We start from the raw sequence: 288,358 nt of genomic DNA, 5'->3' as shown, positions 1-288,358 counted from the left end.
GCCTCTCTTAAGAAGAGCTACCTTTTATTCCAATTCTCAGGACGAAGGTAAGTGCTCAGTTAGCATATCTATTAAAAGTCGGCTCTTTTTCCAGCTCTCGCTTCGGGCCGAGAGAGCGCTGCCTCCGTTCGCCAGCCGGCCGGCGAGGGGAGAGGAGAGGAGCTGGCTGGCCAGGCCGCCGGCGGGGCCACACACCTCCCGCGCTGGCCCAGCTGGCCCCAGGATTGAGCGCTTCTAGGTCCGAGCTGGAAAGTCCTGCCACAGCAAACGGCCTGAGCGACGGCCGCCTCCGGAGCGCTTCTTCCACTTAATTTATTTACAAATAAGCACAAAATCACTAACAACAGAGAAGGACCCGTGCTCCAAAATTACAACTTGGAATCACCGGAAACTCCGTTCTGAGTTCCAGACCTTGGTCTTTTCCCCTTCCAATAACCATCTCTCCCCTAATATGCCTTGATTTGACAATCTTTCCAGAGCCCAATATCAGGAGACGTTTTAATTAGGTAATTCATTAGTGAGTCAATACAGACATTGATATATTCTTTTAGCTCAAGTGGTTAAGTACTAATTTCGAAATGATTATAAAACACCGGAATAGGCAACACATCGTAATTTTAATTTATATGCAAATCAATTGGTTCATCTTTAACACCCTTATTTAAAAAAAACAATTATTGTATTGTAGCATCAGAGGTAGGATCAGACCTCCTGAATAAATTTGGAAATAAGACCTGGACTGGGAAGAAAATTTAGAACAGCCAACAAATCAATAATGTTTGAGGCAGTTAAACATCTTTAGCCATTGGTATTTACATACTCGCTTGTTTTCAGATAAGGAGCTGGGGAAATTGCTTGCCAGAGCTGAAATCATAATCCAGAGTGAAAAAAGTAAATGGTAGCATGCAGCCAGTCACCGCGGGCTTGAAAATAATACTGTACCTTTCCTAAATCCTAACTCTTGGGTGAGAGGAAGTTGGCAGAGGTCACCCCACATTTGTCCTTGGTTTTGCCCTGCTTTGATCACAAAATGCTATGTCCTCCCTGAGTTTCACAATATGCTCCTTATTCTAACATTTCTGTCACTTGTTTCAAAGAGTTAGAGGGAGGGGCATAATTCAGAATCTCACTAGAACTTTTCTGAACCCATGTAACCAGCACCACTTTTCCTATGCTGATTTATTGGGGTGGGGGTTGCCTTATGTCTAATTCTCTGTCCCCCCCCCCCCAACACACACATTAAACCTGATCATCAAAAAAGACAGAAGGAATGGGTGGTGGAAAATGGTGCAGTGCACAGGTTTAATGGAAGGTTATTATCTTTAGACATAGTTCAAAATTTTGGAAAAGTGAAAAGCACATTTACTTCTGGGGGAAAAAATTTGTAAGATGTTCTAGAACAGTGAATCTCACCAGGCGATCGGCGCTAGGGTTGTTAATGTAAAAGTGTAACATCCTTGAAATTCACTGATATAAGGTCAGTGTCTCCCCACCACGGCTCCCAGCCAGGAGATCTGGCCCTTAAGGAGCTGGTACCTTTGATGCTACAATCTTGTTTACATCCGCAGGGCAGGGAATTGCTTGCTTTGCTTGAACGCTCCCTCCACCCCCTTCTAATTTGAAGTAATCGGAATCTAAATACAATCGCCTGGGCCCACTCTTCCATTTCTGCTCCGACGAGAGAAAAACCTGAAATCCACGTCTTAGATCAGCTCGGTGGTTTGTAGCACACACACACACACACACACACACACACACACACACACACATACACACACACACACACCAGCACCCTGCCTTTCCTCTGCATGCCTAATGTATTCCCTGGTGGTTCTGGGCATTAATTAGTTGTTTAATAGGAGTATGACTAAAAATGTAAAAGAAGGATTAGGAGCATGAAACGTATGTCCAGCTCCTTCCACACACTCGAGGAGGGAATGAGAATCATTCTGTATCTTCTATTTCTCCAGGAGCCATTTGCATTTCCCACCAGCTGCTCACTTCAGCTGCACTGGCGCTGGGCGAGGCGAGGACCCAAAAGCTCGGCGCGGTGTCTGCGGCGGCCGGGACTGGGGTTAACCAGCCCCTGGCAGGCGAGACTCCAGACAGAAGTGGGGCGAGGGGAGTGTGAGCTTCCCAGGGCCCCTCCATCCCAGCCCCGGTTTGCAAACCTCGGAATACTGAAAGGGGGAGGGGGTGGCACGCGCTTATCTGCGCGTCTCTCCAGCGCAGTCCCTTTCTCTTTCCCTTGTCTCCCCGGGCGTCTCTGACTGTCTCTGGTTTTCTCACTCTTTCCCCACTTTTCCGTGAGATTCTCCATCCTTGCGATGAAGAAGGCGAGGCTGTTCTGCTCTGAGCGTCTCTTAATCTCTATAAAAATAAAAGAAAAGAAGGAGGCAGACATTAAACCATAACTCAGGGGTCTGGGGAGGTGGCAAAAAATCTTTGATGGGTAGAGAGGAAAATGTCTTTCTTGGACTAAATTATGTGATATGTTGTGACCTTAGATTTCAGTCGTGGGACTTGGAGAAATTTGATTTTCTTGCCTCAGCACGATTTCAGAAATCAGAAATAGAAATCCTCCGAGACAGAGGGGAAATAAAAGTAAAAACAGCATGCGGGCATTTCCCCCTCATTTCTCTCCCCTTAAATAAAACTGTCTTGAATTTCCACCGGTAAAGAGAGAAAGTTTGAGTTTTCACGGATGTTATGTGGAGGTTAGAAATGGCTTAAAAATCTAGACTTCTCGTCAGTTTTCTTCCTGGCTGAAGAGGCTAACCCTTTCCATAAAATGAGTCCATCTGTCGACTGTTAGCTATTTCAAAGTGAAGGGATTTAGCACTCAAAACAAATTGAGCAAGTTTGTTTGCCTGTTTTTACTGCTAACTCAAATGGATTCAAAACACGGAGTAATTCAAGAAAACACATAACATATTCCAGACAGCTCCCAAACGTAGGGAAAACCCAGCACCTATATGGTGACCTGGGTTATTTAAAACGCCAGGCTTTCAAAGATGTATATATTTCACACACATTCTCCCGGAGTCATTATATTTTCTTAAAATTGCGAGATTTGGTATATTGATGTAGGAAGAGCAATACAACTTTTAGAGGGGATTTTATCCTCTCCTGAGACCCAAAGATGGGGGGCCTCTCTCATGGTGGGCCTGGTTGAGTTTTGCTCCTATGCAGGAAATAACATTGGTGAGAATATAGGACCAGGAGCTGTGGTTGTTTTCCCACACTTTCCAAAAACCTACACTAACAGGATGCCCTAGAGACTGAAAGAACTTTGTCCAATTTGCCTGGCAGAGCCTTCCCACCTGGTCTTCCAGCGACTGGTGTTTATAGTCCTACCACTCAAAGGCAGGGTACAGCGAAAATATCTTCTGACCACCAAAACACAAGCCCTTGCTGGAGTCAAGAAATCAGAAAATCAGGGTTTAGAAGTAGGGCACGCTTCGGGGAGCGAGGGGCAAATGCCCCTTCTGTTTTTACCCTTCTGTTTTCACACGTTCTTCGATTTTTAGGAGCAAATGTGGATTTGAGGGGAGCTTCCCTTCCCACCCCCACTGCCATCCCTTGCAATTTAACACCATGCCCGCCAGGAACCTTAACCTCGTCATTTTAAAAAATGAGATAGCCGTGACCCGGAGTGAACTTGTTGAGTGTAAGTACAGCAGAGGAAATTCTAGACTCCATGAGCACCGGAGCCTTGTCCAGCGCAATCCCTCGGTGCACACCGGTCAGTACGCGGCAGTGCCCACCTGCGCGCAGACACCCTGTGCTGTGCGCCCGGTCCACTCGCCTTGACCTCGACACGGTGTCGCCGCCGGCGGTGCTGGGCCTGCCGCGGAGGACGAGCCGGTATCTCCCTTCTAACTGTCTCCCTCCTACCCTCTTCCCAAACCCAGCCATCCCACCGACCCCCTGCTCACCCCACTTTTCCAGATTTCTCCTGTCATCCTCTCTCACCCCATCCCGCAACCTTCTCTCCAGCTTCCGGCCTTCCTCCGCAATCCCTGGTATCTATGAACTCTTTCCTCACCCTTGCAAGGCCTGAAAGAAGGTCACACACAGGCATATCAAACTCACACCCTACAAGCCTCGCCCCCAAACAAACCCAGGCATACAGTCCTTTGTTCCATTTCTTAGGCCACTTTCTCTGTCCCTGCCTCCCTCCCCGTCCGGGTTTCCACACACACACACACACACACACACACACACACACACACACACACACTGTCTCTCCAGGAGAACGTTTCTCCCCGACGTCTCCCCGACGCCCTTGCCCTTCCCCTCTGATTTATGAGAGCTCCTGGTTTGGCGCAGATTCCTTTTTCTTCTCCTCCTTCCCATCCTCCCTTCTTGTCCTCGTTTCCACAGTGGGAGTGCTCGAGCCTGCTGCTCTGTCCGCTCCTGTCTGAGCGCCCTGCCCGGCTCCCTCGCCTGGTTTCTTTCCCCGGGCTCCTCCTCGGGCTCCCGGCTCCTGGGCCCGCGGGCCTTCACCTCCCGCTCCTGCCGGGTTTCCAGTCGCCCCTGCTGGCTCCCCCCGCGCCCTCCCGAGCGCCGCGCTCGCTCCTTGATCGCCCGCCGCGCTGCCGGCTCGGCCGCCCGCCCGCCCGCGCGCCCGCCACTGTGCAGTGGAGTTTGGTGGAATCTCTGCTGACGTCACGTCACTCCCCACACTGAGTCGGAGCCGAGGGAAGAGAGAGGGATGAGAGCGAGGGAGGGGAGAGAGAGTGCGAGAGCGAGCGAGAAAGCTGGAGTAGAGCGGAAAGAAACTGCCAGTGACGGCTAGATTCCGGAGGCCGCTGCGCGCCCTTGGACCCCTCTCGGAACTTGGCACCCTCGGGAGCCCCGCAGTCCTCTCGGCCCGGGCTTCTCGGGCGCCGGCGGTGCAGTCCGCGTCTCGGTTCGCTGGAAATCTCTCCGGGACGCGGCGGGACGCGCAGACTGCAGCTCTCTCCCGGTAGCGGGTAAGTGGAGGCCGTCTGTCCCGCAGGGATGTGAGATAATGCGAGTTTGGAAATTTGTTCCACTTTGGAGAATCTTCTCCGAAGGTGATTTGTGGCTCTTGGGGGCTGTCTTCCCCCCGAGGTAACGCAGTTGGCAAACAGACCTTGCAAAGCCCTGTTCCTCTGGTCCCCAGCCACAGACACTAACAATCTATGGGGTGCTGAAGTCGAGTGGGAAGCGAGACCATGGCTGGCATTTAAAAGGAGGTATCTTCCCTTAAATCTTGGTGCCAACACTGCAGGGACAAATCCTCAGACGGAGGATTAGCATTCTCAAGATAAAGGGCCGGGTACAAAGTTTCAGCTACTGAAAGATTAGCCCCCTTCCCATTGTTACCAATTGGAAAAAAGATTCCATCTTAACTGGCAGTTAGTGACCTCTCAGGCCCAAGCGAATTACCTGGGAGCCAGGCCTGAATGCCAAGCTCACACAATTACTTCGGATTATAAATCCTTTAAATTGATTACCAGTCAACTCCAATCTTGCACTTTGGGAGATACATTTTAAATGGATACAGGGGAGACGACTATTTTCCAACCATCCAGTAAGGAAAAAATTATGATTCTAAATCTTAGAAATACGTTCCTCTTTTTATTACAATTTAATGATTTCTTTTCCTTAGCAATTTAGATGTCAAACCATCATAGGGTCCTGTGATTTTTTTATTTTATTTGTGCAAGCAATATGTCTTATTAAACTAAAAATTATTTTAAAATTTTACTACCATGAATTAAAATAATATTGGAGTTCATACATCCTAAAATATTTTATGAAAAATTAATTTGATTAGAGATATTTCCTCACATTCTTTTTAGGCCATTAATAAGAATTAATGTTGCTTTTAACATCATTTTGGAGGAAATCCATCTAAAAATACAAACACCAGTTATGTAAAGGAAACAAAGCACATAAGCAATATAGGCTGAGGATTTCTGTTGATATTACATAAAATAAGCATCCAAAGTTTCAATAGTCAAACTTTGCCTAAAAATGAAATAGCTACTTCATGTATGGAATGTTTTGCTCTACCTCAGCAAAACAACACCTAAATTATTCAGGTGCTTTGTTCCTCAAGTTGAGCATGTTTGTCCCCAAGTGTTCCTAAATCACCAATATTAATTGGTTTAAAAGAAGGCTTAAACTGCTAAAATACAGAACTGCGTTAAGCAGTATTTTAATTTCCTTAAATGATTACCTACTGCAAATTAATTTACTGACTAATCTCACTAATTTAGTTCATTTAAAACGTATGTTCTTATCATGTTTATTTTTAAACTTTCATCAAAGATTTTGTTATAGGATAACAATGTGAATGGAAAGGAGGGAAATGTGAAAGGATGTGGAATTATTAGGACTATGTTTCATTCCTACAATTTCATCTTATGGCAATCAGAAATTATTTTTAAGCAAATTGTTTTATTTCTTAGGGCTTGCCTGCTTGCATTAGCCAGTGTGGTTCAGGGTGTTCCCATTAGCTGTGTTGTGCTTTTTAGTGAGCTCACAATAGAAAACTCAAGTTGACCAAAACAAGATTGCCTGGCATATACATTCCAACCAGGACATGAACTTTTGGGGTGAGAACACCTTTCCAACAGGAAAAGTTGCTCATCTTAATTTGTGAGATTAGCCACTGAAGCCCCTCTCTAAATCCGGCAGCCAAATTTGTCTTGTAAGACTTGTCTTGACAGGGCAAGTTTAAGGATCAGCAGACGGGAGGGAATTGGAGGTCTCTTTTTAAAAATTACCTTCCCCAGTTATTTAGATTCAATTCATCTAGCAGGTTTGGTCATTATATAAGGGGGGGAAAAGTGCAAATCTCAGGACTCATTTTGACTGCAAAATAAATCCCCAAGTCACAGGGACATGTAGGAGTGAGCTAAGGAACATGCCTTGACCTTCTTTTCAGTCTTTAGAAAGGAGTTCTTGAAGATTTGTTTTGTATTGCTTTGTTTGGTCTTCAGCACTGAAGCGTGGGAGTGGGGGGGGGGGGGCGGTGCGGGGAGAATGTGTAATAATCGACTGACTTTACACTGAGCAATCCGATCTTTTTCTTTTGTAGATTTTACTATTTTTAAAAATAAAAACTATCTGCGGTTACCATCTGCAAAGCTCTGGCTACCGGCTAATAATGCAGCCAATTCAGAAGTTAAAAAAAAAAAAGATTATCGAAATGATGATGACATGCAAATTTTCCCCGAAATTATCATAAGTAAACATTTGAAGTCTGGACTAATAAAATCCCATCTGTGTTACTTCATATCGAGTTAGTAGAAAGCTGTGATAATGAATTTTGTAATATCTCACGAACAGACATCTCAATCAGGGACTAATCCTGTGATTTTACTGCAGAATCACTAAATCTGGAACCGCCAAACTGCTACTTCTGGGCCCCCGAGCCCGCCAGGATCGGCAGAGCCCCCGCCAGCGTCCACCCGCGTCTCCAGGCTGGTGGGGGAACCGCCTGGAGATCCCCACCCCCTGGATCCCCAGGCCGCTGCGCTAGGCAGCGACCTTGGCCCGAGGCCCCTGGGTCCCGGCTCCTTCCAGGAGAGGCCGAGGAACCTAGAAATGCGACTTAGGCCAAAGCCAGACCCTCCCCCCCAAGCTCCCTGCCCAACCTCTGCCCCTCGAACAACCGGGCAAACGCCCATCCGAAGCCCCAGCTCTGGATCCGTGCGAGAAGTGCCCTCCCGCCGCCGGCGTACCCTGGTTAGCGTGGAGCGAGGCAGGCGCCGAGATCCGAGGGGCCTGGGGAGCTGGGACCTTCATTCTTTTCTTCTGTCTTTAAAGCAGCCGCGCTCTTCTACCCACCCCGACAGAGCCCCCTTGCCACCCACCTCTCCCGGTTTGCCTGTGGCGGAGAAGGGGGCGCGCATTAAACGCCTGGCTCGCTGCGTTGTGGTTGGAAATTTTAAAAAAGATTTGGTTTGCCGGGCAGGAGAAGGGGGAGAACTGGGGGCAGCCGTTCTCTCAGAGCTATTTCTCTACCCTTGGCGGGCAATAAACGCTCCGGGGACGTTTGCCCGCTCTCCTCAATCTAACTCACTCCACCTCGGTTCCCCTACTCTGCGATCTTAAATCATACTTTAGGGTAAATAAATGACCGGGTGAGTATCTCCAGGGGAAAGTGTGGCTAAATATGGAAAAGTGGCTTCTGATAGAAAAGAGGCCCGAAGCCAGTCCGCTCTGAGCATCCTAGGCCTTGGAGTCCTGTTTGTTTCAGAATTACAGAAAATCGAGGTGGGGGTGGGGGGTGGGGGTGGGGGGTTCTATCTAGGACAGGAACAACTTGACTCTACACACTCTATAAATGTTTACTGAGCTTCAGCTAACGGACAAGCGCTGTGCTGGCCTTCGCACACAGCTCCCCACGGAGAAAATTCTTCACCAAAATTTTGTATCCCCCCCCCCAAGGTTGTCCTCGTGTTCAGACGGGCTTTTAACCCCTGACACAGGCACCCCTGCAAGTGGTTCCACAGCTTGGGTTCCCAGAACGCGGCTTTATCGGCCAAGAGCCCCTGGACCCATTGGAGGCAGCTCTGTAGAGAGATCCACCCCGCCCCCCGCACCCCCCCCCCCCCCACAGACTTTGGTAAACATTCAGAGGTCCAGGACCAGGGGCAAGGGTGGGGATGAAGCCAGGCTCGTGCTGCCAGAGACTGCCAGGTCCGAGAAACACTCCTGAAACCTAGTACGGAGAGGCGCCTGATGGCTTGTGTTGAAGTCGTCTGCCCTACAGGTAGCTTCCTGCGAGCCCAGTGCGCCCGCCCGCCGCCGCTTCTCACGGGCCTCCTTCTCTTGTTTTGCAGGTAACGGGGAATGGAGACCAACTGCCGCAAACTAGTGTCGGCGTGTGTGCAATTAGGTAAGAGTCGTTTCTTCTGCCAGGGTCACCCGACCTGAGACCGCGCCACGCGAGGGCAGCCAGAGGGCACTGGTCTTATAGCGAGGCCGCGCGAGGGGCGCTTCCCGGAGGGGCAGGCCAGGGCAGGAAGGAAATCAGAACCTGGACGCCGGGGGACTCTCCTAGTGGGGGGCTGTGGGTGGGGAGGGAACCGCGCGCCGCGTCTCTAAGCCTCGGGCCTCCTTTTCGCGGGAGCCGCTGGTAGCCCGGGAGGCGCGGAGACAGAACATCGCCCTGCGCCGGGTTGCCAGACGGTCCCGGAGACTGGTCCGTCCTCCGCTCTTTCCTCTAACTGGGTCTCTGCTCTTTGTCCCTCTCTTTCCCCGTTCCTGCCTCCCTCCCCATTCTCTTCGACACCCCGATACTTTCCCCCGCCGTCCGGGGCGTCTCTCTCCCTGCACGTGGGGCGGGTGCGCGCGGCCCAGGCGTGCAGCCGGCGGCCGTTGAATGCCTCTTCTCCAAAGACTCCGAAATCAAAAAGGTCGAGTTCACGGACTCTCCAGAGAGCCGGAAAGAGGCGGCCAGCAGCAAGCTCTTTCCGCGGCAGCATCCCGGCGCCAACGGTAAGACTTGGAGCGAGGCGCAGGCCGAGCGCTGGGCGCCCGCCTCCCGGCCTCCGGGCCTCGAGTGAGGCGCACGCGGGCGAGGCCGCCAGACGGGGCGCGCCTCCTCGGAACTTAAGACACTTGGCCTCGGGTTGGGACGGGAAGCAGCCGTCCAAGGAACGTTAATTCCTTTCCCGAAATTATACTGCACTCCTGAGACCCATCACCTCTCCCTCTCCCTCTTTCCTGATGATCTCCTGATGTGTGGCCTGATGTACGCACACCCCGAGCTACCTCCGTGCCTCTAGCTGGAGTGGAAAAGTGGTCCAACAGCGACCTCTGTCGCTCACTACGTCCCACTGCATGCAGCACCAGCAGGGCCCACCCCGTCCCGGCGGCCCTCGGCCGCGCCCCGCCCAGGCTTGTGGGTGCGGGGTTTACCGCTGAAGGCCAGCGCGCGAGGCTTGGGTTAGCATAGGTTCGCCCCGGTGGCTAGGTGGAGGAGCTGACAACAGCCCTACGGAGCCGGAGGGCAGCGACTGCGCGCAGCAGCTGAGGGTGGAATGGAGTGTGTGACCCGGTGGCACCACCTACCTGTGGTGCTGGTTGCAGGGTCTGGGTTTTGGCGGTGCGATCGATGGTCTGGTTTTATTCTGGAAGAGTCAAGGGCTATTGCTGCTCGAAGTCTGCAAGTGTAAAACTTAAAACGTCCTCTACGCACAGACCCAGTTGAATTGAATCGTGGTCTTTAGGGGTGTGTGTGTGAGGGGGAGGGAAGTTGAAGGGACAACCTTTCCTTAGGAATACAAGAAAAACTCAAATTTGCCGTTCGTCTATTCTCCATGTTTTCCAGGCTCCTTAATAATTAAGTGCCTATTCTTAGGAGGTTGTTGACCTTTGATAATGTGAGGACATAACCACCCACCCACCCACATACACACATACACACAGACCTCCGCCCCTAACCACCACTTTCTGGATTAAAATGTAAAGATACGTATGTAATATGTGCTAGAGGGGGGCGAATTGGGACCCCCGCCAAGTAAACTTGCCAAGAAGAAAACAAAGACTCCGCATTGGGCTTCCCAGTGAATCGGAGAGAAAAGCACCATTTGTTGGAATAAAACGCCCAAAGTGGTATGGAGCTAACCGGCCTCGACACCGCGAAATATCGCTAGTTCTCCTGCTGGGCCAGTTAAACGCTCACTTGTCCGGGATTAACCCCATGGGGTTAAATGGGGCCTTGCAGAGATAACGTCGGGTGATTTCTGTCATTAAGATTGTGTTAAATTCTTCTTCTGTTTGATAATCGGTCGTAAAAATAAATTATTACACCGGAGTATGTTTGGGATATGGTTAAAAATCAAGAGCAGCGATGACTCCCGGAGAAAATGCTTTGTGCGGGTTGAGCCCTGGCTCCGGCCGGACTAGGGGAGCTCCCCAATGTCGCTTCGCACAGCGCGGGCTGGCCGCCGCCCAGCCGAGGCTGACATTTCTCCTGCTTTCGGGGCCGAGAGATGCCAAATGTCTTTTCCTATTCTCACCCGCATCTACCTGTTTATTGCCCCCAGGAATGGTTTTGAGCACAGGTGGTTACCATGGGAGTTTAGGACCTCTTAACCGAGAAGTCTGAGGTGGGATGTGGGCTTCCTAGGTGGGCAAGAAGTGGGGGAGAGCCGGGGAGTCCTGTTCGCTGCAGTCACAAGTCACATCCTGGGCAGGTGGGCCTGGGTGTTTGCTTTTAATAATTAGCAAGTAAATAAAGAGCTAGAAATAATAAATGATTTTTCTTAACCATTACGTTTAGGCCCGGATTACTTTAGTGCTGGAAAAGGCTCTTCTCCACACAGCCAATAGTGTGTTTTCTGCCTTTTGAACTGAAGAAGAAAATTGCTGCCCAAACATGTTTAATGCCATTAATTAAGAAGAGACACGTGATAGGAAAAAATGCTGAAAATCTTGATGTTATTGGCTTCTAGGGAATTGGGCAGACCAAAAATGTCACACGAGTGGACAAAGCTACATAGTACCACTGAAAGAAGGTTGCCACAGTCCCCTTAATGAATATAAGTAAATTTAACTTATGGAATATGCAAACTCCTAGCCACAGCTTCCTTTAAAAAAAAAAAAAGAAAGAAAGGAAAGATTTTTTCTCCTTAACTTTTTAATAGGTTTTATTTGCTTTTTTTTTTTTAAGCGAAATAACTGACTAGGGTCACTATGATTATTTGATTCTTAAAACTAGCTTACTTGCTTTTAAAAAGAAAAAAAAAAGTTTATAATGACATGCAATTTTCAAAAAGGGCCATGATATCCTATTATTATATTGGCACTACCCTCTCCTCATTTCCCCCAAACACCCTGTCCTCACTGAAGACTGAAAACGTTCTCTGAGTTGACAGGGTCGACCTCCTGGAGGCCCCTACTCTGTGTCCCATCCCAGTCGAGTCCCCATTCTCTTGATACCCTTTGGAATGACCCAACGTCTGGCTCGAACCCTTAAACGGGAGCGAGCAGGAAGTAGGCTGAAGACCTCCTAAAGCCAGAGGTTTGAGAGAGGGTGGAGAGAGGAGCGGCTAGGTATGGTAAGTGAAGAGAGGAAGAGTTGACACGTTAAACAGTACTCTCCCCCCTTCCCGGCCCCCTTACAGAAGGGTCAGAGGCCCGCTTGGAACGTCTCCCTAGAACAGACGTCCTTGGCTTTCCTTCCCTTTGGGTGTCCCAAAACGAGTTTCCGTTTGGAGGAACTCAAAAAGTTGTCTTGACCTTCAGGAAGAGGATGGAATGATCCTCCCCTGCCAATAACCTTTAAATTTCGGGGTAGTGACCCTGGATTGGGGGCTGTAATCCACCGACCTACCGAGATCGGTCCCGGCGCCTGGCTTCGCGACCAGACCTGGGGCGGGTATCTTCCCCGGGCCTCCCCCAGCGACTCGATTAATTTTTAAATCGTTCTGGCAAAGCGGCTGAGCTGAAAGTGTTCGCCCCGGGCCTCTGGTGCGCGCACTTTCTTCCCTAGGGACAGAGGACGCCAAGGCCCCAACCGCGACACACACCGCCTCCCGAGGCAGCAGCCGGCTCTCCGTCTTCCTCAGAGCACCCGGGGTAACCCCGACGCCTTAACGGCCGTAGAGCCCTATTCATTGAATCACCAAGTGCTCGCCAAGCACATTCACCACTGATTCCTAATGTCCCCCAAAGCAAGTCACCCGATTTCTCTACGCCATTACCAAACGACTTTAATGCTAACAAGCAGACCCGCAAAAGCAGCCCAGACCACCTCTAGCAAAAAGCAAAATCGTGCTGCGTGGGGCGGCGCTTGGACCTGAGCTTGGTCAGAGAGGAAGGGGACCGGGACGTGCTGGAGGAGAGTGAGGAAGAGCGGAGGTGGGGAAGGAGAGCATTCCTTTTTTTTTTTTTTTTTCTACTCACAGCCCACCCCGCGCCAAATCTGCAGTTTATCCGCAGAGCTGCCTCTCCTTTGTGTGTGTGGGTGTGTTTTCCCCAAGAGGGGAAATTGTCCGAAAGTAGTCAGTCCCCAGCGGTAGGCAGTCTTGACCGGTCGCGTTCTTCGGTGCCGCCGACGCGGTGAGCGCTCCAAGGTGCGCAGGGCTGGCTCTGCAGTTAACCCGCACCGCCCGCCGGTAATATATGCAGCAGTTGTTAGAGCGACTCCGGGGAAAAGGAAATGTATAACGAAAGCTTATTCGTGAGCAGGAATATACTAATGGAACAATCTGATGTCTTCTTAATCCTATGTAAAAAGCTTTGTCGTCTTCCTAATATTGACTGAATGGGTAATTAATGGCTCTTCATCTAGGCGAATACCCTATAATCCAAAGATAGGCAAAAGACAACAAGCCCAAGGTGGAAGACAAAAGGCCCAACTGCGGTCGTCACCCTCCTCCCTCCCACCCTGCACTCAGGGTCTTCAAATGGGAAAGTTTCCTCTCAGGAGAAAAAGGCAAGAGTGGGAGAATATACATACCTTTCCCGGGCTAGATTTAACCACAGAACCTGGCTGCCCAGCTCCATACTCCACTACTCCGTCTCTCCCCCACCAGCCCTTCCCTCTGCGTTTCTTTCTTCTCAATTCCTCTAGAAAGCCCCCCACCCCCCGACCCCTCACTGTGGCCCAGTTCAGCACCTTTCCCCCCAAGGCACCCATTTTTCATTTAGGGAAGCGATTGATCACAGAGGACCAATATATGAGGTCCTCTGAGTCAGGCAAAGAATTAAGTGCCTTTCTGAAAAAAGATAAGAGATTCCATTCTTTTACAACCCAAGGCAGACAATCGGTGAGGACTAAGTAGTTGGGAGGGGATGGAAGAAATTAATAGAAGGAGAGGTAGTAGGCAAAATTATGTATACATGTTAAAGAGTGATCAGGAGTGATGGAGTCAACTCCACTGTGAGGATCTGACATGAAGGGTGCCCAAGATTCTCCCAGCGTGTTTTTAACAGGCTGACATTTTAATTTAAACCTTTAGAAGTAATATATTACTTGGGTTACTACAATGAGGTGGGTTCCTTTTTTGGGGGGGTCAGCTGACAGCTTTTAAAATATTATTTCGCTAGGGAAATAAAAGCTTCATTTCAGATTATAGGTGGGTATTTTTGGATTTATGTGATTTATGGTCACCATGACAACTAATGCTGAATGTTAGCTACCAGCATGTCTGGGAGAGGGGAAGACAGAAAGAAGGGGAACAAGAGAAATAGAAAGGGAGACAGACATGAGCAGGAGAGGGGAAAAATAGAGAAAAAGAGAGAAGCATTTCAATCCAGTTTTTTAAAAAGTGACTTTAGTTAGTCCCATGTCACTTCTGTCTCTCTGGACCTAGAGATTGATGTTTATTCATTCCTTGTCTTTCTTGTATCCCATACACAAGTATACCGTTCTCTTTATTTTTCCACGTGTAGTTGTGTTCTGCGATTAAATGAGCACCTAATAAACCTATAGCATTAACAGGCAGCTGTGAAAAGGCACTACCGCGTGCATGCTTACTGACTGCAGTACCCCCACTAACACGACCCAGAGCTTCCTCCAATCTCTGGCTCTTCTCTTCCCCTGCCAGTGTGGGGTGAAGAGAACCCCCCAGCCAGTTACCACAGACTTGAAGTGGTTGTGTGAGGGACAGAGAGATGGGTACCATTTGCAGGGACCCAGAGAGGGTGGGTGTTGCTCAGTACCTCTACAGACTTCTGATTCTGAAAGAATCTGCCACTTTTTGCAAGCCTGCACTTTTTAAAATTGCATTTACGGAACTGGGGTGGGGGGGGGTGGATCAGTCACAATAAACCTTTAATTTCTGGGTGTTCCAGCTGCATGGCTCAGGTCTGGGAACAGCAAAGAGGCCCTTTCCAGCATGATTTGTGTGCAGAGAAAAGCCAGGCAGAGGAAGGAGGGGAGGCAGAGCCACTTCTCGGGCAAGGTGCAAGGTCTCCCTCTGAGCTCTGCACCTTACACCGCATGCTCATGCACACACACACACACACACACACACACACTCATGCCTGTCACGAGCCTTCGAGCTGAGTCCGGCAGGATCTCATCCTTGAGCTAACCTGGACCATAGCAAGACTCCCACCCGTCTAATGGCTTGACAGCGCAAGGAAACATCTAATTTCACTATCTTCCAGATGGGCTTTGAGGACAGACTTTTTTCCCCCAGAGTCTCGAGTCACTCACTTGGGTCCCAGTTCACATCTCTGCCGCCCGCTGCGGAGAGTTTAGCGGTGCTGCTTAACCCCTCTCATCGCGATGGCCAGAGGGCCTTTGTGCGACTAACACTAAAGAGTGTGAAATTAAATAAGACCTTAAGACTGGTAATCGGTGGCAAATACCAGCTAGAAACATGCCTAACCCTGTGTCACACATTTTCCTCCTCAAGGGTCTTTTTTTGAAAGAATAAGCAAGAAAACCTGATCAAAACGATATCTTCTGAGTGGAAAAACCAAACCCATACTGCGCTTCCTGTCCTCTCCCCACCCCAGCCATGCAGCTTCCCTGGACCAACTATGCTGATTTTTTTTTTTTTTTTTTTCTGGAATGACAATTTCTGTGATGGCTGCTGAAGACATAGTCATTTCTTTTTAAAAAAAAATATTTATTTGTTTGGCTGCACTGAGCCTTGGTTGTTGCTTGTGGGATCTAGTTCCCTGACCAATGATCAAATCTCAACCCCCCTGCACTGGGAGCACAGCCTTAGCCACTGGACAACAAGGGAAGTCCCACAGTAATTTCTAGAACCAGCTAAAGAGTGGGGTGGGGGATAGGTCATGTAATAGTAGTGTTGAACTTGCAACGTACCTAAGATTCCCTTACTTTCAACTCCTTTGTCATCTATATTGCCCATACCTGTGCACCCACAAGTTTTTTGTAGACTAAATCTAAAAATTGCCCACCACCACTACAGTTTTAACTGAAAAGTGTTTCTTGTACTACACACTTGCTTTTCCTCTTCTAGACTTTTCATGTTGGAGCACCCCTACCAACCATGGAGTGAACATGTTGGGCCTGACAGGGTGTCACCCAGTATCAATGTGTAAAGTGATCTGAAGATTAGGAGGGAGTTGAACCTCTGGCTAGAAAAATGCAAAGAAATACCTCCCCTGCTCTGTTGAGGGGGAGGGGAGGATATATTATGTACATTCATTTCTATATATAGAGGGGTATATGCATGATTTTGTTTTCACTTAACCAGAGTTCTTCAAATAATTTCTTTCTTTATTCACCACTTGACTTTGCAATGAATCAATACAGTTTAAGATTCTTATCTTTTTGGGCTTTCAAGCTGATCACCAGCACTTGCAACATCTCCTACACTTTGGCACTATGAGGAGCTCCCACTTGCCCTTGGGTTTTTCACCCACTTTGGAGTCTAGGTTAGGTCCTTCATACATGTGTATTTGCCTTGAGGAAAGTTCTGTTCATTGACAAAGCCAATGAGCTTAAATCAAAATTCCATGCATTTAATGAGAGATGGGCTTAGAAATCTACATGGCTCTGTGGAGCTTCTCAGCTCTTCTGAGTTTTGAAAACCACTCAGAGCCTTCACCAAAAATTGTAACTCCAGGATTTGAAACTTGAAGAAACAAGGAAGAGAGTATGTTCACTGTGGAGGAGAATCTTTCATTCTCTGATGTGATGGAGTTTCTTTGTGATATGAAGGCATGAGCATGTGCTGTTGTGGGGACTGTAGCTATGCTGAGGTTTAAAAAAAGGTATTGGAATATGATTAGTAAACATATTGGGCAGAAAAGAGCTGGATTCATATTGACTTAGTTATAGGTCATCGGCTGTCAGTGCAGTGGGAGGAGATATTTACTTTACGCATATACTTTATGATCTTGAGGGAATTAGAGGAAATTCAATAAGAAAATGGCTAGAAACATTTAAAACCCTTATTTAAAAGACTTAAGCAAATTAGAGTCTTATCAGATTAAAAACCACTACAAATGTAAGAGCATTGTCTTCGGTGAAACACTGGGGGGTCTGAGAAGGAGAGTCTACCAAATCTCAGGGATAAAACGCGTCATTTAAGCACCCGATAATGAGCAGAATGTAAATTAATTTAACCTTCTTTACCAACAGGCTGCTTATGTAATATGTATAATTTAGTGATAAGATTTCAGAACCTAATATAGCTGGATGGATGAGCCTCAGCTAATGCAGACCTGTCACATGGGGATGTGTTCTGCTCTGAGCAGGTGTGTGTGTGCATGGAATGGGGTTAACTGGAATAAAAGGTTAAAAAAACAGAAATGCTGATTTAAAGCTTCCTATAAAGAAAGCTCCTCCTGTTAGCTAAAATCTTCTTACACTAGGATGATACTTTGGGCAGAGACTAAAGAATTCTCATTTGGTCCTTTGGACTGCTCTCAAGCTTGTTTAAGATGGGGGAGGAGTTGCAGATACCATGAGGTGGGGGAGCAGAGCAAAGGAGAGACACAAAAGTTACAAACATATTTGTTGTCCGCTTTATCCACTCCGCCTCAAACTGAATGAGTTTCTCAATCTTGGGAACAAGGACAAGGAGGGAGTTTTTTGAAGATACCTCATACTGGCGTTGCAAATCATTGACTGTAATGTCAAACAAATACACATTCAGGGATGATAACACTAACTCCACAATAAAGCAATCGTCAATGCAGAAACCCAGGGGAGATTAGTTTGTGCTCTTCAGCTGACCTAAGCCAGAGGACAAAAGGACTTGCACAAATTATTTTGAATGATATCTTTGGATTTATTTCTTTAATTTCTGTGGAAATAGTGCTATAAAGATTTACGTGTCCCCAAAGGTGTTTTTTCCTTTTGTCTCAAATAAATGAACAAGGCTTTATTTTTCCTTGTTGAGTGTCCTCCTAGGCTTTTGCCCTTCACCCACAGCCTACTTCTCTGCCTGCTTGGACTCCAACAATTCAAGACAGCCTTGAGCTCCCTAGGAATAGAAAATGACTTCAAAAGTATCCTTGAAATTGGTTATTTGGCAACATTCTTAATTGTACGGAAATTCATTAAAAGCATATTTTATATATAATTAGCTCAAAGTTGTTGATTCTACAGGCTTTATGGATTTGAATCTGATTGATAATAAAGTAAACAAGAGAGTCAAATTTAAAGCAAGATTCTCTGTTGGGTTAGGAGGTGCTTAATACAGTGTATAAGGAATTTGAAAGCCCTAGGATATGTGTCTTAATCAACGTTAAGTAGAATGGATAAGCTTTCAGCATTTTGAAAATGCTGGGTTAGGGTTTCTGTTCTATTGTGTGTTTTCTGTCTGGGGACTAATAAGCATTACAGAGAACGTGATCTGAGGCGACTTTTTATTCTTGTATAAATCCAGAGTGAACCACCAAACAGTTGTTCGTTTAAAGTCAAGGTAATTTTCTTTTGACGGGTCCATTTGCTTCTGATTTCTAATTTATTAGCCTCTCTTCTCAGGGCTCTGTCTTCTTTGCAATTAAAGTAAAGCTTCTTCAGCTTAGCGTTGGAGCATTCACTTGACAGGTTGTTTGGAAAATTTAAGATCGGAGAGATGATTTGTTGGTGTTTTAAATTTTTTCTGGTTTTAAGTAGTATGTCTCCTTTCCTTGCAGGGGGAGAAAAACACCTCTAGGTAGGGAATGAGTGTAGTGAGACGCAAAAGGGGAGGTGGGTGCTGGGTGCCTGCCTTGTTGATTCTTGTACCCCTCAGCCTTCGACCTTTCCGCTTTTTTCCAACGAGCTTTTTACTCCCAGCCTCGTCTTTCCACCTCCGCATCAGAACTAAAAGCCGGATCGTCTTGAGCCGGGCCGCAGCAGAATTCCCGGGAGCCGGCGGGTGTAGACTCTGCGGGCGCACCGAGGTATTAGCCCGGCCCCGCACATCTGATAGGTGCAGACAGGATAGGCCCTCCGTCACGGCTCGGGGGCTCCTGATTGGTGTGGAGCCACGTCACTCCAGCCGGCGAAGGGTCTGGGAGGAGGCGGAGGCGGGGAGGGTCGGGGAGGGTTGGGGAGGGCAGCGACCAAGTGACGTCTCGGCACCAGGAAGCCCGCCTCTGGTTTTAAGATGTTAGGCCAACAGGGAAGCTTGGAGCCGCAGAACTGGTCCGTCGCTCGTCTGGGTGCTGGGAGCTGAGCTGCAGCGAGGCCAGGCTCGAGCTCTACTGCCCGAGGGGGTGTGCGTGTGCGCACCGCGGAGGGTGCGCCCAGAGGCCCGCGCCGCTGCCGCCGCCGCCGCCGCCGCCACAGGAGATCTAATATCAGCTACCTGTCCCTGTCACTCTTGACACTTCGCTGTCAGGGCTGCCGCGCGGGGGGCGGGCAGAGCGCGAACGGCGTTAGCTTTCCTTATTGGAGGGGTACGAGGGGGAGGGAGGGAGGGAAGAAAGGGGTCTTTGCCCACTCTTGTTTCGCTTTGGAGCTTGGAAGCCTGCTCCCCAAAGACGCTCCGAACCCTTCTCTCCTACCCACATCCCCATGTCTCTCCATTGACCCGCTGACTTTCGGCCGCTGGATCCTTTCGCTTGAGCCTTCGCAAGGAGCTGGGGGGCGGCTCGGCTCCAGGACTCCGCGCGGGTTGTGTTCCCGGCTCTGCCCGCGGCGGCCACCGCGAGGAAACTCCGCGCCTGGAGCGGGAAGCGGAGCAGGCGGCTGCGGCGGCCACGGGGCTTCGGCGGGGCAGCAACCCAGGACTCGTAGGGCGGCGCGCTCCTTCGTCCATGAACTGCATGAAAGGCCCGCTGCACTTGGAGCACCGAGCAGCAGGGACCAAGCTGTTGGCCGCCTCCTCGTCCTCCTCTTGTCACCATCCTCAGCCGCTGGCCATGGCTTCGGTCCTGGCTCCCGGTCAGGCCCGCTCCCTGGACTCTTCCAAGCACAGGCTGGAGGTGCACACCATCTCTGACACCCCCAGCCCCGAGGCCGCAGGTAAGGCGCCGCGCGGCCCCGAGGAAGTCGGCCCCTCCTGGGGGAGGCGTGGTGGGAGTGGTCGTTCGGCTCGCTCCCCGCAGAACTTCCGGAGCCAGGGTTGTATGTATCCCTCGTCCCTTCGCTCTGCATTGACTGCCCGGCTGGGGTGGCGCGAACCACGCGAGTCGTTCTGCACCGCCCCCTCCCCCCATTACGACCCTGACCTCCCTTCCTTTTTCTGGGTCACAAAAATCCCAGCATCTCCGTTCTAGACCTTCAGAGGCCGCACCCCCCCCCCGCCCCCCGCCCTCCCCAACCTTTACGCGGTCCCTGTTTCTGCTCTCGGCTTTCAGCTCCCAAGAAGCTCCGCTTGTTAGAAAAATAGTTGTGAAACTACGCCTCAGAAGAACGGGCGTTTTTTGTTTTTGTTTTTTTCTTCTTCTTCTAAAGGGCAGAGGAACTTGGGTGCCTCGCCGAATCCCAAAGCGTACTTTTCCTAGCCTTTGGAAACCGCATCGATATCTGAGCTTTCTACCAGGGGGAGTTCTGTAAAACACGCGCGTGTGGGTGCCCCGAGAGATTTGATGTGTCCGCTCAGAAGCGCATAAATACACTTGAAAGCACAGGCTATAAAAATGAATGTGCCGTCGCAGTGAGATAAACATGTAAATAAAACGTGCGGCGCTGGGGGAGGGGAGGAAATGGGACGCGCACACCCACACTCACGTCTGTACACCCCGCAGACGCAGCGCTTTCCGTGGCCCGGAGCGGCGGCTCGCACACTCCTCCCCCGCCAGACAGCCCGGCTCTGGCCTCTGCCGCCTGGTCCAGTTGGCGTTGGCGGGCAGCAGGTGGGCATGCTGACGGGGACCTCTGTGTTTCGTTTTCAGAGAAAGATAAGAGCCAGCAGGGAAAGAATGAGGACGTGGGAGCCGAAGACCCGTCCAAGAAGAAAAGGCAAAGGCGGCAGCGGACTCACTTCACCAGCCAGCAGCTGCAGGAACTGGAGGCCACTTTCCAGAGGAATCGCTACCCGGACATGTCCACGCGCGAAGAAATCGCAGTGTGGACCAACTTGACGGAAGCACGAGTCCGGGTAGGAGCCCGCACGGAGCCGGGGAGGGCGCTGCTGGGATGCCGGCCCTGTAGATCAGGAGGGAGGGTGAAAGGCAGAGCCGTCACCAACCTAACGGAAGCACGAGTCCGGGTAGGACCCCGTACGGAGCTGGGGAGCGCGCTGCTGGGGTGCCGGCCCTGTAGATCAGGAGGGAGGGTGAAAGGCAGAGCCGTCCGGGAGAGCTCGGGTGGGTGCCTTTGCAAAGGCAGAAGGCCTCGCGGAGGCCCCAGTTGTGAGGTCACAGCTCCCCCTTCCGAGACCAGCCGCGAGCCTGGAGCAGGCGCCGGGAGCGGCCCCGGCTCACCGTCCCCTAACACAGCGCGCTCCCAAACGGGGCCGCGTGCATTCTGCTGCACAGGGCATTGTGTTCCCGGTTTGCTTTCGCCAGACGAGCGCTAATAAAATCCCTCCCAGGCCGGGAGCTGAGGACAGGCTCCGACCTGCGCGCATTTAACAAGGAAAACCCGCCTGAGACACGCAAGGGTTGGCCCTCCCTGGAGAACTTTCGTGCCCGGCCTAGCCGGGCCTTTTCTTTACTCGGCTCACCCTCATCACAAGGTCTTTGCGGTTTTTCTGCCACTCAGTTCTCTCCCACACCCATTCCTCGGTTTTGTGATCTACGGAAGCAGTTTTAATACAGAACTGCTATCCTGCTGTCCTCTTAGAAAGAAAAGAAAAAAGAAGAAAGACTTTTCTACTTGGTTTATTTATCTTCTCTCAGGAGACTGTTACACCCTTCCTCCCAATTATAATAGTTTTATTAAAGAAAAGGCTTACCTTTGTAGCAAATCTGTGTTTAATGAATTGGCAAAAATGAACTTAAATAAATTACACGGTAGCAATATCCTGGTTTGTGCTGGTCGGCGGAAAACTCCAAATCTGTTAGGATTCTGGAAGTAGAAAACACATAGCAGGATCCACAGGTTTTGCTGTTTAAAAAAAAAAGCTCTGGATGGAAAAAGAGCCCCCAGTTAGAACTGAGAAAACACTGTATAACACTAATGATGAAAAGAATAGACCAAAATGCGCTCCCAAAGCAGAGAGAGGAAGGCAGTCTCTGAGTGGCATCTGTGTAGGGAATGAGGCTAAGCTAGTGGATATAGGAACCAGGATGAAGTTGGAAATGGTTTTAGTTTAACAGCGCAGACCTATGTTCAGGCCCGGGCCGCGTGGTTTTTGCGCAAGGTCAGTTTCTCGTTAGCTTTCCTGCGCTTCTGGGGAACGGGCCTCGCACGTACTCTTCTCGCCTGGGCAAAGTTTAGGCGGCCGGGGTAGAAAAGGCAAGTAATTTAAATGAAAACAATCTATGGGGTCTCCGGAACCCTTTGGAAAAACCCTACCCCACCCTCTTCGGCTTTTCAGCCGTCCCTCGCGAGTCCCCTGCCGCCGCTGCGCTGGGCTCTCTCTCCCTCCGCCTGCCTCCTTCCAGGCCCGCTGCTTGTCCAGCCAAGTGGGGAATGAAGCTTGCTTTTTATAGCTGTCGGGTGCAAAGAGGAAGGGGGATAAAAAGGAAATCGAGAATGAAAGGGAAAAAGAAAAAAAAAAAAAAAGCGGATTAGGCGTCTGGGCCTGGCTGAGATGTGTAATGTGAAACATCACCGGTGTCAGCTCGGAAATCTCGGGCCAGGCCTCACTCCAATACACAAAAGCCGCCGTCTGGGGCGACGGGCGGGCCCGATGTGGATTGAGAACGGGGTTGCGTCTGGGCCATCGGACGCGGGTGGGGGCTGGCCGGGCTGAGCGACCGCCGGCAAAGCCCTGCAACTAGGCCGGGCCGGAGCAGCGCCTGGCGCGCGGGCCTGCCCTGGATGGGCGGAGAGTGTGAAGGAGCGGAGCGAAGGGTGGGGAAGGCTGTAGGAGCGACTCGCTCAGAGTTCCCGGAGATGTACACGCCAAACTCATGGGGTTTAATGAGCTGTCGGAGAGGTGGGCTGTTGCTTTTTATTTGGTTCTTTTGGCTAGGCGAGGAAGGGGGTCGCGGCCGGGTGCCTGATGAGGGCGCTCGTTCTGTGGAGTAGCGGGGCGGGAGTGAAGATCCGAGAGGGGAGGAGGGGTTGTGGGAGAGAACGCGGGCCTCCCAGCCCCTTGTCCTCATCCTTGGGTCTGTGGCTTTGGAATGCAAGCAAGTTTGCAAGGTGGCCGGGGAAGGGTTGGGCAGAAAGCCCGCTGCTCCGCATTTATTTTGCAGTAAGTGTTTTTGGTCCCTGAGGAGGACCGGGGTTAGTGAACACGCCACCCGCAGGCCGCCTGGCGTTGAGCTGGGGTTTGTGGCGCGACTCAGAGCCCGGACTCGCAAGCCTGAACCGGTCGGGGCCTCAGTGTTGGGACGGGGCTCTGGCAGCTTGGGGGCGCAGGGGAGGGGAGGTGGATGGGGGCGGCTGAGGAAACTTGTGGCGGCGATGGTGTACACTTATGTGTCGGAGGGGGGGATTGCTAGTGCTTTCCGGGAGCAAGGTTTTGCTAATCCGATCTGTGGCGTCTGTTCGCTCCTTGCCCTCCATCCCCAGGTTTGGTTCAAAAATCGCCGGGCCAAATGGAGAAAGCGGGAGCGCAACCAGCAGGCCGAGCTGTGCAAGAATGGCTTTGGGCCGCAGTTCAACGGGCTTATGCAGCCCTACGACGACATGTACCCGGGATATTCGTACAATAACTGGGCCGCCAAGGGCCTCACTTCGGCCTCCCTGTCCACCAAGAGCTTCCCTTTCTTCAACTCTATGAACGTCAACCCCCTGTCGTCGCAGAGCATGTTCTCCCCGCCCAATTCCATCTCATCCATGAGCATGTCGTCCAGTATGGTACCCTCAGCAGTGACCGGCGTCCCGGGCTCCAGCCTCAACAGCCTGAATAACTTGAACAACTTGAGCAGCCCTTCACTGAATTCCGCGGTGCCGACGCCCGCCTGCCCTTACGCGCCTCCGACTCCTCCGTACGTTTATAGGGACACGTGTAACTCGAGCCTGGCCAGCCTGAGACTGAAAGCAAAGCAGCACTCCAGCTTCGGCTACGCCAGCGTGCAGAACCCGGCATCCAACCTGAGTGCTTGCCAGTACGCTGTGGACCGGCCCGTGTGAGCCGCGCCCCACTGCACGGGGATCCTAGGACCGTGGATGGGGCAGCTCTGCCCTTGAAAGACTGGGAATTATGCTAGAAGGTCGTGGGCACTAAAGAAAGAAAGGGAGAGAGAGAGAAGATATAGGGAGAAAAGGAAACCACTGAATTAAAGAGAGCTCCTTTGATTTCAAAGGAATTTTCTCAACGTCTGACATCTTTCACTAAAAGTATTTCCAACAGTTTCGAGGACACACAAATGTTTGACTGGATATGACATTTTAACATTACTATAAGCTTGTTATTTTTTAAGTTTAGCATTGTTAACATTAAAATGACTGAAAGGATGTATATATATCGAAATGTCAAATTAATTTTATAAAAAGCAGTTGTTAGTAATATCACAACAGTGTTTTTAAAGGTTAGGCTTTAAAATAAAGCATGTTATACAGAAGCGATTAGGATTTTTCGCTTGCGAGCAAAGGAATGTATATACTAAATGCCACACTGTATGTTTCTAACATATTATTATTATTAAAAAATGTGTGAATATCAGTTTTAGAATAGTTTCTCTGGTGGATGCAATGATGTTTCTGAAACTGCTATGTACAACCTACCCTGTGTATAACATTTCGTACAATATTATTGTTTTACTTTTCAGCAAATATGAAAAAAAATGTGTTTTATTTCATGGGAGTAAAATATACTGCATACAAATTGGTCTGGATTCTTTCTGCCCTCCTCTGTCACCTGGCCAGGGTTTCTCAGTCACTACTTCCTAAACAAACCAGTTCCCTCTGCCTGCCTAGTTAAATACACAAGGCAGCAGGACTTATTTAAATTTGGTAGAAATAAATTATAGTCATTCATCAGAAACTCAAAAGAAAAAAGAGGCACTCACGAAAAAAAAAAAAAAAAGCTGCAGTCTGTTCTTGTCGCCCAGATTTTTCTTTGGCTTAAACCCAAGGGATTCCATTATTGCTAGCTAGCAAATAATATAAGAGAGAAAGAAGAAAGGAGAAAGAAATATAGAAAGTACCTTAGCTTGGAATGACTCTCAGGTTTACTCCTTTGGGGAGGGAACCAGCGCACCCAGTAAATTGTTCTGGAGAAGTATGTGTGTGTGTATACATGTACAGTTTATATACATTCCTCTCAAGAGGAATAGGTCTATAAGTTTACAAGGAAACACCTCCAGTTCAAAATATTTAGGCCTCCACGTTTATCTTTCAGGCTTAAGTAGAGATATTCTTCATGTTATATTACATTACTATTTCCAAATCCTTTTGAGACATTAAAAGAAACAAAGCCCATTTCTAATAACCACAGCCCTTTAGTTTCTCAAAGAGCCCAGGGGTTGAGAGGTTAGAGTGGAGTTTCCTGAGTCTTGTCGAGCAATATGTAGTTGAGGCAAAGGTCATGCTCCCCGTGTTTTGTTTTAAATAATATTGACCCATTAATTCTAAACCTGCTTGTTCCTGAAATTATACAGGATTATAGTTTGCAAACTGCGGGACAATGAAGCAAATCAAGATGAATTACAGCCCTGGCCCTCCCTCCCATCCTCTGACATCTAAACGGGGAATGAGGTCGGTGTGTTTAAAAGAGCGTTAAGCACCCACTCTTCTTTTGTTGGTGATTTTCAGCTTTTTTTTTTTAATATGAAATTTAATTTTGTAACAAACAGTAGCAAATACTACTTAGTCCCAAAGACTTCATAACCGTGGCGCAAGGGAGGTCGGTGTGTTGGGGGCGGGGGTTTGGAGGGGAAGTTCTGAAGTCTTTTGCTATTCGGATCACTGCCCCTCCTCTCCCCGCGGTGGGCGACGACGACAAACATCACCCTGGGGAATCCGGAGCGAAAAGTAGCCGCGCGTTTTCTGGGGCCGAGAAAACCTGTGTTTTTGCTCTTAGGTTGCTTTTATCTGACTGAGACTTTACCTATAAGCTTTTGGAGTTCAGACCCTGAGTCTTTGTTCTGCATGCGACTGCTGCTGCCACTTAAAGAGATCGCAGATAATGTCCCCGATTTAAGACCAGTGCTTAATGCACATTAACTTTCTTTTCTTTCTTTTTTAAGCTCTGCCTCCGACCTGCGGAGGGATCACGCGGCAGTGGAGGGCAGATAAAAGCCCTTTGGACGAGGTTCACCTCCGTCCTTGTTGTTCACTTGAGAGCAGTGGAGAGGAAAACGCTCCCCACGGGCGGACTTTGGCTTCTGGAGCCGCGGGGCTCTTCGGTCTCAGCCTCGCGGAGCCTCCGCCAGGCTCGGGCGCGGGGGAGGGGCGGCGGGGGAGGGGACGGGGAGAGGGGATTTGGGGCTGGGGGGCTGGAAGCGCTAGCAAGACCTGCTGGGAGGATTGGCGTCTGCAGGCCCAAGAGTGACTTGGGAGCGCTGGGTGAGGAGGTGGATCTCGGCCTAGTCTGCTTGTGCTGAAATAGAACTCTTATTTCGAGGAAATCAATCAATCCGCAGGAAACAAAAATGGAAGTCGAGGTTTGGGAAGACTTGTCACTTGCCCGACTTGAGTGGTGCGGGCTGGGGGCGGAGACTTGGGAGACTGAAGAGAGGCCCTTTCTCCCACCTCAGCGCCTTTCCCAGGACTTCCAGAAGGGAGAATGACCCTCCTCACCTCCCTTTCCCAACCCACCCTGGCTCGGCTTTCAGTCCCTTTCTGCACCTCCTTTTCCCTTCAAGTGAGAAAAGCCTAGTTCCCGAGCTGACGGAGTCGGTTCCCTCGCCCCTCCCGCTTCCACGCGGGCCCCCCCCCCACCCCCCAGCCCCAGCCATCGTTACTGCCACCACCTCGGTTCCACTCAATCGATTTTTGCTGCAGGTCAACATTTATTACCGGTGAGTGTGAGGGTATTTTTTCTCCTTCTCTAGGTCTCTTAATGATTTCTGAGCTAGTTGTGTATTAAAGTGCTTAAAGGAAGCTTTAACGTAATCTATAGCGTGAACACCATCCTCCTCCTCTTGGGATCAAAGATGGCGAGCTGGAGGTCGGGGCCCCCAGGAACCCGAGCCTTCAGTCCTGGTCGCCCACCTCTGGGCCCCTGAAGCTGGGAAGGGCTGGAGCAGGAACCCCGCGCAGACCGTTCGCGGTCCAGGGGCTTTTCCTTCCCGCCCCCCTCACCTGTTACTCTAATCCTTTCTCTGGTCTGTCGTCCTTTTTTAAACTTAACATTTTTAAGGCCCAAACTCGTCTTCTCCCTAATACTGAATTCAAATTGGTGGAGATCTGGGAAAAGGTAGATAGAGCCCACATTTGTTTCAGTTTCCCCCCACTTCCTAAATCTGAGTTCTACGGCCCACAACATGATTAGAAATTTAATTTTTAAAAATACGTTGTGCAGCCTAGGCCCTGTAGGCGGTTTGGTTAGGAGGCTCATCCTCCCCTTTTCCTCCTGGCCCTGTTCTTTCTCCCACCCCCACCCTCTTCCTGCGAGGTGCTGAAACCCCGGAGTCACTTTAGGAGTAGAACCAAAAAAAAAAAAAAAAAAATTAATGGGAAAAAAAATAGAGCTTTAAAAGTCCCAATATTCCTCGAAAGCCCCATAAATTAACCCTATGAAGAGCGGCGAGTTCTTTTAAGGCGAGTCTATAAAAATCTAGCGCGATCTCGAAGGAGAACGACCCTCCCCCGCACCCCCGTCGAGAATGTGACCAAACAAAGGTCTGTCCTGCAATCCACACCCTAATCCACGGGCGCCCTCACCGCCGTCGCCAGGGCTCCCCAGCCTCCGGCCGCTCTCAGAAGCTGCAAAGCTGAAAGTCCCCGGCTCGCTGCTTAAATTTTTGAGAGGAATGGGGAAAAAAAGGAGGGGAGGGGGGGAATGTGTAATCAGATCAGAGGCATTTATGAATATAGAGTCCCTATTGATTGTCTTATAAAACCCCTTTGCAAGCTGCAGTTAATCTGAGCACAAGGAGAAGCCAGAATCGTGGCTGATGGAGGAAAGAGAGGTCTGGAAGTAAACGGGAGAAATTTCTTATAGCAGATTTTCAGAAAGAAAATTTTAAAAGCTCTCCTTTCTCTCCCAGCCTTCCTAATCTGAAAGTTGCAGTTTAACTGAAATTGAAAAAAAATAATAATTGAAGATGAGATTTTTTAAAAAATGGGTTATGAGGAAATCCGATTTTAGACACGTTGCTAATTTACTTTTTCAGGTTTTTACTTTGATCTTAAGTTTATTTATCACTGGCCCCACCCCACCCCTAAAAGGAGAACTTCTCATTGTCTTTCTATCTGAAAAGATAGAAAACAGAATTTATTGTGCATGGGATGCATAACTCCATTCACTTCCGTGCTGAGCGTTTTATGCACTTTATATAAATGTTGATTTTAGATTTTGTTTGAAGATTAGAGAAGGCCTGGAAGAAATAAAATAGCCTGTTAAAGATGTATTTAATTCTACTTAGTTACCTTAAAAAAAAAATAACTGCTACTCCTGTTGTAACAGTGCGCTGTTAACAATTCAATGGCAGTTGTAGAAAACAGGAGATAGTGGAAACTAAAGTTACTCAGTCAAAGAATGATTGAAAGAACCATCTCCTTTTAAAAGAAAAAATTTAAAAACATTCATGAGTATACGGTAAAGGTGTTTACTTTTAGGGGGCTGTGTGGGGAGCTGCATTTTTTTTTCTCCTCTCAGAAGGGCTAAGAGAAGTTCAGACTCACTGGGCCCTCCCTGAGCAGGGTGTGTATCACCATCCCCTGACATTGATGGATCTTTCCTGAGCCATTTCTCCTATTCTGTTGTTCCTGCAAAAATGTTTAAGGTGTTTGCCCCACCCCTTGCTTTCTATCTTTTTCTCCCCCTATCTTTTCCCCTCTTCTGTTTTCTTTATCCACTCCAAAGTGGGCTTTTTGTTTATATGCTTGCTTGCTTGTTCTCTAACAACTTAGAAAATGACCCGCTCACTTGTACCAGGACTAAGGCTTGGGGTAGTTTCCTTTGAGCTCCGAGACTCCCTCTATCAATGCTTCCTCCGTCCAGGAGCTGCGAAGTCTTTCTGGCTCCTCCAATAATTTGCAGCAGTCCCCCCTGCAGGCAGTCCTGGGCAGGAACCTTTATCTTCCTTCCTTTGGGGAGATGAGACCTGGAGTAATTTCTGCTGTCCCCGAAGAGTCGGTGGAACAGCATATGGAACGTGACTTGGAACCACGACTAATGGTAACCTAGTTTGGGGTCACTTTCTCCGTTCTGCTTAGTACCAACAACCCAACCCACTCAACCCTGCTTCTCTGGGCGGATATCTGGGTGGGGTTACTGCACCCAGGTGAAACTTGGTGGCATCTTTCTCGGTCCTCCCGGATGAACTGGCACAGACTTCTCTAGTGTCACTTTACGCGGCCGCCTGTGTTGGATGGACCGTGAGTCTGACTGATACACCCCGCTGCATGTGGCCACGGCAGAGGTGGAGACCCTGCCGGCTGTCCCCAGCACCACAGAAAGGGATTTGCCAACTGCCAGAGCCCAGGACGACAGACGACAGGTCACTTTGTTAGGAAATAAGATAATATTCAACAAAAGAAAGTAAAATAAAACCCTTCTTAGGCGGGCGCTGGGCCTCCGGGCGATGTTCATTCACCCGGCTCTCCTAACCTCAATGCCTCCACCCCAGCCTAAAACCCGTGAAATCATAGGAGCCACTCTTATCTGATGAGGCCTGGTCTTGTTTGTCAGATTCTCCGACAGGGGCGAAAAAAATCCCGTCTGCAAATTCAGGGCTGCAGCTCCCGGCGCGAAGCTCCCCTCCCCAGCCCGGAGCCTCCTTGCCTCGTGCAGCCCCGCCGGCCTGTCAAGCGCCCCGCGCCTGGAGTGCCAGCCTGGACAGCTGACCCGGGAGTTCTGGACCCCTGGATTCTGCAGGGCCACGCGGCCCAGCCCTGCGGGGGACCCGCGGAGGAGCCGCCGCTCCACCTGAACGTGCCCCCCGGAGGCGGCATCACCCTGGGCCTCGCTGGACGCCCGAACTGTGGCTCCGGCACCACTTTGTATTGACCACAACAGCTGCTTTATCTTGATGCTCCATTTTTTGGCCGGCGACGTGGGAGAAGGGCGGTGGCCAGACGTGCCGCCTCGCATGACCCTGACGGTATTTTCAGAGGCACCCGGAGAAGCGGCGGCCCAGAGGGCAACCTACGCACCTCCGGGGACTCTTCTCGGGTCCCTCCGGACAACAAAACTGGAATCTAATCCGCAGCTGCCGCTGCCCGCCCCCCTCCCCCCGGCCTCCCGCGGCGTGCCTAGCCTGCCTGCCGCCCCGGGCGAGCGTCGGACCCAGGCGGCCAGGGCGCCACAGCCTGCCCTTAGAGTCCCGCTGGGCCGAAGCGCCCGCCGCCCCTGCACGCGCCGCTCAGGGCCTGGGGCGGCGGCGTCGTGGGCGGTCGGGGCCCGGCCAGGGCGCGGCCTCCCGGCTGCGCTTCCAGGGACGCGCGCTGGGCTCCGACCGCGGATCCGCCTGCTTCTCTGCCCTCTGGGAATCCGCTTAGGGAGGCCCTGGCAGGAGGAGACCCCCCCCCCCCCGCCCCCCACCGCATCCCCCGTGGGGCTTCTTCGCCTTCGCTCCCAAGCGGCCATATACCTTGAATGGGTCTTCCCTGGCTGCCTCCCTCCAGGCTGCCCCTCGAAGCCCCGGGGTTGAACATTAACCAGTCGGAGCTATAGAGTGGAGTAAAACATTACATATAAAAATGAATCATCTATCCGATCCTGGGAGAGAGAGCCTATAGCGAGCTCGGCGTCTAGCGCTGCCTCGGCCATGTTACCGGTCCGACGCACCGACCCTCCTGGCGGCCACTTCCCCAAGGACCAATGCCGGCGGCTGGGGTCTAGTGGGGGCTGAAGGGCTCAGAGTTCTCCGATCAGTCTTTCTCCTTGAGGAACCTAATGTCTACACCTTCTAACACAAGCTCATGTCCTTTCCTCCCACACCTGAGGTACACAGAAAGGTCTGGAACAGTTTTTTCTCTCTTCCAAAGGTTAGTGGGAGCAGCTACGGTTCCAGGACGAGATGCAGCCCAGGGGATCTGGAGAGCCCAGGCTGAGCGGTTGATTCCGGGGATCGAGCCCCAGCTCTGGCGCTCCAGGTGGACCCCGGGAGGCAGGGCTGGGTGGGCAGGGAGCTGAGCGGGAGCCGGGCCCGAGTGGAGGCGTGCAGTGGGCGGCGCAAGGGGCGGGTGTCCGGGTCCCGAGACTTGAGACCGCGAAAGCCCTGGCCAGAGGTTTCAGGCTGAAATCCCAAGTTCAGGTCCCACGCCAAGCCGCACTCGCCCGGTCCTGCCTTCTTCCTACTCAGACCTCTTGTTTCTTTAAACATAAATGATAGAAAGTTACAAGGGTACTGACTCGCGTGTTAGATTCACGTGCCCAGTCCAACGTACAGAACTTACAAGAAGATAACAAGAGCTGGAGAAGCAGTGCGCTTCCTGAGTTCTTGTGCCCTCACCTGAAAACGTTACGAAGGTGATTCCCTTTCTGTATGTCTCTCTCTGCCTGTCTCCTTTCCCTCTCCCCGATTCAAGGAAAGAAATAAAGTGTCTACAAACACGAGAAAGATGTGATGTTACAAAAGCTTTCAGGACTCGCCAACCAAAGTGCACAACAGTTCTTGAACCTCTTAAGAAGATTGGTTTATTTCTATGCAAAATAGCTGCTTTACTCAGAATAGATTGCCTGACCCACAATAACCTCTCAGAAAATATTTTTTGAACAGGTGAACTTCCCTCCCCTCCCCACCTCCACCGTATCAGCTCATAACTTTTACTGAGAGCATTCACCCAAATCTTTGTGTTTGGGTGTGTGATAAAGTGTCTGTGGTGGTGTGGATGTCTGGGGTGAACTCTGCATCATTCCATTACTCTCGTGGTCATGTCCTAGCTTCTTCAAAGGCCACTGCTTCTCCTTCAGTGTGTTCATGTTGAAACTGAGAGTTTCCAGGGATGGGGGAGGGTGGCAACTGAGACATTGGTGAACAAAGTTTTTCAGAGAATCAGCAGGCATCAAGTATGTGGGAGTGTTATGTATATGTATTAGTTGGCTACTAATCAGTTCCAGAAGAAATGGCTTTGAATTTAAGATGTGGTTGCAGGATGTCCATTGCTTCACGCAGTGACACAGCTCTAACTTCAGTGCACACAACATTCTTTGTGATTCCCATCGAGCAATACAGCCCACTTTGTCATCACCCAGCTTTGTGTTACCCCTCTTCCCCGCCCCCCCCCAAGAAAAAGAGAATTGACTCAAATGTTCTAACCATTAGCTTCCCAGAGAGAATGAACAGATCAAAGGAAATAAATTTTTTAAAGGGTAGGAGTCACGCTCAATTGCCCTTTGGTGACTTAGAGATACAGAGAAACATAGATGGATAAAGGACATTCATTAATACTTTAAAAGATGAGTATGGTTGGGGAACGGGGTATTATAAAGGGTATTGCAGTGCTCCAACTGTCTCCTCCCTCACCAAATTACCATGTTATCTGACACCCTCAATCTATTTGTGTCCTGGGTAACAGACTGTTTGACCAAGAGGTCATAGACTACAGGGCTTGGGTGATTGGATACAAGTTTGACAAGAAAGGAATCTGAGTGAGGGCCACAGTGATGGCAGAGAGAAGATGAGGCCGCAGTGGCTGGAGCAGCCTCGCAACGCCAAATCTCTGCCGGGTCTTCCATCACGTGTAGTGCCTTGTCAGGGAACAGGGAAGCAGGAAGAGCTAATAACCGTACAGCCTCATCCGTGGAATTTCAGTATCTCTCCACATCCCTTTTCTTTACCTTCCCATTATTTCCTGCCTTCTTCATGTATTCCTATTTTGCCCTTCGCCCATCTCTGGAGCCTCTCCCCAGAATTCTCGCTGCTACTGGAGTAAGCATCCTCTGCTTGTCCCCATTTGAATTAAGGCTTCAGAATGTTTGTAGTATTTACTCTTCCAGATAGGAAATGTTTTACTTAATTGAGGGTCTTCTTGTAAACCATTTGTATTTATAAATATGGAGTGCTTGAATAAACAGTAAATGTGTCAGAGCCAATAGGTAAAGCACGCGATACAGGAGTCTGCCTTTTCCTAGCATCAGAGGCACTGCGCACATTCTTTTAAAAAGCCGCATTGCATCCTGGGTATACTGGAAGGTTCGGTGAGCACACTCCTTTCATCCCAGGCAGCATTAACCTTAGCATTATAACTACCAAAGTAGCAAATCTCAATTCAGTTTACTCTTCTTATTTTGGAAGTACCTTCTCTGCCTTAAACTATCACTTGTGGGTTTGTACACATTGTAAAAATTATACATTGCAGGAGAAAACATAATAGTCCTGTGTAGAGTTTATATACTAATGTGAGTTCTCTGAATTTTTCCACTTAAAAAAGCATTTACTTTTCTTGTGTCATATCCTATTGTTATTATCTTGGCAGTATTTGTGCTGCAAAAGATGCTTAGTAGTATTTTTTTTTTAAATAGTAGTTTGTATATGTTACTCCCAAACTCTTAATTTATCCCCTGACTTTCTCCTGTGGTAACCAGGAGAAAGCATCCTCTGCTTGTCCCCTCGTTTTCTATGCCTATGATTCTACTTCAGTTTTGTAAATTAGTTCATTTGTATCACTTTTTTTTAGATCCCACATAGAAGCAATATTACATGACTTTTGTCTTTCTGTGTCTGGCTTACCTCACTTAGTGTGACAATCTCTAATCCATCCATGTTGCTGCAAATGGCATTATTTCTTTATTTTTATGGCTGAGTAATATTCCATTGTAGAAAACTATTTTTTTCCCCCATATTATGCCTTTGTCAATTACCATGTGGGATGTTTTAATGTGAGTTAAGATTTCGGGGATCATTTTCTTTTAAGCTTTTTGTGGGATCCTGGCATAGTACTTGCTATATAGTAGATGTTCAATAAATGCGAATTGATCAAACAGTATAATTAAAACTTTGTTCACAAAATTAAAGTTCAAAGATATTAAAATGTTAAATTGTCATAAATTAAATCTCAGATTAATTCTAATTGATCTCTAATCTTTTCTCGACAAATCAAATACGTAAAAGAATTCTATAGAAGAAATTTCATCTTAATCTTTTTTATCATCACTACTATCATATTTATGTCAGCTTTTTAGGATGATGATGAATCATATATTTCTTATCAGGGTTCATAAGATACTGTAGATATTTTAATGTTTAATATATCTCTACTAAAATAAAAAATTAAAAAATACATAGCTTGGGACATGTGTGTGGTGATGGAGACAGAAAGGAGATGTGTGTGTGTGTGAGCGTGGAGGGGGCTATAGAGACACATAGATGACAGAATTTTCCAGCTTACAGTGTCAAAACCTAGGATTACTTTATTAATAAAGAGATTATAATCTCCAGCTCTCACAATTATTTTACACTTTTAACAGTTTCACTATTCACAAATATACAGTAAAATTCAGTACATCAAAATATACTTGGAATAAGTTGTATTTTCTCTTTTATAGTAAGAGATGAAGAAATTTGAAAAGTTAAGAATGTTAGTCGACCTAAAAACAACAACAAAGTGTTAACCCAATTAGACACTGATTAAAGCCATAAGCTAAACAAACCATAGCTAATTTTATCTCTGTTAATTGTTGCCCAGTAAGCTTCAAATGTTTTTTATTAGTATATTGGTGACAAAATATCCCTTAGATCACTTATCCCATCCACTCCCACTTTCCAGCTGCTGCTGTAAAAAATAAACATGCTTCAGTATACCAATGGGAGAGTGGCATTACTTTTGATAAGACACCTTTGAAGCACTTAATATTTTTTATTATACCAGAAAAGAAATGTTTTGCCTTATCATGCCAAATAAATGAACAAATACATACATGAACGAACAAGTAAAGGTAAAGATTGGAATGGTAGGGAGTTACAGTGTAGTTGGTTTTGTGGTGCCTGTAGACCTTTCAAAAATCCCAGTTTCTGCTGGAGAATCACTAGTCCTGGCCTGGCTGTCTCTTACAAGGTACTCTAAGGAGGGTTAGATTACTGAGGATTAAAAAAATCAAGAAGGAGGATGATTGGGAACTTACAAAATGTGATAATGTAGACAAATATCTCTGATTGGTCCAGGTACTATGCTGCTAAGTCGCTTCAGTCGTGTCTGACTCTGTGTGACCCCAGAGACGGCAGCCCACCAGGCTTCCCCGTCCCTGGGACTCTCCAGGCAAGAACACTGGAGCGGGTTGCCATTTCCTTCTCCAATGCATGAAAGTGAAAAGTGAAAGTGAAGTCACTCAGTCGTGTCCGACTCTAGCGACCCCATGGACTGCAGCCCACCAGGCTCCTCCATCCACGGGATTTTCCAGGCAAAAGTACTGGAATGGGGTGCCATTGCCATCATTAAAAAAAAAAAAAAACTATCTACACACTCATAAAATAATGGGCCAATATTATCTTGATAGCACTCTACATATATTTTTACGATTGTATTTTGATCTTATTTTACTAGGAGTTTTTCTAAATGTATATAAAAAGTGATACAGAAGATCTGAATTATTGAGTTCTTTCTCTGAGTCAATGAGCAGTATGACTTTCATATATTATCTCAATCAGTTCTCACAACAATCCTATAAATTAGGTACATTACTTTCTTATTTGACAGGTGAGAAAATTTAAGCTCAAAAGTAACTTGCCTCAGGCTACCTGGTTAATGAATGGCAGAGTTGAGCCTAGGACAGGACTCAAATCAGGCACAATCTGACAAGAGGCTGGTTCTCCTAACCACTTAGCAAACTACCAGTGTGAAGGAATTTAGTCTTCTGCATCATTTTCTGTTGATGTGATCAGAAAACACCCTTCATAAGAGGCGCATATGTTAGGAAATATATGAAAAGTGCTATGAGAATGATATTGCTCAGTTTTTGAGATGAATAGTGTTTGAAAAAACAATGATTACAGCGACTAAGGCAATCAAAGGTAAAGTTGTTCTACACTTTTCACATGTGTTTCATGGTACATTTCTTAGACTAAAGCAATAGACACAACCTAAGATATTTTGAAATGAGACATTTTAGGTATGATAGGTAAAGGAGCAAACTTGCTGCTATTAAAGAAAGGATACATACACAGAGAGACGTCAGTTGGCATACAATCAAGTGACTTTTTTCTTGGTCTTGTAGACTAAAACCTGCTTCCCTCTTTCTCACTCTCACTTCCATTGCCCCTTTGGAGACTGACTGTAGATCTCAGCCTAGACATCCTTAGTGTGGAAAAGGCCTCACTGACGTCTTGGCATTGAATCAGGTTAAGGTGCTCCTCCTGTGTGCTCCCACACCCATATCACAGAATACAACACACTTCCATGAATTAACACCTTTGAAGATTATAGGCCAGTTATTTTGAAGAATGTCTCATGTGCTTATGTGTGTGCATGATAATTTCAGGTGATTAGATTCACATTGCGTTTCTCCCATGTTATTGAAGTGAAGCTATGTCCTTAGGCGCGCAATGTCCACTTAGACGATATTTGGTGATGTTACATTGATACCGTAATGAAGGTGGGGTCTGTTAGTTTCTCTATTGTATTGTTACACTTCCCCCATTGTAGTTAGTATTTCACAAGCAGCTTTATGGTGAGGAACTGAAAACTCCTGCTAACAACCATGTATGTGAGTTTGGAAGAGGATTCACCAGTTCTTCAAGTGTCTGCAGCCCTGGCCAACAGCTTGACTGCAACCTAAACTTCTTCCAGATTCCTGACCCTCAAAACTGTGTGAAATAATAAATATTTATTGTTTTAACATGCTAAGTTATGGAATAATTTGTTACATTGCAATAGGTAACTGGTGCACTGTATCTACCTCCTGTCTTCTGAAAGTTTCTCACTTTTCATCTGTTACAGTCTTTTCCCTTTTCCTTTGCATTTAGAGGTTTATTCTATTTTTCCCTTTTCTGCTTCCATTTTAATTGTATTGAGGGGAAAATAAAAATAAACAAATGTGTTCAATTCTCCACATTTTATCAGAAGTTCAAGGAGGTGAATCTTAAGTACAGATTTGAAGAGAAGAAAGGGTTGGACTTAACAATGCTGTATAAAAAAATTTGAGACAGAAGACATATGAGATAAATGCTAAGAGGCAGAAAAATATTTTTATAGAAAATAAGCAACTGGAAAATTTTTAATTTCATATTTAGTAAATATAATTCTGATTTTTACATATATAATTTTAAGAATAATTTCTTTGTCTGTCCAGCATTATACTCCTGTAAACAGAGCTGACTACCTTCAGGAGGAACTGCTCTTCTCTTTACTCAAACTCTGTCATTCTAGTCAGAAGGCTGGTAACTCTGGTCCTATCCTGAGAGTTTTCAAATGAGATATAAAGAAGAAAAGCAGTCTTTTTCACAATGAAGAGATGAGACATCAAAAGTCAGGTTCTTCAGGACAGAAGGTTGCAGTGTCTAGTAAGAGAAAGCTGACTCAGAGGAGCAGAAATGAGAGCTGGCTGGAGAGAGTTTAGTGATGTCTCTGTTCCTGTGATCCTAGAAGTCCAGCTGAATCCACGCCCTTCCTGAGATTTTCCTGCTCAGGTCAGCATATTACTTGTTTTGCCCATGGTAGTTCAAATCTGGTTTCTGTTACATCAACCCAAGGAGTTCTTACTTCAGCCGTGCCCACCCCACCCCCATAAACAGTCATCTCCCCTAACGAGAGTGGAAGAAAGTGTCTTTGGAGCTGGGATTTGAGATAGACTTCTCAGGTCCCCAGGGGCTCCAGAGTTATACTTATGTAGAAAGTTAGTATAACTTACTTTCTTATAAGTAAGTTACATTTACATAGAAAGTAAGTATAAAGTATATATACTTTCTACTTATGTAGAAAATCTCATCTTCCAGTGGCTTTTTGCTAACACTGCCTGGGAAGTATTGAGGGACTGAAGGAGAGTTGTGTACATAAACACACACACTCACACCTGTCCAGCTTTTTTGCCAACACAATAATATTTATTGAAGGTCTATTATATTTCAGGCACTATCACAAACATCTGTTCTGCATTAATCTAAGAAACCAGATTTTCAGACTGTTCCTAATTATAGATGAGATAATACATTTCATGTAAAAGATGTTAAATATTAGTCTTTATGAATTAGGAAAGTTATGAGCAAAGACTCATTCTATGCACCTTTCTATATCTTCCCCAGGTTTAAGCACCGTGTGGGTGTCTCTTTTGCTTTTATAACCTTTTAGTTAGCCCAAGAAACTTGAAACAAGATTTCAAATGCAAATGCTATTTCAATATTACTATCTGAATGACTTGTTTCTAAAGACATTTTTTAAAAGGCGATGAAAAATGAACAAAAAGTCCAAATTAAACTATAACTAAATAGCGTGACTTGCCTTGAAATTCTAGCTTTATTCATGTAAGTCTGTATCCTCCAGCGAAGCGGACTGAAACAAGTCAGCCCAAATCTATATAAACAGACTCAAGTTTGGGAGAACTGCAGTGTTAAAGGCATTAATTCCAACTTTGACTATTACTTTGAAACTTGGACAAGTAGTGTCTGTCCAGTAATTTCTCATGTGCTTTTCCCTGCCTCGGTCTTCCTGGGGGAAAATGGTTATGACAGCTTAGAGCTCTCTTCTGAAGAAATTTCCACACTGGCAAAGGAACCAACTTTTCACTTTTGCAGTGGGTGGTCCAGCACAGAAATTCCTCAGTGGCTGAGATTCTGGAGTCTGACTGGGCCTCCCATAACTTACAGTATTTAAACATAAATTTTATATGTAATTTAAGATGTGAACTGTTTTAATTAAAAATGGGTAATTAGATTTTTCCCATTGGAAAATTTAAAGGTGTTCCTAGCATATTCTGTCGAGTTAAGACTATAAGTCTGCATCAAAAATTAAATTTTTTCTTGCTTACTTTTTAAAAAAATGTAATTTATGGACTTCTTACTTCGCTTTTCCAGTTTTTATTCTGTATTCTCTACCTTTCTAATATTTTTCTTAATTGTTAAATATACACATATATTTTAAATATTTAATAAATTCATAATGTTTTGTTTTCTAAATTATTTAATAAAAAGTTATCAAACACTGTTGTAAGATTCTGTGCTAGAAACAATAGAGGTTACAAAGGTAATAATAATTTATTAAGGCAAGTGTTCTATATCCAACATCTTTTATGATAACAAATCTATGAAATAGGTACTGCTACTCCCATTTTGGGCTTCCCTGGTGGCTCAGTGGTAAAGAATCCACCTGCCAATGCAGGAGATGCAAGTTTGATCCCTGGGTCGAGAATATCTCCTGGAGAAGGAAATGTCAACCCACTCCAGTATTCTTGCCTGGGAAATCCCATGGACAGAGGATCCTGATGGGCTAGTCCCTGGGGTTGCAAACGAGTTGGAAACAACTTAGCAACTAAACAACAAATTCCCATTTTACTAATGAGGAAATTGAGATGCCAAGAGATTACTTTGCCTAAAATCACCAAACTAGAAACTGGTAAAACTAAATTTAAACCTGGGATTGTTTGACCTCCAAAGGTTTTTCTCTTGACTACACTACTGTGTTTCTACTTGTTAACCTGAATCAATGTATAACACTCAACTCATTCCATGAAGGCTCCAACTCAGAAACACCTCTAAGTAATGTAGATGTGCTAACAATGACACATAGAATGATACAGCCTATGTAGGTAGAAAGTTTAAGATATACAAGAAGAGATAAATCACGTAAGCATATAAATGAAACCTATCTGAAGGAGATCAGCCCTGGGATTTCTTTGGAAGGAATGATGCTAAAGCTGAAACTCCAGTACTTTGGCCACCTCATGCGAAGAGTTGACTCATTGAAAAAGACCCTGATGCTGGGAGGGATTGGGGGCAGGAGGAGAAGGGGACGACAGAGGATGAGATGGCTGGATGGCATCACCGACTCGATGGACGTGAGTCTGAGTGAACTCCAGGAGTTGGTGATGGACAGGGAGGCCTGGCGTGCAGCGATTCACGGGGTCACAAAGAGTCGGACACGACTGAGCGACTGAACTGAACTGAAGTTAGAACTGAGTAAGTATCTTATGAGTGATACAAAGTACTTTGGACTTTCAGAAAAGAGTGAGTGTACTTCTGGTTGGGAGGATGAAGATAGCGTGTTTGAGACTTTTTTTTTTTACTTTAGAAAAATGGGCAGGGTTTTAATAGAAATGGAGGAAGAGCATTTCATGCAAGGAAACAGCATGATAAAGATTTAATAGCAGCTATGGGATGAGCTTAGTGAACCAAGAATAATCCAACCTGGGGAAGTAGTGGAAGATTTAAACTGTGGTATTGATAGCGAGAAAAGAGGAGACAGAGCTAAGAAAGGTAACCAAAAAACCACATTGGATGAGAGCGTTTATGGAAAGGACAAATTCAGATAAACTTCAAGTATCTGAGTTACAAACTTCGGTTATTCTGACTAACTGATGATGCCATTAGCGGAAATATGGAAATGCTATTCATTTGAAGAGTAATTTCTTAAGTTGGGTGAATAAGAAAAGGAATCATGGCAAGGCACATAGGGAGAAATACATTTTTGGAATCCCAACATCAGGAAGTTTAGGTTTTCCTGGTAAAAATTCCCCAACTGTCACGTTCAACCAAGACTGATTTTACTGAGAAGTCAAGTTGGTGGCAGAGAAGGCAATGGCACCCCACTCCAGTACTCGTTTGGGAAATCCCATGGACGGAGGAGCCTGGTAGGCTGCAGTCCATGGGGTTGCGAAGAGTCGGATACAACTGAGTGACTTCCCTTTCACTTTCATGCATTGGAGAAGGAAATGGCAGCCCACTCCAGTGTTCTTGCCTGGAGAATCCCAGGGACGGGGGAGCCTGGTGGGCTGCCATCTATGGGGTCACACAGAGTTGGACACGACTGAAGCGACTTAGCAGCAGAAGCAGCAGCAAGTTGGCGGCTACCTATTCTGACTTTTAAGGCAGCCAAAACTTGACAAAAACTTTTCATTTATTTGTCAACTGTATAAGAAAATTCATACCATTAGATAGCTTGATGTGGATTCAGACTTCAAAAACAAAAGCTCCTTAAATGTCATTAGATTGTCCAACTTCTTTCAAAAATCAAAAATAGTCAAAATTTGATAGCGCTTGTAAAAGCTCTCCTATCTTGAACTTAGGTAAGGTGTTGATACAGACAAGAGGAACTGGGTACCAAGAAACTTGAGGGAGGGAAATTCATGATTTCTTAATAATTTACTAATCAAAAGCTATTTTTAAGGATCAATTGGGCATAGGGCATCTTGCTAAATACAGGGGAAGAAAACAATGACAAAGCAGTTTAGTGGGCAAAGGATAATGAATTTATCTCACCTCATAATTTTGCCAAAGGCTAATATTTTGTGTACATCCATAGCAAATAGGTTACATGGTTTGGGTTTCCAAATTAGAAAATTTAGAACATAATCTTTAGTATTTATTTCTTGAGGACTTTGTCTATCTGATTCATCAGTCTTTCAAAATGTGTTAGAGTTTACTGATGAAGTTGGAGCTGCCCATTATTTAGCATACTATATCGTCATGGTGCATGGGAGGACTGGACCCCTATTTATAGAAAGTTAACTTAATAATGTATGTGTTATTTCTATAATGGTGCAGGTAAAGATATATGTACTTACTTTATCAACTTTAAAAGTCTAAATAGGCCTAGAGGCACAAGTATTTAGCAAGTTCTTTTATCAATAAGTTGTACTTTTAAAAATTCCACAATATAACCTACTTATCAATCATTCAAAGCTGAGGAATCTTGCTGATATGACAGAATTAACATTCAAAAAGATCTGAATAGGTTGAAATATAGAATTGAAGCTACTACTGGAATTTAATGATAGATATAGGTAATTATTATAGTAAAAAAAAAAATCAATAAACACCCAAAGTGATGAAGTTGGCTTAATAGAAACTCCTAAAAGCTAAATTATCAGGGATTTTAGTGAATAAAGCAGTCAGCCTTCATGATGATCCCAATTATTCCAGGCTCCTCTAATTCACATCTTGCAGTCCCCTTTCACACTAAATAAAGTTAATCTATGTAGGATTTGTGGAAATGATAATGTGTGGCTTCCAAGGCTGGGGCATAAAAGATATAGCAGCTTTTTGGAGGGATCACTTTCTCTCGGGGAGAAGTAGCTGCCATGTCATGAGGACACTTAGGCAGCCTTATGAAGAAACCCACATGGTAAGGATCTGAGGCTGCCTGCCAACACCCAGTCTGAACTTCCCAACCATGTGAGGGAGTATCGCTGAAGCAGAACCTACAGCCCCAGTCAACCTTTCAGATGGCTACAACCTCAGCCACCCTCTTGAATCCAACTCACAGTAGAGTTTGAACTAGGAACCACTTAGCTAAGCTGTTCGCAAATCCCTAACTCATGGAAACTGAGATATTGTTGTTTTCAGCCAGTGAATTTTGTAGTAATTTGGTACATGCTAGTAGATTTGGGCAATGGCACCCCACTCCAGTACTCTTGCCTGGAAAATCCCATGGACAGAGGGGCCTTGTAGGCTGCAGTCCATGGGGTCGCTGGGAGTCGGACACGACAGAGCGACTTCACTTTCACTTTTCACTTTCATGCATTGGAGAAGGAAATGGCAACCCACTCCAGTGTTCTTGCCTGGAGAATCCCAGGGACGGGGGAGCCTGGTGGGCTGCCGTCTATGGGGTCGCACAGAGTCAGACACGACTGGAGCGACTTAGCCGCAGCAGCAGCAGTAGATTTGGGAGTCGGTTGCTGCCATACCAAATCCTAAAAATGAGGGAGAGGCACTGGAATGAGGCAGTGGCAGAAGTGAAAAGATGCTGAAGAAAGTACCAGTGCAAGGTGAAAAATATTTGAACAGACTGTTATTATAAGTCTGATGGCTTTTGAGGAGGCTGCTAGTGATGAAAATGTTATTGGAAACTTGAAGAGGATAGCTCTTAATTCAGTGACAAAAAGTTGAGCAACAGTGTCACCTGCAGTGATGTAGGAACTAGAAAAATGGATCTAGTAAAATATATGATAAAGTGTTCATTCTGAGTGCTAAAGGTGCTCCTTGATTTCTTCTCGCTGTTTATGGTCAAAGGAAAGAGGGGGAAGATAAGCTAAAAGAACAACTGTGAAACCAAAAAATGCCAAGACTTGTTAGTCTTGAAAATTCCCAGCCTCTCAAGATGGGAACCAATGGGAAACAAAGAATTGGCTTCTAAGCAAAGATCAACTCCAGGCACTGTCAGACAATCACTGTATAAAAATGAAGTTGAGGATATGGCTATAAAATCCTTTGCTAAGATTTTAGAAAGAGCTAAGATTATCACTCATGAGAGTTGGCCAGACAATTAGGGCTTCTAGGAAGCTTAAGGGTACTGTCCATCAGTAATCTCAGTAGAAACTCTACATAGATAAGGGATTATCTCAAGCAGATATGTAGGTGTGGCTTTTGTATAATGAAATATGTAAGATTCACAGGCTGCTGCTGCTAAATCGCTTCAGTCGTGTCCGACTCTGTGCGACCCCAGAGACGGCAGCCCACCAGGCTCCCCCGTCCCTGGGATTCTTCAGGCAAGAACACTGGAGTGGGTTGCCATTTCCTTTTCCAATGCAGGAAAGTGAAAAGTGAAAGTAAAGTCTCTCAATCGTGTCCAATTCCTCGCAACCCCATGGACTGCAGCCTATCAGGTTCCTCCGTCCATGGGATTTTCCAGGCAAGAGTACTGGAGTGGGTTGCCATTGCAGGAGAACCATTTAAAAAAGTATTTAATTGTTAGAAACAGCAGCAGCTTGGACTGAACGGAACAGAGAAAGAACAAAAGGAAAAGAGTCTTTGGACCTAGAGGCAGGAACCAGACTGAGAAAACTACACAGATCCAAACCTAGGCCACCTTTCATGGAAAAATCAGTTAACTCAGAAGGCAGAAACCAAGAGCTTGAAAGTCAGAGCCAAGAGTCATGGAAAGTCACTCCCGATAAGCAGTAGGAATAAGTTCTAATGAAAGAACTTCCAACATTTGCCTAGCTAGACTATAGAATTATTATGAACCAGGGATTCCTATATTTCTCTTGCTTTTTGCCCTTTGAACAGGAACGTATATAATGGTTATGGCTTTCCAGGTGGCACTAGCGGTAAAGAACCCGCCTGCCGATGCAAGAGACATAAGAGATGCTATCCTATTCTTCCTCCATCATTGTATGTTGTGGGGGGCAGGGGGGTATTGGAGGTGGGTGGACAGATATCTTATCCCTTTAATTCACAGGTTTTTCAGATCAATGAACTGTTCTCAAGGAACTGTACCCAGAGAACTTTATCCATATCTGGGCCTCACTGAGACCAACAAAGATTCTAGATTTTGAGATGATGATGTAATAGGATAAAACTTTTGGTGGTCTTGAGAAGGTATGAGTACAACTTATCTGTGGAAGGGAGATTAGTCAGTGAGGGAGAGAGGATGGACTTCAGGGTCAACCTCCAACATGGCCCCAAATAATTCTTGCTGCCTGATATTAATGCCCCTGTTTAGTCCCTCCCCTCTCACACTGGATAGGACTGACTTGCATAACCAGTAGCATATGAATATTATGGAAATGACAACATGTGGCTGCCAAGACTAGGACATAAAGGACATTGTGACTTCTGCCTTTGCTTTCTCTTAGATCACTCACTCTCAGGGAAGTCAGAAATCATGTCATTTCATGAGGACACTTAAGCAACCCTAAGGACACATCCATGGTAAGGAACTGAGCCTGCATGAATTTGACTGCTATATAAGCAAGCCATCTTAGAAGCAGATCCTCCAGCCCTAGTCAAGCTTTCAGAGGATTGTAGACCTAGCTAAGATTTTAACGGTAGCCTCACGAAAGACAGTAAACCAGGATTACCCAGCTAGGTTGCTCTCAAATTCTTCAGCCACAGAAACTGTGAAAGATAATAACTGCTCATTGTTGTTTTCAGCCACTAAAATTTGGGGCAGTTTTAATGAAATAACAGATAACTAAATCAGTGAACTGCAATTTCATGCTGCTTGCTGCTAAGTTGCTTCAGTCGTGTCCGACTCTGTGCGACCCCACAGATGGCAGCCCACCAGGCTCCCCCATCCCTGGGATTCTCCAGGCAATAACATTGGCGTGGGTTGCCATTTCCTTCTCCAATGCATGACAGTGAAAAGTGAAAGTGAAGTTGCTCAGTCATGTCCAACTCTTAGCGACCCCATGGACTGCAGCCCACCAGGCTCCTCCATCCATGGGATTTTCCAGGCAAGAGTACTGGAGTGGGGTGCCATTGCCTTCTCTGAATTTCATGATGAAGCAATAGTTGAAATGACTGCTTAAGAATATTTTGTATTTTTTGACTGCATCAACTGAACAAAGGTTCCATATCAGCTATGGTAATAGTTCACTTCTAGACTTACATCAACTTAAGATATTGTATATAGTGTGAGTCATAGACTTTGAAAGACATTAGCAAACACTTTGAGAGCGCTAAAAGACTATCAGCATAGTGAAGACAACAAAATGTAACATGAAGAGTATGTGAAAACAGCTGGCGTGCCTGAGAATACCTGGGGCTGCTTTGAGTAGACTTGGAGGTGACATGGCCTTTGTACATGCGTTTAAAGTATTAGCACAGGAAGCAGGTAATAGATACATCCAGCATGTCCTATGTTCCTTAAAAGGGGAGAATAAGAGCAAAAGGCTAAAAGTTATAGAACAACAGATGTTAAATAACACAGAGAAGCATTTTTGGATGCTTCTAGTTCTCTAACTAAAGAACAATTTCTTCACTGGAAGAATTGAAACACAGGCTAGATCATCACCTATAAAAATGCAGAACAGAAAAATCCTGGATTAGAATGTTGGATAAACTCTGCAAACTGTCTTCAAGGCTACTTTCTCATCTGTCCTAAGATATATTTATTCAGTTACTTGCAATAAAGAGCAGATTTATAGGAACTCCCTTACATGAAACTCTAAAATCTTAGAGCAGTTTCATCACAGGTGACACAGTAGACATTTTGCAGGTCCATGGAATGTAATTAGTGTTTTCCCAATTACATGAGCATCTAGAAACAAAGCAGAGAGATAACTATAGAAGAAAGATACTGTATTAGTTCTGAAGATTTAAAAAAACTTCCCTGGGATAGATGTATTTTCTGAAGCTAAGATTCAATTGTTTTGGCCTCATTTTAAAGCAGGACATTGTGGATTAGATTGATTTATAAGATTTAAAGTCAACTTGTATATCACAAAGTACAAAGAAGGTGAGCATAAATAAAATAATTTTCCGCACTGAGAATCATTTCATTATCTACTGTTTGAGGGACATCTAGGGGATCCATCATGTGCCCTGTATGTATCTGTAAGTGTTAAGCTTTCAATAAACTAAGCAGAGTCATATAATTGTTGATAACAGAGTTGCAAAAAGAGCTGAGGTTTCTTAAATCTTAATGTAATATGCACAATTTGGGGGTTTCTTAAGAGCTATATTACTTTTTCTAGAGTAATAAGAAGGAAAACTACACAGGAGTTTCAAACTACTATGTAAAAAGTAATAAGCTACAAGCATATATTGTACAACACAGGAAATACAGTAAATATTTTGTAATAACTTTAAATGGAGTATAATCTATAAAAAATATTGAATCACTATGTTGTACATCTGAAACCAATATAACATTGTAAATCATCTATAATTAAAGAAGAAAAACAAAAAATATACAGAAGATGAGTGAGTTGATGTCCTCATCCTTAAATAACTTCAGAATTATTGCTAATAAAATATTTGCAGTTATAAAAACAATATGCTTGTAACATTTTATTAGATAATTTTGTCTAATGCAATAATATTTATTTAAACAGAAACATAGGAAACAGAACTATACTCTTCACCAATTGTCTCTGAAGTTATTAAAGAACCTTTTCTCAGTTTATTATCTATAAATTGGGATTAATACTTATGTACAACATACATGAATGTTACACAAACACTGATTTGTTATCTATTGTACTTTGAAGATGTTTCTGATAACTGTGAAATACTTTTTTTTTTAATTTTCATTTCTCAAATTTATTAAGACAGTGATCATATGTTCATTGAATAATGCATATTAAAATGCCAACCTTAAGTCTAAAGTAAACATATTTTATTTTTTTTACATTACACAGGCTCAGTGTCCTGAGCGCTTCCCAGGGAATGTAAAAGCCCATTCTTAGGTTGCCGTCTTAGAAAAAGCTGATATTTAACATCTTATCAATGATCCTCCAGGCTAAGCCTCCCGAGCTATTTTTCTATCATCATTATTTTTATTTTATATTACCAGTATAGATTAAGAAGAAAAATATATAAGGCAAAGTATTTATAAATATATCAACATTTGAACATGGATACTTGCCTTTCAAAATCTTAATTAATATGGCAAGATTTTTAGATTGTAGTTCAAAGTTCTTAAGTTCTTTGCTATATAACTGAGAGGGAATGTCTGCTTTTTCTCACTTCTTACAAAATGTTTCTAGCCTATGAATCTACACTTATCCTTGGGATCCACTGGGATTAACATTTATAAACTGCAAATACACAAAAAGCAAAGGGCCAAGCCTTTCCAAATAGGTATAATTTGCTCTTTGTAGTGGTGGCAAATGAGGTAATATTAATTATCATTAAGAAGAATGGAGAATACTCATTTTCAACATATATTGCAATTAAATGCAGTTTCTTTAAAAACTGAATTGGTCTGGGTTTAGAATCTAGAAAACATGAGAAAGTGTATTTCTGGTAATGAATGATAGGAGCACCCACTGTTTCATACTAGATGGCTACTTACATGTGCCATGTGGCAATGTTAAATATTTAAAATACTGAAAAATTAATATATTTAGTTCCCTTCTTAGAAAGGCTGAGGGCTTTTTAACTGAAAAGGCACTGTTGACCTATGTTTGAAGATTTAGTTTCAAGGACATTGTAGTACAAACTAACTAAAATGTTGAATGTCTTTGAATGTAGAATATAATTTTGCATTGCTGTGTGTTTATTTCCTATAATGGAAGCTAATCTCATATAATTTTTATTTTTTTTACTTTATTTATTTTTTTTTGCATGCAGGACCTTATTTCCTTGACCAGAGATTGAACCCATAATCACTGTGGTAGAAGCACAGAATCCTAACCACTAAACTGCTAGGGAATTTCTTAAAATTTCAAAAAGAAAATAAAATTTAAAATGTAGAATGAATGTATTTCTCTTTTCTCAACCATTTTTTAAAATAAATCATATGCCAATATCAAAATATCTCATTGTTACTGACATACAGAATATTTTGAAAGTTCAATATCCCTTTTCTTTAAGACATAGCTTAAAGTAAATTTTCAGTGTTTGCCTTAAAGACAATTAATCTAGCCTCAACTTGTGTGATCCTTCACCCTAATAAATTGGTTCTCCCTTTGTGGCTTTGATATTTACAATTTAATTGGCACTATCAGAGCAACAAATGATCTGTATCTTCATATTTTAGAGTATAATTTCTTAGAATTTTTGATACATTATAGATCATAAGAGTCTATCATTAACTCTGCATTAAAACAACACTGGAGAAGTAAATACATACAATTTTAGATGGTATAATGGGAAAGAAGAGAGAGTCACATTGCCAGGGATTCATGGTTACTTATCCGTGTATTTTTAGTCAAAAATAAGACTGAGGAGGTATTCAGCTCAGGTATTCAGATTGCATTTCTTTAAAAAGTGTTTTGACGAAGGCGGTTTGAAGAATGTCTGGCCCATCGACATGCAAATAAATACTAGTCAATACTTGCAATTGCTAAAATCGACCATTTATATTCTAAACACGTCACATTGATTGGAACACTGTAAAACTTCGATGGGGCTTCCCAGGTGGCGCTAGTGGTTAAGAACCTACCAATCAAGGTAGAATACGTAAGAGACTCAGGTTCAATCCCTGGGGCAGGAAGATATCCTGGAGGAGGGTACAGCAACCCGCTCCAGCATTCTTGTCTGGAGAATTCCATGGACAGAGGAGCCTGGTGGGCTATAGCCCATAGGGTTGCAAAGAGTCAGACGCAACTTAGCACGCACGCACGAGTTTTCTTTAGCTCTGAGCTCATATGATGGTTTTCCATTTATTTAAAAAAAAAAAAAAAAAGGCAGAAAAGCCACTCCTTTCAACAAAAGATTGGAGGGAGATTTTAAAGTACATACGTGTGTGTGTGTGTGTGTGTGTGTGCGCACGCGGGTGGAGGTGGGCGAGGGCGAGGGAGGGTTGGTTCCCAGGTGGCTCTGTTAGTGAAGAACCAGACTTCTGACGCAGGAGACATAAGAGACGGGTTTCGATCCCTGCGTCGGGAAGATCCCCTGGAGGCGGGCATGGCAACCCAAACCAGTATTGTTGCCTGGAGAATCCCATGGACAGAGGAGCCTCATGGGCAAAGAGTCGGACACGACTGAGCGACTTAGCAGGCACAGTTATTTTTAAACGTAAATGTAATTAAATTATGGGGAAATTTTATCTTAAAAACAAAAACGAAACTATGAATTAAACTAGATCTTATATATCTTTGTATATCCTCAGATCCTAACAGAGTCAGGTATAAGTTCACTAAATAGGAATTGAATGAATTATTTTACAAATGAAATAAAACAACCATTTTTAGATGTAGCATCTTTAGTATTACTAAGTTTGGCATCAATTCAACAATAGCAACTCAGCTTATTTTGTTTTCAAGGGCCAAATCTGTATCATTAAACATCATTTTATAGGTAATTTAAAAACTTTATACAGGTAGGCACAGTTGTATAAATACTATTTATTAACTCACATAAATTTAAAATTAATTTTTAAATTAATACAGAATCATTTAATGTTTTTCTGGTTAGAATCCTAAGCACGAAATATATCAAAGAGGATGCTAATATAAATGAATTGTTGATGTCAAATCACAAACAGCTAAAAATCAGAAATGGGCAACAGAAATGTGAGTAGGTCTGAACATCTGTCACTTATATTGCTAACTAGAATAAGCAGTTTTTTTAATTGAATCTGAAGTTTATTTTCATTTATTTCAGACACTTGGAAACTAGCCATTGTTACTGTGATTGATGTTGAATTTTTAATGGATCATATGTATGCCAATCTTAATAGGCAGTAATTTTTTGTCTAAAAGTATGAATGTGTGAAATTAAAACAAAATGGAAACCCTGACAGTTGTTCAGTTTGAATCACTATCTTGCACTTTATCTTGTGTTTTCAAGTTCTGTTTTCTTCTCAGATGTTCAAGAAAATCTCTCAACAGCCCTTGGAATGGCAGCACATCTTCACTGAGATCTCCTTGAATTCTGCATATCTTTATTCTCAATTTATGTTTAATGTCCAGATCCACTTCTCCGACTAAATAAATAAATAATACTAATTTACTAAAAAGAATTGCTCCCTCTAGTGAATTCACAGTATTACTTCACTTTCTGATGGCTGCACTAATTTAATAAATGATATAAATGATTATGACTATCATGTTGACAATAGTGATTTGGTCTGCTTTTGTTGTATTATATAAATTTTAATGCTTTCTGTGCTTAAACATTGGGAAGTTTCATAATGATTGATATGAGCTGTTTGCTGGATATTTTAGCACACTATTAATACATTAAAAAACGGCATTGAAAAAATTATTTATTCCTAAAACCCTTCATATTACTTTTGAAACACATTTGGTACCAAGTTATTTCCAGGGTTATGACCATGGTACTTCAGCAAAGTAAAGAGGGTGATTTAAAACAATTGTCCTAATAGGTAAAATATAGTAGAAGTAAGTTTAACTGGAAATCCAAATCTAGACATAATGCCTGTTTTTGCTCTGGTTACCAGAAAAATCAGACATTTTTAACCTTATCCCTCTCTATTAATCAGAAATGTTGTGCAACTAATGATGGCATATACAAAAATACTTGACATTCTTTGGAATTTTATTTAAATTTCTATCACAATACTTGAATATAAAGTAAAACAGGAGGCTGTAGTGAAAGGAGAGCACTATTTAATTCTTAATTTGTTAATGCAAGACCTGGCCATCAAATAATTCATTTTAAATCACAGGAAGGAGAAATTGAGAAGTCGTCCAGCTGATTACATTTATATACCTAATTAATTTAAATGCACCAGTAATAAGAGAGTAAAACAAAACCTCATCAGTCAGGAGACTCTACTTTACTTTCAAAGCAGGATTCCGTTTTGTGGGGAATTTGAATCACTTGGATCATTATTTCTGTACTTGACCTCTTTGCCTCAATAGGCAAAGCCTTTTTACAGTGTAATTTCAGTTAATAAAGCAGATGGTATGGGTTACCAATTCCATCAAGTTAGTTTTCCTGTATCAATAATAATAGAGTAACTCCATCAAGTTTTATGTAGTTTTCACCTACCAAGCACTTAGCAAATATTAATTCATCATCGCAGCACTCCCACGAGGAGGTAGGAATTTTTAATAAATAAAATATAATAAAATATATTCTAGATTGATTTATTTGAAAGCATCCGTGAAAGACAAACAGAGAAACTCTAAAAATTAAATGATTATATTAATTATATGAAAGAAGGTAATATTGTTTTATGACTCACTCTCCCTGGAAGTCATTTCAGGAGGAACTCATGGGAGTCAGGGGCCTGTCAAGATTTTACAGATTTTGTTTCCACGCTTCCTTCTCAAGGGAAGGAACAATTGGCAGCTTCTCCCTGGAGACATGACTGAGTGCAGGTGAGGGGCAACCCGGGTCTGGCGGCGGGCCCTTCCCGGGAAGCCCCGGGCCCGCGAGGGCAGAAGCCCCGCCCCGGGACGGCGGCGCGCGCCCGCGGGGGGGCGGGGATTCCGGCGCCCGGGGCTCAGCTAGGTAGGTCCTGCTCAGGCTTGAGTCCCCTCTGCTTTCCTTGAGCCTTCCTCCCTCCCCTCCTTGGACCTGCAGCTTCGCGCTCGCCCCCGGGCCTCTCCGCGCGCACCCCTGGCTCCTCGCTCCCAGGTGGAACGGCGCCTCGGCCTGCGGGAGGCCTGGGCTGGACCCCCGAGCCAGCCTGGGGCTCGGGGGCGGTGGCGCGTGAGGCGGGGCCCGGGCTGCGTGTGCGAGCGTCGGGCGCGGCTCCGGCCTCGGTCGCCGGCACTCCCGGAGTAGAGCAGACGGTGGTCCAGGCTCCAGAGAACCGGAAGGGTATGCACACATCAGGCCGGCGGGTGAGGTTTGCGGGCTCCGCGTCCCACACGTTCTCTAGCGATGGGGCCTGATTACAGTCAAGGGAGGAGACCCATTGTCAGACTGCAGGGAGAAAGACTTCCATCTGCAGCTCGTGTCACAGTTCTCGGCGACTTTCCCGGTTCCCCGGCACTGTCCTTTGTGGAAACCTGACAGATGTCTGCCCCTGAACATTCCCGAAACTTTCTAGTTGTCCCCGTGTGTGGTATTGAACGTTGTTTGCACCAAAGCAGCTGAGCCGTCGTTATAGGCAAACCTCGCATCCCAGCACCACTGTTGAGGTTTATCCAAAGGTGACATTGGTGCCTTTGTAGAAATAACTGATGAGGAAGAACATTTATTTACTAATTTTAATTTAATAAGTAATGAGAAGTCAAGGATTTGGATGAGTATAGAAGAGTTTAGAGGAAGGAGAAGGGCAAGAGTATAAAACCAGAAGGCATTTATTTGATATATTAGAAAAGGCCCCCCTTTGAAAAGATGAAATGAGATCAGGAAAGGTTCATTGTTTCTCAGATGGAGAAGACATTTCTGTTCTCCTGAGTATTTCTGCTTCTGATGACCTTTGACTTAGGGAGATGAAAAGGATAAGTAAAAATTGGACTTAGGTTGGACTTCATCAAACATGTCTATCTTCTGCTGCTGCTAAGTCGCTTCAGTCGTGTCCGACTCTGTGCGACCCCATAGACGGCCTCCTACCAGGCTCCTCTGTCTCTGGGATTCTCCAGGCAAGAACACTGGAGTGGGTTGCCATTTCCTTCTCCAATGCATGAAAGTGAAAAGTGAAAGTGAAGTCGCTCAGTCATGTCCAACTCTTAGCGACCTCATGGACTGCAGCCTACCAAGCTCCTCTGTCCATGGGATTTTCCAGGCAAGAGTACTGGAGTGGGGTGCCATTGCCTTCTCCATGTCTCTCTTCAGTGAGGTTTTATCAGCGCTTTCATTCCTTGAAGTTGAATACTGCACGCGCGTGCGCGCGCGCACACACACACACCCATGATTCTGACAATAAATGGCCTATTCAGTTAATAGCCTATCTCTATCTTCAAAGAATTGAGGTTCAGTTTGGTCGCTCAGTTGTGTCCAACTTTTTTACTCCATGGTCTGCAGCATGCCAGGCTTCCCTGTCTGTCCATCACCAACTCCCATAGCTTGCTCGAACTCATGTCCATTGAGTCGGTGATGCCATCCAATCATCTCATCCTCTGTCGTGCTCTTCTCCTCCTGCCTTCAATCTTCCCCAGCATCAGGGTCTTTTCCAACGAGTCCGTTCTTTGCATCAGGTGGCCAAAGTATTGGAGCCTCAGCCTCAGCATCAGTTCTTTCAGTGAATTTTCAGGACTGATTTCCTTTAGGATTGACTGGTTAGATCTCCTTGCAGTCCAAGGAACCCTCAAGAGTCTTCTCCAACACCACAGTTCAAATGCATCAATTCTTTGGCACTCAGCTTTCTTTATAGTCCAACTCTCACATCCATACGTGACCACTGGAGAAACCATAGCCTTGACTAGATGGACATTTGTCAGCAAAGTAATGTCTCTGCTTTTCAGTATGCCGTCTGGGTTGGTCATAGCTTTTCTTCCAAGGAACAAGCATCTTTTAATTACATGGCTACAGTCACCATCTGCAGTGATTTTAGAGCCCAAGAAAATAAAGTCTGTCTCTGTTTCCATTGTTTCCCCATTTATTTGCCATGAAGTGATGGGACCGGATACCATGATCTTAGTTTTTTGGATGTTGAGTTTTAAGTCAGCTTTTTCACTCTCCTCTTTCACGTTCATCAAAAGGCTCTTCAGTTCCTCTTCACTTTCTGCCATAAGGGTGGTGTCATCTGTGTATCTGAGGTTATTGGTATTTCTCCCAGTAGTCTTGATTGCAGCTTGTGTTTCATGAAGCCCAGCATTTTGCATGATGTATTCTGCATATAAATTAAGTAAACAGGGCAATAATATACAGCCTTGACATATTTCTTTCCCAATTTGAAACTGGTCCGTTGTTCCATGTCCGGTTCTAACTGTTGGTTCGCGACCTGCATACAGCTTTCTCAGGAGGCAGGTAAGGTGGTCTGGTATTCCCATATCTTTAAGAATTTTCCACAGTTTGTTGTGATCTCCATAGTCAAAGGCTTTGGTGTAATCAATAAATTAGAAATAGATGTTTTTCTGGAATTCTCTGCCTTCTTCGATGATCCAACGGATGTTGGCAATTTGTTCTCTGGTTCCTCTGCCTTTCCTAAATCCAGCTTAAGCATCTAGAATTTCATGGTTCACATACTGTTGACAGCTGGCTTGGAGAATTTTGAGCATTATTTTGCTAGTGTGTGAGATGAGTACAATTGCGCAGTAATTTGAACATTCTTTGGCATTGCCCTTCTTTGGGACTGGAATGAAAACTGACTTTTTCCAGTCCTATGGCCACTGCTGAATTTTCCAAATTTGCTGGCATATTGAGTGCAGCACTTTCACAGCATCATCTTTCAGGATTTGGAATAGCTCAACTGGAATCCCATTACCTCCACGAGCTTTGTTCATAGTGATGCTTCCTGAGGCCCACCTGACTTCACATTCCAGGATGTCTGGCTCTAGGTGACTGATAACACCATTGTGGTTATCTGGGTCATGAAGATCTTTTTTATATAGTTCTGTGTATTCTTGCCACCTCTTCTTAATATCTTCTGCTTCTGTTAGGTCCATACCATTTCTGTCCTTTATCGAGCCCATCTTTGCATGAAATGTTCCCTTGGTATCTCCAGTTTTCTTGAAGAGATCTCTAGTCTTTCCCATTCTATTGTTTCCCTCTATTTCTTTGCCTTGATCACTGAGGAAGGCTTTCTTATCTCTCCTTGCTCTTCTTTGGAACTCTGCATTCAAATGGGTATATCTTTCCTTTTCTCTTTTGCCTTTTCCTTCTCTTCTTTTCTCAGCTATTTGTAAACAAGGCCTCCTCAGACAACCATTTTGCCTTTTTGCATTTTTTTCTTGGGATGGTCTTGATCACTGCGTCCTGTACAATGCCATGAACCTCTGTCCATAGTTCTTTAGGCACTCTGTCTATCAGATCTAATCCCTTGAATCTGTTTGTCACTTCCACTAAAATCATAAGGATTTGATTTAGGTCATACATGAATGGTCTGATGGTTTTCCCTACTTTCTTCAATTTCAGTCTGAATTTGGCAATAAGGAGTTCATGATCTGAGCCACAGTCAGCTCCCAGTCTTGTTTTTGCTGACTATATAGAGCTTCTCCATCTTTGGCTGCAAAGAATATAATCAGTCTGATTTTGGTATTGACCGTCTGGTGATGTCCATGTGTAGAGTCTTCTCTTGTGTTGTTGGAACTGGGTGTTTGCTCTGACCAGTGCGTTCTCTTGGCAGAACTCTGTTAGCCTGTGCCCTGCTTCATGTTGTACTTCAAGGCCAAATTTGCCTGTTACTCCAGGTATCTCTTGACTTCCTACTTTTGCATTTCAGTCCCCTATGATGAACATCTTTTTTGAGTGTTAGTTCTAGAAGGTCTTGTGGTTTCTATTTATTTTATTGTTGGCCACACCAGACTGCTTGCAGGATCTTAGTTCTCAGACTAGAGATTGAAACCAGTGCTGCAGCGGTGGAAGTACAGAGGGGTCCTAACCACTGGACCCCCCCCCCCCACAGGAAACTCCCTGAATGTGATTTCAAAACTACATATATTGAAAAACAACACAAAACATAATTGTCAGGTCAGTTTATCTCTCTCTTAGTTGCTGTCACAACAAAAATCTGAAACAGCAGACTAAAGGGTTTAAAGCAAATGACAAGTTATAGCTCAGTTACAGATCAAGCAGATAGATATTTTGTTAAACATTCACTCCCAAAACACAGGAGTAGACTGACTCCAGAGGAGTCATTGTAATAACCCTGCTTGGCTTTCCCTTTTTTATATTTCCCCTTTCCTCCTTTTGGTTGTGCCCTGTGCAAAGTAGGGCTTGTACCCACCACAGATCAAGAAAGGGAATGCAAATGGGCATATGCTCAAGGCTGATTGACAGTTGCAGGTTATCTAACAGGCTCTATTGCAGGTATCTTCCCATATTTCAGTCTGTTATAATCTGATGTATATATGTATAGCATGTTTATAAACCCTTAATGGACTCCTGAAGAAGGCAATGGCAACCCACTCCAGTACTCTTGCCTGGAAAATCCCATGGATGGAGGAGCCTGGTAGGCTACAGTCCATGGGGTCATGAAGAGTTGGACACGACTGACCGACTTCACTTTCACTTTCATACATTGGAGAAGGAAATGGCAACCCACTCCAGTGTTCTTGCCTGGAGAATCCCAGGGACGGGGGAGCCTGGTGGGCTGCCATCTATGGGGTCGCACAGTCAGACATGACTGAAGGGACTTAGCAGCAGCAGCAGCAGCAATGGACTCCTAGCTGTCTAGGGTTACTTGAGGAAGCCCCTGTGGTTACTTTGTATACACTATGTGCCTAGGGGATATGTGCAGGAGTTGTAAAAGTCTCTGTGGTTATTTTGTTGCATATCTGTGAGATTTCTGTCTGTGTCTGGGATGGGGTTTAGAGATCAGCTTGCATACTTTTTGGCTAGGCCACCCCTAGGTCCTCACTCTAGAGAAGTGAAAGTCGCTCAGTTGTGTCCAGCTCTTTGCGACCCCATGGATTATACAGTCCATGAAATTCTCTAGGCCAGAATACTGGAGTGGGTAGCCTTTCCCTTCTCCAGGAGATCTGCCCAATCCAGGGATGGAACCAGGTCTCCCGCATTGTGGGCGGATTCTTTACCAGCTGAGCCACAGGGAAGCCCAAGAATACTGGAGTGGGTAGCCTATCCCTTCTCCAGGGGATCTTCCTGACCTAGGAATCAAACCAGGGTACCCTGACTTGCAGGTGGATTCTTTACCAACTATTTGACTTTCTACCTAACATAACTATTAAGAACAGTAAAAGTGGGCATGAAATTATTTGATAAAGTTAATTAGCAAATTTGCCCCTGAACTTCCCCAGTTTCCTTTGATGAAATGTACTTTCTGCTCAGTGAAAAGAACTAAAAGGCATTTTGGTTTCTGCAAGGCCATTCTGTAAAATCCTTAACCTGCCACTAGAGGGTGCTCTTAACTCTTAATATGAGAGGACTAATCTAGGGAAATGAGTTTTTTTTCCACAGTCAATGTGTAACAGGAGATTACTTTGGAAATTGCACTGCTTTGCTATTCACATGTGGATGTCTTTTTGCTACTAACAGTTCTTTTATTAAAAAAATATGATTATCACATATTTTCAGGTTCATATCGATTCTGTTTAGTTGTTGGTATCTAAATAGAAGATGAAGACACTTTTACTTTTGGCTTATACTTTTGTATTTCAGTATGGTATGTAGGCCTGGAATGCTTTCGGTTGCTGTTATTGAATTTCCTTTTTTTGCAATTAGAAAGAAAACTCACTTTAAAAAATATAATCTTAAAAAAATTTTATTTTTCTGCATCAGGTTGGGTCTTGGTTCCATCATGTGGGATTCTCCGCTGTGGCTCACAGACTCTCTAGCTGTGGCATAGAGACTCAGTAGTTGCAGCACTCGGGCTTAGCTGCTCTGCATCATGTGGGATCTTGGTTCCCCAGCCAAGGGGAATGCCCTGCATTGCACAGTGGATTCTTAACTACTGGACCAACAGGAAGTCTGAAAACTCACTTTTTATTAAGGCACAGTTCATGACCAAAATGCATTGTCTATCACTTTTCTTATTAACCATTATAGTGAATTAAATGATCGTTCACTTTTACCTGCTCTCTTTTTTAATAAGATAAGGGATATTCAGAAAGAACTTTTCAAATAGGCAAGATATAATTAGATCTCAAATAAGCAAAGACCAAATGAATACAAGGTGAAGATTTATGAAAAGTTCTAACGGCTGAGAAAGGCTTTATTCCTCATCCAGGGCATGCATATTGCATTCAAAATATTTTAATTTCTGATAAGGGATATCCACCGCATAAGTGTCATATGGCAAAGTATTAATCTGCAACATGAGATTTAAAGTAAGCATTCAACTTTCTATATGATATACAAGGACTGCCCTTTTTGACTACTAGGTCTCATTGCAACTTGCGAACAGATTGGATTTTAGCGTTTATTGAGCTCCTCAGTTCAGTTCAGTCGCTCAGTCATGTCCAACTCTTTGCAACCCCATGAACTGCAGCGTGCCAGGCCTCCCTGTCCATCACCAACTCCCAGAGTCCACCCAAACCCATGTCCATTGTGTTGGTGATGCCATCCAATCATCTCCTCCTCTGTCATCCCCTTCTCCTCCTGCCCTCAATCTTTCCCAGCATCAGGGTCTTTTCAAATGAATCAGCTCTCTGCATCAGGTGGCCAAAGTATTGGAGTTTCAGCTTCAACATCAGTCCCTCCAATGAACACCCTACTATGTGCCAATTACTGTGCTAGGTTATGTACAGTTATCTCATTTTATCCTAACAACAATCTTATGCAGCAGATATAGCACCTTTTTAAAATGAGGAAATAGGCTTAGTGAAGTTAAAAGTAACTTGTTCAGGATCCAACAGCTATCTAGGGGTGAAGATCAGATTTGGTCTGGTTAATGGCAAAGCCTATCCTCTTTCTAATTCATCCTGCTTGAAGAAGTTTAGCAAGAACAAGGATATGTTAAGGAATCATTCGTACATTTGGTGTAGTTCTTGAATTTTATTTTCATCAGCTAAATTCCATACTTATTTTGATTTCCTTCATTTTTATCTGTTGTCCCTTTTCTGTATCAGGATCCCATTCAAGATACCATAAGTGCATTTAATTGTTGTACGTCTTTGCGGCCCCTTTTGTTTGTAACAATTTCTCAGACTTTTATTGTTTTTGATACTTTTGACAGTTTTGCGTACCAGTCAGTTGTCAAGACTTTTGTAAATTGTCCCTCAGTTGCAGTTTGCCTCTTATTTTCCCTCATGATTAGATTATGGTTATGGATTTCGGGAGAGTGACCAGACAGGTGAACATCTCATCACATCATACGAAAGGTACATACCATTAATATGATTTATCACTGATGCTGGCATGGAATACCTGACTGAGGTACTATTTGTCAGGGCCTCCACCTTAGAGTTGTCTTTTTTATCCCTTTCCATGCTATACTCTGGAGAAAGCAATGGCACCCCAGGACGGGGGAGCCTGGTGGACACGACTGAAGCGACTTAGCGGCAGCAGCAGCATGCATGCTATACTCTGTAAGGAGTTCATTGTGCACAGACTGCACTTAAGGACAGGGAAGATATGCTCCACCTCCTTGAGAGCAGAAGCAGTTCACTTCATTCACTCAGTCATGTCCAACTCTTTGTGACCCCATGGACTGCAGCATGCCAGGCTTCCCTGTCCTTCACCAACTCTCAGAGCTTGCTCAAACTCATGTCCATCCAGTCAGTAATGCCATAAAACCATCTCATCCCCTGTCGTCCCCTTCTCCTCTTGCCTTCAATGTTTCCCAACATCAGAATATTTTCCAGTGAGTCAGTTCTTTGCATCAGGTGGCCAAAGTATTGGAGCTTCAGCTTCAGCATCAGTTCTACCAATGAACAATCAGGACTGATTTCATTTAGGATTGACTGGTTTGATCTCCTTGCAGTCCAAGGGACTCTCAAGAGTCTTTTCCAACACCACAATTCAAAAGCATCAATTCTTCAGCACTCAGCTTTTTTTTATGGTCCAACTATCACATCCATACATGACTACTGGAAAAAACATAGCTTTGACTAGATGGATCTTTGTTGGCAAAGTAATGTCTCTGCTTTTTAATATGCTGTCTAGGTTGGTTATAGCTTTTCTTCCAAGAAGCAGTTGTCTTTTAATTTCATGGCTGCAGTCACTATCTGCAATGATTTTGGAGCCCAAGAAAATAAAGTCTGTCATGGTTTCCATTGTTTCCCCATCTATTTGCCATGAAGTTATGGGACCGGATGCCATGATCTTAGTTTTTTGAATGTTGAGTTTTAAGCCAGCTTTTTACACTCTCCTCTTTCACTTTCATCAAGAAGCTCTTTAGTTCCTCCTCACTTTCTGCCAAAAGGGTGGTGTCATCTACATATCTGAGGTTATTGATATTTCTCCCGGCAATCTTGATTCCAGCTGGCACTTCATCCAGCCTGGCATTTGGCATGATGTACTCTGAATATAAGTTAAACGAGCAGGGTGACAATATAAAACCTTGACGTATTCCTTTCCCAATTTGGAACCAGTCTGTTGTTCTATGTCTGGTTCTAACTGTTGCTTCTTGACCTGCATACAGATTTCTGAGGAGACAGATAAGGTGGCCTGGTATTCCCATCTGTTTAAGAATTTTCCACAGTTTATTGTGATCCACACAGCCAAAGGCTTGGTATAGTCAGTAAAGCAGAAGTAGATGTTTTTCTCAAATTTTCTTGCCTTTTTTTATGATTCAGCAGATGTTGGCAATTTGATCTGTTGCTCCTCTGCCTTTTTTAAATCCAGCTTGAACATGTGGAAGTTCTTGGTTCATGTACTGATGAAGCCTGGCTTGGAGAACTTTGAGCATTACTTTGCTAGTGTGTGAGATGAGTGCAGTTGTACAGTAGTTTGAGCATTCTTTGGCATTGCCCTATTTTGGGATCAGAATGAAAACTGACCTTTTCCGGTGCTGTGGCCACGGCTGAGCTTTCCAAATTTGCTAGCATACTGAGTGAAGCACTTTCACAACATCATCTTTTAGGATCTGAAATAGCTCAACTGGAATCCCATCACCTCCACTAGCTGTGTTCGTAGTGATGCTTCCTAAGGCCCACCTGACTTCACATTCCAGGATGTCTGGCTCTAGGTAAGTGATCACACCATCATGGTTGTCTGGGTCATTAAGGTCCATTTTGTATAGTTCTGTGTATTCTTGCCACCTCTTCTTAATATGAAGGAAATGGTAACCCACTCCAGTATTCTTGCCTGGAGAATCCCATGGACGGAGAAGCCTGGTAGGCTACAGTCCACAGGGTCGCAAACAATCGGACATGACTTAGCGAATTCATCTTCACCTTCTTAATATATTGTGCTTCTGTTATGTCCATACTGTTTCTGTCCTTTATTGTGCCCATCTTTGCATGAAACGTTCCCTTGGTATCTCTGATTTTCTTCAAGAGATCTCAAGTCTTTCCCATTCTGTTGTTTTCCTCTATTTGTTTGCATTGTTCACTGAGGAGAGTTTTCTTATCTCTCCTTGCTGTTCTTTGGAACTCTGCATTCAAATGGGTATATCTTTCCTTTTCTCCTTTGCCTTTAGCTTCTCTTCTTTACTCATCTATTTGTAAGGCCTCCTCAGACAACCATTTTGTCATTTTGCATTTCTCTTTCTTGGGGGTGGTCTTGATCACTGCTTCCTGTACAATGTCATGAACCTCTGTCCATAGTTCTTCAGGCACTCTATCAGATTTAATCCTTTGAATGTATTCATTCACTGGATAGATCATGGTGGAAAGTTCTGATAAAACGTGGTCCACTGGAGAAGAGAATGGCAAACCACTTCAGTATTCTTGCCTTGAGAACTCCATGAACAGTATGAAAAGGCAAAGATTTGACACTGAAAGGTGAACTCCCCTGATCACTAGGTACCCAATATGCTACTGGAGAACAGTGGAGAAATAACTCCAGAAAGAATGAGGAGACGGAGCCAAAGTGAAAATAATATCCACTTGTGGATGTGACTGGTGATGGAAGTAAAGTCCCATGCTGTAAAGAACAATACTGCATAGGAACCTGGAATGTTAGGTCCGTGAATCAGGGTAAATTGGAAGTGGTCAAACAGGAGATGCCAAGAGTGAACTTTGACATTTTAGAAATCAGTGAAATAAAATGGACCAGAATGGGTTATAGGGTTTGATTCTAAACAGGATTTTGCCCTTCCTACCATCTTGTTTAAATTCACCCATTCCAGTCCATTTTAGTTCGCTGATTCCTAGAATGTCGACATTTACTCTTACCATCTCTTGTTTGACCACTTCCAATTTGCCTTCATTCATGGACCTGACATTCCAGGTTCTTATGCAATATTGCTCTTTATAGCATCGGACCTTGCTTCTATCACCAGTCACATCCACAGCTGGGTATAGTTTTTGCTTTGGCTCCATCCCTTCATTCTTTCTGGAGTTATTTCTCCACTGATCTCCAGTAGCATATTGGGCACCTACTGACCTGGGGAGTTCCTCTTTCAGTATCCTATCATTTTGCCTTTTCATACTGTCATGGGGTTCTCAAGGCAAGAGTACTGAAGTGGTTTGCCATTCCTTTCTCCGGTGGACCACATTCTGTCAGATCTCTCCACAATGACCCGCCTGTCTTGGATGGCCCCACAGGCATGGCTTAGTTTCATTCAGTTAGACAAGACTGTGGTCCTAGTGTGATTAGATTGGCTAGTTTTCTGTGATTATGGTTTCACTGTGTCTGCCCTCTGATGCCCTCTTGCAACACCTACCGTCTTACTTGGGTTTCTCTTACCTTGGGCGTGGGGTATCTCTTCACGGCTGCTCCAGCAAAGCACAGCCACTGCTCCTTACCGTGGACGAGGGGTATCTCCTCACTGCCGCCCCTCCTGACCTTTAACGTGGGATAGCTCCTATAGGCCCTCCTGTGCCCACACAGCCACCGCTCTTTGGACATGGGGCTGGTTCTCCCGGCCACTGCCCCTGGCCTCGGGTGTGGGGTAGCTCCTCTCGGCCTCTGCCCCTGACTTCGGACGTGGGGTAGCTCCTCTCGGCCACCACCCCTGACCTCGGAAGTGGGGTAGCTCCTCCTGGCCGCTGCCCCTGACCTTGGACTTGGGTAGCTCCTCTTGGCCATTCCTGCGCCATTGCAGCCTGGCACTCTTGGCCGCTTCCCCTGACTTCGGACATGGGGTAACTCCTCTTGGCTGCCGCCCTTTGGGCATGGGGTCCTTCCAGCTTCTGCCCCTGACCTCGGATGCAGGGTAGCTCCTCTCGGCCGCGCTTAGTGCGCCGGTCGCAGTTGCCCACGCTTAGAACTCAAATGGACTGGAATGGGTTAATTTAACTCAGATGACCATTATATCTACTACTGCAGGCAGGAATCCCTCGGAGGAAATGGAGTAGCCATCGTGGTCAACAAAAGAGTCCAAAATGCAGTACTTGGATGCAATCTCAAAAATGACAGAATGATCTCTGTTCATTTCCAAGGCAAACCATTCAGTATCACAGTAATCCAAGTCTATGCCCCAACCAGTAATGCTGAAGAAGCTGAAGTGGAACGGTTCTATGAAGACCTACAAGACCTTTTAGAACTAACACCCCAAAAAAGATGTCCTTTTCATTATAGGGGACTGGAATGCAAAAGTAGGAAGTCAAGAAACACCTGGAGTAACAGGCAAATTTGGCCTTGGAATACGGAATGAATCAGGGCAAAGACTAATAGAGTTTTGTCAAGAAAGTGCACTGGTCATAGCAAACATCCTCTTCCAACAACACAAGAGAAGACTCTACACATGGACATCACCAGATGGTCAACACCGAAATCAGATTGATTATATTCTTTGCAGCCAAAGATGGAGAAGCTCTATATAGTCAACAAAAACAAGACCGGGAGCTGACTGTGGCTCAGATCATGAACTCCTTATTGCCAAATTCAGACTGAAATTGAAGAAAGTAGGGAAAACCACTAGACCATTCAGGTATGACTTAAATCAAATCCCTTATGATTATATGGTGGAAGTGAGAAATAGATTTAAGGGACTAGATCTGATAGAGTGCCTGAATAACTATGGAATGGGGTTTGTGACATTGTACAGGAGACAGGGATCAAGAACATTCCCATGGAAAAAAAATGCAAAAAAGCAAAATGGCTGTCTGGGGAGGCCTTACAAATAGCTGTGAAAAGAAGAGAAGTGAAAAGCAAAGGAGAAAAGGAAAGATAGAAGCATCTGAATGCAGAGTTCCAAAGAATAGCAAGAAGAGATAAGAAAGCCTTCCTCAGCGATCAATGCAAAGAAATACAGGAAAACAACAGAATGGGAAAGACTAGAGATCTCTTCAAGAAAATTAGAGAAACCAAGGGAACATTTCATGCAAAGACGGGCTCGATAAAGGACAGGAATGGTATGGACCTAACAGAAGCAGAAGATATTAAGAAGAGAGGGCAAGAATACACAGAAGAACTGTACAAAAAAGAGCTTCACGACCCAGATAATCACAATGGTGTGATCACTGACCTAGAGCCAGACATCCTGGAATGTGAAGTCAAGTGGGTCTTAGAAAGCATCACTATGATCAAAGCTAGTGGAGGTGATGGAATTGCAGTTGAGCTATTTCAAATCCTGAAAGATGATTTTATGAAAGTGCTGCACTCGATATGCCAGCAAATTTGGAAAACTCAGCAGTGGCCACAGAACTGAAAAAGGCCAGTTTTCATTCCAATCCCAAAGAAAAGCAATGCCAAAGAATGTTCAAACTACTGCACAGTTGCACTCATCTCACATGCTAGTAAAATAATGCTCAAAATTCTCCAAGCCAGGCTTCAGCAATACGTGAACTGTGAACTTCCTGATGTTCAAGCTGGGTTTAGAAAAGGCAGAGGAACCAGAGATCAAATTGCCAACATCCGCTGGATCATGGAAAAAGCAAGAGAGTTCCAGAAAAACATCTATTTCTGCTTTATTGACTATGCCAAAGCCTTGACTGTGTGGATCACAAAAAACTGTGGAAAATTCTGAAAGACATGGGAATACTAGACCACCTGACCTTCCTCTTGAGAAATCTATATGCAGATCAGGAAGCAACAGTCAGAACTGGACATGGAACAACAGACTGGTTCCAAATAGGAAAAGGAGTTCATCAAGGCTGTATATTGTCACCCTGTTTATTTAACTTATCTGCAGAGTACATCATGAGAAACGCTGGACTGGAAGAAGCGGAAGCTGGAATCAAGATTGCCGGGAGAAATATCAATAACCTCAGATATGCAGATGACACCACCCTTATGGCAGAAAGTGAAGAGGAACTCAAAAGCCTCTTGAGGAAAGTGAAAGTGGAGAGTGAAAAAGTTGGCTTAAAGCTCAACATTCAGAAAACGAAGATCATGGCATCCGGTCCCATCACTTCATGGGAAGTAGATGGGGAAAGAGTGGAAACAGTGTCAGACTTTATTTTTTGGGGCTCCAAAATCACTGCAGATGGTGACTGCAGCCATGAAATTAAAAGACGCTTACTCCTTGGAAGGAAAGTTATGTCCAACCTAGATAGCATATTCAAAAGCAGAGACATTACTTTGCCAACAAAGGTCCGTCTAGTCAAGGCTATGGTTTTTCCTGTGGTCATGTATGGATGTGAGAGTTGGACTGTGAAGAAGGCTGAGCGCTGAAGAATTGATGCTTTTGAACTGTGGTGTTGGAGAAGACTCTTGAGAGTCCTTTGGACTGCAAGGAGATCCAACCAGTCCATTCTGAAGGAGATCGGCCCTGGAATTTCTTTGGAAGGAATGATGCTAAAGCTGAAACTCCAGTACTTTGGCCACCTCATGGAAGAGTTGACTCATTGGAAAAGACTCTGATGCTGGGAGGGATTGGGGGCAGGAGGAGAAGGGGACCACAGAGGATGAGATGGCTGGATGGCATCACTGACATGATGGACGTGAGTCTGAGTGAACTCCGGGGTTGGTGATGGACAGGGAGGCCTGGCGTGCTGCGATTCATGGGGTCACAAAGAGTCGGACACGACTGAGCGACTGAAGTGAACTGAACTGACCATCTTGTTAGGGCTTCTTCTTTGTCCTTGGACATGGGGTATCTTTTTTTGTTGGGATCCAACATTCTCCCATTGATGGTTATTCAGCAGTAAATTGCAATTTTGGTGTTCTTACAGGAGAAGATGAATGGAATATTTACATCAATTATATGAACGTCTATAAAGGAGATTTGTATACTCTTCCTCATTTATTAATTTATTTAATAAATTTATCAGCTCTGTTTAACCCACCAAGTTTGTACTACTTTCTTATGACAGTTTTGTTGTTTTCAGTTGCTAAGTCGTGTCCAACTCTTTGGAACCCCATGGAGTGCAGCACACCAGGATTCCTTGTCCTTCACTATCTCCCAGAGTTTGCTCAAATTCGTGTCCATTGAGTCAGCCATGCCATCCAACCATCTCATCCTCTGCCTCCCCGTTCTCCTCCTTCCCTCAGCCTCTCCCAGCATGAGGGTCTTTTCAGTGAGTCAGCTCTTCACATCAGGTGGCCAAAGTATGGGACCTTCAGCTTTAGCATCAGTCCTTGCAGTGAATATTCAGGGATTGATTTCCTTTAGGATTGACTGATTTGATCACATTGCTGACAGTTTTAGCAAACTAGTAAAGAAGGAGCAGTCAGTTATTTTCATTGTTAATGGTTGTTTAGGTAAGATAAGAAATGAAAACATGCCTATTGACTTAACAAGAAGTATTTCAGATGAAAAATTGTAATGTGGATTGAGGAGTGAATAGTAGGTGACCAAGTGGAAACTAGTCATAGGTTTTTGCTTTTTGTTTATTTTTGGTTGCACTGAGTTTTCATTGCTGCGCAGACTTTTTCTAGTTGAGATGTGCAGGCTTCTCACTGTGGTGGCTTCTCTTGTTGCAAAGCATTGGATCTAGATGTGCGGGCTTCAGTAGTTGCAGCTCTTAGACTTACTCTGAGGCATAAGGGATCTTCCTGTAGCAGGTATTAAACCCATGTTCCCTACGTAGGCAGGTGGATTCTTACCCACTGTACCACCAGGGAAGTCCCAGTTTTTGCTTTAAATAAAGTCAGTGATGCAAGAAATGAAGGCAGTTTGTTGAATCTCTCACCACTTCAAACTTCCCAGTTAATTGTACTTGATTCTCTTGCCACTTCTAATCACCTTAAAAAAAATCAAATTAATATTTCTCTTTATTTTCACTATGTTGTTTCTCCATTAAATTTTTTTTTAGTGATTCTGTCATGACTTTGTTAAATTCATATTTGTTAAGGAGAGTGCAGAGTGCTGGATAGTGAGTCATGGTAAAACAGACCAGTAGAGAAATTGGAAGAAAGGAGTATATCACTTACAGGTTCTGAAGGAGACACACAGCATGTCTTGTGGGGATGCGTGGGGAGGTCAAAGCAGAGTGCAGATGGACAAAGTGAAAGTGAAGTCGTTCAGTCACATCCAACTCTTTGCGCCCCATGGACTGTAGCCCACCAGGCTCCTCCATCCATGGGATTTTCCAGGCAAGAGTACTGGAGTGGGTTGCCATTCCCTTCTCCAGAGGATCTTCCTGACCCAGGGATCGAACCCGGGTCTCCCGCATTGTAGACAGATGCTTTACCATCTGAGCCATCAGGGAAGCCCCGAAGACAGACAAAGCAATAGAATTTGGGGAACATGCTTTCATTAGGGTCCATAGTGGAGTGTTTTGGGGTTCCCTGGGCTAAGGCCATTCCATGGGGGACTTATCTAAGGAACACACAAGGTGAAAGCCCTGGGAGAAAGGAAGACTATTGATTACAAGGGCTGTAGGGGGAGGCATATCAGGAACTTTGTGACTTTGTGGGTTGTTGTCTAGGGTGTGTGCTTGCATGAAGGGCTTGTGTCAGTTTAAGGTTCTTCTAGGCCATTTGACCAAACAAAATGATGCTGAGGCAGCAATACCACGGAGTAGTTTACCTAAACTCTTGACAGTTTTCTTACTTCCCTCTGGAATAAAGGCCTCAGGTTAACTTTCAAGACTTCACATATTCTGAATCCTACTACATCAGTTTTTTTTTTATTATTAATTTTTTTTTAACTGAAGGATAATTGCTTTACAGAATTTTGTTGTTTTCCGTCAAACCTCAACATGAACCAGCCATAGGTATACACATATCCGGAGAAGGCAATGGCACCCCACTCCAGTATTCTTGCCTGGAAAATCCCGTGGATGGAGGAGCCTGGTAGGCTGCAGTCCATGGGGTCGCTAGAGTTGGAAATGACTGAGCGACTTCACTTTCACTTTTCACTTTCATGCATTGAAGAAGGAAATGGCAACCCACTCCAGCGTTCTTGCCTGGAGAATCCCAGGGACGGGGAAGCCTGGTGGGCTGCCGTCTATGGGGTCACACAGAGTCGGACACGACTGAAGCGACTTAGCAGCAGCAGCAGCAGCATACACATATCCCCTCCCTTTTGAACCTCCCCCCATCTCCGTCCCCATCCCATCCCTCTAGGTTGAAACAGAACTCCTGTTAGAGTTTCCTGAGCCATTCAGCAAATTCCCTTTGGCTATCTATTTTATATATGGTAAGGTAAGTTTCCGTGTTATTCTTTCCATACATCTCACCCTCTTCCCCCCTCTCCCCATGTCCGTAAGTCTGTTCTCTATGTCTGTTTCTCCATTGCTGCCCTGTAAGTAAATTCTTCAGTACCGTTTTTCTAGTTTCTGTATATGTGCGTTAGAATACAGTAGTTGTCTTTCTTTCTGACTTACTTCACTCTGTGTAGTAGGCCAGTTCTTTAAATTACTGTTTAAGGTTAACTTCTATTATTAAAATATCCGTTGAAAGCTAACAACTTATTTCTACCTACTAATGTACATTTAAAGATATATTTTTAGAGTCAAAATAGTAGATAATTGGAAATGTTTCTGAATAATGCTAGTCAGAGAATCCTACTTGTATCTAAAACCCTCATATTATATTATTTAGCTGATATGGTCGAGCAGATATAGTTTTGTACAACCCTGGGAAGGATTCCATGTTGGTCTCGAGTTTCAGTACATCAACAATTTATATGCCCCCTTTCTCCTAGCTGAATTCTCAGCCAACTGAGAGACAAATAGGGAGTTGCTAGAGATAAAGGCTAGGTTGGAGGACATAGCTTAGTGGGCAGTAAAAATGACAAACACAGACAGGTAGACTCACTACTCTGCCACAACTGCCTGGGCAACTTCATGTCCATTTTCCCTACTCCTCCTCCCCCCACAGGGAGCCTTTATTGCTGAGTTTGCTTTATTTCTGAAAACATGTCAGAACATACACCCTCTGGACAGGTAGATTCCTAGAAGAGGAAAGAAGTGGGACTTGACCCAAATATGCCCAGGACATGAGGGGCAGAAGTGAATCAAGGGACAAAGAAGGGTCCTGGGATGAAGAAATATGTGGGATGGAGTACAGGGGCAGAGGAGGAATCAGTACTTTTGCTCCACTGAAGGTACTTCTACACTGAAGGGCACATTAGGTGTGGAAATACATTCATTCTTAACATTTTCTGCTGCTTCTTATTCACTTCAGTCATGTCCAACTCTGTGTGAGCCTATGGACTGCAGCCACCAGGCTCCTCTGTCCATGGGATTTTCCAGGCAAGAATACTAAAGTTGATTGCCATTTCCTTCTCCGTCCTAACATCTGGGGAGAAAGAAAAGAGATTTTTTTCCAGAGAAGTTTCCCAGGAATTCAGCACTTGGACCAATAGTCTGAAAATTTTCAAGAAAGAATATTTTTCTTTTACCATCTCTGAAATAATCCAAAGATCACCCAAATTCCTGAGTTTGCTTTGTGGATAGCTACACCCTTGACTTAGAAATTTCCTGTTGTCTATTGACAGTGTTCTTTACAACATCAGACTTTACTACCATCACCAGTCACATCCACAACTGGGTGTTATTTTTGCTTTGGCTCCATCTCTTCATTCCTTCTGGAGTCATTTCTCCATTGTTCTCCAGTAGTATACTGGGCACCTACTGACCAGGGGAGTTCATCTTTCAGTGTCCTATTTTTTGCCTTTTCATACTGTTCATGGGTTTCTCAAGGCAAGAATGCTGAAGTGGTTTGCCATTCCCTTCTCCAGTGGACCACATTCTGCCAGACCTCTCCACCATGACCCGTCCATCTTGGGTGGCTCTACACAGCATGGCTCATTGAGTTAGACAAGGCTGTGGTCCATGTGACCGGTTTGATTAGTTTTCTGTGATTGTGGTTTTCATTCTGTCTGCTCTCTAATGGATAAGGATAATTGGCTTATGGAAGCTTCCTGATGGGAGAGCACCAAAGAATTGATGCTTTTGAACTGTGGTGTTGGAGAAGACTCTTGAGAGTCCCTTGGACTACAAGGAGATCCAACCAGTCCATCCTAAAGAAAATCAGTCCTGAATATTCATTGGAAGGACTGATGCTGAAGCTGAAACTCCAACACTTTGGCCACCTGATGTGACAAACTGACTCATTGGAAAAGACCCTGATGCTGGGAAAGATTGAGGGGACGACAGAGGATGAGATGGCTAGATGGCATCACCAACTTGATGGACATGAGTTTGAGTGAGCTCCAGGAGTTGGTGATGGACAGGGAAGCCTGGCATGCTGCAGTCCATGGGGTTGCAAAGAGTTGGACACGACTAAAAGACTGAACTGAACTGATGGGAGAGACTGACTGAGGGGGAAACTGGGTCATGTTTTGATGGGCGGGGCCATTCTCAGTAAATCTTTAATCCCATTTTCTGTTGATGGACTATGTTCCCTCCTTGTTGTTTGACCTCAGGCTAAAACTGTGGTGGAGGTAATGAAGGTAATGGTGACCTTCTACAAAAAGTCCCATGCACGCACTGGAATGTTAGGTTCATGAATCAAGGTAAATTGGAAGTGGTCAAATAGGAGTTGGCAAGAGTGAACATCAAACATTTTAGGAATCAGTGAACTAAAATGGACTGGAATGGGTGAATTTAACTCAGATGACCATTATATTTACAACTTTGGGCAAGAATCCCGTAGAAGAAATGGAGTAGCCATCATAGTCAGCAAAAGAGTCTGAAATACATTACTGGGATGCATTCTCAAAAACGACAGAATGATCTCTGTTCGTTTTCAAGGCAAACCATTCAATATCATGGTAATCCAAGTCTATGCCCCAACCAATAATGCTGAAGAAGCTGAAGTTAAATGGTTCTGTCAGGCGAGTGTATGCTCCTCGGTTCTGTCTCATCACAACAAAGATTTGGAGTGATGGACATTAAAGCCCTCGGCACATCACAGCTCTTGGGTCTTGGACAAACCGTGTTATAGCTCTTAGACAAATCAGTGTTACAGCTGTATTTTATTTAGAAGATAGCAAGAGAATCCATCCTTGAAGCATGAGGGCATGCCAACCCAAAGACGCAAAGAGAAGAGAGTGGAAGAGTGTGCCAGCTTGCGGGAGAGAGAGAGCCCTTTGGCTCCTCTTTTTATATGTTTTTCCCTCCCCCTGGGCCTGCCCTATGTAAATTGGGCTAGCCAGGAGTACTGTTTGTTCTACCTGAAGTCCTCACTCCGGTCCTCGGACCTTCCTTTGACCTTCCTTTGTTCTATTTCTGTGGCCTTTTCCCTTCCTTGTCTTTTAGCCACTGCCATTTTGGACTCCTGTTTCCTATTCTAACTACCTAACAGTTCTATGAAGACCTGCAAGACCTTCTAGAACTAACACCCCCCAAAAGATGCCCTTTTCAATATAGGGGACTGAAATGCAAGAGTGGGAAGTCAAGAGATACCTGGAGTAACAGGCAAATTTGGCCTTGAAGTACAAAATGAAGCAGGGCACAGGCTAATGGAGTTTTGCCAAGAGAGCGTACTGATCATAGTAAACACCCTCTTTCAACAACACAAGAGATGACTCTACACACGGACATCACTAGATAGTACTGAAATCAGATTGATTATATTCTTTGCAGCCAAAGATGGAGAAGCTCTATACAGTCAGCAAAATCAAGACCAGGAGCTGACAGTGGCTCAGATCATGAACTCCTTATTGCCAAATTCAGACTGAAATTGAAGAAAGTAGGGAAAACCACTAGACCATTCAAGTATGTCCTAAATCAAATCCCTTATGATTATACAGTGGAAGTGACAAACAGATGCAAGGGATTAGATCTGATAGAGTGCCTGAAGAACTATGGATGGAGGTTCATGACATTGTACAGGAGGCAGTGATCAAGACCATCCCCAAGAAAAAGAAATGCAAAATGGCAAAATGGTTGTCTGAGGAGTCCTTACAGATAGCTGAGAAAAGAAGAGAAGTGAAAGGCAAAGGAGAAAAGGAAAGATATACCCATTTGAATGCAGAGTTCCAAAGAAGAGCAAGGAGAGATAAGAAAGCCTTCCTCAATGATCAATGCAAAGAAATAGAGGAAAACCATAGAATGGGAAAGACTAGAGCTCTCTTCAAAAAAATTGGAGATACCAAGGGAAAATTTCATGCAAAGATGGGCACAATAAAGGACAGAAAAGATATGGATCTAACAGAAGCAGAAGATATTAAGAAGAGGTGGCAAGAATATACAGAAGTGAAGTGAAGTGAAGTCACTCAGTCGTGTCTGACTCTTTGCAACCCCAGGCACTGTGGCCTACAAGACTCCTCTGTCCATGGAATTTTCCAGGCAAGAGTACTGAAGTGGATTGCCATTCCTTCTCCAGGGGAACTTCCCGGCCCAGAGGCTGAACCTGGGTCTCCCACATTGCAGGCAGACGCTTTACTATGTGAGCCACCAGGGAAGCCAGAAGAACTATATAAAAAAGATCTTCATCCCCCAGATAACCATGATGGTGTTATCATTCACCTTGAGCCAGATATCCTGGAATGCAAAGTCAAGTGGGCCTTAGGAAGCATCACTAGGAACAAAGCTAGTGGAGGTGATGGGATTCCAGTTGAGCTAATTCAAATCCTAAAAGATGATGCTGTGAAAGTGCTTCACTCAATATGCCAGCAAATTTGGAAAACAGAAGTGGCCACAGACAAGGAAAAGGTGAGTTTTCATTCCAGTCTCAAAGAAGGGCAATGCCAAAGAATGTTCAAACTACCACACAACTGCACTCATCTCACACGCTAGCAAAGTAATGCTCAAAGTTCTCCATGCCAGGCTTCAACAGTATGTGAGCCAAGAACTTCCAGATGTTCAAGCTGGATTTTAAAAAGGCAGAGGAGCCACAGATCAAATTGCCAACATCTGCTGGATCATCAGAAAAGTGAGAGAATTTGAGAAAAACATCTACTTCTGCTTTACTGACTATGCCAAGCCTTTGACTTTGTGGATCACAACAAATTGTGGACAATTCTTAAAGATATGGGGATACAGGACCACCTTATCTGGCTCCTGAGAAATCTGTATGCAGGTCAAGAAGCAACAGTTAGAACTGGACATGGAACAACAGACTGGTTCCAAATTGGGAAAGGAATACGTCAAGGCTGTATATTGTCACCCTGCTCATTTAACTAATATGCAGAGTACATCATGCCAAATACTAGGCTGGATGAAGCACAAGCTGGAGTCAAGCTTGCTGGGAGAAATATCAATATCCTCAGATATGTAGATGACACCACCCTTTTGGCAGAAAGTGAAGAGGAACTAAAGAGCTTCTTGATGAAAGTGAAAGAGGAGAATGAAAAAGTTGCCTTAAAACTCAACATTCAAAAAACTAAGATCATGGCATCCGGTCCCATCACTTCATGGCAAATAGATGGGAAAACAATGGAAATAGTAAGAGACTTTAATTTTGTGGGCTCTAAAATCACCACAGATGGTGACTGCAGCCATTAAATTAAAAGATGCCTGCTCCTTGGAAGAAAAGCTATGACCAACCTAGACAGCATATTAAAAAGCAGAGACAGTACTTTGCCAACAAAGGTCCATCTATTCAAACCTGTGGTTTTTCCAGTAGTCATGCATGTATGTGAGAGTTGGACTATAAAGAAAGGTGAGTGCCACAGAATTGATGCTTTTGAACTGTGGTGTTGGAGAAGACTCTCCAAAGTCCCTTGAACTGCAAGCAGCTCAAACCAGTCCATCCTAAAGGAAATCAGTCCTGAATATTCATTGGGAGGATTGATGCTGAAGCTGAAGCTCCAATACTTTGGCCACCTGATGCAAAGAACTGACTCACTGGAAAAGACCCTGATGCTGGAAAGATTGAAAGTGGGAGGAGAAGGGGATGACAGAGGCTGAGATGGTTGGATGTCATCATTGACTCAATGGACATGAGTTTGAGTAAGCTCCGGGAGTTGGTGATGGACAGGGAAGCCTGGCATGCTGCAGTCCATGGGGTCACAGAATCTGACACAACTAAGCAACTGAACTGAACTGATTGACAGTGTATGGATGAAAAAGACTGGAAGTTAACAAATAATGCACAGCTAAAACTATGGCCATATCTGTAAGTTGTATATGAAATCAAGTGCCCACCTTGGATATTGTATACTTAAACCTTATTCCTTTTGTTTCAAAATAAAGACTCTCCTTTCCCATTATCAACAAGATATGTGAAAATAAAAACATCCACATGAGAAAATCTAAGCATGGCAGATAGAACTAGAATTTAGGATAGATTCTGAGGCAGTGTTACGTGAAAATGAATTTGGTGAATGAATTTAGAAGATTACATCCCAGTGATCTCTAGAACAATGTACAGCTGTTGTTCAGTTGCTAAGTCATGTCTGACTCTTTGAGACCCCATGACTGCAGCACGCCAGGCTTCCCTGTCCTTCACTATCTCTCAGAGTCTACTCAAACTCACATCCATTGAGTCAATGATGCCATCCAACCATCTCCTCCCCTGTCATCCCCTTCTCCTCCTGCCTTCAGTCTTTCCCAGCATCAGGGTCTTTTCCAGTGAGTTGGCTCTTCACATCATGTGGTCATATTGGAGTTTCAGTATCAGTCCTTCTAAGGAATATTCAGGGTTGATTTCCTTTTGGATTGATTGGTTTGATCTCCTTGCTCTCCAAGGGACTCTCAACAGTTTTCTCCAGCACCACAGTTCAAAAGCATCAATTCTTCAGCGCTCACCCTCTTTACTAACCAGCTTTCACATCCATACATGACCTCTGGAAAAACCATAGCTTTGACTATATGGATCTTTGTCAGCAAAGTGATGTCTCTACTTTTTAACATTATGTCTAGGTTTGTCATAGCTTTTCTTCCAAGGAGCAAGTGTCTTTTAATTTCATTGGTGCAGTCACCATCCACTGACTTCTCTGAATGTTGTAAATCCTGTGTTGCTCTGTGCTATTCTCAAGTTATGACTGCACATTTAATTTAAATGTTTAAGCTAAACTTTCATAATTTATGGACATTGACTAATCATTGCTGGATCCAGAGTATAGTATAGCTTATCATTTTATATTTAAAAAAAAAAAAAAAAGCACAGCCTTTTACTTACCCCAAATTATGCATGTGTTAGTTTACCTGGAATTTTGTCTAAAATTTTTTATAGCTTCCTTCTTGATAAAATTCAAATTTAGACTTTTCTGAAAAATCAGATCATTGAATCTCCTTGTCGTCATATTGTGGATAAATCTTTAGGAATAGTATACATTTCTTGATCATTTATTGATTCTTATACCTAGACTTTTAATTTCTTGGATAGGAATCATTTACATGACTCAGAGATAAGCATTGTCGTAAATCTGACATCAGTTCAGTCGCTCAGTTGTGTCCGACTCTTTGCAACCCCATGCATTGCAGCACGCCAGGCCTCCCTGTCCATCACCAACTCCCAGAGTTCACTCAGACTCACGTCCATTGAATCGGTGATGCCATCCAGCCATCTAATCCTCTGTCGACCCCTTCTCCTCCTGCCCCCAATCCCTCCCAGCATCAGAGTTTTTTCCAATGAGTCAACTCTTCGCATGAGGTGGCCAAAGTACTGGAGCTTCAGCTTTAGCATCATTCCTTCCAAAGAACACCCAGGACTGATCTCCTTTAGAATGGACTGGCTGGAGCTCCTTGCAGTCCAAGGGACTCTCAAGAGTCTTCTCCAACACCATAGTTCAAAAGCATCAATTCTTTGGTGCTCAGCTTTCTTCACAGTCCAACTCTCACATCCACACATGACTACTGGAAAAACCATAGCCTTGACTAGATGGACCTTTGTTGGCAAAGTAATGTCTCTGCTTTTGAATATGCTATCTAGGTTGGTCATAACTTTCCTTCCAAGGAGTAAGCGTCTTTTAATTTCATGGCTGCAGTCACCATCTGCAGTGATTTTGGAGCCCCAAAAAATAAAGTCTGACACTGTTTCCACTCTTTCCCCATCTATTTCCCATGAAGTGATGGGACCAGATGCCATGATCTTCGTTTTCTGAATGTTGAGCTTTAAGCCAACTTTTTCACTCTCCACTTTCACTTTCCTCAAGAGGCTTTTGAGTTCCTCTTCACTTTCTGCCATAAGGGTGGTGTCATCTGCATATCTGAGGTTATTGATATTTCTCCTGGCAATCTTGATTCCAGCTTGCGCTTCTTCCAGTCCAGCGTTTCTCATGATGTACTCTGCAGATAAGTTAAATAAACAGGGTGACAATAAACAGCCTTGATGTACTCTTTTTCCTATTTGGAACCAGTCTGTTGTTCCATGTCCAGTTCTAACTGTTGCTTCATGACCTGCATATAGATTTCTCAAGAGGAAGGTCAGGTGGTCTAGTATTCCCATGTCTTTCAGAATTTTCCACAGTTTTTTGTGATCCACACAGTCAAAAGCTTTGGCATAGTCAATAAAGCAGAATAGATGTTTTTCTGGAACTCTCTTGCTTTTTCCATGATCCAGCGGATGTTGGCAATTTGATCTCTGGTTCCTCTGCCTTTTGAAAACCAGCTTGAACATCTGGAAGTTCACGGTTCACGTATTGCTGAAGCCTAGCTTGGAGAATTTTGAGCATCACTTTACTAGCGTGTGAGATGAGTGCAATTGTGTGGTAGTTTGAGCATTCTTTGGCATTGCCTTTCTTTGGGATTGGAATGAAAACTGGCCTTTTCCAGTCCTGTGGCCACTGCTGAGTTTTTCAAATTTGCTGGCATATTGAGTGCAGCACTTTCACAGCATCATCTTTCAGGATTTCAAATAGTTCAACTGGAATTCCATCACCTCCACTAGCTTTGTTTGTAGTGATGCTTTCTAAGGCCCACTTGACTTCACATTCCAGGGTGTCTGGCTCTAGGTGAGTGATCACACCATTGTGATTATCTTGGTTGTGAAGATCTTTTTGGTACAGTTCTTCTGTGTATTCTTGCCACCTAGGCAGGAATATTCTTGCCACCTAGGCAAGAATATTCTTGCCTAGAATATTCTTCTTGACCAGAAGATATTCTTAATATCTTCTGGTTTTGTTAGGTCCATACCATTTCTGCACTTTATCGAGCCCATCTTTGCATGAAATGTTCCCTGGTATCTCTAATTTTCTTGAAGAGTTCTCTAGTCTTTCCCATTCTGTTATTTTCCTCTATTTCTTTGCATTGATCGCTGAAGAAGGCTTTCTTATCTCTTCTTGCTATTCTTTGGAACTCTGCATTCAGATGTTTATATCTTTCCTTTTCTCCTTTGCTTTTTGCTTTTCTTCTTTTCACAGCTATTTGTAATGCCTCCCCAGACAGCCATTTTGCTTTTTGCATTTCTTTTCCATGGGGATGGTCTTGATCCCTGTTTCCTGTACAATGTCATAAACCTCCATCCATAGTTCATCAGGCACTCTATCTATCAGATCTAGGCCCTTAAATCTATTTCTCACTTCCACTGTATAATCATAAGGGATTTGATTTAGGTCATACCTGAATGGTCTAGTGGTTTTCCCTACTTTCTTCAATTTCAGTCTGAATTTGGCAATAAGGAGTTCATGATCTGAGCCACAATCAGCTCCTGGTCTTGTTTTTGCTGACTATATAGAGCTTCTCTGTCTTTGGCTGCAAAGAATACAAGCAATCTGATTTCAGTGTTGACCATCTGGTGATGTCCATGTGTAGAGTCTTCTCTTGTGTTGTTGGAAGAGGATGTTTGCTATGACCAGTGCGTTCTCTTGGGAAAACTCTATTAGTCTTTGCCCTGCTTCATTCTGTATTCCAAGGCCAAATTTGCCTGTTACTCCAGGTGTTTCTTGACTTCCTACTTTTGCATTCCAGTCCCCTATAATGAAAAGGACATCTTTTTTGGGGTGTTAGTTCTAAAAGGTCTTGTAGGTCTTCATAGAACCGTTCCACTTCAGCTTCTTCAGCGTTACTGGTTGAGGCCTATACTTGGATTGCTTCATATTCTTATGAAGTGGAGATGCAGCTGTCTGAATACACTTACACTTCAAATGTAGAACAAAGGTAAGATTTCCCCAGATCAATAATTTTGCAACTAGCTAACATACAGGCTAACTATTAAGGTACCAAAATTACCGGATGTAGAACATGGCTCCATTTGTTTTAGCCTGTAAAAGATGTAAAGAGAGAACTGCTAAGCTCCCTCCTCAGCCATCCTCCCATAGAGGGGGAAGAAGAAAAAAAAAAAAACAAAAACCTCTTGATACAGAATCATAAAATCTATAATTTTAATTAATATAGCTTTGCAATCAACACTTCAAGATAAATTGAAAATATTTTAATTTGAAGGAAATTTGACATTTCCCTCAGTTCATTTGACTGTTAAAGTAGCAAGAGAGAAAATCTGTACTCCAACTCACTACTATTTTGATAAATCATCAAAACTTTGATAAAACATCAAAACATTGAAAGTAGTATTTTTGAGAGGTTATCTGAAGAGTATATAGTCCATTTCATTTGTCTCGAAGTCTTAAAGTTTAACTTTGGATTAAGTCATATCAGTTAGCTGTATATTTGGACACTATTACCTTGGCTTTTTGTAGAATAGTTTTGAGAATTGATTTTTGAATTTAGCAAATCCTGACCTCAGCAAGCAGTTTATGAGGAATAGTGGTGATGAAAGCCCAATTAGAATGGGCTCAAGGAAGAAATTTTAGATGAGCCTAGACAACTCTGTTTTGTTTTTGTCTTTTACTCTGATAAAATCTTGAACATAAATGAATATCTCAAGTATTTATCTAAAAGGGATCCCTAATAGTGGAATTGCGAGATCTGATGGCATACACATTTAAAATCTGATAGTTTCTACTAAATTCTTCTCTAAACAAGCATGGATTACTCTTAAGAGAAGTTTCAGTGAGTAGAAGGAGAGATCAGGAAAGAAAAATAGGGTTAAGAGACTGGGGGGTGGAATATTTTAATTTTGGGGGAAATAATAGCATGGTTCTCTGCTGATGCAAAGAATGTAGTAGATAAGGAAACACTGATGGTGTAAGAGAGAGAACACAGATTTACCTACTAGTACCATGCTTTGAGAAGTTGAACAAAGATGACACCTAACACACTGGCCCTAAGTAGGAGCTTAGCCATAATGGAAGAGAAGGTAGAGCATATGGGAATGAATGCTGGTATCCTATTCTAGTCTAAGGGAGCATCATAATTTGTTTAACAATCTTAGAAACTGCTATAGGTTCTCCACTTTCAGAGCTCTGCAGTGAAAATCCTTTCATCCTGTATACCATGCACGTATTTTTATACAGCATCTAAAGGATAAACCTCTAGAAATTGTATTGCTGGCTCAAAGGAAAAGCATATTTAAAATTATAAAATATGCTACCAAATTCCCATTTAAAACACTGTTCCAATCCACACTGCTACCACCAGTGGTGAGAGGTCTATTTCCAAACCATCCCCTCATCAACAGGGAATTTTCAGTCTCTTTAGTTTTGGTTGATCTGGTAGGCAAAAAAAAAAGTTTTGATTTTGTATATTTGGAGATATTCCTTCTCTTTTTTTCAATTTCTGGGTGACTTTTAAAAACATCTTATTGAAACATACACATACCATTAAATTCACCCATTTAAAGTGTACAGTTATGATTTTCAAGGTTCATATGTGTTATGTATTAGAAGCATTCCTCTTCTGTAATATTTCCTTACAGGTATATACCATCTTTTTAAAATTCATTCATAATTTGATTTGTTTCATTTGATTATTATGAATAATGTTACTATAAACATTTGCATACAACTTTTTGTGTGGATATTTGTTTTCATTTTTCTTGGATATATATCTTGAAGTAAAATTGCTGGGTTTATAGCAGCTCTAATATTTTGAAGAACTACCAAACTGTTTTCCAAAGCAGCTGCAGCATTTTAAATTCCTACTAGCAATGTATGAAGGCTTCAATTTCTTCATATCCTTGCCAACAGTTGTTATTGTCTGTCTTTTTTATTATTGCCATCCTAGTGGGTGTGAGGTGGTATCTCACTGGGGTTTTAATTTGCATTTCACTAGTGGTTTATAATGTTGAGCATGTTTTCATGTACTTATTGGATATATGTCTATCTTTAGAGAAATAGTTATGCAAATCTTTTGCCCATTTTTAATTGGATAATCTTTTTATTGTGGAGTTGTAAGAGTTCTTTATATATTCTGCATTTTTGGTTTATTCATTTGTTAAATTGTGTTTGCCTGTTTGAGGCCCCATGAACTACAGCATGCCAGGCTTCCCTGTCCTTCACTATCTCCCAGAGTTTGCTCAAACTCATGTCCGTTGAGTTGGTGATGCCATCAACCATCTTATCCTCTGTTGCCCGCTTCCTCGCCTGCCCTCAATCTTTCTCAGCATCAGGGTCTTTTCCAAAGAGTCAGCTCTTTGCATCAGGTGGCCACATTATTGGAGCATCAGTATCAGCATCAGTCGTTCCAGTGAATATTCAGGGTGATTTCCTTTAGGATTGACTGGTTTGAGCTCCTTGCTGTCTGAGGGACAGCAAGTCTTCTCCAGCACCACAATGCAAAAGCATCAATTCTTTGGTGCGCAGCCTTTTTTATGGTCCAACTCTCAGATCCTTACATGACTACTGGAAAAACCATAGCTTTGAGTATATGGACCTTTGTTGGCAAAGTTGCCTCCGCTTTTGAGTATGTTGTTTAGGTTTGTCAAAGGAGCAAGTGTCTTTTAGTTTCATTGCTGCAATCACTAGTGCACAGTGATTTTGGAGCCCAAGAAAATAAAATCTGTCACTGTTTCCATTGTTTCCCCATCTATTTGCCATGAAGTGATGGGACTGGATGCCATGATCTTAGTTTTTTGAATGTTGAGTTTTAAACCAGCTTTTTTACTCTCCTCTTTCACCATCATGAGGCTGTTTAGCTACTCTGTGCCATTAGGGTAGTGTCATCTGCATATCTGAGGTCATTGATATTTCTCCTGGCAATTTTGATTCCAGCTTGTGAGCCATCCAGCCGGGCATTTCTCATTATGTACTCTACATGGAAGTAAAATAAGCAATGTGACAATATACAGCTTTGATGTACGCCTTTCCCAATTTTGAACCAGCCCATTGTTCTATGTCTGGTTGTCACTGTTGCTTCTTGACCTGCATATGGATTTCTGGGGACAGGTAAGTGGATTTGAAATTCCCATCTCTAAACATTTTCCAGAGTTTGTTGTGATCTACACAATCAAAAGCTTTAGTGTAGTCAATAAAACAGTAGTTTTTTAAATATTTTTTTAATTCCCTTGTTTTTTCTGTGATCCAGCAGATATTGGCAATTTGATCTCTGGTTCCTCTGCCTTTTCTAAATTCAGCTTGAACATCTGGAAGTTCTCAGTTCATGCTGCAGCCTAGCTTGAAGGATTTTGAGCATAATCTTGCTAGCATGTGAAATGAGTGCAATTGTACAGTATTTTGAACATTCTTTGGTGTTGCCTTTCTTTGGGACTGGAATGAAAACTGACCTTTTCCAGTCCTGTGGCCACTGCTGTTTTCCAAATTTGTTGGTATATTGAGTGCAACCCTTTAAAGCATCATCTTTTTTTTAATTTAAATTTATTTATTTTAATTGGAGGCTAATTACTTTACAATATTGTATTGGTTTTGCCATACATCAACATGCAGTTCTAATGAGGTGGATGAAACTGAAGCCTATTATACAGCATCATCTTTTACGATTTGAAATAGCTAGGCTGGAATTCCACCACCTCCACTAGCTTTGTTCATAGTAACGCTTCCTAAGGCCTGCTTGACTTCACTCTCCAGGATGTTTGGCTCTAAGTCAGTGACCACACCATCATGGTTATCCAGATCATTAAGACCTTTTATGTGTAATTCTTCTGTGCATTCTTGCCACGTATTAATCTCTTCTGCTTGTGTTAGGTCCTTGCTGTTTTGTCCTTTATTGTGCCCATCTTTGCATGAAATGTTCCCTTGGTATCTCCAATTTTCTTGAAGAGATCTCTGCTGCTGCTGCTCAGTCGTTTCAGTCGTGTCCAACTCTGTGCGACCCCATAGACGGCAGCCCACCAGGTTCCCCCGCCCCTGGGATTCTCCAGGCAAGAACACTGGAGTGGGTTGCCATTTCCTTCTCCAATGCATGAAAGTGAAAAGTGAAAGTGAAGTCGCTCAGTCGTGTCCGACTCTTCGCGACCCCATGGACTGTAGCCCACCAGGCTCCTCCATCCATGGGATTTTCCAGGCAAGAGTACTGGAGTGGGTTGCCATTGCCTTCTCCGAAGAGATCGCTAGTCTTTCCCATTCTATTGTATCCCTCTATTTCTTTGCATTGTTCACTTAAGAAGGCTTTCTTATCTCTCCTTGCTGTACTCTGGAACTCTGCATTCAGTTGGATATCTTTCCCTTACTCCTTTGCCTTCTGCTTCTCTTTTCTCAGCTATTTGTAAGGCTTCCTCAGATAACCACTTTGTCTTCTTGGATTTCTTTTTCTTGGGGATGGTTTTGGTCACCACCTCTTACATAATTTACAAACCTCTGTCCATAATTCTTCAGGCACTCTGCCTACCAGCTCTAATCCCTTAAATCTAATCATCTGCACTGTATAATCATAATGGATTTGATTTAGGTCATACCTGAATGGTCTAGTGGTTTTCCCTAATTTCTTCAATTTAAATCTGAATTTTGCAATAAGGAGCTGATGGTCTGAGCCACAGTCAACTCCCAGTCTTGTTTTTGCTGACTGTATAGAAGTTCTCTATTTTCAGCTACAAAGAATATAATCAATCTAACTTCAGTATAAACCATCTGGTGATGTCCATGTGTAGAGTTATTTCTTGTGTTGTAAGAGGGAGTTTGCTGTGACCACTGTGTTCTCTTGGCAAAACTTGTTAGCCTTTGCCCTTTTCCATTTTGTACTCCAAGGCCAAACTTGCCTTTTACTCCAGGTATCTCTTGACTTCCTACTTTTGCATTCCAATCCCCTATGATGAAAAGGACATCTTTTTTTGGTGTTAGTTCTAGAATGTGTTGTAGATTTTCATAGAACTGTTCAGCTTCTTTGGCATTAGTGGTTGGGACATAGACTTAGGTTACTGTGACTTCCCTTGGAAATTAACTGAGATCATTCTGTCATTTGTGAGACTGTACCCAAGTACTGCGTTTCAGACTCTTTTGTTGACTATGAGGGCTGCTCCATTTCTTCTAAGTGATTCTCACCCACGGTAGTAGATGTAATGGTCTTCCGAATTAAATTCACCCATTCCCATTCATTTTAATGCACTGATTCCTAAAATGTTGATGTTCACTCTTGCCATCTGCTTGACCATGTCCAATTTACTTTGATTCCTGGACCTAACATTCCAGGTTCTTATGCAGTATTGTTCTTCATACCAGTCCCTAATTAGGATTTTTGATTTACAAATATTTTCTTTGGTACTGTGGTTTGTCTTATAACTATCTTGACTGTATCATTTGCAGCAATAAAGTTTTTGATTTTGATATAGACTAATTTATCTATTGTTTTCTTTTGTTGTTTATGCTTTTGGTATCATGACTAAGAAATCATTGCCTAATCCAAGATCATAAAGATTTACTTGCATGTTTTTTGTTTTGTTTTGTTCTTCTGTAGTTTTAGCTTTTAGGTTTATGATGTATTTTGAGTTAATTTTTGTGTTTGATGTAAGAAAGTATTCCAACTTCATTTTATTTGCATGTGGATATCCAGTTATCCTAGCACCATTTATTGAAAAGAGTTTTTCTACATTATTATTGTCTTATGAAGAATCAAGTGACCATATATGTAAGTATTTATTTCTGGACTCTCAATTCTATTCCATTAACCTATATGTCTCTCCTTATGGCAATATCATATTCTATTGATTATTGTAGTTGAGTAGTAAGTTTTAAATTTGAAATATGTGAGTTCTACAACCTGTTCTTACTTGGAAAATTCTTTTGTTTATTCTGTGTTCATTTCAATATGAATTTTATGATCAGGGTTTCAGTTTCTGCAAAAAAGCAAGGTGACATTTTTAGGGATTATGTTGAATCTGTAGATTTGGGGAGTATTGTCATTTTCACAATATTATGTCTTCCAATTTATGAACCTGAGATGTCCTTCCATGTATTTAGATCTTTAATTTTTTTAAATAATATTTCCTAGTTTTAAGTCTACAAGTCTTGAACTTCTTTTGTTAAATTTGTTGCTTAGTATTTTATCCTTTTAGATGGTCTTGGAATGTAACTAATTTTATTTTCTTATTTTTCATTGCTAGTGTATTGAAATGCAATTAATTTGTGTCCTGCAACTTTGCTGAATTCATTTAGTGGTAATCGTCTGCGTGTGTGTGTGCATGTATTCTTAGGATATTCTATGTGCAAGATCATGTCATCTGATAATAAAGATCATTTTCTTTTTTCTAATTTGGATATCTTTTTAAAAATAATTTTAAAATTTTATTTATTTTTGGCTATGCTGGGTCTTCATTGCTGCGTGGACTTTTCTTTAGTTGCAGCGAGCAGGGGCTACTCTCTAGTTGTGGTGAGCAGGCTTCTCATTGCCATGGCTTCTCTTGGTGAGGAGCATGGGCTCTAGTGCTCACCGGCTTCAGTTGTTGTAGCCCCCAAGTTCTAGAGCACAGGCTCAATAGCTGTGGCCCTCTGGCTTAGTTGCTCCATGGCATGTGAGATCTTCCTGAATCAGGGATGGAACTCATGATTCCTGCAGTGACAGGTGGATTCTTTACCACTGAGCCACCAGGGAAGCCCTGGATGTTTTTTATTTCCTTTCCTTTCCTAATTTCCTTTGCAAGAGTTACACTCCAGTGTTAAGTAAAGTTGCAAGCAAGCACATCCTTGTCTTGTTACTGATCGAAGGGCAAAGCATTCAGTCGTTCACCTGTATGTGTGATGTTAGCTGTTGGTGTTTCATAGATGCTGTTTTCAGGTTGAAGAAGTTCCCTTCTATTCCTAGCTTGTTGAATGTTTTATCATGAAAGGGTTCTGGATTTTTTCAAATGTTTCTTCTGCACCATGGGATTGATCATGTGGGTTTTGTCCTTATTCCATCAATATAGTACATCACATTGATTGATTTTCATATGTCAAAACAATCTTACATTCTTGGATAAATTCCACTTGGCACTTGTTCATGGTCTTTAATCGTTTTTCTTTGTTGCCAGATTTGGTTTGTTAGTAAAAGTATTTTGTTGAGAGTCTTTGTGCATATATTAAAAAAGGATATTGATCTGTAGTTTGGGGGATTTTTTTCTTGTGATGTCTTTGTCTGGTTTTGGTATCATTGTGTTAATGACCTCGTAGAATTGAGAAGTGTTCCCTCCTTGTCTGTTTTTTGCAAGTTTGTGAAGGATTGGTGCTAATTTTTCTTTAAATATTTGGTAAAATTCATGAAGGAAGCCATCTGGTCCTGGGCTTTTCTTTGTGGCAAGTTTTTGTTTTTAATGACTAAATCAATCTCTTTAGTTGTTATAGGTCTGTTTAGATTGTCTGTTTCTTCTTGAGTCAGTTTGATAGTTTGTGTTTTTCTAGGAATTTGTTCATTTAATCTAAGTTATCTGATTTTTTGGTGTATGGCTATGCATAGAGTTCTCTTTAATTCTTCTTATCTCTGTAAATTTGATAGTAATGTCTCCTCTTTCATTCCTGATTTCAGTAATTTAAGTTTTCTCACTTTGTTCTCGATCATACTAGCTAAAGGTTTGTCCTTTTTTTTTTTTTTTCGTTCTTTTCAAAGAACTGATTTTTGGTTTTATTGTTTTCCTCCTGAAATTCAGGCAAACAGAACAGCCTCTATCTGAAACATTTCTGGATCTAGTGGCAGAAGAAAAATGGAGAATGTGGCAAACCATGTGCTGACTCTGCACATTTCTGCCTGAGATCGACACACATCAATTTCACCAATATTTCAGCAGCCAAAGTAAGTCACATACCTATGCTGAACTATCTCACAATGGGGTGAGATAATGGAATTCTCTTCAGGGATTTCTACTTTAATATGTGGGTATGTATGTAGATTCTGGTGATAAACTAGGTTCAAGTCATGGCTCATGCCAGACACTAACTTTTTGGCCTTGGGCAAGTTGTGTGACTTCTCTGTCTGTTTCTCCATCTGTAAAATGGGGATATTAACAGTACCTACCCTCTTGGGTTTTTGTAAAGTTCAAATATAGAAATTGATGTATGTGGAGTACTTGTGTTTAGAATAGGGCTTGGTATTGGAAAGGAACTTGTTATTATTGTTACTGTCACTATTAGTATTATTTAGCAGTTTTGGAAGTTTCATTGGTTATTCTACTCTTCTTCCTCTGTTCCCTGCTTATTCTCACTTTGAGAATTACCATTCAAGATTTCTCTTCCCACCTTGTATTTATCTATTTTTGGAATAACACTTTATCTACATGAAGGGTAAACTGTAGGAGTAACATTGCCTTCAACCTAGCTGTATATCTCTGCTCTCCAGAACTTCCCTGCTTGCCACTTATATGTTCCTAGTTTATTATATAAGCTCCTAGTTTACACTTGTGTGGGTGCACAGCAGTGATCTGCAATATAGGAATAAACCACCCAGAAGGAGGCAATAATTATTACTGGCCCTGCTTCTTGCTACATGACTTTGCTGATCATTTCTTCCTGTTAATTCTTTAAAGTTGATGGTTTATTGTGGTTTAATTTTGGATACAACATACTAAAATTTTTCCCTGCAAAAATCATGACACAATCAAAAAACACAGTAGCAAACTCTTCTTGGCATAGATCTATCTATTGGTTATCAGCCTTTAAAAATCAGACACTGTTTGTGAAGGGCCTGATTGGCTACTGGAGTTATAACGAAGTGTGCACAGTTCTTTTTCATATGGGGTAAATAGAACTAAACAATTCATTCTCAGTTTTAATGCTTAGAGTGGAATGAAGCAGAATAACTTATAGGCAAGTTGGGAATCTGTTTCATGTACCATCTCCTTCAAATTTTTTTAAGAATTTATTGCATAAAGCAGAAGGATAAAACATCCCACTTCCTTATTTATCCACTTGAAATAATACATAGACTTCAAGTGCTGGTTTTGATTGTGGTCAATTTGAAGTTAGGGTGTTAATATCCAGGAGGATAGTGGGATTTTTTTTTTTCCTGATGATTTATGATGTTAATGTGGTTTTCTTCTGAAATAATTTAAAACAATAATTCAAAAGTTTTAGTCTGAAAATATCGTCTTTTTTTGTCTTCCCTCGCCTCCCCCCAGTCTACATTTGACTTTGACAGTTTAGCTATGTGGATTGAGAAGTAAAAATTAAGAGACAGCAATAGGAAAGTTTACAAAATTTGAGAGTCCTTGATTAGGGAATATTTTTTATGTAAAGCCAAAGCTAGGGTTTTGATTGTTTCCATATGTTTCAATTATCATCAAACCAATCTTAAATTATACTTCTGAAGGTTCCAAATAAATTTAGATTTTCTAGATACTGCAGATTGGAACATACTAATTTACTACCTTTTCTGTCTATTGGACTTGTGTTGTGGATCTGCTAGGCATCAAGTGCCATGTTAAACATGTTCTTGCCACCAGCTCCTACAAAATTGATGTCTTTAGTCAAATCACGAATATAAATTTGATCAGTGCTATTCTGTATGAATTGGTGATGGACAAGGCCTGGAGTGTTCCTGTCCATGGGGTCACAAAGAGTCGGACACGACTGAGCGACTGAAGTGAACTAAACCGATTCTGTATGGATTAGGATATAAGGGTTTACACATTAAAGTTATATCTGAGAAGATATATCCTCAGATATGCAGAGTCATGTTGGAAACATCCAAGGGTTTCCTTATTTTCACACTTAAAGATTGCTAGGTAAGATCAAAGCTAAGTTCTAATTCCATTTAGTTTTATGGAATGATCACCCTTCTCTGTTTCCTAATAAGTTTCCAATTATTTAGCCCTTTTCCTCTAAAATCCATGTAGGATTTAAGCACTATCTTCCCCTTAATTTCATAGCTTATTTGAAGGAAATTTGTAGGGAATGGAGCAAGATGACAGAAAACTAAGCATGAAAAAGACTGGGTTCTTGAATCTTATTGTCTCCTGCTAAAGTATTTGGTGTGCTGAGATTCATGGGGTCGCAAAGAGTCGGACACGACTAAGCGACTGAACTGAACTGAAAGTATTTGGGGAGTGCTACAGTCATTATTCAAGAGTAAAGGAACACTGGACAACAATGCGTTTTTTTCAAGGTAATCATTTAGATTTATTTTAAAAAGGAGAGGAGAATTCTTTTGTTGATTTTATAACAAAGGTAAGAGTCAGGTATTTCTTTGGTTAATTCATGCAATCCTTGAGTAAAATTTAACCCCAGGTTACTTTGATAGGATTTAAAAGAGTAAAACATATGTGAATACAATGATGTTAGATCTGTGTAATTCTGAATAATAAAATAAAGATTAAGATGGTAATATTGGTCCCTCAGTACTGGTATTTAAACTTTAAAAATCATTCAAGACAGAAGATTAAGTGGTGCTTCTTTGGTACTAAAAATGTAAAGCTAAGACCAAATTGTTCTATTTTCATAGATTTAAGATACAAAGAATGATATTTAAAGACCTTAAAATGGCTATTAAATTATCTTCAGTTTGTAAAGAATCTCCTATGAAGTATGCTTAGAAGAAATCCCTGAGTACATTAACTACTCCATTAGTATCTTCCTTCATAAACAAAATGGGACAATTTAAAAGCTTTGCAAGACATAGAAACACAGTACTTGGTGAAAGCAGTATCTATATATAAAACTCCCTCCGTAGTGCTTGTAAATTAGGCCACCAAATATTTAACAGGAGAAACAATAGAGTCACAAAATTAAAATATGATATTTGGACACATTAACCATTCAAATCAAGAAACCAGTTTCTTATGGTGTCCCTGTTTTGTTTTAGCCACTCGATATTATTTTTCACTGTTTCCAGTACTTGCTCCCTAGGTTTTTGTCCCGCTCCAGCTTCAGGATATCTTTCGAAAAAGCTCTTGATCTATAAAGAGAAGGCAATAATTAAGAAAGTAATTTTAAGCCCAAGTATTCTTCAGGGATTTTATTTACATTCTGGATTTGTTTCCTTCTTCCCTGGACATTCAGTATCACTGAACAACATTAAGATACACCTTCTGATGCATCATTCAGATTGAGCCCATCTCTCAGGTTGGTAGTCATTACCCATGGCTTTGGACACCTGGCGGCATGTCCCGCAAAAGAGGCCCTGCTGTACTGGGGGAGGAGAGCAGCACAGTGGTGGCGGGCATGCTGTCTTTGCTTTTGCAGGTTTCTCAGTTTTCTGCACGCTCTCCCAAGGTGTTTCCTGGAAAATCTGTTCTGTGGAATGATGGCTTTGCATAGCCTTTTGTTCCGAGAGTCTGGAGTGTTTTATATACTTTCAGTTCACTCATTGAGGGCTCATCAAAAAATCTCTATTAAATTTGGTTTGTTTTCCCTCTTCCCTCCAAAACCCTCTCCCAAACTTAACCATAGTAGTATCTGCTATTTGCAAAAATAAGAATTATTTTGTTTCACAGAAGGATGTAACATTCCAATATCTTAAACAGATACTGAAAATTCGTACAATCTCTGTCTAACGTTAATGAACATGCCCTCACCCCTCCACCCCACAGGAATTGAGGTATCCGAAATCTGAAAGATTTGGGCTTAGTTTTGAAATTCCAAAACTATGAGTTCTGAAAGGAATCAAATCTTGACCAGCTTATCCCAGGATTACACTTACCTGGAAAGGGGAGATGGACTGCTCATGGCTTGCTAAACTGTATGGTCTCATGGACCATGAGCCTAAGTCTCCCCAGGCCTCACCTTTCTCAACTTTTAAACTTTATCTCTTGGTTATTTGAAATTTTTTTAGTTTAGAAAAAAATAGATGTACATTTAATTATATATAAGAATTATTACTTTTTCCCAGTCTTCTGGGATCTGAATAGAGAAAATATCATTTCTACTTGAAAAAAAATTAATTCTGTTCCTTCCCTGACAAGTATAGAGGAATTTATCTTCCTACCTGCCAGAGTTGTAGTTCAGTGTTGAATGGCTCTGCTATAGTGACAATCCGGCCAAGGTTTCTGTTATTGAGTGTATACCTGAAGAGAAATTTAGGGGAGGAGAAGGCTACATAAGTGCTCAGAACTTTAAATCTTTCCTCTAGATGCAGACATGTCCTTTTTATTTTGAGAGTTTTTTAAAAGTAATTTTCAAAGTACAGTAAGTATAAAACAGTAAGTAAACATATTTAATTTAAAATAATTCTATTCAGGAGAAATTCGCAGCAACTTCTTCACTTTTTTTTTGTAGACAGATCCACACCACTTTCCCAGAAATGGTAGGCTGATTGTTATATTCCCCAAATCTGTTCTCCTTTTTCCTACACACATGAGAACTGTAGTCAGATTACTTGTCTCAGCCTTCCTCCTAGCTAGGTGCAAACAGGTGATCCAGTTCTCATTAATGGAGCATAAACAGAAGTGGTAGGTGCAACTTCCACCTTCTTGTTAGGGAAGTAAAGGAAAATTGCTTGCCTTTGATCTTCTTTTTTTCCTTCCCCTTCTTCCAGATTTCAACTACACAGAATAAGGCCTTAGGCCTCATGGAGCACAACCACCCTAACACCTTGGAATGCTCACTTCAGGAGACCAATCCAAATGAGAAATAATTACTTATGTCCTTTAAGCTGCTGTATTTCTGTGTTTCTGTTACAGCAGAATAGCTCTGTCACCTTTATCTTAACTAATAATCGATGTGTCTTCCTACAGATACAGAAATTTGAATATAGGCTATTTATTCTGCTTCCATAAAGCTTTATTGGCTACTTGCATATTTGGCGTTATGATCTATATCAGCCTGCTAAGCAAAGACATTTGAAGCTAAGTGCAAAGATAGCACTTTAGCAATTATATTCTATTCCTATACCTTTTGCATTTTTCTCTCTTAAAAAGTAAGAATCACAAGTATCCTTACAAACCAAAATGCAAATGACAGTGATACAGGTAAAATTTCATCCCAGTTAATCACAGTGTAAAAAAAACAATCACAAGAATTATCTATAAACCTTGAATGTTTTGAATGTTGGGAAAGGATAAAGGCAATATATCAACATATAAAGAATTAAACAGGAGGAGAAATTTTACATTCAAAAAGTATCACATAAAAAGCAGAAATCATGAAGATAAAAACTAATAGTTTGTCACATACACATTAAAAAATTTATGTGAAAGGAAGCCTGCCATAAAATTAAAAGTAAAAAATTATTATTTTGTTGTTAAAAGAGCCAATATTTTGACTATATTAAAGAGCCCTTTCAGATTGGTGAAAGTCACTCAGTCGTGTCTGACTCTTTGTGACCCCATGGACTATACAGTCCATGGAATTCTCCAGGCCAGAATACTGGAGTGGGTAGCCGTTCCCTTCTCCAGGGGCTCTTCCCAACCCAGGGATCAAACCCAGGTCTCCCTCATTGCAGGTGGATTCTTTACCAACTAAGGCACAAGGGAAGCCCTTTCAGATTGGTAATAGGGAGAAATATGCCAACATGAAATTAGCAAAGGAATGAATCATCAGTTTGCAAAAGAAATATAAAGAGAAAATGTACCCAATGGAAATAGATGAAATGTTCTAATGATTATCCACAATTTTGGTATCCTAGGCCAGTGATCACTCTTATCACAGACACCACTGAATTTAAATCCATTATGTCTTTTGTCTTTATTTTCTTAGAAGTCTAAGGCAAACAATTTCCCTTTACTTATGCTTTTGAACTGTGGTGTTGGAGAAGACTCTTGAGAGTCCCTTGGACTGCAAGGAGATCCAACCAGTCCATTCTGAAGGAGATCAGCCCTGGGATTTCTTTGGGGGAATGATGCTAAAGCTGAAACTCCAGTACTTTGGCCACCTCATGCGAAGAGTTGACTCATTGGAAAAGACTCTGATGCTGGGAGGGATTGGGGGCAGGAGGAGAAGGGGACGACAGAGGATGAGATGGCTGGATGGCATCACTGACTCGATGGACTTGAGTTTGAGTGAACTCCAGGAGTTAGTGATGGACAGGGAGGCCTGGTGTGCTGAGATTCATGGGGTCGCAAATAGTCGGACACGACTGAGTAACTGAACTGAACTGAATATCATCAGTCATTATCCAAAATGTAAGACTCAGGCATGACACTGCACCTGTCATGTGTGTACCTCCTTGCCTCTGACTTGGCCTTCTAGCATCACCCAACCTCTCAAACCCTTCACCTAGCCCTTTGGAACTACCCCTTTACAGGGAATACCACTACTTATTTGGAGAATGTTTGTTTTCCTGTATCCTCCATAGCACCAGGTCAGAAAAGAAATTGGTGTGATCATGCTCCCTGTTATGGATTACAAACCATTATTCCTTCACTCTTTAAGACCCTCTGCTTCTTCAGGTTATTCCCCTTCGTCTCATTTATGATGCACTTTGGCATCTGACTCCTAGTTGTCTTTTCTACTCCAGGCCATGACTTCAAGGTCCACTTAGATGAAGATAAAACAGCTTAACTCCTTAGTTTCTTGACCTCCTGATTTCCAATGCTATTTTCTCCACTCGACTCCAGCCACCAATTTCCATCATCATACTTTGTGATCATCCATAAATACTCTACCTCTAAAATCATTAATTTATGTATGCTCCATGACATAATTTACCCTCATTCTTTGACTTTATCTGGATTTCTGTTCCATTGAGCATCTCTATCCCTACTTTCTTCAGGATCATCAGCTTTTACTTTGCTTTCACTTTTTTCCTAAAATAGTTTAAATTTCATGATATACCATTTTCAATAACATTTTCACCTAAGCCCTAAGCTTCCTTATAGTTCAGTAATGTGTGTATATGTGTATATATACACATATACACACACATACACATACACACATACCTGAACTCACTGTTCTTCTGAAAACTTTATCTTTTCTAGAAATCTAGACATTTTATTTTTGTCACCTCACTTGCCTCCCATTATTAATCTCAGTCAGTTCAGTGGATCAGTTGTGTCCAACTCTTTGCGACCTCATGGACTGCAGCATGCCAGGCTTCCCTGTCCATCACCAACTCCCGGAGCTTGCTCAAACTCATGTCCATCGAGTTGGTGATGCCATCCAATCATCTCATCCTCGGTTATCCCCTTTTCCTCCTGCCTTCAATCTTTCCCAGCATCAGGGTCTTTTCCAATGAGTCAGTTCTTCACATCAGGTGGCCAAAGTATTGGAGTTTCAGCTTCAACATCAGTCCTTCCAATGAATATTCAGGACTGATTTCCTTTAGGATTGACTGGTTTGATCTCCTTGAAATCCAAGGGACTCTCAAGAGTCTTCACCAATGCCACAGTTCAAAAGCATCAATTCTTCAGCACTCAGATTTCTTTATGGTCCAACTCTCACATCCATACATGACTACTGGAAAAACGATAGCTTTAACTAGACAGACCTTTGTCAGCAAAACAATGTCTCTGCTTTTTTATATGCTGTCTAGGTTGGTCATAGCTTTTCTTCTAAGGAGCAAGCATCTTTTAATTTCATGGCTGCGTCACCATCTGCAGTGATTTTGGAACTCAAGAAAATAAGGTCTCTTACTGTTTCCATTGTTTCCCCATCTGTTTGCCATGAAGTGATGGGACTGGATGCCATGATCTTAGTTTTCTGAATGTTGAGCTTTAAGCCAGGATTTTCACTCTCCTCTTTCACTTTCATCAAGAGACTCTTTAGTTCCTCTTCGCTTTCTGCCATAAGGGTGGTGTCATCTGCATATCTGAGGTTATTAATATATTTCCTGGCAATCTTGATTCCAGCCTGTGCTTCATCCAGCCCAGCATTTCACATGATGTATTCTGCATATAAGTTGAATAAGCTTTCTAACTTCTAATCTACCTTTCTAACTTCTAATTCTAAAGGTTGTTCTTATCTTTTCATCTTTATCATTATATCCACAGTATAATCTACCACCATCTTTTATTAGGATTACTCCAGTAGCTCTATAATTGCTTTCCTCATGTTTCCCATTTAGGCTTTACCACTAGAGCTTTATTTTGAAAACAAAATTGATCATTTTTACTTTCTTACTTAAAACCCAGTAGTGACTTATCATTGCTTTTAGAACAAAAGCCCAAATCTTAATGTGATCCCCAAAAGCTTAGCCCTTAGCTTTCTTCTTTTCAGCCAGGAACGCTCACCTCCTGTTCATCTAATTTACTCCTGCCCTTCTTTCAGATTTCAGCTCAGTCATCATTCCCTTAGGGAAGCCCTTAACCTCCAACTTCTCCTGACTTGGTCAGTTTCCCCATTACACTCTTTCAGTGTACCCAGAAACTTTTCTATCTGTAGTTATTACAGTTTTAATTATACATGTATTTATTTGATTCTTTGCTTACTATTAGGGGCTTCCCTGGTGGCTCAGATGGTAAAGGATCAGCCTGCAGTGCAGGAGACCTGGGTTTGATCCCTGGGTTGGAAGATCCTTTGGAGAAGGGAATGGCTACCTGCTTCAGTATTCTTGCCTGGAGAATTCCATGGACAGAGGGACCTGGTGGGCTATAGTCCATGGGGTCACAAAGAGTTGAACACGACTGAATGACTAACACTTTCACTTTACTTAATATTGCTCTTCATCATTAGACTCTAAACTCCATGAAAACAGAGAACCAGATCTTTTTCTCCTTGTACACTATTGTACCTTTAGTGCCAAGCACGGAGCCTAGCACATAGTATATGCTCCACAATATTTATTGAATGAAAGAATTATTTAAAATGAGATACCAGTTTTCATGTACTCAACTAATAAGAATATTTTTAAATGATAGCACTGAGTATTGGCAAGGGTTGGAAAATAGGCCAAGTTAATAGTAAAGTTTGTTCTGGGAGACAGTTTTGCAATATTCATCAGAAACTCGAAAAATGAATCCATCCTTTAACTCAGCAGTATTGCTCCTATTATTATTTGTATCCTAAGGAAATTGTCAAGGACGTTCAGAGACAACAAATAAGTTCAGTTTCAAAGATGTTCATTAGTACATTATTTATACAGTGGAAAATTTCAAGCAATTTTATTATCCAACAGATGAAGATTAGCTAAATAAACTAAGATGTATTTACATGTTGAAATATGACTGAGAATTTATATAGGTAGTTGCAGTTTTTATTCAATCTATTCATTGCTAGTTTCTAAATATATTCTTTAATTTTTAGTCACAAAGAATAAAACAGAAGAGAAATGTTATAGAAATTATAGAAAATCACTGGAAAAACCGTTAGCTGTAATAACAGACTTTCTTCAAATCTGTAAAATATCATTACAGGAACTTAGTGTGACTTCCTTTTTTAAAACTTCAATTTTCTTATCATAAAATGGGTGTATATTATTTTGCACAAAATACAGAGAAGCAAAAATAAGGATACAGAAATCACCCATAATCACACCACCTAAAAATAATCCCTTTTGTCACATAGCTGTTTTCCCTTGAGTCATTTTTCCATGGATGTTTGTTTATTTACAGAAATGGAGTGATATTAAACATATGTTTTTATAATCTGCTGTTTTTTACATTATCCTATATTGTGGATATCTTTTTATGTCTTTAAGTAGGCTTCTTTGATGTTATTTTTAATTCTCAGTCATATTTCAACATTTAATATAACTATGTTTATTCCAAGAAACTAATACCATATAGAATGTACCATTTAAGGGGAAATATGCTGTATATTTATCATATTGATTATTTTAAAAACTAAAAAAAGGATTTAATTATATCTTAAATATTTTGAAAAATAATTATATAAAAATAATATCTGATTTAATATTTGTTTAGTGGAATAAATAAAAGCAAATAATAATTTCTGAGGTGTTTTTGGAACTTTGTGGTTAAGTCTCAAACTGGAAAGGACATTAGTGGTTGGTCATCAGCTGTCATAAAAATCATAAAGCAAAAGCTTTATAAAAAAGCATACTATTTTAAGATGACTATAAATTATTTAGAAATAGAGGCAGTAAAACCACTCATTCTGAAGTCTGGAAAATGTTTAAAAGTTTGAAAATATTTGACTGAAGCTTATCTCATTTCTGTTTAATTTGTCTTATCCAATTTTAATGGGGAAATTATACTTTTTCAAATTAACCATAATTAATACTGGGCTTTTTTGTTTGTGTCTGACATATGGTTATTATATGATTTTATGTTTTAGGCTACTTGAAATAATATCACATGAGAATTAGATTATCAGACTATGAAGAAATATTAAAAGCCTTGGGAGAGGGTTTAGAACTAGCATTGGAAATAGTCATTTATTTATTTGTCCTGAAAAAATTAAACTTCATGTCTAATAGATTTAAGGTCAACTGTTTTTGACTTTTATGATAATACAAACCTGTTTTTTTCTATGTCTTAATTTTTAAAGAGGTATAACAATGAACTAACTTTTAAAATGAAATATGCATTATTTGAAATAAATCACATGTGTGTGCTTAGTTGCTTGGTCATGTCCAACTCTTTGCAAGCCAATGGACTGTAGCCCACCAGGCTCCTCTGTCCATGGGATTCTCCAGGCAAGAACACTGGAGTGGGTTGCCATTCCCTTCTCCAGAGGACCTTCCTGACCCAGGGATCAAACCTGGGTCTCCCACATTTCAGGCAGATTCCTTACTGTATGAGCTACAGGGAAATTCCTTTAGGGGCTTCCCTGATGACTCAGATGCAATTTAGGCATGTTTGAAGATTTCAGAAATCTATTAATCAGTTGGAAACACTACTTTCCAAGAAAGGAATTATAAACTATAATAAACTAGCATATTGCTTTCCTAGAGGGAAAATACCATGATCCTTTACTTCTGATAATATGGCATTTCAGATATTGTATAGATGTCAGAGAAAATACAAAAAAGAGAAAAAAGAACTCGTAGATGGTATCAGACAAAGAGAACAACAAATCATTATCTAATCACCTCACCTGTTGACTAGATATTCCCAGTTGAGTTGTATCCAATTCCAGGCCATAGTCTTCCCATAGCTGTTGTATGAGATGTATTGAATGACTGTAAACACATCCTGCGTTTTAATAAGGTTTGAGTCCTTGAGTAAATCCAAATACCTAAAAGAAGTCAAATGGAAAAGCAATTCAAAATGAACCTTCAGTGTTCACCCTTAACTAAATTCCAATAGAACTTAGCTTTCATTCCAGTAATTTAATTATTGAGTCATCAACTGAAACAATTAAATAAGAAAAATAATAAAACACAATTTAATATTTTCTAAGATACTTAACTGTTTTTAATTTTGAGGACTAGTGAAGTGCAAACTGTATGAAAATTTCAGTTATTTTGAAAGTACTATAACAGTTAAAACCCACAATTTTAACTATTAATTTAAAAAATTAATTGTATTTATTTAATAGAAGCACTCCATCCATTTGCCTATTATTCCATGAAACTAAAAAAGGAACTAATAAATTAAATTACTGATATTCTTTCTTTTTCATAATTTTATAAAATTATAAAATTTTGGCTGTGCTGAGTCTTCGTTGCTGTACAGGTTTTTCTCTAGTAGTAGGGGCTACTCTCTACTTGCGGTGCATGGGCTTCTCATTGTGGTGGCTTCTCTCGTTGTGGGGCATGGGCTCTAGGGCATGTGGGCTTCGGTACTTGTGGGGTGGGGGGTCAATAATTGTGCCTCCAGGATGCTAGAGGACAGGCTCAGTAGTTGTGGTACATGAGCTTAGCTGCTCTGCAGCTTGTGAGGTCTTCCTGGATCAGGGATCAAATCCACATCTCCTGCATTGGCAGGCAGATTCTTCACCCCTGCACCACCAGGGAGATCCTTATATTCTTCTTTTATATGGGACTACAGTTAAGTCTTAATTGATGCTTTTGAACTGTGGTGTTGGAGAAGACTCTTGAGAGTCCCTTGGACTGCAAGGAGATCCAACCAGTCCATCCTAAAGGAAATCAGTCCTGGATATTCACTGGAAGGACTGATGTTGAAACTGAAACTCCAATACTTTGGCCACCTGATGTGAAGAACTGATTCATTTGAAAAGACCCTGATACTGGGAAAGATTGAGGTGGGAGAAGGGGACGACAGAGGATGAGATGGCTGGATGGCATCTCATGGCTGATGCCATGGCTGATGGCACCAACTCAATGGACATGAGTTTAAGTAAACTCTGGGAGTTGGTGATGGACAGGGAGGCCTGGTGTGCTTCAGTCCATGGGGTCTCAAAGAGTCAGACATGACTGAGCAATTGAACTGAAGATTGTAAAAAACAACTTTCTAATATAATCTGTATGGTTAGATTAGTTAGCTATAATTAGAGTATAAAGCAAATAAGTGCAAGATAAATTAAGTGACCAAATAGATTTTTATTCACTTTATTCCATGGCTATACCCAGAGGGAATATCTGAGCATGCTCTAATAAACTTCTGCACTGGAGTGGGGCACTCCTGAATTTTGTACAATTTATCTTTTATCCTCTAGTTCGTAAGAATCTTAGTAAGGCATCTAAGTGGAGCTTCCCAGGTGGCACAGTGGTAAAGAATCTGCCTGGCAGTGCAGGAGATCCAAGAGATGTGGTTTGATCCTTGGGTCAGGAAAATCCCTTGGAGTTGGAAGTGGCAACCCACCCCAGTATTCTTGCCTGGAAAATTCTGTGGACAGAGGAGCCTGGTGGGCTACAGTCCATGAGGTTGAAAAGAATTGGGCATAACTGGACATGCACACAAGGCATCTAAGTACTTGCTAATTTTCTCATCATATACAGCAATTAGCACAATGACAACTAAGTAATGAGTCAATATGATGTTCTGTGGAATCTCAAGATGATCAAGTTCTGGGTAGATAGACTATCTTAGGCCAGAGAGAAGGAGACTTCACATATAGCCCTGAGGTGAGATAGTGAAAGTATATTGTTGGCCCTGCTAAGTAAAAGCAAACTGTTTTTGGTAGCTCTTACAAATTCATTATTGCACTATAATTTACTATTTATATTCTGCCTCTCCCATGAACCTGTAAGTTTCTCAAGGATGGATATTATTCTTTTTCATTTTTATTCCCACAATCTACATACCTATACATAGAAGGGATATCTTAAGTGTTGGTTAAATGAATGAAGCAAATAACTCAGAATCTATATAAGCAAAAAATGAATAAGGCAGAAACTAGTTGATTTGGGACATAGGTGTGAAGCGGGAGAACATTCATAGATGGGCTTCAAGTGGCCTTTGTATCTTTTGAGTATAATATAAATAACTATTTGTGTGTTCATGCATGTTGTGGTGGACAGTCCTCTGCTGACAGAGACCAGTTTCGTTCTGGGTTTGGATCAAGGTATCCTTGATTCTAGGGAAGGCAAATTGCTACCCCATCCTCAGAGTACCATGGTTGGCCCAAGTCAAAGGAACTCAAGTTCATCGTAGTCAGCAAGTGATCAAGTGGTAGATCCAGAGAATCACCCAGAATGATCAAGGGTGACCTAGTGCTGGATAATGAGAGAAGTGGAGATAACTGACCTCTTATCATAAAAGACAGAGTCTTGTGAGGAGGAGCTCTTTTTCCCCTGTCTTTCTTCCATTGAACATATTTATGTGAAGACAAAATATTTGGAGCTCTGGAAGTCATAAAACATCCAACATGTTGAAGATGGCAGAAAAGAAAGAGAAAGAGCCTAGGTCTTGGATAAAATGTTGAATCACTGTACATGACTGGAAGTTATCTACCTCTAGAATTTTTTGTATGAGATAATGAGTCTTTATTTTTGAAGCCACTCTTACATGGATATTTTGTTTCTTGCCAGGAAAATAATTTTTTAATAGACTTTCTTGGAAATGTATCTTCCATTAATTAGCATTTTAAAGAGACTGTGACATGTAAACTATCAAGTACCATTCATGTAATTTTTTAAAAAGTTCCAGCTTACCTTGACAAAAGAGTAACATTCTTCACTGATGCTAATCCGTACAGTAGCTTTTCTTTTTCTTGAGCTAATGAAGTTTTCTGGTATTGCTCGAGAGTGTAATTCCATGAAGTCTCATTGCCAGAGTTCTGCATACCATACCGATATACCAGAAGCCTGAGATTTACAGGAAGACTAGAAGAAGAAACAGTGTTTCAGAGATTTTAATTCCTCATTTCTCAGTTTAAAGTCTTCTAGATATGAAAACCTGGGAACAGTCACCTTACAGTCCCAGTTAGCCACTCCTGAAATAACTGGGAAGCATTGTTCAAGGCATCGCTGTCTCGCATCTTGCACGCCAGTCCTAGTACAGAGGCACGGAGTAATCTAAGAAAACAAACACAGAGAGCTGGGGCTTTGAGCACTTTTCAACATATCTTAACACACACAAATATTAAACAAATATTAATTTTTAAAAAAGTAAAAAAATAACTTTGTGAGGTGGTCTCCAACATCATTCCATCCCAGAGAATCTGCAACGGGCTTCACTTGATCTCGGAAGTATTTCTGAAATAAAAGCACCACGTGCAGTGAGTAATAATTTACTATTTAGCAACAGTCTCTCATTTATTATTATCTACAGTTCCCAGTGGTAGTCTTTTCCCCTACTAGTTCAGAGAACTTTGGGCCTGTACTTCAGTTCAGAAAGGTATATATTCCAGTTATTATCACATAGCAATTTTACTTCAGTCCTGAACATAAAAACATTCTGGATCGCTCTCTGTTTTATAGAACTTTGGGTCATCCCCTTTTAACCTCCACTTCTTAGCTGACATTTTAATAAATAGAATAACACCTGATAGACTTACCATACTAAAGATTGCTCAAGTATTAATGAAATAGTAACTAATATTTGTATATTGCCTTAAGATCTACAAGTATATTTATATTATATGATTCTTACTATCCCATTACCATGGGAAGTCAAGTACTAACTTCCTATTGTACAAAGAAAATAAAGAAATATGAAATCATTTGTCCAATTTCTTTCCTAAAGAAAATGGAAGAGCTAGAAATTGGAATCCAGAATTTGTTTAAAATTACAAGTGTTCTTGTAATCAGAAAGTGCTACAGAAATCACAAAGCCAAGAAAAGTAGTCTGAATGACTGTCATAATAAAATCTCAATGTGGAAATAACAGCAGTAATAATAAGGAAAATGATGTTATATTTTGATAAGAATAAATTCATTTTAACATAGATAAATCCATTAAAAATAGGATCTAGTTTGTATCTATGGTTTAAAACATTTTAAATAAAATATTAACTATTGTATTTTTTCTAACACTAAAATACACCTTTAAGTGGTATACTGAGCCAGAAATACTGATACACTTCAAGCTGAAAGAAAATAGCATCTCTTTGATTTGATTAGTCAAGTCATTATAATTTCCTTTGATTTTACTTGGCAGTCAAGATATGCTTTTGTGTTTCCCAGGAGCTCCTTCTCTCAGAAATCTTCCTATTCTACCAATGGGACCGCTGCTGCTGCTGCTAAGTTGCGTCAGTCGTGTCTGACTCTTAGCAACCCCATGGACTATAGCCTACCAGGCTCCTCCATCCATGGGATTCTAGAGGCAAGAGTACTGGAGTGGGTTGCCATTGCCTTCTCTGACCAATGGGACTAAACATCTACTTTCATGAGATATAGCATTAGCATTACCTCAATCACAGGGTATAGCTCTTTATCATCTTCAAACATGCTAATAATATAGGTTACAGCTGAAATGACTCTCTGCCATGGTAAATATTCCTTTTCTTTCTTGAGATACTTGGTCAAGTTCAGAGCCTCCTTATAATTTAGAAGCTGAGCTCTAAGAAAGAAAAAAAAATTCCACAGTAAATTAAAACCAATAGATAGGTTTCCTTTGACTGAAAGTACTAACATAGGCATCATAGACTTCAATGTTAATGAGAATCCTTCAATTAAACAATTAAGAAAATGCATTACTATAAAGGTCCAATCAAAGACGTTTGTTCACAATGATGTATTAGTATTTTCATATGTTCAACAATAAAGGGGAGATAAAACATTAAGGTATGCATTAAAAAATTTCTGTGGCAGAATTTTAGATAAAACAAAAGTCATTTAGTTGTATGTTAATATTGACAAATAGAAACTTTTAAACATTAAGTTCACTAGCTCATTATAATATACAAATGCACCATCATAAACATACCTTATTGAATTTTTTATATTTGATATGAATAAGAAATATAACAGTACTTGTGAATCATTAATGCTTAAAACATTTCAATTGAACTAATATTCCCCATAAAACATCTCCTTTTTAATACATTTCCCAGTAATATTTATAAATAAAAATGGATTTTGTTCCTCAAAACAATGTGAAATTACTATTGACACTAGTTTAAAGAGTCTGACTTATTCATCCTTAGAAAAGATTTTGGAACCTTTCGAAATAATATTCTCAGAAATCTGTTATGCCTCAAATTTTAGCCTAGGTTTTGTAAAGACTCTTAGGTGGGAATCCTGTCTTTCCAAACTACATTTTGAAAGTTTAGGTTAAATAATAAACTTTAAATTACTGAGTAAGTCATACTGGTGCATTGAATGCTATTATGTTTGAGATCATTTTTTGTGAATGAGAAATAATGTAATCATACCTTGATTTCTCCCCTGAATTGATAAGAAGATAAAATGGTATTGGACATATAGGTAAGAATAAACACTTCCGGCATCATATGATTTATACTAATGTGATATATTATAGAGTTTGTTTTCAGTTCAGAGAGCCGATTTCTCCTATTTTCTCAGATCTTGATCTTATTTGTTGTTGTTCAGTCACTCAATTGTGTCCAACTCTTTGTGACCCCATGGACTGCAGCACACCAGGCTTCCCTGTCCTTTACCGTCTCCCAGAGCTTGTTCAAACTCATGTCCATTGAGTCGGTGATGCCATCCAACCATCTAATTCTCTGTCATCCCCTTTTCCTCCTGCCTTAAATCCTTCCCAGAATCAGGGTCTTTTTCAATGGGTTGGCTCTTTGCATAAGGTGGCCAAAATACTGGAGCTTCGGTTTCATCAGTCCTTCCAATGAATATTCAGGGTTGACTTCCTGTAGGATTGACTGGTTTGATTTCCTTGCTGTCCAAGGGACTCTCAAGAGTCTTCTCCAGCACCACAGTTCAAAAGCATCAATTCTTCAGTGCTCGGCTTTCTTTATGGTGCTCAACCTTCTTTATGATCTTTTTAAAAGGATTTATATTTTGGAACATTCAACTTGTCTTAATAAAAGTATAACTAATATTGAGAAATGGAGTGCTTTATTGAGAATGTTTGTTGAGTAGAAAGTGATTGTAGAATTTTATGTTGCGATTTGAAACTTGAGAATTTTCTAATTTTAATAATTCTCTAGTTTTCTGGGTGGATAGAGCAACAGCTTTGTCCCGTCAGTATTTTCTTAGAATAACTATGAATAGTTGTTGCTCTGAGGATCAAATTGGTGAAGGCTAATGAAAGTTTATGAATAATAGGTAATTCAGAAACCTGAATTGTGGGCTGCACATTTATAACAGGTGAAGTTTAGAGGCCCATTATATAAATATATATAAATACTCTATATAATATATATTTTATAAATATATATAAATACTATATATTTATCTTCCCTGGTGGCTCAGATGGTAAAAGTGTCTGCCTGCAATGTGGAAGACCTGGGTTCAATCCCTGGGTCAGGAAGATCCCCTGGAGAAGGAAATGACAACCCACTCCAGTACTGTTGCCTGAAGAATCCCATGGACAAAGGAGCCTGATGGGTTACAGTCCATGGGGTTGCAAAGAGTTGGACACGACTGAGCGACTTCACTTTCACTTTCACTGTATATTTTATGTTGAAAAATCGATATCCTATCCTAGTGCCTTGTTTTTTCAACATATTTGATAGCTGTGCAATCATTGCACTGATATCACTTGTTTTTTTAAGGCTGAGTCACTTGGTCAGAACACTGGACTGAGAATAAATTTTTTTTGTCAGTTATTATAGGGATAATGCTTCCCTGGTGGCTCAGATGGTAAAGTGTCTGCCTGCAGTGAGGGAGACCAGGTTCAATCCCTGGGTTGGGAAGATCCCCTGGAGAAGGAAATGGCAATCCATTCCAGTACTCTTGCCTGGAAAATACCATGGACTGAGGAGCCTGGTGGGCTACAGTCCATGGGGTTGCAAAGAGTCGGACATGACTGAGCGACTTCACTCTACTCTCTACTCTATAGGGATGATATTTGGAGAATTAAGTTGATGCCCTTTTCATTTCCCACACATCATGCTATTTTGTGGTATTCGATACTTCCATGGAAGAGCAGTATCATTTAGGATCATGATGCTCAAGTTTGAGCGTGTATCAGTTAGTTCAGTCGCTCAGTCATGTCCGACTCTTTGCAACCCCATGAATTGCAGCACGCCAGGCCTCCCTGTCCATCACCAACTCCCGGAGTTCACGCAAACTCACGTCTATTGAGTCGGTGATGCCATCCAGCCATCTCATCCTCTGTTGTCCCCTTCTCCTCCTGCCCTCAATCCCTCCCAGCATCAGAGTCTTTTCCAATGAGTCAACTCTTCACATGAGGTGGCCAAAGTATTGGAGTTTCATCACTCCTTCCAAAAAACACCCAAGACTGATCTCCTTTAGAACAGACTGGTTGGATCTCCTTGCAGTCCAAATGACTCTCAAGAGTCTTCTTCAACACCACAGTTCAAAAGCATCAATTCTTTGGTGCTCAGCTTTCTTCACAACTCTCACATCCATACATGACCACTGGAAAAACCATAGCCTTGACTAGATGAACCTTTGTTGGCAAAGTAATGTCTCTGCTTTTGAATATGCTATCTAGGTTGGTCATAACTTTCCTTCCAAGGAGTAAGCATCTTTTAATTTCATGGCTGCAATCACCATCTGCGGTGATTTTGGAGCCCCCAAAAATAAAGTCTGACACTGTTTCCACTGTTTCCCCATCTATTTCCCATGAACTGATGGGACCAGATGCCATGATCTTTGTTTTCTGAATGTTGAGCTTTAAGCCAACTTTTTCACTCTCCTCTTTCACTTTCATCAAGAGGCTTTTTAGTTCCTCTTCACTTTCTGCCATAAGGGTGGTGTCATCTGCATATCTGAGGTTACATATTTCTCCCGGCAATCTTGATTCCAGCTTGTGCTTCTTCCAGCCTGTATCAGAGCATGTATCAGCAACACCTGGAAGGTTTTTTAACACTTGGGCCCCATCTCTAGAATTTCTGACTCAGTAGGTCTGGTGTAGGGCCTAAGAATTCTCATTTCTCACAAGTTCCCAGCAATGCTGATACTACTGGGACCATGTGTGAAGAATCAGTTTTTAACAAAGACATCTACAGTGCCCTTCCCTCCAGGGTCCCCTTACAGTGCTGTTTTGGCTCATAGCTGCACTTTTTCTTCAGAGAATAGCCCTTGACCAAATACATCCATCTTGCTTAAAAGGTTATACAACCCCTCCCCTGGTCATTGATTGTCTGATGCAGGAATGCAACAGGCCAGCCTGTTTCCCTCAAGCTGGGTCACTGTGTAGTACAACTCATGGATGGCTTCCTACTGGAATCTGGCAAAGCTAAACTGCAGCTAAGACGATGTCGTCGTTGCTCAGCTTTTCCCCTGCCCCACCCTGCTTCTCACACTCCCTACCTCATGAGAGTCCTCTCTCAATAAACCACGTGTTCACGAACCTCCATTTCAAACTGTGCTTTGAGGGAACTCAGCTGACAGTATTTTTACTCACTTTGAGCCTCCAACCCTATTTATTAAATCTGTAGACCAACAGCAGTTCTGAAAGCCAGATTTGGTTGAGAATTTTCCTTATTCAAAAATCTTCCATTTATAGTAAGAGTCCAGCCTGAGGAACTTTGAGCCTAGAACTGACCTACAGCCTATATTGTAGAGAGGATGGAGGCTATAACTTAAAGAAAGTTCCCACAAAATGCTACGAAGAAGAAAACAAAAAGGTCTTTTGAGGAAATTCTTGGTCTCCTATCTTGGGCTGAGGTACTCAGAAGTTTGGGGAATCTTCGAGCAAAAGTTTTGGTTTTGCTTTCCTGGGTATGACCTGGAAAGACTGCACAGTCCTCCAAGAAGGTCGAGTTCAACACAATGCCTTATCAAACAATGGCTTTTGAATGGGACAGGAGAAATGGTTGAGAGAGGTGGTTAGGTAGAGGGATCTGACGCTATGGTCTCAAGTTCTTCAGCAGAGCCTTTAGGTGGTGTGGAGACTTTTGAAAACTTCCCATGTGTTTGGTCTCTTGACGTTAACTTTCTAATTAAATTCAGATTTCTGGCTTAAAACAGTCTCCTTGCAATCAACTAGATCCCTTTTGGAGTCTCCCCAGCAACTCACTTCTCCCTTCTTTAAAAGGCAGTCCTCAATAGGGTGGGAGAAGTTACTTAACCAGTTCTGTGCTGTGGTCTGGTCAGCTCTGTAAGCACCTATAAAAAGGTAATCTGGTGCGCCTAGAGGTCTGTAACCTTGGCATGGCCCATGTTCACTTTGTGGTCTTTATTATTTGCTAACCTGGCCCTCACCTTGGACATGGTTGGAGCCTCAGTACCTTGAAGTCTGGCAGAAGTCTGTTTACATCATTAGTTTAGGTGGCCCTTGAAACCGCCTCCTCTGCCATCCTTTCCTCAGCTAGAAACTCCTGCTCCCTTCCGTGTGCTTGCCAGCCAGCACTCTCTGCTTTCACTGGTGCTATTCCTGGCCCCTCTCCTGGCTTTGGCACACAGTGGGCTGCAAAGTGCCAAATAAGCTATTGAAAAGATAAAACACTACTGCAACAGGTAGACAAAAAAGGATTCTTTCTGTCTCAATTTCGGCAAGGCCCCCAAACCAAGCCCCTTGGCCTATACTCTAAAGTAAGATGTGGGCCCACCCAATCGGGATTGACGTGGTTAGGAGGGTCAGCTTTTGGTGACCCTCAGCTGACAGCCCAGTACAGCCTGTGGAAGAGATTGGAATGCCTAACAGGGAGAGAGAGGCATTTTAGAAGAGGGCTTTTGGAGAAGGAAATGCCTACCCACTCCAGCATTCTTGCCTGGAGAAGTCCATGGACAGAGGAGCCTGGCAGGCTACAGTCCATGGGGTTGCAAAGAGTTGGACACGACTGAGCGACTAACACACGGTTTTGGAGGATTCCATCAGTGTACTGCACGTGCTGTCCCTCACGGAGGACAGAGGGAAGGATGCTTTCCCCTCACACCAGCCTAGAAAAGAGGTTTTAATGCAACCACTTGGAGAGTTTTATCTGTGTATCCTGGAACTCGTGTGGACACAGTGGCCTGGTATCTGATCCACAAGAAATCTAAAGGATGAGAGACTGTAGTTGACTACTGCTTTAACATCAGAGTGAAGAGATAGGACTGCATGAGGTGGCCCGTCTCTCCAGACTTTGTCGGGGAAAGGGCATATGAAAACTTGCTATAGACTAGGTGTGGTTTGGAAGTTTTCACTTCCTCACCTCAGGGAACTACAGAAGAAAAGACCGTTGGCCATGGAATGGGCCATAAGATAGCACATATTCCATGAAAGCACCAGACAAGGGAGAGCATTAGTGTTAAACATGTCCAGAGTTCAGAGAGGACCAGAAGTAGACAGCATGTCAGGATCTTCCCTCATCTGCCCTCTTTGTGCTCCTTGCAGTAGAGAATCAGAGGCGACATGGTGAGAAGTAGGAGCTCCTTGTAGCAAAACGGAGAGGAGATCAGGCACCTTGTTCTCATTGCAGGTGGCTGACCTGAAACTAGCCTGTGTGGGGGCTGGGGAAACTTTAAATGAACTTAAAAACTTTGAGGGTGTAACTAGGCAGGGCATATGGTTGAGCTGAGCCTGTTGTGGGGACTCAAAGTGACTGGGTGAATTCTTACTCCTTGTCTTCAGCAAATGTGCCCAGCTGGAGAGCAGTAAGACTCCTGGCTCCTCACATTTGGGGGCAGGGAAATCAAGAATATATTTATTTTTAGATCTGTCCTTTTACTGATGAAACATAGTAGTTCATTTCTTTTTGAATATCACAGTAGAGCTGTGTAAATTCTAATCCTCCCTCATGCACTTACCTATCTATGCAGTTCTATTTTTCTCTGAGTGATTTGGGACAGACTCTAACTAATACAGGTGGGGGTCTGTTTCTCTCTGAGTCCGTTTTTCCTCATGTGTTGCAGACAGAAATTGAGTGATAACTCAATAGTTCAGGCAATGTTTCAGATGACAGCTCAGGTATTTTCTAGATTGGTTGCTGTGTGATTCTACATGCTTTTTGACTTTCAGATTTGTTTCACTTTCTTCCTTTCTGAAGCTCTTCAAAATTGGATGGGGCTATAGTCAAGCAGCTGAACAAATGCAGGAAGATTGTTCAATTGTGTTAGTTATCCACTTTGTATACCATTCCTCAGAGAAAGCTGGTCAAGAGGCTTTCACTTCTTAAAGCAAAACTGTCTGCATTGTGTTATGATGGAAATTAAATTGTAAAGATATTATAATATCTTTATAATCTTTACAGACAAGATTCTAAGCCTTGGAAAATATCACAGTGCATTCACAGGAGAGTTTTCCTGAAAAAAAAAAAAATCTAATAGTCCTATTATGTTTAAAAAAGAATTTTTTTTTTTTTTTTTGGCCACACCATGCAGCTTTCAATTTCTTAATTCCCAGACCAGAGATTGAACCCATGCCCTCAGTAGTGAAAGTGCAGAGTTCTAACCACTGCACTGCCAGGGAATTCCCTAAAAGGTGGATCATTTTCTTTCACCATATCACCACTTAATTTCCCCAATCTACATAGTGCCAGGAACAGAGTAGGTGCTCAATAAATATTCATAAATGAGGGATTGACATACCATAACATAAACAATCTGTTACATAGCCAGGAGATTAAACCTGGAGGTTCACCAAAGAGAATCAAGTTCTATTACCTGCAATAGAGTCTATATTACAAATTTAGAAGAGCTTGTCTAAATGCTTCTTTTGTTTAGTTGCTAAATCATGTCCAACTCTGTGCAAAATCAGGGAATATAGTCTGCCAGGCTTCTCTGTCCATGAGATTTCTGAGGCAAGAATACTGGAGGGGGCTGTCATTTCCTTCTCCAGGGGATCTTCCTGACCCAGGGATCAAACCCATGTTTCCTGCATTGACAGGTGGATTCTTCACCACTGAGCTACCAAATGCTTCTTTGCTGCTGCTGATCAATGGTGGGTGCCTTTTTTGGTCAAGCACTATGATCTATTGAGCACTTCCTAAAGACTGGACAATGGTTGGGGTCCTTTGTGCACATTCTCTCACTTATTCCTCACAAGAGTCTTGTAAGTTCATATCCATTTTACTACTAAGGAAACTAACTGAAGCAGAGACAAGTTAAGAAACTCTCTCAAGGTTATACAGAGCCAGGATTTTAATGTAGTTTCATAACTTGTTTTTAATTCCCTATAAATTCCTCCCTTAAAAATGTCACAAAGGGTTTCTAATTTGCACTATCTAGGGAGTCCATGTAAAATAGTTCTCCCATGCCTTTAGCGCTGTTATACTATCCTTCCAGCCATATATTCAGTTCCTATTTAATGAGCGTCTACTAGGGGCCAGGCACAGTTAGGAGCTGGAGATAAAATGAAGAGGAACATGATCCAGGTGCCTACCTTCATGAAACTTATAATTTGGTGGGTGAGATGGATAATTAATAAGCAATGACAATTAATATTATTGGACACACAGGGGCCCTAGAAGGGACACCCAGCTCAGACAAGGGGGACTAGCATCTCCTTGTCAGTACATTGCTTGTGTCTAAATGAGGCGTCAGCAAAACAAGCTGGGTGTGCCCCTAGCTCCTACAGAAGTGCCAGAGATTCAGAAAATACTGGTCAAATTACTAGTGTTAGCCGATCTGAAAAGAGAGTCTCAAAGGTGCTATCGTTACTACTCCTACATTACCCCAATCTATGTTGATTATTTTTTTTTTCAGGGTATAGGTTGTTTTTTTCTAAGTGTAACTACCCTTAGGCCGTGAGAAAAAAGTCAAATTTCTGAAATGACACTTTAATTCTATCAATCCTAGAGCACCATGTCTCATTCTTCTTACCCCAGTGACCTGAATAATATTTGGAAACTCTAGCCATAAAATCTTACAATGGGTTTGGGCTCACAGAGATGATTTCATGAAACACATTGTTTGTCTTTTTATTAAATTAAATTATAACGGTGCACTTTTGAGCATTTGTAAGTGTCGCTTCTAATTAGCTCATGAACTCAGATTAGTCAAACCTCACTTAAAGTCAATAGGGTAGGTGAGGTTTTTGCGTCTGTTAAGGGCTTGATATCAGTATTTTGGCTATAAGGCTCATATTAGTTTTAAAGAAGAAAGTTATGTAAAATAATAATGTTGTAAATAGTGGTTTTGGATACTTTAAACTATAAATTAATACTCAAACTTTGTTGTAATTCATTTTAAAAGAAATTTATGACAAGATCCGTAGCATTCCGAAACCTACCGTGCCAAGGCAAAAGCATCATCAATAAAACTTGCACGATCAGCAGAAGAAAAGTCCTGGGAAGAGAAAGAAAAAAAGGTAGGAAACATGAATCTTAAAGCAAAATATATTGAAAATTTAATATCATTAAGACGCTGTTCTTAGAACAAAAGTAAAACAATTCACAACCATTTCTACTCTTACCGTGTGGTTGACGGAAAGATTGGTAGCTATCCATTCCCAAGTTGACACTTCGTAATTTACACGATAAAAGCCAATATGATCAGGGTTTATTTTGAGAAAAGCGTTCCCACTAAGAGTAGATTCCAAAGTGATTCCTGTGGTAGTAAATAAACACTAATGAAAACATGTTTGCACATACTGTAAACACACAGAAATTAGACCCAGCGGGCAAAAAGAAAAGAAATGTTAGTTTGAGGAGTCAAGTTTGATTTGGATCCAAAGCCCCAAAGTCTAATTCTTATTATTCTTATTGCCTAACTTTAACATGTCATTGTAGTATGTGAGCTGAAAAAGAAATAATTACAGGGCACTTATTTATATTAAGTGCCCTGTAATTTGTGACTTATTATTATTTCTTTCAGAAGCTTGTCATATGGATGAAATAATTCTGTGCTTGTCAATCCCTCAATAAAAAAATTAAAAAAAAAACCCACAATACTTAAGGACAGAGAAGTCAATGCGCTTTGGGGGTAATCCATATATTCTTAATCATGATGGATTAATTACACAAAGAATATTCACTGGGATAGCCTAGGAAGGATATAAAAATATAAACATTTAAAAGAATACTATGTTTATTTAAAATCAATATTCGAATTGATGGATATGGTGATTGCTAAGCAGAATAATGATTTGAGAGTCAGTAACAATTTTCAAGTGTCAAGAAGGCTTGCAACAGGACTAAAATCCAAATACAGTATTTTTGATCTTGTAGTCCATTTCATACTCATTCTCCCAATTTTATTTATTTTTGTAAAGCCTTCTACTTCCATATTTCAACTGATTATATCAATGTTTTTTCATCAATGGATTTACCAAATTAACTTTATTTCTAAAGTAGTATTTAGAATTTACATAAGGCTCTAGGATATAGATTTTGGAAGCTCAACATTGAAGGAACAAAGACTTACATTTTAAGTAAAAACTACTCAAAACAAGGCAGGAGGAGAAGGGGTCAACAGAGGATAAGATGGTTGGAGGGTGTCACTAACTCAGTGGACATGAGTTTGAGCAAGCTCCAGGAGTTGGTGAAGAACAGGGAAGCCTGGCATACTGCAGTCCATGGGGTCTCAAAGAGTTGGACACTGACAACTGAACTGACCTGAACTCCAAATAGTGTTTATGCTCTGATATGACCAGTGTTTGTTTAGCATTACTCATATAGTTTTTAACTCCTATATTCTTGTCTGTATGGACAATATGCAACTTAAATAATGATGTGGGAATACTTAGTATATTTAAATAATTTCAGATAGTTTAAGGTACTAATAACATGGGATGTGATATTGGAAAATAGGATATGAGGCTGGAAGTAAAAGTGGGGCTTCAGTGTGGAGAGCCACATGCTGTCTTAAGTCCATCTTCTGAGAGATGGTGAGAAAAGAGGAGATTTTTAGGGAGGTAAATAATACACTCAGGTCTGTTTCTAGAAAGATAATTTTGATGGTAGGATGGGAAGGAGATATTGGAAGGAGATTCTAGAGTCTACTGTGTTAATCTAGGGTAAGAGAAAAGGAGGGCTTACCTTAATGTGGAGATGATGAAAATAGATGATGTGTTCAAGAGACACATCACCAGTATAATCAACACTATCTTTTCTGACTTGATGTGGACAGTTAGAGGGGAAAATGGCGTGCATGACTGAATGAATAATGGTGTTGCCATTACAGAAGGAATAGAGGAAGATGAGTCAGTTTGGGAGGAAAGGTGATTTACATTTTGGAAGTGCTCACAAGGTTTGGAAGATGTCCAACGGCACAGTAGTTTTTCATAATACATGAGTAAACACTTCAACAAGACAATAAGTTTCTTTAGGAACATTCATAGTAGGTTCTTGACAAATTGTAAACCTTTACCTCACTCATGTAGTATTTATCTTTCTTTGTCATTCTCCCACGGACAGGTTGTTGAAAGGAAGCTAATCTTTTGGCAGCCATACACTTCGAATGTTTGCATCAGGAGGAGAGCCTCTTGCTAAGCACAGAGCCATATGTTACAGGAGAAAGAGCATGAACTTTCGAATCTGACAGATCTAGGATACAGTCATTGCTCTCTGACTTACTAGCTGTGTGATCTTGGCCAAATCACTTGACCTCTCTGTGTCCCAGTTCACCATGAGGGAAATGGATAAAAATCCCTGACAGGGCTATTGTGAAGATTAAATAAGATAACATAGGTAAAGTGTTGGCTACATAGTTATGTGTCCAACAGATGGTAGCTATCCCCATTATTATGAAAGGGGATATGCCGCCAGTTCTATAAATAGCAAAGCAAATATAAATAACATTGAGAAGTTCCTGGCAATCCATCTAAATACAGCAGTATTTTAGTGTGCTTTATATATACCTAGTTAAGCCTGTCTAGAGTTACTGTGATTTTTCTCACTTTATGGATGAGGAAGCTGAGGTCCAGGAAGTCAGTAGTTACTGGACTTTCCAAGTTCATGCTACTTCTGGAACAGCTGTCAACAACAAAATACTGTTGGGTTGTTTAGTTGCATAATGAAGTAAGTAGGATAAAATACTGATGCCTGTTCCAGGCAGTACATAGAAGTAAAGGGTGCATGAGTCATTCTGTTTCTCCAGTTACTAATATGATTTTTCTGATTATAACAGTAGTGTGTGTTCTTTATGGTTTCAAATATGTATTTGGAATAACCCTGTGTACGAGACAGCAAAAGAGACACTGATGTATAGAACAGTCTTTTGGACTCTGTGGGAGAGGGAGAGGGTGGGAAGATTTGGGAGAATGGCATTGAAACATGTAAAATATCATGTATGAAATGAGTTGCCAGTCCAGGTTCGATGCACGATACTGGATGCTTGGGGCTGGTGCACTGGGATGACCCAGAGGGATGGAATGGGGAGGGAGGAGGGAGGAAGGTTCAGGATGGGGAACACATGTATACCTGTGGCGGATTCATTTTGATATTTGGCAAAACTAATACAGTTATGTAAAGTTTAAAAAAAAAAAAAAAAAGAGTATAATGAAGAATACAAAGATTATCCACCACCAGTTGACATTACGTTTTTATCTTGTGTGTATATGTGTATGTGTATTTATCTTCCAAATATATGCACACGTGAAGACACAATACATATAGAGAAATTTATTGTGTTTTTGATTGTTAATCCTTTTCACTTGAAATTATATTGTAAACACTTTGCAATTTCATTATATATATATGAAGATGTAGATTTAATGGCCACATAGTATTCATAGAATTTATAAATTGTTTTGTACCACTTATTGCTAGTTTTATGCATAAGAGTGATATAAATGGATTCTTTCTGGGTAGGAACTCTTTCTAAATTATTTTTTCCTTTTGTCTGTTAATTCAAAATTTCATCCAGAGGCTATTTTCAACTTAGATAGATTTCAACAGCAAAGCATGCATACTAGTTTTTAATATACTGTTTTGTGTAAATAATTATAACAAAATTCAGTCAACTAGACAGCTTGTGATAGCCTAGAAATTTCTCTAGAAATTTCTAGAGGAAGAAACATTTTTCTTTGGTGACATAAATACTGTGTTCCATCAATCCTTTAAGCAAATTATCTTTCTGTGTAAAATTACAGTTCGTATCTATTTTATTAAGTTTGTGTATCTCTTAGTAGTAAAACAGCTGAAAGGTATAAGAATACTATTTTTTAATAATGACATACAAATTATATGTGGAGATTTAAAAATTTCAAGTAGGATGCACTACTTGGAATTTGGGGTAAGGAAGAAAAGTTTAATCTCTGAAACAAACACTAACATGATCCATTCATTGTAAAATGGATTGGTTATCCATTTGTGACAATGTTTTCAACAAATTACTTATTCAAAGAAATAATCATATAATTATTGTATTAGTAATAATTACAGAGTCCCATCTAAATCTCAGCAAGAAGCCTAGAGAATCTCCCTGAAAAGAAAGATATAGGATTAATACATAATACATAATAAGCAGGAATTCGGGAAAGATGCATTGTGACTGTCATGATGAAGAATTATCATGGGCAGTGGTTTTGGTGACTGGGAAGAAATAACTGCAAAAGAGAGTTGGATAGTGAAGGTCTGTTGATGTGTGCCTATGGAAGCAGGTACCCAACTAAGCTGGTACATGTGTTCCAGATCATTTGACAGATCTGCTCTTACAGAAAACAGTGTATGTGGAGAAATCTGTTGGTTGTTTACCACACTGTTCCCTTTTCTTCTAGGTACACAGCTAGACTATATTTATTAGCCTCCCTTGCAGCTAGGTGGCAACATATGATTGACACTGGGGCATAAAGTGTGGGCAGAAATAATAGATGGACTTCTAGGTCTGGTCCCTCCATTATCTTCCTCTGTCCTCTGATCAGATGCAAAAGATCCAGCACAGAAGTCTAATATTAGTTTGGAGAGAGAGAGGAAGTGGAGCCATAAGAAGGAAAAAGACAGGAATTCTAAGTCATTATTTGGGAGTGAGCTACCTAGGAGAGATGGCAGTCAGGAACATCTCCATTGGACTGTTGCATGAATAAGAAATTTTTATTGCATTGAACTACTACTGATAGCCAATATATGCAATAATTAGGCTTCCCTGGTTAATGCAATATACAAAGCTGTCACAGCTTGATTGACATCTTTAAAGTAATTGATGTAACTTAGCTCTCCCTTTACCCTAATTAAGTAAACTTTCTTCCTGGAAGAGATACCTAATTACCTGAAGTGAATATTCTAGTTGACGTTAGCCAATATGTTTTTATTTGTGTAAATTAACAAATTAGCATTCTTATATGTATGGTTCATGTGAATAAGTCTTTCAAGACTTTGTTGACCAGTGCTGAATTAAACAAACTGAGCTTCTGAATCTGCAAAACTGAATCCATAATGAATGATTATGGATTTCTTTTCTTTTTGTTTTCTTTCTCTGTCTCTCATTAAATTAGAAAAATATATGTCCATCATTATTTCGATATGAAATATTTAAATATAACTACCATAAAATTTTAGGAATATTTATATGATAGAATTTGGTTATCTAATAATACATAATCTGAAAGAGTTGTGAAAACAGTCATCACAAAGTCTATTCTACATCCTATGCCCTAAAACTGTCTTTTAGACCCTATATGCTCATGAATCCCTATTTTTAAATGTGTTTTAGCAAGATTGGTTGTCTGATATCGTATGCTAATCTACAAGTCTTCTAAATGTTGGAAAGCAGCAGATTAAAACAAAAAGGTGGTATACTACTAAATGTAGATGCGTTGACAGTAGACAGTATAGCAGCTGATGCTAAAGATAGAGGCATTCACTATACATAGGCACCCTCTAGAAGCACAGTAGTCTTCAGACAAACAAGCCTTAATTAAGAAAGGACTTGCTGAATTCTTAGTACATCTTAAGATGTACACAGTGCCTTGAGGGAATAGGGTGAACAGGAGACAGGGAGTATGATATGCATTGTGTATCTTCAAAGAGCTTATAGTTTACATAAAAAGAAAAGACAGAGAATATGAACCTTAATAATGATGCTGCTTAAAATCTAAGGAATTATACTAAGGACTGATGAAACTAATAGCATAAAATATGCTCTCAACAATAAGAGGAGCGATTATTCAGGGTAGGTTAGAATTGCCAGAGGAGGCCCTGAGATGGAGATCCTCTTCTTTTGTTAAGAAGTACATGATGAACTGTTTTCATGTTTAAAATACTGCGCACAACACAAATGTGAATAAAAGACCTTAGGGGAAGCCCCACTATTGCCTGGGAAATTTCTAGCTGATGAATCACCAAAGAAACCAAGAAGGAGGAGGTGGGGCTGGTAACCTGAGCTGGTTGCCCATTCAGTACCCTCAGGACGTGCTGTCATCTGCGCTCTGAGCTGGGAGTTGAAGATGTCCCTGAACAGGAAACAGGAACTTATTGCATAGCCTAAAAATGGAGCAGGCACTTTGAAGTAGGAAGAGATGTCTAATTTACTTCTGGCTAAATGACCAGTCATGATTCTGAAATTGCAGATAAAGATAGATTTGTCATCAAAGCTCTGTGGACATTAGAGCCACTTCATTCATTCCTTCAGTTAACAATTACTAGGTATCTGCTGGAGATATGGAACAACCACACAACAACAAAAAATAAGCTTCATTCTCAAGGAATATTCTACAGGGAGGGGAGGGACAGATAAAAGTCGGGAGTTACAGCAAAAGAAATGCCTCAAATCTAATGACAGAGGGATTGAGGTTGCCCTGCGAGGCCTTTGCTCTCTCCCTTTCATACTAACGTTTTCTGTCCATAGCACTGTTTGAGTCTATACGCAGTCCTATTATCCACATAAACTCTACCTGTAGTCCCCCTAACCCTCAGACAGATGTCCCTTTCTTTACTAACTTTTCTCAACTTCCAGATCTCTACTTGTATTTCTCCTGTGAGCCCCTTTGGCTCTTACCACACCAGGCCCTTCTGACATGGTGTTATATTTGCCTGCTGACTTGTCCACACCCTCCCTACACAGTAAGTGCTGCTGCTGCTGCTGCTAAGTCGTTTCAGTCATGTCCAACTCTGTGCGACACCATGGACGGCAGCCCACCAGACTCCCCTATCCCTGGGATTTTCCAGGCAAGAACACTGGAGTGGATTGCCATTTCCTTCTCCAATGCATGAAAGTGAAAAGTGAAAGTGAAGCCGCTCAGTCGTGTCTGACTCAGCAACCCCCTGGACTGCAGCCCATCAGGTTCCTTCATCCATGGGATTTTCCAGGTAAGAGTACTGGAGTGGGGTGCCATTGCCTTCTCCGAGACAGTAAGTGCTACAAAGTAAGAATTGTGGGGATTTTTCCCTCAGCATTGTCTCTATACCTACCCGTGTGTCTGACCCATTAGTTAGTGTTCAGTAAATACTTGTTTGAAAGTTATTTCAAATTAATATTTTAATTATTTAAGGACTAAGTTCATTATTAAAATATTGTGTCTAATAAGGACATAATACATATAAGAAAAATATTTATTATTAACTCCTGAAAACTATTTTCTGGACCACTGGAATTTTTGGACCACTGGAATAAACTTTAGTTACCTGGAAGTTTTTCTTTTATGAAAACCTCAGTTTATGAAAATTCTAGATAGATCATATTAGTGAAAATATATTATCCATGCTTTTAAATTTGTAAACATCAAATCAAGAAGATTCCCAGATGTTCCTCCAATCTTCAGTTAACCAGTGGTGACCAATGGGGAAAATATGTAGTAATATTTCAGCCAAATCCACTGAAAATTTCCCAAGGGTATCCTAGCCTCGTTATGTTGTTTATTGGTGCTATCGAACATTTTTTTTTTTACTGTACTTTTTTCTGTCTCCATTTTCCTTTGGCTTATGTAAGAAAAAGGTCAGAAAAGATCTTGGTATGCAAACAAAATTATCCTATATAAAATACTCATCTGGGTATTCTAGAAGAATTTCGGAGACATTGCTGACTACATCAATTAAAGTTAGTATAAATGACCAAGAGAAAGTTTTTGTCGTAAAGGCAACAGTAAAGGGTCTTACCTTGACAATAGCAAAGCTGGTAGAGCTTTCAGTACAAACTAAAAATCACAAAATAGGGCTTCCCTGGTGGCTCAGCGGTAAAGCACCTGCCTGCCAATGCAGGAGACACAGGCTGGATCCGTGATCCGGGGAAAATCCCACGTGCCGTGGAGTAACGAAGCCTGTGGGCCACAACTAGCGAGCCTGTGCTCTAGAGCTGGAGAGCCAAAACTATCGAAGCCGTGAGCTGCAACTACAGAAGCCCGCGAGCCCTAGATCCCCTGCTTTGCAATAGGAGAAGCCACCACAGTGAGAAGCCCACACACTGCAACCAGAGAGCAGCCCTGCTCAATGCAGCTGGAGAAAAGCCTTGCAGCAATGAAGACCCAGCTCAGCCAAACATACACAAATAAATAACATTATTTTTAACATCACAAATAATTTATAATAAAAATAAAAAAAGAAACAAAGCTGAAAAAACCTTATGGGAGCCACATAGAAACTTGTACACAAATGTTTATAGAAATATTATTCACAATAGCCAAAAGACAGAAACAATCCATATGCTCATCAACTGATGAACAGATAAACAAAAGGTGGTATATCAATATGATATGACTATAACTTGGCAATAAAAAGGAATGAAGTTCTGATACATGCTATGACATAGATGAATTTGAAAGCAAGCTAGGTGAAAGAAGCCACTCACAAAATGCTATAGATACCATTCCATTTATATGAAATGTCCAAAATAGCCAAAGCTATGAAGATAAAAAAAATAGGTTAGTTGGTGCTTAGGGCTTAGTATAGGAATTTCTTTTTGAGGTGACTGAAATGCCATAAAATTGACTGTGGTAATGGTTACACACATCTGTGAATGTAAGAAAAACTGGATTGCACACTTGAAATTGGGGGATTTTATAGTACATGAATTGTACCTCAATAAAGCTGTTTTTTTAAAATTTTTAATCTGCTGGAAATAGGGTAAAAATTTACTTGCCAGAGGAAATGAATTACTATTTTAGAATATTTTGCAGGAGCAAATAGGCATATGTAAATAGAGGGTAGATGATCTGCTTTTATTCTTGAGAAGCAATGGGTGAAAGTCCATGCCAAATGCTATTTGGAAACCAAGTCCTCATGGGATGGGGTGAAGAGTCTCATTTTGATTTAGATAAGAAGCGACTTTGAAACACAAAACAAGCACAATAGCAGAAGTATAGAAAGCAGGATTCTTCTTGGATAGTTGCTAAAACTTGCCTTTTTTTAAAATTATTTTTTCAGCGATCTGTAGTAGAAAACATGTGGTAAGGTCTTGTTTTCATATAACTCTAAAATTTTTCAAGAAAAGAAAATACAAATGAATGGAGATAGAATACAGAAATATATTTCTAGTTGACTTAAGTGGGTGGAACAGTCACAGCTGAATTTTAACACAGGCCAGGGCCAATGCATTCACTTAGGGAGGCGGATGGGTGGATGGGTAGATGAATGGATATAGATATAGATAGTCCCTTGAGCTACTGGTGACAACTTACAACTTAGAAAAAATAATTTAGTGTCATTAAAAATTCTAGTGTCATGCTGGTTTGAGAAAAACATTAGGTCTGATTTAATGGCAGTATTTAAAAAGTCAGGCTTGTCACATAACATTTTAAGAAATTCAGTGACATTTGATATTTAAAAAAAGAAAGGAAGAGACAAGGAAAAAAGAAAGGAAGGAAAAAGAGGGAAGAGAGGAAAGGAAAGAAGAGAACTGATATACTGATCTTCTAGTGGTTGGGTGTATGACCCTTCTCTTTGAATGCAGTTATTTATTATTGTGTCAGTTATGGTAAATCATTACAAAGAATTTCTTAAGGCAAAAAATTCTCATTATTATAGATAAGGATTTGGGCTCATCAGTTAATTAAGAGATTTCTTTTAGCTGAAATGTACATCATAAGTTCCAGTTTTATTGTTGTTTCTTTACACATACTTATTTAATGTAGTACATTAATTCAAGGAAGAAATAAATCAATTGATGATATTTACCTCCTGTTTCTGACCTATTGTATAATGTAATCCTTTGTTCATCATCTTCAGTCCATTTAATTGGAATATTCCATGTGTAACTAGTTTTTAAAAAGAAAAATTTAACTTTGATTACTAAAACATAAAAACATTTCCCAAGTAAAAATAGACAAGCATAAAAGGCAACAGACAAGCATATTTTCCTCATAAGCAGTTATCTAGTGTATAGTATACAATTAACACAGTTAATACATTATACTCTTTTTATGGTAAGGATAGACTATGTAATTGCTTTCAATTTATATACATCTTTAAAATTTGGAAATCTGTTTCAGAAAATTAGCTAAGGTGAAGAAGATTATTTCAACAAAATGCCTTGAGACTTTGGAATAGAAGTATTATATAAGAAAACTGAGCATTCACATACATACTCGTATTCACTCTAATATGCTATAGTTCCCATCAAGGAACATAATACATTGTTAGAATTCAGAAGACAATCTTATAATGCTGTGAAGGAAATAAAACATTTTAGAAATTACATTGAAATGACACCACCACCACCATCCCTTAAAATGTCTCATGCTCTTTAAATATCTCCTATTTAGAATCATGTGAACCAGTGTGCTGCAAAGAAAATCACTGAGCAAGCACGTTTCAGGGATTTTTAGTGTTTTCTTTAGCTCCTTAGTATTTTCTCCTGGAGCCAAGGGAGGAGATGAGCTTTGTATTTTGATACAATATGTATACCTAATATTTACTCTTGAAATCTCTTAAGAGAGATCATAAGTATCTTTTTGGTGGTTCTCATTATCATACCTTACCAGTCAAAAAATACAGGAAATCTAGAGAAAAGATGAATCTGAGTTTGGGTTTAGGTTTCACCTCATAGTTGACCAATGATCTGTGGTCATTCAAGTCCCTAACAGAGAATGGGGGAATGATATTTCTCCCTTTCAAGATATAATAAAATTTATATAATTCAGAGAGATGTATTTGTCATCTGCATGAAAGAAGTAATCCTTTGTTTTATAATTAGTGAAATGTTTTATAGATTGAGCTTTTACTAGCTTTCTTGAAGGATTTTTTTGCATTTGAATATTTTCGGCTGTAAGTTTCACAGAACCAATACATAAACTGTTTCTTGGATCTTAGACATTGTCAGTGGTCCATCCTTATCCCCTTGAATCCCTTTGTCATGTTTGTACTTCCAGTTGTAGATTCCAATGTGCTTTCCCTGCCAACAGCCAGCACCGGGTCTGTCTGTCCGAGGACTGCCCTCTGGCTGCCTGATCAAGGAAAGCCAGAAGTTGCTGAAAATGTACATCCTTGGGTGCAGTCTTTAGCCAATGATGGCTGGGCGTGAGAGTGTTCTTTGCCCCATCTTGGCAGGACGCCGCTGAAGCACGGTCTAGAACTTCCTTACAGGGTAGTTGCCTTGGACAGCACCTGCCTGTTGTATTTTGCTGTTTGATAGCCCACCGCCCAATCCCCCACCAGCCTTTCCTAGATTTCCTTATGAGACACTCTCACTTGAATGATCAGAGTCTGATTTTAGTGAACCTAAGAACGATACCTTATAACTTCTTGACAGATAGACAAAGAAACGTTTTTTAAAAGTCATATCCTACCTACAGATTTCACTCTCACTGCTCTGCTGATTTGGTGTTGCTATGTAGACTAACATTTCATTCTCCTCAGCTTTCCCCCTTGTCAACCCAACTGAAACAACCGATTGTGCAGTGTCTGGATACCCTATGTATACAGTTAGGATTTCACACTTCCACTGTCTCCTCTAAGACATGGTGTTTGGGACGAGGCTGTGCCTGAGAGTAAGCATAAGACGTATTACTAAGGTCATATAAAAAAATATTACTCTGAGGTCTGTAAGAGCATCATAAGACAAAAAAGTTTAGAGGGTTGAGGCTATATAATTTTATAGTTTTGGAACCACTTGCAGGATCTAATATAATCTGAGTAAAACAATAGATTTGAGAGTACAAAATATCAAGAAATAGAAATTATATAAATGAAATGATAGAGTTTCTTATATGTTATCTAAACTTCAAAAGTATATTTTTAAAGGTATAATTCACTTTTTAAATATCTAACAGGGAATATATATATGTGTGTGTATGTGCTTAATTGCTCAGTCGTGTCTGACTCTTAGCGACCCCAGGTGGCCCACCAGGCTCCTCTGTCCATGGGGATTCTCCAGGTAAGAATACTGGAGTGGGTTGCCATGCCCTCCTCCAGGGATCTTCCCAACACAACCCAGGGATCGAACTGAGGTATCCCACATTGCAGGCAGATTCTTTACTGTCTGGGCCACCAGGGAAGCTCATATATGTGTGTATATATATATAAAATTATAACTGATTCACTTTGTTGTATGGCAGAAACCAACATAACATCGTAAAGCAATTTTCCTCCAATTAAAAAATAAGTTAAAAAAAAAGAAAAAATGTCTCTTCCCAGAAATATGTAAAACAATGTAACAGTTTCTGGCAGTATAAATGTGGCCAATCTAATTTTCAAAATAAGGAACTACTTTTGCCCCAGTATACCTACTAGCATTCTTCCACCTGTTTACATTGACTAGACTGCCAAAGACATGTAAACCTGTCCCATAGAGAACTCTCTCTGATGGAGATGTGAAACTCACCCATTTCTATGAGATGGGTTGAGGCCATAGTGTTAGAACAATAACTTACACACTTGTGAGGCATTTAGGTTATAAAAAGTTTCTGATCAGTAAGAATTCCATAATGTTGGATTTAAGCAGTGAGAAAAGGGAAGAGGTCATTTAGTTTATAGTATAACTTAATGTTGTCTATCAGACAGGAATATATCTGAAATGAGAGCAAGTGAATACTAGGATTGGAGGGAAAAAAGATTCCTTTCTGGGGGTATTAGGCATATATTATGATCTAGCTTTTAAATCAAATTGAAAAATAAGGAATGACAACTTTTTATATAATGTCTTTTTTCTCTCTTATAGTTCAAGAGCCACTACAGGTTTTTAAGAAATGTTCTTAGGAGTAGAGCCTGTATTTTCTAGGTTTATTTTCCTATGCATACATAATTTGTAACTTTTTTAAAAAAAGGGAACAAATAGATTGATTTTATGATAAATGATCACTAAAAATCATGCATCTATTAATCTAACATTTTTTTAAAGTATCTGAAGGTTCAGACTAAAAAATTTAAAGAAAAGTATAAATATTAGTATAGTTCTGTGTTCTAAATCTTAATGGGGCTTCCCTGGTGGCTCAAACAGTAAAGAATCTGCCTGCAGTGTGGGAGACCTCAGTTCGATCCCTGGGTTGGGAAGATCCCCTGGAAGAAGGCATGGCAACCCACTCCAGTGTTCTTGCCTGGAAAATCCCCATGGACAGATGAGCCTGAATGCAATTTAAAGATTTATTAAAACTTTAAAAGTGATTTTAGACTGGCTGATATGCTTAGTTCCGTTGGCAATAACGTTTTTTTTTTGTTTGTTTGGAGACGGATCCATAATGCAGGAGTAGTTTTAAAAAATCCAGTTCCACAGGTTTAAAAACACCATTGGCTGTCTTTGACTTAACAAATCAGTGGATGTGAATGAGAGAAGGGAACAACTACTGTGAAACTTTCCCAATGGCAGTTTGTTTCTCAAGAAAGAAATATATTTTAAAAATTTTATATGTGCAAAGACTATTAAATAGCAGTGTTAAAGATAGCCAATCTGATCTGCTAGAACATAAACAGTAACTAAAAAAAATTTATGGTTAATAAAATGATCACATAAATTATGTAGGTTTATATAATTGAACTGTCACCTGATAACATGTCAGATCTAAATATCAAATCATTCACATATTATGAAGAGGAAAGGATGAAAAACAAAGTCTTCTCCATCATAATGTGTCCTCTCCAAAATAAAGCATATACAGACACTCCCTGACTGACTTCATTGGGCCTAAAGACTCAAATTTTCCTATATTTTGGCATGAACTATTAATTTTCAGAACCTGCGCTCCAGCAAGATATCCAGTTTCTCTGAATTTCATTTACGGTGGGAGAGCTGAGGCTTTCAGGGGGTTGTGGGGTTGGGGAGGCTGGTAACAGGTTTCAACAAGGTGACCACTGGCTTCTCTGGTTTAAGTGCCAGCCAGTTTACTGGAAGTGGCTTATTTAATCATTCTGAGTGTTCTTCATCCTCCATGCCTTAGACAGCAAGTTTTTGGCAATTTGAATTTTTGGAAACACCTGAGGTGCTACTCATGTGACTTAATTCCCAAAGTCCTGAATTGGAAGCCAGGAAACAGATTCTGTTCCCTACTGCATGGAATATGTATCATAAAGTGGGTCTATAAAGCTTTTTCAGTTCTCTAGAAATATGGCTATGACCCCAATAAACAAGATGAAAACACTGTTCTAAAAGGAGATTGTTCTTTGCAAATTCATCCGATTCGATTCCCTGTACACTGTTTATTCTTTAACTGGAAATTTTAGCTCATGTCAATCTTTGGAACATCTGCCACATGCCGTCAGCCCTAGCCCCTCTCCTGGTGCAGGCCCCAGCAATTCCATCACCTCTCACAGGGGTTACCCGCTATGATATCATCCTAACAGGTCTCCCTGAATCCACACTGGCCCCACGTGATCTGTCCTCCATAGTACACTAGAGGGGAACTTTGAAAAATGTAAACATGATCCTGCCTGTTCTCGCCTTAACTTCCTTGAATTTGCACACTCTTTTGTTCAGAATCTTTAATGTGCTCTGCATGCCTGGCCCCCGCCTTCCTCTCCAGCTTTATCTCCGCCCCCCCCCACCCCGCCCCACTCTTCCCAGGGCCTCTTTGTCACCCAGTTCTTGGAGCCAGACTGCCTGCATTCAAATCAAGGATCCATCACTAACACTCTGTGCAACCTTAAATAAGATGTTTAGTCATGTTCTGCCTAAATTTCTCCATCTGTTATAATAAAATACTCTAAAGTACTTAAAATTGTGGCAGCTACTTAGTAAACGCCCGATCAGTATTGCATATCATATGTATAATGCTCCTTTTCAACGTTAGAGACTTCATATGTGTTTCTATTTTGACAACCCTGACAGTCACCCTCAACACCAATTTTTACTGTTTAAGAATCACTTTCTCAAGACAGAAAGTCTTCTGTAGCCTTCTCTACTCCATCACACCTCTTGCCTCAGGCTCAGTGTATCAGTGGACACACATGGCAGGAGAGAATAATTACTGTGAAACTTCCAAATGCAAGCTTGTTTTGCGAGGGAGAAATGTTTCTAAACTTTTAATATCCAGAGGCTCTAGCAGTATTAAAATGGGCCAATCTATTGATAATTTGCTGGAACATACAACTAACTATAAAAGAACCAGCTTACGGTTATTAAATTAAACACTTCCTGAGACACTTTCTTTGCACCCAGTAATTCTCCTTCCTCATATTATCCTAATTGCTATTGAATAAGTGCTCTTGTGATGCTTTATATATGTGACTGTAAGATAAGGTCAGTGAGACTATTTAAAATGAGAGGAAGAAGGTGAAGGGTCTTTACAATAGAAATCAGGCAGTGGAGATTAGAAGCCACCTGGAGTGTGGTGGGTTCAAAATTGTTTCCACCCAAAGCAAGTGTTAAGCTAAAAGACAATTAAAATCAGCATGGGTGAAATTGGAATGGTGCCCAGGGGATTTAGTGTATGGCTTTTGTTTAGCCAGAATCCTGTCTAGGAGGGGGTTCAGTTGGGTAGAGGGGTTCTGAGATGATATCCCCAAAGCGGCACACCCAGGTTCCTGTGACCAGCCCCAGTGGCTGGGAGATCCTGCGGTTGTGGTTGTGTTCTCTTCAGTTGGGAGCAGTTGGCACTCCATTAATGTCTACAAAAATAGCTAATTATACAGCAATGACTATAGTATTAACTCTTTTGTAAAAGTTGTTGTCATGGAAGGGTGATAAGTTTGGAAACCACTGGCTGTGTGGCTCATATTTTGTCAGCTTTTACAATAGTTGAGATGTTTAAGAAATCTGGCAAATTAGAGGGAATGACATATTGGATTTGTAATTTTAACTGAAAGTCTTAGAATATCTTAACTCAGTAGTCATATTTAAATGTCTAGATAAATCTGATTTTGCTGGGGTTTTTTTTTTGTTATTGTAATTTTATTGGACTATAATTGACTTACAATGTCAGTTTCAGGTATATAGCATAGTGATTCAGTAATACATATGCACAGATCATTCTTTTTCAGATTCTTTTCCCATATAGGTTATTGTAGAATATTGAGTAGAGTTCCCTGTGCTATACAGTAGGCCCCTGTTGGCCATCTGTTTTAAATAGAGTGTGTGTATGTTAATCCCAAGCTCCTAATTTATACTCCACTGCCATGTTTCCCCTTTAGTAACCCTAAGTGTATTTTTGAAACCTGTGAGTCTGTTCCAAATATGATTCCATATATGAGTGATAGCATATGATATTTGTCTTTCTCTGAATTCACTTCACTTCATATGATAATCTCTAAGTCTGTCCACGTTGCTTCAAATGGCACTATTTTGTTCCTTTTATGGCTGAGTAGTATTCCATTGTATACACATAACACATGTTCTTTATCCATTCTTATGTTGATAGACATTTAGATTGCTTCCATGTCTTGGCTATTATAAACAGTGCTGATGAACATTGGGGTACAGGTGTCTTTTCAAATTATGGTTTTCTCCAGATATATGCCCAGTAGTAGGATTGTTGGATCATCTGGTAGTTCTGTTTTTAGTTTAAGAAAACTTCATACTGTTCTCCATAGTATTTGTACCAATTTATGTTCCCACCAACAGCGTAAGAGCGTTCCCTTTTCTCCATACCTTCTCCAGCATTTATTGTTTGTAGGTTTTTTGCTGCTTGTCATTCTGACCAGTGTGAGGTGATACCTCACTGTAGTTTTGACGTGCATTTCTCTGATATTTAGTAATGTTGAGCATCTTTTTATGTGCTAGAAAAGTCTCATTATGTAAAGTTAAAGGTTTGAGGATTCCCTGGTGGCTCATACGGTAAAGCGTCTGCTCGCAATGTGGGAGACCCAGGTTCGACCCCCGGGTCGGGATGATCCCCTGGAGAAGGAAATGGCAACCCACTCCAGTATTCTTGCCTAGAAAATTCCATGAATGGAGGAGACTGGTGGGCTATAGTCCATAGGGTCGCAAAGAGTCGGACATGACTGAGTGACTTTTCACTCACTCACTCTTTTTGTTGTTGTTATTTTTAAAGCTTAATGTGTTGAAAATGTCCAAGAAATTTGATATGCCATATTTATGAATTTTAATTTATTATGTCCATAAAAATGTATAGATAAGTATTTTTAATTAGATTTATAAATCTGTGTCTTTAGGTGTTTATATTTGAAATTGTAAATGGAATTTAATAACATTTGCAGTAGTATTGGGGGCTTCTCTGATAGCTCAGTTGGTAAAGAGTCTGCCTGCAATGCAGGAGACCTGGGTTGGGAAGGTCCCCTGGAGAAGGGAAAGGCTACCCACTCCAGAATTCTGGCCTGAAGAATTCCATGGACTGTATACTCCATGGGATCGCAAAGAGCAGGACACAACTGAGGGACTCTCACTTTCACTTCACTAAGTAGTGTTGTTTAGAAGTTTCTTGTAAATGAAATATACAAAATAATTTGATTGAGTTTGTAATTGTTAAAATGTTCAGGAGAATTTCATTTATGCATTGTAAATAAAGACATCCTCAATCAAAAACTAGGGAAACTGCTATTGAAAAGTCTCCTCAACTCTACCCACAGGCCAGCACCCCTCTCAGAAGCACCCCCTTCTAAATACTTCTGGTTTTAGTTCTTCGGATTTATTAACTCACCCACAAAAGAGGGTGACTTAATTCATTTTCACTGCTTTCTTTTTCATTCTCCCTTTAACAGTCAAATTTTAATAAAGCAAAATTGTTATTGTTATTAGACTGTGTATAAGTTACAGTTGTTCCTTTAGATAATATACTCATACTGCTGTTTCTTGTTTTATAAATTTTAGAATTGCTACTCTCTCCTAACTGTAGAATAAGGTTCTCTTGTGCAGTGCTGGTAAATGCTCAATAACTGGTTCTCAGGGTGGAATGGAAGGTGGGATGTATTATTTGCTGATTTCTATTAACTCACATCATGACCAATTTCAGGCTACTGGAATGACACCTCTGAGTTGGGATTAAAACCAGCTTCAGTCCACCACTGAATCAGTATCCCAACATTCTTCTACTTTTTCTTCCTTTTCCACCCCCTTTCTTCTGTCAACTATGTTTTTTTTTCTTGTTACAGTGTTAAAACTGTACAATCTAACCTGCCACCAGAACAGAATTTTAACATGTTATCCATTGGTTGATTATAAAAACTAAAAGACAATAAATAACATATAAGGAGTTATGCTGTATACCTATTGTTGGCCAAGAAGTGTGTTGAGTTATATTTCCTTTTCTATGGTTTGATTTCATGGCCCTTGAGTCACTTAAGTAAAAATTTCCCCTAACACCTTATTTTATAAGGGTAAAATAGACTCCTTTTTGGGTTTCCCTGGTAGCTCAGTGGTAAAGAATCCACCTGCCAGTGCAGGAGACTCCTTTTCCTTATACTTTATCAGTGGCATAAAATCATTCTACCTGCTTCTTTTTTTTTTTTTTTTTGGATCACAATTTCTACATACGGGCTTGATTTTTTTTTTTCTAATTTTTCTTCTTTATGGTTGACCACATTGATAGGCCTTCACCAGCTCCTCAATTTTGCCTCCTCCCAATCATACTGTCTTTTTTCCTGCAGATCACCTAACGCAGCTCCAGTCGTCCTGCTCTTAGGGCACTGTGAGCCCACTGGATGGGTGCTGGTCTGCATTTCATTTCATGGATCTCCTAGGACAGATACACTGTTTCCTGGATCCTGTGTCTTCCTCTTTTTTTATGTATTCATATTTTTTCTCTCCCTGCTCCGGTTCACCTGGAGTGTAGCCTTAGTAACTTTCTAAGTGCTGTGTGGAAAGCATTTTCTGGGGCTGCATGTCAGAAAATGTCTTCACTATGCTGTTATATTTGGTTTAGGGACTGGGTAGAGAATCGGAGGCTGAAAATATGTTTTGCATCTACATTTCAAATGTCTGCTTTATTTTCTTCTTGTGTTCAGAGTTGTTGTGAAGAATTCTAATGTCACAGTAACTCATGTACCCTTAACATGTACCCTTATTCTCTGAAATTTCATGAGGCTGTAGCTAAGTATGTTTTGGTTTTTATCATTTTGTACTATAGACTCAATGCGGCTTTTTAATCCTTGTGTCTTTTATTATTTCTTTGATATAATATGCCCATTAAGTTTCTCTGTTTTCCTTTTTTGAGAGACTTCTATTAGTTGGTGCTAGGTTTTTTTCATATTTATCTTCTCTTTCACATTTGCCAGTTCTGTGTATGCTTGTCCTGCACTTTTAGAGAATTCTCCAAATGTATTTCGAATTGGTCTATTAATTTCTTTGACAACTGGAATTTTAATCTTTCATAGCTCTTTTATATTTTTAGTTTGTCCTTTCAAAAACAATCTGCTCTTAGTTAATGTGTGTAAGAGCTTTGATCTCAATATATTTCATAAATTTTTTATTTCAATTATGTCTCTTATTGAGATGGGTTTATTGTTTGTTCATGTGAGATTTTAACTTTTATGTTTTTTAGATTTTTTTCATGCATCTTATTATCTTTGATCGTTCATTCATGTTTAAGAAAGAAGGACTAAATTGATTATTCTTGGTGTCTTGTATGTAACCCCTCTACCATTGAGAAGAGAGGTGTATTTTTGAGACAGACTTCTCTGCTGAACAGGAAGTCTGACTAGAGGCTCTGTGTATATATGAGTAGAGCTGGCAGCTCCAGCCCATTCATCCTACAAATGCCACAAGGAGGAAAGCTTTACTCTGAGTGTACCCACCAAATGGAAATTCTTAGCTTTCCTCCACTGTTTTAGTCAATTTGTTCAGGGAAAAAAAAAAAAAAAAAAAAGCCCTCTGGGTTTTGCTGGGTCATTGCCAGAATTTTGAGAGCTCTGTGCAGAGGAAAGAATGGCAGTCAGTGAAGGGAAAGTGGAGGAAGAGGGGTCTGGCTAATGCAATGGTCCCGAGTGCAGACTTCAAGTTAACTTCCCTTCTTTCAACCTCGCTTTCACTCCTGCCGTCCACTCAGCGCTGACACCGAGCCCAGGCCCATCTAGGGTAGGGGAAGTCAGCTTCCACCTCTGCTCAAGCCTCTTTTCATCTGGCTGCACCTTCTCAGTTTGTTTTCTGTCTATATTCCTCCCTCTACTTTTCTTCATCTAGGAACTTCAGAGTTCCTCTCTGTTTTCTTTACTTCTCTGAGTTTATTTCTTTTAGTACTTCTACTTCCTTTTTCAGTCATTTCCGGGAAGAATAAGACTTGCATGCACATGCTCAGTCCACCATTTTGAACCCAGAGATGACTGAGCTATTTCTAAATGTCTTTATTTCCATAAAGACACTGTGCTTATGAATCAGGTACCAAAGAACAAGTTCTAAATGAATTGACAGTACTTCCATCAAATTTCTGCTTCCCCTGAAGTGCATTATAGAGTCTTACCCAAAAGCTGAATGTGGCTCAGAAGAATTAGCTCTCGGGTCCAACAGAAAGCGTTTCTGTGTGATGTTCTTCATATTGTCCACATTAAGTACAGGGTAACCCATCTGATTGGTCCAGGTGTCCATTACTTCTTTCACTGGGAGATTACTTGCCTAAGATTAAAAAAAAAAAAATAGAGAACAATCAATCAACAAATAAGGGGAAATAAAAGGATAGAATAATCAGATAAAGAAATGATTGATAAATCATTTGTTAATCAAAGAAATTTTTGAGGATATACTTCTCATTACCTCTTCAAGTGCTGCCCAGAAATCTGAGGTTTTGGCATTCTCAAATTTGTGTTTTTTCAAGTAATTCTGCATGTGAAAGATAAATATTTCAGAAGTCAGTGTTTGCTTTTTCCATACCTTCACAACATGAGTGAACCTTTCAACAATCTCATTCTAATGTATAATATAGCAAGTATACCTGGAATGAAAATCGAATGATATTCTCTATGTAAAACATTTCATAACCTATAAAAACACTGTACAAATAATGATTTATTTGTAAAGCATAAGAAATACTTTTTATTATTAATGAGATAATTTTTTTTTTTAGTCTAATGGAATTGTGAACAGGAGAGGGAAAGTTTAATTTGTTCAGGATATACAATGCAAGGTACTTAAAGACAGTCGAGTGTTCAGTAGACAGTCAGCAGACTGTAACATTTTTGATCTGCTAGGGAAAAAAGACTCATGATTCTGTGATGTTCACTTATTAGTGTTAAACTGTCCACTACCAGCTGTATCCCTTACCTTTATTTACACCAGTAGTGTTTTCTCATCTCAGACACTAGACGGCCCCATCACTCATGAGTGGTTTAAGTGATATGCAAAGATAAAAACTGGTAAGCTTGGCTCTGAGCCAGGGCTCTCAGCAAACTCCTTCCATAAAAAGCTGTAAAGATTTTAAGTGTTGTGAGCCATATAAGTCTCTGTCACAACTACTCAACTCTGCCTCCATAGCCCCAAAGCAGCCAAGATAATAATATGTAAGTGAGTAATCATGGCTGTCTTCCAGTGAAGCATTATTTATGCACTGATATTTGAATTCCATGCAATGTTCACGTCATGAAATATGCTTCTTTTGATTTTTGCCAGCCATTTAAAAATGTAGAAATGATTTTCATTTGCAGACCTTACAAAAATTGGTGGTGGACTGGATTTGGCCCAGAAGCTGTATTAGTAGTTTGCAGATTTTTGTTCTAAAGAAATGAATATACAGTCTTTGGAATAATAATCATCATCATGATGATAATGGATACATTGGGGAAATTACTCACTGTAAATATAAGCCTTCATTTTTCAAATACTTTTACAATACAGATACAAAATGTTTTTAACTAGAAGGTTCCCCATTTTGTCAGTTCTGGTCCCCAAACCTCTCTGCATATGAGTTTTCAGGGATATTGTGATATCCCTAAAGAAAATTCCTAGTCTTCTAATCTCATAATTGGGCACTACTTGTGGTTCTCCAGGAAACCTTCCAAAAGTCCTGCTGTAATTACTTCTGTTATGCTCTAGAATTGTCCTGCTTAAAATATGGATGTCTTTGATGGAAACAGAACCTTCTTAAGTGGTCTTTGAATCTTCAAAGAAAATAAACCAGTGGTTGACTTTGCACATAATCATTTTCACTCTAAGTTGCTCTAACTTTCAAGACGTGCTATTCCTAAGTCATGTTATCTTCTAAATTCCTTTTTTAGCCATGGAGAGATAAAACAATATTAGCAGGACTGCTCCAAGATACCTGGGAGAGGGTTGAAAACAGTTTGAAACGCTGCCTTCCTGTTTGTTCTTTTGGTTGGGTGCCTGCTCAGCACTGCCACTGGAGGGCAGGCAAAGGAAGGGAGAGGAAACGAAAGGCGCATCAGTTCAGTTCAGTCAGTTCAGTTCTTTGCGACCCCATGAATCGCAGCACGCCAGGCCTCCCTGTCCATCACCAACTCCCGGAGTTCACTCAGACTCACGTCCATCGAGTCGGTGATGCCATCCAGCCATCTCATCCTCTGTCGTCCCCTTCTCCTCCTGCCCCCCAATCCCTCCCAGCATCAGAGTCTTTTCCAATGAGTCAACTCTTCGCATGAGGTGCCCAAAGTACTGGAGCTTCAGCTTTAGCATCATTCCTTCCAAAGAAAGGCGCATGTTCTTTATCAAATTCGTTCCAGAGTTTTGTATAGATCATTCTTTCTTAGTAAAATAATTGGATCCTTGAAATGGTAATGAATATAATCGTAGCTACCTGTTGATGATTTTTAGTGAATAGTATCTTCTTAAAATTAATTTAGAGGCACTTCTTTGTATAGTCACAGTGTCTTGTGCTGAGAAACGTGCAATCTTGGGACTGAAAGGAACCTTAAATACTATTTTATACGACTCTCACATTTTGGGGGTGAAGGAAACTGGTGTCTAGAGAGGAGAAGAGATTTGCCTGAGATTATAGTGAAGAGACTTCTGAGTCCTGGATCAGTTTGTGTGGTTTTCATCACTGTTGTTACTGTTTTTTAAATTAGTTCCTTGCTTCTTCTGAGTGAGAGGATTATAGCTTATAGTATACTAAAAGTAACTAATTTTACCTAGATTAGTGCTTTTGACTATTCTATACTGACATTTTCTTCTTCACTTTGAATAATCACAATATAGTCATTCTAGTCAAAAGTTCATGATGACCTCGATCTTTCGATAATAGTCCCTCAATTGTTACTGGTAAGAACAAAATGAAACAAACAGTGTTTCTACTACTATTATCTTAGGAAGGGAAAGGACATTTTCCAAGCCCTAGCCCTGTAAAGGATACCAAAAATAACTAAGTAATCCGTTTAACTTCTCTGTGAAACTTTGGCTAAGTGATGGTTACAGACCCAATGTAGGTAACAGACTGTATGTGAAATCACTTTTTTTGAGTTTGCAATATTATCTATTCCTGAACAAGGAAAGTAAAAGGGGAATTGTCCTTAATTAATCACATATCTTAACATTCATCAGCCACATACCAGTGTAGTTTTTTAATAGTATTAAAAGTAATAAATCATACCTGACATCCTATTTGAAATTTCTCTGGTGTTATCCAGTTTTCAAGCATTCTCAGAATGGAAGCTCCCTATGATGTAAAAGAATGGTAAGTAAAACTAATATAGGATATATAAAAGAAACAAATATCAGTGATCTCTATTGGGACTAGTATCTCATGACCATATTTGTGGGATAATGTCTTCAAGATGACTCTGCTAAATGGTTATCAATCTGTGATTCTAGGGTGAAAATACCATCTGGCATACCTCCATATCTATGCTTCTAAAATAACTAAAAGGCAGGAAGAAAAAGATACAAAGGCCATCCTTTCACGAACCTGAGGTTCAAATAATTATTGCACTTCAGCACATGAACCAGTAGATGGGGCTTTCCTAATGAAAGAGAAACTTGGGAAAAAAGTATTAAGTCATCTTCTTTGAACAAGGAAAGCATAAAATTCTGGATAAAATTCAGGATAAAATTCTGGCTACTTCTTAGGTATATTGGAATATTTGGGGAAATTATATTTAACAGAGGGGACTAAACAGTTGAGGGATTAATCAGGTCATATAGTTTAATATAGATTAGACATATAATTTCTAATATAGATTAGACATATAATTTACTGAAGCCCAGGTGGTGCAGTGGTAAAGAATCTGCCTGCCAATGCAGGAGACACAAGAGACGCAAGTTTAACCCCTGGGTTGGGAAGATGCCCTGGAGAAGGAAATGGCAACCCACTCCAGTATTCTTGCTGGAAACGTCCATGGACAGCAGAGCCTGGAGAGTCTATGGAATCGCAAAGAGTCGGACACAACTGAGCACTATCCACACACAAAGACACATAATTTAGGCATAAAATCCTTCTCTTCCAAAATGGTTTATCTCACTTGGTTTTATTTAGTCTGAAGTATCTGATGAATACCTCTGCTCTCTACTTGCTTTTCATATGTTATAAGATTAACTCTAAAACACTTTATTGGTAGATTTAAACCGCTTCCTGGTGGCTTAGTAGTAAAGAATCCACCTGCCACTGTGGGAGACCCGGGTTCATTCCCTGTGTTGGGAAGATCCCCTGGAGAAGGAAATGACATCCCACATCAATATTCTTGCCTGGGAAATCCCAGGGACAGAGGAGCCTGGTGGGCTATAGTCCATGGGGTTGTAAAGAGTCGGACACAACTTAGTGACTAAACAACAAAAACAATAGCCAAAATAGATTTAAAAATCAATTTTCAAGTAGCTGACCAGATAAACATAGCTTCCTTATTTAAATTAGTAATTTTTTACTGTAATTTATTAAAATATAAGTTATTTTTGTACCTAGTGGAAGGCTAAAGGCTTAGAAACATGTATTTATTTCTGACCTAATACCTTAAACCCATGGAATATCTGGGACTTAGGAAGAAGGTCGTTTAATAAATATAAATGTCTCTCCATGAATTATTAGAATATATTATAAGTAGATTCAAAGTTTTCATTTTAACTGAAAGATAAAAAGAATCATTGACAATGTAAAAGAAAAACGAATAAAGGAAGCCTAAAAATGCCATGAGAATATATGAGAGGGAAAGCCAAAAAATACGGTGCTATAAGCTTCAAATACTAATATATGGTATTTTTCACTCAAGCCAATTTTATCTACTATTCATTTTAATAATTATCATAGTTTGTCTTAAGTAAAACTTTGGGTATCTCCTAGAACAATAAAATGTATTAGTTTACAGAGGTTTTTGGACAACTTAGTATGGTTGGTAAACCATGAGAAGCTGAGGTAGAAAATTGACTAAAATATGCTGCATACAGGTGTGAAATATGTTTAGAGGAGAAGCTACAGGAGAAAAAGTTGAAAGAGAAAATGGGTAGCATGAAACTGCATCACTGTGGATTTTCAACACCTTTCATGGAATTTTAATGGATAAAAATGCCCACTCCAAGACATGCTAACAAAAGTCATTCATCTTTACATCTTATATGAAACTGGATGAAAGTAATTCCGTAAATGGACTTGGATTTAAATACTTACTGGAAGCACTCTACTAGAAAAGCTGTCCATGTATATGGCATTTCTCATTGACTACAGGAAAAGATTTATTGTCATTCAAATAATCAAATCAAATAATTTTAAACTGGACATTTAAAGTATAAATGTTCGGTTATCAGAATGAGAGCCATTTTAAGCAAAAGTGAAAAGAGAAACTTTAAAAAGTCTCATTCAGAATTTTGTGACAATGACCAGCATTGATCATTTCCACTGAAAATTGCAAACTGTGGAATATTCAGCACTGGCATAAGCTCTACACTATTTCCCCAAACCCATTAACATAATCTAACCATTCTTACCATTTTTAGGCATTTGCTAAGGAAAAAGCCATTAAACAGGAAGACATTCAAAACAGTGTCATATTTTCCCCACCTTACTATAGGAAATTCCATCAAAAACAGATGTTATTTCATCAGGAGTTGTTACAGTGACTACAATTGGGTGTGAAGATATCAAAGAATCATCCTCTTGCACAGGTAATACATCATCAAGTATAATCTGATCACGCTGAAATGACAATGAACCAAAGAAATATAGCACTTTATACTGGTTTATATATAAAAATATTTATATAACACAGATTGACTCATGTTATTTAAAGCAAGCATTAAGTGTTCAATTAATCATATTTTGCATTGATTTTTCTACACTGATTCCATTCCCTTCCCCTACATATAATTCCTTTGACTTTGCCCCTATATGGCTGGCCAAGAAGACACAAGCATTTATAAATTCTGTTTCTGCTATTTCTTTATGACTTTCAGACATGTGCCAAACTTTTCAGGCTCTGTTTCTATCAGAGTTTCTATTCTATCTGTTCCTATCTGTGCAATAGGAATGATGGTATCACCTCACAAATTTGTCTGAGAAGTAAGGAAGAATGTTGATTTGCCAAAAATGGATGTTTTAGGGGTCTTTTCTGCCAACTAATCATTGGAATTTGGATGATTCATTGTTGAAGAAAATACTAACTTTTGCATTAGTTCTAATAGTTACCTTCTCATTCCAACCCTAGGTTTTCACAGCAAAATAGAGTGGTGGAGAGGCCTAGCCCTATAGTCAAGCTTTGTGGATTCACAGCTCATTTTCTCGACATGTAAGCTTAAGTAATTTCCCTCAGTCATTAAACAGGAGCAATGATGGCAGCTACTTTTCAGAAACGTGCAGAGGATTTGCTGAGACAATGCATGCAAGCATTTGACATGGTACCTGGCACAGAGTGAAATCTTAGCACATTAGCTGCTATTATCATTTTGATTCTTAGTTAGAATCTGAAATCTAGCTCTAATAAAGCACTACTAATAAAAAATCAAAAGCTCGATTGGTCTTACTTAATCAAAAAATATTTCCAAAAGGGAGGATGCTATATTAGTGTACATTTTCCACGTTTGTGAATTCCATTTATAATAGGCAGGGTACTATCGTCAAATGATGACTGTCAATCAAGGTAATTTGATTTAAATTTTGATTTTTGTGCCCCTAAAATGTTTTGGTAAGAAGAAAGAATCTTATTCTCAATGTCAGTAAATTTGACTCTGGTCTTGGTTGTGTTACCAATTGTCTATGTAATATTGCAAACTTATATTACTTCCTGGGCATCAGAGTTTTCACCTGTGAAATGAGGCTCCGCTATTGTGGTACTTAGCAGGCTTTCTTATAATGCATCTTTGTTCATCTATCCCCTCCACCACCAGACCCTAAATTGGGAGCGTTTATAAGGGCAGGAAGTGTGTGTGTTTTATTTAGTTTTGGGTCCTCTATAGTGTTCATTGAATGAAGAATGAATGAATGGATGAAGAATGAATGAGTTGGATCATATGATTACATTTCATTTAAGAACTGAGTACTAAATTCTTCTAATATTGGTGTTTTTTAAATGTTAAAATATTACATATTATATTATGCATAATATAGCAATATTAAAATGTTATAATTTCTTATATCTTGATATACAGAGGGTTATTTTATAAAAAGTAAAGAACAAAACAACTTTTAATTTATAATTTATATAGTTTAATTTCAACAAATTACAAAATCAGCATTTTTCAACATAAATGAATGGTCTTCAGCTAGGGGAATTTTGTCCCCTAGGTGACATATGAAAATATGTGGGGAAATTTTGGTTTTACAACTGGGATGGAGAGTTACTCGAATCTAGTAGATACAGGCCAGGGATGCCGCTAAATAGCCTACAATACACAGAACACACCCACAACAAAGAAATATCTGGCCCAATAGTTCCAGATGAAAAATCCTGATGTAGATTAAATTTTAAGGAAGCAATTGTTGCAAATTAACTTTTTTAGTTTTTAAACCAGGTTGTGCAAACTTAGACTTCAAGCATATAATGGTCTTCTCATTCTGTCCAGGAGAGGGCAGTAGTCTACACAGTAGACAGCCTTGTGTAACGCTTACTTCACATATCTGCATGCTTATACTTTTATATATACAAACTGATAAGCATACCTGGTGGCTCAGATGGTAAAGCGTCTGCCTGCAATGTGGGAGACCCGGGTTTGATTCCTGGGTCGGGAAGATCCCCTGGAGATGCTTACACCATTTAAATATACTTGAAAACAGATATAGCTTTTCAGGAAAGCAGTATCTGTAGAGTTCATAGAAGGCTCTGTTCCAGGCCCCGCGGGGACACACAGTTAATAATAGTAATTACCTGTACATTCTTCGGGGCACTTTTAAGCTTACAAGATAGAGAACAATGTTCTTCTTTAATGGAAGAGAGAACGGACTCAGAGAGCGTATGTAACTTGCTCAAGGTCACATTGCCTGTAACACACCTTCAAATGATGCATCTAGGATTTAAACCTGAGTTGAACTACTAAGTTTATGTGCTTATCTCCACCACATCATTTCAGCAAACTGTGTAAGGGAAGTCATTTTTAAAATTAGGCTTAGACGTTTTTCAAAGGGTTAGAACTACAGATATTTCTTGAACACAGAGTTCACATCGTTGAAGCTAGATATTTTTTCCTGCCTGGCGTATGTTCTTGAATGAGTCTACCCATGGCATCCTAGGCTTGCGGTGTTCAGTTGCTCTCTAGTGCTTGGGTGTAGGCTCTGAGCGTGGTATAGTCACTGGAGCCAGCTGGCTCCACCCCCATCCTCCCAGTACAATTCCCAGTTCAGTACCGCACATGATCCCCAACTCAGGGCCACTGTCATAGTCCAAAGTCTCCAGTCTGCTTGGCACGAGCATAAGAGAGAGTTGAAGTTTATGTGTTTCAAGCTCACCATTTGCCAGTCTTTTTCTGCATGGGCTACTCCCAGGTACTCAAAGAAGGAAGCAAATCCTTCATTTAGCCACAAGTCTTCCCACCATTCCATGGTCACAATATTTCCAAACCACTGCAATTATAAGCAATAAAGAGATAGTTAAATTCCCATGCCTATGGTACAGAGGCCGAGGAATTTTCAATCTAATAATTTGTTCAGGTAAGTTTTGTAATGACACAGAAGTAGCAGACATCATACTCAGCATTTATTTCCTGCTTTACTTCTCCCTAGTTGATGCTGAGATTCTATACCTGATGCACAAGCTCATGGGCTATCACAGCAGCCACCCTCTGTTTGTTTGATGAGGCAGATTCATCAGGGTCATAAAGCAGGTTTGTTTCTCTGTAAGTGATGAGTCCCCAGTTCTCCATAGCCCCAGTGCCGAAATCTGGAATAGCAATTTTATCTATGGAAAAAGAGTCCAGTGAGAAATACATTCTTTCCATTTTGTTCATAACATGTCTTACCAAATTAAGTTCTTTTTTTTTTCTTCTTTTTTTTTTTTTTTCCAAATTAAGTTCTTTAGATGAATGTTTTTTTAACAGGCTAAAAATAATTTTTCAGAGTGAACAACAATCATCTATTTGTATAAACTTTTTAGTCTTTAACGTGCTCAAAATTTCCATGGAACTTTTCCTGTTGACTCCAGAAATCAGTGTCTTTTATTTTTTAAGAATATGATTGGCAATGCTCTTTTCAAGTCCTCTATAATTTTATGTCTTCTGTTTCTTTCTGTATTTCATTTTTATTTGCTTTTTTCCCAAGCGTCTGTTTTGGAGGATATGCTGTAAGAAATAAATTGGTGAGAATTCCACTTTCCAGGTTATCATGAGGGGTACAAGAGAAATAAACAGAAAAAGACTTTTAAATTAATGTGCTTAATATTTTATTAGATATTATGCTGATTTTTGTGAAGTATTTCTCTTCCTGTCTTCTGCTCTGGTAGTTGTGAAGCAATCAAAAGAAAGTGGGGAGGAGCTTCCACAAAGTTTTTCAGAGCCATAGCCATTCCCATGTAGAGAATTTGGCATTCCAGTTGCTTTGCATTGGTAATTTATTAAAGTAAGGGCAGAAACAGAAAAAGAGAAAGTCAGTTGTTGGTGGTTGGTTTTTTTGTTGTTGTCTTCATTTCATCCCTACAGTCATCTGTATGGGTGCTACATTTACAGTCTTTGCTGATACCACTCAAACTTATTAATAAAGAGTTTCTGATTATAGCACCGTTTTTATTTTCAAAAGAAAACATGTTCCCCTATCCTTCATATTAGAAAAAATGTTTATAGTAGGAGCACCAGTTCATTTTAACTGCTGGAGAATCTAGAATTAGTCTTGTACAATAATGGAAAGACTGGAAGTCCATAAGACTGACTTATGTATTTATTCCTATTATTTATTAACTCACTGATAGTAGAGAGGCAATGTAAGCTATTGGGATGCGTACTAATTTTGAAATCAACAAACCTGGGTTGTTCTTTCTGGCTCCACCATTATCAGTGTCTGTAGTTTAATCTTTATTTGGAAATAAAATACTGTACATTTATCAGGTAAGAAGAGAGAATAGACATTGCTCTTGGAGGAATCCAGAATGAATCTTTCAGCATCCAGTAAATATTAGACAAAGAGTGTAGGCATATGATAAAAAGACTAACAAATAACCATTAACTCAGGATGCTAAAAGTGGAGGAAGTGAGTTAACTTAGATGAAAACAAAGGCAATATTAAAAATAAGAAAATAAAAAAAATGGTTCTCACCTAATTTAGGAAGAGAATAACTCATAGCAAAGTAGTCTTCAAAATAGTCAAACACACTTTTAGTTATGTTTGCAGCATATTCAGCTGTGTGCTTTTGCTCTGGCTGGACATATATAGTGAGCTATTAAAAAACAGAAAAATTCAGTGAAAATTCTTCATTTGGTAAAACACAAAAACTATGATACATGACATAGTAGAAAGAAGGTGGGCTTTGGAGCCAGACAAGTCTAATTGAATCCTCGTTCTGAATGGCCTTGGGCAATCACTTCACATCTCTGAGACTCAGGTGTAAAGGAGAAGAATACTGCCTAACTCACTGAGTAATTTCATCAAGGACTAAATAACGTAAGACACAATGGTTGGCATAGTGTATGATATATTTGTAAAATATTATTAGTTTTTTTCCACTTAGAGCATATATTGTCATCTTAATATTTATGTATCTATCTATCTATGTATCTCTGTGTAATTTGTCTTTGAGGAAATAAGGCATATGATTTTTCTTATCTAAAGAGCCCTTACGTACATGTTTTCCATTTATGCTTTCCTTTGCCACCAAATTACCCTTTTGATATTTTAACTGTTCTACTCCCAGAGTCCAAAATACAGTGATTCAAAATTTTCTTAAGAGGGAGGCATCTTGATAAGCTACATCTCTAAATACCCAGGATATTATTTTATGCCATGACATAATTTATAAATCAAACCAAGGATAGACTTTTTACTCCCCAATTCTAAGTATGTATAACCCAGAGTAGCCAGCACAATATTGGAGGAGAAAAACAATATTGAAAAATTGATACTATCTGACTTCAAGACTTACTGTAATGCTACAGTAATCAAGACAATGTGGTATTAACAAAACAATAGAAAAATAGATCAGTACAACACAATAGAGAGCCTAGAAATAGACCCACATAAAAATAGTCAGCTGTAATTTGCCAGAGGAGTAAAGGCAATACATCGGAGCACAGATAGTCTCAAGAAATGATGCTGGAATAACTGAACATCCACATGGAAAAAAGTGAATCCAGACACAGCTCTTATGCCCTTCACAAATATTTACTTAAAATTGATTGCACACCTAAATATAAAACTTCTTAAAGATAACATACAAAGTCTATCAATAGATAATGTTGGATATGAAGGTGATTTCTTAGCTTCAATAGCAAAGGCATCATCTATGAAAGAAAAACTGATCAGCTGGGCTTCGTTAAAACTTCTGCTCTGTGAAAGGCAGTGTCAAGAGAATGAGAAGACAAGGCATAGACTGGGAGGAAATATTTATGAAAGGTCCATCTGATAATTAATTATTATCCAAAATATACAAAGAACTCTTAAAGCTCAACAAGAAGAAAGCAAACAACCTGATTTTTAAAAAATGGGCCAAAGGCCTTAACAGACACCTCACCAGGGAAGATATACATATGGCAAGTAAGTATGTGAAAAGCTGATTCATATCATATTCATCAAGGAGATGTTTTAAACTCCTTTGGGTAAATACAAAGGAGCACAATTGTTGGGCCATATGGTAAAAGTATGTTTAATTTTATAAGAAACTGCCAAACTGTCTTCCAAAGCGGCTGTACCATTTTGCATTCTCACCAGCAGCGTATGTTGCCAGTATTTTCTTACTGCCCATGCTGGTAGACTGACTGCCTTCAATCAGAAGGCTTCTGAGACAGTGTAATCAGGTTTTCCTTACTCTCCATATTTCTCTTGTCAGCAGCAACAGGAATGCAGTGTCCTTTAATAGAGTTGTGTTCATGTAAATCCAATAAAAATAAAAGTAACACCTTCCTCTTTTGTTTCTGAGAAACTCAATATCACAGAGGAATATGTTCTGTCTTTACAGTCTTGCCAGTCTGCAGATCACCTGTGATTGATGACCTTTATTTTGATGCGTCATCTTTTGTGACCACTGAGATATGGTCATATTTGATCAACTTTGATCAACTGAGATAAGCTGAGATAAGCAATTTGATCAACTGAGATAAGCAATCACAGAATATAAAGACATTAACCTTGTAAGAGTATTAGCCAGAGCATATCTGTGTGTCCTATCTGCTGTATATCACAAACATATTTTTATTTTAAAGATTCCTTTCTGCAGGCTTTGGTAGGAGTAGCTAACTCCCCTCCATCATCTGCTAAGCCTCAGCACTTCTGTCCATGACAAAGTTCAGTCAGTTACTCCCGAATTGTCATTGCTTTGTAACAAACTATTGTTCAAAGTTTACATGCTTGCTTCACTGAGATGATTTTTTTTTAAGCATGTGACTAGCCATATTGAAATAGCATGGGGTGAGGAAGGAGATATGCATGTGTATTCTTCTTAATTTCTAAAAAGTCATAATGCCTTTATTATTTAAAGATTTTATTAAAGGTTAAATATAAAGGTTTTATATTAGCTTAATAACTACAACTATCTATGAAGTTTGTAAGTCTTCAAGAACCTACCTAACTTGAATGCATATATTTAGTTTTTAGATACTAAATTCTCTAAGTGGACTAAATTACTGAGATATACCACTGTTGGATACTATTGGTGTAGTAGTGTTAATCGCTCAGTCGTGTCCGATTCTTTGCAACCCCATGGACTGTAGCCCACCAGGCTCCTCTGTCCATGGGATTTCCCAGGCAAGAATACTGGAGTGGGTTGCCATTTTCCTTCTCCAAGGGATCTTTCCAACCCAGGGATCAAACCTGGGTCTCCTGCATTGCAGGCAGATTCTTTACCATTTGAGCTACAGGGAAGACCTGTTGGATACTATTAGGCATAACTCAAAGCACTGAATCTATTGAGCTAGCATCAGATGTAAAATCTGTGCTTCCTGAAGCCTGTATGCAGTTGATTATTCTTTTGGGAGGTGTGCTTCATCTGTTTTATCAGTGTTGTTGTTGCCTTTCTCTTATCACATGGGAACCCTACCCAAGAAAGCTTTTAGAGGGGGCTTCCCTGGTGGCTCAGAGGTTAAAGTGTCTGCCTGGAATGCAGGAGACCTGGTTCAACCCTGGGTTGGGAAGATTCCCTGGAGAAGGAAATGGCAACCCACTCCAGTACTCTTGTCTGGAGAATCCCATGGAGGGAGGAGCCTGGTGGGCTCTACAGTCCATGGGGCTGCAAAGAGTCAGACACAACTGAGCGACTTCACGACACAACAGGAATTTGAGAGATGGACTTTAGGTCCACAAGAATTTATTCTAATTGGTTGCCGTTACTTCTTTTATGTGTAATCATTATGGTTAGTTATTAGTCTTACTGAGTACTTAAAAATTTCCAGGTAATGTGACACTTACCATGCACATCAATCCTATTAATCTGGCACTATTAATAATAATAATAAGTATAGTATTTTGCATCACTAATGATATCTTTACTCCAATGCTTTCATTAGCCCAGTTTGCATGATTACAGAATCCAACGAGTTTTGAAAATCCAAAGTTTTTTTTTTAATGTATTCTCAGCAAATTAATTTGGTGGTATCATCTGACCTGAACTGAGAGAAATTTTTTAAAAATAACTTATTTTACTACAAAAGTATTGCTGTAGAAATACTACTATTTGATTATAAGGAGCTGCCCCAAGATCCCACTGCAGTTACTCAATAATACTCAATATGTGTACATATTTCTGAAAATTTCACAAATCTGAAAATTTCTGAATTCCAACATGCAACTAATCACAAAGATTTTAGATAAGGATTGTAAACGTCTATCTCAAATTTTAGAGTTTGAAGAGTTTTGAAAGTAAACTTCCAATTGTATGTATGAGGAAAATGTATACACAAGAAAAATTACGACAAAACGGCCACTAAACTTCAGCACAAAGTTTGTTTTTTACTATATTGTACTGCTTCTTTTCTCTACTCCTAAGAATGACGCCTGACTTTCCCGAGTTACAAAATAGAGACAACAACAGTACATAGCTAATAGTTAATGTGAGCATTAAATAAGCTACCGCATAAGCAATACTTAACACGTAATAGTTTTTATGTGTTCCATCAAGAGCGTTAGTATCATCAGAGATAATACATTGAATGATTATCCCCTGTAATTTTCTTTGTCCGTACTTCCTTATATGTGGGATATCTGCACTGTGGGATATCCGCACTGTGGTACCCACATTACCATTAGGAATACTAGGAGAATGAAGAGGGAAAAAATAAAATGTTAAGTTTTTGAAGTCCAGAATAGGCTTTTCACACCCACACAAATAAATCTGAAAGCCAAAACCTTTTGATTTGCAAGAGCCTGGTTGGAAAAGGCTTTAGCAATAAAAACAGAAGGCAAGAAAAAAAGTAAACCACAGAGTTTATGCTTTAACAATGGATTGGAAAGAGAGTGGAGGCAAGTCCAGAGGGCTGTGTGTCAATAAATGAGCACCCCAGGAGAGGGGTAGTAAGGTTGAAGGGGCAAGACTCTGGAAGGGTATCTTAGAGTCTGAGATAAAGGCACTGAACTTGGAAAGACCATGTGAACAAAAAGGAATCAAACTGAACAGATGCTACTAGCCACTGCCACCTAGTCAGAAGTCCAGCCAGTGCCTGCAGGGTCCCCACCGCCACGCGTGAGCCCGGCTGGCCGCTGGGCCTGGGACCGTGTTTTTGTTGTCCTTCTCTGCTGAGTGTCTTCTCTGGACAGAGGTGACCCAATATCCAAGTTTGCCCAGAAATGTCCTGGGATTCTAAGTCTGTTGTTTATCTATTTACACCTCTTACCCCAGCATAATTAATAACACCTCTATTATTTATATTCTATAAATAATAAAATATTTGGTCACTCTACCCATTGACAACAGCCTGCCTTTCCACTGCCAATCGTCCGTCAGACTTAGCGCCTGTTCATCTCTTGAGGTTTTTCCATCTTATCTGAATTGTCCCAAATAGACACACTACTTTTATGTGGCCCACGACTCTTGCAGAGCCCCCTGTTTTTGAGTTTTCTGTTTTAGAAGGTGAGATCTTTGGCAGCAAAGGGATGGTATGATCAAAGACCTTAAAACACAGTTGTGTGACAGTGGACAGTGGTGACCACCTATGTTGCACATGTCCATTGAGGTATAGATGTCTTAGTATATTTCACTCCCTTTAGGACCTAGCATACTATTTGTGCACATAGTAGATGCTCAATAAAGACTGACAAAATGTGGGGGAACCTCAGTTTTATTATCAATGTTGATGGAGCCAGGATGAAAAAGAGAAAAGAATTTGATATTGTTTTTAATTCTGTAAATGCATGTTTAAGTTACATGGTTAGTATTACTGGATGCCATCAATGTGTTTAATCTGATAACTTTGCATGTGTGCTAATTTGCTTCAGTCATGTCCAACTCTTTGTGACCCTATGGACAGTAGCCTGCCAGGTTCCTCTGTCCATGGGATTTTCCAGGCAAGAATACTGGAGTGGGTTGGTTGCCATGCCCTTCTCCAGGGGATCTTCCCAACCCAGGGATCTAAGCCATGTCTCTTAGTCACCTGCATTGGCAGGTGGGTTCTTTACCACTAGCACCACCTGGGAAGCATGTCCTTCTAAATATTCTTCCAGCAGTAGATAGAAATTTGGATAGGAGGAATACTTAGTAGAAAGGAATTGTGATATTTTGGTTCTTTTCAAGTTTTGGTTGTGATCCTGTTTTATCACAGGAATGTGATAAATTCTTCCTAAATTTTAGATTGTCCCTTATCCATCAATAAATTATTATAAATATGGAAAACCTTGGCTTGAAGTCTGGGTGACTTAGGACTGTATTTTTGCTATGGCTTTGCAGTTTCAACATGTGTTCAGAACGTTGAGTCCCAGAGCTCAGCAGCCATGAGGTACTGTTTGAGAAGCAGCCCAGCATCATCACTTAGGTTACACGGAAGACTTACTGGCAGCTCACTTCTCACTCAAGTCAGAATTTGAGTAGTTTGATGCGTGGTGATTATCATGACTGCAGTAGAGTTTTTTTCCAAACAAATAACATTAAAAAATCTAACTTCACAGAATTTTATATACTTCTTTGTTCATATTACTTTTGTAAATTTAAGAATAAGAATCATTAGCAATCTTCTGTGGCTTCCTGAATTAAATGCATTCTTTCAGGGAAGATTGATAGCCCTTAATTTAGAATAGTCCTTCCAGGAAAGAAAAAAAAAAAAAAATTGAAATAAAAATGTTGTAAAAATCAAACTCATTCTGAAAATGTACCACAAATAGCAAATATTTTTGAGAACATGGAGAAAAGAGAAGCATTGTTCACTGTTGGTGGGAATGTTGAGTTGGAGCAGCCACTGTGAAAAACAGTGTGGAGGTTCCTCAAAAAACTAAAGATAGGGTCACCATATGGCCAGCCATTACACTGCTGGGCATACAGTCAAAGAAGACAAAAGCATTGATTCAAAAATATATACGCACCACAGTTCTCATAGTAGCTTATTTACAATAGCCAAGATACTGAAGCAAACTAAGCGACCAGCAACAGATGAACGGAGAATGTGTGGTGTATGTGAAAGGGAAGTCGCTCAGTCGTGTCCAACTCTTTGCAACCCCATGGACGGTAGCCTACCAGGCTCCTCCATCCATGGGATTTGCCAGGCAAGAGTACTGGAGTGGGGTGCCATCACCTTCTCCGATATCTATATCTATATCTATATCTATATCTATACACAATGAAATACTACTCAGCCGAAAAGGAAAGAAATTTTGACATTTGCAACAACATGAATGGATTGGAGTGTATTATGCTTAGCGAAATAAGTCAGACAGAGGGAGACAAATACTATCTGATGTCACTTATATGTGGAATCTGAAGAATGAAACAAACGTGAATATAAGAGAAAAGAAACAGACTCACAGATATAGAAAACAAATTAGTGGTTACCAGTGGGGAGAGAGAAAAAGGGAGGGGCAAAATATAGGTAGGGGATTAAATGGTACAAACAACTATATATAAAATAAATATTGTACAAGCCCCAAGAATATAGCCAATATTTTATAATAACCACAAATAGAGTATAACCTTTAAAATTATGAATTGCTATAGTATTATAAACCAACTATACCTCAATAAAAGTGTAATGCAACTGACAGTGACAAAAGGAAATAAGCAGAGTTAAGTCTTTTGAACTACATTCCAAACTTGGTTACCTTTTTTCCTAACAATTTTTTAGGATTGGATTACTAATCTTCATGAGCAACAAGGACATTTTAAACATAGTGAGTGGCTCAGGTACTAATATCTGCCATTACAGGTAAGCAATTAAGAAGAACATAGGCTTTGATTTGGTTTTTATTGCTGTAAAGTAGTTCTTGCCAGAATGGTGACTTCAGTCAGGGTATTATAGAGTCTTGGATTGCACAGTGTAATCTGACTGTGAAAACAGGTAATACATGATACCAGAATAATACTGTCAGAAGTGGAGTGGATAAGAACGGTTTTCTGATTTATGAAATTTCTACTAAAAATGTTGTATTACACAAAAACCAACTTCATTTGTTAGGGGGACCAGTAATATGGAGACTTTGGTTCTAGAGCATACAGCATATTAATGCTTTAATATACCCCTCCTTCTCCTGACAGACTTCCCTGGTGGCTCAGCGGTAAAGAATCCACCTGCCAATGCGGGGGACGTGGGTTCAATCCCTGGGTCGGGAAAATCCCCTGGAAGAGGAAGTGGTAACCCACTCCAGTATTCTTGCCTGGAGAATCCCATGGACAGAGGAGCCTGGTGGGCTACAGTCCCTGGGGTCGGAAAGAGTCAGACAGGACTTAGCAACTAAACAGGAACAACACTGCTCCTACCAAACAGAAATGACAGTTGCAACATAAAAGTGGAAAGCCCACAAGACATATCGGGGCTTAAAACAACATAAGCATCTCCGTGGAGTGGATAAAAATACAGAGCAGTTGGCAGGAACTAAACCTATCGGCCTATTGGGCTCTGGGTTTGGAAGGAATTCGCAACAAGCTCCTGGGGGTTAGAGCCATGTCATGCTTTGAAAGTTATGTTCTTAAACTCTGACTACTATTTCTGATTGTTTTCTCATAGTTTTCTGTTTTTATTTTACGGTGGTCATATCTTCTTGAATCTCTGAGGGTAATAATTAAAGGTTGGGTGTGTGAGAATGTTTAATCTTTATGGCTTTTTTGGTTTCTAACTATTACTATTTATTCACACTGTGCTTGGCTGTTTATTTGTCTTGGATTTTTCTCTTTTATGTTGCTTGTTTTCTTCATATGCCGGTTTGTCTTAGGTTGTCTGTTTAGCTCTAAGAATGTAGTACTGTGAGAATAGTGTGGGTTCCCACTGATGTTACTTTTAAGTAGATAAAAGTGGTGTGGTTTTCTTGTAATTCTCTCTGGAGTGGGAAATTGTACTGGAGCATCTGTGCTTGGGTGTTACGTGCTAGATTTCAATCTAGAGTGAATGGGTAGGGAGCCAGTCAAATGCCAAAGAAGCAGAATTTACCTTGAATTGACATTTACACTAGATGCCTTTAAGCTCTCCTGCAAGGTTCTGTTCAATTTTGAAGAAAAGAGTCCCACAGGTTTTTGCAGGAGGGAAAACTCTGGCTACCTGTCTTCTATAGATAGGATGGAAGAAGTACCTCTTCCCTCCAGTGACTGGTGAAGATATTTTTCAGGATATCACATTTCAGAAGGTTTACAGCAGAGTACATTGTTTGAAAAGAATTTGGAATTTGAGTCTCCACACTTGCCGGTTGTGTGATTTTGAGCAAATTACTTAAACTCATTATTTCAGTTTTCTCACTTGTAAAGTGGGAGTGATGATTTCTTCCTTATAAAATTATATTACACAGAATAAAATGTTTCATATATATAATATGTAGCACAGAGGCAGACTAACCATTAGATAGCAAGTTTAGGCCATGAGCAGAATGGGGGCCTCCCAAAAGAGAAAAATAATTAGGTAATAATTAGGTAAAAGTATTTAGTATTTAATTTTTAAAGAGAAAATTATTAAGTTCATCATATTGATTTTTTTTAAAAAAAGCTTATTTGTATTTTCTTACATTTTTAAGAAGATGCTTTTTGAGACCTTGCTGCTGTCTTATGTTGAATTACATATTGGGATGGCACCACAAATGTCTCAGTGCTTAGCTACTTGAAGGATATTCATCTACCTCTGATCTCCTCCTCTCCCTCTGGCCTCCATCTTGGAGGCCACCCAAACACAGAAACCCAATCATTTTACTGAACTGAGCATGCTCAAATATTTAATACCTTTGTGCTGATATCCTTAGAAACTAGCTTTGGATTTATAGTGAATTTTCTCCTGAAATAATTCAAGGCCATCCATTCCTATGGCTATTTTGTTTATTTTTCATCTGGGTCCTCTCAGCTTACATTTTTCTATATTGTTCAGCGTTTCATCAGACTCACAGACCTTAGTGACTAATGGGCTTTTCTAATGTGGGGTTAAAAAAGACGGTTAAAAAAAAGTAGACAATCACAAATGCATAGGTGGTAAATTTTAAAAAATATAATGGTACTCACAGGTATCCCCCTGTTTGATATTCTCGTTACAGAGTCAAACTGATGTACTGCAAAGCACACCAGGTAAGTACTCATGGGAACAGACTTCTGGAACGTTGTCCGATTCCATATATCATCCACCGACTCTTCTTTCTATTGAAAGCAAAAGATAATCTTTTATTTATAAAACGATCAATCATGGACAAGACAAATAGTTACTCTAAACCTGGCTTTCCAGTGAGGAAAAAAAAGCTTGTCAGAGCTTAATGGTAGAAAGAAATTTTACCCCTAAATGGTGATGTTGAAAAGACTGGAGGAAAATTCATTTTATTTTTAGTACTGTGAGAGTGTGATTGAGCTATATACTGTATGAGGTTTTCTTAGGGAGAAATTCAACTTTGTGATATAAACTAGACAGGAGTTTATCTTTCTGCATTAAACACAAAATCCTGACCATAATATTTGAGCATGCACTATGACCCCTTAATGGAGAATAGGCTAGTGCTCACTCCAGTGTTCTTGCCTGGAGAATCCCAGGGACGAGGGAGCCTGGTGGGCTGTCGTCTATGGGGTTGCACAGAGTTAGACACGACTGAAGCAACTTAGCAGCAGCAGCAGTGCCTTGCACACAGGAAGAACTAAGCAGGTATTTGCTAATTTGACTACATGCAAGAGGGCAATAGCTGTGCCAGGCATAGCAGGAGGTCAGGCTGTCTTTTCCATCTCTGGTTGTCTCCATCAGAGACCTAAGGTATGGTCACTAAAGTCACTGCCTTGGTTACCATGGAGAGAGAAGATTGTATTACTTGCTGCAGCTACCAACTCCATCGGTCTGTTTTTCTGTCCATGCCACTTTGCCTTCCTCACTGCCAATCACCAGTGCTAATACTTCATCCATGAATACTTGCCTAATTCCTGCTGCCCACTGTGTAAACACTTCCACATGCCCTGCAGACACCCAGTGAGTCACTCTACAGTGGGAAGCTTTAGAAAAGGATTGAGAGAGGGAGGCTGCATTAGAGCTTGATGTGCTTGTAGAGTCGAGAAGGCGATGGCACCCCACTCCAGTACTCTTGCCTGGAAAATCCCATGGATGGAGGAGCCTGGTAGGCTGCAGTCCATGGAGTCGCTAAGAGTTGGAGACGACTGAGCGACTTCACTTTCACTTTCACTTTCATGCATTGGAGAAGGAAATGGCAACCCACTCCAGTGTTCTTGCCTGGAGAATCCCAGGGACAGGGGAGCCTGGTGGGCTGCCGTCTGTGGGGTCGCACAGAGTCGGACACGACTGAAGCGACTTAGCAGCAGCAGCAGCAGTGCTTGTATAGAAGAGTTGAAGCCCCAGCAGTTACTCTATGATAAAAACCTAGTAGTAATTCTGATCCCCTAAGGCTCTTCACCTTCCTCCAGGGCTAGTTTCTGGAACTAGGTGAGGGTGAAGAAGTGTGTACTCAGCAAGACAAAAAGGTAAAGTTTGCTTTCTTCCGCCTCCCACCCTCACTTTATCTGTTCCATGCCAAGAATCCTGACTGCATTGTACTCTGACCCAGTCGTCTGGATCAGTGTGTCCTTTGAGTTCATCTTTTCCTCTTTCTTCTCCAGTCAAAACCCCCAATTGCCTAAGAGTCTGACACTAGAAGAAAATTTGATAAGCTTACATTGACCTTTTTAAGCTTACATTTACTTTTTAACCTTCTTAAAGCTTTTGTTTGCTTTTTTGAGGAATATTTGTAATTAAAGAGGATGATTTCAGTGATCATATTTCAGATCGTGGATCAGAAAGATCCACTTTCTTTTCTGGTATCAGGTAGGTATCTGCTTTTCTGGTATTGGGTGCTGCTGCTGCTGCTAAGTCGCTTCAGTCGTATCTGACTCTGTGCGACCCCATAGACAGCAGCCCACCAGGCTCCCCAGTCCCTGGGATTCTCCAGGCAAGAATACTGGAGTGGGTTGCCATTTCCTTCTCCAATTCTGGTATTGGGTAGGTGACAATTATATCTAAGGATGAGCTTCACCCTTTTACATGTCAAAGATATAAGGCATAATTAACCTCAACCTTGAGGTATTGATACTGTGTTACCCATTATAGGGTTGAGGAGCAGGAACAGAGGGAAGAGTCATGTTAATAATTATACAAACAGAATTTATTGTAGCCTGTTTTTTTTTTTGTTTGTTTTTTTTTTACATTTAATGAGTACTTCTTGTTCACTAGAATACCTATGGGCATGGTGATCCCTGGAGTTGGTAGCTATACTGCAACATTTAAGTGATGATTTTTTTGTAGAAGCCTGGTGGGCTACAGTCCATGGGATCTCGAAGAGTCGGACACAACTGAGCGACTTCACTTCACTCACTTTTTCTGTAGAAACCAAGACGACTAGGCCCCTGAGTATTTTAAATCTTTAATTCTATTCATTTGCCTTTAATTTGTCATGATTAGGGGATTCTTATTGGAGAAGGAAATGGCAACCCACTCCAGTATTCTTGCCTGGAGAATCCCAGGGACAGAGGAGCCTAGTGGGCTGCCGTCTATGGGATCGCACAGAGTCAGACATGACTGAAGCGACTTAGCAGCAGCAGCAGCAGGGGATTCTTTCATTTAAGCAGAGCCTAGATGACATATGTCTACTGTATCCATTCTTGCTTAGAAAACCCAACATGGTATTTTGACTAGATTGTAAAATCTTGAATTAAAGACTTCTAGTACTCAAAGCGGAGAAGGCACTGGCACCCCACTCCAGTACTCTTGCCTGGAAAATCCCATGGACGGAGGAGCCTGGTAGGCTGCAGTCCATGAGGTCGCTAGGAGTCGGACGAGACTGAGCGACTTCCCTTTCACTTTTCACTCCCATGCATTGGAGAAGGAAATGGCAACCCACTCCAGTGTTCTTGTCTGGAGAATCCCAGGGATGGGGGAGCCTGGCGGGCTACCGTCTCTGGGGTCACACAGAGTCGGACACGACTGAAATGACTTAGCAGCAGCAGTACTCAAAGACAAGAGATTGCCCAAAGGTATTTTCAAGCCTCTAAATAAGCTATTAGAGCACATTTATTTTAGAATTCAGTAGGTTCTCTCATAACAAATCAGGAAATTTACCTGATATTATAAACAAACTATCTGCATTAATTTTAAAAGAATTTAAAATACTCACCTCCACTGGCATATTCGAAAGTGCCTTATATTCTTTGGAGTGGACAATGGATATTGTATACGTTGCCTTTTTGTTGGGCTCATCAAAACAAGGGAAGGATTTCCTGGCATCTGTTGGTTCATGATCAGTGGCTGCTATGCTCCTTAGAAACAAACACACAAACAAAATATATGTTTTCTCTTCTGACAGCCTCTATTCCTATACAAAACAATCAACTATGTAATCAACTCTTGCATTTCTTAAAGCAAGTGTCCATCCAGAAATCTATCAAATAGTTGTCAAAGTCTTTACTGGAATTTTTAGGCTAACAAATGAAAATTCAGAAACTGCTTTGGGCATTTTATATGAATAGTTAAGTATTTTGGTCCCATAACTAAAAATCTGTGATGAGCAAAAATCAATCCAATTTATGTGCTATCATTCTTTCCATCCTACAGCTATCAAGTGACAAGTAGATAAACACAAAGCCAAACTCAAAGGCGTGCTTGTAGCTGTCCTTGTAAGTGTGAACAGCTGTGTTATGTCATGGAGTAGAGGAGTATATTCTAGAGTCTACAGATCCTGTCCCTAATAGCACATTCTTTCTTACTTATGTTACACCAGGGACAAAACCCTTAGTTTCATTTCCATGCAAAGCAGTCCCTGAACAATGTCCCAGTGAAGCAACCTTTGGCCAGATTTAAAACCCTTTTTGGAAAGAGACAGTGTTCTTTTATGACTCTAACTAGGCATATGCGTTATTAAACTAAAATGTTACTGTATAATCTTTCCATCATTTCAAAGTGGGACTATTTTTTTGAGTAATTGCTCAAAAAAAATCAATGAATATATACTTTTTATATGTAGTTATAGTACAGTAAGATTGTACATTTGCTCATTTGAAGACTAAGCAGAGTAAAAAGTGTAAAATAGAAATGTTGACATATTCATTAATAATTTGTATAAGAAAAATATTTTGTGCTTCAGAATTCTCCAGGACTAATTGGAGGTATTTCATAAAGAATAACAAATTATTACATCCTTCATTCATCCAATAAATATTTGTTGAACCCACTCTTTCATATTCAGAAACACACACATTTATCAGGTATCATTCTATGTACTGAGGAAATAACAAAGACTAGATAGACAAGGAGAGTGCTAAGAGCTGTGTAGGAAATAAAACAAGGGAAGTGACAGAGAATGACCCAGGAAAAGTGGTGGGCAATATAAGGTAGAATCGTCAGGGACGGTCTCTTGCAGTAAGTGATGAGAAAACCCCAGATAGGCGAAGATTAAGGAAAATACGCTTCTTTATGAACAACAAGTGCATAGTTGCTAAAGTGGAAAAGAATTTACTGTGGTTGAGGACCTGAAAGATGTCCAGAGTAGCTGAAGTACAGTGAACTAGAGGGACTAAATGATCAGCAGAGGCCATGGTAAAAGTCTGCACTTTATTTGGATTCAAGGATGCAATATATACATAATTTATCTAAAACCTAATATGACATAGGTCAACATTCATCTACAAGAAATTAAAATATTTTTGAAGTTCCTTTAAAAAGCCTCTGGATATAAAAATTACTTGTTAAAAACTTAGCCAAGAAAACTAATCTGTGAAAAATAAAACTGGAAAAGGGCTGTCTTTGGGGATACTATTGACTGACGGGGACAACTTTCTGGGATGATTGAAAAAAATCTATATTTTATTATGGGGTGTGATTAACAAAGGTGTGTACATTCCTCAAAATTCATTAAATTAGTTCCTGTTAGATTTGTGCATTTAATATATATAAAATCTATCCTAAAATAACTGTAAATCAATATTCAGTTGCAGTAAGTAGGTTTGGATTATTACAGTGATATGAATTAATGAAAAAACAAACTTTTCTGTGTTCTGAGCTTGAGCAAATAAAAAAAAAAAATCAAGATAACAGAAGGCAGGTTTCTCACTGCTGGGGAAGAGAGTTATAAATTTGTTTTAAAAAAGAAAGGAGACTAGACCTTGATACTGAACTGTAACTGAAGGATCTGTGTAAATTCAATGATTTTTTGGTAAATATGTAAACAGATATAAAAATATACAAGACATGTATTCCCTATCTTTGTCCGCTGAACAAGACTAGAAGAAATAACACACGTGTAGCAGTGAGCACTGGAGAAGGAAATGGCAACCCACTCCATTCTTCTTGCCTGGAGAATCCCAGGGACGGGGAAGCCTGGTGGGCTTCCGTCTATGGGGTCTCGAAGAGTCGGACACTACTGAAGCGACTTAGCAGCAGCAGCAGCAGCGAGCACAACTAGTTCCCCTTTAGTTCAGTTCAGTCACTCAGTCGTGTCCGACTCTTTGTGACCCCTTACCACTCTCCAATGAAAGGAACCAGAATGCGTCACAAAAATTATATCAATGCTGTGGTTTATGTTAGAAAATGTTCTGTACTTTAAAAATATATACTGAATGTGAAGAGGTAAAGAGAGACAATGTTGCAAATAGTCTAAAGAGAGAGACAGAGATGTGGGGCTGTGGGGAAGAGAAAATAGGACAAAACGTAAACCATTGGTTGTGTTCCTACAATTCCTTGTATTATTATTGTAACTTTCCTGTTAAGTTTAAAATTATTTCAAAACAGAAAGTTATCCAAAAACTCCCAGTATTACTGATTAGTTTTTGTGATGATAACAGTTTAACTAGTCAATTGAAGTTTCTAACACCTGAGACTGTTAAGTAAGTAAGTGTTAATAGCTCAGTCGTGCCCGACTCTTTGCGACCCCATGGACTGCAGCCCACCAGGCTCCTCTGTCCATGAGATTTTCCAGGCAAGGATACTGGAGTGGGTTGCCATTTCCTTCACCAGGGGATCTTCCCAACCCAGGGATCGAACCCAGGTCTCCTGCACTGCAGGCAGATTCTTTACCGACTGAGCTACAAGGGAAGCGTGAATCTCAAATACATCAGAACATAAAGAAACCTATACACTTTCCCAGAATACTGAGGGTTTATAATAAGATTCATTAGCTCCAACTCCATGTTTAGTCAGCTGCTTTTTTCTTCTGAATTCTTCTGGATTCTGATTTCTTTCTCAGACAAAAGAAAAGGAAAAGTTACCCTCTGCAAGAATGTTTCAGTTTAGTCACATCTCAGAAATAAGCCAGCCCACTAATTTGGGAATATGAGAGAGAGAGAGAGAGACCGTGTGTGTGCACACACGTGAGCATGTGTGTGTGCATGCACCTTCATGTGTGTGGGAGGTGACGTGATGAAGGAGTGGAATAATACTGTTCTAAGCAACGGCCATTGGGTAGGTTTTCAAATACTTGGTTTCAGTGTCTATGCTACAGTATGTACTTCTAAGCATCTAAGAGAAAGAAGAATTTTCCGTCCTTTGCTCACAATCTCTCTTTAAAAGAGATTGTGCTTGATTGTAGGGGAAAGATGCCTTATTAGATTACAGTACATCAGAGCCTACCTTTGGAAATCGAGTGGGACGGTGTTGGTGAGATCTCTGTGTGGTACGCTTGATCCATGTTGGTGGTCCTGTCAGCAAATGTTAATTACAGCAAGTCCCAATCAGTGATAGTGATCTGGACTTACACTGGTATACATATAGTGACATTCATCAACCAGAAGGGCTACGAAATGTGGATTTTTTGTTTGTTTGTTTTTTTAAGTTCAGAGCCTATGTGATTTTATGGGGAAAACCCTCTTCTAAAAGTAAAAATTCCTAGATTCAATGGACAGTCATTCAGATAGGATCATTAGAAAACCATTAAGAGATTAGTGATCTTAAATGACACCTTGTACTAGTTGTGCTTAATATGTATCCGTAGGACATTACATCCAGAAACAGGAACACGTTCTTCTCAAGAGTACATGCAATGTTCTTCAGGATGTATGTTACGCCACAAAACAAGTCTAAACAAATTTACGAGGACAGAAATTATATCGAGCATTTTTTCTGACTACAGCATTATGAAACTATAGGTATCATTTACAGGAATAAGAATGAGAAAAAACACAAACAGGTGGAGACTAAAAAACATGCTACTAAAAAACCCCCAATGTTTCAATCAGGAAATCAAAGAGGAAATCAGAAAATACCTTGAGACAGTGAAAATAAAAACTATCTAAAGTCTATGGGATATAGCGAAAACTGTTCTAAGAGAGAAGTTTATAGAAACACATGCCTACCTCAAGAAACAAGAAAAGTCTCAAATAAACAACCTGAAAGAAAAAGAACAAACAGAGCCCAATAAGGAAATAAATAGAAACCTAAAAATATAGAAAAGATCAATAAAACCAAGAGCTGTTCCTTGGAAAAATAAACAAAATTTATAAATGTTTAGCCAGATTCACCAAGAAAAAAGAGAGAGGACACAAATTAACCAAGTAAGAAATGAAAGAAGAGAAATTATAACCAATATAACAGAGATTAAAAAACATGAGAGAATATTAGGAACAGCTATAAAGCATAAAGCAATAAATTGGACAACCTAGAAGAAATGGATAAATTTCTAGAGACATACAATCTTCCAGACTGAATCAGGAACAAATAGACAGTCTGAACAGACTAAAAAAACTCCTGGCAAACAAAAATCCAGGACTAGACAGCTTCACAGGGGAATTCTACCAATATAGAATATATATATATATAAAAGAATAGAATATTCTCAAAATGTTCTAAAAAAATTAAAGAGGAGGGAACACTTCCAAATTCATTCCACAAAGCCACCATTAATTTGATACTGAAAATAGGCAAAAACAGTACAAAAAAGAAAATTATAAGCCGATATCTCAGATGAATATAGATACAAAAATCCTCAACAAAATATTAGCAAACTGAATTCAACAATAAATTAAAAAGATTATAGACACCATCATCAAGTAGGATTTATTCTAGGAATGGAAGGATGGTTCAAGATCCATAAATCAACAATGTGATACACCACATTGACAACAGGAATACAAAAAATACAAATAATAAATGTTGGTAAGGATGTGGAGAAATTGGAGGGAATGTAAATTGGTACAGTCACTATGGAAAGCAGTATGGAAGTTCCTCAAAACAATAAAAATAGAACTACCATATGATCCAGTAACTTCAGTCCTGGGTATTTATCTGGAAAAAAAGTGAAAACACCAGTTTGAAAAGATAGATGCACTTCAATGTTCATAGCCAAGATATGAAAACAGCCTAAGAGTCATCAACAAATGAATGGATAAAGATGATGTAGTGTGTGTGTATACAGTGAATGTTGTTCAACCGTTAAAAAGGATGAGAGCCTGCTATTTGCAGCAACAAATACAACAAAACAGAAACAGACTCACAGATATAGAGAACAAACTAGTGGTTACCAGTGGGAAGAGGGAAGCAGGGAGAGGCAAGATAGGGTAGGGGATTCAGAGGTGTAAACCACTATGAATAAAACAGGCTCTCAGGATATATTGTACAGCACAGGGAATATAGACAATATTTTATAGTAACTTTACATGGAGTATAATCCATAAAAATATTGAATCTCTATACTATAAACCTGAAACTAATATTATAAATCAAGTATTCTTTAGTTTTTTAAAAAGGCCCTATTTGTATATGCTAAATTCCACCAGAGTTACTAAAGTTTTCTAAATATATGCAAATTTAAAAACAATGTGTATGAGCTAGCTGTACAAAACCATTTTGGACAATGACTTCTTTGGAGAGGTTTTATTCAGTGATAAAAGCTTCTTTTTAAAATTAGATGAATTGTTTTGCAAATTTAATGGAAAAAGCCTGGCTAATCACAGTATATTCAGGAGTAACTCTTGGGTATGTCCTGAATAATTACAATTCTAGGCAAATGTGCTGAGGTAAACCATTTTTCTACAGGGGCCTCTCCATGTCATGTTAATAAATCACTTACTAGACCCAGCCCATTAAAAATATAATTCTGTGTAGCTTGTTAGTTTTACAAAAGGGAAGGCATTCCTCTGACTTCTCTGAGTGCGTGAGATCAAGGTGACCTCAGAGAAAGCTGAAGGGAGAGGAAGTGACGATGCAAGCACCAAGCCGTTGACTTGGAATCAACTCAAAATAAAACAACTGCTTGACTGCCTCATGAATCATCTAGCACACTGTTTCCAATGAAGACTCTCAGGCTACGTTCAGTAGTTTAATAACTTGAGCCAGCAAATGAACAGCAAGGTCTGGGTGAAAACTTAAACAAAGGACTTCTGATGCAGGTGAGGCCGCCACAGCTAAGTATCAGTACAGGGTTCCAGAGTTAAGTACGGGAGCTGATCGGTGCAAAACAACCCATTTAGATTATTATCTAGACTCCAATCTGTTTTTATGGTGGTTTGAACCAGTTAATTATTTTAATTTATTTGCCAACAGCTCTTTTCCTAAGTGAAGGATACTCAAGTAAAATTTCTTTTTGTTTCCTTGCTTCCAACATAAAGGAAATTACTATGCGTCCTGCAACAAGTAAACAAGGCCTCCCCCCGCCCCGCCCATCAAATCTGTTCTTTATTGATAATGGGCATACCGATAACTTGATGTATCAATCTAAGAATATAATGACTAAACTGACATACAGTTAAAATTTCAAGATCAGAACTACAGTGAGGATACATATCCATGTGTGAGAATATCACACACATATACACGCACCCTTAATTATGACCATCCCGCTGATTTCTTTTCTGCCATGTTTCCACTTAACTCTTTATCCCAAGTCCTAACCTTGTGCTTCAGATTTATTTATCCAGATGCCTTCTAGACATCTCTTCCTAGATATCTACCATTCAGCACATCTGACACCAAACTCATGACCTTCCCTTCTAAACCTGGTTCTTCTATTTCTGTATCAGTGAAAGGTGGGCTATCAGACCAGACTTCTGGAGCATCCTTGATCTGTAACTTTAACTCATCTCTTCCCCATAGCCAGTTAGTCTGCCAGTCCTGACTATGTTCTTCCAGACCGTTTCCTTCATTGTATTCTCTTCTGTCTGTCCTGAAGTCACTGTCCTACCTGATCCTTATCTCTTTCCTGGATACCTGCAGTTTCTCTCATATACTCATGTATAGATTTAGTTCTTTTCTCCCCATGTAAATAGTCATGGGTTAACCTTTTCTGCATAATGCCTTTCATTAATTAATTATCCTTACTTTTTTTCCCAGTGGGTTTTCCAGACTTATCTCTAGCTAGCATCTTCAAATAAACCTCTCCTACAAAGGTATTTCTTCTCCTTAATCTGCTTTTTTGACGTAGCGCCTTTCCTTTTTGCCTGCTTTTTACATTACGTGTCTCTGCCTATTGAAATCCCATCATTACATCAAAATTCAGCCTCAATCCCAGCAATACTGTTGTTATTCAGTCGTGTCCGACTCTCTGCAACCCCATGGACTGCAGCACACCAGGCTCCCCTGTCCTTCACTGTCTCCCACAGTTTGCTCAAACTCATGTCCATTGAGCCAGTGATGCTGTCTGTCTCATCCTCTGCCAAAACCCCAGAAAACCCAAACTGAAAACTGTCCTTCTTTTAAGCTCTTATTGTAATTCCTATCAATTCCAATGATTCTCAGTCCTTAAAGTATGAAGATGACATTCCTAAGTCAAAAAGATTTTACCAGCTCCTCTTGCCTTTGACATGAGATGGGGAGAATAAGAACCAAAAGAAGTTTTCCATGCTTAGTGGGAAAGTGAAGGTGTCATTGGTGGAAATTGGATTCCTCTACAGGAAAGAAGCTGTGGCGATGCAGTGGATCCCAGCATTTGCCAGAGCATGCTAGTCATGTGACAGTCTATGTGAAAATGCTTCTATATATTCATTCAATAATAGTTAAGTTCTCTCTGTGGGCTAGTTGTGAACAAGAGACACACAGAGACCCTAGTCTCAGGGGCCACAGAAGATTCCACAGTCATGTGGTTGGGAAACAGCATACTGTGGCAGCTTCTAGAGGTTTGTCATGAACTTTATCATATAAAAGTCTCTGAAAAGTCCCACCATTAAAACAAAAATCATTTTGTATTCAGTATTATTTCCCAAACAACCTTGGCCACAGAATAACTCCTCTGCTTTTTTCTGGCAATATCTATGAATACCTTCATGCAACTAGAACTCTGTGGAACTGATAATTAGGAAATGCTGTGTAAGAGCAATCCAGATGTAGAGAAGGAAATGCTGAACCTTAGAGAGAAGGGAATGTTGTTATGTACTTTGGAGATGTGAGTAGAGGGGAACTCTGAGAAGAGAATAACTGTGAATCCTACGTAACTGTTGAGAGTGTTAAGAGGGTTTAGTGGTGTGGGCAGGAAATCATTCCAAAGATTTCAGTCCTTTGAAGTGGTTTTCCTCAGACCCAAAAGAACAGACCAGACGGTAGAAAAAGTGGCTGTCAAGTCTCTCAAACTTTCTCCACCCAAGCCTCACTACAACTCTGTCCCCAGTGAGATGGTATGGTTATTACAGCTAGGGAGCTCTGAACTGGTTCTACCTTCTCCAAGTCTCCATTTGCCTCTGAATTTTGACAGAAAGAAGCTCAGATAGTTGTCTCCTTTCTGTGAAGTCCAAGTCTCAGTTGTATTTACAGAAATCAAGTAATTTTGGTTACTATTGAGTGCACTTACGTTTAGTTTGCACTGTGGTTCCGACAGTAATATCCCATACCACACATACTCAATCCCAGAGTTAATTTTACAATAAGGCAGAAGAGCTGGAAAATATAATCTTGACAGTATACATAAAAATGTATTGCTCTGATGGCATTTGAAACTGTATGAGCATCAAATATTACAAAGTTCACTATATGATGTGAAAGAATGCTGCTATTCCCCCTGAACTCACTGTTGTGGCTCTTCTCTGCATTTTGTAGATGAAACCCACTGGAGACCTGCATTGTCAAAACGTTATTCACAGGCTTGAAAGAAAACAATAAGCTTTTCTCATATGCTTGAAATATTTCATAATAAGAAAAACAAAAAGTATTCCATTGAGCCTAAATGAGGTTACCGAGTATGTGCCAGAATCGTTCCAAAACCATGAATGCAGTACAGAACTGGCTGCATCCTGTGTAATGTGAGAGCCTAAACTGCTACCAATGAAAACAGACAAACTCCGGGACACCAGTCCTCCAAGGGAGCCTAACTGACCACTGGCCTTCCCCCCACCTTGCTGTCACTTAGTATTTCAGAGTATTTTCTCAACTAAAACAGCTAAGTTTCAAAACGTCAGCTCTCAAGTGTATATTTTATCATAATATTAACTCATATGGTAAAATAATCCAAAGATTTATACTTATGAAATACATAACAGAAACTTATGAATGGAACTGTGTTCCTTATTTTTTGCCTTCCTATAGTGTATAGAATTTTTATAAAGTATTTTGATGGCTTTACTCAGATGCAATTTTTGTTGTTTTCACAACCCAAGAAGCAGTTTTAAACTCTTAGCAATAATCATTTAAAAGTTTTGACTTGTTTTCACTTTACACTAACAGATTTTTAGAATCTCTTGAAGGTAGATATTCTTTAGAGGTAGATATATCTTTAGATATTCCTTTTCCTCTACCAAATTGCAAACACTTAAATCATTTTATTGTTAGACTCAGAGAAATAGGTACTTTATTGTTTGTGAAAATGTAATTTGGAACATATTTTTGAAAGTCAGTTTGGAGATACATACATATACATAAGTACATGCACATGTGTTATATATGTGTAGATGTGTGTATATACACACACGCATATGCTCATACATATTTTGAGCCAATTTCCTAAGAATTTTCCTATAGAAATATGAGAAAATATCATTCCTAGTTTTTTAAAAGGCTGTTTATTACATTTTATAGGTGTTTATAGGTAAAAAAGTGGGAGCAATTTAAGCACCCAAATCTAATGGGAAAGTTGAATAAATTACATTATATTCATATCATGGACTATCATGTATCCATTAAGTCATTTGCAGAAAAACACCAAATAACATGGTAAAGTGTTGATATATCGTAAAAACATGTTACACAACACTATATAAAGCATAATAATGCTATGTATGTGTCCAGAAAAAAATGACTAGAAAACCATCTGCCTAAATACTAACAATTACTATACTTAAGTGATGGGGTTATAGATGGATTTTTTTTCTTATAATTTTTTTGCTTCTCAAGTTTTCTGTAGTGAATGTCTCATAATATATTTTATGAAATAACTAACCAAAATAAATGTTACAAGTTTCTTGACGTATTTGTACTTTGACCCAGCAATTTTATTTTTCAGACTACATCCTAACATAAGGAAATACACTGTAAGTACACTTAAGATGTACTTACAGCTTTGTTCTTTCTGACTTGTTTATAGTAATAAAATACTGGAATCTACTCAAATGTCTAGCATTAGTGAATTGGTTTTAAAAAGTAACAATGTATTCATGCAATGGAATACTGCTCAGTCTTTAAAATCAGATTCTTGAAAATATTTAATAAAGGGAAATGTTTACAATATATTCAGTTAAAAGGCATGTGGATAGAGAAATATGTAGAGATAATTTAATTACAATTTTGATTACCTAAAAAAATTAGAATATCCATTAGCATGTTAACAGGGCTTACCAATGGATGGTGAAATTATTTATATGTTCTTTTGATTTCCCTTTTTATAATTTCTATGCTTTCAACATTTGTAATTTTTATAAACAGAAAAATATGTAAACAATGAAACTTTATTCTATAGTATATAGAATTGTCTTATTGCTAGTAATATTAATATATGCTATCTATATAAACATGATCCCTCCAAATATTTTTTCAAACTATCGTTTCTAATCTACTCAGTTTAATACTATACCACACAATAAGAATGTTGAAATATTTTATTTTAATCCCTTGGTCTTTCTGATAAACAACAGGTAGCATTTTGACCAAAAGATTTGCTTTGCTCTATAAAATGCTTCAAACAACATAGGGATATTCAGAGGGCTGGCCTTAAACTTTCTCTAAACAGTGACATAAGGTTTCTTTTCTCTTTTTTTAGAATATAAATACTTTTTATTGTATATACTAAGTTTGATTGAGTGTCAAAGATTTGCTTATACATTTTTAGTTGCCAACTTTAGTTTTAGTTGCCAAATTTTAAGGTTTCTCCATTCTTCACTTGTTCAGAATCGAAGTAGGTAAAAGTCAAAACAGTTTCAAGTTCAGTGGTGCCTCAGGTGTAACCTTCCTCTCTGATGCAAGAACCATACCCACAGGGTGAAGTTTTTTTAATTCATTGAGAGAGTTTATGTCTTTGACATAAGCCTCTGACTAAATGAAAGACAAGTAACTATTTGTCTCAGGGAATGCAAATATATATACAGGTGTACTTGGAGGGCTCTTTGTGTGGGGATATTTTTATGTCCTTAATTGCTTGATATATCTTTTTTGTCACAAAAGACTGAGCATAACTACTGCATACTGCATGATAGATAATAAGCCCAAAGATTTATCCATGTGCTGCTACTGATGCATGGACTCAATGAGTATTTATTGAGCAAAACATAGTTCTGGCCATTTGAGATAAAAAAGACACAGCTGTTCCTTTCTTAAGTGAAAACACAAAGACAGTTACATGAATTTTATATACTCTTTTTCGATGTTTAGTCTCCAATAAAACAAAAAATTATAATTGATATTTACTGATTTTCACTTAAATTTAGTATGATATCATTTTAAAAGTTCAGCTTAAAATCATTGCCATATAGCCCACAAATATCACCCGTGAAAGTTACCAAAAACATATTTTTAAAGGTTCAGGTAGTTTATATAAATATTAAGGATAAAATGCAGTATATTATGATTTTTCCTGATGAAAAGAAGGACTTACACTGATTTTTTGGACTCCGTGCAGCTCATTCAATAGTTTCAAATTTTGTGATAGGCTTTGAAAATACAACAGGGCAAGAGTTTTTGCTACCCAGAGGAACAGGCAGAAATGAAGTCAGGTTTAGATAAAGATCAGACCATGAAAATAATTGAAAGGTGAAAAGAGAAAAGGAAAGGAAGAGAAACGGAAAGCAAAGATAAAAGCTTCGGAAGAACAAAGCAAAAAAAATTTTTTTTTACTTGGTTTGTCCTTTCTCCACGTATGTCGTTCTGTAAAATCCCACGAGGGAGCCGTTCAGCCAGCCGGCGAACTCCAGGATCAGGTGGTAGGGACCCTCGCCAGCGTTGGGCTCAAGCTCTTCTTCTGCTTCCACCACCACATACTCCTGCTTCTTGTATTCGAAGCACTGCCTGACTTGAACCTGCTCCCCAGACGGCCTCCTCAGCACCGGGAGCTTGGTGATCCTCGTCTCCCGGAGATGTAGCCACAGGTACCGGGTGAATGAGCTCACGTTGATGGAGATGTCCACGCTGCCCGTGTACGTGTCCTCCTCCATCAGCGGCTTCACCTCCAGGTCGTAGTGCACTGGTTTGATGAAGTCCGGCAGCCTGAAGTCTTTCCAGCCTCCGCTTTCATCCTCACTGGCAGGGCAGACCCCCTGGTCCTCTGGAGGGCTGGTAACGGGAGGCAGGTGGGAAGGAGCCTGGGTCGTGCCCTGGGTCGTGCCCTGGGTCGTGCCCTGGGTCGTGCCCTCTGTAGAGTCACATGATCTGGTCAGACCCACAGAAAGTCCTACTATTAATCCGACAGCCACCACCACTGCGCAGATAATGGCCACATGTTTCGTCTTAATGCAGTATCTCTTAGAGCCTTCCCAAGATGATCTCTCCTCCAAGATCATTTTTGTTTCCAAAGTCAAATGTTACACATGAAAGGATGTTAAATTTAACTAACTAACGTCAGCAGTCCTTTTCCAGTTGGAAGTAATTGCCTGGCTTGGCAGCCTGCTTTCGCCTTTTGCAAACCTCTCTGTGGCTTCTTGCGTCTTTTCCACTCCCTTCACGTTCCCACTAGCCACTCCAGGATGAATGTGGAAACAAGGGGGTGGAGTAAGGACTCCAGAAGAGGGGCTGAGCGGGAGGAAGAAGACTGACGAAAATATTGTCACGGCTCCTCTTATAAACAACGCATCCCTCACCCCACCCCTCCTGCGCCGGAGTGAGTTAAATATAAAACAGGGCTTAGCTTATCAGCCAAGGGGAGGATGATCTTTTGCCAAAGCTCTGTCAGCAGCTTTCAGGGAGAGAGCATTTGGGAAAGAGGTGTGCTTGTGATAGAAAAATTCAACCTTTGCCACTGAGTCTATTGTGTGCACAATCTCTCCTAATCAAAAGGCTTCTTGAATTTCAGCTATTTTTCAGGTAACTTGCTAAAGAAGCTATGTTTTCTTTTCATTTATTTTTTTTCCCTCATGTAAGCATTCAGATTCTGTCTTTTGCCACTGGAATTCGGTGCTCAGTATGATACATAAATTCAGGGACCAGGTAAGTACTCAGTAAATATTTGTTGAATTGGTGGATTAACAAAACATGGCCAGGTCACCATAAATCAGTTGATGCTGGATAAAAGAGAGAAGGAAACATAAGACATTAATCAAAGCGATACTGGAGCTGAAATGCATAAAAAGAAAAAAAGAGAAAGGGAATGGGTTGAAAGGACAGAAGGAAAAGGAAGGTAAACTTGTTAGCTTAGATAACTAAACTATGTTAAACAGATAGTCTGGTCTCAGTGAGATTGAATTCTTTAAGTATGGTAGATAACTTTCCTAGTGGCTCAGACGGTAAAGCCCCCGCCTACAATGTGGGAGACCCGGGTTCCATCCCTGGGTCGGGAAGATCCCCTGGAGAAGGAAATGGCAACCCACTCCAGTATTCTTGCCTGGAAAATCACATGGATGGAGGAGCTTGGTTGGCTACTGTCCATGGGGTCGCAAAGAGTCGGACACGACTGAGCGACTTCACTATCTACTATCTATGGTAGATGACATTTGGAGCAGATTTCGGATGCAAAACTTGGCCTTTTAGAAAGATCTATTATCTGCCCAAACCTATTGCTTATATACAAAAAGGTCAAGATGATGGAAATCACAATAATCGACTCCCATTGTTGTGAGTACCTAAGATGTATATACACCCAAGCCTTCTCTAATAGTAACAGTACAATCATAAATATAAAACTTTGAGAGCTTTCTACATGCCGGGAAGTGTACTAGGTACTTTAAAGAAGATCTGTCTTACCAACAACTCCATAAGATTGGTACTATTATGACGCCCATTTTAGAGACAGAAAGACTGACATTCAAAGAGGTTAAGTCATTTGCTTAAGGTCACAGAATTGGAGTTAGAACTCAGGCTGTCTGAGTCTAAAATCCAAATAAATAATTATACTGCCTCTCTTTTCTGAAGAGGAAATAAGAGTGGTAAGTAACTATGAAAAACTTGGTCAGTATTTCCCAACGTGCAATCCATGGATAGTAGCAGATATACTTGCAAAGCAGGCAATGCTGGGGAAGATAAAGTTAAGAACATTCTTTCATTACCTTCCATTCTTACAAGGCCTCCAGTTTGCATTACCATCACAGGATGAGTCTCCCAGACAGGATACACTATTGAGTGATTTCTTCCTTTAGTTAACGAGAAAGCTTTGTTTGGTGAGGTACCTTTGGGGCAGTCTTGAAGGTCTTGTGTTCCTTGAACACACTCTGAGGGTCTTATGTTCCACACTCTGAGAAATGCTACCTTAAACGATTCCAAATTATAAACACACGGAAAAAAAGAGAAGATTTTAAGAATGAAAGGGTCCATTTTGCTCTGTACATTTCTATTGTTTTCATAAAAATAGTAGTAAAAGAAATAAAGGGGAGAAGGTATATTTTTCTAAATTATAGGGACATCTTGTTATTTATTTCACATTCTGAAGCAATCCTAAACTTTTAAAATTATAGTACGTTTAGCTTTGGTAAGTCAACTTCCTGAATTTTAGGCTTAAAAAAAAATCCATTTTTTTAATCAGAAAGATCATCTGATGTTTCACTAAATGTTTCAGAAACATTTTGATGTGTTCTCCATAAATTAAAAGGAAGATGTAGAATAAATTTATCTCAGCATAATGACTGAAAATAAGGAAAAACAGTTGGAAGGATGTACATAAAATTATATTAAACTGGAAGCATTTAAAAAAAATCTCAGCTAAACTCTTAAACTCAGCTAAAACTCTTAATCTTGTCTAGAAAGATAGCAATCTTATCTCCATCTTATTTGGGCTCACTGAACAAAGAAGATAATAGACTTTTGAAATAAAGTACACTTCAGGAGAATTGAGAATGACCGCCTGAAATCAAGTATCTCGGGGTTCCCTGGTGGCTCAGTGGTAAAGAATCTGCCAGCCAGTGCAGGAGCCACAGGAGATGTGGGTTTGATCCCTGGATCAGGAAGATCCCCTGAAGAAGGAAATGGCAACCCACTCCAGTATTCTTGCCTCGGAAATCCCATGGACAGAGGAACCTGGTGGGCTACAAGTCCATGGGGTCGCAGAGTAGGAAAAGACAGCACACAAACACCCAACATCTCTCCTACTTTGCCTGAAATTCCACCATAAGGAATTAATTCTTTAAATGCATTTTTTTTTGTTAGAAGAAATAAAATAACTTAAATCCACTTAGTATGTCTGCATACATCCATAAATTTTTAGTTTAAGGCCCAGTTCTGGCCACAACATCTTATTAGTACCAGCCTAAAAAAGCTGCCTACACCCACTGAAGGGCACCACATCTTACCCACATCAGCATATTAGGGGTGCCTGATGTGCCTGATGTGATCGAGATAAAGTGTCCAGCCAGGCAAGTTGAAGTAGCAGAGCCAACAAGTGCACTAAACACGTTTAGGGTCAACACACTAGGGTTTACCAAATATAAAGCCCCAGCTTTCATAATTAGTAAGGCTGCACTTTGCTGCAGCAGTGCCTGCTGACCTTCCTCTCCCTGACACTGGGATGTGGAGTCTGTGGCAGGAGACTCTTGATCTTGAAAGCCCTTGTTCCAGATCCAATCCACGGTGAAGGTCAAGGTAGCCACTAGCAGGACAGAGAGAATCTACTCCTGCAATAAGATCAACAAACCATCATCGGCACTCACCTAGATTAAACAATTTATATTGACTAATGTTGTGTCAGAGAGTCTTCATTACATATAATTAATTTGAAAAGGCTACCTCTAGTCAGTTTCCATTTAGGTTCAAGCCAGTGGAGTGAATGAATGCACAGCTGTTCATTGTCGACCCTAGATCACACTATCCCTCCCCTACAGCTTTTGACAATGGGTGTTATCAGCTTGTATCCCAAGTACAAATCCAATCTTCCAAATATGACCTCAATAAATGTTCACTGATTGCTTGTTCAATAAACAAATGAATGGATAAATAAAAAGGAGGAAAAAAATTCCAAGAATACAGAATGGGAAGGGTCAGTGGGTATAACACAGCAGAAATGTTGAGATAAACTCAGTTTAAATTCCAAGAATGACTGTAAAGGAATTCATTGGAGGTGAGGGCTTGAAATTCCTGATCTTGAGAAGATGAGCAACTTCTTGGCTAATTCCTTCCCATAGCAGGTAGATTGATGTAAGAGACTCAATACTGAATCATGCTTAGTTGTTCAGTCATGTCCAACTCTTCATGACTCCATGGTCTATAGCCCACCAGGCTCCTCTGCCCATGGAATTCTCCAGGCAAGAATACTGGAGTGGGTAGCCATTCCCTTCTCCAGGGGATCTGCCCAACCCAGGGATCGAACCCAGGTTTCCTGCATTGCAGGCGGATTCTTTACCATCTTCACCACCGGGGAAATCCATAATAGTGAATACACAGTGTGTACTCCCCCTTTTCACTTGGAGCTTCTAAGAGTTTAAAGCTCTTCTGTTAGATCTCAGAAAATACACATACCCCAGAGGCTACTGGGTTTTCTGTGTATCTTGAGTGCTAACAGCTCACCTAAGAACTAGGAGCATCTCCAGAAATACTGTCAGCAATTTACACTATGGTGTGGTTGTTTGACTGACTCTCCTGTTTGTCAATGAAAGCTGAATGGTTCAGGAAAACAATAAACAAAAATGGCAAGATAGAATCATACTGGATGGAAGAAGCAGAATCTGTGAATTGGGCTATATTATATAGGGAGCAGGGAGAATCAGAACAAGTTTTTGTCCATCTTGCCACAGCATCTCTATAATCAACCATGTCAATTCTATAAACCTCATGGTCAATCCAAGTATTTCTAAACTTTAAAGGTTTAGCTGGAATTTAAAAGGGGGAGTGCCATTCCATTTGACTTCACCAACCATGCATTCTAAATCCATATTGGTAATGTTTGTTGTGATCCTAGTCAATTATATTTTATTCTCCTCAGGAACATCATCTTTTGTTCAGCTTCAGGAACTGCTTTAAAAGGTTCAATTGGTTTTTTTTTTTTTTTTCCTTTCTCTCCATTTTTTTTTCTTACCCATATCCCTCACACTTGAACATCCCTCCACCCACCCTTCTCCCCATTCCACTCCTCAACTGGTTTTAAGACTAAGTGATCTCAGCTAACTTTTTCCATGAGCTGAAAATAACTGCATATGTCAGGCAGAAAGTGTTCATGAGACCATCTAACTTTTGTTGATTGGTAATGGTGAATTTGTCCAATGACTAGCACAGTAAGAAAAAATACACAGTAGGGAAGACGAGGAAGAGAGAAGAGAAAGTGGGTCAAGAGGTGAGGAAGAGTAGGAAGAAGAAAAATTTTCAGAGAAACTGATGAGGAGAATAAAGTTCCAAAACATATTCAAACATAATTCAATAAAAAATGAAAATCAATGAAACAATATGTTTATATCTTCTCTATTTTTGTTTCCAGACTGATTTGAGAATCCTTCTGTAGGATTTTCTGGACACTCAGACTTCTCATGGTATTCTCCACCCACGTAGTCCATGGACACCAGGATTTCATAAGCTCTGAGCAAGAATCACATTCCTGTTTCTCATTTGGATTGTCCTAGGGAAAATTGGTGCACTTTACCTGCCTCTGAAAAAGTGTCTATGGGCCACTTTTTTCTTTCAGTCATTCAACAAATATATACTAACTCCATAAATATTTACTTTTCAGCAAATACCTACTGGATAAGGAATTCAACGCTAAACTTTAAAATGTGGACATGAAATGTGAATAAATACTCTTTAAGGCATGTGTTTGAGAAGGCAATGGCAACCCATTCCAGTACTCTTGCCTGGAAAATCCCATGCAGTCCATGACCTCCCACAGTCCATGGGGTCACTAGAGTCGGATACGACTGAGCGACTTCACTTTCACTTTTCACTTTTCACTTTCATACATTGGAGAAGGAAATGGCAACCCACTCCAGTGTTCTTGCCTGGAGAATCCCAGGGACGGGGGAGCCTGGTGGGCTGCTGTCTATGGGGTCGCACAGAGTTGGACACGACTGAAGTGACTTAGCAGCAGCAGCAGCAGCAAGGCATGTGTTGAAACCCCTGCTTTGTTCTTAGAATGTGAAAGTTTTGAAAATATTCATGAAAGCAAAGAAAATAAAATGAAATGATTTTTATTATTATAGTTTTATTTTTTCTGTATTTCTATTAATGCTTTTATTCTTATAATTTTAAACTGCTTTTATATTCGGTTCTCTAAGGTACAGTAATGCATTGGGAGACAGTGGCAAGACATAGAAACAGCAGGAGAAGAATAATAGTGATAATATAGTTTAGATTTCTGTTCTGATAACTTCAAAATTATCCTTATCTATTTTCTCAGTGTACTAAAAAACAGCTTTATATTCTGAGTTTTAAAACTTCCTGAAATGTTTAATTCACTCAACATTTCCTTTCAGCCTTTTGTGGGCTTCCCCGATAGCTCAGTTGGTAAAGGATCCACCTGCAATGTGGGAGATGTGGGTTTAGTCCCTGGGTTGGGAAGATCCCCTGGAGAAGGGAAAGGCGACCCACTCCAGTATTCTGGCCACAGCTCTATATTCTGAGTTTTAAAACTTCCTGAAATGTTTAATTCACTCAACATTTCCTTTCAGGCTTTTGTAGCATCAAAATTCTTGGCAATGTCTTATCTCTCTTCTCTCCTATCTGCAGAAATCTGCAAAAATAATGTTGATGTAGAGAAAATATCTTACATAATGTTCTTTTATTCCATAAGGAATCCAAGTGAATTATACTAGTAATGATGATTTTGGATCACATTCCCCACAGAAATTTTCATAAATTAATTCTTCATCTTAATATTAATCATTTCTTTCAGAGAAAGAGCATGTGACTTTCCAATTTTTATTTATTAGCACAGGCTGTTTGGTTTGAAATTTTCTTCATTACTACATTAATTTTAACAAAGTTATCTTTAATTTTTGTTTCCTCAGAAGTAAAGATTTTAACTGCATTAGGAGTGCTTATGTCTGATTCTTTGCGACCCCACGAGGCTCCTCTGTCCATGGGATTCTCCAGGCAAGAATACTGGAGGAGTTTCCATTTCTTCCTCCAGTGAATCTTCCCAACCCAGGGATCAAACCCGTGTTTTCTGCATCTCTGCATTGCAGGTGGATTCTTTTCCACTGAGCCACCAGGGAAGCCCCTTTAACTTCACTAAGATGATACAAGTCTTCCATGTGATAAACAAACATGTTATTTCTTTGTTAGACTCCCTTTTCTTGGTATATCTTCTGTTTTTCATTTATTACTTTCTTAGTATGCTTTTGTATTAAGCTGAAAAATTGTCCCCCTAAAAGATATCCACATTCCTAATTCCTGGAACCTAGGAATGTTAGCTTGCATTTTTTTTAAAGTTTTTGTAGATATGATTAAATTAAGAATCTTGAGATGAGGGCATTATTTGGGGATTATTGATATTAGGATAGGTTTTAAATGCAATCTCACATATTCTTATAAAAGGGAGGCAGAGAGAGGTTTTTCCCACGGACATACAGGTGATGTGAAGATGGAGCAGAGAAAAATTTGAAGATCCTGGTCTTAAAGACTGTAATGATGTACTCACAAACTGCAGAATCCTGGCAGCTACTAGAAGTTGTAAGAGGCAAGGACCAGATTCTCCTCTATAGCTTCTGAAGGAGGGGTAGCCTGCTGACACCTTGATTTTGGCCCAGTGATACCGATTTTGGACTTCCGGCTTTCAAAAATGTGAGAGAATGAATTTCTGTTATTTTAAGCTACTAAGCTTGTGGTGATTTGTTACAGCAGCCACAGGAAATTAATACAACAGTCTTTAGATATTCATTCAACAAATATATGTTGAGATCCACAACATGCCAGATATTTTCAACTGACGGAAAGCACTAAATAAGAACACAAAAGCAGTCTCAGAGCAGAAGAGTTTTTCTCAAGTAGGAATAAGGTTGGAATAAGAGAGAATATTGGCTTTTTGGACAGTGACATACTCTCTTCTTTCATCCACTTGTGATTTTCTAGAGATACACTTCAGACGTCTGTTTTTGTTCTTCAAGACATATGTAGATTTTACTCAAGGTTTTAAAGGATTTTTAAAATATTTACTTGACTGCTTCGGGTCTTTGTTGCAGCACGCAGGATCTTTCTTGGTAGACTCTCTAGCTGTGGCTCCATGACATGTGGGATGCTAGTTTCCTGACCAGGGATGAAACCCACATCCCCCGCATTCCAAGGTGGATTCTTACCCACTGGACCACCAGGGAAGTCCCCCTTTAAAGGATTTTTATGCATTTATTTTCCCATTGCCTTCACCATGGAACATTTGTTAAGAGGATTGATAAATCGTTTCTTCAGTGAATAGAATATATGTGTTTCTGTATAAACATTATAACTCCCACTGAATTTATCTGAATCATTTATTAAATTACATCTTGGGAAAATTTATATTTGCTTTTGATTTGGAAGCTTTAATTCTAAATCCATTTTTTGGTCAGTGATGTTCCAAATCCGAGACAAAATAATACTATTTCTTGTGGATGGAGTGATTCCCTTCTATCTTCTGAATGCTTTGCCTCGTTTATTTCTCCTCTTGTCATTGATAGTAATCTGGTGAATTGTTTAGCTTCTGCATTTAGATACTTTCCTTTGATATCTTGATTTTCATTAGCTTTTAAAGGGGTTCTGGTGAGTTTTATTCTTAGTTTATCTGCTATCTTTTGCATCTGTGGCTAAGATATTTATATGCATATGTTGTAAGGGTTGGACTTTGCACATGAATCAGCGGAAAAGAACTTGCCTGCAGTGCAGGAGACATGGGTTCAATCACTGGTTGGGAAGATCTCCTGGAGGAAGGCATGGCAACTATTCCAGTATTCTTGCTGGGAAAATCCCATGAACAGAGAAGCCTGGCATGCTGCAGTCCAAGGGGTTGCAAAGAGTCAGACACGACTTAGTGACTGAACCATGATGCTCTCTAGTAACAAGAAGTCTGGAGTTAGAGAGTAGCATCATGATTTGGAAGCTCAATAATGTCTTCAGGAAACTGATATGTGCCTATCTATTCATTCCATAACTTTTATTGTGTGGTCCCAAGCTGGTTGTCACAATTCTGGCTATGACAATCATTTTCAAGGTTAAGAAGTGGAGGGAGGAAGGAAGAGTAACTTTTTTTTCCCCTTAAGAGTTCTTTTTCTTTTATCAGTGAAGACAGTAATTTCCCAGAAGTCCTCAGCAGTCTGCGTCTAAAATTTCATTCAGGAGTCTTGATTCACTTGGCCCTTCTGTAGCTTTACCTGCTGGAGAGGAATGTGGTAGAAATTACTGACCCGAATCAACACCAACTTATCTCTACGGCAGCACACATTGCTGGTGCAAACTCATTATATTTGTTGGCAAATAAGAGGAGAAACGGCCATTGGCGAGGCACAAGCACAGCCTCAATAGATCTTATCTCTGGAGAAGTGTAGTCGCTCAGTCGTGTCCGATTCTTTGCGACCCCATGGACTGTTGCCTACCAGGCTCTTCCATCCGTGGGATTTTCCAGGCAAGAATACTGGAGTGGGTTGCCATTTCCTTCTCCAGGGGATCTTCCCGACCCAAGGATTAAACCCGGGTCTCCCTCATTGTAAGCAGACGCTTTACCATCTGAACCACCAGGGAAGTCCTCTGGAGAGGATCAGGACAAATCTGAGAAGGACAGAGAGTTTGTACTTCTTACTATGTTCTATCTGCTGCCTCTATCCTCCCAACATCTTTACTGGTTTGTTTTTGTTGGGGTGTTTTTTCTGGGGGGAGTGCAGGGCGAGGTGGGGGGTGGGTAGACCAAGGTGGAGCGGACTCTCCTATTTCCTATCTCCTCACAACTTTCTAAAGTCGTCTCATGTTGCCATCGCACTATGCAGAAATCTTCAGTGTGTCTCATTCACTGGCAGGATCACGTTCATGGCATGGTATTCCAAGCCCCAGTGCCCTTAACTCCAGAAGGTTCCTGACTCCTAAAATCCTTTTTCAAATTTACCCCCAAGCCACACCGGCCAATTGATTGTTTTGCGAACACAGTACCCATTGCTGTCATGATGCATTTGCTGGTGCTCATGCTCCTGCCTCTTCTCCTTTGAGTCTTTCTTGGGACCCAGCTTACCTCTCTTCTCAAGTAAACAAACATTCCCTGATCCAAATGGACCAAATTGGTCAATCCTTCTTTACCTCCTGTAAACGCATTTGATGTCATTCATTTGTCATTTATTTTTAGTCCAATCCCCAAATGGCCACTTACTCTGTGTATTAGTAAACACAGTCCAACTGCCCAAACAAGCAGTACCCATCTATCTGCTGTGTTGTTTATTTCTCACTTAGGCTATATCCAAGGAGAAGGCAATGGCACCCCACTCCAGTACTCTTGCCTGGAAAGTCCCATGGATGGAGGAGCCTGGTAGGCTGCAGTCCATGGGATCACGAAGAGTCGGATACGACTGAGCGACTTCACTTTCACTTTTCACTTTCATGCATTGGAGAAGGAAATGGTAACCCACTCCAGTGTTCTTGCCTGGAGAATCCCAGGGATGGGGAGCCTGGTAGGCTGCCATCTATGGGGTTGCACAGAGTCGGACACAACTGAAGCGACTTAGCAAAGTAGGCTATATCCAAGGTGGATGTTTTTGTTCGTGACTCCCCTGGATGGCACTCCATTAAGCAGTAAGTCAGGAATTTAGGTTCCTTCCATCTTGTTTTGTTTCTCTCTTCAATATGTGACTCCAAGGTGGCTGTTGGAAGAAAAGAAAACATGAGAAACTCCTACTGGACTTTTAGTTATCTTAACCTACTGCCCTCATTCACAACCATTGGCCAGAATTAGTCACATAACCAGAGAAGGCAATGGCACCCCACTCCAGTACTCTTGCCTGGAAAATCCCACGGACAGAGGAGCCTGGTGGGCTGCAGTCCATGGGGTTGCTAAGGGTCGGACACGACTGAGCAACTTCACTTTCACTTTTCACTTTCATGCATTGGAAAAGGAAATGACAACCCACTCCAGTGTTCTTGCCTGGAGAATCCCAGGGATGGGGGAGCCTGGTGGGCTGCCATCTGTGGGGTCGCACAGAGTCGATCACGACTGAAGCAACTTAGCAGTAGTCACATAACTCCGTGAAAAGCTAAAGGGGCTGGGACAGGCAGAAACAACTCAAGCCTTCAGGAGAGGAGCTTTGGTGGTCAGCTAGCCATGACTGCCTTCTGCTGGCCTCCCCTCATCCTAGGTTGAATGTTGCTAGTATGGCACAGTGACTCAGAAGGAGAAGAAGGTCATATGTAGAAAAAAAAAAAAAACAACAACACAGTTGCTATTATTTTTATTAAGTCCTCAGGATATATCCAAGGCAAAGTGCCTTCTTTCTTCATGCATGTATAAAAATTATTCACCTACATGCTCATAGTTTATGCTTATTTCCATCACTGCTGCTCTAAATATTTACTTTAACTTGATTTCTCCTGAACAGACGCATACTATGAACGGGACGCACACTTGAGTGATTTACTCTGGATCCTGCTCTGCTTCTAGGGATGGCTGAGGTACAACAGCTCCTATTTTCCAAAGGTCATTTTATTGGCACTTCAGAATACCATAGAAACAAGTGTAAGTAAAGGTAATTGCATTCAGGTGGAAGGAAAGAAGAAGGAAATGGAACGAAAAGGAACTAGCATTCATGGTACATACTTAGTGCCATATGTCTTTTATTTGCTGTCTTTTTAATGCATCCAGAAATGCTATGAATTAGTTATTATGGGTCCCAGCTGCTACTAACAACCCATGCTGTCTCCAAATCTAGTCAAAGGAATTTAGTACTATTTATGGGCTAGTCCAGACTTCTCCATGAATAATTTTGTATTTTAGGTACATCGTGGACTATCTTTGCAGCTAGCCTAAGTGACAAATCTTATTTATAATATTGTTTTTAGGTGCAAATGTACCACAGGAACCAACACATGAGACCTGCTTGCTTATCTGGTCCTCAGGCCTGTCAGGACACTGGGAGAGTCCCCTTCCCACCATGCACATGGCATTACACAGTGCCAAATTCATATAAGATATTGCACAGGTAGAATGAGTGGCTAAGTGATAATTACATAAAATTTAAGTTGAAAGAGAAACTAATTTCCTCTTTTAATCATAAATTTAAAATTAAGCTGTTTATAAAACAGCATTTTCCCAGATTTTCTCTCTAAAACATTAACCAATTTTGCTGGAATACAACATATAACTGTTTTAGTCAGAATCTAACATAGGTTTGTGACAGAAAAAAAAGAAAATGCACAAAATGTAATATATGTGTCCTTACATGAAATGATAAAAGCAAGATAACAAATGATATATACAATGTGAAATTCCTGTTGTAAAATATATATACACAGAAAAAGATTGGAAAGCATAAATCAAAGTGTTAAAAACAGTGATTTTCTTTGGTGATATATAAAATTATGGGAAATTTCTTTTGCAGTTTTGTGTTCTCGTTCTTGTTTTGTGTAGAGTATTTTCCTGAAGATATGTTATTTAGTATTTAGGGAAAAAACACACATATACAGAGTGTTGTACTAGGTCAAGTCTTTCATGGAAAAATCTAGATGTTTATTTGTATCTGTTATTTCCCTGTACTAACTATCCCTTGAAATCTTGATCCATTAAATTAAATAAACTGAGAAAAGATGTTTATACTGTCTCTAGAAAATACAACTCCATTTTTTCTCATCATTTCATATTTCCAGTTCATTAGGATAAGTTAAATTATTATGTGGGGTCCCCTTTTTGCACTTTTCCATAAATCATAATTTTGATTGGTGAGATCTCCAGTCCATGGATCATCCACTTCCTTCCAATCTTCTTTCCCACATCTCACCCATCCTGCCCATCTGGGAGCCCTCGTTCAGACATTATTAAACATCATTCTTTCCCTTGGAGGTTGTGTTTTACAGCATGGATTACAGGTCAGACAAATAACAAATAAGCCTTATTAAGTCTTGATTAGGACAACTGACATTCAGACACACATAGAGGAAACAAATATTGCATGTTTTAAAACTGGATTTTATTTTTCTCTTAAAGGAAAGCTTTATAAATGTTTATATAAATTTTACTTTTTCCTTTCTTATTCCCAAACAATATGGTTTACACCACAGCCATAGTAACCTTTTAAAAACATAAATCATGTTACTTCTCTGCTTATAACTTTTAATGTCTTCTCAGTGCAATTGAAACAACATTGAGATTTTTTTTATGGCCTTCAAGTCCTCCAAGATATCTTTTCATTTTATCCCATAGGCTCTGAAAAAACAAGAACTTTCTTTCTGTTCCTTAAACACTCAAGAGTCCCATTTTGGGCTTTTTTTCTCACTTAAAATAGGTCTCCCAAACACCTTTGCAAGACTGCCTTCTTCTTGCCATTCATGTCTCATCTCAAATGCCTCCTCCTCTGAGGGGGCCTCACCGACTGCCTTACTTCATTATTACTGCCCTTCCCCCTCTCCTGTGACACTGTCTATCCCAATACGCTACATCAGAGTTCTTATAGCCTTCTCTCCCCCTGAAGTTATTTTACGTAGTTTTTCTTTAATGAGTATTATCTGTCTTGCCAACTAGAATGTAAGTTCCACAGAGCAGGAACTTTTTCTTGTATCCCCATTGCTAGAATTATGCCGGGCACATAGTAGGCACAAAATAAATATCTCTTGTTTAAACAAAAATTGGCTTTGAATAATGCACAATACCAGAGAAGGCAATGGCACCCCACTCCAGTAATCTTGCCTGGAAAATCCACTGACGGAAGAGCCTGGAAGGCTCCAGTCCATGGGGTCACGAAGAGTTGGACATGACTGAGCGACTTCACTTTCACTTTTCACTTTCATGCATTGGAGAAGCAAATGGCAACCTACTCCAGTGTTCTTGCCTGGAGAATCCCAGGGACAGAGGAGCCTGGTGGGCTGCCGTCTATGGGGTCGCACAGAGTCGGACACGACTGAAGCGACTTAGCAGCAGCAGCAGCAGAATGCACAGTACTGTGTCTTCTTTGCTCCTAAAAACGGCTATAGGATCTGTGGCTCAGGATGTAAAGAACACACCTTTCATCTTTGAGCACAGAATGTCCTTTCTCCCAGGTCCTCCAGTCTCTTTATCTCCATTCGTCCTCCAGTCTCTTTTTATCTCCATTCGTGAACCATCAGAGCCTTTTCAGGCCACCACTAGAAGGACAATTTTCTTGATTCTGCTTTCACCTTCTCGCTTTCACCAAATTCCTGAAAACTCCTGTGAGTTTCTGTAATGGAAAATCAACCTAAATCAGAGAGTCTCACTGTTGTTCTTTGGTCTATGAAAATAAAACCATGGTGCTATCCTCAGCACAGTGCGTGCTTTTAGTTGGATTGTCACTTACCTGTCACACCCACGCCTTACCCCTGAATCAGAGCATTTTTCTGCAAGGCTGGTCAGTAGGACTTGGAATGATCTGTCTTTAGAACTTAGGTCAAAACAGGAATTATGGTAATCACAAGCATGGTTTCATTAGCATCATAGCCTAACCAATTTTTCTAATTCATCTTAAAATGTTATTCAACCATAACTTATTGAAAAATAAAGACAAATTTATCTTTTATAAAATCATGGGAATTTAGAGCTGTAATGCAATTTAGATACAATCTAGTTTAGATCATATCTAGTTAGATGTGATCATGGTTTTTATGATCTAGTTTATCAAACTAGGTGTGACCTAGTTTATCAAACTAGATATGATCTAGTTTATAGTTTAAAATATTTAAATATAGATATTTTTAAAATATTTAAGAATATTAAAACCCAGGGTGAGGCTAAGTAACTTTTCAAAGGTCACTGAGCCAAGCGAAGGCAGATCCACATTTAGACACCCAGTCCAACACTCTTTCTCCTACATATAATGAAGTTCAAAGTTTATTAGTTGTAGGATTAACTATTTTGGAATATTTAATAATCTTTTAAATATTTAATAATCTTTTATGAGTTTGAGTGAACTCCGGGAGTTGGTGATGAACAGGGAGGCCTGGCGTGCTGTGATTCATGGGGTCGCAAAGAGTCGGACATGACTGAGCAACTGAACTGAACTGAATAATCTTTTTCTCTGTTACAGTGCCTGGAACATAGAAGGCAATCAATAATTATGAAGGATTTTACTTCAATTTGGAATAGCAATTATAATGCCTTGTTGCTTTTCATTTATCTGTCTTTTGAGATTGTGTTTTACAACAGTCATGACTGTTATACACAGAGTTAAGCAGTATTAATTTACATAGTTAACTGACTCTTGCATGCATTTCACACATTTCTACCTGATAAATACACCCTGTGTATTGTGTATGTATTTATAATGCATGTATATAATTCCATTTCTGATGTGACTAGTATAGAAATGTTACTTATTTACTGGTAATTATTTATAAATGGAAAATAAATTAAGGTGGAATTCTTGGATTTAATTATCAGTACTTATTCATATGGAAATGACTTTAGACTATTTGGCATTGAAATAATCACAAAGATTTGGCATTATAATTGAAAATGTCTGAATCCTCTCTTTATGAGCTCATACTATTTGAAAATTTATTTCATAAAGTCATAGCAAGTTGAGAAAAAAAATTCTATTTGACATTAAAAGTGAGAAGTAGAAAATGGAAAATGAAATAAGGAGCATTTCCTGAAATTTCAATCTGAAGAGTAATTATAATGGTGTCTACAATTTTATGAAATAAAATGCTGAACATCATGTAAGATATTTTGAAATTACACTTTATATTTTGAATAGAAATTGAGCCAAGTCTGGAAACAGTCCCATGATCCAAGAGAGTGTTTTGCTTTCACTTATAGGCCGTGAACTGGAGGGCTCATCTGTTAATGCTCTAAATGTAATGAGCACTTTCACTACTTCACCTCCCTGTTTGCATGTGCCTCTAACTTGCCCCAATTTACCTGTGTGCTGTACAAGAGTACACAGCACTATATTTTCCTTCTTCATGGGTTTAATTGTCTTCATTTGTCTCCTATGAGTCTCAACTTTGACCAGCTCTGTTTATCACTTCTGCTGATAGATGTAGAACATTATTACTTTTCTGTGACCTGACAGGAGGGAAGAATAAATAGCATACTCCTCTGCTTCACTGACAAGCAGTTCTACATTCAGCAGTTTTCTAGCATCCAGTCTGGAAGATGCTTCCACAGACAGCAGAAACATGATGCTACCATTCTTGCATGAAGATACAAAGCAGTACTGAAAACAACTGTCTCATTAGTTCACGGAGTCAGATAATGATCAAAATAATGGGTAATTCTTCGCACTATTATGTGATACTCAGTGACAGAGTACCTGCCTTATGAACAATGTCTTTCCCTCCCCACCTTGGTAAAGTAAGAGTTTAGAAGCTATTTTTGTGGGAGCACTACTGCTGGAGAGCCCAGGAGAAGCAGGGATGTGGTTCTCTCTAGGATATAATGTTTCAGAGTTTCTACTGTGGGGAATGCTGAATTTTATAATTATTTGCAATTATTTCCCTTTCTTGAGGCATGTGTGGATGGTGCATGGTAGCTCAGATGGTAAAGCATCTGCCTACAATGCAGGAGACCCAGGTTCAATCCCTGGATCAGGAAGATACCCTGGAGAAGGAAATGGCAACCCACTCCAGTACTCTTGCCTGGAAAATCCCGTGGACCGAGGAGCCTGGTAGGCTACAGTCCATGGGGTCACAAAGAGTCAGACACGACTGAGCAACTTCACTTCACTTCCCTTTCTTGAAACTTCCCTCTATCTTTGAAGGTGAGTCTGTGAAATGAAAGTTATAATAAAATGAGTCATAATGAATCTTGTAGAAGAAAGAATTCATAATCTGTTCACTGAAATCCTGTCAAGCACAACACAAGTCCCACTTCTTCCATGACACCTTTTTAAACCAACCCATTAGTGGTTACACAACCCTTTGAACTTGTAAATATGATTGTTTTCTCTACCATGTGTTTTATGCCCATGAAATTTATTCTGTTGGCACTTTATATTGTTATTTGCCTTTCTTTCCTTTGTGCTCAGTTCAGTTCAGTTGCTCAGTAGTGTTCGACTTTCTGTGACCCCATGAATTGCAGCACGCCAGGCCTCCCTGTCCATCAACAATTCCTGGAATTCACTCAAACCCATGTCCATTGAGTCGATGATGCCATCCAGCCATCTCATCCTCTGTCATCCCATTTTCCTCCTGCCCCCAATCCCTCCCAGCATCAGAGTCTCTTCCAATGAGTCAACTTTTCGCATGAGGTGGCCAAAGTATTGGAGTTTCAGCTTTAGCATCATTCCTTCCGAAGACCACCCAGGACTGATCTCCATTAGAATGGACTGGTTGGATCTCCTTGCAGTCCAAGGGACTCTCAAGAGCCTTCTCCAACACCACAGTTCAAAAGCATCAATTCTTCGTCACTCAGCCTTCTTCACAGTCCAACTCTCACATCCATACATGACCACAGGAAAAACCATAGCCTTGACTAGATGGACCTTTGTTGGCAAAGTAACATCTCTGCTTTTGAATATGTTATCCAGGTTGGTCATAACTTTCCTTCCAAGGAGTAAGCATCTTTTAATTTCATGGCTGCAATCACCATCTGCAGTGATTTTGGAGCCCCCCAAAATAAAGTCTGACAATGTTTCCACTGTTTCACCATTTATTTCCCATGAAGTGATGGGACCAGATGCCATGATCTTCATTTTCTGAATGTTGAGCTTTAAGCCAACTTTTTCACTCTCCACTTTCACTTTCATGAAGAGGCTTTTGAGTTCCTCTTCACTTTTTGCCATAAGGGTGGTGTCATCTGCATATCTGAGGTTATTGATATTTCTTCCAGCAATCTTGATTCCAGCTTGTGCTTCCTCCAGCCCAGTGTTTCTCATGATGTACTCTGCATATAAGTTAAATAAGCAGGGTGACAATAAACAGCCTTGACGTACTCCTTTTCCTATTTGGAACCAGTCTGTTGTTCCATGTCCAGTTCTAACTGTTGCTTCTTGACCTGCATACAGATTTCTCAAGAGGCAGGTCAGGTGGTCTGGTATTCCCATCTCTTTCAGAATTTTCCAAGTTTATTGTGATTCACACAGTCAAAGGCTTTGGCATAGTCAAGAAAGCAGAAATAGATGTTTTTCTGGAACTCTCTTGCTTTTTCCATGATCCAGCGGATGTTGGCAATTTGGTCTCTGGTTCCTCTGCCTTTTCTAAAACCAGCTTGAACATCTGGAAGTTCACGGTTCACATATTGCTGAAGCCTGGCTTGGAGAATTTTGAGCATTACTTTACTAGCGTGTGAGATGAGTGCAATTGTGCGGTAGTTTGAGCATTCTTTGGCATTGCCTTTCTTTGGGATTGGAATGAAAACTGACCTTTTTCAGTCCTGTGGCCACTGCTGAGTTTTCCAAATTTGCTGGCATATTGAGTGCAACACTTTCACAGCATCATCTTTCAGGATTTGAAATAGCTCAACTGAAATTCCATCACCTCCACTAGCTTTGTTTGTAGTGATGCTTTCTAGGGCCCACTTGACTTCACATTCCAGGATGTCTGGATCTAGGTGAGTAATCACACCATCATGATTATCTGGGTCATGAAGATCTTTTTTGTACAGTTCTTCTGTATATTCTTGCCATCTCTTCTTAATATCTTCTGCTTCTGTTAGATCCATACCATTTCTATCCTTTATCGAGCCCATCTTTGCATGAAATGTTCCCTTGGTATCTCTAATTTTCTTGAAGAAATCTCTAGTCTTTCCCATTCTGTTGTCTTCCTGTATTTCTTTGCGTTGATGGCTGAGGAAGGCTTTCTTATCTCTTCTTGCTATTCTTTGGAACTCTGCATTCAGATGCTTATATCGTTCCTTTTCTCCTTTGCTTTTCACTTCTCTTCTTTTCACAGCTATTTGTAAGGCCTCCCCACACAGCCATTTTGCTTTTTTGCATTTCTTTTCCATGGGGATGGTCTTGATCCCTGTCTCCTGTACAATGTCATGAACCTCCGTCCATAGTTCATCAGGCACTCTGTCTATCAGATCTAGTCCCTTAAATCTATTTCTCACTTCCACTGTATAATCATAAGGGATTTGATTTAGGTCATACCTGAATGGTCTAGTGGTTTTCCCTACTTTCTTCAATTTAAGTCTGAATTTGGCAATAAGGAGTTCATGATCTGAGCCACAGTCAGCTCCCAGTCTTCTTTTTGCTGACTATATAGAGCTTCTCCATCTTTGGCTGCAAAGAATATAATCAATCTGATTTCAGTGTTGACCATCTGGTGATGTCCATGTGTAGAGTCTTCTCTTGTGTTGTTGGAAGAGGGTGTTTGCTATGACCAGTGCGTTCTCTGGGCAAAACTCTATTAGCCTTTGCCCTGCTTCATTCCGTACTCCAAGGCCAAATTTTCCTGTAACCCCAGGTGTTTCTTGACTTCCTACTTTTGCATTCCAGTCCCCTATAATGAAAAGGACATCTTTTTTGGGTGTCAGTTCTAAAAGGTCTTGTCGGTCTTCATAGAACCTTTCAACTTCAGCTTCTTCAGTGTTACTGGTTGGGGTATAGACTTGGATTACTGTGATATTGAATGGTTTGCCTTGGAAAGGAACAGAGATCATTCTGTCATTTTTGAGATTGCATCCAAGTACTGCCTTTTGGACTCTTTTGTTGACCATGATGGCTACTCTGTTTCTCCTAAGGGATTCCTGCCCACAGTAGTAGATATAATGGTCATCTGAGTTAAATTCACCCATTCCAGTCCATTTTAGTTTGCTGATTCCTAGAATGTCAACGTTCACTCTTGCCATCTCCTGTTTGACCACTTCCAATTTGCCTTGATTCATGGACCTAACATTCCAGGTTCCTATGCAATATTGCTCTTGACAGCATCAGACCTTGCTTCTATCACCAGTCACGTCCACAACTGGGTATTGTTTTTGCTTTGGCTCCATCCCTTCATTCTTTCTGGAGTTATTTCTCCACTGATCTCCAGTAGCATATTGGGCACCTACTGACCTGGGGAGTTCCTCTTTCAGTGTCCTATCATTTTGCCTTTTCATACTGTCATGGGGTTCTCAAGGCAAGAATACTGAAGTGGTTTGCCATTCCCTTCTCCAGCGGACCACATTCTGTCAGACCTCTCCACCATGACCCGCCCATCTTGGGTGGCCCCACGGGCATGGCTTAGTTTCATTGAGTTAGACAAGGCTGTGGTCTGTGTGATTAGAGTGACTAGTTTTCTGTGTTTGTGGTTTCAGTGTGTCTGCCATCTGATGCCCTCTCGCAGCACCTACCATCTTACTTGGGTTCTGTCTTCCTTTGTGCTACTCTTTAATAAATACATGACTTACTTCCCTACTAGAGCACAGGCACTTCCTTGTTAGATATTGTTGTTGTTGTTTAGTCGCTAAGTTGTGTCTGACTCTTTTGTGACCTCATGGACTATAGCCCACCAACCTCCTCTGTCCTTGGGATTTCCTTGGCAAGAATACTGGAGTGGGTTGCCATTTTCTTCTCCAGGGGATCTTCCTGACTCAGGGATCAAACTCATGTTTCCTGCTTGTCAAGTGGATTCTTTACAACTGATCCACCTGGGAAGCACTCCTTGTCAGATACTTATATATATTCCTTGAAGCACATAAAACTATCATTTTGTGAAGTTATATTAGAAATTAAAAGATGGGTTTATTTCCAAGTAGGTAAGTGTAGGTTCTTGAAAACGTTGTCTGCTTTAGATAGTAACCTTTGTAAGAACTCAGGTGGGGAGAAAGGGTTTCCTAGATCAATGTGTCCTCATTCATTAAGGTGGGATATTCTATCTTTTCTGACTGTCTCTGCAACCCTGCCCTGGAGAGTCACCCAGGCTTCATGTAGGCATGTGCTTGCCTCTTTGTATCAACTTGAAGTATGGTTAATGAAATAAATCTGACGAACATGACTACATATTTTCAGAATGGGTGTCTTGCTAGCTTCATCCCACTCCTGAGTTAGCCCGCAGTGTGCTCCCTTTGGTGTTCCATGCCAGATCCACAAGTAAGCAGGCAGACTGTGCAAAGGTCCAGAGCAGAAGGACCTGCTATGTTTTCATACTCTACAAGGCATTCTCCTTCCCATTATTGAACTGTTGAGAAGAGGTGGGTAGAATTTTAATTATGTGTGGGTAAACACTTTTCAACTTTGGTGTTTGAAGCTGATGTGGAGATTAAGGACAGATTGGCATAAAAATCTCAAGAGCTATTTTGGTTAAAAAAAGAGATTGAGACCCCAACCCAAAGGCAAAGCCAACCAGGTTCAGCCCCCACCCCATAATCTCCCTCATTTTTTATAGAATGTGTATTATTTCCATACTATGTAATATGCTATGCAAACACAGCTTTACGTAACTTCTTTCAATAAGATTGCCATCTATAAACATCTCTTATTTAGACATTCTCATAGTACCACTTCTTCAAATCCTTTCCCTCAAGGTGGAAAATTATTGAAGTCTGTCTGATATTCAAAATTGGGGTGTACTTTCATTTATAGCTAGTATTAAATAACAAGGACCAAATTTATCCTTCCACCTGAAACTGCAAAGAAAAGGAAAATAAGGTATGGCATATATGATTTCCAGGACCCAAATATCAGGCAACAGAAGACAGTTACCTTGAAAGATGGGAAACAAATAGGTGACTTTTATTTTTGCCCAAGCTTACTGCTTTAAAAGAGTTTCCAGACTGTAATGCAAATAGGAGGAACCCAGGAGGAGTTAGCAGGCTCTTTGAGTTGAATAGAACCCAGGGAGACAAAGTCAGCTAGAGTTCGAAAGAGCAATAAAGAGGAAGGGAAATCCTGAAGTATACGGTGTGTTCCCCTGACCATGCAGCATGTACTCATTAGTGTATGTCTGTGAGGAAACTATCAGAGGCAAGGAAATCTCCCAGAAGAATTAGAGGGAACAATATGAGCACTCACACAGGGCTGGGTATAGTCGCAGTTCTAGCCAGTCTAGAAAACCTCAATGTACCCAGGGTGAAAATAGATTGTTCAGGAGGGTTTAGCCTCAACAGTGGAAATTAGCCAACCAAGACCCAAAAGAATGAAAGTGTTTCCTACTATCTCAACTGTATCTTAGCATAAAGCTCAAGAATATTGATAGGAATACAAAAATATCCAGCATTCAACATGATAAAATTCACAATGTCTGACCTCCAATCAAAGATTACAAGGCATGCAAAGAAGCAGGAAATAAGAATCTCTAAATAGGTGGAAAATAAATCAGTTGAAACCAGAGCTGACACACATATTAGAATTAGCAGATAAAAGCATGAAAACAATGACTACAATTGTATGTACAAAAAGTTAAGCAGACATGGAGAAAAGTAAAAAGTGCCAAATTGAACCTCAAGATAAAAACTATAATGTCTGAGGTGAAAAATACACCAGATGGGATAAATAGTAGTTAGACACTGCAGAAGAAAATGCTTAGTGAATTTGAAGGAATGATAAAAGAAACTATCCAAAACTGATGGATCCATGTATTCTGACTGGAAGGAAGGGCATGGAAGCTACTGGGGAAAAAGTTTCCATGAGAGTGGAAAGAGAATAGATGAGCTGAGTGATGCTCTGAGTGTGTAGTCAAGGCGGGGGAGGGGGCATTTCTGGTTTTGAGTCTGTGGAGTGGCAGACACTAGAACCACTCCCGAATCAGTCATCCACCTTGGAGGGGTGAGAGATAGGGAGCCTTTGGACTTGGGGTGGCTGAGTGAACGATCTGTCACACTGAGGCTGAGACCAATTTTAACGCTAACATTTTTGGCTGTGGGGATAACTATCCTATCTTGTCCCTGAAGAAACACTCTGATGATTGCAGCAACCATCACCATGGAGGCAGCAATAACATGTCTAATGCAGGCTGTGATGAATGGCGCATTTCCTTGAGCTCTACAGGTTTAAGCTGCATTCACAGGCAGGAGCCGTGTAGCGTATCCTGCGCACTTAGCTTCTCACAGCCTCTGTGGAGTTCATCATTGTCAGAGAGAGTACAATCAGTTATGGTTCTATCTGTAAGCCAAAGGCAAACATGGCTGGTCTTTCATAACAAGGAAGCATTCTGAGGGATTCTAGAATAGCCCAAGGGAGGGAGAATCTAGTACAGAAGAGACTCTGGTGTCCTTTTAACGTGGGCTTGAGTGCTATGCTTTAAAGTGCTCCCGAGGAATAGTTATTATGGTCCAAATTGAAACTTGACCACTCCAGTCACATGGGAAAAGTTGAGGTGTATTTCTTAGCTTTTTATCTGCTAAAATGTTTCTAGAAAAAAGTACCCAAATAAAAAGGAACAAATAGTCCTATAATAGAGTTTTTGGAAATTCTGCCCAATTTAAACTTTGTCTTTAGATTCCACTAAACCTCATGTTTAAAACAGTACAAAAAAGATCTTCATGACCCAGATAATCATGATGGAGTGATCACTGACCTAGAGCCAGACATCCTGGAATGTGAACTCAAGTGGGCCTTAGAAAGCATCACTATGAACAAAGCTAGTGGAGGTGATGAAATTCCAGCTGAGCTATTTCAAATCCTGAAAGATGATGCTGTGAAAGTGCTGCACTCAATATGCCAGCAAATTTGGAAAACTCAGCAGTGGCCACAGGACTGGAAAAGGGCCGTTTTCATTCCAATCCCAAAGAAAGGCAATGCCAAAGAATGCTCAAACTGCCGCACAATTGCACTCATCTCACACACTAGTAAAGTAATGCTCAAAATTCTCCAAGCCAGGCTTCAGCAATATGTGAACCGTGAACTTCCAGTTGTTCAAGCTGGTTTTAGAAAAGGCAGAGGAACCAGAGACCAAATTGCCAACATCCGCTGGATCATGGAAAAAGCAAGAGAGTTCCAGAAAAACATCTATTTCTGCTTTCTTGACTATGCCAAAGCCTTTGACTGTGTGGATCACAATAAACTGGAAAATTCTGAAAGAGATGGGAATACCAGACCATCTGACCTGACTCTTGAGAAATGTGTATGCAGGTCAGGAAGCAACAGTTAGAACTGGCCATGGAACAACAGACTGGTTCCAAATAGGAAAAGGAGTACATCAAGGCTGTGTGTTGTCACCCTGCTTATTTAACTTCTATGCAGAGTACATCATGAGAAATACTGGGCTGGAAGAGGCACAAGCTGGAATCAAGATTGCTGGGGGAAATCCCAATAACCTCATATATGCAGATGACACCACCCTTATGGCAGAAAGTGAAGAGGAACTAAAAAGTCTCTTGATGAAGGGGAAAGAGGAGAGTGAAAAAGTTGGCTTAAAGCTCAACATTCAGAAAACAAAGATCATGGCATCCAGTCCCATCACTTCATGGGAAATAGATGGGGAAACAGTGGAAACAGTATCAGACTTTATTTTTGGGGGCTCCAAAATCACTGCAGATGGTGATTGCCACCATGAAATTAAAAGACGCTTACTCCTTGGAAGGAAAGTTATGACCAACCTTGATAACATATTCAAAAGCAGAGACATTACTTTCCAACAAAAGTCCGTCTAGTCAAGGCTATGGTTTTTCCTGTGGTCATGTATGGATGTGAGAGTTGAACTGTGAAGAAAGCTGAGCGCCAAAGAATTGATGCTTTTGAACTGTGGTGTTGGAGAAGACTCTTGAGAGTCCCTTGGACTGCAAGGAGATCCAACCAGTCCATTCTGAAGGAGATCAGCCCTTGGATTTCTTTGGAAGGAATGATGCTAAAGCTGAAACTCCAGTACTTTGGCCACCTGATGCGAAGAGTTGACTCACTGGAAAAGACTCTGATGCTGGGAGGGATTGGGAGCAGGAGGAGAAGGGGACGACAGAGGATGAGATGGCTGGATGGCATCACCGACTCGATGGACGTGAGTCTGAGTGAATTTCGGGAGTTGGTGATGGACAGGGAGGCCTGGCATGCTGCGATTCATGGGGTCGCAAAGAGTTGAACACAACTGAGTGACTGAACTGAACTGAACTGACTGAAACCTCATGTATTATTTTGCTTTGTTCTTAGTGACAAGGAAGTTATTAAGATAAATTTCCCTTACCCAATTCCATAACCCATTTTTAAAATTTTTATTTTATTATTATTTTTTACTGTGCTGGGTCTTTGTTGCTGCATGTGGGCTTTCTCTAGTTGCCACAAGTGAGGACTACTCTCCAATTGTGGTGTGTGGGCTTCTCATTGTGGTGGCTTCTCTTGTTGAAAAGCATGGGCTCTAGGTGTGTGGGCTCAGTAGTTGCGATGCATGGGCTTTGTTACCCTGTGGCATGTGGAAACTCCCCAGCCCGGGAATCAAACCCATATCCCCTGTATTGGCAGGCAGATTCTTAACCACTGGACCACCAGGGAAGTTCCCATAGCCAGTTTTTATCTACTATCACTGTTCTGAATGGTTATAGCTAATACATGTGTAGATTTATTATATGCCAAGCACTGTTCTACACACTGAGTTAACTCATTAAATATAGTTCACTTAAGTCTCAAATCTGGCCTTCTCTATTCATTAAAAAAAAAACCAAAACACAGAATGTGAAACATTTTCTGTGGGAAAAAAAATATGGGTTGTAGTACAAATAAATGCTGTCTGCACAAGACTTAACTCGATGTAGAATTAAAATTACTTACTTGCAGATTTCACGTGTTGAAACTTTATTTGGATTGTCTTTTGCAAAAAAAAAAAAAAAAAAAGAAACCTTATTATTCAGACACGCTTGCACTTGAATATGATGATTTAGGGCCTATTACACAAAAATAGTTGTAACTGCATGTAAAGCCATGTAAAACATTAGACCTATGAAAATGCTTTCCCCTAAAGTGTTCATGAAAGAAATGAGACTGAGAAGGAGTGGAAGAGATCTTACTACTTTGAACAGAATTGCCCATACATGCAAATCTCAAAACTTCCAAGTTTGTTATTTTCAAGTAAATCTATTAATGGATATACAGTCTCTTCTGTCTCATTGTAATGAAAATTGTTTCCAATCATTTTGTCAATAAAAAAGTTCTGTACTCCCCAGTTGTGACTTACATAACTATATATAGATAGTCCAAAGCAAAAATGTCAACTATACTGTCCTTTTATCTATTTTTTTAAAGTACCAGTCTCAATGTTTATTTTGTACTCAAAGGATAGCTTTCTATGTGAATAATTCCAAAAGCATGAGAACTAAAAGTACAATAAGTTTAAAAATATGCTAATGTTTGGAAATTAATGGGTTTTGGTTCTTTGTAAATTGCAGTTTTAAAAGAAATACCTCTTCACTGGATGTTCTTAAGTTACTATGCTTTTGATACAAATGAATGTTATTATCATAAAACACTAAAATTAAAAGGAACTTTAAAAAATATTTTGATTAAAAAATAAAATTCTCAGGTAATATAATTTGCCTATTGCTAGTCTTTTCACATGTACAGATAATGTTTTAAAAATCAGGCAATATAGTATTTCAGATTTGAGGAGAAAACAAGTATTCAATTTTGCGTGCTCTTCTTGTAGTCCTCAATAGGGCCAGAACTCTATTAGATAATGTATTTAATGGGTACAAAGTAAGTTATGATATGAGTATATTCCTTCATTTAGTCCACTTAGATTCAATGCTAATGTATTGAGTGAAACTTTCTTTTCCTGAAAAGTGTATGTAACATTTGGAAAAATAAAAAGCTAACTTTGTCCTGAGAAATAGTTTATTCACTCATGGAAATATGACCAGAAAAACCCCTAAAAGCCATAATTTTACTTGTCAATCATCTTTACTTTAAAATATTGATATAAACAGTTTTAAGATATTATGCTTTAATCTCTAGGAAAAATAACATTGAAAATAGCACTGAAGCAGCAAATCGTACTGAATAGGTAGTTCCTCAAAGTTGATTATTCTAAGGTTCAGTACCAAAAGAATTTTTTTTAGAATATCAAGTGAGAAGTCAGTCTTACATTTTTCAGGTAAGGTCTTCTTTCCCTGTATATGAAAATATCATTTATCAGAATGAAAAACACTAGAAAAAAGCTTTTAAATTTGTTGCTGTTTTTAAAACATGAATAATAGCATTAGTTACATAGGAATCTGATGCTAGTGTATTGACCTGGTCTACATAGACATACTTATTGACCAACACCAAACACTGGGTTCTGAAGATGCCACTGTTTTGGAAAGCTCAGCTAAATTTACTGGAACTTAACAGAACTTCTTGAACTTATCTCAGTGAGTCAGGAGACTGAGGACTGGTGGTACACACCTGCCAAGAGTCCACTTACATCTGAAATGAATTACCATCTTGAAGAAGAATTTATCCTAAAAGAATGGGGCCCTTAAAGTGTGATCATGGTCAGTACTCAGCCATAGGGGGAGGAGGACTTCTGAGAATAGCAGTGTCTGCCTCTTGGCTCAGCTTCCCCACCTCGCCTTTTGACCGAGGCCATGGGAGTGGGAGAGAGAGGGCGGCCTGGCTCAGCCCAGGACGCCTGTTAGCGGGTTGTGACCTTTGCCAGCAGCAGCAGATTTTCGCAGCACGGCCCCTGCTGCGTGGGTGACTGCATGCAAGCCGGCAGCTGCAGCAAGGCACAGAAGACCGCTGGCGGGGAGGCCAGCAGTGGAGTAGCAGCAGCATCAGTAACTAGTGCTTTCATGAGGGGGGCTGGCTGATTCAGGAGTGATAACTGGGGGGGAACCAGATCGGAGCAAGGATGTTAGAGAAGACGGTGGATGTGACACAGCAGCCAAAATTATCGTGCTCATGACACTCACCTGCAAGGTCCTGGGTATAACTGGATGATTTTGAAAGCGTCTGGAGGAACCCAAACAGTGGTTACTATGGAAAATACTGTTTGGGATGCAACACAGACCATAGAAACAGACTGTGTTTAAATCCTACCTGCACTGCTTGTCAGCTATGTCAGCAATTTAATCTCTGTTTCCTTGTTAGTAGTATTTACTTACTCCATCAAGTTTTATGGAGAAAGATGAAATACAGTCTTTCTTTCTGCATAGGACACTTAACAATTTTATCTCATTTTAGGATTGCACTGCAGCCAACTGTGCTAGTGAATCAGAATATAAAATTTTAGTGATCAATATTTCTTCATAAACACACATCTTCCCTCTCAAGCTGTCTTACATAAACTACTTTAATCTGGGCATTGAAAAGACTGATTTTTTCTTCTTTTAATTATTGAAAATATAATTGCGTGAAACTATAATTATAAAAATGTATTGTTGGGCAAATAGCACATAAAGATCTTATATGTATGATAATAATAGTACAAAGTGAGATGGGTGATGGAGATATATCCAAACAATGAGATCAAACAATAATTAAAACCCATAGACAACAGTGGGCATCAAAAATGTGAATTAATATAAAAGACTATGTTTTCTTCTTTCTTCTCTTCTTTAAAAGACATAAAAATGTACAAAGAAATAATCATGACACATAAGAATAGCACAGAAGAGGGTAGAGGGAATCCAGTTACAATGGAAAAAAAATTAATTTTTCCTGTCATCCTCTTAGAACACTGCCTTGTGACCATGACACAGGGATGGTAAGAAGCTACCTGGAGGGGCTTTTGGAAGATTGTGTTGGGAAAATATCATCACTTTGGAGTAAAAAAGGAAAGATAGACAATGCACAATGAAATGAGGCCTTTGGTCCATCAGTTTTCTGAGGGCAGAAAGCAGCAGCCCAATTGAGAAAGCTGCACAGCTATGAATAGATGTGTTTGTTTACCATAAAGGAAAGATGTCACAGAATCCAGAGCCAATTGTCTAGAGGGGAGACCCACGGATAACTGAGAACAATGGATTAGGAAGCTACCAATAAATTAATCTAGCTGGTTGTAGGAAATAAGACCAATAAGCAAAAATCAATAGTTTTTCTATATGCCAACCATACAAACTAAAAAATAAAAATACCTTCTCTAGGCAAGGGTGGGATGATTAGAGAGAATATAGCACTGAAACATGTATATTACCGTATGTGAAACAGATGACCAATCCAAGTGCAATGCATGAAACAGGGCACTCAAAGCTGGTGCACTGGAACAACCCAGAGGGAAGGAACAGGGAGGGAAGAGGGAGGGGGTTCAGGACGGGGGTACACATGTACACCCGTGGCAAATTCATGTCAATGTATGACAAAAACTACCACAATATTGAAAAGTAATCAACTAAAACAAATTAATTAACTTTAAAAATACCTTCTCTAACTTCCAGATATATTACCAAAATATTTGCAAGATCTGTATACCAAAAGCTATAAAATTTTGTTGAGAGAAATTAATGAACTGCCAAAAAACTAGATAGATACTCCATGTTCATAGATGGGAAGATTCAATATTTTTGAGGTGTCAGTTCTCTCATATTGATCTAGGATTCAACTCAATCCCAGTCAAAATCCTAATAGACTTTTTCAGATGGAAATTTATGTCAGTTCAAAATGTAGTTATGAAAGACTCCAAATCTGAAAGAGCCGTAACAGTTTTGAAAGGGAATCAATAAGGTTTTCGAGAACTAAAGACTACCTGATTTCAAGATTTGTAGTAAAGCTACAGCAACAAAAAACATGAGGTATTTACATAAGAACAGGTATGTAGAACTTGCAACCGTGCTCCACTGTCCATGGGATTCTCTAGGCAAGAATACTGGAGTGGGTTGGTTGCCATGCCCCCCTCCAGGGAATCTTCCCAACCCAGGGATTGAACTAAGGTCTGCTACATTGCAGCCAGATTCTTTACCCCCTGAGCCACCTTGGTGCCAGTGGTAAAGAATCTGCCTGTCAATGCAGGAAATATAAAAGATGAAGGTTCAGTCCTTGAGTCAGGAAGATACCCTGCAGAACGGAATGGCAACCCACTCCAGTATTCTTGCCTGGAGAATCTCATGAACAGAGGAGCCTGGTGGGCTACAGTCCATAGAATCTCAAAGAATCAGACACTGCTGATGCAATTAAGCAAGCAGATATGTAGAACAATTTCAGTTCAGTTCAGTCACTCAGTCATGTCCAACTCCTTGCGACCCCATGGACTGCAGCACACCAGGCTTCCCTGTCCATCACCAACTCCCGGAGTTTGCTCAAACTCATGTCCATCGAGTCAGTGATGCCATCCAACCATCTCATCCTCTGTCATCCCCTTCTCCTCCCACCTTCAATCTTTCCCAGCATCAGGGTCTTTTCCAATGAGTCAGCTCTTCACATCAGATGGCCAAAGTATTGGAGTTTCAGCTTCAGCATCAGTCCTTCCAGTGAATATTCAAGACCGATTTCCTTTTGGATTGACTGGTTTGATCTCTTGCAGTCCAAGGGACTCTCAAGAGTCTTCTCCAACACCACAGTTCAAAAGCATTAATTCTTCAGTGCTCAGGTTTCTTTATAGTCCAGCTCTTATATCTATACATGACTACTCGAAAAACTATAGCTTTGACTAGACGGACCTTTGTTGGTAAAGTAATGTCTCTGCTTTTTAATATGCTGTCTAGGTTGGTCATAGCTTTTCTTCCAAGGAGTAAGCATCTTTTAAATTTCATTGCTGCAGTCACCATCTGCCATGATTTTGGAGTCCAAGAAAATAAACTCTATCTCTGTTTCCATTGTTTCCCCATCTATTTGCCATGAAGTGATAGAACCAGAACTGTGGTGTTGGAGCAGACTCTTGAAAGTCCCTTGGGCAGCAAGGAGATCCAACCAGTTCATCCTAAAGGAAATCAGTCCTGAATATTCATTGGAAGGACTGATGCTGAAGCTGAAACTCCAATATTTTGGCCACCTGATACAAACTGACTCATTGGAAAAGACCCTGATGATGGGAAAGATTGAAAGCGGGAGGAGAAGGGGACAACAGAGGATGAGATGGTTGGATGGCATCACCGACTCAAGGGACATGATTCTGAGTAAACCTTGGGAGTTGGCGATGGACAGGGAAGCCTGGTATGCTGCAATCCACCGGGTCACTGGAGTCGGACACGACTGAGTGACTGAACTGAACTGAACTGATGAGCTCGGATGCCATGTTTTCGGAATGTTGAGCTTTAAGCCAACTTTTTCACTCTCCACTTTCACTTTCATCAAGAGGCTTTTGAGTTCCTCTTCACTTTCTGCCATAAGGGTAATGTCATCTGCATATCTGAGGTTATTGATATTTCTCCCGGCAATCTTGATTCTAGCTTGTGCTTCATCCTGTGCAGCATTTCTCATGATGTACTCTGCATATAAGTTAAATAAGCAGGGTGACAATATACAGCCTTGAAGTACTCCTTTCCCAATTTGGAACCAGTCTGTTGTTCCATGTCCAGTTCTAACTTGACCTGCATACAGATTTCTCAGGGGACAGGTAAGGTGGTCTTGTCTTCCTGTTTCTTTAAGAATTTTCCACAGTTTGTTGTGATCCACACAGTCAAAGGCTTTGGTGTAGGCAATAAAGCAGAAGTTTGATGTTTTTCTGGAACTCTCTTCTTTTTCAATGATCCAACACATGTTGGCAATTTGATTTCTGGTTCTTCTGGCTTTTCTAAATACAATTTGAATATCTGGAAGTTCATAGTTCATGTACTGTTGAAGCCTGGCTTGGAGAATTTTGAGCATTACTTTGCTGGCATGTGAGCTGAGTGTAATTGTGCAGTAGTTTGAACATTTTTTGGCATTGGCTTTCTTTTGGATTGGAATGAAAACTGATGAAAGAGAATGAATAGAGTAGAGATAAGGTCACGTACATATGGACAATTAATTTTTCACAAAGATACCAAGGTAACTGATGAGAAAATGATAGTTTTTCTTTTTTTAAGAGTGTAATACTGAAATAAGTAGATAGAAGACACTAGTTGCACTGAAGGAAGTGAATTTTGATCCATAATACATCACTATATTAAAAAACAGAGTTGAAGAAATCAGAATCCAACAACACATTAAAAAGATCATACACCATGACCAAGTAGGCTTTATCCCAGGGATGCAAGGATTCTTCAATATCCACAAATCAATCAATGTAATACACCACATTAACAAATTGAAAAATAAAAGCCATATGATTATCTCAATAGATGCAGAGAAAGCCTTTGACAAAATTCAACATCCATTTATGATAAAAACTCTCCAGAAAGCAGGAATAGAAGGAACATACCTCAACATAATAAAAGCTATATATGACAAACCCACAGCAAACATTATCCTCAATGGTGAAAAATTGAAAGCATTTCCTCTAAAGTCAGGAACAAGACAAGGGTGCCCACTTTCACCATTACTATTCAACATAGTTTTGGAAGTTTTGGCCACAGCAATCAGAGCAGAAAAAGAAAGAAAAGGAATCCAAATTGGAAAAGAAGAAGTAAAACTCTCACTGTTTGCAGATGACATGACCCTCTACATAGAAAACCCTAAAGACTCCACCAGAAAATTACTAGAACTAATCAATGACTATAGTAAAGTTGCAGGATATAAAATCAACACACAGAAATCCCTTGCATTCCTATACACTAATAATGAGAAAACAGAAAGAGAAATTAAGGAAACAATTCCATTCACCATTGCAATGGAAAGAATAAAATACTTAGGAATATATCTACCTAAAGAAACTAAAGACCTATATATAGAAAACTATAAAACACTGGTGAAAGAAAGCAAAGAGGACACTAACAGATGGAGAAATATACCATGTTCATGGATTGGAAGAATGAATATAGTGAAAATGAGTATACTACCCAAAGCAATCTATAGATTCAATGCAATCCCTATCAAGCTACCAACAGTATTCTTCACAGAGCTAGAACAAATAATTTCACAATTTGTATGGAAATACAAAAAACCTCAAATAGCCAAAGCGATCTTGAGAAAGAAGAATGGAACTGGAGGAATCAACCTACCTGACTTCAGGCTCTACTACAAAGCCACAGTTATCAAGACAGTATGGTACTGGCACAAAGACAGAAATATAGATCAATGGAACAAAATAGAAAGCCCAGAGATAAATCCACGTACCTATGGACACCTTATCTTTGACAAAGGAGGCAAGAATATACAATGGATTAAAGACAATCTCTTTAACAAGTGGTGCTGGGAAAACTGGTCAACCACTTGTAAAAGAATGAAACTAGAACACTTTCTAACACCATACACAAAATTAAACTCAAAATGGATTAAAGATCTAAACATAAGACCAGAAATTATAAAACTCTTACAGGAGAATATAGGCAAAACACTCTCTGACATACATCACAGCAGGATCCTCTATGACCCACCTCCCAGAATATTGGAAATAAGAGCAAAAATAAAGAAATGGGACCTAATTAACCTTAAAAGCTTCTGCACTTCAAAGGAAACCATTAGCAAGGTGAAAAGACAGCCTTCAGAATGGGAGAAGATAATAGCAAATGAAGCAACTGACAAACAACTAATCTAGAGAATATACAAGCAACTCCTACAGCTCAACTCCAGAAAAATAAATGACCCAATCAAAAAATGGGCCAAAGAACTAAATAGACATTTCTCCAAAGAAGACATACAGATGGCTAACAAACACATGAAAAGATGCTCAACATCACTCATTATCAGAGAAATGCAAATCAAAACCACTATGAGGTACCATTTCACACCAGTCAGAATGGCTGCGATCCAAAAGTCTACAAGCAATAAATGCTGGAGAGGGTGTGGAGAAAAGGGAACCCTCTTACACTGTTGGTGGGAATGCAAACTAGTACAGCCACTATGGAGAACAGTGTGGAGATTCCTTAAAAAACTGGAAACAGAACTGCCTTATGATCCAGCAATCCCACTGCTGGGCATACACACTGAGGAAACCAGAAGGGAAAGAGACACGTGTACCCCAATGTTCATCGCAGCACTGTTTATAATAGCCAGGACATGGAAGCAACCTAGATGTCCATCAGCAGATGAATGGGTAAGAAAGCCGTGGTACATATACACAATGGAGTATTACGCAACTATTAAAAAGAATACATTTGAATCAGTTCTAATGAGGTGGATGAAACTGGAGCCTATTATACAGAGTGAAGTAAGCCAGAAAGAGAAACACCAATACAGTATACTAATGCATATATATGGAATTTAGAAAGATGGTAACAATAACCCTGTGTACAAGACAGCAAAAGAGACACTGATGTATAGAAAAGTCTTATGGACTCTGTGGGAGAGGGAGAGGGTGGGAAGATTTGGGAGAATGGCATTGAAACATGTAAAATATCATGTATGAAACGAGTTGCCAGTCCAGGTTCAATGCACAATACTGGATGTTTGGGGCTGGTGTACTGGGACGACCCAGAGGGATGGTGTGGGGAGGGCGGAGGGAGGAGGGTTCAGGATGGGGAACACATGTATACCTGTGGCAGATTCATTTTGATATTTGGCAAAACTAATACAATTATGTAAAGTTTAAAAATAAAATAAAATTTAAAAAAATAAAATAAAAAACCGAATTGAATAGAGACCTAATGAAAAATTAAAACCATAAAACTCCTAGAAGAAAATATTTGGGACAGGCAAGTTTTCTTAGGACACACAAATATTAAATATGAAAGAGTTTATAAATTAGACTTTACCAAAAACCTCTGCTCTTCAAAATACACTGAAAAGTATATGATAAAGCAAGATATAGACCATAAGAAATAAAATTAGAAACAATTTGACTTTGTTTAGTAAATTTGAGTATTTGCTCTTCCTATAATCCAACAATCCCACTCCAGGATTCTTGCATGTGAAATCCCATGAACAGAGGAACCTGGTGGGTTACAGTTCATAGGGTCACAAAGAGTCAGATAGACTGAAGCAACTTGGCATGCATGCAACCGTCTCTTCTTAGAGATGAGGCAGCTGAAATCTAGAAATCCAAAATGGTCCAACAATTCCTTTCCTAAAGACTACTCCCTAGTTCAGTTCAGTTCAGTCACTCAGTCGTGTCCGACTCTTTGTAACCCCATGGACTGCAGCACGCCAGGCCTCCCTGTCCATCACCAACTCCCAGACTTTACCCAAACTCATCTCCATTGAGTCAGTGATGCCATACAACCATCTCATCCTCTGTCGTCCCCTTCTCCTCCTGCCCTCAGTCTTTCCCAGCATCAGGGTCTTTTCAAATGAGTCAGTTCTTCGCATCAGGTGGCCAAAGTATTGGAGTTTCAGCTTCAACATCAGTCCTTACAATGAACACCCAGGACTGATCTCCTTTAGGATGGACTAGTTGGATCTCCTTGAAGTCCAAAGGACTCTCAAGAGTCTTCTCCAACACCATAGTTCAAAAGCATCAATTCTTCGGCACTCAGCCTTCTTCACAGTCCAACTCACATCCATACATGACCACTGGAAAAACCATAGCCTTGACTAGACGGACCTTTGTTGGCAAAGTCTCTGCTTTTTAATATGCTGTCTAGGTTGGTCATAACTTTCTTTCCAAGGAGTAAGCATCTTTTAATTTCATGGCTTCAATCACCATCTGCAGTGATTGTGGATCCCCCAAAAATAAAGTCAGCCATTTTTTCCACTGTTTCCCCATCTATTTGCCATGAAGTGATGGGACAAGATGCCATGATCTTAGTTTTCTAAATGTTGAGTTTTAAGCCAACTTTTTCACTCTCCTCCTTCATCAAGAGGCTTTTTAGTTCCTCTTCACTTTCTGCCATAAGGGTGGTGTCATCTGCATATCTGACGTTATTGATATTTCTCCTGGCAATCTTGATTCCAGCTTGTGTTTCTTCCAGTCCAGCATTTCTCATGATGTACTCTGCATAGAAGTTAAATAAGCAAGGTGACAATATACAGCCTTGACAAACTCCTTTTCCTAATTGGAACGAATCTGTTGTTCAATGTCCAGTTCTGCTGCTTCCTGACCTGCATACAGATTTCTCAAGAGGCAGGTCAGGTGGTCTGGTATTCCCATCTCTTTCAGAATTTTCCACAGTTTATTGTGATCCACACAGTCAAAGGCTTTGGCATAGTCAATAAAGCAGAAATAGATGTCTTTCTAGAACTCTCTTGCTTTTTCAATGATCCAGCAGGTGTTGGAAATTTGATCTCTGGTTCCTCTGCCTTTTCTAAAACCCGCTTGAACTAGAGAGACTCTTATATGCTCCAGACATATGTGTGTCTGTAAGTGGTGTGGGTTTATTTCCATCTTAAAATCGCATTCCATTCCTACCGTCCACTCTCAACCTTCGCCTGCCAAACGCGCACACACACACATATTCAACTTTGTTAGTAGAATCTTCTTATTTCTTTTTAGTCTTTCTTTCAGAGTTAATGAATTTCTTTACCCTGCCCCCTACCATGCTCATGCCCTCTAATCTCCAGGGGTCTTGAAAGTGTGCCCTAGGAAAATCCTTTTGGTGTGTGTGTGCTCTATTGGCAACAGGAATGGGGATGTATGACAAAGATAGAATAGTGTTCACAACGTGCTCAATGTATCATATGGTGAAATGTTCTTAAATTTGGCTTTACTGGGCTTTTCAGTTAATGCCTTGTAAATTTATTCCTAATGAACTGCCCAGAGTTGACAACAGGACAGACCATATCCCACAGCACAACTAACTAGGAGAAGTTTCCTTCTCCATAAGAAGGGGAGTTGCATTAGTAATGATATTTTGATGGTCTGATGGAAGTGGCTTCATGTTCTCCTGCAGCATATATATGTACATTCTACACACATACATATATATATGTACATTCTATCTGTAACAGGAACATTATATATTCACATATGTAATTATTATACATGATATTAAAATAATGACTTTATGTGTTGAACAGTTTTAAGTTTACAGAAAAATAAGCAGAAAATACATAGAATTCCCATATACCCCATCATCCCCTCTTGCCCCCAGATGTTTTTTTATTAACATCTTGCATCAGTGTGGTATTTGTAATAATCAATGAGCCAGTATTGTTACATTGTTAATAATTAAAGCCCATAGTTTACACTGAGGTTTATTCTTTGTAAGTTCTATGGATTTTGACAAATATTTAATGAGGTGTATCCACCATTACAATAGCATACTGAATGATATCACTGCCCTAAAAATTCTCTATGCTCTCTATCCATCCCTCCTTCACCCTCCCTCTGAACCCCTGGCAACCACTGATGCTTTTGTTGTCTCCACTGTTTTTCTAGTGTCATAGAGCTAGAATTATACGGCATGTAGCCTTTTTAGATCGGAGAAGGCAATAGCACCCCACTCCAGTACTCTTGCCTGGAAAATCCCATGGATGGAGGAGCCTGGTGGGCTGCAGTCCATGGGGTTGCTGAGGGTCGGACACGACTCAGCGACTTCACTTTCACTTTTCACTTTCATGCATTGGAGAAGGAAATGGCAACCCACCCCAGTGTTCTTGCCTGGAGAATCCCAGGGACGGGGAAGCCTGGTGGGCTGCCGTCTATGGGGTCGTACAGAGTCAGACACGACTGAAGTGACTTAGCAGCAGCCTTTTTAGATGGGCTTCATTCACTTGGCAATATGCATTTTACAGAGTTTTAAATAAAAGCATTTATTTTTTTTATTCAACAAACTACAAAGTTTGTTGAAAAAGAAAGTAAATATCACAAAGTGTAGTTTCATCACGAACTCCCCAAATTGGTGATTAAAGAAAACAGATCTATGATGTTTAACTTGTTGCTGAGGTAGATAATTTTTTCACTTTTTCTTAAGACAGTAGTTTAATGTTTATTGTTACCACAGCAAGTAAAGAGTGATGGAGCACAGTGCTCTGTGAACAAACCTGGAGTTTCACTGCAGTTTCATGTGAGGTCCTCTCTGCTAAGCTGCATATTCTGTGAACATTTTCACGAACCAGTTATATTCCTTAGATAAAATCTCAAGGATTTTCACCATCACTGCTTGTCAAAATAATTTTTGCAAGGATTAAATGAGCATGTGTGTAGCATGATTAAAGCGAAACCTACTTTATGGAGTAAATATGAGAATAAAATGTAATAATGCATTTAAAATACTCACAACACTTCCTGGTACACAGCGTTTGGTAAATATTACCTATTATTATTTTTAGCACAACTGCTGATTTCCTTTCCTCTGTAAAGGCCATTGTGGAAGAAGGAGGGTGTACTTGAACACTGATGGGGAAGCAGCAAGTTAAAGAGGCGGTGGATCAATGATCAGGTGGCACCAGTGGTGAAGAACCTGCCTACCAATGCAGGAGACGTGGGCTCGATCCCTGGGTCAGGAAGATTCCCTGGAGGAGGGTATGGCAACCCACTCCATATTCTTGCCCCGAGAATCCCGTGGCCAGAGGAGCCTGGCAGGCTACAGTCCATAACGTCAAAAAGAGTCAGACAGAACTGAAGCGACTTAGCATACACACAGCACAGGTCAATGATTAAGAGTTCTGGCCATAGAGTAAGGTCATATGGGTTCAAAAGTCTAGTTCTGCTTGTTACTAGCTAACTTGAAGTTACTTAATCCCTCCGTAAGACTACCTCCGGTATAAATGAGGAGACTAATAATTCCCATCTGAGTGGTTCTTTGCCAGGGCCTGACGTTGGCTCTGCTCTACAGCACTGATTCAGGTGCCATCACGAGTGGGTTACAGCCTGCACTCTGGACCATCTGGGTAAATCCTGGCCCCTTTGATTTTTGGGAATGTGATGGGGCAAGTTATTCAGTGCTTCCTTGTTTCTGTTTCATATTTGCATAAGTGAAAGTGTTAGTTGCTAAGTCATGTTTAGATTTTTTGTGACCTACCTCATGGACTGTGGCCCATCAGTCTCCTCTGTCCATGAGATTTCTCCAGGCAAGAATATTGGAGTGGGTTGGCATGGCCTCCTTCAGGGGATCTTTCCAACCCAAGGATGGAACCCAAGTCTCCTGCATTGCAGGCAGATTCTTTACTGTCTGAGCCACCAGGGAAGCCCTGCATAATACATAATGAGTTAATAAATAATAGCTTTAATAATTCTCCCCAACTGGAGAAGGAAATGGCAACCCACTCCAGTGTTCTTGCCTGGAGAATCCCAGGGACGGGGGAGCCTGGTGGGCTTCCATCTATGGGGTCGCACAGAGTTGGATACGAATGAAGCGACTTAGCTGTAGCAGCTTTAATAATTAGAAAAATGAAAAAAATCCAAGAAAAGGATGTTTGGAGAAAATGGGCAGGGCGTTTTGTGATAGAAATAAGCGATTGAGATGTTTTTTCCCATTCCTAGAAATCGCTAAACCACTGGATGAGCATCACTGGAATTTATTCTTGAGTAGCGATTGTGGTGTAGTCTGCCATCACTGGATAGGAAAACAGCCTCCTGAAAACAGGTCAGTTAACCTCTCTGAGTTGCTCTCCATATAAAATAAATAAGAGACATATGCCCTACTTACCTCTCAGAGCTTTTGTTAGATGATGTAGAGAGATTGTGTGTGACTTCAATGTTAATTCAGTATGCATTGGGCATCATCCTAGATGTTATGGGTAAGAAGGCCAATAAGAAAAGGTTTCTATCCTCCCTGAGCTTATCCATGAGAAGGAAGTGACTGTGTGTGTTAGTCACTCAGTTGTGTCTGACTCTGCGACCCCATGCACTGTAGCCCACCAGGCTCCTCTGCCCATGGAATTCTCCCAGCAACAATACTGAAGTGAGTAGCCGTTCTCCTCTCCGGGACATCTTCCTGACCCAAGGACTGAATCTGTCTCCTGCACTGCAGGCAGATTCTTTACTGTCTGAGCCACCAGGGAAGCCTGAAGGAAGTAAATACAACCATAATTGTGTGTAATGAAGTGTCAGAGGTGCTCTGGTGAAGGTTTGTACAGGGCATAGCTTGGGCACAAATGAGAGTGATTGTCTCCATCTGAGATTAATGAGGAATGGCTCCCTGGAGGCAGTGACACCCAACGCAACCTGTGAACATGCTCAGCTTACCTCATGATGGGGTCCAATTGAAAATGAGCTGAGGTCCTGAGATATCTCAGACACTTTTGGGTCATCAATCTACATCTGAACTTGAAAAACTTAGATGAATTGCTTGGATCATTTTCAAGAGTACTAAGACCTGATGATGGAATTTATAACACTGGTTGATGAAATTTTATCATTTTATTCAGTGTTTGTTTAAAGCATACTTCCCCCCTAATAAATATAGAAAGACTGATAGCATGAGAAAAATCACTATTTTGTAACCTCTAATGTAAAAATTGATTCAGATCACCAAGAATAGATGTTTCACCTTAAACAGCAGGTGAAAGATTCTTGGAGAACTGGATAGTTGCTCAGTTTGGGAACTTGCCTGATGGTTCAGATGATAAAGAATTTGCCTGCAGTTCAGGAGACCCGGGTTCGATCCCTGGGTTGGAAAGATCCCCTGGAGAAGGAAATGACAACCCACTCCAGAATTCTTGCCTGGAGAATTTCATGAACAGAGAAGCCTGGCAGGCTACAATCCATGGGGTCACAAAGAGCTGGACACTACTGATGACATTAAAATATCAGCCCACAGATAACTTATTGATTACAGAGAGACAAAATATGTCTTTATAATGGAGAGGTGACCACATTAACCAAGTGATGGAGCTGGGCACTGCCAGTAGTGGGATAGCCTGAAGTCCTGCCTCCTGATGGTATGTGACAGGAGGAATATGGCATCACCTACAGTGTGTTCTGCCAGAAATGTTCAATCTGAACCTAATGCAAGGGAACAGACAAATCTTGGATATGGAATGTTCTGTAGGACCCTTCAAATAGTTTAATATTATAAACAGAGGGAGCAAAGGGACAGATGAAAAGAGAGGGAGTCTAAGCAGGCATATTCATGGGGTTGCAAAGAGTCGGACACAACTGAGCGACTGAACTGAACTGAACTGAAGCAGGCATAACAGCCAAATGAAATATATCAACCTTGATTATTAGAACCTGGACTGAAAAAATAATCGAGCAAAAAGGACATGATGAAACAATTGAGAAAGTTTGGATATGACTGCTTGTTAGGTGTAGTACTGGTGTGAAGTTGTGTAGAGGAATCAGATTTTCTTGAGAACTGAAATATTTAGAGGTGATGTGTTCTGATGTATGTATGCAGCTTAACTTTTGGATGGTTGAGAGAAGAATATTCATGTGTATGTATAGGGGGAGGGGATGAGGGAAGAAAGGAGATCAGATGTGGCAAAAACATTACTACTCGGTGAATTTAGCTGAGGTTGTATGGGTTTTACTGCATTGTTCCTTGACGTTTTTCAGTAACAAAATACAACATACTTCTTATTTTAAAACAAGGTTTAAAAATGGTTCTAATATTATGTTCTGCTTATTAATGTATATAAGTATGCATATAGACATATGTAGTTTGTTTATTCATTTGCTTTGCATGTTTTTAATACAATGGAAAATTTACCTTCTAGGCTTGCTTATAGTAACATCCTGCACTAGGATATCACATTTCTTGATACAAAATAGTGCTCAATAATGGCATGAATATGTGATCCTGAAAATTATTTAATCATGCATTAATATAAGTGTATGCTGCTAAGTCGCTTCAGTCATGTCTCTGTGTGACCCCATGGACTGCAGCCTACCAGGCTTCTCCATCCATGGGATTCTCCAGGCAAGAGTACTGGAGTGGGTTGCCATTTCCTTCTCCAATGCATGAAAGTGGAAAGTGAAAGTGAAGTCGCTCAGTCATGTCTGACTCTTAGCGACCCCATGGACTGCAGCCTACCAGGCTCTTCCATCCGTGGGATTTTCCAGGCAACAGTACTAGAGTGGGGTGCCATTGCCTTCTCCGAATATAAGTGTATAGTTGTATTCAATTTTGCACAAATTATGTAGTAAACTGAAAATGTATGATTAACACCAAGGAGACTGAAACTTAACATATATAAACGTGTATGTATGTGTGTGTGTATGCTTAGTCACTCGGTCGTGTCCAACTCTTGGCGACACCGTGGACTATAGCCCACCAGGCTCCTCTGCCCCTGAGGATTTTTCCAGGCAAGAATACTGGAGTAGGTTGCCATGCCCTCTTCCAGGGGATCTTCCCAACCCAGGGATTGAACCCAGGTCTCCTGCATTGCAGGTGGATTCTTTACCATCTGAACCACCAGGGAAGCCCATAAATGTGTATACCTAGATGCGTACACAATTGTAATGTATAAGTTTTGCTGTCTCTACTACTTTATCACGTCTATCATCCTCCCCTTTTTCACATGTTTATGCAGAGCTAGTGGTAGCACAATTTCTGAAGCACTTCCACTTGAAAAATTGATTGAATTAAGATACCCTATACCACAAACAATAGAAATGTAGAATACAGACCATTTCTATGATTATCACATTGATAAATATTCAATACTATCTCAATAACTTAATTAAAACTTATTTCTTCGAAATGTGTATAGACAGCCTCAATATTTTCTTTTCCCTGACAATCTTTTGCAGAGGGAAATCCTGACTATCTCTGTTTGTCACTAGATCACATTGTAAAGTGTTCTGCGTAATACAGGCATAACATACACAGTAGTACTAATAGTAGTAAAAATGATGGTAAGATAGGAAGACATTGCATGCCTGCATGCTAAGTCATTTCAGTTGTGTCCAATTCTTTGCACTCCCATGGACTGTACACAGGCTCCTCTGTCTATGGTATTTTCCAGGCAAGAGTAGTGGAGCGGGTTGCCATTTCCTACTCCAGGGGTTCTTCCTGACCTGAGGATTAAACCTGCATCTTCTGTGTCTCCTGCTTTGGTCAACAGATTCTTTTACCACTAAGCCACCTGGGAAACCCCAGATAGACATTATTTATACTCAGAAAGTCTCTGAATACCTCAATAAATTGTTTTAACTCCCAATTTAATAGATGCTGTTTTGCACATGGTAGGCACCAGAAACACTTGTTTAATAAGGATTATTTAAATGAACTACCTTAGACTGAGCGACTGAGCATGCACACACGAATACACAAAGGACTTCGGTTTAAGTTGATTTGATCAATCAGAAACACTCACTGAGCACATTCTGGGTGCCAGCACTGTATCTGGCACTGGAGAAAAAATAAATAAATAAAAGTCCTTATTCTTGAGTAGATCACAATACAGATTGGGTGCAAGCGTATAAGTGTATGTCATGCAATACATTTTGACAAGTGTTGTGAATTTCTGTGGTTTTGTGTAAATGCCAAACGCAAACTCTCCTGACACAGTATTTCCTTTCATTTTTGAATTTTCACTGGATGGACAGCTTTTTTCATCACCATCATTAAGATGTTGCTCTACTGTTCTTTTGTTACACAGTTACTGACAAAAAGTCCACTGTTATTCTTCTCTTAGTTATTCTCTAGGTAATGATTTTTTTATCCCTCTGGTTGCCTTGAAGATTTTCTCTTTATTTTATTTTTATTTTTTTGCAGCAATTTGACTATGATACATGTGTGTGCCTGTGTGTGTGTATCCTACTCAAGTTTCTCTGGGCTTTTTAGGTTTGTGGGGTTTTGTCTGTCATTAATTTAAGGAAATTTAGGCATTATCTCTTGGAGTGATTCTTCCCTGTTCTCTCCCTCCTCCTTGTAGAAGTACACTTACATCTATGTTAGATGATTTTACATCATCTCACAGCTCTTGGATGCTCTTTTCTCCTTCATCACTATTTTTTTTGTCATTTTGTTTAATTTTTGGTTAATTTCCACTTTTCTGTCTTCAAAGTCATTCTTTCCTCAGCCATGCTTAATAAAGGAACTGTTGATTTCTTATATCATGATTTTTTTTTCCATTTAGCATTTTAATATAGTTTCCATTTCTTTTTGATACTCTCTGTCTGTCCATGCATGTTGCCCACTTTTTCCACCATCTACTTTAACAAATTATTTATAGTTATTTTAAAATCCTTAAGTGAAGTACCACATCTAGGTCATTGTTTCTGGTTCTGTTGATTGATTTATCTCTTGACAGCATGTCGATTTTTTCCTTGCTTTTTTAAGTCCTATTTTTTTTTAATGCACTGTGTACATTGTGTGTTGAAGAATAATAGACCTTGAAGTAAATAGTTCCAGGTCTAGGAATAGCCACTCTTCTTCTGCTAGGTTATTAGCATGGGTTATTGAAATCAATCTAGTCAGTATTCACAGCTTCCCTGGTGGCTCAGACAGCAAAGAATCTGCCTTCAATGCAGGAGATGCTCGTTTGATCCCTGGGTCGGCAAGATCACTTGGAGGAGGAAACAGCAACCCACCCACTCTAGTATTCTTGTCTGGGAAATCACATGGACAAAGGAGACTGGCAGGCTACAGCTCATGGGGTCACAAAGAGTTGAACACAACTTAGCGATTAAACAACCAACAGTCGGTGTTTAAGCAAGATTTGGATTTTGTTACCGCTATTGTCATCCTCAGTGAAATCAGAGGCTTCAGATTCTTCTAACAGTGGGTTATCTTCACCTTGTCTTTTGTATGGGGCTTGGGGTACTGAGGAGTTTTTTTGGTATTCTACACTCTCAGCTTTTATTCATTCTTGGTCACCTGCCTTGGTCCACGGTCTTGCCCCTTTCCCAGTTGCGGTTGCGTATTACTCAGTGGTGGCTTGTAGTGGGGGTAGAAGTTCTTGATTTTCCTGGTCCAACCTCAGTTCCAGGCAGTATGCCGAGGCTTCAGAAGTGTGCCCTTGTGAGTATTCATTCCCTCTGCTTCTGTGGCAGCCAGACTCTGCCTCGAATCTGTGGTGAGTTTGGGGCAGGAGAAATACTCTCTCCCCCACCCCTAGCAGAAGCAAATCTGTTTTACTGGTGCAGAATAACTGGTCCAAGAGTGTTTCCTTCACATCCTCCAGGGAAGATATCTTTTGCTTCTACCCTCCCTACAGAAGCAATGGGTCTGTGACTAGTTCCTAGGGCCAGGAAGGAGCATTTCCTACCCACCACCATATGCTGGGGGAAAGGACTGAGAAATGACTGCTGTCCTTCTTCCAATGGCTTAAAGCTTTTGCTTCTTTTAAAAATAAGGTCCGCAGGAGTAGGCACTGTTTTGTGCCTGTTCCTCAGAGTCACCAGGTCACCATTGATGAGGTTTGATCTCATCTCCTTCCCTGTCCTTGCTATGCTATGCTATGCTAAGTCACATCGGTTGTGTCCGACTCTGTGTGACCCCATAGACGGCAGCCCACCAGGCTCCCCCATCCCTAGGATTCTCCAGGCAAGAACATTAGAGTGGGTTGCCATTTCCTTCTTCAATGCATGAAAGTGAAAAGTGAAAGTGAAGTTGCTCAGTCGTCTCCGACTCTTAGCGACCCCATGGACTGCAGCCTACCAGGCTCCTCCATCCATGGGATTTTCCAGGCAAGAGTACTGGAGTGGGATGCCATTTCCTTCTCCGTCTAGTCTACCTACTTTATCTAATCTAAAATGCTGGTTTTCTTCTAGGTACTGTTGTGGTATTTTGGAGAATTATCAATACAAAGATATCCCCCATTTGCTTTCTGTGGTCCCAGCAGAAAGAGATGTCACACTGAAATAGGGTAATTTGAGAAGAGGAGTTAATAAAGTTTACAAAGGCATAAGCAGTGTGAAGAGTGATGTATTGCCATGCCAGTGACAGTGGGACTCTGCTATCATCAGGGGCTGAAAGGGAAAGAAGAGGAGCAGCTGGGGAAAATTTGAAGAAAAAGAGAGCTGTGTAGGCAGGGCACCCAGGTGGCATTGTGACCTTTGATTTATGGGTACAGCTTGTCCCTGGTGACCCCAAAGAGAGGCATCCAAAGGAATAAATACTTCAACTTTACTGTCCTTCTTCCTTATCTTCTGTCTGTGGTCTCTGTAGATTGTCATCCCACACGGAACAGATGAACATCCCAGGGCACAGAGCAGGTGGGAAAGCTGGAGAGTGTCACGTAAGGAGATCTCCCACACATCTGGGGACTCTGCATGGGCATGGAGACTCCCTTTTTCAGTTTTTCTGCCTTATTTTGTAGATAATAGCACTTTTCCATCTCTTCATTATTTCTTAGAAAAACTTTTAACAGGGTTTGTTTTGTTGACTAGATATTACTGGTTAAAGAAACTCTGTAACATTTTACCAGAGGACTTTCTTGAGAAGAGAGCAAATGAATTATAGGAGACCAAAGTCATTGAATTAGGATGAACTAGTAATTCACTAGTGGCCAAGTGACTCTTCCTGAACTCACTGGTTCAGCCTCTAAGCTGGCTGCAGAAGCCTCAATCCTCTCGCCTTGGTGTTTGGGAAGCTTTGTGAGGAGGACATTGCAGGAGGCAGCTGAGTTAGGCTATGGTATGGTCAGGGTCTGCTTGTGAGTGACCTGCTCTCTCCGGTACCTCATTCTCTGTATTCCCAATGTGGGGGTGGAGTGAGGAGCATACGTTTCAGAAACATCAAAATGAGCTCCTCAGCAGGAATGGCTGGAGACCCTGGAGAAGATTGGTCAATGTCTCTTGCTGAAGTCAGAGAAAAGGTAAGTCATTAACCCATGAGGAAAAGAGGCAAAACTGCAAACAGCAATGGGCTCTGCCAGGAATGACTAAGCCTGGTACGAATCATGAAAGAAACTATCATGAGTCACAAGGCAGATTTCACAGCCTCGCCTGTGCACCTGCATGATCAGCAGGAACTTCTGAAATTGAAAGATAATGATATAAGCATGTGCAGGGGGCAGGGTGCCTGGAGATACAATATGCTCCTCTAGTGGATATATCCAATCTATCTTGACAGATCTACCATCTCACCTTTTAACCAGTTTGACTCTCACTTCACAAAACTGCTATAATCAGTGGATATAAGAATGTGTGCTAGAAACACCTGAAAGATAACTGGGCATATGATACAATGGAAATGTATCCATATTTGTTTTGCTCCATATACTCCTATATTTTTTATTAAAATATTGTGCAGTTAATTGTGCAAAAAATTTAATTGCACAATTAAATTTTTATAATTTACATTTTAATTAAAATTTGTATAGTATTTGTGTAATTAAAATGGAATGCTTCTATATCTCTACAAACACAGAGAATATGGTAGTTCCAAAGACTCCTGAGAGTCCCTTGGACTGCAAGGAGATCCAACCAGTCCATTCTAAAGGAGATCAGTCCTGGGTGTTCATTGGAAGGACTGATGCTGAAGCTGAAACTCCAATACTTTGGCCACCTCATGCGAAGAGTTGACTCATTGGAAAAGACCCTGATGTTGGGAGGGATTGGGGGCAGAAGAGGAGGGGACGACAGAGGATGAGATGGCTGGGTGGCATCACTGACTTGATGGACATGAATCTGAGTAAACTCCGAGAGTTGGTGATGGACAGGGAGGCCTGGCGTGCTTTGATTCATGGAGTCACAAAAAGTCGGACACGACTGAGCAACTGAACTGAACTGAATACTGGTTATGCATCAGACTCACCTGTTCTTATGGACTCAGTGTTTGTGTCCCCCCAAATTCATATATTGAAACCCTACCCTCCCCCACCAGTATTATTTGATGAGTCACTATAGAGTTAAACTGCCTTCTTTGAATCCTGGCTCGGTCAAGTATTAGCTGTGTGATGTTAGGTTGGTTATCTAACTTCTCTGGCCCTCAGATTCTCTTCTGTAAAATGGGGATAATAACAGTACCTATCTCGTAGGGTTGTTGTTGTTGTTTAATAAAGTGCTGAGACCAGATTCTGGCACATAATAGAGTGCTGTAGTGAGTATTTACTGTTTTATTATTTATTCATTCCAAGTGTAGACTAGTCCAGCTGGACAGTGAGGGTCTGAGTTATAGAATGCAATTCAAAAAGAAGACATAATTGTATTCTTTACCACAGAATTCTGTTCTAAACTACTAGCCATAAACATTTGTCTTTTATTTCTTTTCTAAGTTTTTTTGGAGCATAGATGATTTACAATGTTGTTTTAGTTTCAGGTATACAGCAAAATGAGTCAATTAGACATACACTTACATACAGTCTTTTTTTTTTTTAGATGCTTTTCTCATATAGGCCTTTACAGAACATTGAATAGAGTTCCCTGTGTTATGCAGTGGGTTCTTATTAGTTTTCTATTTTATATACTGTTGTTTTTCCTCAATCGCTAAGTCATGTCTGACTCTTTGTGACCCCATAACTGCAGCACACCAGGCTTCCCTGTCCTTCACTATCTTTTTGAGTTTGCTCAAACTCACGTCCATTGAGTTGGTGATGCCATCCAACCATCTCATCCTCTGTCACCCACTTCTCTTCCTGCCCTCAATCTTCCCCAGCATCAGGGTCTTTTCCAATGAGTCAGCTCTCTGCATCAGGTGGCCAAAGTATTGGACCTTCAGCTTTACCATCAATCCTTCCAGTGAATATTCAAGGTTTATTTCCTTTAGGATTTATTGGTTTGATTTCCTTGCTGTCTAAGGGACTCTTAAGAGTCTTCAGCACCACAGTTTAAAAAGCATCAATTCTTTGGCACTTAGCCTTTTTTATGGTCCAGTTCTCACATCCATACATGACTACTGGAAAAACCATAGCTTTCACTTTTATGGACCTTTGTTGGCAAAGTGATGTCTCTGCTTTTTAATATGCTGTCTAGCTTTTCTTCCAAGGAGCAAGCATCTTTTAATTTTATATGTGTATATGTCAGTCCCAATCTCCAATCTCCCAATTTATCCTTCCCCGCTCATCCCATCCCCTGGTAGTAACCGTAAGTTTGTTTCCTACATCCATGACTCTACTTCTGTTTTGTAAATAAATTCACTTAGCAGAGGCCATGCTTATCTTCTCTGTATTGTTCCAGTTTTAGTATATGTGCTGCTGAAGTAAACACCTTTATTTTCTATTAGTACGTTCCTTATTTCTACCTGCATCCCAATTCTGGTTGGGGTATAGAAAAATCACAAGGGATGCTACAGAACCTCAGAGCCATTAGGATGGGGGCTTGTTACATTACATCCAGAGGGGTAATGTTGGGCACTGGATGGGCAGAGACTTCATGGGGAAAGTTGAATTTATACTGAGACTTAAAAAATGAGTAGCATTATGATATATAGTGATGGGTATTTTATTTAGAGAAAGTGAGAAATCCTGGGGCAGAGTCAAAAGATCCAATGAGAAGGGAGGTGTTGATAAGTCAGTTTAGAAATGTTTTGAGTCACAGTTTTAGATGGTAAAGTTCTAAACAGGAGATTAGTTCATCTTCAACTTGGTGATGGGATTGTAATGCTTATATAAGTAAAGACTAAATAATTTTTGAAATGAGTTAGATAATCCACTAAGCAGAATGCTCAACTTTAACCCAGAACTATTTTAACACCAGAAGGACGTGGATTGAGAGGGCATTAGTTGAATAAGTTTCTTTCACGTTGTATTGAACAAAGAATAACTTTCAAAATCTCCTCTTCTCTTGTTATAGAAAACTGAATGATATTTATACCTTAATAGGTAGATGAGGAAAAAGCTGAGTTATAAGTTTGATCTTTAGTTGGAGTAGATTATACTGGTCTCTTATTTCTCAGGATTTCAGGGCAAGACCTATACAGTTAGAAAAAAGGAGCAGAAAATAGCTGAAGGGATTGATGAGAAAAAATTGATGGGACTGTGGAGTGGGTGCAGTATGGTATAGCAAGTTATGTGGGAAAAAAATGTTAGCTTTGGAATCAAGACCCACAAGCTTCACATTTCATCAATATATGATCTTGGGTAGTTCCTTAACCTTTCTGAACCCTAATTTCTTCTAATGACCTATGAGTGGGGGGCCAACAGGTGCCTGCCTATGGTTGTGCACACCAAATCCCCAGGGATGCATGCCTCCTGGGGATGCAATGCCCCTCCTGGTTTAATGGACACCCAGCAGGGATGACAGGGCTTCCCTGGTGGCTCAGTGGAAAAGAATCCGCCTGCAATGCAGGAGATGCAGGTTTGGTCCCTGGGTCAGGAAGACCCCTTGGAGAAGGAAATGGCAACCCACTCCAGTATTCTTGCCTGAAATCCCATGGACACATGGGATTTCATGGGGTCTCAAAGAGCTGGACATGACTTAACAACTGAACAACAAGCCAGGATAATACCCGCAAAACAGAGTTGTGGTGAGGCCTCACCCTAATGGAGCAATCTAATCATCATATTCTTAAAATCTCAAATTGCTTCCCATTTCCTATTAAAAAGATTTCAAACTCATATATTGGAACAGTGTCTGAAGTGAAACAAAAACTACTTTCTGGGAATTCCCCTCCACTTTGCCCCTTTTCAAAGTACACCTTTCTTCAGTTTAATAAAGTCACTTATCACTACATTCTTTTCTATCTCTATAGCTTTATGCTGCATTAGCAGGTGGATTCTTTACCACTGTACCACCTGGGAATCCCTGTACCTGTCTATACCAGTTTCATGCCCCTAATTCCCTGCTTTTCCTTGTTGACTTATTTCCCCAATTTACTGGTCCTTTAAAGCTCAATCTAAAGTCTACCCATTCATTGATGTCTTCCCTGATTCTTTCTCAGCTGGAAGGCATTTCTTTCTCTGAATTGCCAGACATTGTCACTGCATCTGCCTCTACCTGAGTCTTCTGCCTTGAAACAGTGTTTTTACTCATGTGTCTTATCACCCTTGCCAGGTTGAGAGCAGGGTGAGAAGATTCACACAAGTCATACTTGAGTTCCGAGCTCACAAAGCCCAGAGTCTTGCCTTTAGTAGGCGTGCTGGATGATCTGGACTCATTTTGGCATCACTGCCACCTCCTAAGGTCTCCATTGCAAGAGAAGTTGAGAACTGTGTTTCCCAGAATCCTACTGAGATGGGAGATACCAGCACAGAGTTTAGGAGAAAAGGAAGCCATTATTTTCTGGAGGCAACTGCAGGCGGATGACTGAGCATATGAGAGGTTCTAATCAGCTTCTGGTGAGCTTTCTGAGAATCACCTGCATCAGTCCTGCAGCCTGAGGGGTCAGAAGGAAACTTCCAGAGGTTCCTGGTATTCAGAGAGTCTTTGGTGCAAGCCTCTTGAGAACCTTGTGGAACTACAGGCCGATACCGTCACTGACAGCTTCCCTGGTGGCTCACATGGTAAAGGGTCTGCCTGCAATGCAGGAGACCCAGGTTTGATCCGTGGGTTGGGAAGATCTCCTGGAGAAGGAAATGGTAACCCGCTCCAGTGTTCTTGCCTGGAGAATCCCATGGACAGAAGAGCCTGTCGAGCTCTAATCCATGGGGTTGCAAAGAATCAGACATGACTGAATGACTAACACTTCACTTCTAATTCCCTGCATTGAAAATATTCATACTTGGAATATATTGAATGACACCTATTTACATACCCCAATGTTGACATGTTTAATATTTGCAGAATAAATGAAAACCAGTTCTATTCATTGAAAAGTCAGTAAATATTCCACTTACATTCATTATTCAAGGGGAAAGAAGCCGACATCTATTGTGAGTTAATCATATGGCAGACAATTTCCTAGGTGTTATTTACTACTTCACAATAATTCTGAGAGATCAGTATCATTGTCCATATTTTATATGAGGATGTGGCAAGAAGAGAGTCAAACATACTCTGATTCACAAGCTAATAATTTTCCACACTATCATGTTGCCTTTTTGTGTGTCAACTTAGTGTATGCCTTTGTGGATAATCACAAGCAACTTAAAAAAACATTTGAAACCCCAATATCAGCCAAGTATTCCAGAGCAGTTTTACCTGCTCAGAGCAATAAATCTTAAGTTTCCTCTAAATTATACCACTGAGGAGGCTACCTATAACTAATGGATTTGATTTAAATATTTGAGTCAATTTTCTTCAGTTATTTAGAAGAAATATTTAGTTATTTAGCATACAGTTGTATGCTCATATATTGCTAAGAATGAGTACTTTTATACCAGGTAAAATAATAAAGTTAAAATTGTTTTAAATATCTGAAATTTGGGGTGAGGCTGGTTTATATATTCAAACTAGAAGGACAGTGTACAATAAAAGACCCAGCAATATACTTTATCAGTTACAGTTTAATTACCCACCAATATCCATTGAGCTCCTTTGGAGCGTAATAACTACTACTTCTTGACCTTTATGGGAATGCTGAAGACTTTGATCTGGAATAAAATCACCTGGAACACTTTTTCATGATTTATTCTTCATTGCAAATTATTTGGAAAATTTTATATTATGCAATGTTATGCTTATAAACATTATAGTCACATCATAAATAGTTTTCTACATTTAACAATAATGTTTAAGTGCTTAAATCACGAACAGATGAAATTATCAAAATTACAATGGTAGAAAATAGTAATAGTAATGAATTTCATAAAAATCTTATTCAAAAAGAGAATTAGTATTTATGAGTTAGCAATTAATATTTTGCTAAAATGTTGGCAGTCCCACCAGGGCTTATTTTTTGGCCTTGGTCATTATCTCGTACTAGTTTTAGATAAGTAAAGGATGCTTCCTTGAAGTAAGAAAAAAAGCTGGTAATATTTCACATGGCAAAGTCCCTATACTTGCAAACAAACAACTATGGCTCAGATTAAATACGTGATTTTTAAATTTTTAATTCTGTTAGATGTTTGTTGAGAGACAAAAAATGTAAATTTAAATTTCCAGAGAAGTGACAGTAGTTGCTTAAAATCTGTCTTATTTTATTATAATGATTCCAAATCTATTTTGAGCTTTCATTTGCTTCAATTTTTTAAAAAGTTGCTGTGCCTTAGCAGTAAATTTGGGGTTGATAAAACAGTCTCATGTTTAAAAACAATGTGGTTAATTAATATAACTTACCAGCAAAACACACAACCATTCAGAATTTAAATCTTCCGAAAGCAAACATACCACCTTGCCTTATCAGTTTCTTTTTGAAAAATAATGATGACATTTATAAAATAAAAAGAACACTAAATCTACCTGCCTCCACTAAAATAAAATAGATTAAGAAATGCTCCAATCATGCTGTTCAGTTAACTGAAGATTATCTTGGCCTAGAGTTTGGTGTGACATACATTTTGAGGCCCTTTTAAGTTTTTTCCCTTTGGACTGAATCCCAACTGGTTGTTTTATTGACATATATAATTTAGATAGTTCTGAATAAGACTGGATCCTTAAGAGACCCAAGATAATGAAATAAATATACACATTCAGGTTTATAGATGAGGCAAAGAGCATTATTTATTTAGAAAGAGAAATCTTATCCCTTTCTGGTGGAGAAAAAGAAAGATTAAATGGAAAATAAAATTAGTAGTAAAAGAAAATGTAGCCATTTATACTAGCTTGCTCATGAAAAAGAAGCCTGAGAATACAGATCTGCTAGAAACACAGTGGACTCATATGGAGTAAGGTGAATGTAGGAATAAAAAAGTGTATTTTTCCTCCTCTCTGCTATAGTCAGTTTATCCTTAAAGGCCACTCTTCCAAAAGCACAAACTTTATAATATATTTGCAGGCCAGGCCCATTCACATATTACTCTTCTGTATTTTTTAAGAACAGTATATGTTCATTACCGGAAAAAAAAAAAAAAAAGGAAAAAACAAGCAGAGACAAAAAAAAGAGAAAAACAGAAAACATCCATAATTCCACCAAAAGATCATTATCTTCAATTTTGTGCACCCACTCTAACACCTGTTGTTTTCTTTACCTTTTCATAATAATCTTTTATTTCAGAATGCAGGTATAAATGTTCATTTTCACCATGAATACAACATCAAACATATTTTTTTGTAAAATGTTTTCTTCCATATTATCATGATGTGAAGGCCACAGAATGTTGAGAGGCAGACAGTGCAGGGTGGAACCACAGGCTCGAAAAACAGGCTGCCTGGCACTGTGTTGGCTCTGCTGTGTGCTGGCTGTGTGATCTTGGACAGATATGTGCTTTGCACCTCAGCTTTACCATCTGTAAAATGGGGGCAATAATATTATTACATTATTAACATTTTAAGCTATATTATATTACATATGTTATAAAGATTAAATTACATCTTTTGAAGGGCTTAGAACATTGTACATAATAATCCTACATAAGTGTATATAGTTTAATCAAAATCTCTTAATAAGTTTTTTAATTATTACCACTTTTCTACCAATATAGTCAGTTTTGTAATGAATATTTTTTACATATGTCTTTGCACATTTGTTGTATTTTCCTTGAGATAAATTCCTAGAAATAGAATTGCTGTGTCAAAAGATGTGCATCTTTTTAATTCTGGCAGAAAAATTTGCAAGAAAAAATTGGCATATTGTAAAGGATATGCCAATTTTCACCCTGAGCAGTGATGAATCTAAATGTGGTTGTATGTTTTGAAACCTAGCCTGCAGACTTTAATTTTCATAAGAATCAGCTGGGAGCTTATTAAAATTATTCTTAAAACTCACAGAGATTAAGTATCTCTGGGGTGGATTCTTGGAATCCGCATTTCTTAAAAACAAGCTTAGGTCATTCTGACACAGATAGCTGATGAATTTAGAAATACTGAATCTTCTCTTTGTCCACTCTTCTAACACTGACAACTACAACCCCATTGATGTGATAGGTTCAGCAAAGACAATTCTACAGGAACTTTCAGCCAGAAAATATATTTTACAAGCCAACTGTTTTACATCGTATTTTACAAGTCAACTAGAAAACATTTTTTTTTCTTTGTATGGCACAAAAATTTAACCTTTCTGCAGCTATTCTCAAATTTTCAACAGTTAAAGCAGATTTTGCTAATTTGCCAATTTGCATATTTCCATTAATGACAAATGGTTATGTTATACCTCCAAACCTCCTACATAATTTTTCCAATGTAGATCTCATTGTTCCAAATGTCCTTTTTATTCCATGAGTATGTCAAACTTCTCTATAGTATGCCAAAGTACAAAACAGAGCAAAACAAAAACAATTTTCCAAGTGTGACATAAAGTCTGAAGTTAGCAGTTTGGGATGGTTGGGCAAGTCTAAATGCTTGGTTTTGTGCATGTAAGCCTTTTTGGTGTGGGTGTACCACCATCTATATTTTCTTAAGCTACCAGTCTAATTAATCTGTTAGCTCCCCCTTCTCATAAAGATTGGCTGCAAAAGGTCGGAAAGGAGCCACTGAGTGCCAACAACAGGAGCAGCTGTTGAGGAAAACAAGGCTCCCTGAGGGGTTGTTAAAACTAGCTGAACAAACAGGAAAATCCATGGACGGAGGAGCCTGGTGGGCTGCAGTCCATGGGGTTGCTAAGAGTCGGACACGACTGACTGACTTCACTTTCACTTTTTACTTTCTTGCACTGGAGAAGGAAATGGCAACCCACTCCAGTATTCTTGCCTGGAGAATCCCAGGGACAGGGGAGCCTAATGGGCTGCCGTCTATGGGGTCGCACAGAGTCGGACACGACTGAAGCGACTTAGCAGCAGAACAGGACAGCTCAAGTGAAGGAAGCCAAGGTATCAAATTAAAGTAATTAGTAAGTCAAGTAGGAGGTAGTCTGGAGGGTTTCCACCAATCAAGCATGTATTTGTGGAACCTTCTTCATAGACTGATGAGGCATTCAGAGGATGAATGAGTGGTACTTGATGTTTTGCCCCTGAACCACAGCTAAGAGGTTTTGACTTTACTACCTTTGATACATTTTTCTGAAATTGACGTTCAACCTTCCTACAGAGGCAGGGTACCTTCTGCTGTTAGATTTCTCATTATGATGCTCCACCAGTTTCATTTGGAAGCTAAAGCCTTTTCCCATACATTTGGGTCAGAATGCTTTCTTTTCCAGGTCCCATCTAGGGGTGGAGGGTGGGCTCTATCTTGCTTGACTGTCACTGGGTCACCTCAGTCTGTTCCAGGTGACTGGGATGTGCCAAAGACAAGAAACATGATGGGAACATGCAAAGGTGGGATATGACGTCATTACATTCAGCAAATCACGAAGACTGTGAATTGGAGGCAGTTTGTCACATTCTGAATAGACACTCTTGGAATCTCAAAGGTGGTCATTTAGATCCACTAAAGTACTGTTTTTGCATAAAGTAATTATGTAAGAATTACTGGTAGAGATTTTATGAGTCAGTGGTAATGGCTCAATATTAAAAGAAATTTATGGCAGACCTGAGAAAGTCCATGTATGAAATCTGCATAATAGATTACTAAAAGAAATTAAGGTTTATTCTTGGTAATATGTGAGGTTAATGTACTGAAGAACAACTGTGTATGGACTTTTCTTGACTTTGTAGGGGAAGTGGCATCTTAGCACCTATTTGGCCTTCCTAGAAGCAAGGTACAATGCTGTAAAGAGCAATATTGCATAGGAATCTGGAATGTCAGGTCCATGAATGAAGGCAAATTGGAAATGGTCAAACAAGAGATGGCAAGAGTGAATGTCAACATTCTAGGAATCAGAGAACTCAAATGGACTGGAATGGGTGAATTTAACTCAGATGACCATTATATCTACTACTACGGGCAGGAATCCCTTAGAAGAAATGGAGTAGCCATCATGGTCAACAAAAGAGTCCAAAATGCAGTACTTGGATGCAATCTCAAAAATGACAGAATGATCTCTGTTCGTTTCCAAGGCAAACCATTCAATATCACATTAATCCAAGTCTATGCCCCAACCAGTAATGCTGAAGAAGCTGAAGTTGAACGGTTCTATGAAGACCTACAAGACCTTTTAGAACTAACACCTAAAAAAGATGTCCTTTTCATTATAGGGGACTGGAATGCAAAAGTAGGAAGTCAAGAAATACCTGGAGTAACAGGCAAATTTGCCTTGGAATACGGAATGAAGCAGGGCAAAGACTAATAGAGTTTTGCCAAGAAAATGCACTGGTCATAACAAACACTCTCTTCCAACAACACAAGAGAAGACTCTACACATGGACATCACCAGATGGTCAACACCGAAATCAGATTGATTATGTTCTTTGCAGCCAAAGATGGAGAACCTCTATACAGTCAGCAAAAACAAGACCGGGAGCTGACTGTGGCTCAGATCATGAGATCCTTATTGCCAAATTCAGACTTAAATTGAACAAAGTAGGGAAAGCCACTAGACCATTCCGGTATGACCTAAATCAAATCCCTTATGATTATACAGTGGAAGTGAGAAATAGATTTAAGGGCCTAGATCTGATAGATAGAGTGCCTGATGAACTATGGAATGAGGTTTGTGACATTGTACAGGAGACAGGGATCAAGACCATCCCCATGGAAAAGAAATGCAAAAAAGCAAAATGGCTGCCTGGGGAGGCCTTACAAATAGCTGTGAAAAGAAGAGAAGTGAAAAGCAAAGGAGCAAAGGAAAGATATAAGCATCTGAATGCAGAGTTCCAAAGAATAGCAAGAAGAGATAAGAAAGCCTTCTTAAGCAGTCAATGCAAAGAAATAGAGGAAAACAACAGAATGGGAAAGACTAGAGATCTCTTCAAGAAAATCAGAGATACTAAGAGAACATTTCATGCAAAGATGAGCACAATAAAGTACAGAAATGGTATGGACCTAAAAGAAGCAGAAGATATTAAGAAGAGATGGCTAGAATACACAGAACTGTACAAAAAAGATCTTCATGACCCAGATAATCACAGTGGTGTGATCACTGACCTAGAGCCAGACATCCTGGAATGTGAACTCAAGTGGGCCTTAGAAAGCATCACTACGAACAAAGCTAGTGGAGGTGATAGAATTCCAGTTGAGCTATTTCAAATCCTGAAAGATGATGCTGTGAAAGTGCTGCACTCAATATGCCAGCAAATTTGGAAAACTCAGCAGTGGCCACAGGACTGGAAAAGGGCAGTTTTCATTCCAATCCCAAAGAAAGGCAATGCCAAAGAATGCTCAAACTACCGAACAATTGCATTCATCTCACACACTAGTAAAGTAATGCTCAAAATTCTCCAAGCCAGGCTTCAGCAATATGTGAACCATGAACTTCCTGATGTTCAAGCTGGTTTTAGAAAAGGCAGAGGAACCAGAGATCAAAATGCCAATATCCGCTGGATCATGGAAAAAGCAAGAGAGTTCCAGAAAAACATCTATTTCTGCTTTCTTGACTATGCCAAAGCCTTTGACTGTGTGGATCACAATAAACTGTGGGAAATTCTGAAAGAGATGGGAATACCAGACCACCTGATCTGCCTCTTGAGAAATGTGTATGCAGGTCAGGAAGCAACAGTTAGAACTGGACATGGAACAACAGACTGGTTCCAAATAGGAAAAGGAGTACGTCAAGGCTGTATATTGTCACCCTGCTTATTTAACTTATATGCAGAGTACATCATGAGACACGCTGGACTGGAAGAAGCACAAGCTGGAATCAAGATTGGCGGGAGAAATATCACCTCAGATATGCAGATGACACCACCCTTATGGCAGAAAGTGAAGAGGAACTCAAAAGCCTCTTGATGAAAGTGAAAGTGGAGAGTGAAAAAGTTGGCTTAAAGCTCAACATTCAGAAAACAAAGATCATGGCATCTGGTCCCATCACTTCATGGGAAATAGATGGGGAAACAGTGGAAACAGTGTCAGACTTTATTTTTTTGGGCTCCAAAATCACTGCAGATGGTGACTGCAGCCATGAAATTAAAAGACGCTTACTCCTTGGAAGGAAAGTTATGACCAACCTGGATAACATATTCAAAAGCAGAGACATTACTTTGCCAACAAAGGTCCATCTAGTCAAGGCTATGGTTTTTCCTGTGGTCATGTATGGATGTGAGAGTTGGACTGTGAAGAAGGCTGAGCGCCGAAAAATTGATGCCTTTGACCTGTGGTGTTGGAGAAGACTCTTGAGAGTCCCTTGGACTGCAAGGAGATCCAACCAGTCCATTCTGAAGGAGATCAGCCCTGGGATTTCTTTGGAAGGAATAATGCTAAAGCTGAAACTCCAGTAGTTTGGCCACCTCATGCGAAGAGTTGACTCACTGGAAAAGACTGTGATGCTGGGAGGGATTGGGGGCAGGAGGAGAAGGGGACGACAGAGGATGAGATGGCTGGATGGCATCACTGACTCGATGGACGTAAGTCTGAGTGAACTCCGAGAGTTGGTGATGGACAGGGAGGCCTGGCATGCTGTGATTCATGGGGTCCCAAAGCTTCGGACACGACTGAGCGACTGAACTGAACTGAACTGAAGAGCACCCTTATTTCTTTTGCAGGGAGTTACTTCTCCCAGGGATAAGCAGTCTCGGTACTACTGTAATCAGGATCTGTGTCTTCCGCTAGCCGAGGAGCAGGTAATTCCAGCTGGACCAATAGGAATCTGTCTCTTGAGACTTTGAATTATGAGCAACCTGAATTAAGATGATGACAACAACTTTTGGAGCTTTTCATTCTGAAGCAGAACCCAGAGTATGTCCTGCTGTCTAGATAGCTGGGGAATATTTGAGGTCCTCTCTTGGTTCTGTGGTCCCACCTAGCTGTGTAACTTTCCATCCACTCTGTGAGTTATCCAGCATAAAAATCTTGTTGGCTCTGACTCCAACATCAGAATCTCAGGTGATAAGCCTTCTGCAAAGTACCATAGGGCAACCTTTCTGTCAGAGCATGGCTATTAAGTTAGGAATCAAACAAACTTGAAGACTGCTTGCTTTTCCACTTTTTGTGATTCTGAAAAACTTGCTTTGCCTTATGGAGCCTTAACACCCTTACCTGTAGAATGAGGAATAAAATCTTCCTTCTAGGTTGTTGTTGGAATTGGGTTAGCACTTCTGTGAAAATTCCTGGCATAGGAAACTTTCTGGCATAGTTCCTGTGTGCTGGCATAGGCACATAGGAAGAAGACCTGTGAATTTCCATGTCAAAGTGGTCCATTTCTAATGAAAGATTCAACATCAGTGATTTGGCCAGTGATTACTGGATGGAGTGTTGGGCAATCTTTTAATGTCATAGATTCTGTAAAGAAAGTTATACTTAATAATCAAAATACCCATTCCCCCTTATTACTCTGCTAGACAAAGATCAGAATTAGTGATTCATGGATCTTTTAATTCTGGCAATATTTCTTCTTTGTTGGCAATAAAGATGGCATAGAATTTCCCAAATGAATATTTACAAAGTAAATTGCTCTGGAGTTATATCGTGTTTGCATACTTACTACTTCAGTTCTTGGCAGATTTAAACTGCATCTCTGTTTACAATAAAATAAAAATCATTTGCTGCTTTACACAAATGTTACTTTCAGTATGAAATAAAGAAAAGATAGCACCAGTTTAATGAAAAGAGAAATTTCCTCCTGGGAAATAGCAGCAGACAGAACTGGCTTTTTCCAGAAATAACTAGAACCATGACTGAAGGTCTCTGCTTTCTGCATCTCCAGTGCCTTGTGATAGTTAATATTCTGGGAAGGCTTCAAGTCCTACATGAATTCTTGACAGAATCCAGGAAAGCAAGAAAGCTACTTGACATACTGTCCTGTAACTGAAGATTTTAAAATCTTGCAATGATGTAACAGTGAATTTCTAAAATGAAATAGCAATAAAAGAAAAGCTATCCTATAATGCACCCCTCTCTGTGCTAGAGCATTTGGACCTGTGGGTCTAAGGAGGCCAGTTATCACAGCCCCACCTGTACTCCCACCCATCAACAGGGAGGAAGGAGCACTGTGCAAAACAGTAGTCTTCTTTGTCTATGATCAGCCTAGGTTGAGTGAGCACATTTGTTTATGGAAATCTGTGTAAACTGAATAGTCCATGGGACCTTTCCAACAGAGAAAAATGGTGAAACAACCACTACCTTAAGAAAGCATTTTTCAAAGTGTCATATGGGATCATTCTTCAACAAAATCATCCTGAGATTGTAAAAAAGTGTGTATCTAGGATTTATCCTTGATAGATCAAGGTATCAGAATCTCTGTGAGTGAGACCTTAGAAGACTCTTCAGTTCAACTGATGTTTAAGAAACATATACCCATTTCTTAGCTGTGTTTCTGATCTGTGGGGTACAGATACACAACGGTCTGTTACTCAGCCATATAAAAGAACAAAAAAAATGCCATTTACAGCAACATGGATGAACCTAGAGACTGTCATACTGAGTGAGGTGAATCAGACACAGAAAGACAAATAACATATGATATCTCTTATATAAGGAGTCTTTTTAAAAGGAGTACAAATGAACTTGTTTCTGAAAAAGAAGGAGTCACAGATGTAGAAGAAAAACATATGCTTACCAAGGAATAAGGAGGGGAGGGGTAAATTGGGAGACTGGGACTGATATATACATACTTTGTTATTGTTCAGTTGCTAAGTCATGTATGACTCTTTGTGACTCCTTGGACCGTCCTCCACTATCTCCTGGAGTGAGTTGAGTTGAGTGTTAGTTGCTCAGTTGTGTCCGACTCTTTGTGAACCCACAAACTGTAGCCCGCCAGGCTCCTCTGTTTATGTAATTTTCCAGGCAAGAATACTGGAGTAGGTTGTCATTCCCTTCTCCTGAGGATCTTCCCAACCCAGGGATCGAACCCAGGTCTCCTGCATTATAGGCAGATTCTTTACCAACTGAGCTACAGGCAAGTCCCAGAGTTTGCTCAAATTCATGTCCATTGATTCGGTGATGTCATCCAACCATCATATTCTCTATCACCCTCTTCTCTTTCTGCCTTCAGTCTTTCCCAGCATCAGGGTCTTTCCCAGCGAGTCAGCTCTTTGCATCAAGTGGCCAAAATATTGCAGCTTCAGTTTCAGCATCAGTCCTTCCAATGACTATTCATGGCTGATTTCCTTTAGAATTGACTAGTGTGGTCTCCTTGCAGTCCAAGGGACTCTCAAGTCTTTTCCAGCACCACAATTCGAAAGCATCAATTCTTTGGCACTCAGCACTTGTTATGGTCCAGCTCTCATATTCGTACATGACTACTGGAAAAACCATAGCTTGATTATATGGACCTTTGTTAGCAAAGTGATGTCTTTACTTTTTAATGTGCTATCTAGGTTTATCATAGCTTTCCTTCCAAAGAGCGTCTTATAATTTCATGGCTGCAGTCACCATCTGCAGTGGTTTTGGAACCAAAGAAAATAAAATCTGTCACTACTTCCACTTTTTCCCCTTTTATTTGCCATGAAGTGAATGGATATGCATACTGTGCTGCGCTTAGTTGCTCAGTCACGTCTGACTTTTTGTGACCCCGTGGACTGCAGTCCACCAGGCTCTTCTGTCCATGGGGATTCTCCAGGCAAGAATACTGAAGAGGATTGCCATGCCTTCCTCCAGGGGATCTTCCCAACCCAGGGATCAAACCTAGGTCTCTCGCATTACAGGCAGGTTAATAAGGACCTGCTGTATACAGCACAGGGAACTCTACTCAGTACTCTGTAATGGCCTATATGGGAAAAGAATTAGAAATCTTAATTATATCGAATTGGTTCATAATGCTTTTCAGGTCTACTGTATTCTTCTACTTCTCTGTACATTCATTCTATTAATTTCTAAGAGTTTGATATTGAAACTTCAACTGAAAATCTTAATTTTTCTCCACTAAAATAAACAATGGTAATATATAGTAGAACTATATGTAGCTTTCATTCTATATTTTCCAAGTCTCCTGAAAATGTGTTATATTTTCATAATTTAAAAAATAAAAAAGAAAGATGAAAAAGAATCTGAAAGAGTAGAAATATATATATATATATATATATATATATATATATACACACACACATACAATGGCACCCCACTTCAGTACTCTTGCCTGGAAAATCCCATGGGCGGAGGAGCCTGGTAGGCTGCAGTCCATGGGGTCCCTAAGAGTTGGACATGACTGAGCGACTTCACTTTCACTTTTCACTTTCATGCACTGGAGAAGGAAATGGCAACCCACTCCGGTGTTCTTGCCTGGAGAATCCCAGGGACGGGGGAGCCTGGTGGGCTGCCGTCTATGGGGTCGCACAGAGTTGGACATGACTGAAGTGACTTAGCATAGCATAGCATACACATATATAACTGATTCACTTTGCTGTATACCTGAAACTAATACTACATTGTAAATCAACTATATTCAATACAAATTTAAAAAATTTTTAATGTTTAAAAAAAAAATCCATGCCTCTCCAAAAGTCAACATTTCAGAAAGATACAAAACTGAAATTTGAAATAGCTAATTTTAAGTCAAGAGTAACTTTTTAAGAATTTTGTTGTTTTGCTTCACTTTAATAATGTCATTGTTGGTTAACCATGAAGAAGGTTCCCAAATTAACTTTGAATATAAGAAAAAAGACTAATACATTTTACAATTATGACAATAAAAGAAAAGAAAGAAACACTGGCCCAGAGGTCTCAGAAATCTAATTCTTGCCCCACCCGATTTACCTTCAAATTAAGAAGAGAAAATAACTATACATTCAGTTTTATGAGAGCTAAAACAAGAGAGAAAGAATTCTGATGGATAGGAAATGTAAGAGAGATTTTATTAATGGCACAAAATGTTATGTTTTGCCCCAATATCATATCTCTCTAACCTGAGCAATCATTAACTGGCCACTGGAATCCAGCACAGGACATTTCCACCCCCACCCCACCAAACATTATTGGTCAGCACAGTGATTTTTAAAATTTAAAACTGGGAAATATATCATAAAAATCAAGATATACAATCCTTCCTGAAGAATCAGATTGGCTTTAGACAAGCATTTAGAGTTCATTTTATACCACCTCCAGTATCGTCTTTTTTCCCAACCAACCAAAGTGCCAGTTAACATTCATCATTGAGTTTATGCTGGTATATTTTGTTTTTCAGTTAAGAAGGTTAAATAGTCTCACCTTGGGGGTTGTCAGTTATTACCTGCCTGGTCCTGATGCCCAGAGTCATTTGAGTTTGAAAGCATGCCAAGCAATGATGATGGAACTCTAATCCCTGTAGTCCTGACCCCACTGCAAACTCTAGACATATGAGGATTCTTTACTGAAAGGTAGGCTTTCTGCTTTGCAATAACTTTGCAAATAAGCAGCAGTCTTTTTTCAAATATCTTGGAAGACAATTCAAAAGAGACATTTTAATTCATAAATTCATCTAGTTAATAGCAGAGAGAAATAAAGAGGGAAAGAATCTAAGACTTCATCTGAAAATCTGGAATCCAGAACACCCAGTTCTGGATCTATAGGGACAAGCTGACATTGACTGTATTGTTGTAGTTTGGTCACTAAGCTGTGTCTGACTCTTTGCAACCCCATGGATTGTAGCCCACCAGGCTCCTCTGTCCACAGGATTTCCCAGGCAAGAATACTGAAACGAGTTGCCACTTCCTTCTCCAGGGTATCTTCCTGACCCAGGGATCCAATCTGTGTCTCCTGCATTGGCAGGTGGATTCTTTACCACTGAGCCACTGGGGAAGCTTGGCATTGACTGCATACACAATACCATGTTATTTAAGTAAGAAATGCATACCTAGGAAGTCTTAACAGCAGACTTTTTTATTGAAGTATAGTTGATTTACAATATGATGTTAGTTTCAGGTATACAGCAAAGTGATTCAGTTACATATATTTTTTCAGATTATTTTCCATTATAGGTTATTGCAAGATAATGAATATTGTTCCCTGTGTTATATAGTAAATACTGTTGCTGATCTATTTTATGTATAGTAGTTTGTATCTGTTAATTCCATACTCCTAATTTAAAGGCACAAAATGGCACACTCCCTTTCCCCTTTGGTAACCTTAAGTTTGTTTTCTATGTCTGTGAGTCTGTTTTTGTTTTGTAAATAGATTCATTTGTGTTATTTTTATATTCCATATATAAGTGACTTTATAGAATATTTGTTTTTCTCTGTCTGATTTACTTCACTTAGTATGATATTCTTTAGGTCCATCCATGGTGCTGCAAATGGCACTATTTCATTCTTTTTATGGCTAAGTAATATTCCACTGTATATATACATTTACATATACATATATATCATGTCTTCTTAAAACAACCATCTAATGATGGGCACTTGGGTTACTTCCATGTCTTGGCCTATTTAGTGCTGCAATGAACATTGGGATGCATGTATCTTTTTCAAATTAGGACTTTTGTCTCTTTTGGATATATGCTTAGGAAGCAGAGACATTACTTTGCCAACAAAGGTCCATCTAGTCAATTATGGTTTTTACAGTGGTCATGTATGGATGTGAGAGTTGGACTGTGAAGAAGGCTGAGCACCAAAGAATTGATGCTTTTGAACTGTGGTGTTGGAGAAGACTCTTGAGAGTCCCTTGGACTGCAAGGAGATCCAGTCCATCCTAAAGGAGATCAGTCCTGGGTGTTCACTGGAAGGACTGATGTTGAAGCTGAAACTCCAATACTTTGGCCACCTGATGTGAAGAGGTGACCCATTGGAAAAGACCCTGATGCTGGGAAAGACTGAGGGCAGGAGGAGGAGGGGACGACAGAGGATGAGATGGTTGGATGGCATCACCGACTCAATGGACATGGGTTTGGGTGGATTCCGAGAGTTGGTGATGGACAGGGAGGCCTGGCGTCCTGCGATTCATGGGGTCACAAAGAGTCGGACATGACTGAGTGACTGAACTGAACTGAACTGAGACTGCTGGATTGTAAGGTAGCTCCATTTTTGTTTAAGAAACCTCCACACTATTTGCTATAGTGACTGTACTAATTTGCATTCCCATCAAATATAGGAATATTTAATATTCCTATATAAATAGGAAAGTTCCCTTTTCTCTATTTCCACTCTAGCATTTATTTGTAGACTTTTTGATGGTAGCTATTCTGACTGGTATGAGGGGATACCCCATTGTGGTTTTGATTTGCATTTCTCTAATAATTAGTGATGTTGAGCATCTTTTTCATGTACCTTTTTGCCCATCTGTCTGTCTTCTTTGAAGAAATGTCTATTTAGGTTTGCTCATTTTTGATTGGGTAGGTTGTTGGTTATTGAGTTTTATGAGCTGTTGGTATAGTTTAGAAATTAATCCCTGTTGACCACATTGTTTGCAAATATATTATCTTCTATAGGTTGTCTTTTCATTTTTGTTGGTGGTTTCCTTTGCTATGCAAAAGCCTTTAAGTTTGATTAGGTACCATTTGTTTACTTTTGTTTGTATTTCTTTTGCCTTGGGAGACTGATATACGGAAATATTGCTACAATTTATGGCCAAGAATGTTTTGTCTATGCTCTCTTCAAGGAGTTTTATGACGTCATGTCTTTTGTTTAAGTCTTTAAGCTATTTTGAGTATTTTTTGTGTAGGGAGTGAAGGAGTGTTCTAATTTCATTTATTATATGTAACTATCCAGCTTTCCCAACACTTAAAAGCAGACATTTTATAATCTACCAGCAAAACGGATTTCAGAGTATAGAACTTTACATTTTATAAAGTGGTATCATATTATTTCTTTCAGTTTCATACCAACCCTGCAAAGATTGTATTATTATCTCACTTTATAGACCAGGTATCTGTTGTTTGATAGTTAACTGACTTACATTAGGTCAAATAGCTCCTAACCAGCAAAACAGCATATTAAACATAATTCTTTTGATCTAAATATATTTTTTTCTTTGTTACACATCAACCACTTTCCATTATAATTTCAGAAGTTGTTCATATCAAGCCAGAAGGAATGTAGCACCACAAATTATACTGTTCACCAGGAAAGATCTCAGACTCCAGGCACTTAGACCTTTATTTTCCCCAAGTGAAATAGAGAAATCCAAGGATAGAGGGCAAACAACTCTTCTCCCTGTTCTTAACATGTTTGAAAAGCAATGTTTTTTGCTTTTCATGTTCTGGACAATTACTCAAAAGATATTTACAGAAGGCGGTGAAAGATCATGGAAATGCTTATGTCACAGTCAAGCTCATTGAAAACATTGAACAGGGAAAATTCTATAGACCTGACACATTAAAGCTAAAAGAGATCCTAAAATTGTTTAACCTGGTTCTCTTAGGTGAGAGCGCAGAACCCAGAGCAATGGCATCACTTCTAAAGCTGACTTGTAAACCCTAATCTCAGAGATGCTAGAAGAGCATATTTCTTGTCAAATTTATTTCTAAGAGTTTATCTTTTTTGTTCATATTGAAACTGTAATCCTTTTTCTGTTTTGGAAGCTCTTTCTTCTATAACTCATCTGTTAGTTTATGCTTTTTCTAGTTTCTAAAAGAGTTATTATTAATAGTAATAAGTACCTGTGAAACCACCACTTACTGAGACCAAACGCTAGGGCCATGTCCATAACCTGCTATAAATAAGAACATATCCCCTCCATACGATTTCTCAGCCTCATTTCACCCCAGGTAACTACCATACTAAATCTCAGGTTGTTCCTTTCTTTCTTTGATACTTGGGTTTATTGCATCTGAAGGAGGAAAGGAAAAGGCCAACCTGAATCCATCTTGAAAAAGAAGGAAACTCCATCTTACATTGCCAGTGAACTTTGGACTATGTGCCTGGTAGCCATGGAGATCACATACCTACTGGCCTCCTGGACTGATAAACACGATTCCATACCAAGATTTCCCGTCGCCAAAAAGAATATAATAATCCCCTATGTAGTCAATCACCTTTATAATCTTTATGGCACCCACTGGTGTAGGCTACAGTGTCTAATCAGCTGACCCTTCTGATTATGAATCATGTCTGTAACCTGATTGTATCTCCCTTTAACATTTTCCAGGCTAGATTTAAGGAATTTGCAGATGTGTTCTTGAGCAGTACACTTAAGATATATAAGATTTTCACAAAAGTCAGTCAGGGTCCTTGGCTAAGAGGAGACTCTGCCTTGGGCCCGCCAGTGCAATAAACTGCACTTCACTATCTGGATTGTCCTTCTGAGTGAGTCTGTTTCCTGGAACACGTGGTACTACAACACATCTACATGTATTCCTAAAATGCATATGTATATGTGTCTGGAAATAAACAATTTGGCTTGTTCAGTTCGGTTCAAACACTCAGTCATGTCCAACTCTTTGCAACCCCATGGACTGCAGCACGCCAACCTCCCTGTCCATCACCAACTGTTGGAGTCTACCCAAACCCATGTCCATTGAGTCGGTTATGCCATCCAACCATCTCATGCTCCGTCATCCCCCTCACCTCCTGCCCTCAATCTTTCCCAACATCAGGGTCTTCTCAAATGAGTCAACTCTTCACATCAGATGGCCAAAGTATTGGAGTTTCAGCTTCAATATCAGTCCTTCCAATGAACACCCAGGACTGATATCCTTTAGAATGGACTGGTTGGCTCTCCTTGCAGTCCAAGGGACTCTCAAGAGTCTTCTCCAACATCACAGTTCAAAAGCATCAATTCTTCAGTGCTCAGCTTTCTTTATAGTCCAACTCTCACATCCATACATGACCACAGGAAAAAACATACCTTTGAGTAGACAGACTTTTGTTGACAAAGTAATGTCTCTGCTTTTGAATATGCTATCTAGGTTGGTCAGAACTTTCCTTCCAAGGAGTAAGCATCTTTTAATTTCATGGCTGCAATCACCATCTGCAGTGATTTTGGAGCCCCCCAAAATAAAGTCAGCCACTGTTTCCACTGTTTCCCCATCTATTTCCCATGAAGTGATGAGACGGGATGCTATGATCTATGTTTTCTGAATGTTGAGCTTTAGGCCAACTTTTCACTCTCCTCTTTCACTTTCATCAAGAGGCTCTTTAGTTCTTCTTCACTTTCTGCCATAAGGGTGGTATCATCTGCATATCTGAGGTTATTGATATTTCTTCCAGCAATCTTGATTCCAGCTTGTGCTTCATCCAGCCCAGCATTTCTCATGATGTACTCTGCATAGAAGTTAAATAAGCAGGGTGACAATATACAGCCTTGACGTACTCCTTTTCCTATTTGGAACCAGTCTGTTGTTCCATGTCCAGTTCTAACTGTTGCTTCCTGACCTGCATATAGGTTTCTCAAGAGCCAGGTCAGGTGGTCTGGTATTCCATCTCTTTCAGAATTTTCCACAGTTTATTGTGATCCACACAGTCAAAGGCTTTGGCATAGTCAATAAAGTAGAAATAGATGTTTTCCTGAAATTCTCTTGCTTTTTCAATGATCCAGCGAATGTTGGCAATGAATCTCTGGTTCCTCTGCCTTTTCTAAAACTAGCTTGAACATCTGGAAGTTCACGGTTCACGTATTGCTGAAGCCTGGCTTGGAGAATTTTGAACATTACTTTACTAGCGTGTGAGATGAGTGCAATTGTGTGGTAGTTTGAGCATTCTTTGTCATTGCCTTTCTTTGGGATTGGAATGAAAACTGCCCTTTTCCAGTCCTGTGGCCACTGCTGAGTTTTCCAAATTTGCTTACATATTGAGTGCAGCACTTTCACAGCATCATCTTCTAGGATTTGAAGATGATCCCATGTCCATTGAGCTCAACTGGAATTCAATCACCTTCACTAGCTTTGTTCGTAGTGATTCTTCCTAAGGGCCCACTTGACTTCACATTCCAGGATGTCTGGCTCTAGGTGAGTGTGAGTGATCACACCATCATGATTATCTGGGTGGTAAAGATCTTTTTTGTACGGTTCTTCTGTGTATTCTTGCCACCTCTTCTTAGTATCTTCTTCTTCTGTTAGGTATTTGCTTTTCATTCTTTTACTGTTTTGCTTGTTTCATCTCATCCATCCTCCTACCCCCTAACAATGATTTCTTCAAGTACTAATCAACTTTCTGCTTTCCTCTGTAAAGACTTTCTTTCCTGAAAGACACGATCATATCTGGTTTCAAACTCCAGAAGTTTCACCTCTCACCTCAATTCTGATGATGCCATATATAGATTTCTAATCCCTCCCCACCTCTAATCATATCTCGTTAATCACTTACATACTTGGACACTGTTCTTTATAGTAGAAATTTATTAAGTTACTAAATATACACTATGAAGAAATTAGGGTTTGGCTAAGTGAAGATAGATGCATAGTAGAGATAATATTTAAATTGGAAGAAGAACTTCATAGATAATGCATAGATAACAAAATAACAGGCATAGATAACAAAACTGTAGGCTTCTACATTGGAGAGAATGAAATTTTTAACTTGTCTAAGCTAATGTTATTCAAGGGCTTTCTGTCACTTGTAGCAGAACCTAATTATAATTAAACATTGGTTTCTGGGGGCCATAAAATAATAATAGCTAACTAACATTAACTGGTCATTATGTTTGAAGTTCAAGGTTAAATACTGAACATCTATTACCTCATTTAATCTTTACAACACCATTCTGTGTTGGTTGCTATCATCATTTCCACTTTAAATGAGGTAACTAAAGATTTTTTTGAGTGCCTAATCCATGTTCCTATTGAGCTGGGATTTCCAAAGCTAGCTCTTAACTACCTCTCCATTTTTCCTTCACTCACACGTGTTTTGTAACACAGCCATGGTAATTATAAGCCAATTAATTTACTAGATAAACTGCATTTATGACAAGAGTTTTTATTACTTTGTTTTAGTTACTGAAAGACTGGGTAAAAAAACAAAAAGCTGGTACCACAAAACCCAGGTTCCACCTTGGCAATAATTTCTATTCCTCACCCATGGGAACTTATAAAATACACACCCTGGGACCCTTCTAACTCATGTTTCAGGTGTGAGTACCAAATTTAACTCAGATGACCATTATATCTACTATTGCGGGCAGGAATCCCTCAGAAGAAATGGAGTGGCCATCATGGTCAACAAAATAGTCCGAAATGCAGTACTTGGATGCAATCTCAAAAACGACACAATGATCTCTGTTCATTTCCAAGGCAAACCATTCAATATCACAGTAATCCAAGTCTATGCCCCAACCAGTAACGCTGAAGAAGCTGAAGTTGAATGGTTCTATGAAGACCTACAAGACCTTTTAGAACTAACACCCCAAAAAAGATGTCCTTTTCATTATAGGGGACTGGAATGCAAAAGTAGGAAGTCAAGAAACACCTGGAGTAACAGGCAAATTTGGCCTTGGAATACAGAATGAAGCAGGGCAAAGGCTAATAGAGTTTTGCTAAGAAAATGCACTGATCATAACAAACACCCTCTTCCAACAACACAAGAGAAGACTCTACAAATGGATATCACCAGATGGTCAACACCGAAATCAGACTGATTATGTTCTTTGCAGCCAAAGATGGAGAAGCTCTATACAGTCAGCAAAAACAAGACCAGGAGCTGACTGTGGCTCAGATCATGAACTCCTTATTGCCAAATTCAGACTTAAATTGAAGAAAGTAGGGAAAACCACTAGACCATTCAGGTATGACCTAAATCAAATCCCTTATGATTATACAGTGGAAGTGAGAAATAGATTTAAGGGCCTAGATCTGATAGATAGAGTGCCTGATGATCTATGGAATGAGGTTTGTGACATTGTACAGGAGACAGGGATCAAGACCATTCCCATGGAAAAGAAATGCAAAAAAGCAAAATGGCTGTCTGGGGAGGCCTTACAAATAGCTGTAAAAAGAAGAGAAGCAAAAAGCAAAGGAGCAAAGGAAAGATATAAACATCTGAATGCAGAGTTCCAAAGAATAGCAAGAAGAGATAAGAAAGCCTTCTTAAGCGATCAATGCAAAGAAACAGAGGAAAACAACAGAATGGGAAAGACTAGGGATCTCTTCAAGAAAATCAGAGATACCAAAGGAACATTTCATGCAAAGATGAGCTCGATAAAGGACAGAAATGGTATGGACCTAACAGAAGCAGAAGATATTAAGAAGAGATGGCTATAATACACAGAGGAACCGTACAAAAAAGAGCTTCACGACCCAGATAATCACAGTGGTGTGATCACTGACCTAGAGCCAGACATCCTGGAATGTGAAGTCAAGTGGGCCTTAGAAAGCATCACTATGAACAAAGCTAGTGGAGGTGATGGTATTCCAGTTGAGCTATTCCAAATCCTGAAAGATGATGCTGTGAAAGTGCTGCACTCAATATACCAGCAAGTTTGGAAAACTCAGCAGTGGCCACAGGACTGGAAAAGGGCAGTTTTCATTCCAATCCCAAAGAAAGGCAATGCCAAAGAATGCTCAAACTACCGCACAATTGCACTCATCTCACACGCTAGCTCAAAATTCTCCAAGCCAGGCTTCAGCAATATGTGAACCATGAACTTCCTGATGTTCAAGATGGTTTTAGAAAAGGCAGAGGAACCAGAGATCAAATTGCCAACATCCGCTGGATCATTGAAAAAGCAAGAGAGTTCCAGAAAAACATCTATTTCTGCTTTATTGACTATGCTAAAGCCTTTGACTGTGTGGATCACAAGAAACTGTGGAAAATTCTGAAAGAGATGGGAATACCAGACCACCTGATCTGCCTCTTGAGAAATTTGTATGCAGGTCAGGAAACAACATTTAGAACTGGACATGGAACAACAGACTGGTTCCAAATAGGAAAAGGAGTACGTCAAGGCTTTATATTGTCACCCTGCTTATTTAACTTATACGCAGAGTACATCATGAGACACGCTGGGCTGGAAGAAGCACAAGCTGGAATCAAGATGGCTGGGAGAAATATCAATAACCTCAGATATGCAGATGACACCACCCTTATGGCAGAAAGTGAACAGGAACTCAAAAGCCTCTTGATGAAAGTGAAAGTGGAGAGTGAAAAAGTTGGCTTAAAGCTCAACATTCAGAAAACTAAGATGGCATCCGGTCCCACCACTTCATGGGAAATAGATGGGGAAACAGTGGAAACAGTGTCAGACTTTATTTTTATGGGTTCCAAGATCACTACAGATGGTGACTGCAGCCATGAAATTAAAAGACGCTTACTCCTTGGAAGGAAAGTTCTGACCAACCTAGATAACATATTCAAAAGCAGAGACATTACTTTGCCAACAAAGGTTCGTCTAGTCAAGGCTATGGTTTTTCCAGTGGTCATGAATGGATGTGAGAGTTGGACTGTGAAGAAGGCTGAGCGCCAAAGAATTGATGCTTTTGAACTGTGGTGTTGGAGAAGACTCTTGAGAGTCCCTTGGACTGCAAGGAGATCCAGCCAGTCCATTTTGAAGGAGATCAGCCCTGGGATTTCTTTGGAAGGAATGATGCTGAAGCTGAAACTCCAGTACTTTGGCCACCTCATGCCAAGAGTTGACTCATTGGAAAAGACTGTGATGCTGGGAGGGATTGGGGGCAGGAGGAGAAGGGGACGACAGAGGATGAGATGGCTGGATGGCATCAGTGACTCGATGGACGTGAGTCTGAGTGAACTCCAGGAGTTGGTGATGGACAGGGAGGCCTTGCGTGCTGCGATTCATGGGGTCACAAAGAGTCGGACATGACTGATCTGATCTGATCTGATCTGATCACAGAAGCAAGCTTTAAGGATTTGCCTCAGGATACAAACAAGTATTGAAATGCTATTTGAATGACTGGATCCTGTGCTTTTCAATCCTTAATGTAATTTTACTAGTTAGGAATTGCTTCTGGCCATTGCAATGTGACCTGACTACAGTGGTTTAGACATTTGGGCATTTTATTATTAGGAGGCTAAAAGGAGTTCCTCCCAGCTGAATCAGAGCCCTTTAAGAGCTTTCCAGGAAATGCCACGCAATGTCTTTCCTCACACATCTCATTGATTAGCCATCCATAATGCAAGGGAAGTTTGGAAATGCAATCATTTAGCTTGGTACATGGCTGTCCCAAATACAGTCTGTTGCTAAGGAAAAGAAGGAAGATAGAGCCGGGAAGGCAACCAGCACTGTTGGCGAAAGAAATAATCCACACAGGTAAAGCACACAGACTCGTCACTGTTGATTCTACTCATCCCCAAGTCCATGTCCTCACAGGGAGTGTGGAGGGTTTCAGCCAACATACAACACAAGTCTTTCATCTTTTAAAGGTCAGCACAGTAGGCAGAGAAGAATGGCAGGTACAGATCTTGGAAGACGCTGGATGTCTGTCTCTAGCTCAGGAAAAGATAGATTCTGTTAGGGGAAGCACACTGATTGAAACCCTCCACCCTGGCCAGGCACCATAGTGACTATTTGCATAAGTTGACAGGAGGTCCCTGTAAGGAACGTGGAACTAATAAGCCTCCACCAACCATGAAATTAAAAGACGCTTACTCCTTGAAAGGAAAGTTATGACCAACCTAGACAGCATATTGAAAAGCAGAGACATTACTTTGCCAACAAAGGTCTGTCTAGTCAAGACTATGGTTTTTTCACTGGTCATGTATGGATGTGAGAGTTGGACTATAAAGAAAGCTGAGCACCGAAGAATTGATGCTTTTGAACTGTGGTGTTGGAGAAGACTCTTGAGAGTCCCTTGGACTGCAAGGAGATCCAACCAGTCCATTCTGAAGGAGATCAGTCCTGAATATTCATTGGTAGGACTGATGCTGAAGCTGAAACTCCCATATTGGCCACCTGATGTGAAGAGCTGACTCATTTGAGAAGATCCTGATGCTGGGAAAGATTGAAGGCAGGAGGAGAAGGGAACAACAGAGGATGAGATGGTTGGATGGCAACACTGACTCAGTGGACATAGGTTTGGGTGGACTCCGGGAGCTGGTGATGGACAGGGAGGCCTGGCGTACTGCAGTTCATGGGGTTGCAAAGAGTTGGACACGACTGAGCAACTGAACTGAACTGAACTGAACCAGAAGAGTTTGGGAAAGGTCAAAAGGAGACACCACATATCCGACCACCTCCCAGAATCCTCTCTGGCATCCATCTTGGCTGAACAAGGAGTGCACCACGAGGAAGGACTCTTAGTCAGAATGATTGGCTAAAGACAACCTGGAAACTGATCCCATCACCATAAAACCCAAGACTGCCATGTGGCAGAGCTGTTCTCCTGTGTTCCCTTACCCTATTGCTCTCCACCCGGGTGCCCTTTCCCAATAATATCTCTTGCTTTCTTAGCACATGTGTCTCCTCGGACAATTCGTTTCCGAGTGTTAGACAAGAGCCCAGTTTCAGGCCCTGGATGGCGTCCCTCTTCCAGCAACAAATGGTGACTCTGGCAGGGACTCTTCTTCACTGCAACTGACATCCTGACCACTCGGGGTACTCAGGGGCCAGCTTGTCTGCCAATGGACCAGACCCAGCAGCTGCAACTGGGACCTTTTTGTCCCTGGTCTCCTCCTGATGCAGACAACTGGCCAGAGTGCCCCGACTGATAAGAAACAAGAGACTTTATTGACCTCTCTCCTCTTCCCTCTCTCTTTCCTCTCCTTAACCCTTCCTATCCTTCCCCTTTTTTCTAGTCCCCTGGTCCTGGACACAGGAATCTGGTCGAAGGGCCTCAGCCTAAGCTGAGGATTGGAAACTGATCACCTCCTCTTGGCAGAGAACTCAAATTCTGGTTCTGTCCTGGTCTGGCTTCTGGTAGGGCCGAGTTCCAGTCCTCCCTTCTCTAGAGGCCCCAGGGTAAAACTTCATAATGCCTGGGTATCTGCAGGTGGCAGGAGACATCTGTAAGGCCACCCCTTTTGCCCCCCTCTCTCGCCTCCTCCCCCTTCTTCTTTCAACCTGGCTTCCTTTCCTCTCTTTGAAATGTTCAAAGACCTGAGATATTTTCATTTACCCTGTTAGTACTTGGATCTGAAGTTCTGTATCTTTATAGGTTTTCTGAGAGACTGTATTCTTGTATTTAAGGGAGTGTCTGATGAGGACTGCCAGGTCTATATGTGTGTTTGAACTCTGTGATTTTTGATGGCCATTTTGCTTTGTCTGGACACCAGTTGGTTTAGACCTGCCGCCATTTTGTTAGAACTTGATTTTCTTTCCCTGTGCCTTGAGACCATGGCTCTCAGTACCACTTATCTAGACCATCTCTAACACCTGAGACTGAGGAAAAATGGGGAAAAGCCTTTAAAGTATTTATTTATTCCAACTGTTTTTTATGTTAGTAAATTTTATATTGTAATATCTAATTCATGACTAAGCTTAGAAAATGAAGCTAGATCTTGCATTGTGTCTGTCTAAATATGTCTTGGTTTGTGTTTGTCTCTGGGTAATATTTTTGAGGTTAATTTGTAAATGAAAGTGAAAGTGAAGTGGTGTCTGACTCTTTGTGACCCCATGGACAGTAGCCCACCAGGCTCCTCAGTCCATGGGATTTTCCAGGCATGAATACTGGAGTGGGTTGCCATTTCCTTCTCCAGGGGATCTTCCTGACCCAGGGATTGAACTCGGGTCTCCCGCATTGCAGGCAGATGCTTTACCATCTGAGCTACCAGGGAAGGACCTCAATTTGTAAATGAGCTCTATTTAATTGGCTTAAAGAAAAGTTCAGTTCAGTTCAGTTCAGTCGCTCAGTCGTGTCAGACTCTTTGCGACCCCATGAATCGCAGCACGCCAGGCCTCCCTGTCCATCACCAACTCCCGGAGTTCACTCAAACTCATGTCCATCGAGTTGGTGATGCCATCCAGCCATCTCATCCTCTATCGTCCCCTCTCTTCCTGCTTCCAATTCCTCCCAGCATCAGAGTCTTTTCCAGTTAGTCAGCTCTTCACATGAGGTGGCCAAAGTACTGGAGTTTCAGCTTTAGCATCATTCCTTCCAAAGAACACCCAGGGTTGATTTCCTTTAGAATGGACTGGTTGGATCTTCTTGCAGTCCAAGGGACTCTCAAGAGTCTTCTCCAACACCACAGTTCAAAAGCATCAATTCTTCGGTGCTCAGCTTTCTTCACAGTCCAACTCTCACATCCATACATGACCACTGGAAAAACCATTGACTAGATGGACCTTTGTTGGCAAAGTAATGTCTCTGCTTTTCAATATGCTATCTAGGTTGGTCATAACTTTCCTTCCAAGGAGTAAGCGTCTTTTAATTTCATGGCTGCAGTCACCATCTGCAGTGATTTTGGAGCCCCCCAAAATAAAGTCTGATACTGTTTCCACTGTTTCCCCATCTATCTCCCATGAAGTGATGGGACCAGATGCCATGATCTTCATTTTCTGAATGTTGAGCTTTAAGCCAACTTTTTCATTCTCCTCTTTCACTCTTATCAAGAGGCTTTTGAGTTCCTCTTCACTTTCTGCCATAAGGGTGGTGTCATCTGCATATCTGAGGTTATTGATATTTCTCCCAGCAATCAAGTGCTTACAAATCAAATAATTCTAAATTAAACAAGAAATTCCAGGTTCATGTGAACTGGGAAATATTCCATATTAAATACCTGATATTAATGTTTGTTTGTTGACCTATCTAATACAGACATGTCTTAGAGTAATTAACATTAAATGGAATGTTTTCACTGTACCTAAGTTTAATATAAGTTAAATATTATCATATCTGTTACAAGTTTGTCAACAAGGAAATTACCTCGAGTGAAGAAACTTCTTTAAAAAATGTAAATGAGATATGAGTTTTTAGATAAGCTCTATTAAGAATAAGTATGCTTTAGAAATATTTGTCTAAAATAGTCTCTCCAGATTAGCATAACTTGAACTTTTAAGGGTTGTGCTAAACTCAGTGTTGGAAATCTATTGAATAGTTAGGTCATTTCCAAATAAAATAAGATTTTGAAACATTTACTACTAAACACTAATTTCCTTTTACAGATGAAGGAGGAAACAGACAGAGCTGGACTCCATTGTAGGCCAGGCTGTGAACATTAGGCTACACGCATGGTCACCCTCCCAATGGACTCTCAACTTTGTGCCCGGTGTCTATAGAAGTGGCATACCAATGGAAAACTAGACACCCGGATAAAAGAGCCTCAGGACTTGTACTTGGACTCTCCATTGCCTAAAAGAATATGCTAATTATCTCTGTAACAGAAAAAAGTCGTAAATTCTATTATGTTTATCGGGATAGGACCACAGTCCTATTGATAAATGTCCACTGTTCATCTAGTCTTGTGACACGTGAATCATGGGTTAACTTTGATTGTATCTCTCTTTTACCTTGTCCAGACTAGTTTCAAGGAATTTGGGGAGGTGGGTTTGAGCAAGTACAATTAGGGTATATAAGGTTTTCACAAAAACTGGTCGGGGTCCTTGGCTAAGAGGAGACTCTGCCTTGGGCCAGCCGGTGTAATAAACTGCACTCCACTATCTGCATTGCCCTTCTGAGTGAGTTTGTTTCCCAGAACACGTGGCTACAACACAGAGACACAAAGAGATTTGGGAGTATAAATGAATAATGTTTGGTGCCATCCTAAAATGTTCTAATAAAGCAAGGGTTTTAGAGATTATCACTGGTATTTATGCTCACCAATCTATAAAATGCTAATATAAAAGTTCTTGGTTGCTAAAGAAAAGTAGGAAGTGTGTTTTCAGTAAAAAAAAAAAAAAAAAAAAGAAAAAATACTAAAAAGAGTTATGCATGATTGGGATTTTCTAAAATTGGATTATAATTAGTTAGATAAATGGATTTTGTTAGGAATGACACAGCCATAGGAAAACTGGTTAGAGCCAACTAGGTACAAGATGGAGGAGCTGACTTTCACTAGATCTTGAGCCTTGGTATTTATGCTCCTTGTGACCCATCAATAATCTAAATGATACACCCATCAACATTGACTAAATCTGACCAAATGTTCTAAACCTTTTTAATTGATCTTTCGATAAAACTTCCTAAATTGAATACTTTTGAAGGTCCTTTGACCTCTAGCTAACTTTGGGGTGCTTCAGAGGGCCCCTGAAACATCCCAAAGAGAGATATTAAACTGTGTTTATTTGGTTGGTTAAATTACATGGAAAAGATTATCAAATGAGTAATAAATCCGCTCACGTTATAATGTATGGTAAAATTACTAATACAGATATCCTATAAATTATATGGAGTTCTTAACATTCTGATATGTCTTGGTATTCTAATGGAAAACCAATGTAATGACTTCACAAAAGTTAACAAAAGGACTGAATGAACCAGTGAACATGCTTATAACTTTTATGGTTTCTATCTGAAAAATTGTGGGTTTGAATCTTATGTTTCTTGGGAGTAGGGAAAACCTTCCTCTCAAACTAATTATGACAATGCTGCTGCTGCTAAGTCGCTTCAGTTGTGTCCGACTCTGTGCGACCCCAGAGACGGAAGCCACCAGGCTCCCCCGTCCTTGGGATTCTCCAGGCAAGAACGCTGGAGTGGGTTGCCATTTCCTTCTCTAAGGCATGAAAGTGAAACGTGAAAAGTATTATGACAATACTTTGGTAAAATTATACGTTATAAACAATTATATTTTCTCTCTATCTGACTCTTCCAGAAATTGGAAATTCTTAGGTTTCCATTAAGTTTATCAAATGAGTTAGGAAGGTTATCTCACGAACAGGTACAAAAATCTCAAGGAATTTTTGAGACCTTATAAAGGGAAGAATTCACCTAGATTTGTTAGGCAAGATCTATGATAAGCCTTTGGTGAGTTTCCCAGCCCTGTTTTATTTTCAGTTCAGTCTGAGACTCTATAAATGTTTCAGCAAAATAAAAAGCCTATGATCAATTATGGTTATATAAATCATCAGACCAAAATTAGTGGGAACAGACCTATTTTGCAAACAAACTAGCCTTAATTTGGTTATATTTGATAAAAATGAGGGTAATTTTAAAGAGAAAAAGACGTTTCAATAAATGTTAAATCCAGTTTGTTAATGGAGGTCTGCATCTACTAAAACTTATTTCTTGGATAGTTCTTTGCTGTTATGCGATATTAATGTAAAATATAATTGAATTCTTAAAGAACTCCATAAGTTTGTTTCTGAAGCTTATCCCACTAATCTATCTTTGGATGAAGATCGGATGCCTCATGACCTGCAACCAGAACTGCAAAAGACATAATTAAAGGGACTGTCTCCAACCTGGATAGAAGGACTTTGTTATCAGGTACTCTTAACTAGCTCATGCACAATGAAACTGAAGGGAAATTGACTCTTAGATTAATTCCCACCTCCAAAGGCCCCCACCCTGGACTGGGCTATGGAGAAGACCGCTGACCTTATCTCACCTTAAAATGATGCTCAAACAGAGGAGAAACTACACTACACCAGGATGAGAAGATGACGACATCAGAGGTAGACAGCTTGCCCAAGATGCTGAACCTGATTCATATGATCATTTATAATGTTTTCTTGACTTCTTAGACCTCTGCATATCAATCAAATGCTTTTCTATCATAGGCCAGATCCTATGCTAGTTTTAGAAATCAATCCAATTGTTGGGTTTGTGGCCAATTACCTGTGTCTAATTCTGGGTTACCTTGGTAAATTTCTCTACTACAAGGCTCTAACTGGTTGACCCTGAGAAAATTCACTTAAAAAAATAAATTATAGTCATATTCAGGTCACTCTGATATTACTAGGTGGGATTCCCTCACCAGGCCAATTAATAATGCCTGCTCTGACTCTCGCCATAAATTTGAGCTTTCTTCTATTACTCAAGCTCAGTCAGAGCAACAAGCAAAGTTTCAGCAAAGGAGGGGAAAAATCTCCCACAATTATGGGATGGATTTATATAGCTAACACCACTCCAGTGTTCTTGCCTGGAGAATCAAAGGGACGGGGGAGCCTGGCGGGCTGCCGTCTATGGGGTCGCACAGAGTCGGACATGACTGAAGTGACTTAGCAGCAGTAACAAAAGGCTATGGTAATTTAGGTTTAAAGTCTCCTCTGTGTTGGAAACAATTAAATCATACTAAAGATAATCAGTCTAGTAACCCTAGAAAACTGGGCTATGTGCCTTATAGACAGTGCCAATATATAATTTCCTGCCGGGGTCCAGCCCCGGCTGATCCAGGGTATTCGAAGCGGGGACGGCGTCGGCGACCTATTTAATTATTTATTCATCAAAGATATAAAGAGTAATAGAATGAGGATAGCTCAGTAGGAAAATTCAGTGGAGAAAAGAGGCTGAGTAGCTTGGTTTATGCGGGAGACCAATAAAACTTCAAGACAAGAAGTTTGCACCACTTACGTAGGCCGCAGGCGTCCTTCCGTTCTCCCGAAGGAGAGGAGACACTGAGGCCTCCCCGGTCGGATCTTAGAAGCCCAGGCATAATTAGCAAGCATGGTGGGTTCCGCGCTCCAGATGGAGACTCAGCTGGAATTTGGGAGAGAGAGTGACATGGGGAGACCAAGTTTTGGTGAACAAGGCCCGCACTTTATTTTCCAAAGTAGTTTTTATACCTTAAGGTATGCATAGAGGATAATGGGGGAAGGGGTGGAGTCATGCAAGGACAGCAGTTCCTGGTTCTAATCTAAGCCAGGCTTTCAAACTTATCATATGCAAAAGTTCAGGTGATTGACATCATCTTCTGGCCCGGAGGCCTGTTAACATTTTAAGAAACTTATTTTTCTCTAAAGGTGATTATTCCAAAGTCAGGAACCAGCCTTCCAAAAAGCATTGGACAAAGCTGCATTTTACATTTCTATACACCCATTATATCAATCAATATACTGCCAAGGACACAGTAGGTAAGGAGTATGGAGACTTAGCAGCAAACATTGGCCCAACAAGTGAAAAACCCTTCACCAATACAATTTCTAATCAATCTTTTAACTACTCAAAGGAATCTGTGTTTAGTCAGTTTAGAACATCTCCTGCCTCTCACAGTTGGGAGGCTCTGAACAATCACATGTGGCCGGGAAAACCCATTCAGGCAGGCTAGAGGATTTCCAAAGGAGTTTGTAGGTTGAAACACTGTCACATCCAAGAATTATTAACTGGAGCTGTAAGCTAACTCTTTTTTCAGAGAGAGGTAGTGGGGGACAGCCCCCCGTAAAGTCAGAGGTGTAGGTGAAAGCACAAAGCAGAAAGTAGGCAGACTCTGGTTTTGGGGGTAGATGCTCGAGAATTTCCAGGGGGACTCCTGAGGCTCGATCCCGCCTTTGCGTATGCCGAGCCTCCTTCCTCATGACCTTTGTCATGGGCGGAGTGCCTCACGCTGGCTCCCGGCAGTGATAGAATTCCAGTTGAGCTATTACAGATCCTCACTCAATATGCAATATGCCGGCTCCCGGCAATTTCCCTGGAAGATAAAGATTCATACAGAGTAGACTAAGTCAGATGATCTCAGATATACTGGGCTACATCTAATGGAAGCTCTTGACTTAAGTCTTACTTGTGAGTTTACTAATACTGCTGGCTGTGTTATTTGTATTTCACCTGTTTTACAAAATTGCTGTTTCTTAGCTGTGGTACATATACACAATGGAGTATTACTCAGCCATTAAAAAGAATACATTTGAACCAGTTCTAATGAGGTGGATGAAACTGGAGCCTATTATACAGAGTGAAGTAAGCCAGAAAGAAAAACACCAATACAGTATACTAACGCATATATATGGAATTTAGAAAGATGGTAACAATAACCCTGTGTACGAGACAGCAAAGGAGACACTGATGTATAGAACAGTCTTATGGACTCTGTGAGAGAGGGAGAGGGTGGGAAGATTTGGGAGAATGGCATTGAAACATGTAAAATATCATGTATGAAACAAGTTGCCAGTCCAGGTTCGATGCACGATACTGGATGCTTGGGGCTGGTGCACTGGGATGACCCAGAGGGATGGAATGGGGAGGGAGGAGTGTTCAGGATGGGGAACACATGTATACCTGTGGCGGATTCATTTTGATATTTGGCAAAACTAATACAATTATGTAAAGTTTAAAAATAAAATAAAATTGAAAAAACAAACAAAAAAATTGCTGTTTCTTATACTGCCAAATGTGTGACTGAGGCCTCTGATAAAATAATATATAGTTCCATATGAGATCGAGATGGTAACAGTGTAACTCTGGATATGGGAAGAAGCAATAAGAGGGAATGTTATCCTGGAACAAGAGGCTAGTGAGACAGGTGGGCCAGAGAATTTTGGATACTGTTTTATGGCCTAGTCCAGTAACAGCACATTGAGTGGCCTGTCAACAAAATATTTGCCAAGCCTGAGAATGGACATTCTTAGCACCATGGGATAAAGTGGTCATGAAATGCCCCCCTCAATAATCATGGTCTTATGAGCAAAAAGGGGCTCTGCCAACTGAAAACTGACACTTGCCATCTATGTCTACAAAAATTAAATCATGGCCACTACAACTGCTGACCTTCAACTCCCCTGAAAGGAGTTCAGGGTGAAAATCAGGAATGAGGCACTCTGTGCTCTGGGAAAAACTGGCAGAACAGGCCTTCCGATAGTTAGATCTTTTCAGGAGAAGATTTTATGAGTCCCAATTCTTGCATCTTCTCATACCTAGAGAAACACTGACGTCATTAATGGTGAAATCTGCTTTGGCTATTAAGGAAAAGTTTACAATTAAAAGTCAAAAATAGAGTAGCTATGGTTCAGATATCCTGGGAAATAACTAGGTGATGCTATGGGTATACTTTTAGATTAGAACTTGTATTGCTAAACTTGAGTTTTCTGAGTCGTGTCAGGCTTGGATGCCACCATTCTCAAAACAATGTCTGCTGGAAGCTAGTAACTACAACCTTCAGATCAGATCAGATCAGATCAGTCGCTCAGTCATGTCCGACTCTTTGTGACCCCATGAATCGCAGCACGCCAAGCCTCCCTGTCCATCACCAACTCCCGGAGTTCACTCGGACTCATGTCCATCGAGTCGGCGATGCCATCCAGCCATCTCATCCGCTGTCGTCCCCTTTTCCTCCTGCCCCCAATCCCTCCCAGCATCAGTCTTTTCCAATGAGTCAACTCTTTGCATGAGGTGGCCAAAGTACTGGAGTTTCAGCTTTAGCATCATTCCTTCCAAAGAACAGCCAGGGCTGATCTCCTTCAGAATGGACTGGTTGGATCTCCTCGCAGTCCAAGGGACTCTCAAGAGTCTTCTCCAACACCACAGTTCAAAAGCATCAATTCTTCGGCGCTCAGCCTTCTTCACAGTCCAACTCTCACATCCATACATGACCACAGGAAAAACCATAGCCTTGACTAGACAAAACTTTGTTGGCAACTAGGCAACTGGCTACCTGGCTACAAGTCTCCCCAAAGTGCCAGGTCCAGACAAGGTTTCAGGCCTATTCTTCTAAAAAGAAATGAGATTTATTTTGTGTATTAAAATTCCAGTTATCACTCCTCCAACTACTTCTAATTGAATCTGTTACACCAAAATGGCAGACCAAGGGATTGAGATTTTAATCATACAAGACTCAGATCTAGAACTTGGAGCTCAGGAATAATTCCAATTCACTGTCTATTCTCCAAGCTGAGGCAGTCTTATGTCCCATTTTGACAGAAAGTTATCGCAATCATAGTTGCCTAGTTCACTAAATTAAAACTGAGCAGGACTCTGGGGCTCTGGAGTACAGATCTGTTCTGTGTTCTCTGTTTCTTGTCTGTAGGATATAGGCTTCATTCAGCCTCCTTGACCTTCCCTGAATTCCAAAGGGTGGATTCAAACAATTGCTAATCAGAGAAGGGAGGGAATACAGAAACAGAGGAGAAACAATCAAAGGTTGCTACAGCCTCCAGACAGGGTCCTGGTTCCTTCTCAAATAAATATGCATAATAATGTCTTTGAGTTCTTGTACAGAACTGGGCCCCCACCCAGGTGGAGGATGGTAACTTCAGACTGAACACAAGATTCCTGGAGCACAGCTCTGTTGCCTCACCACCAACCATTCAAAAAAAAAAAAAGTCACAGACCCTGCAGCCCTCACCCCAAATGTTGCCTCCTGTTTCTGGGGACCAGTGATGACCATCCTGTTAGGTCTCCTGTTTGGCCCCTGTCTATTTCATCTCTGGGAGGAGCCAACAGTTTTGAATTAAATTGCTGTTATTACAAGGGTGAATGCTGGTTTCAGACAAAAAATATGTTGACTTAGATCAGGTAGAGAGAGACTTCTCTGCTAGGCAGGCCTACACCCATGCACGGCAGGAAGAAGTTACAGAAGAAAGAGACCTGTGCCCCAATTCCCAAGAAGTATCTTGAGTATGAAGTCTCTCAGGAGGGAGTTGTTAGGGGAATCACACTGATTGAAACCGTCCACCCTGGCCAGGCACTATAGTAACCATTTGTGTAAGTTGACAGGAGGTCCCGGTAAGGAACACGGAACTAATAAGCCTCCACCAACTGGAAGAGTTCGGGAAAAGTCAAGAGGAGACACCACATACTGACCACCTCCCAGAATCCTCTCTGGCATCCATCTTGGCCGAACAAGGTGTGCACCACCAGGAAGGACTCTGAGTCAGAATGATTGGCTAAGGACAACCCAGAAACTAATCCCAACACCATAAAATCCAAGACTGCAAGACATGTGGCAGAGCTGTTCTCCTGGGTTCCCTTACCCTACTGCTCTCCACCCGGGTGCCCTTTCCCAACAAAATCTTTTGCTTTGTTAGCACATGTGTCTTCTCCGACAATTCATTTCCAAGTGTTAGACAAGAGCCCAGTTTTGGGCCCTGGAATGGGTCCCCCTTCCTGCAACAGTTCCTCTGGTTGGGCTTCTTTATTAATTGAGGTGACATCTCTGTAAGAGGGAGTTTGCAGCCCTGGGAATCTGACATTTTAATTCTTTTTGGATGGCCTTATTGAAACCAACATAAGGCAAATACTTAGCATATACAAATACAAAGCAAAATACTTTCTTTTTAAGTTTAAAAATTCAATATCAGTCATTGCAGTCATCTGAAAACAAGTAATCTCTTATAGTTAAGATCATTGCCTCTTAATATTCAGTTTCCATCCATACAGAATTGGAAACTTCACCTCCAATAATAAATATCAGGACATTTTAATGATCTTCTGTAACCTGCCACTTGGGGAAGTAGTAACGAAAGGCAAACAGTCCCTTCTTGTAGATCTTTCCTGTAAAGAACCATGAGATCTTTCCAGTAATTACCAGTTACTAGACTGATGAAGTTTATATTAAGAATTTTGAAAACTTGTACATCTACACAAATGAAGATTTATTTTTATTTTTATTTTTTTAATTTAATTTTATTTTATTTTTAAACTTTACATAATAATTAAAATAATAGAATTGTATCAACAATATAGGCTTATCAGCAACCTTTGTAGACTTTAACCCTTTTCTCATGTTGACTTAAAAAAATGTACCACATGAGAGTTGTGAGTCAAGCTTTATCTGCAACAAAATGAGGACTTAATAGCCCGAAATACAGCACCTCAAATATCTCTGAGAACTGCTGCAAAGAGGTGGGGGGGCAGGTCAGTATATATATATGACTTTGGTGAAGGGGGAGTTCATGCAATCAAGTACATATTTTTTGGAAGGTTTCTGCTAGTCACGAGGAGCAGCTGTCGCCAGAAGGATTTTAGGGCTTTTCTAGATGCGAGGAGGTAAAAGTATTGGGCTCATAAAATCATCTCCTGAAAATATCTATCTGAAGACCTGCCAGTTTTTCCCAGAGCACAGAGTGCCTCATTTCTAATCTCCAATGAGCTCCTTTCAAGGGGTGCTGAAAATCAGCCACTGCAGCAGTACGTGACTTAATCCTTATAGGGTAGATGGCAAGGGCCAATGGCAAGTGGCAATTTATATAATAGTTGACAGTTGAGATTAATTAAAAATTCCTCTAAAAGTCAGATCTAACTTCCTCTGGGCCATCAGTTAAGCACTTCTTCCTGTGTTCTCCATCTTGGAACTAGGCATCAGCAGTCTCCCTGTTGTCTGAGTCAGAGCACAAGAGCAGCCACGTGGTTCCCTTGCCTTCACTCCCACCCCCATCCAGCTAGTCACCTTGTCCCAAGGATTCTGCCTGCCTCACATGGATCAAATCTGCTCTGAACGTTCCTTTTCCAGGCTACAGGTCTAGGTAGAAGCTTGTTATCTTTTATCTTGACTATTTTCCAGCAAGAGTCTCTGCAGTGGTTTCCCTACCAGCAATTTCCACCTATTCACTTCATTCAAATCTTCTAGCATTCCAGAGATATTTCCAAGATACAAATCTGAAAGACTCTGTAAGGCCCTACAGAGCTTCTAGGATAAAGATCAAATTCTTTGGTTTAGCACTGGAAGGCTTTTGATGATTTGCCCTCATCTGTCTCTCTATTATTCTTGTAACACCTTTATATACACTTTCACTTCAACCTGACTGAAAAACTGACCCCTTCCCACATATACAGTTTACTGCTTCCGTGACGTTTAAGTGTGTTTGCTCCGGGATGCCGTTTCATTCTCCTTCACAACCTGTCTTACATCATCATCGTTGTCTTGTCCTTCCAAACTGGTCAGGTGTCCGCCCTCAGGGAAACCCTCCTTTGCTGTAAGTCAGCTCTAGACGCCTACCCTCTGCTACTAAATCACCACCTACATGACAAAAACTGGTCATTTTACTCAACGTCTTTGATCTATTTGGATTTCACCATGATTAAACCGATGAAACCTTAAGGATAGGAGCTATTTCTTTTTCTCTTTGGTATTCCTAGATCCTAGCACAGTGTCTGTCATGGAGTGGTGCTGAATAAAAGCTTAGAAGCAACAGAAGGAAGAATGAATGAATGTGAGATCTTGTGCAATTTACCTTTTTGGTATCAGTCTTTGCAGATACCCATGTTAGGTAGGTAGAATAGAGAAAAGGAGTCCAAAATGGCGGTGGAAAAGACAAGGAAGGTCAAAGGAAGGTCCGAGGACCAGAGTGAAGACTTCAGGCAGAACAAACAGCACTCCTGGCTAAGCCCAATTTGCATAGGGCAGGCCCAGGTGGAGGAGAAAACATAAAAGGAGGCGTCAAAGTGCTTTCTCACGGACTCTCTCCCCCGTGCGTGCGCGCTCTCTCTCACTCTCTCTCCCTCCCTGTGCACTACTCCACTCTCTTCGAGTCTTTGGGTTGGCATGCCCTCACACTTCGAGGATGGATTCCCTGCTATCTTCTAAATAAAATAGAGCTGTAACACTGATTTGCCTAAGAGATGTAACATGGTTTGTCCAAGATCTGAGAGCTGTGACGCGCCGAGAGCTTTAATGTCCGTCGCTCCAATTCTTTGTTGTGACGAGACAAAGAACCGAGGAACATACACTCGCGTGACACCCACAATAGCATATTCATATACCCGACATCATGCCACCCTCTTATCATTTCTTACTGTTTGCAGACTTACACTGACAAAGTAGGAGACAGAAAGGGAACACATTATAGATAGAACACCTTCTCACTGTTAGCAACCTACTGGGGAAAAATGAAGTACTTCTTTTTAAGTTGTATATTTGACACAGAAAAATAAAAGGGTTGAGAATAGGAAGATTCATATATGAGTCCATCTGAGCAGGATAGTGGTAGGTATGCCCTTTACTTCTGTTAACAGAATCCCCCCTTTGCTTCTTCTGGGAAACAGGCTTCCCCGCTCCCAGGATACAACTTAAATGGGTGCTGCTGTGTCCTCATAGTCAAGGGGCAGACACCAAATGGGAGCTAACTCAAATATAATCCTTCTCTGCCATTTAAAAACTCAAGACTAAACAAACAAAACCTCTGAAGCTTAGAGAAGTTATGTGTAAGACCCTCCCTAGTAAGCAGAAATCAAGTTGTGAGGTTCAGAAGTTATTGGTCCCCATTTGAACTTCAAAGTTGAAGGACTGATCTACATGCATCAGAAGAGAATCCCAGTGGGAGATGAAGGGCTGTTAGTGATCAAAGTCCTAAGCCCCAGTCCCAGGCCAACCCCCTTTCTCAGATAGTGACACGCCCTCGGATCTTTCCAATAATGCTTCTGTTTACCTTAAACTTATTTAGGTTAGTTCTCTGTCACTTGTAATCCAAAGGGTTCTGACTAATTCAAAACTGCAATATCTAAGACTTTGGGATTCAGAGAACTTAGCAATACCTAGCCAAGGATTTGTGGCTTCTAAGCGCTTCATGAGAGACATCCTAAAATATTGGTAAATAACAAAATCCATTCTTTGTCTCCCTAAGTCAGTAATATGACTGACATATTAATATTTTTATGTCTGATTTTTATGTACTGGGGGGTGAAGTCTGGAAAACCCTGTGCTGGGAGTCATGTCCCTTAGATTCAATTGTGGTCCAGCCATTAATTTGTCGTGCAGTCTCTTAGTCCTGCCAGCATTTGGCCATGCATGTTTTTAAAGTGAGCTCTAACAAATTTTCTTTGGGCAGAATTTTTAAAATATTTGGCACCATGCTAATAACTTTAGAATACTTTAATAAGAAAAAGATGAATGTTCTGATAGAAAACAAGCAATTCCAAAATTATATAGTTAATAAATCTTCAGATAGTCTCAACCACATTTATCACTAAGAACATGCAAATTAAGACAACCAAGGTATGATTTTCTACCTACCCTGTTGCCAAAAGCTTAGAAGATACATAATATTTCATATTACCAAGGACATATGGGATTAAGAAACCTCATAGCTTGGTCACACAAGCATTTTGGAGGCAATTTGAAAATATGTAGCAACATTTTATTGTGCATTCCCCTCAATCCAGCAATCCCACTGTGAGCTATTTATTCTAGGAAAATAAATAAATGTGCAAAGATGTTTGTCCAAGTTACAGGTAAAGAGCAAGAAATGACCATTGGGTTTAGACACAGAGAGGTCATTGGCTAACTTGATTTGAGTTGCTCAGTGAAATGGCAGGACCACAATACTAATTGGAGCATGGATTCAGCAGTAAAGAACCTGCCTGCAAATTTAGGAGACATAAGAGACATAGGTTCAATCCCTGGGTTAGGAAGATCCCCTGGAGGAAGGCATGGCAACCCACTCTAGTATTCTTGCCTGGAAAATCCCATGGACAAAGGAGCCTGGCAGGCTATAGTCCATGGAGTCGCAGAGAGCAGACACAACTGAGGTGACTGAACACACACAGTAGGGAATGGATGGTGAGGAATTGGAGAGATAAAGGAATGACAACATGTTTGAGAAGCTTTGCTGTTAAAGGAAAAGGAATCAAATCTGGAGGGGAATTTAGAGTCAATAAAGGGTTTTTTTGTTTTTTGTTTTTTTTTTCTTTATAGATGGTGGGAGATAATAACAACAGTAGGCTAATAGAAATTATCTAAGTGAGAGGGAAAATGATAATACAGGAGAAGAGAGGAGCAGTTACTGGAGAGATGAGATGAGAACTTAACCTGGAGATGCACAGCTTCTGCAGCAGCCTGGGAAGTTTATTCAAAGTGAGAGGAGACAAAGCCATGGGCGGAGAATAGGGAGGTTGGTATATGTCGGAATGGAAACATGTTCTGATTGTCTGGTTATTTCGAGTGAAATCAGAAGCATGTTAGCAGCTGCAATTGAGAATGGGGAGCAAATATTGGAAGAATGAAGAAGAATAAAAAGAGGAGACAGAATTGTCTAGGAGAGTGGAAGGGTGAATATATAAGCAAATGAGATCAGGTCATTCAGAAGTTTCCTTCTTGTTTTGCAATAAGTGAATTTATTTTTATAAGCTTATCTCTGAAAACTGCTTTAGCTGAACTCTATGGATACACATCAGATCAGATCAGACCAGTCGCTCAGTCGCGTCAGACTCTTTGAGACCCCATGAATCACAGCATGCCAGGCCTCCCTGCCCATCACCAACTCCCAGAGTTCACTCAGACTCACGTCCATCGAGTCAGTGATGCCATCCAGCCATCTCATCCTCTGTCGTCCCCTTCTCCTCCTGCCCCCAATCCCTCCCAGCATCAGAATCTTTTCCAATGAATCAACTCTTCGCATGAGGTGGCCAAAGTACTGGAGTTTCAGCTTTAGCATCATTCCTTCCAAAGAAATCCCAGGGCTGATCTCCTTCAGAATGGACTGGTTGGATCTCCTTGCAGTCCAAGGGACTCTCAAGAGTCTTCCCCAACACCACAGTTCAAAAGCATCAATTCTTCGGTGTTCAGCCTTCTTCACAGTCCAAGCCCCCATTATTAACTTCTAAACATTTTGTGAATTTCTCTAATTCATGTTTAAAGTGTATTTTCAAATTTTTCAAACATTGTTTTGTTAGATTGTTTTGGGTTTTAGATATCTTTCTGTTATTAATTTTAACATTATTTCATCATGCCAGTGAAAGTTATTTATATAATTTCTGCTTTTGGAATTTTGTTGACATTTCCTTTGCAACCCAATACAGTATCAAGGCTTAAAATGTTCTATGTATAGTTGAAAAACTGTGTGTTAGCCTGCTAAGTCAAGATCGTTAAGCCTAGCATTCAAAATTTTAACCATTTATTTTTTTTAGTCTACTAAATCTATCGTTTCTGAGAGAAGTGTGTGTGTATGATTATGATTTGTTCAATTATTCTTGTATGTCCATCAACTTTTGCTTTATTTCAATACTTTGCATTTAGAGGCATAAAATCTCATAACTATTATTATATTTTGGGAATGATTCATTATTATGAAATATTTTTAATTTTAATGCTTTTAACTTTGATTCTAATTGGTGTGATATGAATGTTTCTATACTTATTTTTACTATTACATTCACCTGACATATCTTTTTGCCAGTCCTTTATTTTCTACTTTTCAGAGTTTTTCATTGTGAACTCTTCAATGTGGGAGTGTATTTTAATATTACTGATTATTGCTAGTTTTTGGGCTTTTACAACCACTCTATATTTTTCTCTGCTATTCTTTATTGTTTTTTCTCTTCACATACTTTTGTTGGATAGATTAGGCTGTCTTTTATTTTTTAAATATATATAGTATATTTAAAATACAGACACATAGTATCTATTCTTCTAGTGGTTAGCCTCACTTATAAAAGATTTTAATTTTATTTTGTCAAAATAATACTTTCATATAAATTTAAAAAGTAGATGGTGCTAGAAATTTCACGAAGAAAGTCAGAAAGTGAAAGTGAAAGTGAAGTCGCTCAGTCGTGTCCGACTCTTTGTGACCCCGTGGACTGTAGCCTACCAGGCTTCTCCGTCTATAGGATTCTCCAGGCAAGAATACTGGAGTGGGTTGCCATTTCCTTCTCCAGGGATCTTCCTGCTAGAAATTTCATGAAGAAAGTCAGAAGTTCTCTGTAATTTTTCTTCACTGGTTTTACCACATGTCCTGAGGTAGCAGAGGGGCAGACTGAGCTTCCAGATAGACTGTCTCTGGGGCAGGCCATCAAGGTCCTTGGTTCCTCTTTGTGTGGCTCTGACCACCAATTCATCTGCTCTATTCCTAGGGCAGATGCCTTTTGTGGTCACGGCTTGGCACAGCCCACAGCTGCTCCTCATCTGGTGTCAGAATCCTTCCCCTGACCATTTTCCCACAGGTCCCTCCTACTCTTCATATTCTCTTCTTCTAAAGTCACTCCCATCTTTGGCAGCAGTCCTCTGTTGCAAGTCCTCCCTATCTACTTTCCATCTTTTAGGGATTTCTCACTTTCTAGTCCGCAGAAAATAGCAAGCATCCTATCTTATTTGCCAGCACTGTTAGAAACATTGTCCATCACTGGGATGAATGGGAGGCAAGAACATGGGCTCAGTCTACCATAATGAGCTAAATTCCAAGTTTTCTTTTGATCATTGGTGAAAATTTTACATGGTCCCATTTAAGGTTGGGGGTTGGGTGTGGAATTCTAACTTAATTAATAGGATCAAATGAGGCGAGGAGACAAAGTGGACCCCAAGGCTCCAAAATCTAGGAAATGTGTGTGAGGATATGGTCAGTTCCGTTTCTGACAGTTCAGTGCCTGCCTTTCCAAGTCCCTCCCTCTCAGCTTACTCATGACCCTCTGTCCCACATCTCCTGCCCTTTCCAGTTGTCCTTCCTGGCATGACTTGAAGTAGGAGACATTTCAGTGACAACTCCCTCAAAGGTGCGAGATTTGATGAATAAATCAATTAACAAGTCAATGAATTTGGGAGCTATCACTTAACAAAATCCAAAGGATCATTGTCTTTGATCTGAGGAGAAAGTGATTTTGACTTTGAATTGAGGATTGTGCTTGAAAGACTCTTGGTGTAGTGGAAGAAAGAGTGTGGTCTCTGGGGAAGGTCAGAATGGGTTTGCATCCTGGTGCTGCTCTCACAAGCTAGTTTGCTTTGATCATTGGTGAAAATTTTACATGGTCCCATTTGGGGTTGGGGGTTGGGTATGGAATTCTAACTTAATTAATAGGATCAAATTAATAGGATCAGTTACCTCACTCAGCTCTTTGACTCTCAATTTCTTAACCTGTAAAACTGCCAACAAAGGTTCGTCTAGTCAAGGCTGTGGTTTTTCCTGTGGTCATGTATGGATGTGAGAGTTGGACTGTGAAGAAGGCTGAGCGCCGAAGAATTGATGCTTTTGAACTGTGGTGTTGGAGAAGACTCTTGAGAGTCTCTTGGACTGCAAGGAGATCCAACCAGTCCATTCTGAAGGAGATCAGCCCTGGGATATCTTTGGAAAGAATGATGCTAAAGCGGGAACTCCAGTACTTTGACCACCTCATGCGAAGAGTTGACTCATTGGAAAAGACTCTGATGCTGGGAGGGATTGGGGGCAGGAGGAGAAGGGGACGACAGAGGATGAGATGGCTGGATGGCATCGCCGACTCGATGGACATGAGTCCGAGTGAACTCCGGGAGTTGGTGATGGACAGGGAGGCCTGGCGTGCTGCGATTCATGGGGTCGCAAAGAGTCAGACACGACTGAGTGACTGGTCTGATCTGATCTGAAAACTGGAATGAGAATGTCTTCTCTGAAATAGGTACCACACCGACTCTGTACACTCTAGCCCAAGCCCCCATAATCTCTCACTGGAATGTTGGGAAAATTCCTGAATGGTTTCCCTTCAGGAAAGGCCAGCCTTCCTTGCTGCTCCTCATCCAGTGTGTGTCCAGCTGAGCAGGCCCACAAATCAAGCCATTCTCTGTGACTCTGAGCAATTCCTCCATCTCACTAGAAGTAAAAGCCCAAGTCCTCACTGTTACGCTTCTAACCAGATCTGGTCCTTCATTACCTCTCTGACCTCTTGTCCTATTACTCTCCCTTTAATCTCTGCACACCAGCCCCACAGACTTCCTTGCTGTCCATCAAACATACGAGGCAACTTCCACCTTGGGGCCCTCGGCACTGGCTCCACTCTTGCCTGCAGCGTGCTTCTCCAGATAGCCATGTGGATTTCTTTACTCAACCATCACTGTCTGAGTCAGGCTTCTCTTTGACACTCTGTCAAAAATTTTAGTCCTTTCCCTAGCACTTCTTCAGCACTTTTTTTCCCCTCTTAACAGTTATCACTAGCTAACATTACATATTTTACTTGTTTGTATTTGAAATTGTCTCTTTCTGCAACTAGAATGGGAGTTCCATATGGACAGAGATTTTTTTTTTTCAATTCTAATTGCTATTATCCTAGTACTTGGAATTGTTTCTAATTCATAGCAGATGCTCAGTACATGTTAGCTAGAGGTGTTTGTAAAGCAAAATGGTATAGAGTAGTGGTTAAGAATGAAGCTTCAGAAACTAGACTCCAGAGATTCCAATCTAGTTTTAATATTTACAAGGCATATAACCTTGGGCAAGTTACTTAACCTCCCTGGACCTCAGTGTTACCATCTTTGATGTGGAACACAGGTACTGGTACCTATGTGTAGAGTTTTTGGGAAGATTAAATAATACATGTATAAGTGTTCAGTACAATGACTGACACATAATAAGCCATCAGTAAGAGATAGCTATTGTGAGTGACACATCCAGCACACTGTAGGTGTTTAGTATAATGGTAGTTACAATCATCATTAAACTCAATCTGTAAGAATAAGCAGGTTGAAGAAATGCAGGTATCTGGTTAGAACTGAAAACAGCCAAGCTTATGAGGTAACAGAGGAACTGTAACTAAACTATCTCTAATTTAACTATACATATGCAGTTTATGCTAATAATAATGAACTCCAAACAGCTGATTAATCACAATATGATTGAAGGACAAATGGCAACAGTAGAACAAAGGGTCCAGGCTGTGGTCACCCTGTTTGTGAATTTAGAAGATTCACTTCATCTCATAGGGAGCATAGAGTATAGTTAACCAGAGAGGAGCCTAGCAGCCTTCTGTTTGGAAGTCCCCTGAACAGACCTGTCACAGTTGAATGAGGAGGCAGGCACGGGATATTATTAACTGTCCCATAAGCAAAGGTCCACAAAAGCAAAGTTGTCCTGTATCAGCAAATTCCACTGCAGACATATCATCCAGCAACTGGAGACTGATTCCTGGAAGCAGAGGATCTACTGAACACAGGATTCCTAAACGGTGAGAAGAAGGCAATGCCTCCCCTTCATTCAGCCACTTTCCCTTCTGATGTTGACTTTGTAGATTTTGGAGGGCTAATGTAGATTCTACATTACTAAACGGTGAGAAGAAGGCAATGCCTCCCCTTCATTCAGCCACTTTCCCTTCTGATGTTGACTTCGTGGATTTTGGAGGGCTAATGTAGATAATTACTGTTGATAAATTCCATACACCACTAGATAATCTAAAAGAACCATGAACCTTTTCAGTATTCTCTGATCATACTTGTAAAATGATAGTAGAATAACAAAAAATTCATTAAATGACTTTATTTTTCCAATAATCAGCTTTACTGACCTATTCTTGATTGACTGAGTTGGCTATTAATATGATGTTATGAAGATAGGATCTAAACAACACGTGGAGTTATGAAGAAGAAAAGAAAGAGCCATGATCAACATATTACATGAGCCTCTGTGCAAAATGTCACTCGCACAGTGCCCTGCCTCACTCCTCAGAGCTCCCCTGCCTTGCCCAGAAAGCCTTTGGCATCAGTCTCATCCTGGACTGGAAGTAAACTCCAGCTCAACACTCAGCATCAGTGGCTATTGTTCCCTCACATCTGGTAACCTACTCCTTGTCTTCTTCCCTAGAGGCAAAGCTCCTACTCGGATGACAGCTCTTGCCTGCCCTCCACTGCGATGACAGCTTCACTCTTAGCCCTCAGAGGGGACTGTCCTCTCTGTCTCTTTCTGGGAATCTCTCAATTCAGAGAATTCTACGTGCTCAGAGTCTATGTTCTAGCCATCCATGGACACTGCATTCCTCTCTACCAAGCTTCGCTGATGCTAACAATTTGCCTCAACATCCACCCTCAACATCCACCTCTCTTTCTAGCTGGAGTTCTTTCTACAACCAGCCAGCCTTTCCCTCTAGTTCTACTCCACTGGGTTGGTCTAGATCTGGGTCTGGCATCTTTTCCTTGGCTTGATCATTCAGCAGAAATTTTCATATGCATTCCTTCATTGTATATCCACAAATCTGTAATTCAGGTGTCCAAATTCTTATTTTAGAGTTCAGGAAATTGAGACTCAGAGAGGTTAAGTGTCTTGCCCACCTGAAGCCAAGAACTAAGTAAAGACCAGATCTTATATCCAAACAATAAAATATTATTCATCCATAAAAAGGCATGAAGTGCTGATTCATGCACTTGGATGGATGAATGTGGATGAACCTGGAAAGCATTATTATGCTAAGTGAAAGAAGCTAGATGTAAAATGTCCCATGTTGTGTGATTCCACTTATATGAAATACCAGAATAAGTAAACCCATGGAGACAGAACACAGAGTGTGCCTGCCCAGAAGTTCACTGAAAATGTTTTGGAACTATATAGAAGTGGTGGTTGTACAACACAGTGAATGCACTAAATGCCACTGAATTGTTCATTTTTAATTGGTTATTTATTTTTATGTTATGTGAATTTCACCTCAATTATTTCTAAAGCCGGGTCTTTTGATTTTCAGAGATTGAGCTTCTTTCACTGAATTACTTGTTTGTCAAGTCTAAAAATAGAGGGAAAATGATATCCTATGACATTTTTCAAATTAGATATAGAAAAGTAACATTATTTTAATGCGTGAATCGCCAAGAAAAATTTTCAATTTAAACATAATGAAGAAGTTCAAACATTATAGGTAGAGGAGTACAGTTAGTGATACAGATTTAAAACTGCCCAGCCACTGCATTCACTCCCTGGCGATAAGCATTGTTAACAGTTGTCTAAATGCAGTACTTGGATGCAATCTCATAAACGACAGAATGATCTCTGTTCGTTTCCAAGGCAAACCATTCAATATCACAGTAATCCAAGTCTATGCCCCAACCAGTAACGCTGAAGAAGCTGAAGTCGAACAGTTCTATGAAGACCTACAAGAACTTTTAGAACTAACACCCAAAAAGAGATGTCCTTATCATTACAGGGGACTGGAATGCAAAAGTAGGAAGTCAAGAAACACCTGAAGTAACAGGCAAATTTGGCCTTGGAATACAGAATGAAGCAGGGCAAAGACTAATAGAGTTTTGCCAAGAAAATGCACTGGTCATAACAAACACCCTCTTCCAACAACACAAGAGAAGACTCTACACATGGACATCACCAGATGGTCAATACCGAAATCAGATTGATTATATTCTTTGCAGCCAAAGATGGAGAAGCTCTATACAGTCAATAAAAACAAGACTGGGAGCTGACTGTGGCTCAGATCATGAATCCTTATTACCAAATTCAGACTTAAATTGAAGAAAGTAGGGAAAACCACTAGACCATTCAGGTATGACCTAAATCAAATCCCTTATGATTATACAGTGGAAGTGAGAAATAGATTTAAGGGCCTAGATCTGATAGATAGAGTGCCTGATGATCTATGGAATGAGGTTTGTGACATTGTACAGGAGACAGGGATCAAGACCATTCCCATAGAAAAGAAATGCAAAAAAGCAAAATGGCTGTCTGGGGAGGCCTTACAAATAGCTGTGAAAAGAAGAGAAGTGAAAAGCAAAGGAGCAAAGGAAAGATATAAACATCTGAATGCAGAGTTCCAAAGAATAGCAAGAAGAGATAAGAAAGCCTTCTTCAGCAATCAATGCAAAGAAATAGAGGAAAACAACAGAATGGAAAAGACTAGAAATCTCTTCAAGAAAATCAGAGATACCAAAGGAACATTTCATGCAAAGATGGGCTCGATAAAGGGCAGAAATGGTATGGATCTAACAGAAGCAGAAGATATTAAGAAGAGATGGCAAGAATACACAGAAGAACTGTACAAAAAAGACCTTTACAACCCAGATAATCACGATGGTGTGATCACTGACCTAGAGCCAGACATCCTGGAATGTGAAGTCAAGTGGGCCTTAGAAAGCATCACTACGAACAAAGCTAGTGGAGGTGATGGAATTCCAGTTGAGCTATTCCAAATCCTGAAAGATGATGCCGTGAAAGTGCTGCACTCAATATGCAGCAAATTTGGAAAACTCAGCAGTGGCCACAGGACTGGAAAAGGGCAGTTTTCATTCCAATCCTAAAGAAAGGCAATGTCAAAGAATGCTCAAACTACTGCACAATTGCACTCATCTCACATGCTAGTAAAGTAATGCTCAAAATTCTCCAAGCCAGGCTTCAGCAATATGTGAACCGTGAACTTCCAGATGTTCAAGCTGGTTTTAGAAAAGGCAGAGGAACCAGAAATCAAATTGCCAACATCCGCTGGATCATGGAAAAAGCAAGAGAGTTCCAGAAAAACATCTATTTCTGCTTTCTTGACTATGCCAAAGCCTTTGACTGTGTGGACCACAACAAACTGTGGAAAATTCTGAAAGAGATGGGAATACCAGACCACCTGATCTGCCTCTTGAGAAATTTGTATGCAGGTCAGGAAGCAACAGTTAGAACTGGCCATGGAACAACAGACTGGTTCCAAATAGGAAAAGGAGTACGTCAAGGCTGTATATTGTCACCCTGTTTATTTAACTTATATGCAGAGTACATCATGAGAAACGCTGGACTGGAAGAAACACAAGCTGGGATCAAGATTGCTGGAAGAAATGTCAATAACCTCAGATATGCAGATGACACCACCCTTATGGCAGAAAGTGAAGAGGAACTCAAAAGCCTCTTGATGAAAGTGAAAGAGGAGAGTGAAAAAGTTGGCTTAAAGCTCAACATTCAGAAAACGAAGATCATGGCATCCAGTCCCATCACTTCATGGAAAATAGATGGGGAAGCAGTGAAAACAGTGTCAGACTTTATTTTTCTGTGCTCCAAAATCACTGCAGATGGTGATTGCAGCCATATAATTAAAAGACGCTTACTCCTTGGAAGGAAAGTTCTGACCAACCTAGACAGCATATTCAAAAGCAGAGACATTACTTTGCCAACAAAGGTTCGTCTAGTCAAGGCTATGGTTTTTCCTGTGGTCATGTATGGATGTGAGAGTTGGACTGTGAAGAAGGCTGAGCACCGAAGAATTGATGCTTTTGACCTGCAGTGTTGGAGAAGACTTTTGAGAGTCCCTTGGACTGCAGGGAGATCCAAGCAGTCCATTCTGAAGGAGATCAGCCCTGGGATTTCTTTGGAAGGAATGATGCTAAAGCTGAAACTCCAGTACTTTGGCCACCTCATGCAAAGAGTTGAGTCATTGGAAAAGACTCTGATGCTGGGAGGGATTGGGGGTAGGAGGAAAAGGGGACGACAGAGGATGAGATGGCTGGATGGCATCACCGACTCGATGGACGTGAGTCTGAGTGAACTCCGGGAGTTGGTGATGGACAGGGAGGCCTGGCGTGCTGCGATTCATGGGGTGGCAAAGAGTTGAATACAACTGAGCGACTGATCTGATCTGATCTGATGTAAATTTCCAGAAGCTTTTTTGAGCATATGCATAACCACACATTCCGGCCTTTTCTCTACCTTAAAACATTAACAATAGGTCTTAAAGAACTTTTAGAAAAGAAAAATCTATCTGGTTTGTGAATTCTAACAATTGTATAATACTGCATTTTGTAGACCTAGCAGAAATGTGTTTACCTTTCCCCTCATCCTAATGAGAACGCCTGGTGACTCAGTGGTAAAGAATCTGCCTGCAGTGCAGGAGATTGCCTGCAATTCAGGAGACGTGGATTTGATCTCTGGGTTGGCAAGATCCCTAGGATAAGGAAATGGCAACTCACTCCAGTATTCTTGCTTGGGAAATGTCATGGACAGAGGAGCCTGGCAGGCTATGATCCACGGGGTCACAAAGACTTGGACATGACTTAATGACTAAACCACCATCTCATCCTAATATTATTAGTACTTTTCTTCTTCAAGGAGTCCTCTATTCCCCTGTGTCATATTTAAAAGCCATTTGTAGGTCTAAGCAATAAACAGTTTTGCTTTTTTATTGAAAACAATAAAAGTTTTCAAAATTTAGCATGAATAAGAACCCCATAGGGAGCTTAGTAAAAATGAGAATGCCTCATCCCTAAAGACTCAGATTTGGTATGTCTGGAGTGAGTCCAATAACTTCCATTTTTAATCAGCACCCCAGGTTATTCTAATGCAAGTGGTTCCTAATCACACCTTGAGTAATATGGAAAGAAAATAAGGATCCCATTGCATTCCCACAAATCATTGTTGAGCTCTTGTGTGTTCTAAAATCTATGTGTTTATAGTTGGAGTGCAAACACTAACAAAAGGAGAGCCTTGTCTCTGTGCCATTGGGTTGCTGGTGCCTGGCTTCTGCTGGTGTCACTGCTATTGCAGCAACAAAGTAGCAACAATGGAAAAGACAAGTAAACCAGTCAATGCCACAACATGAGGAATACAGAGTAGAGGCAGATACAAGATGCTGGAGCTGAGAAAGGAAAAAGATTTTCTTTGGGCAGAAATCAGGGGAGGCTTCATGGAGGAGGTGAGCAGATCAGTGGTGAATTAACAAGGGTTTTCCAAAGAGATGAAGCTTTGAGTAGTGTAAATCAAGGCTGTTCGACAGAAGGAATATCATTTGAATAGTCATGCAAATGAGAGAAAACAGAGTGATCTCTGGAAGAGTCTACTGAAGAAAAAAAGAAAAAGAATTGCCACATCATTGAGTGTACCATGTTAAGCAGCTGATCTTTATCTCTGGGTTATGGAAACCTTGAACTATTTCGAGCAGAAACGTAACTGAGTCCAACTTGCATTTTAAAGGTAATGATGGTTATAGTGTTAAAGATGGACGCAGGGGATCCTAAAGTAGGAGGCAGGGAGATTCACTTAGAGGTTATCACAAAATCATGTGATGATGATAAAAGAGATGTGTAAAAGTACTAGAATAAAATGTAAAACGATCTTCTTATGAGTTTCAGTAGGGAAAATGCTTTTTAAGTATGTTATAAAACTCAGAGGTCAGGAGAGAAAAGAATGGTAAGCTGGACAACATAAAAATTCAGAGTTCTGGACAGTGACATCAGCATCATGGCAGAATAAGATGCACTCTTTATCCCTCCCAGCCAATCTACAACCAAAAAAATGCCAGTAACCCAACAAAGGTGCCTTTACCCAACACCCCAGGATGCTGGAGATTCCCAAACATTTGTGCATGTAAAGATGGGGGGACTGGGACACACAGAGGAAGTGGGTCCAGGAAAGCAGCAGAGGTGGTGCCCAAGATCCTGGCGCCCCCAGACCACCCCCCCCCCCCACCACTGTAGCAGCTGAGCGGGCAGCCCAGAGAGCCCAGCAGCATTAGGGGAGGCAGTGAACAGGACCCCAGCCTCCCCACTGCAGTGGCATCCATGGCCACAGGGAGGCAACAGCAGCAGCAGGGCCTGTGATCCTGGTTCCTGCAGCCGTAGGGGCCTTTGTGACTCTGCCACCCAGCAGCAGCAGTGGCACCGGTGAACCCAACTCCAGTCATAGCAGAGGTGCCTGTGATCCCGGTTTTCACCCTCCCCCCATGGTGGCAGTGCCCAGGATTCAGGCAACCCTGGACACGGTTGAGGCACCTGGCATTCAGGTGCCCTACATGCAACACACACAACATCAGTGATACCAGCAGCAGCAAGGCACCAGCAACCGCAGAGGCATGTGTGGCAACAAGTGGGGCAGAGGGTGACCCTTCTGGTAGAGACATCAGAGGGTGCAGTGGACCTATTCTCAAATGTAGCCAAAGGCAGCTCAAGGAAGAGAAACCAGAAGTTTGTGCTATAGCGCCACCTGCTGAGAAACAAATGAAAGATCTCTAATCACTGCTGCTGCTGCTGCTAAGTCGCTTCAGTAGTGTCCGACTCTGCGCGACCCCAGAGACGGCAGGCCACCAGGCTGCCCCGTCCCTGGGATTGTCCAGGCAAGAACACTGGAGTGGGTTGCCATTTCCTTCTCCAATGCATGACAGTGAAAAGTGAAAGTGAAGTCGCCCAGTCGTGTCCGACTCTTAACGACCCCATGGACTGCAGCCTACCAGGCTCCTCCGTCCACGGGATTTTCCAGGCAAGAGTACTGGAGTGGGGTGCCATTGCCTTCTCCGCTCTAATCACTAATCTGTTGAATAGAATCAAGTAAAAAAAAAGCTTTACCTAAAACTTTACTACTTCAAAGATGCCAACAGAGAAACAACTCAAGTACCATGGAAAACCACAGTAACACAGTATCACAGAAAGAAAATAATTCTCCGGAAGCCAAACTTAAAGTCATAGCAATAGCAATCTGATAGAGAATTCAAAATAACAACTATTTATGAAGAAACTCAGTGACCCATAAGAGAACTCAGAAAGCAGTTCAATGAGCTTAAGAATAAATTAACGACAGAAGAAATCTCTTTGATATCTTACCAAAAAGATAAAAACTAAAACAAAGAACTAAATAAATTCTGGAGCTGAAGAACTGAATAATGCATTAGAAAGCACTGGAGATAGAGCAGACCATATAGAAGAAACAAAGACAGGGGAAAAAAATGAAGAAATTCTATGAGGGCTATCCAACTCTTTTAGGAAGGGTAACATTAGGATAATGTGTATCCCAGAAGGAGAAGAGAGGGAGGAGGGAGCAGAGAATTTATTTAAAGAAATAATAGCTGAGAACTTCCCAAACATGGGGAGGAAACTGGATATCCAAGTCCATGAAGCTAGGAGAACACATGATTATTTCAATGCAAAAAGACCTTCTCCACAAAACATTATGTTAAAACTGTCAAAAGTTGATGACCAAAAAATTTAAAGGCAGTCAAGGGAAAAGGCTTACAAAAGAGCCCCCTTTAGCCCTTTAGCTCTGATAGCATCAGCATATTTCTCAGCAGCAACTCTACAGACCAGAGGAGAGTGGAACAACATAATCAAAATATTGAAAGATAAAAGCTGTCAGCTAAAAATACTCTGTCCAGCAAAGTTTTCCTTCGGATGTGAAGGAGAAATAAAGACTTCCCAAAACAATGAAAACAGTGACAAACTCTATTTTGGGGGGCTCCAAAATCACTGCAGATGGTGACTGCAGCCATGAAATTAAAAGATGCTTGCTCCTTGGAAGAAAATCTATGACCAATCTAGACAGCATATTAAATAGCAGAGGCATTACTTTGCCAACCAAGGTCCATCTAGTCAAAGCTATGGTTTTCCCAGTAGTCATGTATGGATGTCAGAGTTGGACTATAAAGAAAGCTGAGCACCGAAGCATTGATACTTTTGAACTGTGGTATTGGAGAAGATTCTTGAGAGTCCCTTGGACAGCAAGGAGATCCAACCTAAAGTCCATCCTAAAGGAAATCAGTCCTGAATATTCATTGGAAGGACTGATGCTGAAGCTGAAACTCCAACACTCTGGCCACCTGATGTGAAGAACTGACTCATTGGAAAAGACCCTGATGCTGGGAAAGATTGAAGGTGGGAGGAGAAGGGGACGACAGAGGATAAGACGGTTGGATGGCATCACCGACAGGAGCCTGAGTGAGCTCCAGGAGTTGGTGATGGACAGGGAGACCCGGCGTGCTGCAGTCCATGGGGTTGCTGAGTCAGACATGACTGAGCAACTGAACTGAACTGAAATGAAAACAAATAAAGGCTGAAGGAGTTCATCACCATCAGACTTGCTTTACAGGAAATGTTGAAAGTTCTCCTATCCGAAACAAAAAGGCAAAACCACACCAAACTGTAAGGTGATAAAAATGCAAGTCTATATCAAAATAGGTTATTAAACAATTATAATGTAAAGGTTAAAGGAAAAAAAGCAGTAAGAATAGCTATAGCTACTTCAGCTTAGTAACATATTCACAACATGAAATGGGATAATTTGAGACAACAAAAACAAAAGGGGAAAAGAAACAGGACAGAACCGGTACAGGTGAATAGAGATAAGAGGCTATCCTTAGAACAAGGACTGTTTTATCTATAAGATATTCTATGCAAACCTATGGAAACCACAAAATATAAATCTAGAGCAGAGACATGGAACAAAAACAAAGAAAACTATCATAGAAAACTACCAAACTAAAATGGCAGACAGAAACAAATGGAAAATGAAATTATGGAGCTATAGAGCAACCAGAAAACAAAAAACAATAGTCCTCATATACCAATAATCAGTCTAAGTGTAAATGCATTGAATTCAATCAAAAGACAGAGTGCTGGGTAGATTAAAACACAAAAACTATACGCGGCTTTCAGAAGACTCATCTCAGCTCTAAAGACAAACAGATCAAAATTTGTATGGAACCACAAAAGACCTCAAATAGCCACAGCAATGCCGGGGGGTGCAGGGGGAGCGGGGGAGCGCTGAATATATCACACTCCCTGAATTAAACTTAAACTAAAAAGCATAAAAGTAATCAAAATAGCATAGTATTGGTAGAAAAACACTAATTCAAAAAGATATGTGCAACCCAAGCTCATTGCATCATTATTTACAACAGCAAATATATATGGAAACAACTGAGTGCCCGTGGACAGGTGAATGGATGAAGATGATGAATCCAAATGCACCAAGAGAAGACTGGGGACAGGCATCTTGACGCATTTGCCCATGGGGAAAAAATCTAAGCTCTTAGTTGACAGTAAATGCAAAAGTTTAAAGCTGAAAAACAATATTTTCAGTATGATCCCTTTCATCCCTTAATAATGTTTTTAAGTAACTTCACAAAATCCAAACAGGTTTATAATGTGATATGATTACAAAACCAAACACAAGCATCTGTTGGGGATTCAGACTGCCATAAAAGAAATAGGTGATCCTGTTTAACGGAAATAAAGATCCTCATGTAGTAAATATAGGACAAGCTTTATTCACTGTTATTATTCAGTCACTCTGTCGTGTCTGTTTGTGACCCCATGGACTACAGCATGCCAGGTTTCCCTGTCCTTCACCATCCCCTGGAGCTTGCTCAAACTTATGTCCATTGAGCCAGTGATGCCATTCAACCATCTCGTATTCTGTTGTCCCTTTCACTTCCTGCTTTCAATCTTTCCCAGCATCAGGGTCTTTTCCAATGAGCTGACTCTGCATCAGGTGGCCAAAGTATTGCAGCTTCAGCATCAGTCCTTCCAATGAATATTCAGGATTGATTTCCTTTAGGATTGACTGAGCTCTTGAACTCTTTGCAGTCCAAGGGACTCTCAAGAGTCTTCTCCAACAACACAGTTCAAAAGCATCAATTCTTCAGTGCTCAATCTTCTTTATGTTCCAAATCTCACACCCGTACATGACTACTAAAAAAACCATAGCTCTGACTATATGGACTTTTGTGGGCAAAGGAATGTCTCTGCTTTTTAATACACTGTCTAGCTTTGGCATAGCTTTTCTTCCAAGGAGCAAACATCTTTTAATTTCATGGCTGCAGTCACCATCTGCCATGATTTTGGAGCCCAGGAAAACAGTCTGTCACTGTTTCCATTATTTCCCCATCTATTTGCCATGAAGTGATGGGACAGGATGCTATGATCTTTGTTTTTTGAATGCTGAGTTTTAAACCAGCTTTTTCACTCTCCTCTTTCACCTTCATCAAAGGCTCTTTAGTTCCTCTTTGCTTTCTGCCATAGGATGGTATTATCTGCATATCTGGAGTTATTGATGTTTCCCCGGCAATCTTGATTCCAGCTTATGCTTTCTCCAGCCCAGCATTTCACATGATGTACTCTGCATAGAAGTTAAATAAGCAGAGTGACAATACATAGCCTTGACATACTCCTTTCCCAATTTGGAATGAGTCCATTGTTTCATGTCTGGTTCTAACTGTTGCTTCTTGACCTGCATACAAGTTTCTCAGGAGGCAGGTAAGGTGGTCTGGTATTTGATCTCTTGAAGAATTTTCCACAGTTTGTTTGGATCCACCCAGTCAAAGGCTTTAGCATAGTTGATGAAGCAGAAGGAGATGTTTTCTTGCAATTCTCTTGCTTTGTCTATGATCCAAAAGATGTTGGCAATTTGATCTCTGGTTCTCTGCCTTTTCTAAAACCAGCTTGAACATCTGGAAGTTCTCAGTTCACATACTGTTGACTAGCTTGGAGAATTTTCAGCATCACTTTGCTAGCATGTGAGAAGAGTGCAATTGTGCAGTAGTTTGAACATTCTTTGGCATTGCCTTTCTTTGGGATTGGATGAAAACTTACCTTTTCCAGTTCTGTGGCCACTGCTGAGTTTTTCAAATTTGCTGGCATACTGAGTGCAGCATTTTTATAGCAGCATCTTTTAGGATTTGAAATAACTCAGCTCGAATTCCACCACTTCCACTAGCTTTGTTCATAGTGATGCTTCCTAAAGCCCACTTGACTTTGAACTCCAGGATGTCTGGCTCTAGATGAGTGATCACACCATTGTGATCATCTGGGTCATGAAAATATTTTTCGTATAGTTCTTCTGTGTATTCTTGTCACCTCTTCTTAACATCTCTGCTTCTGTTTAGTCCATACCATTTCTGTCCTTTATTGTGCCCACCTTTGCATGGCATGTTCCCTTGGTATCTCTGATTTTCTTGAAGAGATCTCTAGTCTTTCTCATTCTGTTGTTTTCCTCTATTTCTTTGCATTGATCACTTAGGAAGGCTTTTTTTTTCTCTCCTTGCTATTCTTTGGAACTCTGCATTCAAATGGATGTATCTTTCCTTTTCTCCCTTGCCTTTAGCTTCTCTTCTTTTCTCAGCTATTTGTAAGGCCTCCTCAGACAACCATTTTGCCTTTTTTGCATTTCTTCTTCTTGGGGATGGTTTTGATCACTGCCTCCTGTACAATGTTATGAATCTCCATCCATAGTTCTTCAGCCACTCTGTCTATCAGATCTAATCCCTAGAATCTATTTGTCACTTCCACTGTATAATCATAAAGGATTTGATTTAGGTCATACCTGAATGGCCTAGTTTCTTTCTTCGACTTAAGTCTGAATTTTGCAATAAGGACTTCATGATCTGAACCACAGCCAGCTCCTGGTCTTGTTTTTGCTGACTGTATAGAGTTCTCCATCTTAAGCTGAAAGAATACTATCAATCTGATTTCGGTATTAACCATCTCATGATGTCCATGTGTAGCGTCTTCTCTTGTGTTGTTGGAAGAGGGTATTTGGTATGACCAGTGAGTTCTCTTGGCAAAACTGTTAGCCTGTGCCCTGCTTCATTTTGCATTCCAAGGCCAAACTTGCCTGTTACTCCAGGTATCTCTTGACTTCCTGTTTTTACATTTCTGTCCCTATGATGAAAAGAATATCTTTTTTTGGTGTTAGTTCTAGAAGGTCATGTAGGTCTTCATAGAACTGTTCAACTTCAGCTTCTTCAGCATTAGTGGTTGGGGCATAGACTTGGATTACTGTGATATTGAACAGTTTGCCTTGGAAATGAACAGAGATCATTCTGTCATTTTTAAGATTGTACCAACTACTGCATTTTAGACTCTTTGTTGAGTGTGAGGGCTACTCCACTTCTTCTAAGGGATTCTTGCCCACAGTAGTAGATATAATGGTCATCTAAATTAAATTCACCCATTCTGATCCATTTTAGTTCACTAATCCTAAAATGTTGATGTTGCCATCTCCTGTTTGACCACTTCCAATTTGCCTTGATTCATGGACCTAACATTCCAGGTTCTTATGCAATATTGTTTTTATAGCATCAGACTTTACTTTCTCCAAAAGATGCATCCACAACTCAGTGCTGTTTCCACTTTGCTTCAGCGTCTTCATTCCTTCTAGAGCTATTTCTCCACCCTTCTCCAGTAGCATATTGGGCATCTACCGACCGGGAGAGTTCATCTTTCAGTGTCATATCTTTTTGCCTTTTCACATTTAAATTTCAATCCTTCCTATTGAATATTTAAGGTCAAATACGCCAACATCCGCTGGATCATAGAAAAAGCAAGAGAGTTCCAGAAAAACATCTATTTCTGCTTTATTGACTACACCAAAGCCTTTGACTGTGTGGATCACAATAAACTGTGGAAAATTCTGAAAGTGATGGGAATACCAGACCACCTGATCTGCCTCTTGAGAAATGTGTATGCAGGTCAGGAAGCAACAGTTAGAACTGGACATGGAACAACAGACTGGTTCAAAATAGGAAAAGGAGTACGTCAAGGCTGTATATTGTCACCCTGTTTATTTAATTTATATGCAGAGTACATCATGAGAAACGCTGGACTGGAAGAAACACAAGCTGGGATCAAGATTGCTGGGAGAAATATTAATAACCTCAGATATGCAGATGACACCACCCTTATGACAGAAAGTGAAGAGGAACTCAAAAGCCTCTTGATCAAAGTGAAAGTGGAGAGTGAAAAAGTTGGCTTAAAGCTCAACATTCAGAAAATGAAGATCATGGCATCCGGTCCCACCACTTCATGGGAAATAGATGGGGAAACAGTGGAAACAGTGTCAGACTTTATTTTGGGGGGCTCCAAAATCACTACAGATGGTAACTGCAGCCATGAAATTAAAAGATGCTTACTCCTTGGAAGGAAAGTTATGACCAACCTAGATAGCATATTCAAAAGCAGAGACATTACTTTGCCAACAAAGGTCCGTCTAGTCAAGGCTATGGTTTTTCCTGTGGTCATGTATGGATGTGAGAGTTGGACTGTGAAGAAGGCTGAGCACCGAAGAATTGATGCTTTTGAACTGTGGTGTTGGAGTAGACTCTTGAGAGTCCCTTGGACTGCAAGGAGATCCAACCAATCCATTCTGAAGGAGATCAGCCCTGGGATTTCTTTGGAAGGAATGATGCTAAAGCTGAAACTCCAGTACTTTGGCCACCTCATGGGAAGAGTTGACTCATTGGAAAAGACTCTGATGCTGGGAGGGATTGGGGGCAGGAGGAGAAGGGGACGACAGAGGATGAGATGGCTGGATGGCATCACGGACTCAATGGACGTGAGTCTGAGTGAACTCCGGGAGTTGGTGATGGACAGGGAGGCCTGGTGTGCCGCGATTCATGGGGTCACAAAGAGTTGGACACGACTGAGTGACTGATCTGATCTGACTCTAACATCTCTGATGTTTCATTTTCCTATCAGTAAAATAAAGCAGCAATAATCTATTCTCAGAATTTTGAAGGATTAAAGAGATAATGTGTAAAGCACTTGAGCACAGGGCCTGGTACAAAATCTGTCCTTAATTAATGTCAATTCTCTTTCTCTTTCCCCTCCTCTTTCCTAGCCCCCTCTCCTTCCTTTCATATTATATTTTTTAAGATTTCTTTTTTAATATGGACCATTTTTTAAAGTCCTTTTTGAATTTGTTACAATATTGCTTCTGTTTTATGTTTTGGTTTTTGGCCTTGAGGCATGAACCACCTCCTATGAGTTTCTTAGCCATGGAGAGCCAGAAATTGATTTTTAAAATATTTCTTTACAAATGAAATCAAAACTGCTTAGGGTCAGGAGGGAAGAAGGTTAGCAATTCCTCACTTCTAGGAGCAAAGGTCAATCTTATGAAATGACGTCCTTAAACCATGGTTCTCCAGAGAAATAGAACCAACAAGATATGTCGAAACATATAATAGGAGCTTTTTTATAGGAACTGTCTCACTCAATTATGGAGGTAAATCCTGCAGTTTGCCATTTGCAAGCTGGAGAACAAGGAAAGCTGATAGTGTAATTCCATCTGAGTCCAAGGAGAATCAGGAGAACAGATGATACAAGCCCCAGGCTGAGTCCAAATGCCCAAAATGGAATGGGGCAGATGACGGTATAAATCTGGGTGCAAGTCCAAAGACCTAAGAACAAGGAACCCCAGTGTTCAAGGGCAAGAGAAGATGAATTTCCCAGGTCAAGCATAGAGTGAATTTTCTCCTTCCTCTACCTTTTTGTTCTATTCATGTCCTCCAGCAATCAGTCCTAAAAAGAAAACAAACAATCTAGTTGAAAATGGGTCAAAGACTTTATCAGACACTGCACCAAAGAAAATATACAGATGGCAAATAAACATGTGAAAAGGTCTTTCACGTCATATGTCATCAGGGAAATGCAAATTAAAGCCACTACTCACCTACTAGAATGGCCAAAATCTAGATCACTAACAATGCCAAATGTTGGCAAGCATGTGGACCACAGAAACTCTTATTCATTGCTGGTGGGTGTGTAAAATGGTACATGTACTCTGGGAGATAGTGGTTTCTTACAAAACTAACATACTCTTACCATATGATCCGGCAATCACAATCCTTGGTATTTACTTACTCAAAAGAGTTGAAAATGTATGTCCACACAAAACCTTGCACACAGATATTTATAGAAGGTTTATTTGTAATTGCCAAAACTTAGAACCAGCGAAGAAGGCCTTCAGTAGATGAATAGTAAATAAGCAGTGGGAAATCCAGACAATGGGCGATTATTCAGCACTAACAAGAAATGAGCTACAAAGCCATGAAAAGACATGGAAGAACCTAAAACGTCTATTACTGAGTGAAAAAAGCCAATCTGAAATGGCTAATACTATATGATATGATTCTAGTTATGTGGGAGTCTGGAAAAGCCAAAACTATTGCTTAAAAAAAAGACAAGAGAGCGATGCCCAGAATGGAGTCACAAATGCTAAGCCCCACATTACCAAACCAAGATTTAACTTACAGTTTCAACTCTCCTAGAAATGGCATCTTAAATCAGTTGCTCAGGAATTGCTGATGGGCCCTAGTTAGGTAATCTGCCGGATAGACCCCTGCCATCCTCTAGGGGACAGTAACCTTGCAATAACCAAGTTGCCTTTTTGCCTAGTATAACTTTCTTTTCCCCACTCTTTTCTGCTGAAAGTCTTTTGTTTTTGTACAGTTCCTCAGAGGTCCTTTCTCTTTGCTAGATTTAATGCTGCCTGATTCAATTTGATTTTTGCTCAGATAAACTCTTACAATTTTTAATATACCTCAATTTATCTTTTAACACTATGAAGACAATAAAAAGGTGAGTGATTGGCAAGGATGGGGTCAGGAAAGAAAGAGATGAATAGACAGAGAACAGAGAAATTTTAAGGCAGTGAAGATATGCTGTATGATAGTATAATGATGAATGTATGTCATTATACATTGTCCAAACCCATAGAATGTATACCAGCAGTGAACCCTAAGGTGAAAAATGGATTTTGGGTGGCTATGGTGCATCATGGAGAAGGCAATGGCACCCCACTCCCATGGGCGGAGGAGCCTGATGGGCTGCAGTCCATGGGGTCACTGAGGGTCGGACACGACTCAGCGACTTCACTTTCACTTTTCACTTTCATGCATTGGAGAAGGAAATGGCAACCCGCTCCAGTGTTCTTGCCTGGAGAATCCCAGGGACAGGGGAGCCTGGTGGGCTTCCATCTATGGGGTCGCACAGAGTCGGACACGACTGAAGCAACTTAGCAGCAGCAGCAGCATGGTGCATCAGTGTAGGCTCATCCTTGGTTTAAAAAAAAAAATGTGAGTTATGTTAATAATGGGGGAGGATATGCAGGCAGGAGACAGAAGGAAAATAGGGGCAGGAGACAGAAGGAAAATCTCCATACCTTCCTCACAATTTTGTTGTAAGCCTAAAACTGCTATAAAATTTTTTAAATCTCTATGAAAAATAAAATAAAAAACCATTGTTAACCAACTAGATTGTTAAAGCTTAACAAGATTCATAATACCTAGCTGGTAAATATATGAGAAGACAGCACTGTCATGCAATTTTCACAGAACTACATTATGGAGTAAACTCCCTGGAGAACAACTTCACATCTAAACATTTTTCTGACAATTCTTTGAACAAATGTCAAAAGAGAAATGTATCAAATGAAATTTTAATAACAGTATCACTTGCAAGCACACACACACACACACAACCAAAACAAGACCATCCTAAATGTTCATTCATAGAGAAATAGTTAAATAAACCATGGTATACTGGAATAATGTAAAGCCATGAAAAAGAATGAGTTAGATTTTCATGTACTCCTAAGAAAGAGTCTCCAGGAGGCCTTGTTCAGTGAAAAAAAATTTGAATATGCAATGCAGCATGATTTCATTTGGTTTAAATATATGTATGAATATATATGTATGTTTATGCACAGAAATTTTCTGGAAGGATAAGAATATGAGCATTATCATAGTATAATTCTTTTTATAATATACATAGAAAATTTCTGGAAAGAAACTCCTTACAAGCCACATGCCCTTTAACAATCTAACTTTTCAAACTTGAGTTTTCTCATCCCTAAAAGGGACATGAAAATATCTGTCCTGCCTATTTCACAAGGTTGCCAAAGGAATAAATAGACTGAAGCTTTCAAAATGCTGCATAAAGGGTATGTAGCACCAGCGTGGCAGTCCTCTTGGCACTGATTTCCCCATGTGCAAGAGCGTTGTACTTAATAAAGAAGTGGGAGATAGTCTATACCTGCAGGGATAGACTCATCTGCCCAATAGGCTGCTGACTAGGAATTTCAGGAAACGACAAGAGTCATTTGAGGACACATTTGAAAATGTTGAGAACTTTATTTCTGTGCTTTCTTTCCCAATGGGAAGGAATCATTCTGAAGCTGTAGTGGAAAGAAAATGGACTTTGGAGTCATGCAAGGATTCAAATCCTGGCTCCACTCTTTTCTATCTGTGTGACCTTAAGCATGTTTGCTAATGTCTCTCTAAACTTCATTTCCATCCTGTGAAATGGGGGAAAGAACAAAACTTGCTTCATAGAGTTGTAAGGACATAGTGCCCAGCACAGCATAGGCACTGGACAATCAAATCTGTAATTTTTGCTAATATTTTCCTCTACGTACTCATAAATAACAGGTTTGTAATTTTAATGTCAATACAATTAAATTTGATCGGTATGAACAAGAAGTGTTTTTATGGTGGATATTACTATATCCCTCTTACTGGAGCAGAGTTTCTCAGCAGTTGTACTGGTGACATTTTAAGGGGGATCATCTTTTGTGGGGACCTGTCCTGTGTACTACAGGATGTTTAACAGTATCCCTAGTCTCCACACAATAGATTCCAGTGGCATACCCCCAGGAGTAACAACCAAAAATGTCCCCAGCTGTTGCCAAACATCACCAGGGCCAGGGAGGGGAACAGTTACCCCCAGTTGAGAACCATTGCTGTAGGAGACTTTTCCGGGAACCAAACAGAAGATAGCAAACAGTTCCATCTAGGACAGGTCAATGGGAAGAAGACATTCAGAGATATAAGGTCAACTACAGGTAAGGGTTTCAATACGATATAGAACTGTTTTACGTTTAAGCTGAATATTTACCCAGGAGTAAGCTAATACAAGGGATGAATTAGATGGATGTTCATTTCAGCACAGAGCTTAAAAGTTTAGATAAAATGACTCTTTATACAAAACTCACTTAAATATTAGCTATCAGCAAAACTACCTGAAACATTAGAAGATAGCCTATGCTCATGACAAGAAATTTAGGTAAATAGTTTGTTCATCTGAGTCAAAATCAGAAAATAATTAGATACATATAGGACCTCTAACAGTATGGAGAACATTTTCCAAAAAGAGACTGGAATAGAGATGGCCTCTATCCTTGTGTGTCTTAAATAAAGAACTCAGTTCAGTCACTCAGTTGTGTCTGACTCTTTGCGATCCCATGGACTGCAGCATGCCAGGCTTCCCTGTCCATCACCAACTCCCGGAGTTTACACATACTCATGTCCATCCAGTCGGTGAAGCCATCCAACCATTTCATCCTGTGTTGGCCCCTTCTCCTCCTGCCTTCAATCTTTCCCAGCATCAGGGTCTTTTCCAGTGAGTTAGTTTTTCCCATAAGGTGGACAAAGTATTGGACTTTCAGCTTCAGCATCAGTCCTTCCAATGAATGTTCAGGACTGATTTCTTTTAGGATTGATTGGTTTGATCTCCTTGCAGTCCAAGGGACTCTCAGGAGTCTTCTCCAACACCACAGTTCTAAACATCAATTCTTCAGTGCTCAACCTTCTTTATAGTCCAACTCTCACATCCATACATGACTACTGGGAAAACCATAGCTTTGACTAGATGGACCCTTGTTGGCAAAGGAATGTCTCAGCTTTTTAGTATGTTATCCAGGAAGGTCATAGCTTTTCTTGCAAGAAGCAAACGGCTTTTTATTTCTTGGCTACAGTCACCATCTGCAAAGGTTTTGGAGCCCCAAAAAATAAAGTCTGTCTCTGTTTCCATTGTTTCCCCATCTATTTCCCATGAAGTGATGGGACTGGATGCCATGATCTTGGTTTTCTTAATGTTGAGTTTTAAGCCAGATTTTTCACTCTCCTCTTTCACTTTCATCAAGAGGTTCTTTAGTTCTTCACTTTCTGCCATAAGGGTGCTGTCATCTGCATATCTGAGGTTACTGATATTTCTCCCAGCAATCTTGATTCCAGCTTGTACTTCATCCAGCCCAACATTTTGCAGGATGTACTCTGCATATAAGTTAAATAAGCAGGGTGATAATATACAGTCTCACATACTCCTTTCCCAATTTGGAACCAGTCTGTTTTTCCATGTCCAGTTCTAACCATTGCTTCTTGACTTGCATACAGATTTCTCAGGAGGCAGGTAAGGTGATCTGGTATTCCCATCTCTTGAAGAATTTTCCACAGTTTGTTGTACTCCACAGAGTCAATGGCTTTGGCGTAGTCAATAAAACAGAAGTAGATTTTTTTTCTGGAACTCTCTTGCTTTTTCAATGATCCAACAGATGTTGGCAATTTGATCTCTGGTTCCTCTGTCTTTTCTAAAACCAGCTTGAACATCTGGAATTTCATGGTTTACACACTGTTGAAGCCTGGCTTGGAGAATTTTGAGCATTACTTTGCTAATGTGTGAGATGAGTGCAATTGTGCAGTAGTTTGAACATTCTTTGGCATTGCCTTTCTTTGGGATTGGAATGAAAACTGACCTTTTCCAGTCCTGTGGCCACTGCTGAGTTTTCCAAATTTCCTGGCATATTGAGTGCAGCACTTTCACAGCATCATCTTTCAGGATTTGAAATAGCTCAACTGGAATTCCATCACCTCCACTAGCTTTGTTCGTAGTGATGCTTTCTAAGGCCCACTTGACTTCACATTCCAGGATGTCTGGCTCTAGGTGAGTGATCACATCATCATGATTATCTGGGTCATAAAGATCTCTTTTGTATAGTTCTTCTGTGTATTCTTGCCCCCTCTTCTTAATATCTTCTGCTTCTGTTTAGTCCATACCATTTCTGTCCTTTATTGTGCCCATCTTTGCATGAAATGTTCCCTTGGTATCTCTAATTTTCTTGAAGAGATCTCTAGTCTTTCCCATTCTGTTGTTTTCCTCTATTTCTTTCACTGATCACTAAGGAAGGCTTTCTTATCTCTTCTTGCTATTCTTTGGAACTCTGCATTCAAATGGGTATATCATTCCTTTTCTCCCTTGCCTTTAGCTTCTCTTCTTTTCTCAGCTGTTTGTAAGGCCTCCTCAGACAATCATTTTGTCTTTTTGAATTTCTTCTTCTTGGGGATGGTTTTGATCACTGCCTCCAGTACAATGTCACGAACCTCCATCCATAGTTAATCAGGCAATCTATCAGATCTAATCCCTTGGAACTATTTGTCAATAAAGAGCTAGACCTTAAATAATGATCTTAGGAAACATAGAATTGCAAGTAAATGTAAGTGTTCAAAGAAAACTGCTGAGAGCTATGAGTGAAGAGCAAGGATGCTTTAACACTCGTTTAGACACTAGTTTGGAAAACTTCCCTAGGGGGCTTTTTCCTCTGTCTTGTGACAAGTAGAAACATTTTCATTCAATTAAAAAATATTTATTGAAAGTCAAGTGATGAGTTAGATGTTGAAGATACAAAAAATAAAACAACATTGTCATTTTCCATACTCCCTCCCTCAGTGATCTCTCCCGGTCCCGAGGCATTGAATACTATCTATAAACTGATGACTCTCCAAAGTATGTTTCTACCTGGGATCTCTTCAGTCGCCTTTGCAGCATTTGAAACTGGATTTTCAATAGACAGCCTTCTTCCCCAACCTACTTCTCCCTCAGTCTCTCCATCTTAGTCAATGGTAATACCATCTATCCTTTTTGCTCGGAGCAAAACACTTGTAGTAATCCTTTTTCCCCATCACAACCTATATCCAACCCATCAATATTGTCTGTCATCCTTGCATTCAAAATCCTTACAGAATCCATCCACCTCTCACTCCCTCCAATACAAATACCCTGACCCACATCACCATTATTGAAGGCTTGGATTATTACAAGGCCTCCTAACTGGTCTTCCACTTTCTGTTTGTGTCTGCTTCAATCTATTCTCAACACAACATGCAGAGAGAACCCTTTAAAATATAATCAGGTGAAAATATAAGTCAGAGTTCTTACTATAACCTTACATGATCCCATGTGAGCTAACCTCACAAAAGTGGGGTCTGGCTGTTCACCACTCAAAAGCCAAAAGAGAGGCAAGGCTGGTGGAAAGGAAAGTTCACTTTATTTTGGATGCCAACAACCAGGGGAGAGGGTAGATCCCTTTCCAAAGGCTGACCCCCACACTGACAGTCAGTGCGTAAGAGGTTTTATAGGCTGAGGGAGAAGGGCTATGTGCAGAAACAGCACAGTCAGCTCTGAAAATCATCTGGAAATTGGTCATGTGATGGTCTGACCTGCATCATCTTGACTGTTTTAAGTACAGTTAGTCTTCAGTTCCAGAATTAGTCTATCCGCATTTTCTTGAGGCCAATTCTGAAATGGTGGCAGCTTATATCATAGCTCTAATCTGGTCATCATGCATTAACTTCTCCCACTTGATGGGGGTTTCAGCATCTATAAGATAGCGCTCAGAATATTATCTGTAGCCTTGAGAAAGAACTAAAGACCCTTGCCTATGCTTACGACCAAACTATCATTGTTTAGTCTTGTTGGACTATTTTCCTTTGTTTCTGCATTCTTTCACTTCTCTGTGTAAACTTATTCTTTGGCTAAAGATTTTCCACAGACGAAAGGCAGGCAGTGGATGTAGAGAAGGACCGTAGTGCTCTGTTCTGTTTCAGTCACCTCTTTGACTTCATCTACTTCATCTCTGCCCTTTGTTTTCCTCTTTGTTCATGCTCTCAAGCCATACCAGCCTCCTTCCTGTTATTCAGACACCAAGCATCTTCTTGTGCTAGGACCTGCACACCTGTCTGTATTTCAAATACCTTAATACTCACTCACCTCTTTCAGGTCTACTCAAATGTCACCTACTCAGGAAACTGCTCCTGGGGCTCCTGTCTAAAATTTCAACTCCCCTTTCCCTAACAATTTTAATTCCCCTTCCTTGATTTATTTTTCTCAAAAATACCATATATGTTATCTTTTAAATTTTGGTTATCATCATTCTCCCCTGGGTTACAGATGATCTTCATGGATCCTAAGCATTTTTGCTTTCGTGAGACTCTTGTTGCACCAAAAATATGAAAAATGGACTCTATTGGTATAAACACAAATATAATCCAGGCTTGATTCATTATTTTATATTCTTTTACTTCTGATTTTAAAATAAGTTAAAATGAACAGTTTTGTGAGATTAAGGCAGCCAGAGAAGACCTCTCAGATGAGGTGCCATTTGATCTGAGACTTGAATGAAGTGAACAGATGAGCCACTAGTCTAAAACAGTGAGAAATGCTAGGACTTTAGCAGAAGTTGGGAATTAGGAGTGAGTGCAAAATCAAATCAGCCAGGGACTCTTTGTTACTTGAGATAGCATTTAAACATATACTAGTACTAACAGAGAAGAAGAAGAAGAAGAAGACGGAGAAGGCGATGGCACCCCACTCCAGTACTCTTGCCTGGAAAATCCCATGGATGGAGGAGCCTGGTGGGCTGCAGTCCATGGGGTCGTGAAGAGTCGGACATGACTGAGCTACTTCACTTTCACTTTCATGCATTGGAGAAGGAAATGGCAACCCACTCCAGTGTTCTTGCCTGGAGAATCTCAGGGATGGGGGAGCCTGGTGGGCTGCCGTGTATGGGGTTGCACAGAGTCGGACACAACTGAAGCGACTTAGCAGTACTAACAGACGGAGAAGGCAATGGCAAGCCACTCCAGTACTCTTGCCTGGAAAATCCCATGGATGGAGGAGCCTGGTAGGCTGCAGTCCATGGGGTCTATAAGAGTCTTAAACGACTGAACAACTTCACTTTCACACATTGGAGAAGGAAATGGCAACCCACTCCAGTGCTCTTGCCTGGAGAATGAATCCCAGGGACGGCAGAGCCTGGTGGGCTGCCGTCTATGGGGTCGCACAGAGTCGGACACGACTGCAGCAACTTAGCAGCAGCAGCAGCAGTACTAACAGAGGAGCAAAATGACAAACCTAGGTCCTGGATGTGGACAGGTTAACTGTAGGAAGACTGAGAAAACAGAAACTAGGAGGTGGAATGATTGGGAAACCCTCAGTTACCTCCAGGCATATTTTATCAGAGCAATGTTATTTTCCTTACAAGGCCTGATTCAGCTTTGCCTACTAAACATAAAGCTAGGAATTTTGCTTCCAGCAGTGAGCAGTTTATTTTTTCACCACACACTAAAAGTCCAATTGCAGTAGTGAGAAACAGATTGAGAGAGAAAGGGAGATGTTTTGGCAGCCAAATGCCACAGGGGAAAGAGGAAGTAAGTTGTAGGAAAGTGCTGCTTACAACCCTTTACAAAAGGGATTCTTAAACAGAGATGACTCTTTTAAGAATTATCTTCCCTCATATGGTCCTCATAAAATGATGCAGCTATTCTGGAAAATAGTTTGTTAGTTTCTTTAAAAACTAAACATGTACTTATAATATGACCCTGAAATTGCACTCTTGGGCATTTATTCCAGAAAAATAAAAACGTGGGCCCACACAAAACCTATACACAGAGTTCATAGCCATAACAGTTAAGAAGTGGAAACAATGAAAATTTCCCTCAACAGATGAATAATTAAATAAATTACGACACATCCATATTATGTCATATTTATTGCTGGAATGTTAGTCCTCAGTCGTGTTCGACTCTTTGTGACCCCATAGACTATAGCCCACCAGGCTCCTCTGTCTATGGAATTCTCCAGGCAAGGATACTGGAGTGGGTTGCCATCCCCTTCTCCAGGGGATCTTCCTGATCCAGGAATAGAAGCCAGATCTACCACATTGTGGGCAGATTCTTTACCACCAGGGAAGCCCCATTGCTGGAATCAGTTCATTTCAGTCGCTCAGTCGTGTCCAACTCTTTGTGACCCCATGAACCACAGCACACCAGGCCTCCCTGTCTATCAGCAACTCCTGGAGTTCATCCCAACTCATGTGCATCAAGTTGGTGGTGCCATCCAGCTGTCTCATCCTCTGTCGTCCCCTTCTCCTCCTGCTCCCAATCCCTCCCAGCATCAGAGTATTTTCCAATGAGTCAACTTTTCGCATGAGGTGGCCTAAGTATTGGAGTTTCAGCCTCAGCATCAGTCCTTCCAATGAACACCCAGGACTGGTCTCCTTTAGGATGGACTGGGTGGATCTCCTTGCAGTCTAAGGAACTCTCAAGAGTTTTCTCCAACACCACAGTTCAAAAGCATCAATTCTTCGGTGCTCAGCTTTCTTCACAGTCCAACTCTCACATCCATACATGACTACTGGAAAAACTATAGCTTTGACTAAATGGACCTTTGTTGTAAAGTAATGTCTCTGCTTTTTAATGTGCTGTCTAGATTGGTCATAGCTTTTCTTCCAATTTGTATAATCAAAGGATTACATGATCAAATGACATGTAACTACACAACAATTAAGACTGATGTCAAATTCCTGGTATTAATATCGTACTCTGATTCTGTAAGACGTAACTGTTGGGCAAAGCTGGATGAAAGGTGCATGAGACTCATCTGTTTTTGCAGCTTTCTGTGAATCTATAATTATTTCAACATAAAAATCTTTTAAGACTTTTAAAATCCTACTGAAAGTCTCTGGACCTAAAAAAAACATTTTCCACTTATTTCTGATCAGAAAATTCTGCTCAAAGTTGATTTTAATAAATGTTAATTTTCAAACTGGCCTCTGTACATGGAGAGCAAGGAGAGACCAAACAAAAGAAGCAGGGCACTGTACAGATTGGTAGGTGGCAGTTTTCATAAGTAAGGGAACTACTTTGGGGGCTTATCTTTGGTATCCACAAGACAAGCAAATCTCTGCTCTTGCCCCCAGCATCATAAAAAATTGTATAGAGGCCTTAACTGGGCTCAATCACAAACAGAGTCTAGATGGTCCTAACAACACCTTACTCATGTCCTTGGAGTAACTCCTGCTGTGGGAATGTGGGACAGAGTGTGCATTGCAAGGATGGTGGGAGGGGGTGAGGAGCCTCTGAATGCCCCAGTCCAGCTCAAGGGGCAACTGGCCGTCACATCCTCTTGATTACTCCCTCCAACAAAACATAAATAAGAAAACACAATGTTGTCGAATTTTAAGTATGCTGAAGGGTAGCATAGATTTCAGTCAGACATCATCTCTAAAATGTATATATCCCACAGTCATACATTATTATCCATGCTTTGTGGCTGTTTGACATTTGATTCTATTTAAAGGTGGAGAAGGTGATGGCACCCCACTCCAGTACTCTAGCCTGGAAAATCCCATGGATGGAGGAGCCTGGTAGGCTGCTGTCCATGGGGTCGCTAGGAGTCGGACACGACTGAGCGACTTCACTTTCACTTTTCACTTTCATGCATTGGAGAAGGAAATGGCAACCCACTCCAGTGTTCTTGCCTGGAGAATCCCAGGGACAGGGGAGCCTTGTGGGCTGCCGTCTCTGGGGTCGCACAGAGTTGGACACGACTGAAGCGACTTAGCAGCAGCAGCAGTATTTAAAGGACTCTGATACTGGGAAAGATTGAAGGCAATAGGAGAAGGGGGCAGCAGAGGATGAGATGGTTAAATAGCACTACCGGCTCAGTGGACATGAATTTGAGCAAACTCCAGGAAGCAGAGGAGGACAGAGGAGCCTCCATTCCTCCACTCCTAGTGCAGTCCACAGGGTCACAGAATAGAACACAGCTTAGCAACTGAAAACCAACAAAAAGTATGTTTGATTGGACTAGTTCTCCACTTTGAAGTCTTATTCATGATACCCAACTCAAATGCCAGTGTTTACATCAAGCTGGCCCTGATCTCCTTCCCCGCCCCTGGCTCATTAGAATACATTGGTTTTCTTTCATATGTCTACAACATGTGACTCTCAGCCCAAAGGCCATTCTGCCACAGTTTATAGGATCTAATAACATCTGTGCTTCCAGATAGCAATAGCCCAGTCTCAGAGTATCTACCATAGTTCTTGTCATAAAATGAGTAGTAAAGAAATCTTGATTGAATTTAATTTATACAAATTATATGATAAATGTCTCCTGCTTAAAATTCAGAATCTATGATTTGAGGAATTCTCAGCTGGCAAAATTAGGAAAGAAAATAAACCTTGCATTTCTAAGTTGCAAGCAGGGAAGCTGTATTTAGGTAATTTAGTTTAAAAACTGTGAAACAAGCATCTCCCATGTTCTTAGGGAAACTGTCACTTGGACAAAATTTTAATTTGAATGCAGATATTCCAAGCCGAAATCAGTTTGGATCATTAGCATAGTGCCTGGCACAGAGTTAGCACACCAAAAATATTACCTATTGCCTACTTCATCAGTTTTAAAATGTACTTTTTTTTTCATTTAAACCTGTAGAATCAGGTTGCAACCAGAAATCCATGGTATCTTACAATCTCTGCCAGCCAGTAGCAGTCCTGATGTAGGTATCTAAAAGCTTTCCTTGGTACCATTTGGAAAGAGCAAGAAGGCACCAACAGCAAAGTGCCTTAGGTTTAATGAAATACAGATATTTGGATTGTGCATAGTTACATCCTGAACTAGTGCCTAGCACCTGGCAGGTGTGAATATGTGTTGAATAATAACTCATATGATAATCTTTGGAAACTTTGGTAGATTTTAAGATACCTTATAAATTGGAAATGTGTGTATAAGAATACCCTTCATTTAGTAATGTCTGTACAGGTGAGTGGGCTTCCCAGGTGGCCCTGTTGCAGGAAGGGGGACCCCTTCCAGGGCCCAAAACTGGGCTCTGATCTAACACTCAGAAATGAATTGTCCAAGGATACACATGTGCTGACAAAGCAGGAGATTTTATTGGGAAAGGGCACCAGGTGGATAGCAGTAGGATAAGGGAATCCAGAACAGCTCTGCTGTGACTCACAGTCTCGGGTTTTATGGTGATGGAATTTGTCTTTAGCCAATCATTCTGACTCCGAG

General features: G+C 40.6%; 2 protein-coding genes, 2 long non-coding RNA genes and 1 other non-coding gene across 21 annotated transcripts; 2 read left to right on the top strand and 3 right to left on the bottom strand.

The window, feature by feature from the left end:
* Positions 1-4,717: 4,717 nt before the first annotated feature.
* On the top strand, positions 4,718-24,749 carry PITX2 (paired like homeodomain 2). Of its 2 annotated transcripts, XM_055587964.1 has the most exons (4): positions 4,718-4,979; positions 8,829-8,884; positions 20,758-20,963; positions 23,492-24,749. In XM_055587964.1, exons 2-4 carry the CDS (start codon positions 8,839-8,841, stop codon positions 24,053-24,055), a joined length of 816 nt encoding a protein of 271 aa, XP_055443939.1. In that variant the 5' UTR covers positions 4,718-4,979; positions 8,829-8,838; the 3' UTR covers positions 24,056-24,749. The 2 variants fall into 2 exon arrangements, with proteins under 2 accessions (XP_055443939.1, XP_055443937.1); XM_055587962.1 differs by lacking the exons at positions 4,718-4,979; positions 8,829-8,884 and adding an exon at positions 18,981-19,885.
* A 27,048-nt stretch (positions 24,750-51,797) lies between these two features.
* Positions 51,798-244,268, top strand: LOC129657617 (uncharacterized). Of its 16 annotated transcripts, none has more exons than XR_008716896.1 (13): positions 51,878-51,933; positions 61,016-61,120; positions 81,311-81,484; positions 83,946-84,116; positions 86,110-86,252; positions 109,498-109,551; positions 110,805-110,919; positions 117,656-117,796; positions 136,676-136,769; positions 137,309-137,389; positions 150,871-150,901; positions 177,794-177,866; positions 178,254-178,996. It is a non-coding gene; the product is annotated as an uncharacterized LOC129657617 (long non-coding RNA). The 16 variants fall into 16 exon arrangements; XR_008716905.1 differs by lacking the exon at positions 83,946-84,116 and adding an exon at positions 89,453-89,515 and having other exon boundaries at positions 51,879-51,933; XR_008716895.1 differs by lacking the exon at positions 83,946-84,116 and adding an exon at positions 148,491-148,571 and having other exon boundaries at positions 51,882-51,933.
* On the bottom strand, positions 88,549-166,962 carry ENPEP (glutamyl aminopeptidase). The gene is made up of 20 exons (XM_055587960.1): positions 166,026-166,962; positions 153,970-154,111; positions 150,839-150,970; positions 141,337-141,457; positions 139,836-139,990; positions 139,543-139,656; positions 136,666-136,800; positions 134,272-134,337; positions 131,487-131,552; positions 131,197-131,348; positions 120,596-120,675; positions 111,025-111,158; positions 110,842-110,897; positions 101,988-102,138; positions 100,759-100,832; positions 100,548-100,652; positions 100,290-100,460; positions 97,328-97,468; positions 90,378-90,456; positions 88,549-89,348 (listed from the first exon to the last, which is right to left on the bottom strand). The coding sequence occupies exons 1-20, from the start codon at positions 166,685-166,687 to the stop codon at positions 89,202-89,204; spliced, it is 2,883 nt and encodes a 960-aa protein (XP_055443935.1). The 5' UTR covers positions 166,688-166,962; the 3' UTR covers positions 88,549-89,201.
* LOC129657618 (uncharacterized) lies at positions 167,045-170,089 on the bottom strand. The gene is made up of 3 exons (XR_008716906.1): positions 169,979-170,089; positions 168,386-168,584; positions 167,045-167,404 (listed from the first exon to the last, which is right to left on the bottom strand). It is a non-coding gene; the product is annotated as an uncharacterized LOC129657618 (long non-coding RNA).
* LOC129658261 (U6 spliceosomal RNA) lies at positions 214,956-215,063 on the bottom strand. Its single transcript, XR_008717353.1, has one exon. It is a non-coding gene; the product is annotated as a U6 spliceosomal RNA (small nuclear RNA).
* Positions 244,269-288,358: the final 44,090 nt, after the last annotated feature.

This window comes from Bubalus kerabau, chromosome 7 (genome assembly GCF_029407905.1).
Source record: "Bubalus kerabau isolate K-KA32 ecotype Philippines breed swamp buffalo chromosome 7, PCC_UOA_SB_1v2, whole genome shotgun sequence".
Lineage (NCBI taxonomy): Eukaryota > Metazoa > Chordata > Mammalia > Artiodactyla > Bovidae > Bubalus > Bubalus kerabau.
This window is presented reverse-complemented; position numbering and strand designations above follow the sequence as displayed.

What these genes read in the sequence shown, in the direction of transcription:
- PITX2 (XM_055587962.1), top strand. Translation starts at nt 19,678, where the DNA reads ATGAACTGCATGAAAGGCCCGCTGCACTTGGAGCACCGAGCAGCAGGG. An exon ending in CCCCAGCCCCGAGGCCGCAG is followed by an intron (nt 19,886 to 20,757) that starts GTAAGGCGCCGC and finishes TTTCGTTTTCAG; the next exon opens with AGAAAGATAAGAGCCAGCAG. An exon ending in TGACGGAAGCACGAGTCCGG is followed by an intron (nt 20,964 to 23,491) that starts GTAGGAGCCCGC and finishes CTCCATCCCCAG; the next exon opens with GTTTGGTTCAAAAATCGCCG.
- ENPEP (XM_055587960.1), bottom strand. Translation starts at nt 166,687, where the DNA reads ATGATCTTGGAGGAGAGATCATCTTGGGAAGGCTCTAAGAGATACTGC. An exon ending in TTTCGAATATGCCAGTGGAG is followed by an intron (nt 150,971 to 153,969) that starts GTGAGTATTTTA and finishes TGCTTTCAATAG; the next exon opens with AAAGAAGAGTCGGTGGATGA. An exon ending in TGGGAATATCTAGTCAACAG is followed by an intron (nt 90,457 to 97,327) that starts GTGAGGTGATTA and finishes ATTTCTCTTCAG; the next exon opens with GTATACACTCAATAACAGAA.